At 42.0% G+C, this 213,011-nt stretch overlaps 18 protein-coding genes, 3 long non-coding RNA genes and 2 pseudogenes across 54 annotated transcripts; 11 read left to right on the forward strand and 12 right to left on the reverse strand.

The window, feature by feature from the left end:
- The first annotated feature begins 8,388 nt into the window (after positions 1-8,388).
- LOC147061487 (L-rhamnose-binding lectin SML-like) lies at positions 8,389-11,341 on the forward strand. 2 transcript variants are annotated; one of them, XM_085907490.1, is made up of 9 exons: positions 8,389-8,503; positions 8,984-9,016; positions 9,100-9,171; positions 9,283-9,418; positions 9,672-9,781; positions 9,856-9,900; positions 10,063-10,195; positions 10,891-10,994; positions 11,197-11,341. In XM_085907490.1, the coding sequence occupies exons 1-9, from the start codon at positions 8,470-8,472 to the stop codon at positions 11,238-11,240; spliced, it is 711 nt and encodes a 236-aa protein (XP_085763616.1). In that variant the 5' UTR covers positions 8,389-8,469; the 3' UTR covers positions 11,241-11,341. The 2 variants fall into 2 exon arrangements, with proteins under 2 accessions (XP_085763616.1, XP_085763625.1); XM_085907499.1 differs by lacking the exon at positions 11,197-11,341 and having other exon boundaries at positions 10,891-11,002.
- A 10,594-nt stretch (positions 11,342-21,935) lies between these two features.
- LOC147061488 (L-rhamnose-binding lectin SML-like) lies at positions 21,936-24,145 on the reverse strand. 4 transcript variants are annotated; one of them, XM_085907665.1, is made up of 9 exons: positions 24,063-24,145; positions 23,742-23,774; positions 23,568-23,636; positions 23,256-23,391; positions 22,979-23,088; positions 22,876-22,920; positions 22,483-22,615; positions 22,320-22,423; positions 21,936-22,045 (listed from the first exon to the last, which is right to left on the reverse strand). In XM_085907665.1, exons 1-9 carry the CDS (start codon positions 24,097-24,099, stop codon positions 22,023-22,025), a joined length of 690 nt encoding a protein of 229 aa, XP_085763791.1. In that variant the 5' UTR covers positions 24,100-24,145; the 3' UTR covers positions 21,936-22,022. The 4 variants fall into 4 exon arrangements, with proteins under 4 accessions (XP_085763791.1, XP_085763809.1, XP_085763799.1 ...); XM_085907683.1 differs by having other exon boundaries at positions 24,021-24,123; XM_085907673.1 differs by having other exon boundaries at positions 23,568-23,633; positions 24,063-24,122.
- Positions 24,146-27,608: 3,463 nt separating this feature from the next.
- LOC147061489 (L-rhamnose-binding lectin SML-like) lies at positions 27,609-29,075 on the reverse strand (annotated as a pseudogene). The gene is made up of 6 exons (XR_015065664.1): positions 28,951-29,075; positions 28,680-28,789; positions 28,575-28,617; positions 28,155-28,287; positions 27,983-28,086; positions 27,609-27,753 (listed from the first exon to the last, which is right to left on the reverse strand). The product of XR_015065664.1 is annotated as an L-rhamnose-binding lectin SML-like (transcript).
- A 1,409-nt stretch (positions 29,076-30,484) lies between these two features.
- On the forward strand, positions 30,485-32,763 carry LOC147061490 (L-rhamnose-binding lectin SML-like). The gene is made up of 9 exons (XM_085907579.1): positions 30,485-30,557; positions 30,822-30,854; positions 30,950-31,018; positions 31,130-31,265; positions 31,657-31,766; positions 31,832-31,876; positions 31,998-32,130; positions 32,278-32,381; positions 32,616-32,763. Exons 1-9 carry the CDS (start codon positions 30,524-30,526, stop codon positions 32,645-32,647), a joined length of 696 nt encoding a protein of 231 aa, XP_085763705.1. The 5' UTR covers positions 30,485-30,523; the 3' UTR covers positions 32,648-32,763.
- A 1,941-nt stretch (positions 32,764-34,704) lies between these two features.
- On the forward strand, positions 34,705-36,238 carry LOC147061491 (uncharacterized). Its single transcript, XR_015065668.1, has 2 exons — positions 34,705-34,823; positions 35,176-36,238. It is a non-coding gene; the product is annotated as an uncharacterized LOC147061491 (long non-coding RNA).
- Positions 36,239-38,382: 2,144 nt separating this feature from the next.
- On the forward strand, positions 38,383-39,679 carry LOC147061492 (uncharacterized). The gene is made up of 4 exons (XM_085907758.1): positions 38,383-38,609; positions 38,725-38,849; positions 39,182-39,308; positions 39,465-39,679. Exons 1-4 carry the CDS (start codon positions 38,459-38,461, stop codon positions 39,677-39,679), a joined length of 618 nt encoding a protein of 205 aa, XP_085763884.1. The 5' UTR covers positions 38,383-38,458.
- Positions 39,680-40,964: 1,285 nt separating this feature from the next.
- Positions 40,965-50,718, forward strand: LOC147061493 (caspase-9-like; annotated as a pseudogene). Its single transcript, XR_015065667.1, has 12 exons — positions 40,965-41,244; positions 41,328-41,467; positions 42,278-42,388; positions 42,670-42,803; positions 43,100-43,202; positions 43,603-43,751; positions 47,717-47,897; positions 47,947-48,038; positions 49,302-49,449; positions 49,522-49,710; positions 49,941-50,048; positions 50,138-50,718. The product of XR_015065667.1 is annotated as a caspase-9-like (transcript).
- On the reverse strand, positions 43,314-45,435 carry LOC147061494 (uncharacterized). The gene is made up of 3 exons (XR_015065669.1): positions 45,195-45,435; positions 45,040-45,111; positions 43,314-44,928 (listed from the first exon to the last, which is right to left on the reverse strand). It is a non-coding gene; the product is annotated as an uncharacterized LOC147061494 (long non-coding RNA).
- On the reverse strand, positions 47,785-53,658 carry LOC147061495 (uncharacterized). 2 transcript variants are annotated; one of them, XR_015065670.1, is made up of 3 exons: positions 51,532-53,658; positions 51,318-51,422; positions 47,785-49,786 (listed from the first exon to the last, which is right to left on the reverse strand). It is a non-coding gene; the product is annotated as an uncharacterized LOC147061495 (long non-coding RNA). The 2 variants fall into 2 exon arrangements; XR_015065671.1 differs by having other exon boundaries at positions 51,318-51,425.
- On the forward strand, positions 52,202-55,477 carry LOC147061496 (L-rhamnose-binding lectin SML-like). 2 transcript variants are annotated; one of them, XM_085907559.1, is made up of 9 exons: positions 52,204-52,639; positions 53,121-53,153; positions 53,237-53,308; positions 53,420-53,555; positions 53,789-53,898; positions 53,973-54,017; positions 54,180-54,312; positions 55,009-55,112; positions 55,315-55,477. In XM_085907559.1, exons 1-9 carry the CDS (start codon positions 52,606-52,608, stop codon positions 55,356-55,358), a joined length of 711 nt encoding a protein of 236 aa, XP_085763685.1. In that variant the 5' UTR covers positions 52,204-52,605; the 3' UTR covers positions 55,359-55,477. The 2 variants fall into 2 exon arrangements, with proteins under 2 accessions (XP_085763694.1, XP_085763685.1); XM_085907568.1 differs by lacking the exon at positions 55,315-55,477 and having other exon boundaries at positions 52,202-52,639; positions 55,009-55,120.
- A 1,559-nt stretch (positions 55,478-57,036) lies between these two features.
- Positions 57,037-77,034, reverse strand: mgll (monoglyceride lipase). Its single transcript, XM_085907451.1, has 7 exons — positions 76,551-77,034; positions 70,395-70,501; positions 67,868-68,004; positions 64,448-64,558; positions 63,729-63,818; positions 62,649-62,864; positions 57,037-61,878 (listed from the first exon to the last, which is right to left on the reverse strand). Exons 1-7 carry the CDS (start codon positions 76,790-76,792, stop codon positions 61,747-61,749), a joined length of 1,035 nt encoding a protein of 344 aa, XP_085763577.1. The 5' UTR covers positions 76,793-77,034; the 3' UTR covers positions 57,037-61,746.
- A 3,098-nt stretch (positions 77,035-80,132) lies between these two features.
- Positions 80,133-99,394, reverse strand: LOC147061498 (uncharacterized). Of its 2 annotated transcripts, none has more exons than XM_085907428.1 (2): positions 80,576-99,394; positions 80,133-80,185 (listed from the first exon to the last, which is right to left on the reverse strand). In XM_085907428.1, the coding sequence occupies exon 1, from the start codon at positions 98,862-98,864 to the stop codon at positions 81,786-81,788; it is 17,079 nt and encodes a 5,692-aa protein (XP_085763554.1). In that variant the 5' UTR covers positions 98,865-99,394; the 3' UTR covers positions 80,133-80,185; positions 80,576-81,785. The 2 variants fall into 2 exon arrangements, with proteins under 2 accessions (XP_085763554.1, XP_085763563.1); XM_085907437.1 differs by lacking the exon at positions 80,133-80,185 and having other exon boundaries at positions 80,197-80,679; positions 81,068-99,394.
- Positions 99,395-100,258: 864 nt separating this feature from the next.
- slc26a6.2 (solute carrier family 26 member 6, tandem duplicate 2) lies at positions 100,259-111,937 on the reverse strand. Of its 8 annotated transcripts, none has more exons than XR_015066921.1 (21): positions 110,581-110,814; positions 109,465-109,588; positions 108,565-108,722; positions 108,314-108,424; positions 107,723-107,898; positions 107,481-107,645; positions 107,197-107,349; positions 107,035-107,117; positions 106,810-106,957; positions 106,627-106,740; positions 106,195-106,272; positions 105,570-105,665; positions 104,781-104,887; positions 104,614-104,683; positions 104,261-104,353; positions 104,061-104,174; positions 103,749-103,892; positions 103,229-103,283; positions 102,967-103,085; positions 102,146-102,231; positions 100,259-101,327 (listed from the first exon to the last, which is right to left on the reverse strand). XR_015066921.1 is itself a non-coding variant. In XM_085918420.1 (21 exons), exons 3-21 carry the CDS (start codon positions 109,584-109,586, stop codon positions 102,208-102,210), a joined length of 2,130 nt encoding a protein of 709 aa, XP_085774546.1. In that variant the 5' UTR covers positions 109,587-109,588; positions 110,581-110,651; positions 111,826-111,897; the 3' UTR covers positions 101,409-102,207. The 8 variants fall into 8 exon arrangements, 6 of the variants coding, with proteins under 6 accessions (XP_085774578.1, XP_085774546.1, XP_085774553.1 ...); XR_015066920.1 differs by lacking the exon at positions 100,259-101,327 and adding an exon at positions 101,403-101,938; XM_085918420.1 differs by lacking the exon at positions 100,259-101,327 and adding an exon at positions 111,826-111,897 and having other exon boundaries at positions 101,409-102,231; positions 110,581-110,651.
- Positions 111,299-120,468, reverse strand: slc26a6.1 (solute carrier family 26 member 6, tandem duplicate 1). The gene is made up of 18 exons (XM_085918466.1): positions 120,179-120,468; positions 119,956-120,095; positions 119,046-119,156; positions 118,625-118,758; positions 118,227-118,391; positions 117,627-117,779; positions 117,277-117,359; positions 116,463-116,610; positions 115,852-115,965; positions 115,263-115,340; positions 114,927-115,022; positions 114,702-114,808; positions 114,131-114,200; positions 113,786-113,875; positions 113,568-113,717; positions 112,179-112,233; positions 111,826-111,950; positions 111,299-111,612 (listed from the first exon to the last, which is right to left on the reverse strand). Exons 1-18 carry the CDS (start codon positions 120,319-120,321, stop codon positions 111,589-111,591), a joined length of 1,986 nt encoding a protein of 661 aa, XP_085774592.1. The 5' UTR covers positions 120,322-120,468; the 3' UTR covers positions 111,299-111,588.
- A 918-nt stretch (positions 120,469-121,386) lies between these two features.
- Positions 121,387-143,580, reverse strand: LOC147061501 (uncharacterized). The gene is made up of 3 exons (XM_085916479.1): positions 143,411-143,580; positions 122,002-122,068; positions 121,387-121,912 (listed from the first exon to the last, which is right to left on the reverse strand). The coding sequence occupies exons 2-3, from the start codon at positions 122,048-122,050 to the stop codon at positions 121,626-121,628; spliced, it is 336 nt and encodes a 111-aa protein (XP_085772605.1). The 5' UTR covers positions 122,051-122,068; positions 143,411-143,580; the 3' UTR covers positions 121,387-121,625.
- Positions 126,682-128,049, forward strand: LOC147061502 (echinoidin-like). Its single transcript, XM_085917698.1, has 7 exons — positions 126,682-126,715; positions 126,886-126,947; positions 127,025-127,052; positions 127,125-127,210; positions 127,299-127,427; positions 127,790-127,895; positions 127,976-128,049. Exons 1-7 carry the CDS (start codon positions 126,682-126,684, stop codon positions 128,047-128,049), a joined length of 519 nt encoding a protein of 172 aa, XP_085773824.1.
- creb3l1 (cAMP responsive element binding protein 3-like 1) lies at positions 134,281-154,100 on the forward strand. 2 transcript variants are annotated; one of them, XM_085912713.1, is made up of 13 exons: positions 134,282-134,644; positions 143,487-143,619; positions 144,232-144,318; positions 146,660-146,808; positions 146,883-146,964; positions 147,046-147,242; positions 147,356-147,502; positions 148,432-148,490; positions 150,243-150,311; positions 151,932-152,034; positions 152,123-152,270; positions 152,511-152,661; positions 152,734-154,100. In XM_085912713.1, exons 1-13 carry the CDS (start codon positions 134,537-134,539, stop codon positions 152,768-152,770), a joined length of 1,470 nt encoding a protein of 489 aa, XP_085768839.1. In that variant the 5' UTR covers positions 134,282-134,536; the 3' UTR covers positions 152,771-154,100. The 2 variants fall into 2 exon arrangements, with proteins under 2 accessions (XP_085768021.1, XP_085768839.1); XM_085911895.1 differs by having other exon boundaries at positions 134,281-134,644; positions 146,883-147,242.
- Positions 153,438-156,747, reverse strand: harbi1 (harbinger transposase derived 1). 3 transcript variants are annotated; one of them, XM_085915415.1, is made up of 6 exons: positions 156,121-156,747; positions 155,620-155,785; positions 155,334-155,536; positions 154,972-155,267; positions 154,717-154,892; positions 153,438-154,637 (listed from the first exon to the last, which is right to left on the reverse strand). In XM_085915415.1, exons 2-6 carry the CDS (start codon positions 155,782-155,784, stop codon positions 154,437-154,439), a joined length of 1,041 nt encoding a protein of 346 aa, XP_085771541.1. In that variant the 5' UTR covers position 155,785; positions 156,121-156,747; the 3' UTR covers positions 153,438-154,436. The 3 variants fall into 3 exon arrangements, with proteins under 3 accessions (XP_085771541.1, XP_085770729.1, XP_085769884.1); XM_085914603.1 differs by lacking the exon at positions 156,121-156,747 and having other exon boundaries at positions 153,438-154,571; positions 155,620-156,094; XM_085913758.1 differs by lacking the exon at positions 156,121-156,747 and having other exon boundaries at positions 155,620-156,088.
- On the forward strand, positions 156,340-163,356 carry atg13 (ATG13 autophagy related 13 homolog (S. cerevisiae)). 11 transcript variants are annotated; one of them, XM_085905849.1, is made up of 18 exons: positions 156,340-156,516; positions 157,088-157,168; positions 157,281-157,361; positions 157,538-157,657; positions 157,822-157,868; positions 158,318-158,458; positions 158,526-158,566; positions 158,687-158,783; positions 158,867-158,989; positions 159,194-159,287; positions 159,649-159,747; positions 159,832-159,975; positions 160,080-160,186; positions 160,278-160,404; positions 160,876-160,950; positions 161,033-161,140; positions 161,208-161,339; positions 161,430-163,356. In XM_085905849.1, the coding sequence occupies exons 2-18, from the start codon at positions 157,100-157,102 to the stop codon at positions 161,505-161,507; spliced, it is 1,683 nt and encodes a 560-aa protein (XP_085761975.1). In that variant the 5' UTR covers positions 156,340-156,516; positions 157,088-157,099; the 3' UTR covers positions 161,508-163,356. The 11 variants fall into 11 exon arrangements, with proteins under 11 accessions (XP_085761975.1, XP_085765140.1, XP_085783941.1 ...); XM_085909014.1 differs by lacking the exon at positions 156,340-156,516 and adding an exon at positions 156,552-156,829 and having other exon boundaries at positions 158,867-158,974; positions 159,904-159,975; positions 161,208-161,336; XM_085927815.1 differs by lacking the exon at positions 156,340-156,516 and adding an exon at positions 156,553-156,829 and having other exon boundaries at positions 161,208-161,336.
- Positions 163,357-163,453: 97 nt separating this feature from the next.
- Positions 163,454-173,340, reverse strand: ipo5 (importin 5). The gene is made up of 26 exons (XM_085908673.1): positions 173,174-173,340; positions 171,404-171,484; positions 170,893-171,085; positions 170,708-170,810; positions 170,461-170,557; positions 170,271-170,375; positions 169,711-169,833; positions 169,092-169,212; positions 168,894-168,981; positions 168,709-168,815; positions 168,482-168,606; positions 168,320-168,409; positions 168,075-168,248; positions 167,765-167,983; positions 167,608-167,691; positions 167,388-167,520; positions 167,195-167,316; positions 166,710-166,806; positions 166,403-166,575; positions 166,107-166,218; positions 165,971-166,026; positions 165,782-165,904; positions 165,484-165,703; positions 164,707-164,935; positions 164,477-164,618; positions 163,454-164,406 (listed from the first exon to the last, which is right to left on the reverse strand). Exons 1-26 carry the CDS (start codon positions 173,249-173,251, stop codon positions 164,320-164,322), a joined length of 3,282 nt encoding a protein of 1,093 aa, XP_085764799.1. The 5' UTR covers positions 173,252-173,340; the 3' UTR covers positions 163,454-164,319.
- Positions 173,341-181,913: 8,573 nt separating this feature from the next.
- Positions 181,914-190,031, forward strand: LOC147061507 (semaphorin-5B-like). 2 transcript variants are annotated; one of them, XM_085926390.1, is made up of 21 exons: positions 181,914-182,058; positions 182,760-182,859; positions 182,932-182,977; positions 183,069-183,131; positions 183,198-183,296; positions 183,391-183,604; positions 183,685-183,970; positions 184,287-184,422; positions 184,502-184,709; positions 184,782-184,989; positions 185,513-185,630; positions 185,695-185,879; positions 186,761-186,904; positions 187,034-187,181; positions 187,265-187,490; positions 187,579-187,800; positions 188,009-188,179; positions 188,852-188,995; positions 189,448-189,483; positions 189,564-189,775; positions 189,870-190,031. In XM_085926390.1, the coding sequence occupies exons 1-21, from the start codon at positions 181,914-181,916 to the stop codon at positions 190,029-190,031; spliced, it is 3,273 nt and encodes a 1,090-aa protein (XP_085782516.1). The 2 variants fall into 2 exon arrangements, with proteins under 2 accessions (XP_085782516.1, XP_085782508.1); XM_085926382.1 differs by having other exon boundaries at positions 183,069-183,296.
- A 6,650-nt stretch (positions 190,032-196,681) lies between these two features.
- On the forward strand, positions 196,682-203,278 carry LOC147061508 (voltage-dependent L-type calcium channel subunit beta-4-like). Its single transcript, XM_085926702.1, has 13 exons — positions 196,682-196,752; positions 198,196-198,366; positions 198,434-198,556; positions 198,664-198,791; positions 199,406-199,482; positions 199,921-199,940; positions 200,787-200,867; positions 201,237-201,295; positions 201,378-201,487; positions 201,597-201,748; positions 202,535-202,630; positions 202,723-202,908; positions 202,988-203,278. The coding sequence occupies exons 1-13, from the start codon at positions 196,708-196,710 to the stop codon at positions 203,246-203,248; spliced, it is 1,509 nt and encodes a 502-aa protein (XP_085782828.1). The 5' UTR covers positions 196,682-196,707; the 3' UTR covers positions 203,249-203,278.
- A 3,733-nt stretch (positions 203,279-207,011) lies between these two features.
- LOC147061509 (ETS translocation variant 5-like) lies at positions 207,012-212,127 on the reverse strand. Of its 4 annotated transcripts, none has more exons than XM_085926595.1 (13): positions 212,032-212,127; positions 211,142-211,207; positions 210,908-211,013; positions 210,770-210,829; positions 210,608-210,658; positions 210,159-210,264; positions 209,839-210,060; positions 209,143-209,375; positions 208,951-209,010; positions 208,808-208,876; positions 208,590-208,741; positions 208,416-208,517; positions 207,012-208,331 (listed from the first exon to the last, which is right to left on the reverse strand). In XM_085926595.1, the coding sequence occupies exons 1-13, from the start codon at positions 212,125-212,127 to the stop codon at positions 208,101-208,103; spliced, it is 1,554 nt and encodes a 517-aa protein (XP_085782721.1). In that variant the 3' UTR covers positions 207,012-208,100. The 4 variants fall into 4 exon arrangements, with proteins under 4 accessions (XP_085782721.1, XP_085782703.1, XP_085782730.1 ...); XM_085926577.1 differs by having other exon boundaries at positions 209,839-210,064; positions 210,160-210,264; positions 211,974-212,097; XM_085926604.1 differs by having other exon boundaries at positions 207,013-208,331; positions 209,839-210,064; positions 210,160-210,264; positions 210,944-211,013; positions 211,974-212,097.
- Positions 212,128-213,011: the final 884 nt, after the last annotated feature.

Raw genomic sequence — 213,011 nt, forward strand, 5'->3', positions numbered from 1 at the left:
TGAGTGTTTGTCTGACAGTTTTATGTTTTCTTGTTTGTCTGATCGTACCATGTTGCGCTACAAGTACAGCAGGCAGGTTCTGCTCGACATCGGCGAAAGCGAGTTTTGCGGCGTTTCGGGCTTTGATACGGGGACGTTAAAGTCGCTGGGACTGCTTCGGTCTGAATCATCGCCGGACTCGTCTGCTACTCCTTCCCCGGCCAGGCAGCGTCGGAAGCGGTGTGCGAGGAGGCAGAAGAGGGGAAAGCGCGGAGGTGTCCGGACCAGGCTAGCGCCGAACCCAACTCGCCCGGCAGCAGTTAAGTTCAAGTTAACTAGCGCTAGGCTAGACTTCCAGCATGCACATAGCTCCTTGTGTAGACTAGGGCGTCACAGTTTGAATAGTGCTACAGTACACCTGAACACACTTTCTACTGAGGTGGCAGACGAATCCAAACGCTCCACCCCGACCGGTATAGCTGGTGATATGGTGCCTGTTTCAGATAATATTACGTGTGTACCAAATGTTTACTATCAAATTCCTACGGTCGTGTCGTCCCGCCGCGCGAATAAACAATTGAGAGGTGATGTCAGGCCTAGAGAACACAATCTTACTTTCATTTCGTTCAAAAATCCTCTGACAATTGCGTCCCCTGACCAACCGATTACACTTAAACTTGGTTTTATGAATATTAGATCGCTTCATACGAAAGCAGTTCTCGTTAATGACCTCATCACGGAACATAATCTAAATATATTTGGTCTTTGCGAGACCTGGTTGAGACCTAATGACCTGCTACCGCTTAATGAGGCCTCGCCTCCAAATTTTGTGAGCTCGCATGTGGCGCGTCCTCGAAAAAAGGGTGGGGGTGTTGCCCTCATCTCGAATTCCGATCTTAGATTTACGCCTCGTTCGACTAACATATTTAAAACGTTTGAAGTTCTCACTGTCCGATCTACCGCTTTACCGTCATTTTATCTTGCTGTTATTTACCGTCCACCTGGGGCTTACGCTAGCTTCCTGGATGAATTTTCAGAATTCGTGGCTGATCTAGTGACAAACGCGGATAATATAATAATCATGGGCGATTTTAACGTCCACATGAATATACCGTCTGAGCCACTTACTTCGGCGTTTCAGACTCTTATTGATACGTTTGGTTTCACGCAAGCCGTACAGGTAGCAACGCATAAGAATGGTAATACCTTAGATTTGGTATTATCCCGAGGACTGGCAACCTCTAATATAACAGTACTGCCATACACTACTGTTTTGTCTGATCACTACTTAATAAAATTAGAAATTTTAGTTCTTAGTCAAAGACAAGATAGCAATCAGAATTACAGCAGCCGTAATGTTAACTCCATGACTGCGACTGCGCTATCTGAGCTACTGCGACCAGCAACTGCCGTATTGCCCTCATATGCCGGCTCTATTGATAATCTTACGAATGAATTCAATGCTACATTGTTAAATGCCATTGACTCGGTGGCGCCGCTACGTCTAAAAACTCGCCGTAGACTGCCTACTCCGTGGTTCACAGATGAAACACGTTCGCTTAAACAATTAAGTAGAAAGCATGAGCGCAAATGGCGTTTAACCAGACTTGAGGTTTTCCATCAGGCATGGCGCGACAGCCTCCTGAAATATAAAGATGCGCTTATCTTAGCTAAAACTCGTTATTTTTCGCAGGTCATTAATCTCAATAAGAACAATCCTAAATACCTATTTGATACGGTGGCAAAGCTAACACTACGCCAGCCAACCCCCGATAGCTCCTTTCACTCGGCTGACGAGTTCATGAAATTTTTTGCTCGGAAGATTGACTCCATTAGGGATGAGATCAAGATGACCATTCCGATCACTCAGTCAGGACCGCCGATTACCGGCGCCGATGATCATGCGATAACCTTTTCAAATTTTGAATGCGTGTCCCTCGAAAGGCTTACACAATTAGTTAGTGCGGCTAAACAAACAACATGTTTACTTGACCCGCTTCCAACCAAACTACTTAAAGAATTATTTCAAATCTTAGGACCGTCCGTTCTAAATATAATTAATCTGTCTATCTCCTCTGGGATAGTGCCTACAGCCTTTAAAACCGCTATCATTAAACCGCTACTTAAGCGACCAAATCTTGACCCGGACTGTCTCGGTAACTATAGGCCAGTTTCAAATCTCCCATTCATAGCAAAACTGCTTGAAAAAGTAGTAGCGCAGCAGCTTGTTGATTACATGGTCGCTAATAATCGATATGAATCTTTTCAGTCTGGGTTTAAAGCTAATCATTCCACTGAGACAGCACTTGCTAAAGTGACTAATGATCTCCTCTTAGCTATGGATTCAAATACTTCGTCGGTATTGTTACTACTAGATCTTAGTGCTGCCTTTGACACTGTTGACTTCAATATTTTGTTAGAGCGTCTTAAAGGTTGTGTTGGTATTTCGGGGTCAGCACTAGACTGGTTTCGTTCGTATCTATCAGACAGGACGCACCGAGTGGTCCATGGCAATGCGTCCTCTGAGCTCTATAAAGTTACGTGTGGTGTCCCACAGGGATCGGTGCTAGGACCACTTCTATTTAATATTTATATGACTCCGCTTGGGGACATAATACGTAAATATAATGTTAGTTTTCAATGTTATGCGGATGACACCCAATTATATATGCCATTATCAATGACAGATCCGCGGGACTGTTGTAATCTTGAGGCATGCCTTGCAGAGATCAAGCAATGGATGTCTCTCAACTTCCTTCGTCTGAACCCAGATAAAACTGAGATGTTGATAATTGGTCCAGCTCGTTATCAACATTTATTTAAGGAAACCGCTATAACTCTGGATAGCCGTATTATCACTCAGAGTGATACTGTAACTAATCTCGGGGTAATATTTGACCAAACGCTCTCCTTTCAACAGCATATTAAAAATATAACCAGAATAGCATTTTTTCACCTTCGTAATATTGCTAAGATTCGCCCAATCCTCTCGACCAGTGATGCCGAAATTATTATACATGCATTTATCACGTCGCGCCTGGACTACTGTAATGCATTATTCTCTGGTCTTCCCAAGTCCAGCATCAAAAGTCTACAGTTAGTGCAAAATGCTGCTGCGAGGCTGCTCTCACGGACAAGAAAATTTGATCACATTACCCCAATATTAGCCAATTTACATTGGCTCCCGGTCCATTTAAGATGTGACTTCAAAGTTCTTTTGTTAACCTATAAATCATTGCATGGCTTAGCGCCTTCATATCTCGTCGACTTAGTTGTTCCTTATGTTCCGTCTCGTAACCTTCGTTCGCAAAACGCTAGTTTTTTAGTGACACAGAGGGCCAAGAAAATGTCTGCAGGGGCTAGAGCATTTTCCATTCGGGCTCCAGAGCTCTGGAATGCCCTGCCAATGGATATTAGAACTGCTACCTCAGTAGAAACATTTAAGACACGTTTAAAGACGTATTTCTATGATGTGGCCTTTAACCTCTCCCCGACCCCACTCCCCCACCCCTCCCCGGCTGGGGAGGTGGTTAGGTGACACCCATGCTGACGATGGCTATCTAGATTCTCGTGGACCAATTCACCATGAGGGAACTGCAGTGGAATACCCTCCTGGAGGACACTGCCAGGACAATCGAAGGCACCTCCGACAGCTCTTGGCTTTGGCCTGGGCATCCACTTTTTGGTTTCCATATGATGTATTTTATGTGCCCTCTTTGCATCCATTGCAGCCTGGTGATCCTGAAAGGGGGATCCTTCCATCTGTGGTCCCTTCTCAAGGTTTCTCATTTTTCCCCTTGTAGGGTTTTTTTGAGTTTTTCCTTGCCCTTTTGGGAGCCTAAGATCAGGGGATGCTTTGAGAATTATTGTCAATTGATTGTCTATGTGAAGCCCTTTGAGACTGCTTGTGATTTAGGGCTATACAAATAAACTTGACTTGACTTGACTTGACTATTACTGCGGCTCGTGAGGGGTGAAAGTGGTGAAGGGTCTCGCCTGAAGTCCACTGCCATCTCCACGGTCTTGAGCGGGTTCAGCTCCAGGTGGTTTTGGCTGCACCAGTGGACCAGCCGCTCCACCTCCTGTATGTACGCAGTCTCATCATGTTGTCTATATTACCGCAATTATATGGTTGCTTTTTCCCAGATAATATTGTCAATAGCACGCACCATGAATAAAAACAATTATGCAAACAATCCGCGTGATTGAAATTTGTATCGGAATCGGCCAATCTTATTTATGGATGATTGGTATCGGTGGCACAAAAACTCCAGGTGGTTTTGGCTGCACCAGTGGACCAGCCGCTCCACCTCCTGTCTGTACGCAGTCTCATCATGTTGTCTATATTACCGCAATTATATGGTTGCTTTTTCCCAGATAATATTGTCAATAGCACGCACCATGAATAAAAACAATTATGCAAACAATCCGCGTGATTGAAATTTGTATCGGAATCGGCCAATCTTATTTATGGATGATTGGTATCGGTGGCACAAAACCATGATCGGAACATCCCTACCTCTTCCTAAAACGGAACATAAGATGTACATAGACCCAAAACCCAGATCGGAACATCCCTACCTCTTACTAAAATGGACCATAAGATGTACATATACGCAGAAATGTAACAACCTTATGATGTGCGTTTTCAATTTTTTTAAGAGCCTTTGTCTTGGAGGTCAGGCCAAAGATAAAAAAAAAATGTGTTCATAATCAGTTAACTTTATGAAACTAAAGTGAGTCTGTGTCTAATACATGAGCTTTTAGGGTTTAAACATATTTTGGTAAGACCATTGTCAACATCATCTGTAACCCAACTGTCTTCGCATTGAAATTGTAGCCCATCTAATCCCCATGCCATGTAGCGCAGGCCCCAGATTCATTTATATTCGTTTTGAGTTTCAAATTAAATGTGCCCCAATTAAAAAAATAAAATAAAAGTAAATCGACAGACAATGAGATACGTATCAGAGCACAGCGATGTCAGACAGGTCAAAAAGAAATCCAGGACATCAAGAAGGGCAGGCCTCCCTTGCCAAATTGAGGTCAGTGTGCTTGATTCACTATTGCTTCTGCCCAAAGACAACAAAGACTTTTGAAGAAGAAGAAAGAAGAAAAATATCTGGATTATTCCCAAGAATATATTGTGGATTGAGAAGTGAAAAGATGCACTTTTTTTGTAAACTGTTCGTCATGTCACAGCTGGCATAGAAGTAACACAGCAATTCAGAAAAAGAACACTGGACCAAGAATGAAACATGTTGATGGTCGGGAACTCCTTTGCTAATTCAGGACCTGAACGACTTACTGCGATTGATGGACTCATGAATTCTGCTCTATTCTGCTCTAGAGAATCCTAAGGGAGATTGTTTGGCCATCAGTTTGTGTCGTCAAGTTGAACCGCACTTGAGTTCTTCAGGAAGTCACAGAAGCTTGTAACTCTCAAATGAAACCAAGCAACATTACCATCATACATTAATTAAACGTCCATTCATTATCTGAACCGGTTTTCCTCATGAGGGTGGCAGGTGCGCTGGAACCTACCCCAGTTGACTTCAGGGAGTTGGCGAGGCACACCCTGAACTGTTTGCCAGTTAATCACAGGGCAATTATTCAATTAGAAAATTCCTTCCAAGATATTAGTCACGATCCAGCTTCACATTATTTTGTCTGGTTTCCACCAGTAAACGCATGACATCTGGTCACCAGACAGTCGCAGGGCACATATAAAGATGACCAACCAGCCACACCCACATGCACACTGTCACTAAACGGGAATGAACCCCATGCTCGCTACACCCAAGTCAGGCGTTTACCTCTATTTAAAATCTATCATATATATCTATTATCCATCCATTTTCTATACAGCTTGTCCCCACGGGGGTCGCGGTGGTGTTGGAGCCTATGCCAGCAGTCATCGGGCAGTAGGCAGGGGACACCCTGAACCGGTTGCCCGCCAATCGCAGGGCACACAGAGGCCAACAACCATTCGCTAGTGCACTCACACCAAGGGACAATTTGGAGTGCTCAATCGGCCTACCAAGCATGTTTTTGCGATGTGGGAGGAAACCGGAGTGCCTGGAGAAAACCCACGGGGGCACGGGGAAAACATGCAAACGCCACACAGGGAGGGCCGAACTGATATGTGAGGCAGACGTACTAACCAGTGCTCCACTGAGCCGCCTATTTAGAACATGTTTTTTTTATTTTTATTTGAAACCATCAATGAAGGTAATTAAACTGTTTAAACAGTTACAGCTTACTGGTGGGATGTATAAAAATGAATAAAGATAAATCAAAATAAAATCCCATGACAAGCCTATGGCATTTCTACTGTCAGAATAGAAACCAAAATAGCCTGGACCTGTTTTTGTCACACGCAACACAGATTCCCTCCCTATGTGCAATCCAATACAACACACCAACTTCTGCATTCCGTTTTTGCATTCTACTAGTTTACATTACCGGTTGCTATGTTGTCTGTTTTGTTTGCTTGTTAATCACCAGTTTATTACATTAGCTGCTGTCTGAACTGTCTAAAACTTCTTTGGAGTCTTGAGATATTACATGATACAATTCCATCCATTTATCAACTCCCACTTAACTGGGGCAGGGACATGGAGGAAGCATCTTCAGCAGGGAAGCCCAAACCTCTCTTCCCAGTCATTTCTTCCACGTCTTCTGGAGGGATCCCAACGCGTTCCCAGTCCAGCCGAGAGACATGGTCTCTCCAGCATGTCCTGGGTCGTCCCCAGGGTTTCCAACTGGTGGGACCTACCTCAAACACCTCACCACGGAAGTGTCTTGGTGGCATCCTAATGAAATGTCCAAGCCACCTCATCTGGCTCCTTTTAATGACTCAAAGTCCCTCCCAAATGACCGAGCTTCTCACCCTTATCTATAAAGCAGACCCCAGACACCCTGCGGAGAAAAACTTATTTTGGCCAATCTTGTTCTTTCTGTCACAAGCCATAGCTCGCGACCATAGGTGGAGGTAGGAGCGAAGATCGACTACTAAATTGAGAGCTTTGCCTTTCGCTCCTTCTTCACGACGACAGACCAGTACAGGGACGACATCACAGCAGACGCTACACTGATCCATCTGTTGATCTCAAGCTTTATCCTCCCCTCACTCAAGAACATGACCCCAAAATAATTGCACTTCTCCATTTGGGGCATGATCTCATCCTCGACCCCAAGATACTTGACCTTCTTTCTCTACTTGGGGCAGGATCTCATCCTTGACCCGAAGAGGGCATGCCACCCTTTTCTGACTGAGGACCATGATCTAGATTTGGAAGTCCATGACTTGAAAGAGCCAACAGTGCCAGATCATCTGCAAAAAGTAGGAATGCAATACTGAGGCCGCCAAAACACCACTCAGATTTGCATCGGAGGGCGGATGGCAATGACATTACATTACAATTTTAGTTTCCTTTAGGAATTAGTATTTCAAACAGAAAATGAGACAAGACAATCTTAAAAAGATTTAAGTGTCAATCACAATATAATTAAAACAACAGAATTAAAATAGCAAGTCTTATGCAGGCCTGCACATGTGAAACTGTAGAAGAGATCTGCCACCTTTCACTGAAGAAATCAAATCGACTCCAGAGCAACACATGCCGTCATTATAATATCAGGTGTTCCAGTAAAATATTGTGCATGGGATGAAATCATTGTGCAAGATTTCCTAGACTAAGACTTTACACAGGGTGGGTCAATGGTGCACTGGTTAGCATGTCCGTCTCACAGTTAGGAGGGTTCTGGTTCGATTCCACCTCCGACCCTCCCTGTGTGAAGTTTGCATGGTCTCCCCGTGCCCGCTTGGGTTTTCTCCGGGCACTTCTGTTTCCTCCCACATCCCGAAAACATGCTTGTTAGGCCAATTGAGCACTCCAAATTGCCCCTCGGTGTGAGTGCGAGTGTGAATGGTCAATGGTCTCTGTGTGCACTCTGATTGGCTGGCAACCAGATCAGGGTGTCCCCCGCTTACTGCCTGATGACTGCTGGGATAGGCTCCAGCACGCCTACGACCTCCGTGGGGACAAGCGGTATAGAAAATAAATGGATGGATGGATGGATGGATGGTCGGATGGATGGATGGATGGATGGATGGATGGATGGATGGATGGATGGATGGATGGATGGATGGATGGATGGATGGATGGATGGATGGATGGATGGATGGATGGATGGATGGAGACTTTACACAACATCATGCATTTCAAGGTCACGCAATTATTAAATTATTAAAATAAGTATTAAATTAGGTGCATTTAAGATTATTCAATGTTATTACTGGTAGGGGTTGAATACCTTTAAGCAATAGCTCTAACATTTGATGACAGAAACAAATAGGGTTGTAATTAGGGGGTGTGGCTTTTACCAAACCAGCTTGGGTGGAAGCCTCAAATGCTTCCTCTAATAATGAATACAAGAGACTTTGCTCTGGGCATCATTAGTGCTACTGATCGGATTGTGTAAAACATGCCTTACTACTTCAGGCTCACCTCAGCATTGTGTGAGTATCCCCTTTATTCAAAACTAATTTTGTTACTTTAAAAGGGTTTGCAGAAAGACTGATGTTGGAGTGCTTCTTGAGAAATTCAGTGCAACAACTGAGCACACTCGTGCAAATATCATTCACGCTGTTGAACCAGAATCTTGATAGATATGCGACATTTGGATCTCGGCAAAGGAAAAGTGCTCACTAATGCAAATTTAAACAGATTTTTGAACACTATTCTAGGAAAAAGTAAAACCATCTCTTTAGGATATGTGGAAATTGTCAGTTTGGTTTATTAAAAATGTTAACAAAAACTAAAGCACTGTTTTGTTTTGTTTTTTTATTTAGGGTCGCCAAGTGTAGTAAAACAAAAAGCTATGCGTGTCTCGCCAGATGAACATATTCTAAACTAAGAATAATCCACAATTGAATAATGGACTCAGGTCTTTGTGTAGCCATCCATTTACTGTATCTAAACTGATGTTTGTTTTCCAGTGCTTACAGCTTCGTTTTTTCTCCTCACAGAAGGTGACTATTAAACTCTATGTTCAACAACTGTAGCTCCCCTTACCCCAAACAAGCTTTTCATACATTTATTTTGGTCTGCACAGTTAATGGTTCTTCTCCAAGGCAAGTGACAACCTGTGATACGAGCTCTTCGAACGTCCATCGCCTACAATGCTGTAAAACTCCGCCCTTGTCTTCAATAATGTCTCATACACCTAAAATCTTCACGGATTGAAATAATCTACCATTTATACTTGTCAAAGAGAACATCTCTTGTCATGTGACAGATTACGGAGTCATCAGCGTCAAGGAGGCTTTATATGGGCGCTCAAACTCATTTGTGTGCAGTGATGGCATACCTGCAGGGCAGCTGGCTGACACGGCCTGCTCTCAGGATGACGTTTTGGAAGACATAAGCTTAAGGTACGGTATGCATTTTGCTTATTTGGTAAGTGTTATTTGAATGAATGAATGAATGAATGAATGAATGAATGAATGAATGAATGAATGAATGAATGTATGTAAACTGCTGCACCTGACATGGTAGAGTGGCCGACTGGCTAGCACATCTGCCTCAGTGCATATGCATGTAGGTACATCACATGTCATGATCAAAGTAAAACTATTGTGACAGTTTTTATGTTTATTCTGCTGACTTTTATTTTTATGTCTGCAGATGCAATGGCAAAAAATTATGCGAAGTGAACACAGGGCTTTTCAACTCCCCTGATCCTTGTGGTGGCACCGCCAAATATTTGCAGACCAATTTCACTTGCGTGCCTGCAAGTACGTTGCTAGCGTTGAAATTAGAAAGGATGCATATCGTTTTATATCTAATGTTTTTAATTTACTTTCAACAGTTGTTGTCGTGGCGTGTGAGGGGAGTTTGGCGCGTTTGGTTTGTGGTGAGATTAACCATTTTAATGATGAATTCCTGTATGTTACAAGCATTATACATTGCAGTAAATTTCGTCTTGTGTTTATTGTTATTGCTTTTCTTAAAAACATTTGTATTGTGACTGGCCACATTTCCACCACCAATGTTCTTTCTCTCATCTTGATGCCAGATGAAAAACAAGTCATATCCGTGCTGGGTGCCGAGTTTGGACGCCGCGATCAGACCACGTGCACATTTGAAAGGCCTCAGGGACAGTTAATAAATGATGAGTGCTTCAATCCAACTGACATTCTGGCCACCAGGTAAATGATGCCACACTTGGGAACAAATCACAGCCTCATCCGAAAGGAATTTCACAAGGTTTTGGAATGGGTGGAAAGCACTGCAAACCATGTGTCTGTGCTTATAGTTCAGACTAGGCTTAATGTGTGTTAGTTCGGAAAATGGCCCCACCCAGTTCAAATCTCATTTTAAGCCGTCCTGTGTGACATTTTTTGCTCCCGTGTGATGTTTCTCTGAGCACTCCAGCTTCCTCTCGCATGCTTATTAGAAAAACTGAACATTCAAATGCAAGTGTGAAAAGTTGCTTTTTTACATTTATCCTGCGATTGACTGTCAACAACTTCAAGGTGTATCCCATCTCGTCCAAGGTCATTGAAAGAAGTCGCTCTCACGGGGAAAAAGTATTTTCTTCATGAAACTTTGCATGGGCCAAGGAAGATCCTTTTACAGTTGATCTAGAGGTGCCCCCTGAACTAGTTGCCAGCCAATCGCACAAATCCAAAGTCATGTTTCCTATTAGTGGCAGGTGCGGTCATTTGGGAACAAGAATATCTTATCAAATGTGTCCGACTGACATCATGATAAGGTTGTTTGAATGACAATGTTAACGCCTGGGCGTTTGAAAAGTTACAGTTTTTAAATTATTCAATGACTTAATTAAAACTGTTGCAGTATTATTAGTACAGTATTAAAAGAATTTCTTCTGCATCCATAGTTGCAACGGGACCAGCAGCTGTACAATTTTTGCTTCCAATTCTGTTTTTGGAGATCCCTGTAGTGGCACTTACAAGTACTTGGAGGTTTCTTACAGATGTATATGTAAGTAATCACTACTTTAGCAACTCCAGATAAGTTTTGCAGTAGTAAAGGAAAACAATGCCATAGTTTTAAATATTCTTTTAGATTCTTAAAGCAGCATTTTATTCATGAATCAAGTCATCCAATAGAAACAAACAAAAATCATAAAAATCTCAACACAGCGTGCTTCCATTAACGGACTGTTTTTTTTTTTTTTTTGCAGATCCTACCACCAACAGGTATTCTGCCCCTTGCTGTCACCTCTAAATTCCATCACATACGGAATTGACTTACCATCAGTGCAAATGAGCTCTGCCCTTTACTGTGTGTCTTCATGAAATATATCAATAAAATTGGGGGAGATGGAACTGCTTTATTGTATTGCGTTCATTTCAATGCAAAGAGTTCAAGGACAGTCGAGTTACAGAACAAAGTTGAGCCCGTGTAATCTTACCAAAACATATTTGAACCCTAAAATATAGTGTCAAACCCAAGGCCAGATGCGGCCTGCCATATCATTTGTGGCCCGCGAAGACGGACTTTGCTTTGACTTTGTGTCATTACTAAAATTACAAATTGTCTTCACTTTAAAAAAAAATTGAGATATTGCTTGCAATTTGTCTTTTTAAAATATTCGAACAGTTATTACTAGTCTCTGATTTCAAAACTAGTTCTTCCACACTTTTTTGTAGCTTATCTAGAAGACATTGACAATCATAATAAATAAACTTTTTTAGAATTGGTTTTAGACCCTGAGCCGATCTGAACACCCGGGTAGATGTGGTACCTACACTGGTGTCACCTGGAGAGCTATGCCTCCTCCACACAGAGAGGGAAAGGGAAGACTACTTGAGACAGATCCTACCACTAACAGGTATTCTGCCTCTTGCTGTCACCTGTAAATTCCATCACATACGGAATTGACTTACCATCAGTGCAAATGAGCTCTGCCCTTTACTGTGTCTTCATGAAATATATCAATAAAATTTGGGGAGCTGGAACTGCTTTATTGTATTCCATTCATTTCAATGCAAAAGGTTCAAGGGCAGTCAAGTTACAGAACAAAGGTGAGCCAGTGTAATCTTACCAAACTTTGTTTAAACCCTAAAAGCTCAGATTCACTTTAGTTTCCTTAAGTTAACTTGGAATGAGTCGGGTGCATAGTGAGCTGGGCGGCGGCCAAAGGCGGGGACCTTGGCGGTCCGATCCCCGGCTGCAGAGGCTGGCTCTAGGGACATGGAATGTCACCTCTCTGGCTGGAAAGGAGCCCGAGCTGGTGTGTGAGGCAGAAAGTCTAGACATAGTCGGACTTGCCTCCACACATAGTTTGGGCTCTGGTACAAGCCCTCTCGAGAGGGGCTGGACTCTCTTCCACTCTGGAGTTGCCCACGGTGAGAGGCGTCGAGCAGGTGTTGGCATACTTATTGCCCCCCGGCTGGGCGCCTGCACATTGGGGTTCACCCCGGTGAGCGAGAGGGTAGCCTCCCTCCGCCTTCGGGTGGGGGGACGGGTCCTGACTGTTGTTTGTGTCTATGCACCGAACGGCAGCTCAGAGTACCCACCCTTCTTAGAGTCCCTGGAGGAAGTGCTGGAGAGCGCTCCTTCTGGGGACTCCATCGTTCTACTGGGTGACTTCAATGCTCACGTGGGCAATGTCAGTGAGACCTGGAAGGGCGTGATTGGGAGGAACGGCCCCCCCGATCTGAACCCGAGCGGTGTTCTATTATTGGACTTCTGTGCTCGACACGGATTTTCTATAATGAACACCATGTTCAAGCATAAGGGTGTCCATGTGTGCTCTTGGCACCAGGACACCCTAGGCCGCAGTTCGTTGATCGACCTTGTAGTCGTGTCATCGGATTTGCAGCCGCATGTTTTGGACACTCGGGTGAAGAGAGGGGCGGAGCTGTCAACTGATCACCACCTGGTGGTGGGTTGGCTCCGATGGTGGGGGAAGATGCCGGTCCGACCTGGCAGACCCAAACGCTCTGTGAGGGTCTGCTGGGAACGTCTGGCAGAATCCCCTGTCAGGAAGAGCTTCAACTCCCACCTCCGGCAGAGCTTTTCCCACGTCCTGGGGGAGGCGGGGGATATTGAGTCCGAGTGGACCTTGTTCCGCGCCTCCATTGTTGAGGCAGCCGACCGGAGCTGTGGCCGTAAGGTTGTTGGTGCCTGTCGTGGCGGCAATCCCCGAACCCGCTGGTGGACACCGGCGGTAAGGGATGCCGTCAAGCTGAAGAAGGAGTCCTATAGGGCCTTTTTGGCCTGCGGGACTCGGGAGGCAGCTGACAGGTCCCCGGATGGCCAAGCGGAACGCGGCTTTGGCGGTTGCTGAGGCAAAAACCCGGGCGTGGGAGGAGTTTGGCGAGGCCATGGAGAATGACTTCCGGACGGCTTTGAGGAAATTCTGGTCCACCATCCGGCGTCTCAGGAGGGGGAAGCAGTGCACGGTCAACACTGTTTACAGTGGAGATGGTGTGCTGCTGACCTCGACTCGGGATGTCGTGAGTCGGTGGGGGGAATACTTCGAAGACCTCCTCAATTCCAACACGCCTTCCATTGTGAAAGCAGGGCCTGAGGACTCTGAGGCGGACTCTCCAATCTCGGAGGTCGAAGTCACTGAGGTTAAAAAACTCCTTGGTGGCAAGGCCCCGGGGGTGGATGAGATCCGCCCGGAGTTCTTAAAGGCTCTGGATGTTGTGGGGCTGTCATGGCTTACACACCTCTACACCATTGCGTGGACATCGGGGACGGTGCCTCTGGATTGGCAGACCGGGGTGGTGGTTCCCCTCTTTAAGAAGGGGGACCAGAGGGTGTGTTCCAATTACAGGGGAATCACACTCCTCAGCCTCCCTGGTAAGGTCTATTCAGGGGTGCTGGAGAGGAGGATCCATTGGGAGGTCGAACCTCGGATTCAGGAGGAGCAGTGTGGCTTTCGTCCTGGCCGTGGAACAATGGACCAGCTCTACACCCTCGGCAGGATCCTCGAGGGTGCATGGGAGTTCGCCCAACCAGTCCACATGTGCTTTGTGGATTTGGACAAGGCGTTCGACCGTGTCCCTCGGGAGGTTCTCTGGAGGGTGCTTCGGGAGTTCGGGGTGCCGAGCCAACTGATAAGGGCGGTTCGGTCCATGTATCACCGATGCCAGAGTTTGGTCCGCATTTCCGGCAGTAAGTCGGATTCGTTCCCAGTGAGGGTTGGACTCCGCCAAGGCTGCCCTTTGTCACCGATTCTGTTCATAATTTTTATGGACAGAATTTCTAGGCGCAGCCGAGGCGTTGAGGGGGTCCGGTTTGGGGACCTCAGCATTGCGTCACTGCTTTTTGCAGATGACGTGGTGCTGTTGGCTTCTTCAGTCCGTGATCTCCAGCTCTCACTGGAGCGGTTCACAGCCAAGTCAAGTCAAGTCAAGTTTTTATATAGCCCTAAATCACAAGCAGTCTCAAAGGGCTCTGTCCTCTGCATTTAACCCATCCCCATGTGATTTTGATCCATCCCCTGGGGGAGAGGGGAGCAGTGAGCAGCAGCGGCGCCGCGCTCGGGAATCATTTGGTGATTTAACCCCCCAATTCCAACCCTTAATGCTGAGTGCCAAGCAGGGAGGCAATGGGTTCCATTTTTATAGTCTTTGGTATGACCCGGCCGGGGTTTGAACCCACAACCTTCCAGTCTCAGGGCGGACACTCTACTACTAGGCCACTGAGCTGGTCAGCCGAGTGTGAAGCGGTCGGGATGCGGGTCAGCACCTCCAAATCCGAGTCCATGGTCCTCGGTCGGATAAGGGTGGAATGCCCTCTCCGGATCGGGGATGAGATCCTGCCCCAAGTGGAGGAGTTCAAGTATCTTGGGGTCTTGTTCACGAGTGAGGGCAGGATGGAGCGCGAGATCGACAGGCGGATCGGTGCAGCATCGGCAGTAATGCGGACTCTGTACCGGTCCGTCGTGGTGAAGAGAGAGCTGAGCCAAATGGCAAAGCTCTCGATTTACCGGTCGATCTACGCTCCTAACCTCACCTATGGTCACGAGCTATGGGTCGTGACCGAAAGAACGAGATCCAGGATACAAGCGGCTGAAATGAGTTTCCTCCGCAGGGTGTCCGGGCTCTCCCTTAGAGATAGGGTGAGAAGCTCGGTCATCCGGGAGAGACTCGGAGTAGAGCTGCTGCTCCTCCACGTTGAGAGGAGCCAGATGAGGTGGCTCGGGCATCTCATCAGGATGCCTCCTGGACGCCTCTCCGGGGAAGTGTTCCGGGCATGTCCCACCGGGACCCCGGGGACGACCCAGGACACGCTGGAGAGACTACGTCTCTCGGCTGGCCTGGGAACGCCTTGGGATCCCCCGGGATGAGCTGGAGGAAGTGGCTGGGGAGAGGGAGGTCTGGGAGTCCCTCCTAAAGCTGCCGCCCCCGCGACCCGACCCCGGATGAGCGGAAGAAGATGATGAAGATGAATGAAACTTGGAATGAACACTTTATTTTGGCCTCACCGTTATGGCAAAGGCGCTTAAAAAAATAGAGAACTTGTCATAAGGTAACTTTTTTGGGATATCTTTCTAGGTAGGGATGTTCCGATTAGAAAAGAAATAAACATGAATTTTTTCCCCCAAGAGTATACAAAAACTTTTAACGAATGAATGCAAAACTGCTGGTGGCACAAGATGCAACTACTCTGTCAAAACCTTAACTGAACCCTTTGGCAGCTTCTAGTGACAGTCCTTAACGGACCCAAAATAATCAGCAGTCTCAGACAATAGTGCAGAAAGACAACATAAATAACATGCCACCAACATTTCATTGTTCACAATATTACGAAGTGAAAAAAAATATTACGTCACTGCCATATGAAGTGCATAAACTTACCCCTTGGAGATTATGTATACGTAGAAGATAACTGTCAGCAGCACAAATACCCAATGTTAGGATACGGATTTTTAGCTATTGATCTGACTCCAAATTGCGATCAACACTTAACACAAGTTGCTATGTCCCAATCCACACACTGGCGCACCTAACAACGTTGCGAGTTCGTTCTGTCAAAGAGAAGACCAGTAGATCAATCAGATCAAATTTACCAATTGTTTATTCCTAACAAAGCGCACTAATACAGGCCTGGGTCCCGGTTCCCTCACACTAAAACTCGTGCGTTTTTGTGACCACCAAAAGACGACACATTCTTCCGGGTTGCCCAGTTTTAAAGAAACACAATATGAATATTAAAGCATGCAAAACATTGTGTGATGATTGGTCGATGGCCATTTCCTCCCCGTCGAGGTGTCATCACTCTGGTCAGGCGGTTGGATTTTTCCCGCTAAGCCCAACCACCTGGACGTTTAGTTGTTCTTTGTTCCTTGTTCCTCACCGACCTCGAGGGGTTATCGTTCGGTACTCCCTTCGTCCGGTACTCCCTGTCAGGGCCTGTTTTACAACAATTCGCAGAAAACAAGTTCATGCAGTGTGCCTGCACATTCCTCAACCCCCACCAATCCACACGAGCACTCCAATACTAGATATTATATATATTTATATATTATATATATATTATATATATATTTATATTATGTTTAACACAACCTTAAAAAATATGTTTGCAAACTGCTGAAAGCACATTTCCCTTTACCAATGACAGTTTGTTTCAGACTTTGGCATATTTGAGCTATTCCACCTTGTGCTAAAGGACAAGTCACAGCTTTGATAAAATTTTCTAATCATGGTTCTTCATAGAAATTGGCTGATAGTGTAAATTTGTGAGCCACAACTCAAGAAAAAAATATATATATTTAACTTGTGCATGTCTAAACCTTCAATCCAAATCTTTCAGGCATCATTTGAAGAAATTTATTTTCTTTCAAATGCAAGTCCAAAATTGTTCAGTCAGCAGTAAATTGCAATGACACTGTTGTTCAACTGACAACAAATGGCAGCACTTTGGCTAATCGCAGGATCTGCAAAACAGGCAGTCAATTATTTCAAGCTAAGGCGCACACGCACACGCGCGCACGCGTACACACACGCACACGCGCACACACGCGCACACGAACACGCGCACGCGCACACACGCACACGCACACACGCACACGCACACACGCACACGCACACACGCACACACGCACACGCACACGCACACACACACCTATCATCAATGTTCTGAGAAAACAAAGAAGCTAAACCTTGACTATTCTGTCTTTTCCAGTTTTTGCATGATTATTGCCTTTCCAAAACATCGTTCACACAACCCAGTCTGCAGCACTTGTACATGGTGAGGTGAGGATCACTCCAATTTATAGTGGCTCCACGGCTTCCAGCCAATCTGCTAATCAATAGCCACTCCAATGGTTGAATCAATCAACTCAACATCCCCTCATCTGAAAAAAAAAAAAAAAATCTTTCTGCACACCAGGACATGACAAAACCTGTCAAATAAAAAGTAAATGAAAGTGAAAAACCCCCATAAAAAAAACAGAATAAAAAGATACATTCAAAAAAATATATAAAATTGTGAACAAAAGTATTTACTACAAAATATAAATAAAAATAAATACAGAAATAAAAAACATTTTAAAAATTATAAATATCAAAATAAATGTGGAGATAAATCCACAAAATATATATACGTAGAATTAAATATTGGTGTATTTGTATTCTGGGGGCGGTGTGTGTGTGTTTGTGTACACAGGGCATGTGATGCGTCAGTGCAGTAGTGTTGGAGTAGTAGTGCCTGTAGTTTGTGCATGCTGTATGCTGCCTCTGCTTGCCACTTTTCTGCTTTCAACTACCGCCACCGGCTAGCCCTCTGTTTCCGGGGGTGAAAAGAGGAGCCGAGTGCATAAGCCTCCACCGCCGGTACACAGCCTCTCCATTGCCAAGACTTGCACACGCCTCCTCGTGGCCACACACGGTAACTGGCACCTTGCGGTCCCAGGCTAAGTTGTGCAGTCGGAGCAGCAGTGGGCCCCAGAGATGTGGCATGTAGGCCCACCGGTGTGGGACACGCCCTACTGCCCATCAGCCACTGTCCCTGCTGTGGGTAAACAGCCCCAGCTTTGGGTAAATAGTGAAGACCTCAACGGCGGACCAGGCGGAGGATGATGGCTGACCTAAGGGGAGGCGTCACAATGGCTGGGAAGGCGGATGAAGGCTGCAGCAGAAAAGGGTCACCGGTCGTCTTGGCCTCCTTGCCACTGGATTCTGACCCCAATCTGTCGAGGACAGTGTGGTGACTGTCTGTGCACCAGTCTCTCCACGTTAAACAAAGTCACGCACAGGCGTCTTTTTCAGGGAATCCATTTTACATCCCAGATTAAAGTCCTGTGGCGACCAGTAAGTGGCAACGGGGGCAGGATTGTGAAGTCTGGAAGCCCCTAGTCACAAGCTGGCACATCAGGCGGTGGATGTTAGATGATCGTTGGGCTCTTGGACCGAGGCAGAAAGAGCTCTTTGGTAGCTGCATCCACGACTGAGCAGCCCTTTTTAGGATTCACTCTGCTCACCCCTGACGGGGAAGGGGCTAGAAAAGATGCCCTAAACATAGCCTGCCTCAAACCTCCCGACTGGATTACCGCGTTCAGAGGGATCACCAATATGCGGTCAAAAACACAGAAACATGAATTTTGGAGCATGGAATGTGCGCACACTAATGGACAGTGTAACCAGAGATAGGCCGGAGAGGAGAACTGCCATCATTGCCATGGAACTGAGAAGATGCCTGCTCTTTCAGAAACCCAATGTGCAGAGGAAGGTCATCTGAAGGAAGAAAAGGGTGGATACACTTTCTTCTGGAAAGGAAAGGCCACAGATGAGCCTAGGATCCATGGGGTTGGCTTTGCCATCAAGAACCAACTGATCAGTCATCTCTCTGAACTCCCGGTGGGAATCAGTGAGCGCCTGATGACCCTCCGTCTGGTGCTGGCCAACAACCAGACGGCAACAGTTCTTAGTGCTTATGCGCCTACCCTCGTTTCCGATGAGGAAGGAAAAGAGGCCTTCTATGCCTGTCTGCATGAGGTATTGTCAAAAATCCCCAAGGAGGACAACATTATTATATTGGGAGATTTCAATGCCAGAGTGGGCCGTGACCACCACCTCTGGAAGGGCACCATTGGAAAGGAAGGCATTGGAAACATCAACTCCAACGGGGTTTTGCTTCTTAGCAAATGTGCTCAATACGACCTTACCATCACCAATACCATCTTTTGCCAGAAGAAAAAATTCAAGGCCTCATGGAGACACCCTCGCTCTAAACAATGGCATCTTATTGACTATGTCATTGTCAGAGCCAGGGATCAGCGCGACGTGAGCATCACAAAAGCCATGATAGATTCAGAGGCCTGCTGGACAGATCACCGCCTGATACGATCCACGATGTCCATCAGACTCAAGAGGAAGAGGAGACTGCAAAAGAAGCTGAGCCGGCCGAGACTAAACCTTGAGACCCTGAACAAAACTTCCGCCCTGCAGCTGTTTCAGACCTCTCTTGGAGAAAGCCTCAATCAGGAATACCCTGACAACATTGAAGAACACTGGAGCCTGCTCAAGTCTTCCATCCTTGATACCTGCAGTGCCACTCTCGGGCACAAGTCCAGAAAGCATCAGGACTGGTTTGATGAGAATGACACAGAGATAGAACAGCTCATCTCCAAGAAAAGGGAAACCTTTCGTGTCTGGCAAAATGACATCACCTGCAAAGCAAAGAGACAGGCTCACTCCAGAGCCAAGGCTGACGTCCAGAGCCGGGTGAGACAGATTAAAAACTCCTGGTGGACTGAAAGGGCACTGGAAATCCAGTTTGGCAGACTCTGGTGACACCAGAGGCTTTTTCAGCGCTACTAAGGCTGTCTACGGGCCAAGCCATCGCGGCCAAAACCCCCTACGCTCTAAAGACGGGCAGGAGCTGTTGAAGGGCAATGAGTCCATAAACAACCGGTGGAGAGAGAGCACTTTCAGGAACTCCTCAACCGTGACAGCACAATTCAGTCAGATCTTCTCAGTCATATCCCTCAGAGTCCCATCAGGACATGGGTGAACCTCCCACATTAGCAGAGGTCCAAGACGCCATCAGGAGCCTGAAGAACAACAAGGCCTCTGGGCCAGATGGGATCCCAGCCGAGGTCCTAAAGGAAGGTGGACCAGAGCTCCAGCGCCACCTCCATTCCCTCTTTTTGAAGGTCTGGGAAAAAGTACTCCCCTCGGAGCACAGGGACGCTCTGATAGTGCCCATCTTCAAGAAAGGGGACAAAGCGGATTGTGGGAACTATAGGGGCATCTCGCTCCTTTCAACAGTTGGCAAAGTACTTGCTCGTGTTCTTGCCAATCGCCTACTGCCATTGTCTGAGGAAGTTCTCCCAGAATCGCAGTGCGGTTTTCGCCCATCTAGAGGCACTGCAGACATGATTTTTACAGCACGCCAACTCCAGGAGAAATGCCGTGAACATAAACAGCCTTTGTTCATGGCTTTTATAGACCTGACAAGAGCCTTTGACACGGTGGATCGCCAGGCCCTCTGGAGCATCCTTTTGAGGTATGGTTGCCCAGATAAATACGTCAGAATACTGCGATTATTACATGACGGAATGACAGCCACAGTGCTCTACAACAGCTCTTTGATTGAGCCTTTCACTGTAGAGACAGGGGTCAAACAGGGATGCATCATTGCACCCACCCTGTTCTCTATCTTCATTGCCACCATACTCCATCTCATTGACAAAGAACTACCACATGGAATCCCTGTGTGGAGTTTGCATGTTCTCCCCGTGCCTGTGTGGATTTTCTCCGGGCACACCGGTTTTCTTCCACATCTCAAAAACATGCATGGTAGGTGGATTGAGCACTCAAATTTACTCTGTGTGAGTGCGAGTGCACATGGTTGTTCGTCTCTGTGTGCCCTGCGATTGGCTGGCAACTAGTTCAGGGTGTCCCCCGCCTACTGCCCGTTGACTGCTGGAATCGGCTTCGGCATGCCGCCGAGCCCCGAGGGGACAAGCGGTACAGAACATGGACAGATGAAAGGAACTATATATATTCTTTTTTTTTTTTTTTTTTATGATACACCTATTTGTTCTCATTTTATTTATTCTTTATTTTGGCAGTTTTACTCCATAGGAGATGGCCAGCATTTTTCTCAGGCCATTATTTTAGGAACAGACTTCTTGAACAAAACATTTCAACAGTACTGAAACGATGAGGCGGTGGGGCTATTGATTACCAGATTGGATGTATTTATAGCAATTGTAGAAAATTAGAACCACCCTAAACAGTTAGGAATCCAAAAATAAAGTGACATTTACTTCTGTTATAAAAGTTTGAAAAAGCAAATACAAGATTTCTGTAAATTTTCCATGGCAACATAGGGCACAAAATGCGACTTTTGGAATAGTCCGGTACACATTTGCTTTTACATTGATTTCTATGGGAAATGTTGCCTCTACATACTAGCCCGACCACAGAACCAATTTAGTAAGTTAAGGTTCCACTGTATTATCAACTTGTGCATAAGGTTTTCCTTGGTAAAGGCTACTACCTTATTGGACCTAATAGAAGACTGTTTTTTGCACTGAAGACTGGTTTGTCTTACATTCAGGGTCTAGACATTATACCCATCCACAAAGTTCGATGGCACCAGATACCTTTAAAGCAAATGCTGAACTTAACTCCCCAGGCCAAAGCAAACCAGTGTCATGAAGAAAAAGAAAAATAGCGGTAGTTTGCTTTTTATTGCAATGTCTTTCCTTACTTTTAGGAAGTAAAAGTCCTTTGTTGAAGGACTACAGAGACTTCACTTTTAAGTTAATGGAGTTACTGCAATTTTATTTTATCACAGATAGTTCACTTTACATTTTTGCATGATTTGAATCATTTGTTTTAGACTTAGTAATTATTTTCAGTTTAAAAATAAAATTAAGGTTCAAACTTGAGTCTTGAAAAACAGAGTCATCTTATATTCAGGCCAATACGGTATATCACCCAAACCTTCTTGACATGAAACAATTTTTATTTTCCTTCAAAAACAAGTACAATTGTTTAGTCAGCAGCAAATTGAGAAGAGACAGCACGCCAGCTAATAGGGATGAGTCCCAGGATCTGCAGAAAAGGCAGTCAATTATTTCAAGCTAAGGAATGTGGAAATTTGAGTTTTAATGCTCCAAAAAAAAAAAAATAATAAAAAAAGTAAAAGTTTCTACACCTTCCAAAATGAGTTATCTTCAGCCAGTTCAATATTGAAATTTCTGCAGTTTACAGTCCCGACAGACAGAGACACAGACACAGACACCTGGGTGTGGTGAAATTTGTCCTCTGCATTTAACCCATCCCCATGTGACACCTTGAGGTACTAAAAAGGCTACCAAATACTTACACAGACATGTGTACGAAATCTCCAAGTACTTGTAAATAGTTATACATGGGTCTCCGAAAACAGCATTGCTGGCAGTAATAGCACAGCCATATTTTCCATTGCACCTATGAATGAGAAAAAGGGATTATTGCCTTTCCAAAATATGCATCCTGTGCTATCGTACATTTTGGCAACAAGGTCAGTTGGGCATGTGCAGTCAACATTTGCTAGCTCATGAGCTGCCCTCCTGTATGAACACGTGGTCCGGTCACGGCGTCCATAGTCTGCGCCATAGACGTAAATAACGTGTCCTAAATCTGGCATCAGGATGAGAGAAAGAAAGTTGGTGAACATGTAGAGTCAAAACACCAAAAAATGTAATTCAGTTGAATCTTGATTTAACGAGTCCAAAAATTCAATTTTATACTTTAGTTTTTAAAATTAGTTGATTTCAGAATTTGGGGGGGGGGCGTTACCAGAAGATGGTATGTGCTTTGCAGGGGTGATTGAACCAACAAAGGCCATCACAACAAAAGCGGCACAATTCACAATGTCAGAAACGGGGGATACATCTTACCACAATGCAGGTGTGCCACAGATCCCTCACATGCCACCACAGTAACTGTTGAAATAAATTAAAACTTAGAATCGTGCACACTTTTCAGCACATGAAGACATACTTGCTGGCAAGCACGTAAAGTTGGTCTGCAAATACTTGAAGGTGTCGGCACAGGGGTCAGATTTGCGGAAATCCTCCAAGCTCAATTCACACGATTTCTTGCCATTGCAACTGCAGACAATTGGCACGACTCAGCAAAAGTAAAGGCAAAGGTTATCTTAAATAATTGTTACAGAGGGGCTCACCAACAATCTCAGTTACAAATAGGGAAAGTCCACAAAGCTTATACTCATTTACGCAACCAACTAAGTTTCTAACAACTCAGGCACAAAGCATACCTTTTCTTGAGCCTGTTAGCAGTGTTTGGCTGAGCGCAGTGAGTGTTAGCCAGCTGGTTTTGAGGTTTGTCATCGGCACAGACCAATGAGCTTGAGCGACCATACAAAGCTTGCTGCACGTTGATTACTCCATTATCTGTTACACAAGAGCGCAATAAACATGGAATGTAGTAGAGTTGCAGTCGGGTATCAACCTCTATTGAATATATTTTGGGTGGGAGAAAGTTCAGAAATTCCAGAATGAATCTTCAAGGAATTAATAGATTTACTTTCAAGTCAAAACAACTTAGTTAAGACATGCTGAAGTCTTACCACAGTATAGACGATGAACTTGCCAATGGCCGTAATCGCAGGTGGTTATTTTGTCTGCAGAATCAACTACTGCAAAAGGGGGGGGGGGGGGGGGGGGGGGAGAAATAAACTTAGTTTTAACAAGTTTCAGAAACTGGAATCATACAACATTTAGACATGAACTTTGACAGTCACCTGCTGTGAGGAGCAGGCACGTTGATGTCAGCACTGAAAAACAAACATTTAATTTTAGACAGTGAATTCTTTTATTCTGCTTTTTCTATGAAAAAGGTTGGCTGATTAACCAACAGAGCTATATATGTATATTACTGAAAGCCTCTTGAGGAAAGTGCAATCCTGCTCATAAAACATTAGAATTTAGTACCTCCACTACAACTACAGCAATCAACAACCTTTGGTGAGGTTGATTTGTAATTACAATATTTGCACTTCCTTCCTGAAACACATACTTACTTTGGAACATGTATATAAATTTCTTTCTGAAGGATTACTCACACACTGCTGTGGTAAGACTCAAGCAGAATGGCGCCATATTTCACACAATCCAGTCTGTAGCACTTGTACATGGTGAAGTGAGGATCACTCCAATTTATAGTGGCTGCACAGCTTCCAGCCAATCTGCTAATCAACAGCCACGCCTCCAATGGCAAATCGATCAACTCAACATCCCCTCGTTTGAAAAAAAAAAATCCTTTTGTGTTGCAGGGTGAAACCTGTCAAAATAAAAAATAAATAAAAGTGAAAATTTAACAAACATTAAAAACATATAGACACACATTGGAAACAAAACAAGAGTATTTACTGCAAAATATAAGTAAAAATAAAAATAAAAAATAAATGTGGAAATACAAAAATAAATAGATACATAGGATTAAACATCATCCATCCATTATCTGTACCGCTTGTCCCCACGGGGGTCGCCGGCGTGCTGCAGCCTATCCCAGCAGACATCGGGCAATAGGCAGGGGACACCCTGAACTGGTTGCCAGCCAATCGGAGGGCACACAGAGGCGAACAACCCTTCGCACTCGCACCACACCTAGGGACAATTTGGAGTGCCCATTCGGCCTACCGATGTGGGAGGCAACCAGAGTGCCCGGGGAAAACCCACGCAGAACTCCACACAGGAGGTGGAATCGAACCCGCACCCTCCTAACTGTGAGGCGGCCGTGCTAACCAGTGCGAGTCGCCATGGATTAGATATCAATGTATATCTATTATCTTTTTCATTTTCACTTTTATTTTTCATTTTGGCAGTTTTAGTCCTCCATAGAAGTGGGCAGCATTTTTTGTCAGGCCAATATTGTAGGAACCGATTTATTGTTCAAAACATTCCGACAGGATTGAAATAATGAGGGGGCGGAGCTATTGATTACCAGATTGGATGTAAACTTGGCATTCGTTATAAAAACATGTGGTTCTCTGTTACCGTAATTTTCGGACTATAAGTCGCGTTTTTTTTCATAGTTTGGATGGGGGGGCAACTTATACTCAGGAGCGACTTATATGTTTTTTTTTTTCAAAAAAGTTTACTTGATCATTAACACATTACTTACTAGTACAGTTGATCACCTCACATATTATTTTTAATACACTGAAAAAACGAATAAAGCAATTCACACTTTAAAGCACAATATTCAAGTTCATGAAACAAATAAACAAAACAAAAAAAAACAACAGAAAAAGAAATATACTTATTTTCAAACTAAACTGAACGAGGGTGATTTAAATTTCACCATTGGCCGTGACGCAACAACTGGGAGGGGAAAGCGCTGTTTTTTTGAGTTTTTAAAAAGAACAGGTCTGGTGAAGAGAATTTAGTGTGGTGATGTAAAACAAAACAAAAAACCCAAAAAAAACCAGTGGAGGCAGCAATGCAATTTAGGATGCAAGCTCTGCTTGTGATGGACAGCATGCGAGCACACATCACGCCAGACATGCAAATCACGAGTCCGACGGCACGCGTACGCGGCATTGTTTACGCGATCGATGATCGATGTATTTTATGATTTTGAGTGACAGATGGTTTAGTAATATTGTTGCTATATGATAGTTATTTGAAATATACTTTATATATCGTTATATGGGTCTGTGGAATTATCAGACATGCAAATCACGAGTCCGACGGCGCGCGTACGCGGCCTTGTTTACACGATCAATGATCGATGGATTTTATGATTTGGAGTGACAGATGGTTTGGTAATATTGTTGCTATATGATAGTTATTTGAAATATACTTTGTATATCGTTATATGGGTCTGTGGAATAATTAGACATGCAAATCACGAGTCCGACGGCGCACGTACGCGGCATTGTTTACACGATCGATGATCGATGTATTTTATGATTTGGAGTGACAGGTGGTTTGGTAATATTGTTGCTATATGATAGTTATTTAAAATATGCTTTATATATCATTATAAGGGTCTGTGGAATAAGTAGACATGCAAATCACGAGTCCGACGGCGCGCGTACGCGGCATTGTTTACACGATCGATGATCGATGTATTTTATGATTTGGAGTGACACAGATGGTTTGATAAACGTGTTATTTATGTAATAATCATTTGAATAACTCTGAATGTTACGTTAGGCCCGTTCTCAGCCTCTCGTTTGTGTATGTCACGTTAGCATACCGTATCGTTTAGCCTGTTGTTGCTGGTTCGTGTCTGTTTTTGGTGTTGGATTTTGACAAATACATTTGCCCCAAAAGTGCGACTTATACTCCGGAGCGACTTATATATGTTTTTTTCACGTTATTGTGCATTTTATGGGTGGTGCGATTTATACTCCGGAGTGACTAATAGTCCGAAAATTACGGTAATTCCCTCTGTGAATTTCGGAAGTATTCATCTAGGTAGGGATGTGCTGATCAGAAAAGAAATAAAAATATTTACTTTTTAAAGAGAATGAATGCAAAATTATTGGTAGCACAATATGCAATTATTCAGTCAAAACGTTAAATAAAAACCTTAGCAGCTCAAGTCTCAACAGATGTAAAGAAATGAATAACTTGCCACATAAACATTTTATGGTTCACAATATCACAAAGTGAAAAAAATTGTTTTACATCACTGGCAGATGCAGTGCATCAGCATACTTCTTTGGTTGGCTCTTAAAATGGTTTCTAAGGGGCTGTTTACCATCAATCCCTATGGCGACGATGTAAATGTAGCAGGTAGCTCAGTCAGCGGCGGCAACACTCAATGACAGTTTTTGTTGAAGACTGTGGAACATTTGTGCTATTTCACCTTGTGCAAAAGTTTTTCTTTTTTTTTTTAAGTTTGCACTTGCGTTCTGCGTGAGATGCTTTCAAGGACTACTCACAAATTTATAAAACTCAATCCCGGTTAACGTATTATATTGCCTGAGCAAGACATTGAACTTTATTTTGATGCCCATAAGACCAAAAAGCACCTTTCATGGTAGCATCACTTCTATCACTATGATACAAGCATCCCTCTACATGCAAAGTTACAGGGGTACTCATTCTAACAGCTACTTTACTAGAATAAATCAACCCATGAGAATAGAGACCCCCCCCTCCCGTTTTCAAACTAATTCCAGGCTATCAACCATTTTAGCCAATGGGAATTCCCAACTGCCTAATGACTCATGGCTCAGTTGGAGTTTGATATTCCAACAGTGGGTTAGTCTCACTTGCACTAAAGAGTAATAAATCTGTGATCACTTTGCAAGGAGTACATGGAAACACACAATTGGCTTGACTTTGTGTTTTAGGATTGTATTTTTAGAAATAACCACTCAAAGTCAGAGGTTTAAGATTAAAGGTGGCATTTGTTACAAACGTTTGAAAAGGCAAAAGGGTGTTTCGTATGTTTCACATGCAAAAATTGGGCACAGTGTTACTTTTGGAATAATCCAGCACACATTGACCACTACGGGAAAGTGCTTCTAAAACATTCACTTTCAAACCTGATCACAGAACCAATCAAGTTTGTAGAGGTACCACTGTATTATGAACTTGTGCATGTTTGAACCTTGGCAAATGCTACTGCAACAAATCACAAAACTTCAATCTAGATCTTTGAGAAAACAGTTTTATTTTCTTTCAAATACAAGTATACAAAGTTGTTCAGTCAGCAGCAAATTGCAATGAGACAGTTTTAAAACTGACACAAACACAAATGGCAGCACTCCAGCTAATGGGGAGGAGTGATAGGATCTGCAAAAAAAAAGAAAAAAAAAGTCAATTAAGTCAAGCTAAGGCATGTTAACATTTGGGAGTGTTCATGCTCTAAGGAAAAAAAAAGAAGTGTTTACACACTCTAACATGGTAGTAAACTAGTTCAACAATGAAGACTGCAGTTTACCAATCTTAAAACAAAAATTCAAGTATTAATTGACAATGGGAAGATCACCTTGAGGTACTAAATAGGCTACCAAATACTTACATTGACATGTGTACGAAATCTCCAAGTACTTGTAAATGGTTGTGCATGGGTCTCCAAAAACAACATTGCTGGCAGTGATTGCACAGCCATAGTTTCCATTACACCTATGAATGAGGAAAAGGGATTATTGCCTTTCCAAAGGAAACAAAATATGCATCCTGTGCTATTGCACATTTTGGTAACATGGTCAGTTGGGCGCGTGCAGTCAACATTTTCTAGCTCACGAGCTGCCATTCTGTATGAACATGTGGTCCGGTCACGGCGTCCGTAGTCTGCGCCATGGACGTAAATAACGCGTCCTAAATCTGGCATCAGGATGAGACAAAGAAGGTTGGTGATGGAACTGCAGTGTAAAAACATCAATACATCTATTGCATGTGCATAAAAATAATGGATTCTTGATTTAATGAGTCCAAAATCCCATTTAATACTGTAGTTTTTCAAATTAGTTAATTTCAGAATTAAGAGGGGGAGGGGTCTTTACCAGAAGATGGTGCGTAAACATGCCTGGCAAGGGTGATGGGACCAACAAAGGCCATCACAACAAATGCTGCACCATTCACAAAAGTCAGAAATGGGGGACAGATCTTACCACAATGCAGGTGTGCCACTGATCCCTCACGTCACCACAGTGACTGTTGGAGTGAATTATAAATTAGAACAGAATCGGACAGATTCTTTTCAGCACATGACCTACTTGCTGGCAAGCACGTAAAGTTGGTCTCCAAATATTTGAAGGTGTCAGCACAGGGGTCAGGTTTTCGGAAATCCTCCAAGCTCAATTCACACAATTTCTTTCCATTAAAACTGTAGACAATTGGCATAAGACAAAAACAGTCATTTTTAAAGTAATAATTACAGACAGGGGAGCCACCAATCTCACCTCAGTTACAAATAGGTGGTGGGTGAGATTTCCACATTTATGCAAGCACCTATTACGTTTCCAACGACTCATGCCCAAAGCATACCTTTTCTTGAGCCTGTTAGCAGGGTTTGGCTGAGTACAGTGAGTGTTTGCCAGATGCTTTTGAGGTTTGTCGTCGGCACAGACCAGTGAGTTTGAGCGACCATACAAAGCTTGCTGCACGAATGATTACTCCACGATCTGTTACACAAGTGCACAATTAACATGGAACGTAGTCTGGTTGCAGTCAGTGATCAGCTTCTAATGAATATATTTTTATCAGGATAAAGTTCAGAACAAATCTTTAATGAGTGAATAGCTCTACTTCTGCTAAGCCAATCAACTCTATTAAGAACATGACATTTAAAGACACAGATTGAAGTCTTACCACAGTATAGGCGGACTTACAAGATGGACTTGCAAATCGCCGTAATCGCATGTGGTAATTTTGTCTGCAGAATCAACAACTGCAAAAGAGAAGGGAAAAAAAAAAGTTAATAAAAATCAGTTTTAACAAGTTTCAGAAACAGGAATCATACTACATTTAGACAGACACCTGCTATGAGGAGCAGACATGTCGCTGTCAGCACTGAAAAACAAATATCAGTTTAGCTTGACAAACTATGACTGTGGACATTTTATTTTGGACAGAAAGTTATTTCACTGATTTTTCTATGGAAAGGGTTGGCTGATTAACCAACAGACAGACATGTATATGACTGAAAGCATCTTGAGAAAAGCTCAACCCTGCTCATACAACAATATTATAATTTACATCTATGACTATAAAAATAATAAACCTTTGCTGATGTTGATTTGTAATTATATTTAGTTTTCCTTTCTCCCTTTGCATTCCTGAAAGAACCATGCAATTTGGAACATGCAATAATTATTATTTTTACTCACAAACTGCTGCAGTAAGTCTAAAGGAGCCCCATGCCATTTTCCACATGGCCCTGTCTGTAACACTTGTACATGGTGAGGTGAGGCTCATTCCAATAGATAATGGCTGCACGGCTTCCAGTCAATCTGCTAATCAACAGCCACACGTTCAATGGGCGAATCGATCAACTCGACAACCCCTCATTTGAAAAATAAAATAAAATAAATCCTTCTGTGTGCAGGACAAAACCTGTCAAAAGAAAAAGAAATAAATGAAAGTGAAAAACACCCATTAAAAACGGAATTAGAAAATACATTCAAATTTTTTTTTGAAAGGTTAACAAAAGTGTTTACTACAATATATTAAAAAAAATAGAGAATAAAATAGCAAAATAGATGTGGGAATAAATATTAAAATAAATATATACATAGAATTAGATATCAATATATGTATTCTTATATTTTTTCAATTACACATCTTTTATATTCATTCTCAATTTCACTTTTATTTATTTTTGATTTTGGCAGTTATAGTCCTCCATAGAAGATGGCCAGCATTTTTTGTCAGGCCATTATTTTAGGAACAGACTTTTTGTTCAAAACATTCCAACAGGACTGAAACGTTGAGGGGGTAGGGCTATTGATTACCAGATTGGCTGTAAGCCTGGCATTTGTTATAAAAACACATGATCCTCTTTTCATCATCATCATCATCATCATTATCGTTTGTCTTACAGACTGCATCGTGCCAAAGAATGGCCTCTTCGCTGAGATTTAGTGCTGCATTGTGTGAGTACCCACTTTAAAGGCATATCTGTTACAGGTCAATTGTTAATTTCAAGGAGACTGAGTCTAAATTTGATCATTTGTAGCAGTGTAATGTTCTCTTCACAAGTGTTGAGCGAAAGAATTATCATAAATAATCCAGCTGTTTGATAAATTTACAATTGAATGATAAACACAATTTCGTACAACCTTTTGTTAAACTGGATTAGAAACAATCTCATCAGAAATATCTTTGGCCAGTCTGTAAATCATATTTTTATTTTGCAGTGCTGTCAGCAATGGCTTTGCTTCTCACACCAGGTAACTATCAGATTTAATGCCCAGCATACACATGTAGCCTCTCATTTCCATTATTCTCAAACAATCTGTTGATTCATTCACATTGATTTCTGCAGTTGTTTATGCTGGAGAGCAAGTGACTACCTGTGATTTGTATGGTTTAAACATCCATCGCCTGCACTGTGGTAAAACATGGTCTTAAGAGTTTATTTAAGTTTGGGCTTTTTTCCAGTTCCAATCTCCAGTTTAAAGATGGTCACCCCAGCGCCATGTTGATTGCTGTCTCTCCCTCCCAGATCATGGCGTGATAAACGTGCAGCAGGCTTTGTATGGTCGCTCAAGTTCACTGATCTGCCATGAGGGCAAATCTCATCAAGAGCTAGCAAATGTACAGTGTGCTCAGCAAGGCACTTTCGACAAAATTAAGACAAGGTATTCATTGGGCTTTGATGATCGTTGAATGTTTATACAGAATCACATAAAAAAAATCACGCTGCTACCCTAAATTGCCTTGACAATTCCAGATGTCTGCATTGCATTGCATTTTAATGTGGATGTTACAGCAGAAAATGGAGGAACTGTTTTTAGTTTGTAAAACTGAGAAACATTTCTTAGAGAATTGTCTACTAAAATCATGACTAACATAAATTGAATCAATGTACCAATGCATTTTAAATTCAAAACATGATTTCACATCTACATATTATAGAGTAGCAGCTGTCTGGCATCACCCATGTGGTAATGGCATATGAAAAGTGTAAAATGTGGATTATGCTTGTAACTTTTTAAAGGGCCACTATTGAGTTATGCTATTTGTTTCCAGATGCAATGGAAAGATGGTGTGCGAAGTTGGCATCAATGACTTGCGCAACCCTGATCCATGTCCTGGCACCTTCAAATATTTGCAAACAAACTTCACCTGCTTGTATGCATGTAAGTCACCGGTGTGCCATAGTGTGTATATAGTGTCAATATCTTAATTTTAATTTTCTCTACAGTTACTAGTGTGGCGTGTGAACAGTCAGAGGCGTATTTGTATTGTGGTGAGACATGTTTTTTTTTTTTTTAATATATATATATATATATATATATATATATAAAAAACTGAATTCCTATTATGAACACTGAGTATTTGGCTGAATCATATTTCAAATTTGACGTCAGATCCACAAAGTGTTATTTTCGTCTACGGTGCTGACTACGGACGTCGTGACAGAGTGACGTGCGCAAACAAAAGGCAGCTAAAAGAGATTGAAAATACAAACTGTCTGCGCCCAACGGACATTGTCTCCTCAAGGTATGGTAACGCACGTCAGGTAATGGTAGCCTGTTTTTGTCACAATTATCACCTTGTTCCGGATACCTGCAATTTGTGTCTACGTGCAGTGATTGATTGGTGACTATACAAAATTTAACTTTTTTTTTTTTTTTTTTTTCCCCTCAGGTGCAATGGAAAACACAGCTGTAGGATAGCAGCCACCAATCATTTGTTTGGAGACCCTTGTGTTGGCACCTACAAGTACTTGGAAGTTTCTTATACATGTCACTGTAAGTAGTTGGTTGTTCATATAGAAAGTGGCTTTCTCTTCACAGAAAAGGCTTTGAAAATGAGTCCTTTTTGGTGACATTAACAAATTTGTTTCATTGTAAAAAATCATTGTTTTGTATGCATAGCTTGTACATTTTGCAATTTTATTAGAGTAAGATTTTTAAATTTATTTAATCATGGTACTGTCTAAACATGTTAAACTTTTTTTTTTTTTTTTTTTTTTTTCCCTACAGCTCCAGGTAGTGATTTAAAAAAAGGATACTAAATTTGTGGATAAGGCACCTGCATTGTGCAACTGTCCACTGGCTGGTTCTATACTTTAAGTCATGCTGTTTCGGTCAGTGGCAGTCAAATTGTTTGAATTGGATCCACACCCCCTTTCCCCTTTAATAAAGAGACTTGAATTCAAGGCTTGTGAAATGTTACCAAATCATTACTACTTATGCAGTTTGCACCCTTAAAACAATCACTTTCACATTTACTCTGCTCTTCCTGAGTTTTGTATTGCATGGTGTTGGAGCTGACATGTTTAATTTTTTTTTAGCTTTAACTCATAGTATTCTAAATGGGTCACTTTCACATCATGGCAATTTTCCAAAAATGATGTGCTTGAAACTGTTCGTGACAATTGTAAGGATCAACTAAGCGATTTAATGAACTGATCCTGAGTGTCTGCCACTTAGTTGCAATCACTTTTGTAAGCAGGTGAATTTTGGATCTGTAAATGTACACCAGTTAACTGTTGGCCCAAGTTAAAGTCAGGTGAAAAGACACATCTGCAGAACTATTTCAACATTGTTCCATTGAGATTTCCCCTCCTGAAATGGTAAAGTGGAATGGCATTTTAATTTTAAAGCGTTGCCTGAACATGGGTCATGAAAGGTTCCAAAATGTTAATTATACATTGTAATAATGAAAAGATTACTACTTCTACTGTCATGACTCACTTGGCAGCTTTAGAAATTGCTATTTGTGTCAATCATTACATAACTCAACATTTTGTTTAATGAACTCAAACCTGTAAACATTGCAGCAAAGTGGTAGTTATCTTGGCAAGAATGCAGAAATGCTAGATCAAACCAGTCACTGTATGACAGTCATCCACAATTGCACTAACTAGTTCATTATGCAGTTCAAATGAAAACATCAGTTCAAACAATTTAAATGATTGCCACATAAAATGCATTACAGTAAATGTATTTGAATTTAGAATGAGGTGTGAGGGTGCTTTCAGGCTCAAACTAGAAAAAAAAACTATTAAATTTGCCCAATATCCGCTGCATTCTTAGAACTCAGCCCTTGTGGAAACCCAAGATTGCTGTACTACCAAATGACTGTCAAGTTGGGGATGTCTCCGGAGAGGTCTGTCTTAGACGGGTAGACCACCTTTAGGTTCCCGTCCTGGTCGACAGTTCGGACCTGTTGGATGGTCAAATCACTGCAGCCGTCTGTGCTAGTTGGCTGGCCTGATAGGGCGTCCTCTTCATCAGAGCCTGCTTCCTCGTGATGCTTGACCGAGAACTTGTTCAACTCTGCCATTTTCTGCAAGCAAACAGAAGTTATCCTTTTGCTTTGCACCGTTCTGACTTATTTCAAGGTTTAACGTTCTTAAAACTTTGGATGCTTTATATTTGGGTAATTTGAGCAAAAGGGGCTTACTGCAATCAGAGTGTCCATAACATCTTTGCAAGTCTGCAGGCTGTTTGCACTCGTCACTTCCAAAAACAACTCTTTGGTTGTCTTTTTGATCTGTTGAGGACAAGTGGCATACACATCGTGTAAACCATAATGGACTTTAGCTTTTCTCAAATGGCCAAGAGAGAGTATGCTTTTTGAAGTCTTGTCATAAATCCTCCCCAAATTATAGTTTATATGAATCACACACATCACATCACAACACACCTTGGTTTTCTCACTGTTTGTGATAGGTGGAAATGAGATCACGTGGCCCTCTGCATCCACAATACAGTGATAAAGTGCTTTTCCTTGCAGAAGGTCCAGGTATCTGCAACAAGGTGGGAAGCATGTATTGCCTTTATTAAAAAAACAAAAAACAAACTGAAAGTTGCTTCGGATTTTGTAAGAAATGTGAGCTGTGAAAGACCATAAATTGAAGCATAAAAAATATCAAAATATACTTAGTGGATATTACAAGCCTATCTCTTGTTGAAATGATTGTGACCTGTAACCTACTGTATACAACTCGATCGATAGGAAAAAATAAAACATTCTGATAGCTGCATAAAAGTAGACACCCTGGTTGGGATATGCTGTTTAGTTTTGAATGAATGTCAGTTCCTCATTGCCATTCTCTGTTTTTTTAGATTGTTCTCCGTCAGTGAAGTGAAACACCAAATTGATCTGGTGTGGGAGACGTTTTACCACCAGCGGTGTGTGCTCAGCGTCGCTACCTGCAGCCTACAGGATGGAAAAGGCAACAGGTAGCACATTGTTTCTGTCTTTCACACCTGACTGTTTTTAGATGAATATAACTCATGCAGTAAAAAATGTAAATATTATGAGGAGAGATTTGTATCAAAACTATTGACCTTAACCTACATCCACAATTTTCACGTGTTTCACATCCCTAAATATACACTATAGTTCAAAACTTTGGGGTCACTTAGAAATGTCCTTATTTTTTAAATAAAATTGCTATTTTTTCAATGTTTTAAGAGGTGTGTACACACACGCACACGCACAAACCACATAGTGTATTGGTCTGAGCATTAATGAAATAGGTACTTTTATTCATTACATACACTTGTGACAGATGTTTGTAATTTTCCGTAGGTACATATTGCTATTCAGTGCTGCGACTGATGGCAAGATTGCAGTGTGGGCTTTGACCCAAGAATTCCACAGCTCGCTGAGTGGCGCTCCAACTGCGTTAATCCCCTGCCTCACCTTAACCGCCCACCAGAGTGGCGTCAACTCACTAGCTGTTTGGGTCCAGACACAAGGGCACCAAGATGGCGGCTACCTGTTATCCATTGCGAGCGGCGGGGATGACGGGATGCTGATGATGTCCACCATTAGAGTGGACTACCTGGACAATCATGGCACGCCTGTGGGCTTTACACAGGACCAGCCACAAACCCATCTTGATCTACATCTTCTCTCCCAATTGAGTATCCCTTTGGCCCATGCAGCCCCTCTAACTGCCCTTAAGCTCCTTAGACCAGGCCTGATAGTCAGCACCTCTTGCGATCAGAGAGTCTGCCTGTGGGAGCTCTGCAGTACTTCCATCAACCACAAAATGGTGCTGTGCTCCCATGTTGCTGATGCTGCAGGACTTGCGGTGTGGGAGGACCAGGTGATGGTGGCGGCGGAAAATGGAAAGAGGAAGGCCGAATCTGAGGCTGATGAGGTTTGTGGAAGGACAGAAGGTCAGACGCAGTTAGAACGAACAAAAGGGAATGCAGAGGGGCTAAGTCATAAGGACCAGGAAGCTGTTGGGTCATGGGTTAAGATAGACGACTCAATTATGAAGATGGATGCAGAAACTGAGTTTGGCAAGAAAATACATACTAACAACCAACATGGAGATGAGACAATCACAGGAATTGCTCTGAGATCTTGTGACAAAAGTGAAGGGACAGAAATTACGGGATGGGTATTGGTCTGTGGTCAAGGCTTCCAGCTTCTGCAAATTCAAAACAAAGACACTTATAAAGATGTACAGCTACATGAAAGGAGGAGAAGCGAGAAGGACAAGAGTGCACAGTAGCTTTACATGGAAAATTAACATAAGGCCACCAAGAAGTGGTTGTTTTTGACTGCACATGCCGCAATCATTAAAAGCATTGATTGTATGTTATGATTACACACTTTAAAAAATAAAGCTAATTTATTACGTTTCTTTAGTCATCATTTATGAGGCAGCTGCAAAGAATGTACTTGAATGGTTCAAGACCTGATGATAATTGTGTACTCAGTACTGTAGTTCAGTTTACTGTGGTGCAGTTTACAGCAAGTGCTGCAAAGTTCAGCATCCCTTCTTTGGTGGTGAGGTAAACACAAAGGACACACACACATAAACACATATTTCAGAGTGTAATAAAAGGACATTTGGTGTTACATACTGATTTGAGACAAACATAAAAAGTATATTTCAATTTTTCTGCAATTTCCTAACCTCCTTGGCATACCTACATTATAGTGAGTAGCATTGCTAAAACAGCATTATGTTTTTCCTGACATTATGTGTCCTGATATTTTCCATAACACATTTATATCTTTAATACATTTTTATTCTGCTGCATGGCATGTTTTTTACTGTTAGTAATCCGTCCATCTTAGGCCGTGCCTGGTCAAAATCTGTCTGCAAGGTTTGAGAGATGTGCTGGGACACTTTATGAATGAATGAGCAATTTCATTTCTGACGCCTCAGTATCCATACGACATTGTGAAGAGGCCTGCAATGATATATTGCCGTATTGATTTTTTGAGCACACACCTATTATATGGGATGGGTAAAAAAATGAATCCAGGGACCTGCATGTGGCTGACATTTGCCCATACCGGGCTTAGACTGTCATAAACTATCATCAAAGAGATTGGATGGAAGAGTCACAGAAAGGCGCGACGGCAATGGAAATAAAACCAACCGATCAAGTTGTGCAAAAGGTATTGAACCATTGAACAACTGGACATGAGTTCACAAGTGTCGAGACGGTCAAATTAAATTCAGCAAATGGTTCTAGTGCATTTCAGGTTCATCCTGAATATTTACCCCAAATCCTTATACCTCCAAAGTTTTGTGATGTGAATGTATGTGTTTGCATGTGCGTTAGAGCAAATGGAGGGTGATAGTCCATTTTTTGTTTTTGTTTAGCTGAATGCAGCATTAATATTTAAATGTATTAACTTCGTCTCATGTTGCCCTTGGTCTAGCGCCCATGTCACAACTTGTCATCGCAGAGAGAAAAGAGGAGGAGCGGGAAGGAAAGTGAAAACAGGTATGACCCTCAAGATACCAAGGAGAGACAGAAGGAAAGAGGTCAGCGTCAGTGCAAGTGTTATTGTATTGCTTACAAGAAAGGAACTACAGGTGAGTGAAAGCATTGCTCTTGTGCTGGCACTGTGAAGGTGAGGCGAGCTGGGGGATTATGGAAACATGAGAAGCTGCCCTGAGCATCACTGCATTTTGTAGATTCATTTTTAATCATCTCTATCCACAAATAAGAGAGCTGCATTCGAAGACTGACTTGTTCCATTTAAGAAACAACAAAGGTAGAACCACTGCTGCACATTTCATTTGTACCATTTGCTTTCCTTGAAGTGTCTTGAACTCTTTGCCACTTGACTGGGCACGGTTATTTCTTGTCTCTTCAAATTGAAGTCCCCTCTTGTGATGATGTAACTCAAAGGGTCCAATTCACCTAATAGTCAACAGCTTTTCAAGTAAGTAACCTGAAGTACCAATGAGTATCTGTAAATAGCTGTACTTCTACAGTGGTCATATTTTCAGTAATTTGTCTGCACTGCCTTTTGCATGGCTTGTGTTTCCACGATGGGTGTGTAATTGATGGCAGTTATTAATGTGACTTCAGAGCTGTCACAGTAAATTCATCAAAGAAAACAAGAAACAAAAGCCCTGTTTAAAGCTGTGGTAACCCACTTTTTATTGGAGCTTTTCCAGTTCTGTATCATTCTTTGCACACAAAGGAAAAGGATGCTTTTGCAAATGGCAGCTTTATTCTCCAATAGAAAAAACAAGTTGTGTTTTTTATGTTAAAAAGAATAAGTGGAAAATTAGATAAATAGAAAAGATAAGTTATGTTTTTTTTAGTTAAAATTAGTTGTTTTTTTATGTTAAAAAACGAGAACTTTGAAGGCCGAAGTGGAGAAGGGTTCCATGTGAACAGCAGTTGAACATGGGTCAGTCGGTCCTAAGGGATGGGCGAGCGCCGTTCAGAAGCGCGGGGCGATGGCCTCCGTCGCCCCAGATCGATCGAAAGGGAGTCGGGTTCAGATCCCCGAACCTGGAAAGTCCATCAGCAAATTTTCTCACAGATGGCTTTTATGTTAAATCTATTTTGACCCTTTCAAACATGTGTTTATTCTTTCTTTTATGCCCTTTTTTGTACATTATTATTCTCATTATTATTATTTTAACATTGACCTATACAACCTTGGATTGTTCATGTTCTGTCAGTTGCAGTCCATCTTGGCGATGCCACGTGAACGACTTCCTCTCATTGGTTCTTCTGGAAATAAAACTGGTGAGCCACATGTTTTTTCCCAATTGTTAAAGCTACACTGGAATGTACATGAGAAATTCTCTCAGTTTCATTTGGAATTGCCTAACTCAGACTCATTTCTATTTACGTTTTACAGTCAAGCCTCATCTCCCGTCACGGACTCCCCAGCGTATGAAACGCAGAAAGCGCAGCCATCAGGAGAGACCTTCTGATCACGACGGACAACTTCCTCTCCTCTCTGATTCCACAGAGAATCTCTGTGTTTCCCTTTAACAGCTTAAAGGTATTCAAAAGGTTCATAGTCGGCTAAGCACAGCTTCAGAAATGGTCGAGATACCGTAGAGCACAATCTAGTGCGAAGTAGTGAAAAACGCTCTGTTTTTCCTCAAGGACTCTCACGCAGTTCGAAATATCAGCCACTTCTAAATTAGAAGTGGTGTGATAATCAATTGTCACACCAATAATGAAGTGCCTTACTGTTATATTGTTGTGACTCTTTTACAGTTTTTTTTTCTCGAGTGTTAAAAAAAGGGCAGCTATTAGACCAGAAAACCTGGCACTTTTTACAGAATGACATTGTTTTCGTTATGAAGCGAGCCCTCCTTCTCTCCGACTCCTCTTTTTCGTCTATTCATGTGGCCCCTTCTCCAAAACCGCCTCCATCGACCCCTCATCTTGGCAATGACAATGAAGAGTTAACTTTGAGTTTCAGCTCGAGCGGTAAGATTGTGAGGAAGATGGATTGTTTTTTTTTAATGTGTAGCCCTCTTTTTGTCTTTAAGAAATTACTCAATTTAAAATACAGTAGTATTGTGGTAGTAGCTTGACTATCCTGTGTATGTAAACCTATTCACATTGCTCTATTTTGCTCTTTAGATGATGGATGCAAAGAATTTATCACACAAGAGATGTGGACCCAATCAATGACACCTTGTCCAACACGTCTCCCTCCAATGCGTCCCATTACCAACCTCAGCTTCTCTCGCAGCTTCACTTTCTCTTTCTTTGAGCTTCCTCTGCATCAGTCACCTCGATGGCGTTCCGAACGTATGAAATGCCTTATGCAGCTTTTGAGACAGACACATTACTGATTTCACCCCCCCCCCCCCCCCCGCAGAAAAAAAACAAAAAAACCTAATGGCTGTTATCTGTTTTGACTTATGCAATTAGAATATTCATAAACTATTAATTATGTGTGTGTTTGGCTTGAACTATCAGTTGAATAACCTAATGGGCATTTTAAATGATGGAGCAGGCCACCAGTTTTCAGCAGCTATCTTGGCCGTGTGTGTGGGGGGGTCTAAATCCCTCAAAATTCTAGAAGCCTCCAATACGCACTCTCTAGGAAAAAACCGAAACAGTTCTGATGGTTGTGGACCGGGCTCTGAGCGTACTGTGTGCACCTTTTATGTTCTCATCCAGCTTGTGTGGGGTTTTGCTAGGTAATCTGACTTTCTTCCAGCATTCCGTAATGGTGTGCTCTGAGAGATCATTACTGAGGCAGAGTAAATTTCCATTTTCTTTGCCGCTTTTGCTTAAATAAATAAATATGTATAAATTGAGATCCAATGATCATTATTTTAGTGCTCATACTTTGCGTGACCCGGCTGGTGGTGTACCATGAAAATCTAATGGGACATTAAAGGTTAAAGCATTATTGGCTCAGCCAATGGATACTGAACAATTCCTTGAGTGACGGCAGCTGTTGCGGTGCACTCTGGGACTTGTAGTATCTGATCCAAACTAAATGACAAGACCAGTTATTTTGCCCCAAATAAAGATGTCTCACATCATATTCAAAGAGTTCAGTTTCTCATCATTCGCTATAGTTAGAAAACAATAATTGGTAGAGTGGTCGGATCCCAACTGAGAGGTTGGAGGTTTGATCCCCGGCCATGAATCATGAAGTATTTATATCCGTTATGTAACAGTATAAATGATCCTCGAGCATGGGGAATGTACCGTGCAGTTGCCTCGTTTTTCCTGATATACTCTTTGTTTGTTTGATAAAGTATAAACTATATAGATTAGAACATTTTAGTACTGCATAGTTGTGTTTCAGAGGGGAGAGACACTGAAGAAAGATGCGCTTGAAACCCAATCCCAGTAATTTTTGCATTCTAGAATTATGTCTTGGAAGTGCAACTATTCATATATTTCCACACAAACCATAATAGAAGCATTCAGAGCAAGAGAGCGGAGGTGCTGGACTAGGACTGAAGGGGGTTGTAAAAGCTCTACAGTGTCCGGAGTTCAAGGATTGCCCATGCCCAATCTCCACCCTCCTGGAGTCACGTGTGCTTTGCTCCCTCCCTACTTTCACTTTGGCACGTGAACTCCTGCAGCTACCCTAGCATTCAAATAGGTCATCCCTTCTTGCTCATTCCCTTGAGCTGAAAAACCTCCCAACTCAAGTTTCATCACCTTTCACAGGCAGAAAAGCGCTTTAGAGTTAGGACACACTGAAGCCACACGGTATAAAAAGTGAAGATCCTCTGTTTTATTAATCCCGAAACTTGTTTTTAAATGGACGACTCTGAGCAAAATAGCCATCCCGACAACGCTGGACCCTGGATGAGGCCCAGCTGGAGGTCATTGGGCAGCGAGTAAACACATCCATGTCCTTCTTGGAGAGGGTCAAGATGTTGCAATGCCGGTGAGTCAAAGAAGGTCAAATTTTCTGCATGCACTCTCCACGGCCAATATCTAACTCTCTGTGTGGGTCTTCATTGCATTCAGGTGTTCAGGCGCCAGGATAAAGACCACACTGCTGGGCTTGTTTCCCATCCTGTTGTGGCTGCCTCACTACTCCATCAGAGAAAATGCAGTGGGGGACCTGATGTCAGAGCTTAGCGTGGGCGTCATGCATCTGCCACAGGGTGAGCAACGTACAATAGCGCAGAAACTATCATTAAAAAAACACACGTAAACACGGCGCCTCGCCGCACGGAGAGTTAGCACTTATGCTTCACAGTTCTAAGGTTCCAGGATCGAAGCTGAACTACAGCCGTCCTGTGTGAAGTTTGCATGTTCTTGTACTTGTGTTGATTTTCATGTCTACTTTGGTTTCCAAACACATGCTGTAAATGTCATTGAGCATAGTTGTCTGTTTGTGCAGCAATTGACTGGTAACTAGTCCAGGGTCTCTTGCTCAATGCCAGCTGGGATAGACTCCAGCTTGCCAGTGACATGAGAACAAACCCTAAAGAAAAGGGATTAATGCAAACAAGTACACAACAAACTATATATTTTTTAAAAACACTAAATTTAATGAATGGATTTAGTGAGCTATGACTATACAGGTGACTTCTTGGTCTTGACTTGCTATGTGATGTGAACATAATTGGTTCTCAGAGAAAGCTAGGCTCACCATCGTCAATTTCATCCCAAAGGTATCTTACACCAAACTATTAAACCCTTGTTGACCGGGCTTTGTGGACATCCATCTGTAAAGATTTGTCTTTATAGTGCCTCTACTGTACTCTTAGACTGCCAGCTGATCTTGGGGAATCACAGGGCACATATTCAACAGCCATTCACACCTATTGTCAATTTATAATGTTTAATAAATACAAATACACATGCTTTGCTTGTGCCGCATAAAACTAACACATGTATAAGTAGAGATATTTTTCATCCACGTTCCATTAACCTCAAAGTCATGTCTCTTCTGTCTCTATCCTGTGCAGGTATGGCCAACGCCATGTTGGTAGACGTTCCTCCGGTGTTTGGCCTCTACACATCCCTCTACCCGCTGATCATCTACTTCATATTCGGCACTTCCAAACATCTCTCCTTAGGTGACTGTCACATTCAAACAAAAATGTCAACAAAATATACATCCCCATGCCTTGCTCCAGAGCTCTCTGCAAATGTGTGGAAACAATCTGGATTCACAATGGTAAATCCTGATCAGCCTTGTGTTTTCACCGCCATGATGCCTAATGGCGCTGCTGTAATGTGTTCAAAATAGGTACCAGTACCATAAAATATGCAACTGATGAAAAGAAAAATTACACTAATGTGCCAAACTAATCTGGTTGGTGTTTGAAACTCAGCAAATTGTGTGTTTATGTTTCAGGATCTTTTGCTGTCCTGGCCATCATGATTGGGTCCGTCCCTGCCATTGTGGAGTTGCCTGACGATGGTGCTGATGTGGCGGAAGCTAAAGTAAACATAGCTGTACAACTTACCTTGCTATATGGTCTCATACAGGTAAACACACACACACATACACACACACACATACACACAATACATTATCATCTATTTTTTGACACAAATACCGCCTTTTGAAAAAAAAAAATTCTTTACCCTGATATTTATTTATGTATGTATGTAAACATATATTTGTATGTATATATATTTATCGCAGCTCATATTAATTCCAGATTTGAAAACCGCTAGCATGCGTGTGTATGTACAGTATTTGCGTGTGTACTCATCCAGCTCCTACTGTATCTGGTGCGCTGTGGGTCTGTGTGCCATTGGTTGTCCGATCCTCTCATCAGAGGCTATACAACAGGTGCTGGCCTGCATGTGGTTGCCCTGCAGCTTCCCCTCATGACCAGAATCATTGCACAGAGACACACTGGACTGATGGCCTCCGCATGGGTTGGTTGAAGTTACACACACACACACACACACACACACACACACACACACACACACACACACACACACACACACACACACACACACACACACACAAACAGAAACATGGACAATTTCTATTCATATGACACCATGTCATGATAGTCATTTAAACAAGTTAAACATACATGTACATTATTATCCAGGGCAGAGGTCCGATACGTTTGCATTCCACCAGCATCCACTTTTCATTTCCACCACTTTCTGTACATTTTAGCATCAAACTTTCTTTGCTGTCAGGACACACACACACATACTATGTACATACTAACAATAATGCTTTTAAAATATCTTTTTAAAAATGATGATGAGAATTATATATTAAAGCATCTGTTGGATTGATGATGTGCTCCTTTTCCAGACTTAACACGACGTTCTGGGTTTGCCAGTGTGGTACCTGGAACTCTGTCAGTCACTGTAGTTTCTATGGTGATACTCACTGGTGGCAAAATGCTGAATAAACATTTTAAAAGCAAGCTGCCTGTGGCCATACCTTGGGAAGTCATACTGGTGAGCAACACGTACAAACAGCCATGTGAACAAATTACTGTAAATAGTTGATATATTTCATCGTGTTGTTTTTATGGGTTATTTATGCTTTCTGTTAGGGTTTATAAACTATCTTGATCGTATGATTATGTTGGAATGTAGAATAGAATTATTAACTTTGTTTAAACCTTTTACCTTTCCTTGACTCTGAAAAGTTTAAACATTCCGTTGTTGAAACTTTCCAAATGGTGTGGAAACACTTTCTTGCTTAGTTAGTCATCTACAATGCTCCACTAGTTTCTGTTTTTACGGCCTTGTAAAACAATGAGCTGGGACCCTCTGCACTGATTAACCAGTTGCTGAGGTGACCACCAAACACGTCCAATGTCACCCCCACCCCACTTGTTCTCAATAAATATGCTCTTGTAAGAGACTAACGGCAGAGTTTGTTCGAACATTGCTGTACCTACAGTAACGGACAGGCTCTCCACTTGCAAGTGCTTAAAGGGCATACTGTCTCTCGTGTGGTTCTTGCAAAATAAGTTAGAGTCAGAACATCTCTAACACTGTCTGAAACCCAGACGAAACCAATTAAAAGTGCCTTTAAAGTGGTCTTAAAGAGTCAGAACATCTCTAATACTTTCTGTGTTTTTAATATACGTCAATTAAACAGGTTCACAAGTCTTTAAGTAATTGTGTGTTTTATTCTTGTGATGAGCTGCTTAATTCACAAAGTCCCAAGTTAAAGTCCCAATGATCATCGTCACACACACACATCTGGGTGTGGTGAAATTTGTCCTCTGCATTTAACCCATCCCCATGTGATTTTGATCCATCGCCTGGGGGAGAGGGGAGCAGTGAGCAGCAGCGGTTATCATTTAGTGATCTAACGCCCCAATTCCAACCCTTAATGCTGAGTGCCGAGCAGGGAGGCAGTGGGTTCCATTTTTAGAGTCTTTGGTATGATCCGGCTGGGGTTTGAACCCACAACCTTCCAGTCTCAGGGCGGAAACTCTACTACTAGGCCACAAAGCTGCAAAGTGTCAAGGCTTTAACCTCCAGATGAACTACTTTAAACAGTATGTGATACAACACCGTGTTTGTGTTAAGTGTGTTGTTTTTGCGGGGCCTACAGATTGTACTGGGTACCATATACAGTGCCCATATAAAGCCTCCTTGACGCTGATGACTCCGTAATCTGTCACATGACAAGAGATGTTCTCTTTGACAAGTATAAATGGTAGATTATTTCAATCCGTGAAGATTTTAGGTGTATTAGACATTATTGAAGACAAGGGCGGAGTTTTACAGCATTGTAGGCGATGGACGTTCGAAGAGCTCGTATCACAGGTTGTCACTTGCCTTGGAGAAGAACCATTAACTGTGCAAACCAAAATAAATGTATGAAAAGCTTGTTTGGGGTGGGGGGAGCTACAGTTGGTGAACATAGAGTTTAATAGTCACCTTCTGTGAGGAGAAAAAACGAAGCTGTAAGCACTGAAAAACAAACATCAGTTTAGATACAGTTAATGGATGGCTACACAAAGACCTGAGTCCATTATTCAATTGTGGATTATTCTTAGTTTAGAATATGTTCATCTGGCGAGACATGCATAGCTTTTTGTTTTGCTACACTTGGCGACCCTAAATAAAAAAAAAAAACAGTGCTTTAGTTTTTGTTAACATTTTTAATAAATCAAACCGACAATTTCCACATATCCTAAAGAGATGGTTTTTTTTTCCTAGAATACTGTTAAAAAATCTCTCTAAATTTGCATTAGTGAGCACTTTGCCTTTGCCGAGATCCAAGTGTAGCATATCTATCAAGATTCTGGTTTGATAGTTTGAATGATATTTGCACGGGTGTGCTTAATTGTTGCACTGAATTTTTCTAGAAGTGCTCTAACATCAGTCTTTCTGCAAATCCTTTTAAAGTAACAAAATGAGTTTTGAATAACAGGGATACTCACACATCGCTGAGGTGAGCCTGAAGTAGCAAGGCATGTTTTACATGATCCGATCAGTAGCACTAATGATGTTCACAGCAAAGTCTCATATTCACAATGCATTTGAAGCTTCCACTCAAGCTGGTTTGGCAAAAGTCACACACCCTAATTACGTCCCTATATGTCCCCGTCAACAAATGTTACAGAGCTATTTATCATTTACTAGATTGCTACCACCACAAATAACATCCATCTATTTTCTGTACCGCTTTGTCCCCACGGGGAAGAAACTGGTATCACCTGTAAAGTAGTGTGCATACAGTATACATACTTTAAAATTAATGACTAAAACATATCTTAGTGCCTGTAGCACTGAATGCTGGCTGTCAGGGGTGTGACTGATGTTTAGAAAATGTGCCATTAAGAAAGATGAACTTAAGTCACTCGCTAACCATAAGATTAGGTACACAGTAAGCATGCACTATCTCATGGACTTTCATGACTGCTTTTACAAAGACTCACAGACAGAGCGGTTAAATAATTTCTTATTGTGGTGACACCTCAGCAAATTTACAACCATGATATAATCACGTTTATTCATGTAGTGCTTGTTGTAACAGTTGTTGTGAAGCAGTCACCGTAACAAAGCACCTGTACACATCTTTGTTTTCCTTGCTCAACAATGGACATCTCAAACAACATCCAACAATACAATACACCTTTATTGATGTAGTGCTTGTTGTGACAATTGTTGTGAAGCAGTCACCGTAACAAAGTACCTTTAAACAATCTTTTGTTATTAAGTGTCAATTACAGCGAGTACTCACACTTCCTTAGCAGGATAAAGTCCCTTAGAGCCTTGAAGGCAATGATCTGACAAGTAAAACCACAGACTGTCCCTTTCAAGTGGGGAAAACTGCAAAAAGAGTAAGCTGACATGACAGGCATGGTAGACTTTTTGTACTACAGTCATCCCTCACTATATCACGGTTCACCTTTCACGGCCTCACTGCTTCACGGATTTTTGTCACAATGCATTGTGATATGGCTTCAGATGAAAAAGACACTACAGAGTGGAGTCAGGCCGCAGAGGCGCACTATATAGTACGTACTGATGATTACAATTATTTTACTGTAGTTAAAACAGACCAACCACAATCTTAAATCTCACCGTACTGTCCTTCCAGCCAATCATATAGCATGACATCATAAAAAATGTTAGAAAGTGTTAGAACCCCGGGCCGATCTGAACACCCGAGTAGATGTGGTACCGACACCGGAAAGGAAGCTGTGCTTCCTGTGTTTCTCACGAACCACGGTATTGACCAGAATTTATCAAAAATCCCTCGTCCGCCCTATATGTTAGGTTTTATAAACTATCTTGATCGTATGATTATGTTGGGATGTAGACTAGAATGATGAACTTTGTTTGAACCTTTTAACTTTCCTTGACTCTGAAAAGTTTAACCATTCAGTTGTTGAAACTTTCCAAATGGTGTGGAAACATCCTTGTTTAGTTAGTCATCTAATCGTAAAACAATAAACTGGGACCTTCTGCACTGGTTGACCATTTGCTGAGGTGACCACCAACTGGGACCCTCTGCACTGATTAACCATTTGCTGAGGTGACCACCACACATGTCAAATGTCACCCCCACCCTACTTGTTCTCAATAAATATGCTCTTGTAAGAGACTAACGGCAGAGTCTGTTCGAACATTGCTGTATCTACAGTAACGGACAAGCTCTCCACTTGCAAGTGCTTAAAGGGCATACTGTCTCTCGTGTGGTTCTTGCAAAATAAGTTAGAGTCAGAACATCTCTAACACTGTCTGAAACCCAGACGAAACCAATTAAAAGTGCCTTTAAAGTGGTCTTGAGACCAATATCAAGCTCAAACTGCAACACTGTTAAATTTGGTTAATTGCAGGTTGATTCACATTTTGTATTGTATTGTGACTCATTTATTTGTCGTACTTTTGAGCAGCCAGTGCAAATACATTGATGTCATTGCTTACATAAATTTCCCCTTGCACCCCAGATCTACAAAATGGATGCCACCCCACGCGGACACTGCCTTATTATCAACAACGTGGATTTTGAGCCACAGAGCGAGTTGAGTAATCGCACGGGGTCCAACATTGATTGCGACAAGATGGAGAAACGATTCAAAGCACTTCACTTTGTCGTTGAAGTGAGGGCAAATCTCAAAGAGCGAGTAAGAATCCTTCCTTGTTCTTGCGAGATGCCAAATGGTGTGATGCTAACACTTCTCTCCACATTACAGCGGCTCCAATTTATCCAAGAAGGACCATTCGCTGTACGACTGCTGCGTGGTCATCATTCTGTCCCATGGGACAGAGGTGAGATGCGTTCGTATTTATAAGGCAATAATGTTCAGCCCGTCAATGTTTCACTTGCGTCTTCACTACTGTTATGGCCGCTGTATGTATTTCTCCAATTACAGTAGATACAGTAGGCGTAAATGGACTGCACTTATACGTATCTACACCACATGGTGCCCAAATTGCTTTACAATGCCACACATTCATACACTAAAGGGAGGCTGCTGGTATGCAAGGCATGCTACCAGCAAATTGGGGTTCAGTGTCTTGCTCAAAGACACTTTGACATAGTCATCAGTGTTGAGGATCGATCCCACAACCTTAGAGTTGAGAGGCGGACACTCTACCATTGTTGTCCCTGTACCACTGCCCAGTCACTTGGGTTGCATTTGACTGCGTTTGGTTGAGTCAGACCCAAATGAGTACCGTGTTTTCTGGACTATAAGGCGCACCTAAAAACCTAAAATGTTCTCAAAAGCCGACAGTGCGCCTTATAGTCCGGTGCGCCTTATATATGGATCAATTTATAAATTTGTTGATCCATACTGGTTGTACACAGTGCTCTGCCAAAATTTTCAGTACGTTTTAGTATGACTCGTAAATTACATTGCACATCGCTTACCAGCATTACGGCAACCGTGGTCAGGGGGCGTCACTGAATAGCTGTTGTACCCGTGAGGCTATTTTATTTCAAAATAAGCTGTTCTGTTAATGTTTCGAGTAAATTTACGGATCAATATGGAAGGGAAACATAGGTAAGCAGTACCAAGGTGTCAGATCGAACTTTAATCAGTTCCGATCATTTTATAAGCCGTCGTTTGAGAAACGCGATTGTTTACACTTTGCTGAGGCTCATGGGAGTTTGCGAGTGGCTGTTGCTATAGTGATAGCTGCCATACGCACGAGGCTATTTCATATCAAAATAGGCTGCTCTGTTAATGTTTCGAGTAAATTTACGGATCGATATGGAAGGGAAACATAGGTAAGCAGTACCAGAACTTTAATCAGTTCTGATCATTTTATAGGATAGTTTGAGTAACGCGATTGTTTACAGAGGGCTCATTGGTGATTGGCTAGTGGATGCATACCGCAACCCTAGTCAACCGCAGTTTTTTGCAGTATAACTTCTATTTTGTGCACTTTATAATCCGGTGTGCCTTATATGTGGACAAAGTTTTAAGATGGGCCGTTCATTGAAGGTGCGCCTTATAATCCGGTGCGCCTTTTGGTCCGGAAAATACGGTACCCTAAATCTCAGGCAACGCAATGCCACCTTTTCAGGTGAATCACAACCGCTTCCCTGGTGCCGTTTATGGAGTAGACGGCCAGTATGTTCCAGTGCAGCACATCACAAACTACTTCAACGGGAAACACTGTCCCTCGCTGCAGGGGAAACCCAAACTTTTCTTCATCCAGGCCTGCGGAGGAGGTAACTAACAGTCAACGTTGACTCCTTTGACACTGTGCATAGTATTAGCAAAGATTTGTTTTTGTCATTGAGGTGAAAAAGACCAAGGCTTCGAAGTGCCATCTGATGAGTTCGAACCTTCCGAGGGCGGAGTCGATGATCAGACGGACGCCATCCCCGCTTCCTCCAGCAGCGACTCGCTGAGCACGTCTGATGAACCAGACGCCGGCGCCACACTGCCCACCCCAAGTGACATTCTTGTGTCCTACTCTACTTTTCCGGGTACACTCCATTGCAGAGTTCAGAATGAGCAGAGTTGTATGTAGCCATTCTGGTCCACCCGATGGCAGTAGTGCACCTAAAGAAAGGGCATTTCTTTTACCCGATTATAGAGCTTATATTTTCATTTGTATTGGAACGTTTATGAATAAGCATGCGAACACATTTCATATATACATAAACTCTCAACCCACACCATCCTCATATTGTTTTGATCAATTGACACCGCACAGGTTATGTGTCTTGGAGGGACTCAGTCAGGCTCCTGGTACATCGAGACGCTGGACCGCATCCTTGAGGAAAATGCTGCCACTGATGATTTGGTCACAATGTTAATGATGGTGAGCTTCTCTTCTCATTATAGGCATAGCTATATTTTCTGTTAAAATAAGTCATTATTCGACGATTAATTTTAATTGTTTGTTTTCAGGTTAACAATGAAGTCTCCCAGAACTCTGCAAAAGGCATCTATAAGCAAATACCAAATTCATTTAACTCCCTTCGAAAACTTCTTTACTTTCAAACCTCAACCCCAAGACAAAATTTAGCTCAACATAAATAGATGTTACCGTACTCTGTACTGTGCCCATTTTTTAAAAATAAAAAAACGACAACAATTTATTGGGATGATATGGTCTATTTTCATTTGATATTTTGGAACTAAAAACAAAAACTGAATAATTGTAGTTTGTGTTACGGGTATGTTTTAACAGCAGATTCATTGAGTTTTGCTATACATGATTGGTTGTCAATTTGCACATTTGTTGTATTATTTTTCATTTCTTTGTAGATTTTTATAAGAGATTTTTGGACTGTGAGTAATTTCTACAAAATAAAATGTTGGTTCAGGATAGTCTTTGTAATTGTCGTGAAACCACTTATGCCGTTGTGACATCAGTGTTTCTGTCACCATCACAGCAAAAACAAGTGCTTTTATAACATTTTTATGGTTTACCACCAAACAGATCTGAAATATTTTTATGACTGTCTTATTTTACTTTTTTTTCCAAATAAAAGCTCTGAAATAACAACTGACTGATGGGGTTGCTTTAAACTTGCTTTAAACTTATCTCCTTAATTGCAAACACTGCAGTTCCTATTGTAAATGTATATGTCATCAACCTTTCAAGCTTATGTCAAACTGATCAACTCTGCAACCAAAAGAACTACTGTCATAAAGTCAAGGTCAGACTACAGCGAGTGTTCTTTTAGGTTGCAATTGTAACCGTAGCACATCCTCATTCTCCCCCTCCATGTTTGCTCCTACCTATTTACAGAAAATGTACGATTCCTCTCGCTTGTGTGTTTTCAAATTGCCAGATCAGAGTGATAACACCTGAAAGTATTTACACAGGCATCCTACAAATAAATGTTGAGCTCTACTGTGTTGCCCACGTATACGATATTTAACATATTAATATAAGAATTTGAATCTCTTCATGCATGTTCACTCTTATTCGGCATATGCAGTTTTGTTTTTTTCATTTTCAGAGTTTGCACATTTTTTTCAGTTTCAGTGAATGCAGTTTTTTTTTCATTTTCAGAAAAAAATGATTAATTATGCATTTATTATGTCTAATCTGATTTGCTTTTAGCAATCGCGCATTTACCTGACAACAGTCGAATAAGGGGAGTACCAACACTTTCCACTTGAAGCACTGTGCGTTGCCAACATTAGCAGACAGACACTCTCGCACTGTTGTCAGCCAAAGAGTCTGCTAAAAGAAATGAAAGTTAACAAATTGAACTGGTAAATTATGACAAATTCTGAGTAGTGTTCATATCAATTAAAGAAAATGTATTAAGATGATTTACTTGTCAGACCTTATCTTGCAAAGAAAGTGGGAGTACTTTCTTTATTTGACCCTCTTCCACTCTGGAGTTGCACGCAGTGAGAGGCGCCGAGCAGGTGTGGACATAATTATTGCCCCCTCCCCCCCAGATGGCCCCTGTACATTGGGTTCACCCCGGTGGTTGAAAGAGTAGCCTTCCTCTGTCTTCAGGTGGGGCGACACGTCCTGATTGCTATTTGCACCTTGCAACAAACAGTAGAGAGCAAAGGGAGGCACCTGTTCTCAGTGTGTAGTAGAGTGGCTGAGTCAGTTCATGAGTGTGGGAGAGGAGGGTGGAAAAGGAAGGATGAAGTCATTATTGCCAGACTGAGGATAGGACATACTTTTCTTAATAGCACTCTCCACCTTCTGGGGAAACACCGGGATGGGCTGTGCTCTGAGTGTCAGGAGGAGGAGACGGTGCAACATGCGCTGCTTTCCTGTAGGAAATATTATGGGCAAAGGGTTGAGTTGGTGGAGAAGCTGCGGACAGAAGGGCTTCAGGGAATATCGGTGAAAACCATTCTGGAAGTAGGGTCAAGTGGGAGGGGAAAGCGCTGGTTTTTTGAGTTTTTTAAAAGCACTGGTCTGGTGAGGAGAATTTAGTGTTGTGATGTGAAAAAAAAAAAAAGTAGGGGCGGCAATGCAACTAATAGGATGCAAGCTGCCGTTAAACCCCAACGAAGAAGAAGAAGAACAAACAGTAGTTTAGAGGACCCAGCCTTTTTGGAGTGCTCAAGAGTGCTAATTCTGCGGATTCTGTCGCTTTGCTGGGTGACTTCAATGCTCACTAGGGAAATGACAGTGAGACCTGGAAAAGCGTAATTAGGAGGAACGGGACTTAAGATTGTTTGTTATTTCTGGTGGAGGTTGAATATCTGAAACAATCTAGAAAATGATAAACAGCTCTGGAACATTTGATGACGGGGACATACAGGGGTGTAATTAGGGGTTGTGGCTTTTACCAAACCAGCTTGGGTGGAAGTCTCAAATGCTTCCTCTAATTATGAACACAAGAGACTTTGCTCGGGGCATCATTAGTGCTACTGATCGGATTGTGTAAAACATGCCTTACTACTTCAGGCTCACCTCAGCATTGTGTGAGTATCCCCTTTATTCAAAACTAATTTTGTTACTTTAAAAGGGTTTGCAGAAAGACTGATGTTGGAGTGCTTCTTGAGAAATTCAGTGCAACAACTGAGCACACTCGTGCAAATATCATTCACGCTGTTGAACCAGAATCTTGATAGATATGCGACACTTGGATCTCGGCAAAGGAAAAGTGCTCACTAATGCAAATTTAAACAGATTTTTGAACACTATTCTAGGAAAAAGTAAAACCATCTCTTTAGGATATGTGGAAATTGTCAGTTTGGTTTATTAAAAATGTTAACAAAAACTAAAGCACTGTTTTTTTTTTTTTTTTTTATTTAGGGTCGCCAAGTGTAGTAAAACAAAAAGCTATGCGTGTCTCGCCAGATGAACATATTCTAAACTAAGAATAATCCACAATTGAATAATGGACTCAGGTCTTTGTGTAGCCATCCATTTACTGTATCTAAACTGATGTTTGTTTTTCAGTGCTTACAGCTTCGTTTTTTCTCCTCACAGAAGGTGACTATTAAACTCTATGTTCAACAACTGTAGCTCCCCCCACCCCAAACAAGCTTTTCATACATTTATTTTGGTTTGCACAGTTAATGGTTCTTCTCCAAGGCAAGTGACAACCTGTGATACGAGCTCTTCGAACGTCCATCGCCTACAATGCTGTAAAACTCCGCCCTTGTCTTCAATAATGTCTAATACACCTAAAATCTTCACGGATTGAAATAATCTACCATTTATACTTGTCAAAGAGAACATCTCTTGTCATGTGACAGATTACGGAGTCATCAGCGTCAAGGAGGCTTTATATGGGCGCTCAAACTCATTTGTGTGCAGTGATGGCATACCTGCAGGGCAGCTGGCTGACACGGCCTGCTCTCAGGATGACGTTTTGGAAGACATAAGCTTAAGGTACGGTATGCATTTTACTTATTTGGTAAGTGTTATTTGAATGAATGAATGAATGAATGAATGAATGAATGAATGTATGTAAACTGCTGCACCTGACATGGTAGAGTGGCCGACTGGCTAGCACATCTGCCTCAGTGCATATGCATGTAGGTACATCACATGTCATGATTAAAGTAAAACTATTGTGACAGTTTTTATGTTTATTCTGCTGACTTTTATTTTTATGTCTGCAGATGCAATGGCAAAAAATTATGCGAAGTGAACACAGGGCTTTTCAACTCCCCTGATCCTTGTGGTGGCACCGCCAAATATTTGCAGACCAATTTCACTTGCGTGCCTGCAAGTACGTTGCTAGCGTTGAAATTAGAAAGGATGCATATCGTTTTATATCTAATGTTTTTAATTTACTTTCAACAGTTGTTGTCGTGGCGTGTGAGGGGAGTTTGGCGCGTTTGGTTTGTGGTGAGATTAACCATTTTAATGATGAATTCCTGTATGTTACAAGCATTATACATTGCAGTAAATTTTGTCTTGTGTTTATTGTTATTGCTTTTCTTAAAAACATTTGTATTGTGACTGCCCACATTTCCACCACCAATGTTCTTTCTCTCATCTTGATGCCAGATGAAAAACAAGTCATATCCGTGCTGGGTGCCGAGTTTGGACGCCGCGATCAGACCACGTGCACATTTGAAAGGCCTCAGGGACAGTTAATAAATGATGAGTGCTTCAATCCAACTGACATTCTGGCCACCAGGTAAATGATGCCACACTTGGGAACAAATCACAGCCTCATCCGAAAGGAATTTCACAAGGTTTTGGAATGGGTGGAAAGCACTGCAAACCATGTGTCTGTGCTTATAGTTCAGACTAGGCTTAATGTGTGTTAGTTCGGAAAATGGCCCCACCCTGTTCAAATCTCATTTTAAGCCGTCCTGTGTGCCATTTTTTGCTCCCGTGTGATGTTTCTCTGAGCACTCCAGCTTCCTCTCGCATGCTTATTAGAAAAATTGAACATTCAAATGCAAGTGTGAAAAGTTGCTTTTTTTACATTTATCCTGCGATTGACTGTCAACAACTTCAAGGTGTATCCCATCTCGTCCAAGGTCATTGAAAGAAGTCGCTCTCACGGGGAAAAAGTATTTTCTTCATGAAACTTTGCATGGGCCAAGGAAGATCCTTTTACAGTTGATCTAAAGGTGCCCCCTGAACTAGTTGCCAGCCAATCGCACAAATCCAAAGTCATGTTTCCTATTAGTGGCAGGTGCGGTCATTTGGGAACAAGAATATCTTATCAAATGTGTCCGACTGACATCATGATAAGGTTGTTTGAATGACAATGTTAACGCCTGGGCGTTTGAAAAGTTACAGTTTTTAAATTATTCAATGACTTCATTAAAACTGTTGCAGTATTATTAGTACAGTATTAAAAGAATTTCTTCTGCATCCATAGTTGCAACGGGACCAGCAGCTGTACAATTTTTGCTTCCAATTCTGTTTTTGGAGATCCCTGTAGTGGCACTTACAAGTACTTGGAGGTTTCTTACAGATGTATATGTAAGTAATCACTACTTTAGCAACTCCAGATAAGTTTTGCAGTAGTAAAGGAAAACAATGCCATAGTTTTAAATATTCTTTTAGATTCTTAAAGCAGCATTTTATTCATGAATCAAGTCATCCAATAGAAACAAACAAAAATCATAAAAATCTCAACACAACGTGCTTCCATTAACGGACTGTTTTTTTTTTTTTTTTGCAGATCCTACCACCAACAGGTATTCTGCCCCTTGCTGTCACCTCTAAATTCCATCACATACGGAATTGACTTACCATCAGTGCAAATGAGCTCTGCGCTTTACTGTGTGCCTTCATGAAATATATCAATAAAATTGGGGGAGATGGAACTGCTTTATTGTATTGCGTTCATTTCAATGCAAAGAGTTCAAGGACAGTCGAGTTACAGAACAAAGTTGAGCCCGTGTAATCTTACCAAAACATATTTGAACCCTAAAATATAGTGTCAAACCCAAGGCCAGATGCGGCCTGCCATATCATTTGTGGCCCGCGAAGACGGACTTTGCTTTGACTTTGTGTCATTACTAAAATTATAAATTGTCTTCACTTTAAAAAAAAATTGAGATATTGCTTGCAATTTGTCTTTTTAAAATATTCGAACAGTTATTACTAGTCTCTGATTTCAAAACTAGTTCTTCCACACTTTTTTGTAGCTTATCTAGAAGACATTGACAATCATAATAAATAAACTTTTTTAGAATTGGTTTTAGACCCTGAGCCGATCTGAACACCCGGGTAGATGTGGTACCTACACTGGTGTCACCTGGAGAGCTATGCCTCCTCCACACAGAGAGGGAAAGGGAAGACTACTTGAGACAGATCCTACCACTAACAGGTATTCTGCCTCTTGCTGTCACCTGTAAATTCCATCACATACGGAATTGACTTACCATCAGTGCAAATGAGCTCTGCCCTTTACTGTGTCTTCATGAAATATATCAATAAAATTTGGGGAGCTGGAACTGCTTTATTGTATTCCATTCATTTCAATGCAAAAGGTTCAAGGGCAGTCAAGTTACAGAACAAAGGTGAGCCAGTGTAATCTTACCAAACTTTGTTTAAACCCTAAAAGCTCAGGTTCACTTTAGTTTCCTTAAGTTAACTTGGAATGAGTCGGGTGCATAGTGAGCTGGGCGGCGGCCAAAGGCGGGGACCTTGGCGGTCCGATCCCCGGCTGCAGAGGCTGGCTCTAGGGACATGGAATGTCACCTCTCTGGCTGGAAAGGAGCCCGAGCTGGTGTGTGAGGCAGAAAGTCTAGACATAGTCGGACTTGCCTCCACACATAGTTTGGGCTCTGGTACAAGCCCTCTCGAGAGGGGCTGGACTCTCTTCCACTCTGGAGTTGCCCACGGTGAGAGGCGTCGAGCAGGTGTTGGCATACTTATTGCCCCCCGGCTGGGCGCCTGCACATTGGGGTTCACCCCGGTGAGCGAGAGGGTAGCCTCCCTCCGCCTTCGGGTGGGGGGACGGGTCCTGACTGTTGTTTGTGTCTATGCACCGAACGGCAGCTCAGAGTACCCACCCTTCTTAGAGTCCCTGGAGGAAGTGCTGGAGAGCGCTCCTTCTGGGGACTCCATCGTTCTACTGGGTGACTTCAATGCTCACGTGGGCAATGACAGTGAGACCTGGAAGGGCGTGGTTGGGAGGAACGGCCCCCCCGATCTGAACCCGAGCGGTGTTCTATTATTGGACTTCTGTGCTCGACACGGATTTTCTATAATGAACACCATGTTCAAGCATAAGGGTGTCCATGTGTGCTCTTGGCACCAGGACACCCTAGGCCGCAGTTCGTTGATCGACCTTGTAGTCGTGTCATCGGATTTGCAGCCGCATGTTTTGGACACTCGGGTGAAGAGAGGGGCGGAGCTGTCAACTGATCACCACCTGGTGGTGGGTTGGCTCCGATGGTGGGGGAAGATGCCGGTCCGACCTGGCAGACCCAAACGCTCTGTGAGGGTCTGCTGGGAACGTCTGGCAGAATCCCCTGTCAGGAAGAGCTTCAACTCCCACCTCCGGCAGAGCTTTTCCCACGTCCTGGGGGAGGCGGGGGATATTGAGTCCGAGTGGACCTTGTTCCGCGCCTCCATTGTTGAGGCAGCCGACCGGAGCTGTGGCCGTAAGGTTGTTGGTGCCTGTCGTGGCGGCAATCCCCGAACCCGCTGGTGGACACCGGCGGTAAGGGATGCCGTCAAGCTGAAGAAGGAGTCCTATAGGGCCTTTTTGGCCTGCGGGACTCGGGAGGCAGCTGACAGGTCCCCGGATGGCCAAGCGGAACGCGGCTTTGGCGGTTGCTGAGGCAAAAACCCGGGCGTGGGAGGAGTTTGGCGAGGCCATGGAGAATGACTTCCGGACGGCTTTGAGGAAATTCTGGTCCACCATCCGGCGTCTCAGGAGGGGGAAGCAGTGCACGGTCAACACTGTTTACAGTGGAGATGGTGTGCTGCTGACCTCGACTCGGGATGTCGTGAGTCGGTGGGGGGAATACTTCGAAGACCTCCTCAATTCCAACACGCCTTCCATTGTGAAAGCAGGGCCTGAGGACTCTGAGGCGGACTCTCCAATCTCGGAGGTCGAAGTCACTGAGGTTAAAAAACTCCTTGGTGGCAAGGCCCCGGGGGTGGATGAGATCCGCCCGGAGTTCTTAAAGGCTCTGGATGTTGTGGGGCTGTCATGGCTTACACACCTCTACACCATTGCGTGGACATCGGGGACGGTGCCTCTGGATTGGCAGACCGGGGTGGTGGTTCCCCTCTTTAAGAAGGGGGACCGGAGGGTGTGTTCCAATTACAGGGGAATCACACTCCTCAGCCTCCCTGGTAAGGTCTATTCAGGGGTGCTGGAGAGGAGGATCCATTGGGAGGTCGAACCTCGGATTCAGGAGGAGCAGTGTGGCTTTCGTCCTGGCCGTGGAACAGTGGACCAGCTCTACACCCTCGGCAGGATCCTCGAGGGTGCATGGGAGTTCGCCCAACCAGTCCACATGTGCTTTGTGGATTTGGACAAGGCGTTCGACCGTGTCCCTCGGGAGGTTCTCTGGAGGGTGCTTCGGGAGTTCGGGGTGCCGAGCCAACTGATAAGGGCGGTTCGGTCCATGTATCACCGATGCCAGAGTTTGGTCCGCATTTCCGGCAGTAAGTCGGATTCGTTCCCAGTGAGGGTTGGACTCCGCCAAGGCTGCCCTTTGTCACCGATTCTGTTCATAATTTTTATGGACAGAATTTCTAGGCGCAGCCGAGGCGTTGAGGGGGTCCGGTTTGGGGACCTCAGCATTGCGTCACTGCTTTTTGCAGATGACGTGGTGCTGTTGGCTTCTTCAGTCCGTGATCTCCAGCTCTCACTGGAGCGGTTCGCAGCCGAGTGTGAAGCGGTCGGGATGCGGGTCAGCACCTCCAAATCCGAGTCCATGGTCCTCGGTCGGATAAGGGTGGAATGCCCTCTCCGGATCGGGGATGAGATCCTGCCCCAAGTGGAGGAGTTCAAGTATCTTGGGGTCTTGTTCACGAGTGAGGGCAGGATGGAGCGTCGGCAGTAATGCGGACTCTGTACCGGTCCGTCGTGGTGAAGAGAGAGCTGAGCCAAATGGCAAAGCTCTCGATTTACCGGTCGATCTACGCTCCTAACCTCACCTATGGTCACGAGCTATGGGTCGTGACCGAAAGAACGAGATCCAGGATACAAGCGGCTGAAATGAGTTTCCTCCGCAGGGTGTCCGGGCTCTCCATTGGAGATAGGGTGAGAAGCTCGGTCATCCGGGAGAGACTCGGAGTAGAGCTGCTGCTCCTCCACGTTGAGAGGAGCCAGATGAGGTGGCTCGGGCATCTCATCAGGATGCCTCCTGGACGCCTCTCCGGGGAAGTGTTCCGGCCATGTCCCACCGGGACCCCGGGGACGACCCAGGACACGCTGGAGAGACTACGTCTCTCGGCTGGCCTGGGAACGCCTTGGGATCCCCCGGGATGAGCTGGAGGAAGTGGCTGGGGAGAGGGAGGTCTGGGAGTCCCTCCTAAAGCTGCTGCCCCCGCGACCCGACCCCGGATGAGCGGAAGAAGATGATGAAGATGAATGAAACTTGGAATGAACACTTTATTTTGGCCTCACCGTTATGGCAAAGGCGCTTAAAAAAATAGAGAACTTGTCATAAGGTAACTTTTTTGGGATATCTTTCTAGGTAGGGATGTTCCGATTAGAAAAGAAATAAACATGAATTTTTTCCCCCAAGAGTATACAAAAACTTTTAACGAATGAATGCAAAACTGCTGGTGGCACAAGATGCAACTACTCTGTCAAAACCTTAACTGAACCCTTTGGCAGCTTCTAGTGACAGTCCTTAACGGACCCAAAATAATCAGCAGTCTCAGACAATAGTGCAGAAAGACAACATAAATAACATGCCACCAACATTTCATTGTTCACAATATTACGAAGTGAAAAAAAATATTACGTCACTGCCATATGAAGTGCATAAACTTACCCCTTGGAGATTATGTATACGTAGAAGATAACTGTCAGCAGCACAAATACCCAATGTTAGGATACGGATTTTTAGCTATTGATCTGACTCCAAATTGCGATCAACACTTAACACAAGTTGCTATGTCCCAATCCCAATGATGTGGCCAGTTATTTTGTGCATTGCTTGACCTTTGACATAGCAAACTGTGCATGCTCCATGGATTCTGCTTAGAAACAAAAACATCCAATACAAATGCGTAACAAGGCTGATTTGTTTCTGTTGGTGAGACTGCCTGCTAATAATGTTCCATTCCGCTTCATATCAAGCGACCAAAACAAATGTTTGACATTCTGAGCAATTCTTCCTAGCAACAAGTGACCAACAGGAATTTTCTATGTTGCTGAGCTCATTGTGCCTCATAAATTCTGCCTTTTAATGATGAAATGTTGCTGGGTCAGTTAGTGGCATTATGAACTCTAACAACACATATTATATTCTGTGGATAACAATGCAGATATTTCAGAGGAAATATATACTGTCTACATATTTTAAGTCTGGGGAAAAAAGATGCGGATTTCAAAACAGCAAAAACAGGCTGATTTGGATTCACTATAAGTTGTTCTCATTATACACTGTGTACTAATAATGCTAAGTATCCCTTCTCATTTGTCAACGCTCACACAAAAGAAACTCCTCCAAACATCAGTTGGACAAAGCAGGCCCTAAAAGCGCAGCATCCTCTGTCTCACATGCTGCACAATTAACAGGAGACACACACACACGTATAAAAGGTGCTGCCATGGTTACGACTAGCACATCGTTCTCTCTCCTCTTCTTCCACTCAATCACCCACAGCCCCAGCACTGATAATATGCTAATGTTGCACAGTAACATGCACTCGTGTCAGCAGACAGACAGCTTGATAAGTTAGGAATGCAAACACTTTCATGTCTTTCAAATGTGTCTCTTGTGCCAAGTCCATGTCATAGTATAATGTATGTGCTTTATGAGCTCGAACTGCAGTCGGGAAGGCAGTCATGGTTTTCAAAAAATCCATAAATAGGATGGCAAAATAAAAATCGTATTTAATCAAGGGGCTCATCTATCACACTTTTCAAAAGGAATCCAGTTGAGGTCAGCAGTAATTTGACTTTTCAATGCAGGACACTGACCATTAGCGGTGGCATGAACGATCCACTAGAGGCAGCATGGGTGAGGCTGCACTGGCAAAAAGGTCCATGCTGATAGAATGGATAAACACTACTGGTCACCACAGCAATACAAACAAAGGAAAAGACGGTTATTAAGAAAGGCTCAGATGGCACTACCTCACAGAAATTAATCTCATTTCTCTCAGTTTTGCAGTGAGATCCCCAATTACAACATACAAATATGATATTGCAATCTGTATTTGTTATAAATATGTTAAGTAGATTCTTAGCAGTAAAGAAAAACCCTTCTCAACCATGAAATGATTCAAAATTGTTATCCTATTGTGGAGTATGTCCTTTATCTTGTAGCCTACATTCATTGAACCAATACAGTTGGAGCCAAACTATAATTTACGTGTCAACCAATTATTGTCCACAGCAACAGGGTAACGTGGTCTGCTGGAGGACCATCTACATTCTACAACAATTGCTTTACCTCCATCAATGCTTCATTTGGATAGGTTCAAAAATACCTAAATAATACCATTGCGATTCATGGACGAATCACTGAGAAATCAAGTAAAGGCTACTAATGCCCTGCCTAGAAATTCGGGTGTGGAGGGCTTTATGCACAAACTGTTTTCACATTTTGCCCATACGCTAATGAACAGGCTAATGGAAATTGCTTTAAGTTATATTTGCATATCACTAATTTGGACTAGAAAATGCAGAAGTGAGCATTTGTAACGTCTATAAAGATGTTTATGTCATTTATAAAACATTAATTTGGGGAGGGCTGAGGAGTCCAACCAGCATGATATGCACAAACAAAGAATTGTCATTATTGCACTACAAACCTGAGCATACTGCAACTTGAACTTGTACTTCCATTTAACCGGTATGGTTTGGGCTGACTTCTAGCAAAACCATGGTGCTATATACTATACAGTGTATTTTAAAGAAAGTGGTTTCCTTGGAGCTTTGACTGGCCTCTCTACATGTTCCCTAAGTCTATGAGCCTTGTGGTGATGGCAATGTGATGCTAGAAAGGCGCTCTATGATCCAGCCAGTCATCTCCTTTAGCACGGACTCTGACACCTCAGGCAGATCGTGGTGAAGGGCGTGGTAGGCTCCCTCGTATACCTGTCGAGAAACAATACACGCGTCACCTGGTGAAAATAGCCGCATCACATGATGTATGCAACAGGAGATTCAATGCACGAAGACTGGACACTTCAGTAGGAGTCAGAGAACCTTGATTTGCCTTTCAGAATCATCATTCCCAATGATTCCCATGGAACAGTGGGTAGCACGTCCGCCTCACAGTTAGGAGGGTGCGGGTTCGATTCCACCTCCGGCCCTCCCTGTGTGGAGTTTGCATGTTCTCCCCGTGTCCGCGTGGGTTTTCTCCGGGCACTCCGGTTTCCTCCCACATCCCAAAAACATGCTTGATAGGCCGATTGAGCACTCCAAATTGTCCCTAGGTGTGAGTGCGAGTGCGAATGGGTGTTCGTCTCTGTGTGCCCTGCGATTGGTTGGCAACCAGTTCAGGGTGTCCCCCGCCTACTGCCTGATGACGGCTGGGATAGGCTCCAGCCCGCCCGCGACCCCCGTGGGGACTAAGCGGTTCAGAAAAAGGATTAATGAACCAGACGTCTTATTTCTGGTTTAGAAAAATAGCTTCCAACCAACATAACTTATATTTCTCAAGAATGTAGATCACCATTGTGCCAAAGTCAATATTATATAATCATTATATCACTATGGAAAGCTTAAAATAGCATTTAATTCATGACTTCTTTTTCTTTCCATTCAGCTATGCACTTCTGAATTTTAGATTCATAACTAAAAAGGCAGAACAACAACAAAAACACAATGTCGTCCAATAGAAAACAAGCACACACTGAGCCCACCTTCAATTTCTTGTCGGCGCTAGGAGCCTTGTCGAACATCATTTTAGAACCTTGAATGTCGCAAAGCTTGTCAGCGTCACCGTGAAGGAGCAGGAAGGGCCAGCTGATGGACAAGAGCTCCCGTTCAATGCGAGCCGCCACCCCCATTAGCTGCATGGCAAATGACACACGCATCCCTCCGTGGAAGTTCAACTCATCAGCTTCGTACGCCTGCACCTGAAAAGAGAGACTTACATTTCCAATGAACCGCTACAAACATCATGATGAACTAGTTCTGCATGAAACAAAAACACTTTGAACTCTAAAAAACAAAAAAACTGTTGATTTTGGAATCAGCATGCCAATTTTAGTTCAGTATAAATCTAATTCAGCAGAATTGTGAAGAATTGTTCCCCAGTGTTATTCATTAAATTGCAACAAAAATGCTAACTGCATTTGTTTCATCATCATTTTATTGTGATTGGTGCCATCTTAAATTAAAAAGGACAATTGCACCTAACAATGCAAAATATAAATTTGTACAATATCAATTTTAATTTTATTTGATCTAGTTAATGTGATTTTAGCTTCTCTTTATAGGCCACTTTCCTTTTCACACATGATTGTAAGGAGTGATGAATGTAGGATTAAGTACAATTTAACGTTTTGCTTCCTTCAAAAAACTTTTTTTCTTGGATTTAGCCATGTTTTCGTGACCGCGTGTCAAATAGCTCTAATGTTTGTCCCGCACAGTTTGTCAGACCAATATAAAAAGTAAATATTTTTAGATATTACGAATTAGGATTGAATTCCAAGCTGTTGGCATTTATTGGACAACTACTATTGCTGCTACTACTGCTACAAGGATAAATAAAGTGAGTTAAAAAATAATCGCAAGATAAAATGTGTATTTCACAAACATGCAAACATGCACGCACACGCACACACACACACACACACACACACACACACACACACACACACACACACACACACACACACACACACACACACACACACACACACACTCACTCTCTACGACAGACATGCAAGCTTGCACGTAATTTTCCCCCAAGAGACCTTTTAAATCCTATTGTTCACCTGCTTCTTGTCCCGTGAGACCCATTTGGAATCAATAGAGCCGAGAGTAAAGTTTGGCAGCATGTGGTTCAAAACCTTGGCCAGGAAAACCTGCAGACGGTGAATAAACAAAGACACAAACAACAAACCCGCATTTTCAATACAACACAATCAGATCCATGTCGGTTAATGAGGACAGCATACTGACCGGAAGAACATGTTATATAACCTGAGTTGAACTGGTTGGGGCTATTACCATCTGCTCAAATAGCAGATTACCAAAAGTAGCTTGATTGGACCAGGAACAACAGATATGCCTACTTTAAAAAAAATAAAACACACTAAGAAACCGATTTGGCATTTCTTAAAAAAAAAATACCAGATTCAACATAGTGGATACAGCTAGAAAAAAAAAGTTGTGGTCTTGCTCTACTTGGTTGAGTGTAATTGTTTGGAAATTGCTTCCTATTGAGAGGTTGTAATGCTTCAGAATTAGGTTACTTCTGTCATCTTGTCAGGCAATCACTCAGTGACATTGTCACAATGCATGGTTCTGTTTATATTAAAAAGTGGGACTTGGCAGACACCTGTAAAGAAAGGATCTTTTTTTTTTTTTTTGCAGAAGAAAAATGCCTGAAATGTATGTTAATTCAAAGATACAGCTGAATGAAATACAACCAGAATTACAATAAAGGAAAAAGGTCGGCGACTAATAGAACAATAGCATGGATAAGACTTACCTTGAATGGTGTGGCCGAATCTGGGTTCATCTGGATCATGGGACCAATTAGAACCACTCCGGTAAAATCAGTAGGTCTCTCGCAGGCTGTGAGGATGGATATCGCGCCGCCCTGCATGGAGCGAATAGATAATTTATTTAGGAAGACAGTGACAGTCAAACTAGGGCAGTTTGACTCGGCAGTTGTACGAGATAGCATTAGATTACAGAGGTGGTCCTCATTAAATTGCAGGTCTAATGATGTCAACGCCACAAAATGACCGAATGCAACTGAGATAAGTTTTGCCCTTGATTTGGCTAAAATATATTCTTAATTTTAAAATTTTAAAACGGTATATTATTTAAATCTTTGTTCGAGTGCAGCCTGTTCTTTTTGCAAAACAACCCATGGCGTTGGGTCAAACTGACCAAACTGCTTGGGTCAGGCCATTTTAAGGGTGTAGCCTAACTAATCTATTCTGCCACAGTTTCAAAGCATTACATACACCCTGCTGGCTTTTGCATCTACTGCGGATCTATTTTCCTCTCTTTTGTTTGTCGTTTTTGTCTTGTTCGATGTTTCTATTGTCTATTTATGTATTTATGTTTATTCATGTATTGAATTATTCATTCATACTGTTGGCAACTGAATTTCCCCCTAGGGATCAATAAAGTATCTAAGTATCAATCAATCGATTGATTTGCCTGTCTGTGTGTGTTAAAAAATAGACCGCCACAGATTCTTTTGTTGTTTTGCACAAAACAACCAAAAGTTGAGTCAAATCAATCGGTCAAAATTTTAACGCAGCACATTTACGAGGTGTGTTCAACAACTTGCATAAATCAACTTGAAACGAGTACTACCCACGTAATCAGAGAACACAGCTTTGAGCACAAGGAACTAAAAATGGAACAAAGGCTTTGATTCAATGAGGAAGAGATGCTGAGAGCTTCCACTTGTCTGTGACAGACATTAAGGAAGGACTGTCTGGCTTCTTGCAGGAGTGGGAAGCAAAGTAGGTGAGAGGTTCTGATGAAAAGAGCTCTGGGAAAACCAGTCAGAGTCCTACAAGACTATAAAACAATTGAGCTTTTGTTTGGGTGGGTGTGAACTTCCATTTTGGTTTTTGTAATATTGCTCTATGGACAATTGGATCAATGTAAAGGGATAGCGTGAAGGCACAGCAAGGCCACACCTTCCCACCCACGCTGAGCTATAGAGTGATGACAGTTGTGTTACAACCATAAGCCTCCTTTGGCATTTGACACTAATGTGGTTTCTCCACCCAAAAGCAAATATTATATACATGTGTAATACCATCAAAACACACACACACACACACCCATGCACATATCAACACAAGACTATATGTGTGCAAGTGAAACCGTCCTGTTCTTCTGGAGACTAATTGGCTCCAACTTTGTTTATGTGAGCATTCTTTGTCACTTGTGTGAACATTCAACAGGCTTTGGCCAGTGGACTGGCTTGCTTGCTGAAAGGAGCCACTAAGTAGTTCCCACCAGAGAATCTCATTTTCTGTAGACACAAGATACAAACACTCACAGGTCTATTTGCATACAAATCGTCATGGTTTACTTTGATGTCCGTATTTTACTTTCAAATCCTTCCATATACGTTACGCAAAGTCAAGAGTGAACCCAACACACAATCAGTAATAGGCCATGTAGAAAATTGAAAATTAGGCTCTGGGGTTGTAAGAACACGGATGCTCTGCCAGAATACGCGTCGTAACAAATCTATTTTTGTGTCTGTCCGGTGAGGGTTCACTTACTAGGGAGCTTTTTGATCAAAACTTCCTGTTAAATAATAATTTTTTCCTTCGGTATCTCATCACGGGCCAGTCTGATAACATTCCTTGTGACTTGTCTCTGCCTACCTTGGACTAGCTATTTGTACAACGATAATCCATCCATCCATCCATCCATCCATCCATCCATCCATCCATCCATCCATCCATCCATCCATCCATCCATCCATCCATCCATCCATCCATGCATCCATCCATGCATCCATCCATCCATCCATCCATCCATCCATCCATCCATCCATTTTCTGTACCGCTTTATCCCCACGGGGTTTGCGGGCATGCTGGAGCCAATCCCAGCAGTCATCGGGCAGTAGGCTAAAATCGTTCATAGCACAGTAAAACTTCTAATTATGTACTGTAAATTTTAAGCAGTATTGCTTTAAGTGACAGCCGTCTGAGATGGACCCAGAGCACGCTGAAAAAAAAGTAGCTAAGAGTCAGATGTGGTGACACCGTGGGATCTCGAAAGAATTCCATTCTATCAGCGGTATCTCTGCAAACATTCTGTCTAATCCACAGGTGGTTGTTGATGTTCCCCTCCTTTGTGCGTCATCTGGCCGCTGATGAAAAGATATTTATACAAACAGACCAGCAGCAGCCAAATCTAATAGCAACAGGATACAGGAAGCTGTAATATGAGGCGTCTGAAAACAGCAACTCTAAAATTGATAAGATTGTTAAACACCAGGTGAGTTCGATTTCAAGAGAATAGAAGGGAAGTAAAGTAAATGGACATCTGCATTAAAACCCACATTCCATTTATTCTGATGATTAATGTTATTGTGGACAACTTGTTCCAATGAGCTTGTGTTATTGTTGTTAACTGAGTGGTAATATCCAGGACTGATGCCTACCACGATGCAACTAAAACTTCAAAAAGTTCATTTATTGCTAAATGCCCATTGCCACACTTCTTTTATTTGTAGGTGATTTCAAGTTTCAAGTTACAGAACTGACAACATGAGATCATGTGGAGCAGCACCTTTGGTCATGAGTTTGTAGTCAGTTTCCAAATTTCCCAAAAACCCAGGTTGGAGTCTGTTTGAACTACTCCCCCGAACGGCGTTATAGAGCTCTGTATGCCAAAACCAGACGACACAGAGACAGCTTCTTCCCCCAGGCTGTTGCTCTGATAAACTTACACCACTCTTAAGAATCTCAGAGTCATTACTGTGCAATAACATCCTGCTCTCCACACCTTTTACATTGCGTAAGCATTGACTAAACAGAGTTGACATAAAAATATATCGCGCTCAAACACAGCTTGTGTGGTTTATTTACTTCTGACTACATTATTTATGACAAATTACTAAAACCAATTAAGAATTATTTTTTTTTCTAGATGACTATTGTTAAGAAGTACAATATTGTTGACAAGGTTGAGTGGGTTATTTAACTAGCAAATATTGACATATTGTTCCTTGTACTCATTGCATCTTGCAGAGCTCTTCTACTGCAAAAACACTAGTTTGTCTTATTGAATGCAATAAACAATGAAATAAACAGCAATAATTAATAGCATAAAAGACAAAATGCAAGAAAAAATCTTCCAGACTAGACTCATTCACTAGTGTTCTGCCTATTTCGAAAACTATTGTCCGCATGCCTCCTACCATTGAATGGCCCACAATGAAGACAGGTAGGCCGGTGTGGCGAGACTTCATCAGGTCAATGTGCTGCAGTGAGTCTCGGATGTACACCTGAAAGTCCTTTATGTTCATTCTGTCGCCTTCACTTTGACCATGCCCAACTGTGGAGGTAAGACAAATGTTAGAATAATAAGCAAAGAAACAGATATAACCGAGAAGGGGGGGAAAAAAGGACAAGGGTCGAGCCCCTCCCCAGACCGGTTGATCACTAATTGCAACAGGTTTAGAACAGATATGAAAAAAAATTATCAAGTTCGTGCCTTCCTCTCTTTTAGGTCATGTTCGTTGGAGTTTATCCATGAGTCCAGGTACTGAAAGTCTTTCATCTTACACTTCCTTCAGAATGCTTCCCCCTATTGTCACCAGTGGTGGATGATCCGGAGAGATATTGAAGGTGATAACCTCAGTTTTCCTAGCATTCAAACTACACTCCCTCTCTACTCTGCTCTGAACTTCCTGTGCTCGCTCCATCCGGTCAAACATTAGGCAGATGTCATCCGCATATTCCGAGTCTGCTATGGTTATGGCAGGAACTCGTTATTTTGAATGAAATAATAAGATATTTTGAAACTGTTTTTTTTCCAGGTCAAATATTCCATCCATCCATCCATCCATCCATCCATCCATCCATCCATCCATCCATCCATCCATCCATCCATTTTCTATACCGCTTGTCTCCACGGGGGTTGCAGGCGTGCTGGAGCCTATCCCAGCAGTCAGTAGGCAGGGGACAGTACAAATATCAGTACAAATATTGATCATTAGAATATAATGATCAGAAATGTAATAGAAGATCGCCATCCCTCAATTTCTCATCATTTTTACTTGATACTTTTCAGTTGTTTCCATGTCTCTGATGGAATACATTTCACTTGAAATAATTTCTGTTCAACTCCTTCCTAACTTTGGTCATTTTTATTGAAAGTAAAGAGTTAATATGGACAAGTCAGCCTGCGATTTATTCAGGTACAACCCTTCATGGAAACATACATGATCATTCATATGAGCGTATGCACGAGAAGCAGATCCACATGCAGCAGAAGGTGGGAGGTGCTGTAGGTTGCTGTGGCAACCATTGATCCAGTAACTCCAGTGACGCCCCTTATGAATTCCCTTCACGTGCATTTGAGACCTCCTCCTTCATCTTGTGCAGTTTTAATCTGCATGACTGAATAATTTGCCTGACATGGAAGCTTTCAGCACTAACATCGATACTTACCAATCAATAGTCATTTGCAAGCTGTTCCAAACATTACTGACAAAAATTTTATTGTTCTTTTTTTTTTCTTAATTAACATATACATTGAACTCTTTGCATGCAGCAATTTTGCATCTGGGGTGAAGTAATGCAACGGTGATTTGTTCTGCCCAGTCTGACCTGGTTCCTGCTATTTTGCTACATTTCTCTGTAAAAATATTTTTTCTTTTGCTATTAAGTCCAATTTTGCTTGACATACAATGTAATTAATATTTTTCTCCCCACCATGATTCATTGGTGAAAATTATGCAAATCTACGTGATATTTTTAACATTATTTTAAGAATGTGTCAATGAATGTTCGCTGAATGAGGTGTAATATGGTGGCTTTTAGGCATGCTAGCATGATGACGACAACCAAGATAGTTTGCAAGGATCACAACAAAGGGTGACATTCAGCAGGCTACGGAAAATATTCCATCACTGCAAGACAGTATTTCATAGCCTTTATCAGAGTGGCACAGTGAAAGCTTGCAGGGCCCATAACCAAGTGGTTGACGGATGGAAACAGCTCACTGCTATTTACCCTCAACATCCCACAGGCCGGTTGTGGCGTCTTGAGCATAATGGTAATACCCGGAAGTGCTACTCAAGCGTTAGTTGAGTCGCGTCGTGCTACAATAAACGCCACTAACTGTCTGTTGGCGGTCTTCACTACTGTGACGGATTAAAGGCAGGGGACAAATTTCACAAATATTGTATGCAATGCAATGCAATGAAAGTATGCAGTTCGCATGACATTAGCGATGATTCATATCAGCTTCTTCTTTAGCCAAAGGTACACACTGTAGAAAAATCTCACAGCACATCACCAAACAAAAGCATGATAAAAAGTATTTATAGTCAAATGATGATAATCTTTTCATAATTTACATACTCTATGAAATCTGGGCGCCTGTTAAACACAAAGCAATTATTCTGTTGTATAAATGGCAACAGGCAGTGGAAATCGTCTAGTAGAAGAGCATTTTATTGTTCTGCCTGTCCTTTCGAATGCCAATCTTAAGCCTGTCATTCATTTACAATGAAGTTAGGTTTTCATTGACGTTTGTTGGTGAAGAGGATTACATAAAAAGATTTATACCAAGTTTGTGCGAAGGATAAAGGAAAAAAAAAACGTGACGCAGTCTTGCAAAGAGGGAGGAGCTATTTTCTAGGAATGTCTGTACAAGTCCCAGCGCGTTTGAGCTAGTTATGACAGTAGGTGTGAACATATGCAAGAATTGTGGCTTACCGTGGTCATGTGCAAAGACCAGCAGGGACAACTCTTTCAGTCTCTGTGCAATCTCATCGTACGGCCCACAATGCTCCCCGGCCCCATGGGCGATGAACACCAGCGCCCTGGGAAGGGACATAAAAAGTGATAAATAAAAAAGGGAGTTTTCATTTTGCACATCCTTGCGTGGGTTTTTATCAGGTCTTCCTCCTTCCTCCCACACTTTCAAATCATGAATGTTGGATTGAATGACAACAACCTTGGTCACTATTGTGAGAGAGAATTAACAACACCCCAGCCTTCAGGCCAAATTCAGCTGGTATAGACCCAAGCTCACCCACCATAGGAGTAAGTTATATATGATGCCGCTTGCATCTTAGCTGGAGCTCCTAAGAAGGACCACATAACCCCAATTAGGGCCTCCCGCCACTGGTTCCCATATCACGTCTCTGCTTCTCGGGTGCGCCGATTGACATTTTTCACGTCTCCGTAGAGCTTCTCTACGCCTTCCTCCTGCTAGCCCTGTGTGTCACATTGCATGTTTCGTTGTCATGTTGTCCATTTGGATCTCTGTCTGTACTCTCATCCCTCCTCGCCTGTGTCCTACCTGTAACCACTATAATCACTGTTACCTGCCCTTTGTTACCCGGCTTGTGTTTACGCCCTGTGCATGTATCACCCTGGATCATCCTGTTTATCCTGTTTACCCTGCTCACTCTGTCTGGGCTTCCCCCATGTTTGGTTGCCGCCCGTTTCTGCTGCCCATTCGTTGCCATGTTCTCCTGCCTTTGTTTGTTCCCCTCATCCTGTCACCCACCACCCTTTTCCCATCAATAAACCCTAGTCCAAGCTGCACAATGTCGCCCTACTCCGTTCCGCGCGTGACATCCCCATGGACTTTAGACTGCATTTTAAGATACTTCAAATTTTTTTCCGAAGAATAAATGGCCTCGCTGGGCCCAGCTTACCTCTCTGGGCTCCTCCACCCCCTACGGACTTGTCAGGTACCTCAAGTCTGCAGACCAGACGCTCCTTGAAGTACCGAGGACTAAGCGTGGCCTCAGAGAGGATCAAGCCTTTTCAATGACCTCCCCTTAAATGATAGTCAAGCCGCCCCTCTCCCGTCCATTTTTAAAACTTGTTTGAAGACCCATATTAATTATTTGGCTTTTGAGTGACTTTCGCCTGTGACTGTTCTGCTACAACTACATACGTGAAGTGCTTTGTTTCTGCTGCAACTACATACGTGAAGTGCTTTGTTAAGTCGAGAAACTTGACAGTTTTACATGCTAGCACTGACAGTATAACATTAACACTCACATTGGGATCACCATTAGTGGGTATGCAATGAATGATGAGACAAGGCGACTAATGCAAATAGGTCTCTTTACTCCCCACAAAACGGACAGTTTACACAGCAAGTAGGCAAGCAATTCTTCTTATTACTAATATGATTTGTGAGGCGTTACCTCTCCCATCAGTGCATGACAAACAGCTTATATAAATCTGTGAATCACCCCGGTGTTCACTCAAAAACAAGACAAGTGCTGAAAAGCCATGTGGAGTGTCAATCAGTAAGTATTATCTGAAATACTTTCAGTGACACCAATAAGTAAATGGTTGCTGTTCATCATCAAGCCTTGTTAACAAATCACTCTGACTTCACTCACTGCTGCTCTTTCTTGCCTCACAAGACTTCCACTTCCACTGCTCAATTTGGCACAGAGCGAACAAGCATGTGCATTCATGTTTGTGTGTGTGTGTGTGTTGTGTGTGTGTGTGTGTGTGTGTGTGTGTGTGTGTGTGTGTGTGTGTGTGTGTGTGTGTGTGTGTCCATACAACAGTAGGAGTGAATAGCAGCCTTTGTTTAGGCATAACAGATTTGAACTCACACACTGAGGGGCAGTTGGAGATTAACGGAGCTAATCGGGTTTTACTGTAAAGATGAACACAGTACAGACTACAAACCAGACAATACTGACCATAATGACGTGACATTTGGTACATTCTGCTTAAAGAGGTTGGTTTTTCCATGACGGTAAATAAAATGACGGTAAATTAACATGACGGAAGTGGAATAAAAGCGACATTGACAGAAACATGGATATAGCAATTTCTACATCTTGCCCTATCCAGGGTCACAGGGATGCTGGTGGACATGGGGGCTGACTACCTTCTTGATTAGTCACTACTCGAGCACAACTTCAGAAATAAGAGGAGGAATCAATCCACAAAGGCAGTCAGTTGTGTTTGCCACTAAACTATAAGTGACCAAAAACTATTGACAGTATTTTGAAAGTATGGCAACACCTTTCCTCTTCCTTGCCTGACATATAGGAGTAACTTCTCAAACTCGGACACCAGTCCCAGCTTCTTCTCTACAAGAGAGGAAACATTCTACGTCCGTAGAACCTGTAGCCAAGCTTCCCCGACCACAACCCAGCTCTCTTTGCACTAGATCTCCTGGCCGCCCCCCTTAGGTGCTGAGGTCATGGGAAGGGTAACTTTGTTTGCCTCTTTGGGCTATGCCCACTTTGCCCGCATGGATGCAGGCTTGGCCACCTTGCATATGCCAATGAGCCCCCACAACCATCATCATTTGAGGCTCCAAAGATTAAAACCAAAAGATCAGAACATTTTGAGATTTCTAAATTCAATTACATTTATAAATTACAACAATGGATCATTTACAGAAAATTAAGTCCAAGGAGGCTTCACATTTCTCCATTACTGTCTTTCATGGGGATTGTTGATTCACTAGTCTCCCACAATGTTTAAGTTTACAGAAACCCAGACCCTAAGTCTATAAAAAGCCTTGTAAAAACACACAGAGGGAGAGCGAGAGAGGGAGAGCGAGCCAGAGAAAAAGAGAAAGTAAAGACACTGAGCAAAAGAGAGGAAAAGAAAGAGAAAGTGAGATTGACAGATAGAATGAAAGAAAGAGAAAGATAGAAAGAGAGAAAGAGAAAGAAAATCCATTGCATTCTCTTGTATGTAAAGCTCCTCCAAGTACAGCCTAATCCCTTTCATGTGCTAGTGTAGCTGCCTGAAGATGATTCTAGGCTTTCATAAACTTTTATCAACCAAGCACAAAATGCACTCTAAAAGAGAATATTATGTAACTGATCAAAGGCCCTCAGATGACAAAACACATTGAATGAAAGGAAGCGTGACAAGATAAACATAGACAATGCTTATTGCCATTACCGTGGAGCCTTTAGAATCCAATGCAACTGAGGTGTGATGAATTCAATGATGACAATCCATTTGGCTCTACATCACACTAAAACATCTCGTGACATTAAAACACATTAGTTTGGCGACCATCAAAGGTGATTTAGATCTAATTTAACAGGTCATGTCATGTGGAATGCCAACATACTCGCAAAAGAATTTCGGCTACTGACAAAGGATGAACTGGAATTTTTGCCAACATTAAAAGTGAGAGGAGGTAAAACTGAGAATATACACTGTGGAGAGGATTAACATTGAAAGCAGCATGAAACTAGCATCACAACAATTTTGTCATTTACTTCTTTCATTTCTATGACAGCTAAGATTGTATGAATCTGAATACAATTACATATTCAATTTAATTAGTAAAACTTTGAACCAAAAGGAACACACATACAACAACAGAATTTATGTCTGGCTAGACCTCTGAGTTGTTTTTCTGACAGTCAACAATTTCTAAACTAACTTAATGACTTCCAGCCGACAGCACAGATATGTGCTTTCCGTTTTGACTAGCGACCAGTCCAGGTTTTACAGCACCTCTTTCTCAAAGTCAGCTGGGATAGGCTCCATGCAGTTCTGTGGGGAAACGGATTTCTATGTCCATTGTCCACATACAACAGGTTTGGAAAAAAAACTCTTGGTAGAAATGAAAGTAAGTTTTAGACAATCAAAAGGCTGGAAAGACAACATTAGTTGACTAAGAACATAAATAAAGAAAATATCTGTGATGTGCATGAATTCAAAACTAGTAGGGTGATCTTTAACACTAATAAACTCCACGCTGTTGTAAAAAAATGGTATTTGAACTCTTACTCTTAAGGCAGACCTCGTAATTTTGCATTCGTCTCCTGCATTATTCATGACCTCTGCTTTACACACAAAAGGTCAATTTAGGTCTCTTTTTTTTATTGTATTTGTGTGCCCTGTGTCCAAGTGTGACACTAACAGCAAGGAACACAAACTCAAAACGGGGAAGGAAGTCAAGACAGACGGCATCAGTCTGCAAATGTGTATACGCAATGACCCATTTACACAGCCTGGGTGTCAGTTACGAAGCAGTTGAGGCGCCATGACCCCGACGTGTACATATGACGTGATGATTGCACTCCGTGCGGGTTCAAAGCCTCAGTTGGACATCTGTTTGATGGTCTGTCAATCATTGTTGAGGCCCCTCCCCTTCAGCCCAAAACCTTTCACCCACTTCCTAGTTGTAGTGAAAGGGGCCTTTGAGAAGCAGCTGACCTTTGACCCCCATCTCATTCAACCAGGAGAGAGAGAGAGAGAGAGAGAGAGAGAGAGAGAGAGAGAGAGAGAGAGAGAGAGAGAGAGAGAGAGAGAGAGAGAGAGAGAGAGAGAGAGAGAGAGAGAGAGAAACGGTCTTGCTTATCAGGTGGGTCAGGAAGGTAAATCTTGTCTATCTACAGCTTTTGAAAATAAAACGGAAACCATAACATCCAAGAGAATTGCATTTCACTCATCATGATCACTAAATCTCACTCAAATAATTTGTAAGACGAGGTTTAGGTGAATAACAAACATTTATGTGATGCACTTTTAACAGGTTGTAGTGTGTCTGGTGCATAACACATTCATCGCACTCATATTTTATACTCTATTACCCGCTCTGGGGTACGGATACTGCTGGAAAATGTGAATTTCCCCCTGGGATCAATAAAGTATCAATCTATCGATGAAAACTGAGGACCTATTTCCTTCATCCCTTTGCTGTTTGCTACCACTATCCTCAAGGACCAATGACACGCCATTCATGTCAATGTTTGACCAAAAACACTGTTTGCACTGCTTCAGAACAAAATATGTGCTTTATTTTTAAACTACCCCACCTTTTCTTTACCAATGGCCTTCCTGTCATACATTGACCTGTCCTTGTCATTTAACTGTACTGTGCATATATGTTTTATTAACTAGGTCAAAGGCTGGTGTTGAGGTACACTTGCTTAACATGTGTACAAGTAGCGTGGGATCGATTCCCACTCAGTGACAGTATACATGTGGGTGTTACTGCGACTGGCTGGCAACCATTTAAACAGTTCTTTTATTTAGACAGGGAAGATTTTACTTGCTTTACATGTCTAAGCTACTTCCCGTGGCTATCGTCCATTGTGTTCTATGGAGGTTCTGTTTGACTTCATGGGCTCTATATTTGTGCCCAGCACAAGTTTGGCTTGTAGTGTGATCAAATTGTGTGAGGGGGCAAGAAACACCAAGTGTAAATATGTTTGCAGACGCATACAGTTTGGCGATTATAAAGAGGCACTTTGCGCAGTTGTGGGCGTGAACAAAGACAACATGCTTCACAGCCAATGAAACTGCTGTTCTCATTCCCTTTAAAATCAGTACACAAAGGGCGTACAGTCTTTGACATGGTGGACACTGGATGTTAGGTGAAGAAGGCATTATCATTTTCAAAGGAGTTAAGATTCAGCGTCAACAAATATGCCAATTCATCAGTGATTTAATCTTTGTTTTTTTTTTAATCTTTTTTAATAAACAGCCTAATCAATAACCCTGGCTTATTATGGGTTGATATTATGTCCATGGCTTAATATTTGCAGTAAGCAAATTAATCATTTATGAATAATTATTAAATGAATAATTTAAATATTAGTTGAGCTAATGAGTCACTGCTATGCTTAGGTGGGTGAGGTGTCACATCTGTGAAAAGGTTTTCTTTACTCCAGATGTTTTGTGGTCCTGCACATTCTGTCACATTTTCCTTGCTGTCACGCTGCATACAATTTCATGTCCATCTGTTACTTTTTCTGCCACATATGCATGAAGGAAAGATGCCCAAAATGGCCAACTGTATCACATTTAACTACTGAAATTTAAAAAAAATAGCGACAGTGACAAAAGCCAGATCCGCGTCTCCACTCACCCCCACGCCCCCTTCCCCACACCCAGCAACGAACTGACCTTGGTGCGCCGAGCGGTTCCCAGTAGCGGCAGAACAGGTGCAGTCCATCGGCGTTGACGATGTGCTTGAGGTCGGTGTACGCAACTCCCTGCGGACTCCGCCTGGGAGCAGCCCCCGGCTCGGGCATGGAGGATGGCTCTGTCAGATTGACACGGAACGGCCACAGTAAGATATCGCGGCCGTACAGGAACCAACCGAAGCCGGCCGCGAGCAGGCAGGTCGCGGCGGTCACGGAGTTCATTGCCCACGGATGTTCGTATACGCTTTCCCTGGCGGCGGCCACGAATAAAATGGATTGTTGTGTTCACTTGGAATGGACGCACTACGATTCCCTTGATCTAATCCCACACTCGCACACGCACTTGCACACAGCGGCTGCTGCATGGTGGCGTTACGTCAGAAGCCCATATGTGCGTTTTCTCCCCTAGTTTCCACCAAATGGAAGAGACCCAGGTGCCATACATGTATGCAATACGCCGAGTATAAATAACAAACACATTGTTTTGCATCCTTTGTAAAGACAATTTGGGGGGGGGGGGGGGGGGGCGTCTGGAGTTGTACTAATATTGTCATCTTTTCTGGCATGTCTTATCTTTCCAAATGAGACTGCCCAAAGAAATATCATGGCATTAAAAGAAGCTATTAAGAATGCCTTCATTGAACTGGATATAGCAGTGATTTAAAAAAAAAAAAATAGTCCTGCAGTTTGTTTTGCGTTTTGAAATCGAGTGATTGCTTGAGTTGACAAAAATAAAAACAAAATGAATTTTAAAATGAAACCAGCAAGTACAAAGTTTTATTTTAAGGAAGTGCAACATCATTAGTTTGCATTCTTTGGGGTAAGTGAAGGATGCAGACAAGTACAACAGTAACAATTTAAATCATGGGAGTCATTGCGCTATAATAAACAGCAATGTGTCATATTTAATGCTTCAACTCCATTCAAAGAGCACAAGAGAAGCTATTTGAATACTACTGGAAGTTGCATTTGTACTAATATACTACATTTTGTTTTATCACTTATGCACAGCACTTTCTTACAACCGACGGTGATTATGAAATGCCGTATGACTTAAATTGAGTGTGTGAAATTAATATGACACTCAAATTAAGAAAGGCATTCCAAAGAAAAAAAAACATTTAAAAAAATGAGGCTGGGGAATGATCCTCAGCTGTAAATACGTTATTGTTTGACACGCCTGAGATAAATTACTTTTTTTACTCATCAATAACTGTAGACTGGCTTACTTATCTAAAACACTATATGTAGATTTTGAAGTTGTTTTTTTTTTTATACTTTATTTTTATTGTTTTTGTGACTCAAATGGGCGGTAGGGTGGCGCCACCCAGTTAATCCATCCATTCATCTTCTTCCGCTTATCCGGGATCGGGTCGCGGGGTACTTCCCTCTCCCCAGCCACTTCATCCAGCTCATCCCGGGGGATCCCAAGGCGTTCCCAGGCCTGCTGAGATACATAGTCTCTCCAGCGCGTCCTGGGTCGTCCGCGGGGTCTCCTACTGGTGGGACATGCCCGGAACACCTCCCCAGGGAGGCGTCCAGGAGGCATCCTGATGAGATGCCCAAGCCACCTCATCTGGCTCCTCTCAACGTGGAGGAGGAGCGGCTCTACTCCGAGTCTCTCCCGGATGACCGAGCTTCTATCTCTAAGGGAGAGCCCAGACACCCTGCGGAGGAAACTCATTTCGGCCGTTTGTATCCTGGATCTCGTTCTTTCGGTCACGACCCATAGCTCGTGACCATAGGTGAGGGTAGGAGCATAGATCGACTGGTAAATCGAGAGCTTTGCCTTTTGGCTCAGCTCTCTCTTCACCACGACGGACCGGTACAGAGTCTGCATTACCGCCGACGCTGCACCGATCCGCCTGTCGATCTTGCGCTCCATCCTGCCCTCACTCGTGAACAAGACCCCAAGATACTTGAACTCCTCCACTTGGGGCAGGATCTCATCCCCCGATCCGGAGAGGGCATTCCACCCTTTTCCGACCGAGGACCATGGACTTGGAGGTGCTGACCCTCATCCCGACCACTTCACACTGGGCTACGAACTGCTCCAGTGGGAGCTGGAGATCACGGTCTGAAGAAGCCAACAGCACCACGTCATCTGCAAAAAGCAGAGACGCGATGCTGAGGTCCCCACACCGGACCCCCTCAACGCCTCGGCTGCGCCTAGAAATTCTGTCCATAAAAATTCAGCTGCCTCCAGAGTCCCGCAGGCCAAAATGGCCCGATAGGACTCCTTCTTCAGCTTGACGGCATCTCTTACCGCCGGTGTCCACCAGCGGGTTCGGGGATTGCTGCCACGACAGGCACCAATGACCTTACGGCCACAGCTCCGGTCGGCTGCCTCAACAATGGAGGCGCGGAACATGGTCCACTCGGACTCAATGTCCCCCGCTTCCCCCGGGACGTGGGAAAATTTCCACCTCCGGAGTTGAAGCTCTTCCTGACAGGGGATTCTGCCAGACGTTCCCAGCCAGCCACTGCAGCTGGGGAACGGACCGCCAAGGTCCCCGCCTTTGGCCGCCACCCAGCTCACTTGGCACCCGACCCATTTAGCCCCTCCCATAGGTGGTGAGCCCATGGGAAGGGGGACCCACGTTTTCTGTTCGGGCTATGCCCGGCCGGGTCTCATGGGCGAAGGCCCGGCCACCAGGCGCTCGCCTTCGAGCCCCACCCCCAGGCCTGGCTCCAGAGGGGGTGAGGAGAAACTCCACGCAGTTAAGTAGAACTCATTACCTGCTCAACCAGTTCCCAATATAAGGTGACCGCTCCCTCCAGCACATTGTCAGTTCGCCCAGTTATGCTGCCCATGTTACTCTACATTCTTGGATTTGTGCTTGTTTCCAGTTGCCAATCTTGTTTGCAATCACAACTGTACGACTACGCCCGAACGCCGCCTGCCCCGACTTATTACTTGTCCGTGACGTCTTCGCCTATCCCTGCTGCACCACACCCCAAAGTGCCAACTCTTCAGTTCCCTTCTCCCTCTTGTCAATAAAAGTCCGTGCCACACTTGGTTGCTGTCTCGTCTGTCACATACCTGCCATAATTTTTTTATGGGTGGATAACTTTTTGAACACACATGAAGGGAAAAAATGACATTTTTAATTGTGTGTAACTGATGTAAATGTTCCTATTAAATAAATCCAAAGTGCACATAAAATGACAAATGCCTGCAGGTCTTGCGTTTGACACCACGATTTGAGAAGGTCTTTCAGAATAACTATTTGAGGGAATATGCAGGCCAGAAACCTTAGCAAACACTATAATACATGGAAATGTTCAGAGACTTATTCATTTTGACAATCAGAGCTGACAGTTAAGTGTGTCTGTTTGTTTTTCCCTTCAATGCTGCTCCATTCACATCCAGTGAATACCTCAATTGGGCACAATCCACTGTGCTGTACACAACAATGAGCCGGTCAGCGTGGTAGTTAAAAATAGCTCGGTGTAAAGCTATTCCAACCCAGAACATGATCGGATTTCATTTTGAGTGGCGCGACATTATATGCAAGCAGGTGTATTAGTATTTCTTCATACCTGAACTATTAGTGTGCAGCATCAACAGCAAAACGCGTCTTCCAGTGAATAACAGCAACTAACCTTTCCTGTCTTGCATATACAAAAATCAAGATTCAGTATGGTTTACGTCATTATGCACGCTGCATAAAAACGCAGAATGGTGCACATTCCATGCACGCTTGTTTGTTGTCATTTTTGCAAACGCTCGTACGTACCTCCACACACCTTGCAAGACATGGCAAGCTGCTTGAATCCACAACGCAAGGATGCGCACACACACATTTGCGGCACAACAAGTGCACAGTAGACTGTTTTGTTTTTTTTTTTACCCCTTTATGACATCGTTTTTTATCATCCATTCTCCCCAACTTGTCTACCCCTATTGTACATAAAAGGCATGAATAAACAGATCAAGCACTCCAAATGCAACGTGAAGCCAAGTTGAATAAAAACATGGACATGAGAAAAAACAGAACCAACCTGCAGCGGAACGTTTGCGGTGAAGTGGAAGCTTTTTTTCGGAACGTCTCTTGCCCCGGTTGCCTCTTTGGTCCCACTGCTTCCCGATGCTCCTCTCTCTCTCTCTGCACTCGAGCACAGTAAAGACTACCAAAGAAGCAACCAAAAGTACTCGCACGCGCGCGCACCGCGCGTTCACAAAAGTCAATTTATTTTACCCAAGTAGAAAATTTTGACCAGAAGTGCCTTGGAACTTTTACTTCAAGGGTCTTTTTCTTTATTCTTGTCTTTTATATTCTTTGTTTCCTTTTCGTTAGTTTGTGTTAACTTAAATCACCCGACAGCTAAATGGACGGCACTGCATCCTATCTACAGTAATTGTTGATTTTTTTTAATGAAAAATAAACATTTGCAAACTTGTCATGTACACAGTAACAATTAACTGCTGTAATGTATGCATGAACGGAGACACCTTAATATTGCATTGCTTCCCCCCAAATAGAATGTACATACCGTATACTGTAGTCTTACAAAGGGCAATAAAAGTGCAATCAGTCAACGGCCAGTTTCTTTTTGGTGAAGAACAAACTAGAAACTTGTTTCACAGCTCTCTGATGTCCTGTATGTTTATTCTGGGATGTATTCAGTGCAAACAAGTTCCAAGAACTGAGTCAAAGTAACCAGCACAAAACAGAAACATAAAGACATTAACACCATCACAAGGGTGTCAACTGTCCATAAAGTTTCTCAGAAAGTCAAGGTAAGGGTTATATTGAGCCTCCCTACCAACATTTTTGGAAAGCTGCAACGTCTCAAGCTCCCTCTACAGTTATGAGAAGGTATTCACTTGGTATTGGCAGTTGTGGCAAAATGGCTTGCCTTGTTGAGATGCATGCACATAAAATCCATCCATCCATCCGTCCATCCAACGCATGCACACAAGCAATTTCAGCCAAGAACAAATTTTGATAAATAATTGTGCTTTAATAACAAAGTATTTAAAACGTTCATGTCATTTGAACATGTAGGTATAAAAATGTATAAAAATAAACAATTACTACACATTGTGTAAAAGGTGCTGTTTGCCTAGCAACAGTGTACAAAAATATATTGTAGGAATTCATGAAAAATAAATTATTCTCTATATCAAGTCAAAAATATACCTATTAGAATAGAGGATTGGCAGTAAGGCATAGTGATTGTGGGCTCTTTTTGTGAAAATACAACATCATTACAAATTGCGAGCAGGAGTGTGCTTAAGTTGCATAAATGTGTCAGTCTCCACTGAACTCATTTTGCATGTCATTAGCCTTGTGTGCATGCCAAACGTTTTCAGTGGCGATACAGCAGTATTCTCACAATTCAGTGGCCTAGGAATCCATGTTTGACATTCCACCATCATGTCTTCCCTGTATTCAATCAAAGAGGCACGATGTCCACAGTTAGTGCACATGATTGTTGAGGCCTTAAAAGACACATTTGCCCTTTGGACCAGGTTTGTAGATTCAGGCATGGTGGCATTCCTATTGGCAGTGCCAAGTGTGGCTCCCCCTGAATCGGTTATCCTGCTTCCCCAAGCGTCTCCCTCGTTTCTTCGTGAGACGGTATTGTCAAAAAGCATATCTTCCCTGTGTCTATATTGCTGTATCACAGGTACAGGCTCATTTGGTCTCATTCGAAGCCTCCGGCATTCTAATTTCAATCTCAATGGATCATCAATGGTCTCTTGTCTAACTTTGTCTGGCACACATCTGATGGCTCCAAGCCCTAGGCCTTTTTGTATCAAACCCATATTTGCTGGTGGCCTGGGTTTCAGTGGAATGAGGTCCTGTTCAACAGTTGGTTCTTCTTTGGGCTTGTATGTAGCCCGTATCGCAGATCCCTGCCCTACCATATTTCGTCTCTGAGGTCTAAGGGGTTCGAGTTCTCTATCGACAATCATCCCTCCTTTGGGTTTGTACTGACTTCTTTTCTCAGGTCTGTATCCTATTTCCTTTCTTTTATCTGTCAGACTAACAAATTTCTTAGCTTTGAGTGGATTGAAATCTTGACCAACTAACAGTACTTCCCCAGGACCGTTTGGAGCCTGGATCTCAGGTCCGAGCTCTAACTCTTTCTTTTTTATTTCTAGACTTATGTTTTCAGCTGCTGGAGAAAAAAGACTTGCTCGCTTTATTCTATAAGGAGACAGTGGATGGATCTCTGACATTGGCTTTTCTTCTGTTATTTTGGTATCTGAACACCAGCTGTCAACACTACTAAACTTTGGTTTGTGATTGGACTCATTAATTGGTGGAAAGTTGATACTTTTAAATGCAGATTTATTAGATTTTACTTGTTTTTGTGTCGTTTTGTCCAGAGCCGGTGAAGGTTCTTGGTATGAATGTTCAATTGTGTGAGACCCTTTTGTTTGCTTGTGGAGTTCACCACAAACATCAGCTTTGCTCAGGACCTGTGGGGCAATTGTTGACTGTTGATCAGGATATCTGATGGTAAATGATGGCCGTATTATTTTATTCCTCTCTTGTGCAGATGGCGTTGGTCCAGGTCGAGTTCTATCAGCTACAATAATCTCCTTTGGCAGTAGTGGGGGTTGTGGCCAATGTTGGTGAATTGTTTTAGACCCAGATGTCCCTTTCCTTTCCTTTTCTAGCAACTCTTCAGGTTTTGGTGCCTGAAATTGTAGTTTGCGCACCTTAGGCAGGAAGGATGCACTTACAGCATATGGAGAAAGTTGTGTCTCCTTTTGATTCGGTATCCTGAAAGTAAATGCACGTCGTACTCTTTTTACCTCATGAAGAGGTCCTTGTGGCCGCACTGGTTGAGATACATCTGATACACTGTTCTTTTCGTGTGGTGTAGTCACAGAGCTAGATGCATCTTGTGCATCTGTTACTTGTTTTGATAAATCAGATGAACTCTTACTGTTGGACTCCTGAGCCGACTTCGATGTAATAGTTGAAGATGACGTTTGATATTGATCAATTATGTGCCCCCTTCTGGGCCCGGAGGGAGGCTTTAGGTCATCTTTAGAACTTGCCTCAGGCTTTTTAATACCGTGATACTTTGATTTATAATAAAAGTGGTCACTGGCTGATGAGGTAGAACTAGCATTTTGGGATATTTTTTCCCTCAGCTGTTTTTGTGCAGTGGCTTTGGCTAGTATAGATGAGCATTCTTGGTCTGACTGTTCAGGAGTCTTTGCCTCCTTGCTTTCCATTTTCAGCAACTCGTCTGGTTTTGAGGCGTGATGATCTTGGCATGCGAGTGATTGCAGACCTGATGTTGCAGACGTTACAGAGAGTTTTGTTTTATTTTGATCAGGGATCCGGAGACAAAATGCGCTTCTTCTCTTTCGCCTCTCTTCACGTTGTGGTGGCATTGTTGCCGGTCGAGGTATATGAAATGTAGGGCTCTCTTCTTGTGACAGTTGGACTGGCCCAAGTAAGTCATCTCCATCAGACAATGTTGTCTCTTTCAATGACGAGAAGATAGATTCTGAAAAATCCCCTTTGGATGATAATGAAGACCTTTCAGACCCACTATCAGATGTTTTACTAACTTTGCGTGGTGAAAAATACACAGGACTAGAGGAATCCTCAATATCAGATGTGACAGTCTTTTTGTGTAATAATGGCACTTCTCCTGATATGGCATCAGAATTTGGCAATGATTCAAAACTGCTGTCTGTATCAGACACGGTGGTTTCTTTTCGCTGTTGTGGATATAATCGTTTGTCCTCTTTCTCTGACACACTTGTGTTTTTTGTCCCTGAAGAGAAAGGATTAACTAGAACCTCGGTATTAGATATAGTAGCGCCCTCTGCTGGTAATGGCAAGTGTCCATTTAAAGCCTCAAAATTATTTAAAAGGGTCTCTTCTTCGGCTGTGTGCATAAGCCTAAATATGTCCTTAGTATTGGGTAATGATTCACTTTGGTTCTCTGTATTCAATACAGTGATCTCATCATTGGGCGGTGACTCAGGTCTGTTTGAGTCATCTGTATCAGATGAAACAAACTTTTTGTCTGGTAATGGCATTCCTGTTGATAACCCTTCCATATTTTGGACAAGCTCAAATAGTCCCTCTTTGTTAGTATAACAGTGTAATGCTGTAGTGTCTCTGGATGGGGATGGTAATGGCTCAGATAACTCGTTGACAGCAACATCAGTCTCTTTGCGTATTGATGATACTGAGTCCAGAGTCTCTTTGGGTGGTGATGATACGGGTCTTGATATTTCCTCTGTACCTTGCAATGCAGTGGTCAGGACCTCAGTATAAAAAAAAACAATTTCTTTTGGCGGTGACGATACTAACTTAAACGGGACTTCTGTAGTACAGGAGGTCTTTTCCCCAAGTTCAAAAGGAACTAGGTCCTCAATATCTGACACAGAGGATTCCCTGTGAAGCCAAGAGACTGATTCAAGAGGATAGTCATGATCCGAAACAGGGATCTCTTCATTTGATAGTCTGGCTGGTTCACATAAATCCTCTGGCAATGGCTTGAATAAGTCTTCTGTAGGTGATGCTAGCACTGGTCTGGAACATCTATCGGCATCACACATGGACATTTTTTTGTTTGGTGACAGTACTGGTGTAGACAAAACCTCTAGAGATAAGTCTGGTCCGGATAAATTATCTGTATCAGGTAGACTGGTCTTTTTCTGTTGTGATGGAACAAAAAAATATAACTCACCAACATCCGAAAAGGTGGGCCCTTTGTGATGCAGAGGGACTAGTTTAGATGGGCCACCTTTATCACTTAGTTCCTCTGCATTTGTGAATGCTTCAGAAAGTGCTTTGGTATCAGATGAAATAGTATATCTCTCTGGTGATGTTATAAGTGGAGATGACTGGGATGATTCCTCTATATCAGCTACTGTGATCTCTTTGTGTGGTTGTTGGAGTGAGCTAGAAAATGGTGGTATTTCATCAACATTTTGGGGTGGATTAGCAAGATCTGTTGCAATGGTCTCCCCATGAGGTAAAGATACTGATCCAACAAGGTCCTCTTTGTGGGATACATGGGTCTTATGGCCTACTGCAGCTGATGAGTCAAATGGCAGCGATTCTGATTGGTTATTTAGCTCCATCCATGGTGATGGCACTGGTTTATGTATGAAGTTAATATCATACCGAGAATAGTCTTGGTTTGCAACTGATTCATTGAGTTTCTCTTTATCAGCTAGAATAATCTTTTCTTGAAAATCAGTGGTTTTGTTAATTGCTGATGGCAGTAGTCCAGATAGGTTTTCTGTGTTAGGAAAAGTAATTGGCTTTTGAGATGCTGAAAGTGGTACTGACCTTGGTGGGTCATCTGTGGTTGGGACTGATAGGTTTTCTGTTCCATACACAAAACAATCTTTCTTTGGTGATATCATTGGTTCGTCTAAAACCTGTGTATTGGACACAATACTGTCTTTCGCTAATGGCAATACCGGATATAAGTCAGATGTAGTATCTGCTCCTGGTGATGGTTTTTGTCCAGTAATTTCTTCTATATCTAATTGTTTCTTTGGTGATGTCACCGGTTCAAATATTTCTTTACTTGGGACAACGTCAGCTATGTCCTCAGACACGATAGATTCATCCAGTAATGGAACAACTTCATACCAGTCTACAACATTATAACAGTCTATCAGTAATTCGATCCCGTCTTTCCCTTCAGAAAAAGTGGCATCTCTCTGTAATGACTGAGCTGGTTCAGTAATGTCCTCTGTAACAATGTCAAATGTATATTTTTGTGATGATGGAATGACTCGCATTATGTCTTCCATTTCATATTCCATTGTTTCCATTTGAGGTGATGACATTAATTTTGTGAGTTCTTCTTTATCTGAATCAACTCTTTCCTCACATCGTAGAGAAACTGGTTGGGATGTTTTTTTGATTTCAGACTCAATGTTTTCCATTTCTGCTGAAGGCAAATATTCTTTGACATTGTCTGTATCATAGGCCAGGGTCTCTCCAAGTAGTAAAGGAGTTGGTCTAGATACACCTTCTGCATCAAAATCACTAGTTTCTCCATTCGAAAAAGGAACAAATTCAACTATGTCTTCTGCATCAGGCAATATTATCTTCTTTTGTGGTGATAAAAACTTTCCAAGTGTGTCTTCTGTCCCACAGTCAATGTTTTCTTTCAGTGGTGATTGAATGGGTCCAGTTATAGCTTCAGTTTCACTTTTAATGGTTTCTAACAGTGGTGATGACATTCGTTGAGTGAGGTCTTCTTTAGCTGAGTCATTTGTCTCGGCATTTGGTAAAGGACGTGGTTCTGATGTTCCTTCTTTATAAATATCTAAGGTCTCACTTTGAGACGCTAGCGCTTTTCCAGCAATATAATCCGTATCTGCGTCGGGGCTCTCTCTTTGTTGTGATGGCCTTAGTCTTGCCCCATCTTCTATTTCAGAACCAGTGGCATTTATTTGTGGGAAGTGAACTGGTTCAGTATTTTCTTCCGTATCAAAGTCAAATTTATTTTTTTGTGGCAATATAATTACTCCAGTTATGGCTTCCATTTCATATTCAACTGTTTCTACTTGAGGTGAGGACACTAAGTCTGTGACTTCTTCTTTATCAACTCTTTCTCTATGTGGTAGAAAAACTGGTTGAGATATTTTTTCAATGTCATACTCAGCGGTTTCCATTTGTGGTGAAGGCAAATATTCTGCAATGTTGTTCGTGTCGTACTCATGGGTCCCTTCATGAGGTAAAGGAACAATTCGAGATAAGCCTTCTGCATCAAATTCAATGATCTCTCCTTGTGGTAAAGGATGTCCTGCATCAGAAATTGCTGTGATTTTTTGTGATGATGGGCCTGTTCCAGGTATTTCTTCGGTATCAGAGTCAACGTCTTTGTGTGGGAATTTAATTTGTCCAGTTATAACGTTAGTTTTACTTTGAATGCTTTCTACCTGCAGAGAGGAAATGACATCAGTGCTGTTTTCATTTTTCTCCTCATGTGGTACAAGTGGTTCTGATATTGCTTTTGTATCCAGATCTAAGTTTTCCCTTTGTGGTGAAGGCACTTTTCTAGCCATATATTCTGTGTCAGATGTCTCTCTTTGTGGTGATGCCACTTTTCCAGCAATGTCTTCAGTATCAGAGTCGATTGCCTTTTTTCCTGGTGAAGGCATTTGTCTTGTGCTGTCATCCATTTCAGAATCAGTGGTTTCTATTTGTGGTAATTGAACTGGTTCAGTATTATCCTCTGTATCAAAATCATATTTACATTCTTTGGGGTCTCCTGTTATGTCTTCAATTTCAGACTCAGTTGTTTGAACTTGTGGTGGTGATACTAATTCAGTGATTTCTTTTTTATCGCAGTGAACAGCCTCTTCAAGTGGTAGAAAAACTGGTCTCTGAGATATTTTTTCAATAGACTCAAAGATTCCTATTTCTGGTGAAGGCAAAATAATAGTGATGTTATCTTTATCACGCTCAGCATTTTCTCCATGTGGTAAAGGAACTGGTCTTGAAATGCTTTCTGCCTCGAAATCAATGGTCTCTCCTTGTGGTAAATGAACTTCTCCAGCCCCGTCTTCTGCATCGGGTCCAGAGGGGTCTTTTTGTGGTGATGACACTATTCCGGCTTTGTCTTCTGTACCACAGTCAATGATTTCTTTTTGTGGTGATAAAAATGCTTCCATTTTACACTCAATTGTTTCCCTTTGAGGTGATATTAATTCTGTGATTTCTTCTTCTTTATCTGCATCAACTCTTTCTTCACATGGTAGAGGAATTGGTTGAGATATTTTTTCTATTCCAGACTTAGCAGCTTCCTTTTGCGGAGAAGACACACATTCTGTAATGTTTTTTGCATTGTAGTCATGGGTCGCCTCAGACGGTAATAGATCAAGTCTAGATATGCCTTTTGTATCAAATTCAATGATCTCTCCTTGCGGTATTTCAGTGGATTCTAGCAGTGGTGATGACATTGTTTCAGTGACATCTTTAGCTGACTCAGTCGTCTCCCTATGTGGTGAAGGACTTGCTTCTGATGGTCCTTCTTGATAAATATCTAAGTTCTCATTCTGCGGTGGCACCTTTCCAGCAACATATTCTGTATCAGTGTCGGTGCTCTTTCTTTGTTGGGAACGTATGAATCTTCTCTTGTCTTCCATTTTAAAATCAGTGCTATCTATTTCTGGTAAGTGAATTGGTTCAGGAATTCCATTGACTACTTCAGCTGAGTCAGTTGTTTCCCCATGTGGTAAAGGAACTGTTTCGGATGTTTCTTCTTTAAAAATATCTAAAGCATTTTTCCCAGCAATGTATTCTGTATCAGCATCATTGCTCTTTCTTTGTGGTGATGGTGTCAATGTTTTCCTGTCTTCCATTTCAGAATTAGTGGTTTCTATTTGTGATAACTCAATTGGCTCAGTCATGTCTTCTGTATCAAAATCAAATGTATATTGTGGGGATTGAATTTCTCCCGTCATGTCTTCCATTTCAGAATCAATTATTTCCATCTGTGATGATGACGCTAATTCAGAGATCTCTTTTGTATCAGCTGACTCCCAATGTGGTAAAAAAACTGGTTGAAATATTGTTTCCATTTTAGCCCCAGTAGTTTCTATTTTTGATGAAAATACCGTATCTGTGATGTCATCTTTACAGGGTTCAGGTGTCTTTCCAGGTGGTAAGGCATCAAAATCTATGATCTCTCCTTGTGGTAGATGAACTCCTCCATACACATCTTCTGCATCAGGCACAGTGGTCTCTTTTTGTGATGATGACACTATTCCGGCTTTGCGTTTTTCATCAGAGTTAATGTTTTCTTTCTGTGGTGATTGATTTGGTCCAGTTATATCTTCAGTTTCATTTTCATTGGTTTCACCCTGTGGTAATGGCATTATTTCAGTGATGTCTGCTTTAGCTGAGTCAGTTGTCGTTCTATGTGGAATAGGAACTGCTTCTGATGTTCCTTCTTTATAAATATTTATGGTCTCACTTTGAGGTGACGGCACTTTTCCAGCATTGTATTCTATAACGTGAATTTCACTTCCAACAAATTCTATCTGAGGTAATGAAATTAGTTCAGTCCCATCTTCTGTATATGTGTCACTTTTCTCACCACATGGTAAAGGAAGTGGTTTTGATAATCCATTTGTATCAGAATGTAAAGTCTCCTTTTGTGGTGAAACCACTTTTCCATCAAGATCTTCAATATCAGAGTCTATAGTCAGTTTATAAGGTGATGGCATTTGTCTTAGCCTGCCTTCCATTTCAGAATCAGTTGTTTCTATTTGTGGTAATTGAACTGGTCCAGTAATGTTGTCCATATCAAAACAAGATGTATATTGTGGTGATTGAACTGAGCCAGGTATGTCTTCCATTGTAGACTCAATTGTTTCCCTTTTTGTGGATGACAATAATTCATTGATTTCCTCTCTATCAGAGTCAGTTTTCTCCCCAGGTTGAAGAGGAACCGGTTGAGCTGTTTTTTCATCTTTAGACTCAATGGCTTCAATTTTTGGGGAAAGCACAGTTTCTGAGATGTAGTTTTTATCGTATTCAGGGGTCTTGGAATGTGGTAAAGGAACTGGTATTGACATGCCTTCTGCATCAAAATCAAAGGTTTCTCCTTGTTCTAAGACAACTTGTCCAGATTTGTCTTCCCCATCACCTACAGTGATTTCTTTTTGTGACGATGACAAAATGGTTGCTTTGTCATCTGTCCCATTGTCAATGATTTCTTTCTGTGGTGATCGAATTGGTCCAGTTATATCTTCAGTATCACTTTCAATTGTTTCTACATGTGATGACACTTGTTCATTTATACCTTTTTTGGCTGAATCACTTGTCTCCCTATGTCGTAAAAGAACTGCTTCTGATGTTCCTTCTTGATAAATATCTAAGCTTTCACTTTGTGGTGACATCACTTTCCCACCAATGTATTCATTAGCTATGTCAGTGCTTTCTCTTTGTAGTGATTCCGTTAATGTTCTCATGTCTTCCATTTCAGAATCAGTGATTTCTCGTTGTGGTAAATGAGCTGGTTCAGGAACGTCTTCAGTCTCAAAATCAAATGTATATTGTGTTGATTGAATTGATCCAGCTATGTCTTCCATTTCATACTGATTTCTTTCCATTTGAGGTGACGACACCAATTCTGTGATTTCTTCCTTAGCCTCTTCAATTGTCTTGCCATGTGGTTGAGAACCTGGTTGACATATTTCTTCAATTTCAGACTCAACGGTACCCATTGGTAGTGAAGGCAAATATTGTACAATGTTGTCTGCATTGTAGTCAGTGGTCTCTCCGTGTTGTGAAGAAACATCTCTAGATACACCTTCTGCATCAAAATCAATGACCTCTCTTTGTAGAAAAGGAACTTGTCCAAATATGTCATCTGCATCAGCGATAATTTTCTCTTCATGTGGTGATTGAATTGGTAGAGTTTTATTTTCAGTTTCACATCCATTGGTCTCTATCTGTGGTGCTAAAATTATTTCATGGTGTTCTGATGTCCCCTTTGTATCAGAGTCCAAGTTCTCCCTTTGTGGTGAAGGCACCTTTCCAGCAATGTCTTCAATATCAGAGTCAATCGTCTGCTTTTGTGGTGATGGCACTGATCTTGTCATGTCTTCCATCTCAGAATCAGTGATTTCTATTTGTGGTAACGGAACTAGTGCAGTAATGTCGTCCCTATCAAATTTAAATATATATTTTTGTGGTGATTGAATTGCTTCAGTTATGGCTTCTGTTATGTTTTCTGCATGGGGCGTAGTGGGCTCTTTTTGTGGTGCTGACACTGCGGTTTTGTATTTATCAGAGTCAATGTTTTCTTTCCCTGGTGATGGAATTTGTCCAATTATATCTTCTGTTTTACTGTCAATGGTTTTGACCTGTGGTGGTGACATTGGTCTTGTGAAGTCTTCAGCTGAGTCAATTGTCTCCCCATGTGGTTGTGTCTTATCTTCTATTTCAGAATCAGTGGTTTCCATTTGTGGTAATTGAATTGGCTCAGTAATATCTTCGGTATCAAAACCAAATGTATATTGTGGAATTGCTCCACTTATTTCTTCAATTTCAGAGCCAATTGTTTCCATTAGCGATGACGACGCTAATTCTGAGGTTTCAGCTGACTCTTGATGTGGTAAAGAAACTGGTTGAGATATTTTTTCCATCTTAGCCCCAAGTGACTCCCAATGTGGTAGAGAACTTAGTTGAGGTATTTTTTCTATTTTAGACTCGGTGGTTTCTATTTTTGGTAAAGGCAACATATCTGTGATGTCAATGGTCTCTCCTTGTTCTCGATAAACCTTTCCAGATATCTCTTCTTCGTCGGATGCTGTGGTTTCTTTTTGTGGTGATGACACTGTTCTGGCTTTGTCCTCTGTATCAGGGTCAATGTTTTGATTTTGTGATGACAGAATTGATCCATTTAGAGCTTCAATTTTCCTTTCATTAGTTTCTATCTGTGGTGATGACATTAGTTCAGTGACTTCTTCATCGGAAGCTGTGGTCTCTTTTTGTGGTGATGACACTGTTCTGGCTTTCTCTTCTGTATCAGGGTAATTGTTTTGATTTTGTGGTGGCGGAATTGGTCCATTTAGATCTTCAATTTCCCTTTCACTAGTTTCTACCTGTGGTGATGACATTAGTTCAGTGACTTCTTCATCGGAAGCTGTGGTCTCTTTTTGTGGTGATGACACTGTTCTGGTTTTGTCTTCTGTATCAGGGTCAATGTTTTTATTTTGTGATGGCAGGATTGGTCCATTTAGAGTTTTGATTGCCCTTTCACTAGTTTCTACCTGTGGTGATATTACTTCAGTGACTTCTTCATCGGAAGCTGTGGTCTCTTTTTGTGGTGATGACACTGTTCTGGTTTTGTCTTCTGTATCAGGGTCAATGTTTTTATTTTGTGATGGCAGGATTGGTCCATTTAGAGTTTTGATTCCCCTTTCACTAGTTTCTACCTGTGGTGATATTACTTCAGTGACTTCTTCATCGGAAGCTGTGGTCTCTTTTTGTGGTGATGACACTGTTCCGGCTTTGTCTTCTGTATCAGGGTCAAAGTTTTGATTTTGTGATGATGGAATTGGTTTAGTTATGTCTTCAGTTTCATTCCCACTGGTTTCTAATTGTGGCGATGACATTCGTTTAGTGAGGCCCTCTTTAGCTGAGTCAGTTGTCTCCCCATGTGGTGAAGGACATATAGGACATAAAGGGTAAAGGACTGGTGTTCCTTCTTTATCAATATCTATGGTCTCACTTTGTGGTGACGGCACTTTTCCATCAATGTATTCTGTATCAGCATCAGTGCTCTTTCTTTGTGGTGATGGTGTCAATGTTCTCCTGTCTTCTATTTCAGAATCAGTGGTTTCTATTTGTGATAATTGTTCTGGTTCAGTAATGTCTTCTGTATCAAAATCAAATGTATATTGTGGTGATTGAACTGTGCTAGGTATGTCTTCGGTTTCAGACTCAATTGTTTCCATTTGTGATGATGACGCTAATTCGGAGATTTCTTTTATATGCGAGTCATTTGACTCCCAATGAGGTAGATAAACTAGTTGAGATATTTTTTCCATTTTAGCTTCAGTGGTTTCTAATTTTGGTGAAGGAGTGATGTAATCTTTATAGTCGTCAGGTGTCTTTTCATGTGGTAAAAGAACGCTTGATAGGCATTCTGAATCAAAATCAATGGTCTCTCCTTGTGGGAAAATAACTTGTCCAGAGTCGTCTTCTTCATCGGATGCTCTGGTCTCTTTTCGTGGTGATGAGACCGTTTCAGCTTTCTCTTTTGTATCAAGGTCAACATTTTGATTTTGTGATGATAGAATTGGTCCAGTTAGAGATTCAGTTTCACTTTCATTAGTTTCTACTGGTGGTGATGACAATAGTTCAGTGACTACTTCTTTAGCTGAGTCAATTGTCCCCCCATGTGGTAAAGAACATGATTCTGATGTTTCGTCTTTGTAAAAATCTAAGGTGTCACTTTGTGGTGATGGCACACTTCCAGAAATATCTTCTGTAACAGCATCAGTGCTCTTTCTTTGTGGTGATGGTATCAATGTTCTCCTGTCTTCCATTTCAGAATCAGTGGTCTCTATTTGTGATAATTGAACTGGCTCAGTAATGTCTTCTGTATCAAAATCAAATGTATATTGTGAGGATTGAATTTCTCCCATTATGTCTTCCATTTCAGAATATATTGTTTCCATTTGTGATGATGACACTAATTCTGTGATTTCTTTTATATCAGCTGACTCCCAACGTGCTGAAGAAACTGGTTGGGATATTTTTTCCATTTTAGACTCAGTGTTTTCTCTTTTTGATGAAGGCACTGTATCTGGTGTTAATGTTCCTTCACAAATATCTAAGGTCGCACTTTGTGATGATGGCACTTTTCCAGCAATGTATTCTATATTAGACCCAACGATCTCTTTTTCTGGTGATTGCATTTGTCCCGTTATTTCACGTTTAACTGTTTCAACCTGGGATAATGAAATTAGTTGAGCGCTGTCTTCTGTATCTGAGCAAGTTGTTCCCCCATGTTGTAAAGGAACTGGTATTGATCGTCTTTCCGTATCAGATTTTAAGGTCTCCTTTTGTGGTGAAGGAACTATGTCATCTCTATCAGAGTCGAAATTTTCTTTCTGTGGTGATCGAATTGGTCCAGTTATATCTTCAGTTTCACTTTCAATGGTTTCTACCTGTGATAATGAGATTTGTTCAGTAGCATTTTCTTCAGCTGAGTCATGTGGCAAAGTAAAAGTTTTTTTAAGAGGTGCTAAGACCTCACTTCGTGGTGATGGCACTTTTCCAGCAATGTCTTCAATATTAGAGTCAATCACCTGGTTTTGTGGCGAAGGCATTGGCCTCTTTTCCGTTTCAGAATCAGTGATTTCAATTTGCGGCAATTGAACTAGTTGAGTAATGCCTTCCATATAAACACCAAATTGATATTTTTCTAGAGATAGACTTGATCCTGTTCTGTCTTCTTTTTCAGACTCCATTGATTCTATTTGTGGTGATGACAGTAATTCAGAGATTTCTTCTGTATCCGAGACAACTGTCTCAACGTGTTGTAGAGAAACTGGTTGAGATAATTTTTCAGTTTTAGACATAATGGATTGTATTTGCATTGAAGGCATGGTGTCTTTTTCACAGTCAGGGGTCTCTCCATGTGGTAAAGGACATTTTTCATCAAAGCCAATGGTCTCACCTTGTGGTAGATGAACTTTTGCAAATAAGTTTGTATTGGGCCCTGTGCTGTCTTTTTGTGGTGATGGCAATGTTCCAGCTTTGCCTGAATCAGAGTCAGTATTCTCTTTTTTGGGTGATCGAATTTGTCCAGTTACATCCTCAATTTCACTTTTAATGGTCTCTCCCTGGGGTGATGAAATTAGTTCAGTGTTGTCTTCTGTACCAGAGTAGGTTGTCTCCTCATGTGGTAAAGAAACTGCTTCTGATATTGTTTCCTTGTCAGGTTCCATGGTCACACTTTGCGTTGATGGCACTGGCATACACCTGTCTTCTCGTTCAAAATCAGTGGTTTCCCTTTTAAGTGAGTTACCTGTTTTAGTAATGCCTTCTGAATCAAGGTCAAAAGTATCTTTTTGTGGTGATTGAATCGGTCCAGCTATGTCTTCTATTGCACACTCAGTGGTTTCCATTTGTTGTGAAGACACAGTTTCAATATTTTCCTCTGAATCAATTCTTCCCACATAAGATAGAGAATTTAGTCCAGATATCTCTTCAATTTTTGACTCAAGTGTTATCTGAAGCGAAGGCACTGATTCAGTGATGCCATCTTTACCCGAGATAATGGTCTCTCTACATGGTAAAGAACATAGTGCTGATGTGTCTTGAATGTCAGGATCTAAGATCTTTCTTTGTGGTGATTGCCCTAGTCTGAATATATCATGTACATCACAGTCAATTACTTCTTTTTGTGGTGATAGTATATGTTGCATGTTGCACTGAGTGGTCTTTCCATGTGGTTGAGGGATTTGTTCGAATGTGAATTCTGTACCCAGCTCAATGGTCTGTCTTTGTATTAAAGCCACTCGTTCAAATATGTCTTGTACCTCAGAATCACTGCTCTCATTTTGTGGGGATAGCATTGATCTATGAGTATTATCTGTTTTAGACTCATTGCGTTCCATTTGTGTGGATGGCACTGACTTGGTCGTTGTGTCTTCTGTAGCAGAATCACTGGTCTTTACAAACAGCAATGGAACTAGCTCAGATATGTCTTGTACATCAGAGTCATTTGTCCCTTTTTCTATTTTACACTTCGCACTTTCTCTTCGTGGCAATGTCACTGACTCAGTTAAATCTCGATTTAGTCCAACAATGTCTTCTGCATCAGGGTCAGCTGTCACTATTTGTGGTAATGGCACCTCTTCAGCTATGTCATCTGTATCATCTGCATCAGGGCCATTGTTCTCTTTTTGTGGTGACTGAATCAGTCCACTTACATCCTCAGTTTCACTTTTAATGGTTTCTACCTGTGGTGATGAAATAAGTTCAGTGCTGTCTTCTTTCCCAGAGTAAGTTGTCTCCCCATTTGGTGAGGGATTTGGGTTTGATCGCCCTTTTGCATCAAGGTTTGGTAATGACAGTTTTCCAGCATTGTACTCTATATCAGTGTCAGTGGTCTTTCTATGTGGTGATGGCACTTCTCCAGCTGTGTCTTCTGTATCAGAGCCAATGTCCTCTTTTTGTGGTCCAATTATGTCTTCTATTTTAGAATCTGTGGTTTTTATTTGTGGTGAAGGAAACTGTTCAGTAAGGTCTTCTGTGTGTAAGTCATTGGTCTCTTCTCGTCGTAAATGGAATGGTCTAGCGTTAGCAATCTCTTCTTTTTGATGTAAAGAAATTGGTCCAGAGTTGCATTCTGCATTATAGCTCATGGTCTCCTCTTGTAGTAAAGGAACCCATCCAGACATGCCTTCAGCATTATGCACTGGGATGTCTTTTTGTGGTGATGGGAACTTTCCAGCTATGTCCACGATATCAGAGTCAGTTATGTCCTCACTTTCACTTTTGTTGGTTTCCACCTGTGATGATGAAATCTCTTTTTGTGGCGATGGCAACTTTCCAGCTATGTCCACTATATCAGAGTCAGTTATATCCTCACTTTCACTTTTATTGGTTTCCACCTGTGGTGATGAAATAGGTTCAGTGTTGTATTCTGTCCCAGAGTAAGTTGTCTCCCTATTTGGGAAGGATACTAGGTTTGATATTCCCTCTGTATCAGGATCTAAGCTCTCCCTTTGTGGTGATGGCAGTTTTCCAATATTGTACTCTGTATCAGTGTCAGTGGTCTTTCTATGTGGTGATCGCACTTTTCCAGGTGTATCTTCAGTGTCAAAGTCAATGTCCTCTTTTTGTGGTCCAATTATACCTTCTGTTTCAGAGTCAGTGGTTGTTATTTGTGGTGATGGCAATTGTTCAGCAAGGTCTTCTATGAACAATTCATTGGTCTCTTCTTGTTGTAAAGGAAATGGTTCATAGTTTGGAGGCTCTTCTTCTTGAGGTAAAGACACTGGTCCAGAGTTGCATAGCATTGATTTATTTATGTCTTCTCTTTTAGACTCATTGGTTTTTATTTGTGTGGATGGCGCTGACTCGGTCATGTCTTCTGTATCAGAATCATTGGTCTCTGCACACAGCAATGGGACTGGCCCAGATATGTCTTGTACATCAGAGTCACTTGTCCCTTTTTCTGATGATGGCATTGTTCCAGTTATGTCTTCTATTTTACACTCAGCAGTTTCTGTTTGTGGTGAGGGCACGGATTCAACTAAGTCTTCTCTATCAGTCTCAGTGGTCTCTTCATGTGGTAAAGGAACTGGTTCTGATATGTCTCCTGCATAATCAGGTTCTATAGTCTGCTTTTGCGCTGATGGTACAGATCTTTTTACGTGCTCTGCTTCAGAGTCAGTAGTGTCTTTTTGTGCCATTGGTCCAGTTATGTCATCTGTTGTAGATTCAGTGATTCTTATTTGTGTTTGTGGCAATGGTACAGTTTTGTCTTCTATTTTATATTCCTTTGTTCCTATTTGTGGTAATGTTGCTGATTCATTTATGTTTTCTCTATCAGTGTCAATGGTGTCCACACATGGCAAAGAGACTAATATGTTTTGTAAATCAGGATCTACGGTCTCACTTTGTGGTGAAAAAATTGGTCCAGGTATCTCCTTTACGTCAGATTCCAGGGTATCTTTTTGTGGAGATGACATAAGTCCAGGTATGTCTTCAACTTTAGACTCATCTGTCTCAATTTGTGGTGATGTAATTGATTCAGTATTTTTTTCTGTATCAGAGTAATTTATGTTTCCATGTGGTAAACTAACTAGTTCAGATACATCTTCTCCATTAGGCTCTATGGTAGGTCTTTGCGATGATGACACAGGTCCAGTCACATCTACTGTTTCAGAGTCAGTGGTCACTTTTTGTGGTGATGTCATTGATCCAGCTATGTCTTCTGTTGTAGACTCATTGCTTTCTGATTGTAGTAATGGCACTGATTTATTGATACGTGCGGTATCGGAGTTTGTGGTCTGTCCAATAGTAATTAGTTCTAAAATGTCTTCTGAATGATGATGTATGGTTCCTTCCTGTGATGATGGAACTTGTTCAGATATGTCTTCTCCATGATACTCTATGGCATGTGTTTGTGGTGATGGCACATGTCCAGTCACGTTTCCCGTTTGTAAGTCAGTGGTCTCTTTTTGTGGTGATCTCACTGAATCAGTCTTGTATTCTTTATCAGAGTTCTTTGTTTCTTCATATGGTACTCGTTCTGATATACCTTCTGTAACACGCTCTGTGGTCCCTTTTTGTGGTGGCACAGGCTCAGTTATGTCTTCTTCATATAAGCCAATGCCTTGTATTAGTGGTAATGGCACTGATTCAGTGATGTCTTGTGAATTAGAGTCAGTGGTCTCTCCATGTGCTGAGGAAACTGGTGCTCGTATGTCTTCTGGATGAGGCTGTACGGTCCCTTTTAGTGAGTTGTCATTATTCATCAAATTAGGCTCTTGTGGTGGTAATGGGAGGTATCCAGAAAAACTGCCAAGCTCTGAAACCGTGACATCTTCATGGGATTGTCTCGATGATACAGCAAAGTCCTCGCTATCAGATATAATAGAGTGCTTGAGCGGTAATATCAATGGGCAAAATAAATCCTTTAAATGAGATAGAGACGTGTCCTCATGTGGTGTTGGTGGTCCAGGTCCAGATATGTCTGTTTTATTTGGCACTGGTTTGGCTAGGTCTTCTATATCAAGCAATGGGATATGTCCATGTGACTGTTGGACAGGTCCATGAATAGGCTCTTTTTTGATCATTGGACTTGATGAATCATCTTTATGTGATAAGGGTGTTCCCTCAAAAAAGGATGGCAGTGGTCCTGATAACTCCTCTACACTTAAAACCAGGTCGGATAAGTTCTCAGCAGTTGTCCTTAAATCATGATCGGATACAATGATCTCTCTGGATGCTGATGGATCCGGCCCAGAAATATCATTTGCATCTGATACAGGATTTTGCACTGGTTCAGAAGGGTCCTCTTGATGTGGTAGTTGTCTGGGCTGAAATGAGTTCCCTGTATCCTTAACAGTGCTGGTATGAGATGGGATTTGTGCCCATCCCCACAAGTCCTCTTTATCTTTGTGCTGTGGTGAGACTAGTTTAGATACACCCACTGAATCAGATTTTGCAGTTTCTGTTTTGGGTCCGGTTACTGGAAGATGTTGAAGAATATAGTGTTTGTGTCCTGGGTGCACAATTTTAAATACATCCTTTGATTGACAAGATATTTCTTTTTTGCGTGGTAGTGGCAAAGGATCAGATGTTTCTTTTCGAAAAGATGAACCGGTCGCTCTAGGTTCACATTCAGATTGGTCCAGATAAGTTGTGCCATGCGAGTCTGACACTGATTCATGTGATGTCTCTATATTAGATTCAGTGATGTCTCCAAGTCGAGATGTATCCTCTAAAACAGACATGTGAATCTTTTCATATGGCCTAGATTCTAATTTGAATTTGTGTGTGAGAGACACACCCTGAGGCTGTGGTCCACATAATTTTACTGTTTTTGTCATTAATGCGGATAAACCAGTTGCACTGACCTGGGTGAGTTTTGGAGAAACAGTTCGAGATATACCATCTGTATTGGATGCTGATGATCCCGCTAAATCCTGAATACTATAGCTACCCTCTGTTTGATCCACTTGTTTCTTTTCATGTGGTGGTGTGGCTGGTCTGGAGGGGTTGTGCACATGAGATACAGGGATCTCTTCGTGTTGGAGTTCTTTCTTTATATTCCATATCACTGATGCAGTGGAGGAACTTGACACAGAGAGGGAAGGAGACTCCCCTGTGTGTAATTCTACCAAAAGACATGAACAATAACAAATGAAGAGTTAAATCAATTCTAGTTGACTTCATCTCCCTTTGAGGATTTGGCTACCCGCTTTTGGTTGTGTGCCAAAGGTTTTGCATATTCTCTACAATAAATAGAGTGAATTGAATATTGCATTTTCTTCTCAATGAATAGAGTGAATTGAATAATGACTTAACAGCATTGTCCCATTAACCTTGAGCAGTTACTATGTTCCATGTTCAAATCACCAAACTGATTGACCGAGATACATTGTTTGTCCCCTTCATTAAACGTTTTTTCACAACAGTTTTTTTAGCCTGAATTTATGGCTTGGTACAAATAGTATCTAGTCAACCCTGCTCATTATAAAAACGTGACAGCGGACGTGTTTCCGCTATTTTTTGTGAAATTATTTTAATGTGATCACGTTGCACACTTCTGTTTTGCACTACTTCCAGAAGAATGGGTGACCATGTTGAAGTGTCCTTGAGCAAGACACATATCTAATTTGCTCCCAGTGGACATGGCAGTACCCTGCATGGCAGCAGCCTCCCATTGGTGTATGAATGTGTGTTTGAATGGATGAATGTGAAGCATACGGAGTAAAAAAAAAAGCACTGTATTAGGGCAGTTCAGTTACCATTTACAGTTTATGCGAAGGAGGGAAATTATACACTAAAATGTATCGTCTAACCTTGAATGGTGGGAGCTATTCACTGGTATAAGCTAGCCATCCGTTACTTCTCCATAACAAGCCACACTCCTTTGCACAGTGGATGGAAAAAGGTTTTGCACACTTTTTGAAACATATAAAATTTCTTCCTTAAAACTTCCTAAATTGTTAACATACTGACCAAAATTCAACTAGTTTGATCCTTTATTCTAGTGTTTTCCAGTTACATTGGTCTTGCATGATAACATTTTCATTTTGCTGTCACATCCCCATTCATTAGTATCAGTAACCACACTGACTTACCCCATAGCTCTTCATAGTGAAGGGAAACCTCCTTCATATCTGTTAAGTCTTTTCCTTCAGTTTGTGTCGCATGGGTTTTATGTGTTTCTATACATTCTGGGACATTATCAGGTTCTGTCGCAATGACTGGCGTACTGGATGTAGACTCAAGTCGGCTATTAGCGCGATATGGCGCAGGATCATCGGAATCCATTTATATATACATATAAAAATATAGATGTTACGTTCTTGAGAAATACGTTTTCTGCTTTGTTTAAACATAACACTAAATCACCTCCTGTGAGGAGATCCTGGCAGTTACAGGATTCAAAAGTGGCTTTTCGAGGCCTTCCTCGATGATGACATTCACTGTGTCATGGCAGCTGTAGAAACACAGGGTGTGGCATCACCACATGGGTTTGAGGTAGCGACATCACTGGGCAGTGTGACATCATCAATTTGTGACCTTTCCTGGAACAGATACTCTACAAGTTAACATGATTTGCTTCTTTCTATACACTAGAAGTAAAGGCTATCTCTTTATTCACATGTACAATCTAAATAGTAGTTTCTTCAAACTGATGATTCTGGGACAATACAGGAACATCATTTTTGCAAGGCTCAAAGGAGAAGAGGCTGTTGACAGAGTTGCTGGGATATTTATCCCTTTTAATTATCAGCATGGGTATGATTGCTATAGTACTGGCCTCACTGTGTAGGTATTCAGCTATGCAGCATGTGTAAATAGCTAGGTGAGGAGAACAAAGGGAATACCAAATGATCCTCTGCTTTTTCCTCCTTTATTTCACACAGATGTGCAAAACAGAAAGCTATAGAACTAAACAAATACAAAGAACGTTTTTGCTTATATTGTCTTTCAAAAGATTTCCCAAATAATGTTATGTACTGTTGCGTGTTGTGCAGGATGCCCGATGTTGAGCCAGGAAAAACAAAGTGCGGAGTATAGAGTTGGTTCTTTATTGGCTATTGGCAAGATCTTGGGTTGTTTAATGGCGGCCAGTACACATGGCCCGGCGTCACATGAAACAACAGCTTCCTTCTCCAGGTCAGCTCCTTTTATACTGCCCGGAAAGGCGGGAACTTGTCACATGACCATTTGAAACCTGAGTGTGAGGGCGCCACCCCCCTGTGTGTGTGGGTGTGTGAGTGTGTGTTCATCCAGTTATGTGTGTTGCATGCGTGTTCTGATTGAGCAGTTATGTGTATATAACGTAATAAAGAGAATTGTACAGATATGAGCATCTTAAACGTACATGAGATTGTCTAACCTCACAGAACATGCACTGTGCTCTCTCTTCATCGTCCATCTTCATAGAATTACGCACAGCATTCAGAAATGTGTTGCTGTGATCACCTGTAAAACAAAGTAACCATTCTATTTGATGCACACTCCCCAAAGTATCATTTTCTGCATGTTTTAATCCAAATCTGACTAAATTATCTCCTCTTTCTGGTTAATTCCTGGCTAGTTTGTCGTTCTTTCCAATGATATCGCCATTAGTGCGCGCATGAGGCAGTATCCGCATCCCACAAGTGCCGCTTGCTTTACCTGGTACACGTGGACAACATTTTTTGTTTCTCTCAACTATCCACCTATCCAACAATTTTCTGAACTGCAGGCATTGGGGCAGTAGGTCGAGAACACCCTGAATCAGTCAGCAGCCAATTGATTGCAGAATACACAGAAACATACCACAATTTACGCTCACACCTACGGACAATTTGGAGTGCTCAATTGGCCTTCCATGCATGTCTTTGGAATTCAAATAATTTTTTTGTTATACTACTGGTAAAAATGGCTTTTTGTGTCAGCAAGCACATGCCTGAGTGTTTTAGGATATTTTTATTATTTAGCTAATTTAGGTTTACTTAAGGTGCATTAGCTCTGCAATGTTTATTACCCTGCATTTGTCATTATCCTCAGGAGAGTGGTTAAAGAATGTTTTGTGGTATGTTTTTCTCTATATTAAAAAAAGAAACATGTTGATATTACAACGCACTTTGATGAATTTTAATCCTAATCTTAATGTCATTAGTTTTACTGATTAAAATAATAACCTTGGATGTGTGTCATCAATTTTTACATCACCTCAGAGTCTGTTTGTTCAGACTGACAGTGAAGCACAGCCTCATGGACAGTGGCGAAGATAGGAGACTTCACTTTGTCTTTGAAGAAACCGCCCATGTGCAGATTATTCACAACGCCAGCTAGAGAAATAGAAAGGCAAGTGAATGAAGAGAGCGTGACAAGGCAGATGAAAGACAGGAAATGGAAAACGTATATTGTGCATTTAATGTCTGTTGTCCAACGGGTCAGTTCTATGGTTTTCTAGCAATGCCAGGAAACTTACATTGACAAGATGCAAGCACCACCTCCACACCGACTTCCCCATAATCTTTGACAATCTGAAAAAGACAAGAACAGAAAACAGTGTAGGACAATAAATTAGGTTTTTACATCAGAATGCCTTGTGGGTTGCAATTAATGAAAATGACTTCAAAGGTAAAGGTTTTAATTGAAACCTAATCTTTGTGTGTGACTAATTCTCTAAAGACTGAATACTTTGCTTCCCAAAAAATAAATGCTGCACATAATCATCAAAGTAACTAATAAGTATGTCGCACTTGCTGGATGGCAACAAGTCCAAACCAGTTTGTAAAGCGGTGGCCAGATTCCACAATCTGCACATGCCTTCAAAAAACATCAAGTACGCCCCAGCTACCCAAAATAAAACGTGTGCCTTTGAGAGCTCACATGAGGGGAGTGCATGTGGTGTGGAGCATACTTTTTTTCCAAGATGATTAGTAAATATTGCTAGTCATTTCATAAGCCTGCTAGACAAATGGTAACTGTATGACTTGTTTTCTTACACCACTCAAGGTCTTGACTCCCACAGTGTCTAAGAAGCTGACAGGGCTGAGGTCGAGGATGATGGCTCTGGGCATTGAAGGGTCAGGCTCAGTCTCTAACTGAATGGTGGCAATATCCTTCTCATGCTCCTCCAGCTCTCGTTCCTGAGTATTCAGAAGGACGCAAATACGAGCAAATTATTTATTCCTTTCTTAATGAGAGCAAATATATCAAGTTAAGGGTAAATGTGGACAATCTGGCTTCATATCTGAGCGGGAGGCTAAAAAGCAATTCTGTAACATGTGGACTTTGTGTTTGGGTAGCATTCTCACCATGTCTGCCACATTGTTTTTTGCAGCATTTTTGGCTTTTTTGATCTCATACTTCTTCCTTTTGGCTTCAAGTTTCTTCTTCGCTGACAGGATTTTGGTAATGTCATAGCCAAACTAAAATGCAGTACATAACAAAAGACATACGTGTAAGTCTGACTTTTATCTTCATACTAATTTGTTTACATGAAATACACACTCACCTTCTTACTCAGTGCATCTTGATACATTTCAGCATTGGCAAAGTAGAGCGTGGCAGAAGATTTGAAGATCAAAATACCCGGCACTTCTCTCACCTTGGAGCAGTCAACGATTTGGGGGGGGAGATCACAATACTATCAATCTCACTGATCATTCATTATACCCGACAATACACAACATTATGACCACGTCAAATGAATCGCTATAAAGTAAACCCCCCTCTTTAATGGGTTCCAGGTTTTCTGTCCCACTATTTTGTTGGCCTTTTTCAAGAGTGGTCCAGAAGATAATCCATTTGATTGAACAGACATTTACTGCAAGCACTAAATTAACTCTAAATTATCATATTTCTTACATTAGTGTAGTCCTCCAACGGCCAGTAGGTTTCTGTGTTTGGAACTTGCCCCAATTTGGAGTACGTAGGTCTGAAAAAAACACACACAAAAGAGAGGAAAATATGAATCAACTACAAGATTTAATATAATTGACGATTATTATACTATTACTGGATATATTTCCTACAGCTGTGTCCTGAAGATGACAGTAAGCATTGCGAAGCCAATGGAGGCAGCGAGTCCCAAGTCAGGGTTCAACAGCAGGGTAAGGAGGAAAGTGGCGAGCCAGATCATCTGAGAAGAAGACATTAAAAATGGTATTTGTGTAATGACATGAGCCAAAGATAGAGTGTAATTGAGAAATCTTGCATTCGTTTTTTTTTTTCTCCAAACAAGTCAGTTCTAGTAAGCATAGCATGGCACTTGTGGCTCTAAAGTTGTATAGCTGATCTGTTTAATTATTTTCACACACCGCCAAACAAAAATATGCCACCCTCCCCACGCTAGCAACTTCAGCAAACATTTGACTATGTGCCGCTTATCAGAAGCTGACACTGATAACGCTGTGCTAACAATGCAACTCTGCTTACCTTTGAACTTCAACAGTGATATTGGTTCTGTCTAGTGGAGAAGCACTGAGATGCATTGAGGCTTTTTGTCAACCTCGCTGCCGAATCATACAGTATGATTGATTGATTGGGATAAGTCAGCCAGTAAATGAGTGCCATAAACCAAAAATGCAGAACAGCTTGCTTACAGACACATCAGCAAGTTGTAGTTCAAAGGTTGTCTAAGTGAATTAATTTCAAACCTGATTGGTGATCAAGCACATCAGAATTCCCAAGATGTGTATACATGCAATTGTTAAGAAGTCAATTTTCTCTATATCCCAATGAAAAAGTAGATTCTTCTTACTTACTTTGGAAAATAATTGTCATCGACTAGGAATAGCTGAGAACCCATTTTTTCAACTCACCATGTCTGTTCTGTTACTCCTCCACAGTGCAGGTATGTCCAGGAATTGCTTCATCATACCATGTAGGTTCACATAGATGATGGCAGCCAACATTGCCTGTGTATGTATATATATATATATATATATATATATACAATAACGATGTATAAAAAAACAAAGAATAAAAACGGAAATAGCTGCAAAATTGTTCTCTCTTCAACACAGATAGTGTCAATCAATAAAGCATGGTGATACATGATGCAACACACGTGCTGCATGTGATACTTGAATATTTATTTATACTGTAAAACAAGAGAATCACCAGCTTGTGTATGACTCGTGTTGTGTGGAGTGGCTGCCTCCACACTTAAAGGTTGTTGATCAACCTGTGTCAAAGTGCTCTCATGCGCTCTTCATGTCCAAAAAAAAAAAAAAGGCCTTCACAATTTTATAATGAAAATAAGTAGGGCTGAGCACCAAACAATTGGTGGTGACTCAAATAGATGTTTAAAAATGAACACATGAAACGGATTTGTGGTTTCGGTCGATTAGTTGGTATTCCACCATTTCTTTTGCCATCTAAAAATGCTCCTGAATATTTTACATTATATTATTCTAAAAACTAGCTAAACACGTACACACAGACCTTGGGTAGGTTTTCAAAAAGAGCTCCAATCCAAAGGGTGATGAAAAGAATAACAATGGCTGATAGAGCCCCAGCAACCTGCAATGAAGAGAGCCACAACATGATTATTGGAGGAGAACCTCAATCAGGCCCTGCCTCTCTTCCTCTTACAAACCTAAATGATAAATGGTAAACTCAGCATTCTTCGATGTAGTCCTTTCAGTGCTGTGTGATGTTGATAACTTTACTTTGGGCTTTGACATTTGTCTTCCGCAAAACCAATTAATCTGACATCTTAAGAGCTAAAAGGAAGTCATATTTTAGCCTCATTTAACAATGCTTCCAAGACTGCAATAAACAACTGACTCTTAAATCTCCTCTTGACAATAACACAACAGAAGTGGGAAAATTGACTAAGTAGAAAATGAAATTGATATGGATTATTCTGCCCACCTGGGTCTTCCCTCCTGTGCTTTCCTGAACCATAGAGCGTGACATGGAGCAGCTGACGGCAATACATTGGAACATTGCCCCAATGAAGTTACTGAGCCCCAAGGCTATCAGTTCCTTAAGCATAAAAGGGACATGTCTTAAGTCAATCATTTCGACATCCTATTCAGCGTGCTTGTGTCCTACCTGGTTACTGTCCACTTTATATCCATATTTCAGTGCAAAGATCCTTCCCAGTGAAATGGCGATGCCGTAGCCCACCACGGACAGGGCGAAGGCATCCCCAATCACCTGGGTGAAGAGCGAAGCTCTCGGGAAAACAGGCGGCTGGAGGCTGCTCGATAAGTCAAGAAAATCAAATAAAAACCCCTTGATTGTTTGTTACATTGATTCAAAAATGTTGTTTCTCACCCTGATGGAATTTCTCCAACCACATCCACTCCATATTTCCCTGGTAAGTTGATTTGCCAGGATACCAACGTAGCTACGGTGATCTGAAGTATAAGCGTGTTGACTGATTGATACCTTTATTGTTAAATGCAGTGCCCGTATATTTATGTGCTTTATACTCACACCAATCAACTCCACAGGTATTGGGATGGGAATTTTTTTACTCAAGTACGAATTGAACTCCTTTGCAAGGACGAGAGCAATAATGGAGACAATGCTGACCACCAGAGTCCCAATGTTGGTCTGTGGAACGAGATAAAATATCTCCAACACTGTCTGCAAAACAACAATAAAAGTGAGGTAAAGGAAAAGGAATGCGGCAAAAAGCAAAGACAATAAATACAAATGTTTACAACTTTTGTATTTAGATCTGCAAATACAGATATGAGCACAATGACCTAACATACATATAACAAGGAGAGCGGTCCGCTGTATCTTAAGGGGTCGATTCCAAAGGTGTATTTGAGTTGGGACACGATAACATGGATTGCGGCACCTGTGGTGTAACCTCGGACCAGCGGCTCCGAGAGGTAGGTCACCACAAACCCAAAATGGACCACGCCGAGCAGGATCTACATTGATTGGACAACAAAACATATGAAATCAATAATGTAGGCTTTGTTAGTGGGTATGGATACAAAATCGACACCTGAAATAAGCCTGTTAAGAGAGTAACGGCAGTAGCCACTCGGATTCGTTCCGCATCGCGAGCAGGGATGTCCAATGCACTCATGTTGGTCACATTGTCCCATGTCATGAAGTTTGAGTCTGGGGCTAATCGCTCCGTAACCCCACCGAGCATCACACTAATCACTGCAAATGTTCCTGAAGGAGAGAGATTTATTCAAATACTGAACAAGTCATGTTTCCTGTATGTTTATCAGTCGCGTATTCAAATAAATAGGCCCAGATTTCACAATATGAACCCCAATTCCAACAACAACAAAAAATACAATGATTTGTAAATCTTTTTCAAACTATTTTCAATAAATACACTACAAATACAAGATATATAATGTTCAAACTACTGATGAATCTTGTTATTTTGCACACATTTTGAATTTGCACCATGGAATTGGGGTTTGTAAATTTAGGAGTAAATTGCGGCTATTTTAGTATGTATACTGCTTCTAAGATTTTTTTTTGGTGGTGTCCCATAAAATCTAATGTGAAATCTGTGCTAAATAACAGTTGCGAGAGCCTTTTCCACACAATATGTGGTGACTTGTGAATAACCAACCTATTGAGATATGCTTGGATGTGCCGAAGATGAAGTAGATGAGGACGGGGTAGAATGAGGAGTAAAGGCCAAAAACTGGAGGGACCCCCGCTAACAAGGCATAGGCCATACCTTCGGGGCCACAAAAAAATAATATTCACCATATCACCTGATTACATTAAATGAAATGTTCAAAACACCTGAGTTTTAGTTTGACAGGTTCAGCAAGCGTAAAAATGCCTGCAATCTGTATGCAGCCTACAATAGCTCACCTTGGGGGAGCTGCATGATGCCCACACTGAGCCCAGAGATGAGGTCACCCAGGGCATTTTCTTTGACGGCATAACGAGGTAACCACGACAGAACAGGGACGCTAGCCAGCAGGCAGCTCTTGAGACTCTGACTGGAACACCTGTGACGAAGATTTGACCTAGGGGTGAAATGCACAAGGTTCACTTGTTTTCTTGAACTGTGGTCTGTGTGAAACACAAGAAGGGGAAATGTTAAATGTCAATCTTTCCCTTTTATGCGAGCACAATATGTATTCCTTTGTATGATAATTAATCGCAGATAACAAGGGACTGCTCAGGTTCCAGTGTAAGGAGTGAAAAAGGGAATGCTGTAAGATTCCTGGACATGAGTAGAACATGTTCAGGTTATCACTGTGTCAGAGCAGGAAGAAATACATGCACACATTTATTATTATTATTATTATCATCATCATCATCATTATTATTGTATATTCTGATGTATATTGCAATCAATCACAAATGTTTGATTCCCGAGAGCGGAGTGAGCATAAATTATAATTGCTAAAGGTAGCATTTGTCTCAAGCATTCTGGATTTCTGAGAAAAGCGAAGAAAGCAAGTGAAGGCAGCCTCCGACTACACATTTTAAAAATGTTTTTTTTAACCTTTTTTACCATAATTTTTCAACTGAAAGAGCTGTAAGTGATTATACGATAGTTCATAGTGAGATGTTCAAGGGCAGCTTGGGAAAATGTGTTAAACGTTAAAAATGAATGTAATTATTTTAATGGCTTGATAGTGTGAGGAAAGGGAGACCAACCACATTGGGGTTTCTCAGTGATCAAATATGCATGAGGACCAAAACTGAAAATTATTTTGTGTACATGGCAACAATCAATGGATGAGGATTCATGACATTTACCTGAGGGAATTTTTGACTTTGTCACACAGAGACATTTTTGGCATCCCGGACAGTTTGTCCACAGCGTCTTCATCCAAGATCTCTCTGTGGACTCTGTCAACAAGTTCTCCCCCCTCCGCCATAACTACAACACATAAGGTTAACAATAACACTATGATGGTAATTAAAATAATCATTAAAATACACATTGTTTCCATACTTACTAAGCAAAGACAATATGTAGTGACAAATACTCCGTGTTTTCCTGCTGTGGTAAAAACAATGAAAAGTAAAAATAAAAAAATAAAAACGAGTCTTCAGTTTGTTTTTCCCAATTCAGACAGCAGTGCTGCCTAATGACCTCATCCAATAGAATAAAATCAAGTTGGTTAGGTCCTAAAATGACATCCTACATAGTCCACTTCATGACAAATGATTCCTTGCTATGAGCAGATCAGTCCCAATGCTTTCAATCTAATTTGTTCAAGAGTTTTCCATCTGATTCAAGTAGAGCAGGTCTTCAATAACTTTTCCTGAGCTAGAAGAAATAGTGGACACTTATGGTGCCTCTTTTAACTCGAGCTCTTGTCATATCTTTCATTTGTGAGAGATAAGATAAGTCAGCCATTGGAGTCAGGATTGTTTCCTGTCCAATCATTACACCAGACAGAAGAAAATATGATGCCGGCTGGAATACTTTCAAAATAGATTACTATGTGGTCGACTGATAAATTATCTTGTTACTTGGGAGCAGAATTCTCCTTTGCTACTGAATTAGTTGGCTACATTTTAATCATGATGTCATGATCATGACAAATATCAAATCAAATATTGCTTGCATCAGGTCAAAATGTCAATTTGGTAATTTTCCTTTTATTGCTCAGTCCATACTTGTGTGTTATTTTTCAAATTACTGACCAAAGTCATGTGTTGAAAATAGCTTGCTCTCTTTGACAATGCAATGCTAATGGTTCAACAATTTATTTTATTTCTTTTTAGTTTATTATTATTTTATTTTATTAAAACAATCACAAAACACTAATTTAGTCCTGGATATGATTACTGCACTGCAGGGTCACAATATATATATATATTTAGTTTTACCGGGTATGATCTAGAACAAGAACTTGCACTCACCATGGCAGTTGAAGGCGAGTGTTCCACCTTCGTCAAAGTTAATTTTTTATAGACAATACCACTGTTGCATACTGTCCAGAAAACACAACAAAACGAAAACAAAATTTACAGAATGTGATAATGAAGACCACTCTTCACAAAGATGAAGTCGTGTTAACACGAAGTCCATAATCATTGTGAAATATAATAAAAACAATAAAGGACAAGTGGACTACTTGGACAAGCTGACTGACACACTTGCCAGCAAATGACCAGGCCACGCCCAACACTCTGTGACAAAATAAAGGACCATAGCCACTGACACCATCAAGGGCCCTAACAGTCACAACACTACTTGTTTGGCCAAACAAACAACAACAATTCAAACCAATCAAGTAGTGTTGTGATATATATATAAACATATACAATATATATATCACTGCAAAGACAATATGGTATTGTATTCATATGTTTTGTGTATATATATATATATTATATAAAGTATATATATATATATATATATATATATATATATATATATATATATATATATAAAGTATATATATATATATATATATATATATATATATACACACAAATGCAAGCGTACTACGTAGATGTTTAATGCAATCACAGATTACGGCTGCATTCAATTACTAATGATATGTTAGTGATATGAAGTGACGAATTTTTTTCAGGGCACCCCAAGATGCTGTAGAACATGTACTGTATGAATTCATATACACTGCAAAACTGTACGACTGCGAAACATTCTTAAAACTAGTATTTTTTTTCACAAGAAATGTTTTATTTTCAGAAAATTGTCAGAAAAACTGACCACTATCAAAGTTCCTCATTCAAAAAGCATTTCCCGAAATGTAACCACACATATTTCTTAATAGTTTGAACTGCAAAATGGTATGAATAAATTTGACTACAACATTTAGACTTCCACTTTGAATAGTTCCAGAGTTTTGAGCAGTATTATACATAGATACAGAGGAAGCAGTCCAAGTTGTACATTCTATTTTAACTTGCATCAGAGGTAGTTTCCTGGGAAGAGATGAATGAATAAAATTAAAACCTATGCATAACAAATAATTGCTATGCAAATCTAACAATTGTTTTGCTCAGCTATCCTCAGTTATAGACAAATGTCACTTTCTGATAAGATGTTCTTGTGTAGTTTGCATAAAGACAATCATTGACATGAAGGGTGTGGTATTTAAAGGGAACATCACTTTTTAATAGCTTGTACACAAATACCTCAAGAAGCACAGGCAGGTCGCTGATACAACGATGGACGGCGTGATGGACTGATGGAAAGATGCAGGAGCTTGGAAGGCTGTTGGGAATGCAGCCATGACACCGAAGCTGGGATAAAAGACTCTCTATTGACACACAGCACACCTCAAGTTTGACCTCACATAGTATGCACTTCAGTCACGTCATCAAAAATGACATTTATAGATGAAGATGTTTGTGACAAACACCTATCCATTGGAAAAAGAAACATGCAGGTGTCTTCCACCACTTGACTAAATTGGGTGTGTGTAAGCTTGAGCACGTGTCACAATGAATGAGAGAGAGAAAAAAACAAAACATGCAATAAAACTGACCCGGGCATGAGGCCAGAAAAACACGGATACTCCAGGCTTCAAAGTTCTCCACGAGCTGTTGAACACAAATAGAGCATCACAAGGCTTGAGAGGATGCTGTGACTCGATTTTATTCTAAGCAAATCCTGTCAAGTAGTTTGGCAAGTTTCTTGTGTTTATTATTTTGCTTTTCAGTGAGGTCAAACATGTGATAAAGTCGTGACTAAGATTGGTTAGTCATTCATCAAAAGCTGATAGTGTGCAATCAACAAGGTGTTTATCAAATTTGGTGATAACGGAACCAATGATCGGTTTCGTATCACTCATAAGGGGTGAACATTTGAAGTGGATTTTCTAAAAGGGGAGGAAAAAACTATGAAGTGCTCAAATTTAAAGTACAAGTTACTTGGCTACCACGATTTGACTTTCAATAAGCTCAGAAGAGATTCTCCCACAAATTCCAAGTGTGCTTTGCTTATTTGCAAATTAAATATGAGATGAGGATTATTTTTCATGCAATGCAATTGACTGGCAACCAGTCACCCTCACTCTGCTGACCTATGACCGTGAACAGGATAAGGGCTAGGAAATAATTAATAAGTTAACTGCATATTGAAAACACAACATACTGACATACATGTATTGAAGACATAACAAGGACATATTGAAAACATAATATACCTTCAAAGTACTAATCAAGGTGGTTGCTGGGAGTCAATGGGGTTTGTTGAGAATACTTTTTTTTTTTACTTTAACATTAACCTCCTGTCCAACAAAAACTAATCAACGGACTTACATTTCAGGTCGGGAAATTAGATACAAACAGCTGAATAAAAATAAATGTTACTTACTTTAGGCCAAGAACATATTGTGATTTACTATGATAACAAGAAAAGTACTTGGAAGCCACAGAAAAAGTTACCTTGTATAGTCAGCTCAAAAAGACAGATTTAAATCACAGCCCTTTAAAAACAGTTAAAATTGTTCTTAATGTTTGTAGTAATCTGATGGAAATTTAACATTTTTTTATGCAGATACATCTCTGTTGACTCAAATGTGAATTGAAAAAACATTTAGAAATGTTACTGATTAAATTGTAACAAATTGCTTCTAATGGGTATACATATGTTTTAATCATGCTATACTATATTTAATCCGCTCATCATACATATTGTGTTTGACATGGTTGAAGGCAAATAAGCTGTGAATAAAGAATTTTCATGACCAATTATTGTGAGATCACCATTGCGATGTCCTGGAAATCTTGGTTTGCTGTTCCACAAGAATTGTAGTTATTTGGCCATTGGTTAGTGGCAAATTGAGTTTTGACAAAGAAGGCTAAGGGCTGTCCAGTCATCTTGTCTCGACTGCGCTTCTACAAAATAAATAGCGAAAGAATGGATGAATCACCTTGCAAAGTGCTGTCATGGCCACAGTGTCCATGAAGTTGACCGAGCTAAAATCCAGAATCAAGGAATGGCTTTGTGTCGGGACATCAGTGGAGGACGACGAAGAGATTTCGACTCCTATTGCGTTCTCCGTCTGAGCATGACTCACGATCTGAACAGAGAGTGGAAGCGTTAGAGACAATTGCATTACAAATGTGTTGGTTTGTGTGTGTTTTCCACCTGTGTGATCTCAGTGAAGACCAGTTCAGAGTTGGCAAAATAAATTGGACTGGGACAAAGGATTATGGTAACTCCGGGAATCATCTTTGCCTGCGAAAAAGAACCAAATAACACTTGGCTAGTAATGAAAGAAGGATGCAGCCTTGATCCAACACAAAGTACTAAGGATATATCACTTACTATATTTTATGTGGAAGACCCCATTATTCAGCTTTTTAGGATTTTTATTGCTCGACTTTTTCTAGGTTATCTTAAATGGCATCCATGAACGATAGCACAAAAGCAACTTTCATAGTTACAGCTGCTGCAAGATTGAATAAAAGGTAATAGAAACTGTGAAAACACCTCAGTGTAGAGTTGCACATCTCTGTAGCAGTCTGTCCCAGGAATTTGACCTAAGATGGCAATTGGGGAGCTGAAAGATATGAACACATGAGAGAAAGATTAATATAACATGGCAAATGACTCCAAAGCTAATTGGGGAGAGAAGCTTAGAAAAAACTGACAGACAGGGCTTTAATTAATCATCTATTAAGAAAAATAGCACTCTATAATGTACTTTATCCATCCATCCATCAATCCATCCATCCATCCATCCATCCATCCATCCATATAACAATTATAACGATTAGAGTGTAAACAGTAAACTACAGCTGGGAGTGACGAAGACCTTGAAGCCTATTTTTTGTAGAACTGTTCTACTATCTGGCAAAGCGCAGCTCGTTTTGAAGTGGACTGAGTTGGGTACAGTGCTTGTATCTCAAATTTGTGTTTGCAAGTCAAAGTAAAAAAAAGAATTTGCAAACAGCAGTATTAATTTTAGGCCAATTGTGAGGTGGTCAGTTCATTTGAAGTCTTAAACGTACTAACTGTAATATCACACAAACATTCAAAGTGGTAGAGAAACAACACTGACCGTTGGGTTCTGAAGATGAGCACAAGCAGGGAGAAGGCGATGGCCACTGCCAGACCCAAGTCCAGGTTTAGGACTAGGGTTGAAATAAGTGATGCCACCCACACAAGCTTGAGTTGGGAAATACCAGAGCAGAGGTCAAAAGTTCATGATCAGGAAGGCAAGGGTAAGTGTCTTGATAATCAAGTGCAGAATATGTATCAGATTGAATGTGCGTTTGTATACTACCAGGTCCAATCGGTCAGACTTCCATAACAAAAGCACATCTTTAAACTGAGCCAGCAACCCCTGCAGGTTCACCACAATGATGACTGCTAACACTGCCTGGAACACAGCATGTTTCTATTCATTCCTGGATCCGTTGCCAGTCCTACCAAGGCTGACACACAGCAACAGTCTGACAACTATTGACTCATTTTCTCCCATTTGGTACTGGAAGTGGGAGGAAGCCAAAGTGAATACATGCATTTAATTTTCAACAGAGCTTGAACGTGTAAGCATGACTGCAAGAGATCCTTTTGCAGGAATAAAAATAGGGTTAGGGTTAGGGTTAGAACATTTTACCTTTGGCAGCTGCTCGAAGAGATGACCAATTTTTAGCAAAACAGTCAAAATCATCAGGGCTGATACCAAGCCAGACATCTGAAGAGCAAAACCACCAAGGAGCATGTGAGCAATAGGAAGGACAAACATGGGGATTTGCATTTTTACCATCATCATCATTTCTATGGCGCAAATAAATATCGGGATACTTAAAATATACAATTGAAAACTGGTATACTCAGAATGCTCAGAAGGAGTTAGCTGAAGTGCAAAGCTTGTAAACACCCACCGTCTTTGCAGTATAACATTTACAAAAAATTGTTACTCATATTCCAGTTTTACAAATACAGGATCAAATAAAGAACAAATCAAGGTAAAATAAAAAGTACCACTTTGTTATCAAGCAGTAGAATGTAATAATATTGTTTTTGTTTGATTGTCTTTAATTACTATTTCATAATATATGAAGTGAAATAAAAGTCCATAAAATAATTACTTTGGGCCAACCACTGAGAACATAAACACAAAAAGTAGTAGTAGGATGAAAATTGATGAAGCGATATCATCTTGCTCTTTCAAAAGAAGAGTCTTTTCGAGTAACAAACGATACCTGTGTTTTGACGCCGATGCTTTCCTGAACCATACTGCGTGAGAAGGAGCAACTGACAGCAAAACACTGGAACATGGCTCCTATCGAGTTACACAAACCCAAAGCCAGCAGGTCCTAAGGACAGAGGAACAAAGATGGCTACCAAAAAAAAAAAAACATGATGAAAGTCATCTTTCAAAATGATCAGTGGAGGCAAGGAGAGGGTTTGAAGTGATTTTTGGGAAAACTACTCTGGTGAGTTTAGATATCAACTAGCCCAGTAATCTTCTATTTGGGACAGTATGGTCTCAATGGAAAGAGAACTCTGCAAGTTTAATAGAATTGTCTAATTGTTACAAAAATGTCAAAATGACTTGGAAACAACATCGAAAGAACATAACACTGATGTAATGTAGTTCATGGGATGGTCGCAATACATCTAGAACAAATACTGCTATTACTGCAGTCTCTTGAAATAAAATGTCCTCAACGTATTAGCACTGTCATGGACCTGAGGTGATTTCTCTAAGTATGAATCACACTGCTAACTAAAAAAAAGTGGACCCTCAAATATTTGACAAGAAAATTGAGAAGGTAATCATTTTTGAAGAACTGGGTTAGAAGTGCTGTACCTGACTGGAGTCAAAGTGGTAACCATGTTTGAGGGCAAACGTGGAGCCCATGGCTGAGAGGAAGCTGAAGCCCACCAGAGCGATAGAGAAAGCCGGAATGAACAGTTCCCTGGCCATGGTGAGAGAGGGGATGATAGGGGGTGACAAGCTGCAGAAGAGGAATGATAACACCCATTGAATGACGACTCAATTCCGAATCTAAGTGAAACATGCCATTGTATTACTGCCCTCAATACTACCCCACTATTGTTTAAAAAATATTTTCTTTAAGACTTAGTAGAGTAATCAATATTCCAAATTCCAAAGAAATTGGGTTGTTGTGTAAAACATAGAAACAAAATACATTGATTCACAAATCATTTTCAGCCTCTATTCATTTTAATACACTCACCTCAAAATTAGAATATTTATTGTTCAAACTCATGAGGTTAGTGATATATATTTTTTTGTTCTTCAAAATTATTTACTTTTTTTTTCCTTCCAATTTATTTTTGCCTGCAATACATTCCCAATAGCTGGTACTGTAAAAGGAAACCACCTCTACTCAATACAGACATTAAATGTGTATATATCTTAACAGCAACATTCGTTCTAAACATGCCAATTGAATACTAAAATGACGAGCTTATTATTATGATAGTAAGACAGCAAATATGGGTCAGTCAACATATAGCCTCTATTCAGTGTTTCTATTCAAGATTGTGTAATTCATGTCAATACACAAAAACAATAGCATCAGCATCTGGTATTAGAAATGGTGGAAGTTGAAATGAAAACAGAAGCAAAAAAAAGACAATAAGACTATACCACTGACCCAGAAGGAATGTCTCCTACCACCTGGACTCTATGTTGTTCAGCCAGCTCCATCTGCACCGAGATCACAGTACCCAGGACAATCTGTAGGCCCCGCAAAAACAACAGATTTACAACAAACACGGTGTTGTATCACATACTGTTTAAAGTAGTTCAACTGGAGGTTAAAGCCTTGACACTTTGCAGATTTGTGAATTAAGCAGCTCATCACGACAACAAAACACACAATTACTTAAATCGACGTATATTAAGAACACAAAAAGCATAAATAACCCATAAAAACAACACAGATGAAATATATCAACTATTTACAGTCGTTTGTTCACATGGCTGTTTGTATGTGTTGCTCACCAGTATGACTTCCCAAGGTATGGCCACAGGCAGCTTGCTTTTAAAATGTTTATTCAGCATCTTGCCACCAGTGAGTATCACCATAGAAACCACAGTGACTGACAGAGTTCCAGGTACCACACTGGTAACCCCACACAGGACGTCGTGTAAAGTCTGGAAAAGGAGGACATCATCAAACCAACAGATGCTTTAATATATAATCCTCATCATCATTTTTAAAAAGATATTTTAAAAGCATTATTGTTAGTATGTGTGTGTGTGTGTGTGTGTGTGTGTGTGTGTGTGTGTGTGTGTGTGTGTGTGTGTGTGTGTGTGTGTGTGTGTGTGTGTGTGTGTGTGTGTGTGTGTGTGTGTGTGTGTGTGTGTGTGTGTGTGTGTGTGTGTGTGTGTGTGTGTGTCCTGACAGCAGAGAAAGTTTGATGATAAAATGTACAGAAAGTGGTGGAAATGAAAAGTGGATGCTGGTGGAATGCAAACAAATCGGACCTCTGCCCCGGATAATACTGTACATGTATGTTAAATGACTATCATGACATGGTGTCATATGAATAGAAATTGTCCATGTTTCTGTTTGTGTGTGTGTATGTAACTAAAACCAACCCATGCGGAGGCCAACAGTCCAGTGTGTCTCTGTGCAATGATTCCGGTCATGAGGGGAAGCTGCAGAGCAACGACATGGAGGCCAGCACCTGTTGTATAGCCTCTGATGAGAGGATCCGACAACCAACGGCACACAGACCCACAGCGCAGCAGATACAGTAGGAGCTGGATGAGTACACACGCACATACTGTACATACACACGCATGCAAGCGGTATTCAAATCTGGAATTAATATGGGCTGCGATAAATATGATCAAATAAATATATATACATACAAATATATGTTTACATATGTACATAAATAAATATCGGGGTAAAGAAACAAACATTTCAAAAGGCGGTATTTGTGTAAAAAAATAGATGATAATGTATTGTGTGTATGTGTGTGTATGTTTACCTGTATGAGACCACATAGCAAGGTAAGTTGTACAGCTATGTTGACTTTTGCTTCCGCCACATCAGCACCATCGTCAGGCAACTCCACAATGGCAGGGACGGACCCGATCATGATGGCCAGGACAGCAAAAGTTCCTGAAACATAAACACACAATTTGCTGAGTTTCAAAAACCAACCAAATTAGTTTGGCACATTAGTGTAATTTTTGTTTCCATCATTAAAAGTTGCATATTTGATGGTACTGGTACCTTTTTTGAACACATTACAGCAACGCCATTAGGCATCATGGCGGTGAAAACACAAGGCTGATCAGGATTTACCATTGTGAATCCAGATTGTTTCCACACATTTGCAGAGAGCTCTGGAGCAAGGCATGGGGATATATATTTTGTTGACATTTTTGTTTGAATGTGACAGTCACCTAAGGAGAGATGTTTGGAAGTGCCGAATATGAAGTAGATGATCAGCGGGTAGAGCGATGTGTAGAGGCCAAACACCGGAGGAACGCCTACCAACATGGCGTTGGCCATACCTGCACAGGATAGAGACGAAAGAGACATGACTTTGAGGTTAATGGAACGTGGACGAAAAATATCTCTACTTATACGTGTGTTAGTTTTATGCGGCACAAGCAAAGCATGTGTATTTGTATTTATGAAACACTATGAATTGACCATAGGTGTGAATAGCTGATGAATATGTGCCCTGTGATTCCCCAAGATCAGCTGGCAGTCTAAGAGTACAGTAGAGGCACTATCAAGACAAATCTTAACAGATGGATGTCCACAAAGCCAGGTCAACAAGGGTTTAATAGTTGTAAGATACCTTTGGGATGAAATTGATGATGGTGAGCCAAACTTTCTCTGAGAACTAATTATGTTCACATCATATAGCAAGTCAAGACCAACAAGTCGCCTGTATAGTCATAGCTCACTAAATCCATTCATTAAATTGAGTGTTTTCTTTTTTTTTTTTTAATATAGTTTGTTGTTCACTTGTTTGCATTAATCCTTTTTCTTTAGGGTTTGTTCTCATGTCACTGGTAAGCTGGCATTGAGCAAGAGACCCTGGACTAGTTACCAGTCAATTGCTGCACAAACAAACAAACTATGCTCAATGACATTTACAGCATGTGTTTGGAAACCAAAGTAGACATGAAAATCAACACAAGTACGAGAACATGCAATCTCCGCACAGGACGGCTGTAGTTCAGCTTCGATCCTGGAACCTTAGAACTGTGAAGCATAAGCGGGAACTATCCGTGCGGCGAGACGCCGTGTTTACGTGTGTTTTTTTTAATGATAGTTTCTGCGCTATTGTACGTTGCTCACCCTGTGGCAGATGCATGACGCCCACGCTAAGCCCTGACATCAGGTCTCCCACTGCATTTTCTCTGATGGAGTAGTGCGGCAGCCACAACAGGATGGGAAACAAGCCCAGCAGTGTGGTCTTTATCCTGGCGCCTGAACACCTGAATGCAATGCGGACCCACACAGAGAGTTAGATATTGGCCGTGGAGAGTGCATGCAGAAAATCTGACCTTCTTTGACTCACCGGCATTGCATCATCTTGACCCTCTCCAAGAAGGACATGGATGTGTTTACTCGCTGCCCAATGACCTCCAGCTGGGCCTCATCCAGGGCCACAGCAAGATAATGCCCGTTGTCGGGATGGCTATTTTGCTCAGAGTCGTCCATTTAAAAACAAGTTTAGGGATTAATAAAACAGAGGATCTTCACTTTTTATACCGTGTGCCTTCAGTGTGTCCTAACTCTAAAGAGCTTTTCTTCCTGGGAAAGGTCATGAAACTTGAGTTGGGAGGTTTTTCAGCTCAAGGGAATGAGCAAGAAGGGATGACCTATTTGAATGCTAGGGTAGCTGCAGGAGTTCACGTGCCAAAGTGAAAGTAGGAAGGGAGCAAAGCACACGTGACTCCAGGAGGGTGGAGATTGGGCATGGGCAATCCTTGAACTCCGGACACTGTAGAGCTTTAACAACCCCCTTCAGTCCTAGTCCAGCACCTCCGCTCTCTTGCTCTGAATGCTTCTATTAAGGTTTGTGTGGAAATATATGAATAGTTGCACTTCCAAGACATAATTATAGAATGCAAAAATGACTGGGATCGGGTCCCAAGCGTATCTTTCTTCAGTGTCAGTGTACTAAAATGGTCTAATCTATATAGTTTGTACTTTATCAAACAAACAAAGAGTATATCAGGAAAAACGAGGCAACTGCATGGCACATTCCCCATGCTCGAGGATCATTTATACTGTTACATAACGGATATAAATACTTTATGATTCATGGCCGGGGATCAAACCTCCAACCTCTCAGTTGGGATCTGACCACTCTACCAATTTTGATTGATTTTCTAACATTAGTGAATGATGAGAAACTGAACTCTTTGAATGTGATGTGAGACATCTTTATTTGGGACAAAATAACTGGTCTTGTCATTTAGTTTGGATCAGATACTACAAGTCCCAGAGTGCACCGCAACAGCTGCCGTCACTCAAGGAATTGTTCAGGATCCATTGGCTGAGCCAATAATGCTTTAACCTTTAATGTCCCATTAGATTTTCATGGTACATCACCAGCCGGGTCACACAAAGTATGAGCATTAAAATAATGATCATTGGATCTCAATTTATACATATTTATTTATTTTTTTAAGGAAAAGCAGCAAAGAAAATGGAAATTTACTCTGCCTCGGTAATGATCTCTCAGAGCACACCATTACGGAATGCTGGAAGAAAGTCAGATTACCTAGCAAAACCCCACACAAGCTGGAAGAGAACATAAAAGCTGCACATAGTATTCTCAGAGCCCGGTCCACAACCCTCAGAACTGTTTCGGTTTTTTCCTAGAATTTTGAGGGATTTAGGAAAAAAAAAAATTCAATGGACGGCAATTATATGCAGACCTTTGCTTTTATAATTACAGTATGTAATTATTTTTTGGTAATTGAGTAATTTCTTAAAGACAAAAAGAGGGCTACACATTAAAAAAAAGAATCCGTCTTCCTCACAATCTTACCGCTCGAGCTGAAACTTAAAGTTAACTCTTCATTGTCATTGCCAAGATGAGGGGCCGATGGAGGCGGTTTTGGAGAAGGGGCCACATGAATAGACGAAAAAGAGGAGTTGGAGAGAAGGAGGGCTCGCCAGGGTGTCACTGTGGAATCAGAGAAGAGAGGAAGTTGTCCGTCGTGATCAGAAGGTCTCTCCTGATGGCTGCGCTTTCTGCCTTTCATACGCTGGGGAGTCCGTGACGGGAGATGAGGCTTGACTGTAGAACGTAAATAGAAATGAGTCTGACTTAGGCAATTCCAAATGAAACTGAAAGAATTAACAATTGGGAAAAAACATGTGGCTCACCAGTTTTATTTCCAGAAGAACCAATGAAAGGAAGTCGTTCACGTGGCATCGCCAAGATGGACTGCAACTGACAGAACATGAGCAATCCAAGGTTGTATAGGTCAATGTTAAAATAATAAGAATAAGAAGAAGAAGAAGAAGAAGAAGAAGAAGAATGTACAAAAAAAGTCATAAAAGAAAGAGTAAACACATGTTTGAAAGGGTCAAAATAGATTTCCCATAAAAGCCATCTGTAAGAAAATTTGCTGATGGACCAGTGTTCTTAGTCCCTTCTTTTTAACATAAAAAACAACTAATTTTAACATAAAAAAACATAACTTATCTTTTCTATTCATCTAATTTTCCACTTATTCTTTTTAACATAAAAAACACAACTTTTTTTTTTCTATTGTAGAATAAAGCTGCCATTTGCAAAAGCATCCTTTTCCTTTGTGTGCAAAGAATGCTACAGAACTGGAAAAGCTCAAATAAAAAGTGGGTTACCACAGCTTTAAAAGATTTAAACAGGGCTTTTGTTTCTTGTTTTCTTTTCTGTATTTGCTGTGACAGCTCTGAAGTGACATTAATTACTGCTGTCAATTACACACCCAATGCAACCAGTCACGCACACTCTGCTGACCTATGACCGTGAACAGGATAAGGGGTAGGAAATAATAAGTTAACTCCATATTGAAAACACAACATACTGACATACATGTATTGAAGAAAAATAAAGGCTATTTACTTTAGGCCAAGAACATATTGTGATTTACTATGATAACAAGAAAAGTACTTGGAAGCCAGAGAAAAAGTTATCTTGTATAGTCAGCTCAAAAAGACAGATTGAAATCACAGCCCTTTAAAAACACTTAGTTAAAATTGTTCTGAATGTTTGTAGTAATCTGATGGAAATTAAAAAAAAAATGTATGCAGATACATACATTGGAAGGTTGGCAAAATAACCCCCAAACAACTATTGTGCTATGTGGTAGTAACAGTCAGTTTTTTGGCAGAAAATCTACATATAAAATCACCAAACCTATTCATTCAGCTGTTTAGACCAGCTCAGTGGCCTAGTAGTAGAGTGTCCGCCCTGAGACTGGAAGGTTGTGGGTTCAAACCCCGGCCGGGTCATACCAAAGACTATAAAAATGGAACCCATTGCCTCCCTGCTTGGCACTCAGCATTAAGGGTTGGAATTGGGGGGTTAAATCACCAAAAATGATTCCCGAGCGCGGCGCCGCTGCTGCTCACTGCTCCCCTCTCCCCCAGGGGATGGATCAAAATCACATGGGGATGGGTTAAATGCAGAGGACAGAGCCCTTTGAGACTGCTTGTGATTTAGGGCTATATAAACTTGACTTGATTGATTGATTGATACGTCTCTGTTTGTTAGAGATGTTCCGACTCTAACTTACTGTGCAAGAACAACACAGGAGACAGTATGCCCTTTGAACACTTGCACGTGGAGAACTTGTTCGTCATTGTAGATACAACAATGTCCGAACAAATTCTGCAAGTGGAGAATTTGTTCGTTGCTGTTGACACAGCACTGTCCGAACAAAGTCTGCCGCTGCACCCATGCAAGAGAGTATTTATTGAGAAAAGAAGGGTGGGGGTGACAATTTACATGTGTGGTGGCCAAGGTGGGGGTTGAAACACCTGGCCTCTGATCACATCATAGCGGGGGATGTTTTACGATGTTGAGTAGACAAAACAACTTTGATTGCGTCTTCTACAATTGGTCAATCAGTGCAAAGGATCTTAGCACTTTGTTCTACTCCTTTGTTAAGACAGGACAAGCTTAGGTCAATCACCACTGATTACATTCCAACATAATATGATCAACCTAATCTATGTCAATCACCACTGATTACATTCCAACATAATATGATCAACCTAATCTATTCAACCCTAACACTGTTGACTCAAATGTGAATTGAAAAACATTTAGAAAAGTGACCGATTAAATTGTAACGAATTGCTTCGTTGGTTGAAATGTGTTGGTTTGTGTGTGTTTTCTGCCTGCGTGATCTCAGTGAAGACCAGTTCAGAGTTGGCAAAATAAATTGAACTGGGACAAAGGATTATGGTAACTCCGGGAACCATCTTTGCCTGCGAAAAAGAACCAAAGAACACTTGGCTATTAATGAAAGAAGGATGCTGTCTCTTTTGAGCAGGATTGCAGCAGTCATTCAATAATGTTCAACAAAAACTAGGCTGTTCTTTCAAATTTCCACTGTTCTCAACTAAACAAGTGTGCTACTATGTCGTGGTTGATCACAACAAGCTGTGAAAAAGCGTAATTGTAAACCTGTCTGGAACCCACGATAGAGGGGGTTTCACTATAGTATGAAATAAAAATAAAATATGAGAATTTTATCTTTACTTCATTTTTACGGTCCAACAGAATCGTGTTTAAGATATTATAAACAAAAAATATTGCACTTGACTTTTATAACTCACAATGTGACTCCTGCACCTGTCGACAAGTATTTTTGGCACATTCTACGAGAACTAACTGAGCAGCATTTTTCAGCTCCTTCCACATAGCTTGAATAGGGTTTGGATCAGGACACGACAATGTCCATTATGATGTTTCAATGCATTCTTGAGTGATTTTGATTGTCATGATCCTGTTGGAAGACTCATGATATCATATCAAGGTTTTCTTGAGCCAAATGCGTGGCCCAGCAACTTGGTTTCAATTCAGCAGCAGATCATGAGTCCTCCTAAGGGATAATGCCACAAACACCTGAAAACAACAAAATGTACAATTATTCTGAAGCGCCAAAACCATGATTTTCGTCTTGACCATTTCAAATTATTATTTTTTTTTTAATAACTCTGTTCTGTTGTAAATTTTTAGTACAGGAAGCGACCACTACTCACCCATGTGTGATAGGCAAGTCCTGGATCAGCAGCGGCTTCTGCCTGACCGCCGTTCCTACATGATGACTGTGCGCCATCATGCTCTCACCAAGAAACTGACCCGATCAAAAACAATTCAGTGGTGACTTTGACACACTCATCAGAGTATCGAGAGTCTGTATTAAATTGACATGTAAATTAAAGATTTGGTTTCTTATCAATACAAAAAATAATCATTGGAGTTGCAATGTGATGAAAAAAATAATTGTTTTGTAAGTGTATCTGAATATCTTTAAGTATTTCCTAGTGCTGGAGTCAGGCCAAAGCCTTGCAGCTTCAAAAGCAACACCTAATTTCAAACACCTTAGATTCAATCATTTATAATAATTATTTTTATTTATAATAAATAACACAATCCCACGTGGAATTGTGAAAAATATGAAAAGGAATGTTAAACACAACGTGGCCCAATGACAGCGATAAACAACTTAGGTTGCCTGAGAGGATGGCACGAGCCCAAAGACACATCAGCTCCATTTGCATTAATTAAAGTCAAGTAAATGATTGCCTTTGAATTGATCTTGACAGTCGATAATTGCTAACGCGCGCACATCATGACAGAAAGTCCCTGGCACGGGAAGAGAATATGCAGCAGGGCGTGTTTCCGTGCAGGTGGTGACAGCAAATGAACTCTGTGAGATCGGGTCGTAGCAGGTCGACGGATGGGCAGAGCGGGAATCCAGCAGCGGACCCCTGCTGACTGGACCACCCACTCAGTTGCTGAGCCATGCACGGCCCCCTGACGCGGACTTGAAGATGTCACAATCTGGCTTTTGTTGATTTGCTTTGGATTGTGGTTTCCATCTTTTCGTCCTTAAATAACTCCATTTGTCAACCTGTGAAATGATTCAACAGATTGCTTGCAGTATTTGAGATGTTCTACACAGTAACTAGCGCAATTATCAGTACGCTGCAAAGAAGACGTTCGGCGACAAAACTTCAAATATTGACCTCATTGGAGACGTGAGCTGTGCAGTTGTCTGGACTGTTTACAAAGCGCTTTTGGCTGCAGAGAGATAATGTCCGTTTGAAGCTTTTTTTTTTCCTCGTCCTCCGACCCGCCAGATTTGCAAGAAGTGAGATTGACGGGCTTTCTCTTCCAAGCTGCGTTCCCGTATTGTTTGGAGCTGGCACCTGCACCTCGCCATACACAAGCACTTTGGGAAAACGGTGCCAATAGTGGCATGTATATTTGCCATTTGGCTTGCAACACTTTGAAACCAGGAACCAGAAAAAGCTTGCCAATTAGTTCCCCCCAAATTGATCAATTGATCCATAACTAATGGTAAGTTAATCAGCGACTATTTTAATAACCAAGTCATCGTATGGTTTCGCCTCAAACGGCTCGAATTGAATTGAATCCAAATCGAACATTTGCAAACATCTTTGTTGACAATGAGCAAACCAGTAACTGACTAAGATCTACGATGGAGGCGTCCATCTTGTCCACGGCCTAGCGCGCACTCAAGTCCCAAATGCAGCACTAAAGGGAAAATAGCTCCAAAACTCAGATTGAAGCCAAGTCAAGGCCACAAAATACATACTCCTCAAAGAAAATTCATGAAAGCAAAAATAGTGGAAAATTAAAAGTTACAATTTTATAAAACGTACCCGTTTCGTGTATCTATTCCTGGTCCGAGTGGACTTCAGTTTCCTGCCCGCTGCCTGTGTCTCGTTCCCCACTACCCCCCTTTCCTTCAATAAACCCTGGTACAAGCTGCATTGGTCGTCCTGCTTCTAGCCAAAGAAGAACATGCCAGTTTGATCCGAATGGAAACATTGGGGGAGTTGCTTGTGACCATTGGTTTGTTTCTAACACAAAAGAAAACAGCAAAGCGTGGCAAAGCCATGAAGGTGCATGGTGGTGGCGCCTGCTCTATCTTTACACTTTCTACATTCAGACGGCGCTCGTCAGAGCACTTGGAGCCTAACGAGCGTCACCATCTTTAATCTTCAGTCTTTTGGGACACTCAGCCTTTTTGGAAGGGGGAAGCACTGTGCACCTCTGTGGCCTCGCCGGACTCTGGACCAGCGCTGTAAGTGGCCGTGTCCCATGTACGTTCGCTGGTCTTTCCTTTTCTGCTTTCAAGCACCTACTTCTTCTTCTTCACAGTGGTCCAAAGCCGTGGTGAAAGTAAAAGGTTGGTGCCTCACTTGCACTTGTTGAACATTTGATGGGTTGCTAGACAGACGCAATTGTTTTTGTGCTGCAGACAACGGCTGCCCCAAACACTGGACTCGCTTGGACTGCAACTGTTACATCTACCAGGACGAGGCCAGGAACTTTGCAGATGCCGAGGTGGGGTGGGAGTTCGGGGGGGGGGGGGGGGGGGGTTTAGGGGCTTAGGTTTAGGCTTAATTAAGTTGCTTTCCTTCCTTCCCAACAGAGTGTCTGCAACATTCTGGGTGGGAACCTGGTGTCCATCCACAACGCCCTGGAGAATTCTTTCGTTCACCATCTGGTTCTAGCAGAGACCTCAGAGGACGCCTGGATTGGACTCCATGATGCCATTAATGTGAGTTCATTCTCACCGATTCATGACAAGTGTGCCGCATGGAAAAATAATTTGTCCTTCAGACTTTGTCTTGTCCTAAACTTGGAGGCCATCCAGTCGTCCTTTCCTGACGGCTGGAGAGGCGGGGTACATACTGACCCACTAGCCAAGCAGAGTATTTGGACTCACACTTTTCAATGATGGAGAATAGCTTGCAATGAATGTTTTTCAAAAGTGGGAGGAATCCAGAGGAGCACGGTGAGGAGGTACAAAGCCCACACAGGAAGGCCAGAGGCCACATTCAAACCTACAACCTCAGAACAACAAATGCATAGCGCATGGTCAATTGGAGTGCAAAACCTACGCAATGTGCTGTTTTCCAGGAAGACGACGACTTCATTTGGACCGATGGCACACTGGAAGATTTCCTAGCTTTCACCGGCTCGGAGCCCGACGGCACCGGCAACTGCATCCAGATCAATCAAAGCGGTGAGTCACAAAAATAGCATTGGGGTGAGATGAGGCTGGGTGGCTGCCGGCTGGCGCATTTCAATACCAATTTTTTCCAGATGGATGTTGGGCGGACTTGGCCTGCACGGATGACCTTCCGTACGTATGCATCAGAGAGATATCCGTGTGGTGAGCGCTGGCGGCCCCACCTCGCAGGCCTCGCCTCGCCTCACCTCACCGGCTTCCGCGCTGTCTGAGAGCAAACGTTAGCCGTGTCTGATTTCCCGGCATGGATTCCTTTCTCTTTTGTCTTGTTTTTCTACTTCCCAATAAAACAAGGAACTGTCTGCATTCAAATGGGAACGTTTGTGTATTATTGTAAATTTCGGACTAAAAGCTGCGACTTTTTTCTCAAATTTTGAACCCTTCGGCTTGCAGTCCGGTGCAGTTTATATAGGATTTTTCCCGTGGTTTTTGTGATGACTAGATCACTTTTATACACTCGTAAAAAGGCTGTGGACCACTGTTGTGCAAGCACCGCTTTGCTGGGTGGAGGAATACACGGATACACGGTCACTGGGGAGAAAGGTGGTGTGTTGATGGCATGTCCATCCGCCAGGCAAATAGTGCTATATAATTCACACAAAGAAGAGACAGAACGAGATCAAGACGAACATTAGTGAAAGGAAGCTTTTATACACAAACCGTCATCACGGGGGACAAAAGAAATGGCCCGTTGTTGATGACATCGTGTTGCGTCACCCTTTTCTTTCTGTATTTCCCAGTATCGTCTACTCTGGAGCTATAAGTGTAGCTCGCTAGTTTAATGTAACTTAGCGCTTCGTGCATGAATAAAATTAGCATGAACAGACCCTAATCATGAAAAATGCTAGAAGAAATGCATAAAAGCGACAACGAAAGAGAGACTGAGAAGGTGTGTGTGACGAAGGACATCTCACGCTATTCCAATTGGACACTGATGAGGAAGACTTTGATGGTTTCAAGACGGCTCTTTTAATACTTTTACTGGTGTGTTTTTTTAACCAGCCTGTTAGTGCTGTGCTACCGTGTTGCTGCTGTGTTACTGCCACGTCAGAGGCAGTGTTAGGAAAGAAATGTTAAGGTATGTTATTCAAACTTTAAAAAGGCTTTCTGTGTACAGTCTTTCTTTGTAATTAACTCGTGTGCACACTTCCATGTTCCTGCAGTACAACTGCTGCGTCACAGGCAGCATTTAGAAAGACATTTTAAAGTACCGTAATTTTCTGACTATAAGTCGCACCAGCCATAAAATGCACAATAAAGTGAAAAAAAAACACAAGTCGCACTGGAGTAGAAGTTGCACTTTTGGGGCAAATTTATTTGTCAAAATCCAACACCAAAAACAGACACGGAGCCTGCGTTGACTAGACCCTATAAGAACGGGCGCTGTTTTCCGAAACCTGCGTCTACCCTTCCGGTTGCAGATTTGGAAGGCGGTATGCGCTCTCGCACACATCTCCAACCTATTGTCCAGTTCTTTGGTTCCAGGTTTGCAGAACGGACGGCAGCGGACCCAGAAGGGACGGCCGAGATCCAAATGACTCCATCGGTCTGGCTGAAGGTCCTGAGACGGAAGTGGACGGAGCCGAGGTGGACTGGTCCTTGTAAAGTGGTGGAACGCACCTCACATGCTGTCCGGCTGGCGGGCAAAGGGGAGACATGGTATCATCTGTCCCAGTGCGTCCCAGTGAAGGGTTCCTGCAAGGAACCAGATCCGCCATCGACAGCGTCCCCACCCCCAGTTCAAATAGAGGCAGAATAATCCTTTTCCCCCTTGGTGGCCAGGTAGTCTACCCTGACCCACTGAAGACAACGACCGCCTGGCAGAAATTTCCAGGTTCTCCCCGGACGGAGCAGAGCTGCAAAGGGGGTGAGAATTGTGCTCACCCTCCACCAGTGGGCGTGCCAAGCCCCCAACGGCTGAACAATCACGAGCAATTTTTTGTCTCAAACTGTTGGTATTGATTTCACTCTGGTCGCCTAAGGCAGAGGGACCGTGTGAGACTTTTCCTGCATTATAACATCTTGCCGCAGGTTTTTCACTCACACACTAAAATTGAACTGGAATACTGAGGAAAAACCTTCTCTTCGCTGGGAATTATTGCTGTCATTGTTGTTTTTATCATGTATCAACCTTCACGATCCCCAATCCGTCCCCTATCATTTACTCTTTTTGTTTTTTTTGTTTTTGTTTTTGCTCTTTAAAGTCACTCTGTAGCATGTTTTTTCTGTTTTTGGTGACCTCGAAAGAGGTCAAAACGGGGATTGAAGAGGGAGCAACAGCAATGTGTACATGTTCTATTAGGGGAGACAATCTCTGTAATATGTACTATTCTTTTATTATTTTATGTAAACATAACTGCTCAATCAGAACACGAATACAACACACATAACTGGATGAACACACACACTCCTTGCGCACTGAAGTCCACTTGAATTTTGGAAAGTACATCAGGACTTGAAAAATATTTTCTAAATTTCAGCGACGGCTCTGTCACAATAATGCGACTAGCGCGGTGTAGTTGCGCGGTCGGCGACGCGCTACGCTTACTAACCCTAACCCGCCCATGATAACTGGCTCCTCGGAACCAACTTGACATGGTTGCGTTTCAAAGCTTCACGCCAACTTCGCAGCAGGGCATCATGCAATTATGACATGATCAACTTTCTAGACACATAAGGAATGGGTCCAAGTACTAAAGCAGCGGTGTTATATTGCTCAGCTTTGCGTATTAATAGGAGTGTGGAGAGAACAAAATTTCACAAATGGTTGACATTGAATATATGTATGTATAAAAGATGTCTATGTTTAGACGTGTCTAAGCATAGATGTTCAAATGACCGTTAATGGACGTCTATTCAATATTAAATGAGTTGCTCTTAAATACCTTTAACTTGTGATCTTACCATTGTATAAATACATCTGTGAAATGAACCAAAACGATAATTGAATCTAAATAAATAAATTTTTCAAACATTAACCAACATCACAAACATGAATGTGCAATGTTTTAATCATATCACGTATATATATATATATATATATATATATATATATATATATATATTTATTTATTTATTTTTATTTATTTATTTTTTTTTAAACGTGATATGATTAAAACATTGCACATTCATGTTTGTGATGTTGGTTAATGTTTGAAATTAAATTAAAACAATTAAAATTGTTTATATATATATATATATATATATATATATATATATATATATATATATATATATATATATATATATATATATATATATATATATATTTGTGTATAATATTTGAAAAATGTGGGCTATCTTAAGAGAGAACAAAACTACTAAGTTGCGATGTAACTATATACATATTTTTTTATGTAGGACATAGCAATGGATATTTCATTGACTATAGTCAATGAGAATGGCACCGAAAATAAGTGCAGCTCGTCGCTGGAAAATTCGGCACAAGCACAGACGGTCATACGCCGGGTAATGCTTCTACGCTTCATCTCCAATAGATGGCGACATCTGATGCTATTTAAAGTCTCACTTGCCTCACATTGATTTATCTCCCTCAACAGTCAATTGTTACACGGACTGACATTCGAGTAATTTGACACTGAGGAAAACGAAAAGAAAGTGAGAAAAACAGGAGTACGTATACGTTCGGCAACATGACAACGATGTTGTCTTTGTGGCGAATACCACCTGCAAGCCTAAAATCTCCTCACCAATGCAAAATCCAGAAAAACATTTTTTATTCATTTATTTTTGTTCTCTTTGCCATTCTTGTTTGAGGGTTAAGCATAAATCAATATTCACTATCATGAGTGTCTACCCTACATGCTTGTGTCTCTTAAAAGCCGTGGAGTGAATGACGGTCATGCTGATGAGGAGGGTTAATGACATCACAGTGGTTACCTAGGAGATAAAAGGTCAAATGGCAAGTCAACAAAGTCTTTTAGCTCAGAATAGACGATGAGTACGTAAAAAGCCTCTTGCGGACTTGCTGCTCATGAATGGCCATCATCTTCCATTGTGATAGCAGAGAGGAAAAAAGTCAAGATGCTCAGAACTGATTTTTTGTTCACGGTTAACATCGTTATAGTTCATGCCAACAAACATTAACTTCATATTTTCAATGGGTGGAAAATATTGGTAAATTTCATAAAATGTATGATATCAGGTTCTGTGGCAGACTCTTGAATACAGAAGCCAGTGGTGCCCCTGGCAGGTTGCTGTGTGTTTTTACCATAACATAGATGGAATCTTTATAACCAATAGTGCACAACAGTTGCCTCTCCCTTAGGGTGTTCCAACTTTGTAAAATGATATCAAAGCAGGGCTAAAGAGAGATGGGATGACGATAACACAATAAAGGAAGTAGGTTGACGAGCAAGAGATCATTATATAACAATAGACAACGCAGTGGCCATGGTTGGGTTGAAAAGAGTTCTTTAACACTTGTGAAAATGGCCCAGATTTCACAAAAACGGAGCAAATCCCCTGGCAAGCTTAAACAGATTCCAAAATGTGTTTGCAAGATTGAACTTGGGTGCTCAGAGCTAAATACCAATACTGGGAGGACCTGCTCACATGTGTAACTTACGTAAGAATTTATCCCAGGGAAACACCAATACCGTTTCAATTATTCATACTAAGATTTCTTTGCCTGCGACAGCGTAAACAGGTTTAAATTCACCTGACATATTCCAGCAAACTACTGAATGTAGTGAATATAAAATGTCACTCAAATCTAAAGGTGTCGTGTAAATGATCCTCTCACGGATTGTGATGCAAATAAAGGTGTGCACTGACAATAGGCCCGACTTCTCTCACTCTTCTAAATTACAGTCTTGTTTGTCACTGTGGGGTCCAGAGCCGCAGGTTCAAGTTTTTTCAAAGCATCTTAGGACACACAGGTTTTGCGTATTTTCAGATTTTTTCAAGATTTCTTTTCAATCTTTCCTCCCATCTGCCTTAGAGAACAGATAATGAAAATGTATCAGTGTTTTCTGAAGTAAAGTATAAGTATATCCAAGTACAAATAAATTGCAGTTATAAATGGTGATTTGATATATTAAGGAACTTTAACTATTCAAAGCTCTGTGTGAAAATATGCCACCACCTAATAACTGGTTGGGCCACCCTCAGCAGCAACAAATCAAAGCAAACATTTTCTATAGCTGGCATTGAGTCTTTCACATCTCTGTGGAAATGTTTTGGCCTGCTTTAATTTAGCATCACTGGAGGGGTTTTGCACATGAAAGCATTTTTTAAGGTGAATCAGATTCAAATTCAGACTTTTGACACTCCAAAACCAATTTTTTTTTTTTTCAAGAGCTGAGCTCCACTAAGGTACCAGGGTACTGGTATGAATTGGGTTTATTAAAGATGAGTTAGACCTTTTCTGTTTGAAGTTAGACTCAAAATAAACTTTTAAACACTCGAGCAGATTTTACAAGTCAAGTCAATTTGATTTATATAGCCCTTAATAACAAACATGTCTCAAAGATCTTCAAATGGCTACAGTTGACAATTGTTTTTGACATCCCAGGAGCGCAAGGAAAAACTCAAAAAACCCCAACTGCTTGGGGAAAAAATGAGAAACCTTGAGAAGTGACTGCAGATGGTCCGTTCCAGGACCGCCAGGCTGCAATGGATGCAGAATGGGCAACATTTAATGCTCAAACTGATATGAAACAATGTTAAACTAAGTCGTTCTCAACATGTTTCTTGCTTTTACAACACAACGTTTGATTGTTCGCCCCAATATTAAGATCTTTACATCTACATTACTTTTACAAGATTGCTGCACTCCACTGAATAACATTTCTTTTTTTGGCTGTTGGAGTCAGTTAAAGGTCTTCCCACCCCTATTTCGCCTGAGGAAAAGAAGCTGCCTGATAAGTACGTACGCCTTGTTGTTGAGCTCCTTTGGCCACACCCTACACACCTGATGTGCTTGTAATAAGCATTCACAGTATGTAAAATATGCATAGAAATGACGAGGTGGTGAAAATACTAATTTGCCTAATAATCGTGCACACAGTGTGAATATGTTTGCATTGGCTTTTTCAGACTCAGAGTCAACTCTTTGCTTTGCCCCTAGTTACCATGGTAACGAAATCCATGATGCTGACACCGACTGTATGTGTATCTAACTTACTGCATGTGACAGAGCCACCCGTTCAAAAACAAGCTTAGCAGGACAAGAAATAGGGTGTATAAAGTATGCTACAATTCTTGTTCCTTATGATATGACATGATGAAAGTATGTCACGACTTGAATACACCAATATATTCTTTCAGTTAATTCATTGTATAGTTTTGTCTGGGTATGTGCGCTGCATCACGCCCCGTGGGCGGGACTTGATGCATATTCATCAGATCGTGGGAGACACAGTGCTGCGGTTGGAGGACGAGGACCGAGTTTGGTTCTCTCGCAACTGAATGGAGGCTGATGGTCGGGCACGCACAGATGTCAACTGTCGCCACCGCCGTCGAGCGCATCACTCGCAAGTCCAGAAACTGACTCGCGTCCTCCGCGGATGATGATAACGCAACTGTACTCATGACAAACGTTTAGAACGTTTATTTTTTATTTTATTTTTTTATGAATTAGTTCCGCACGAGCGCGGCCATACGCTACCGTGATGGAGTCTATCTTAGACACTTTAACGGCCGATAAATTTTACCCACCCGGAGGCACCAACCTGTTGGACCTGGAAGAACTCAACGACGGAGATTTTCTCACCAATGTGGTGAGTCACACACCCCGCTCACTTGTTGCGTGACCCCGACACAACGAGCTGCGCCTACCGTCTGCCGGTATCCGCCTTTTAATTGTCTTCAAAGCAAACGCATCTCCGCTGGATGTTCCACCCGGACCCGGACCTTGGGTCACGGATCCTGATTGATATCTGGTGCTGTTGCCTTTTCACCTTGCGTGTGCATGTGAGCGTGCGTGCGTGCATGTGCATCATCACCAGTTAAGTAATCTTCACACACACGCACAACTATATATATATATATATATATATATATATATATATATATATATATATATATATATATATATATATATATATATATATATATATATCAATACTGCAACGGATTTGCATATATATATATATATATATATATATATATATATATATATATATATATATATATATATATATAACATACATATAGTTACATTTATATATGGCATATAGTTATTTGAGAAATAATGAAAGAAATAGACTGCATGCTTTGCAGAACTTTTCTCCTCATCATGTTTATTGTCAACACAACTTTTTCTCCACTAGAGCGCTAATAAAGGCCAGCTTCTGCTAGCATTTTAGTTAGCTGTCATTGTGTTCCAATCATAGAATCCGTTGCAGTATTGATCACGCAAATAAGGATTTGTCATTTAAACACCAAGCAAGTCTAATATTTGTGATTGTCAATATCAACTGCAGATTGGGGAGGGGAAATACACTCTTAACACACCACATCACAGGATAGTCAATCTTTAATAGTCATCCAGTTATCAGACTTTCAATAACTTGGTTCAGACAGAGAGAATGGATCTCAAAATCTGATTATTCATATGTGTGCACCTTGCATCAGTTACTCAGTGACATCATTTTTCTGCAAAACCATGACACAGTTGCTTTTCTAGTGAAATATATGTGATTGATTGTGATTGATTCATTTTTTTTTCAAAAACAATTTCATGGCATATGTACAGAAAAATGAATGAATGAAATCCACATACTAACATTATCTTATTTTATTGGTGTGCCTTAGCTCTAGACACTTTCATATAATTAGTCTACCATAGTTTCCACTTTTTTTTGCAGTGGCTGTTTTTAGTCACAGTGCGTCAGTGTCACCGGCTCTCGTCCTGACTGGAGGTGGAACGGGGTCAATCAATCGCCAGTCAATCATAAGATGGTGAAGCGGTCCCTCTCCCATTCACAAAAACACACTCTAGAGTTTTAAATGCACTGAATGTTCATGTGCGAAGACGTGATCACAGTAACCTCTTGCAATGAGGCAACAGTCCTCCACTGTCCTTCATTTCAAAACAATAGCAGCACCCAGTATCTGCTTCCCCTCTGAGATCATACACCTAATCACAACAGATGCACTACAATGTGACAAATTGAGAATGATATCATGTTCATTATATTGTAATAGTGAAGAAGCAAGAGTGGCATTTGACAAGATGCACGTTCTAGCCAACAGATGGTATTTTGTGTGATTCAGCAAAAATGGCAAGTTTCATGTGAGCCAAAGCATTATGGTTTATGATTAAATATTTCTTACATTCCTGGACACAAATTTTGTCTTTAGTGGTTGAATGTTATGTTTGCATCATAGGTCAATTGCCCCACTTCCGTTTGATCAACATGGGTTCAGTTCCCAACCAGTTACAATGTGAGTGTGAAAGTTAATCTGCCGCTGTGATTGAGGGTTGCGGTCCGTCTTTCGCCCCAAATCAACTGGATTAGGTTTCAGACCACTGAGGTCCTGATCGTAAGCAGTGATGTAGAAAATGCATGGATGGAAGGATAGATGTCATGTATGATTAATTGCTCACCTCTCAAAGAAGCTCAGCAGGCAGCACAAATGTTGGTGTAAAGCGGTTGAATAAATTTGTTCAGCACTCTACACTGATGCTTATACACTGCTAAAAAAATAAGGGAACACTTTGAAAACACCAGATTTCAATGGTGAAAAAAAAGTTCTATACTGATATGGACAGTTTAATGTCTCAGGAACAAAAGAATGCCACATCTTTTGATGGAAATAAAAGTTTTCAGCCTACAGAGGGCTCAGTATATAGACACCCCAAAAATCAAAGTGAAAAAATGACGTGGCAGGCTTATCCATGTCCTCCCAGATCTGTCTAAGGGCATCAGTGAGCTCCTGCAAAGTCTAACGAGCAACCTGGCGGCGTTACATTATGTCCCAAAGGTGTTCTATCGGGTTTAGATCAGGTGATCGTGAGGGCCATTCAATTGTGTCAATTCCTTCATCCTCCAGATACTGTCTGCATACTCTTGCCACATGAGGCCGGGAATGTCGTGGATCAGGAGCAACCCAGGACCATGAGTGCAAGGATTTCATCCCGATACCTAATGGCAGTCAGACTGCCGTTCCCTAGCCTGTAGAGGTCTGTTCGTCCCTCCATGAAAATGCCTCCCCAGACCATCACTGACCCACCACCGAACCGGTCATGCTGAATGATGTTGCAGGCAGCATAGCGTTCTCCTTGGCTTCTCCAGACCCTTTCACGTCTATCACAGGTGCTCAGGGTAAACCTGCTCTCATCTGTGAAAAGCACAGGGCGCCAGTGGCGGACTTGCCAATTCTGGTGTTCTATGGCAAATGCCAATCGAGCTCCACGGGCTGAGTCGTGAGCATAGAGCACACTACAGGATGTCGTGCCCTGAGGCCACCCTCGTGAAGTCTGTTTCTGACTGTTTGGGCAAAAACATTCACACCAGTAGCCTGCTGAAGGTCATTCTGTAGGGCTCGGGCAGTGCTCAACCTGTTCCTCCTTGCACAAAGCAGTGGATATCGGTCCTCCTGATGGGATGAGGACGGTCTACGGCCCTGTGCAGCTCTCCTAGAGTAACTGCCTGTCTCCTGAAATCTCCTCCATGCTCTGGAGATTGTACTGGGAGACACATCAAATCTTCTTGCAACAGCACGCATGGATGTGTCATCCTGGAGGAGTTGGACAATCTGCGCAACTTCAGGAGGGTTAAGAAATCGCCTCATGCTTCCAGTCGTGATAATGGCTCTTGCTAAAGCCAACACTTGTGGAAAAATAGCTAAAAAGGATCAAGAGGGAGGAGCTTGAAATGGCCTCCACTTGCAAAACCAGTCCTGTTTTGGGGACCATCTCGTTGTTGCCCCTCTCGTGTACCTGTTGTTCATTCCATCAACATCAATGCAGCTCAAAGTGATTAACAACCCCCTCTGCCACGTGCCTGACCAAAACCTTATCAGAAAAGTGTAATTGAATTCATGCCATACCCTGATATAAAACTGTTCCTTTAAATTTTTTGAGCAGTGTATATACACATCAGTCGCAAATGGCCCATATATCTTCTCTGGTTTTTATACCATGTCACTGGCGTCAAATCCAAAGCCACTTAAATGTGCCTCGTGTTTCTTGCTAAAATCTCTGCCTAAATTGCTAATTGTCTTCATTTATACTCGTGTTGAAATATTGCAGTTTTTTGTTACCAAATTCTCATTATTCATTGACTTCATTGCCCAAAACGTTCTTATGGTTTCAACTTGAAACAAAACCTTCAAGCACAACAGCCCTCTGAAGGGACTCATAACTGCAATGTGACAACTTGAGTTGTCACCCCTTGCTTTACTGTGTTCGTGTGATTGCTCCCTTTTTCTAGTTTTTCTTTTTTTTTTTCTGCGCTACACCCCATTCAAACCCTGCACTCCAGCTGTAGAAAGACACACCCATCTTATCTGCATGCTCACTTCGGATTGGCTACGCAGCTCCCAGAAGGAATGCGAGCAGACGTGCCGTGTGTGTGTGTGTGTGTGTGTGTGTGTGTGTGTGTGTGTGTGTGTGTGTGTGTGTGTGTGTGTGTGTGTGTGTGTGTGTGTGTGTGTGTGTCCCGTTTTCCTGAGAACTATAGTTGACATATCTCCACATTAACTCGATTGAAACTAACTAGAGCCAAACCACTGTAGCCTTCTGAAATCCAAGGAAGCAAACTCAATCTCTTCGACTCTATGGCACAATTGCAGTTTCATTTTAAACGGTCAGAATATCACCATCATATGCAACAAAGTCCACCAAATAAAGCTCACTATTTATGAGCCCATATGTGACGTCACATAAAGCATGATTTCCCCAACGTCAACGGTCAATGTCAGCTAAGGCTGATGTCTCTAAAAAATGGATGTGGTGAGCGGTGGGCACCTTGGACTGGTGGGCGGCGCGTCACAGTATAGCGTTTCAAATTGAAAAATGTTTGATCCGAGAGCAGCGTCACCGTGACGTCAGACAAGCGCCTCCAATAGGAAAGAAGCTGGCAGAGTAATCGAGTGCTATTTTGGGGGCCTTATTTATATCTAGCGGTATCTAGTGTCTTTCTTTTCAACTTTGGTTGCTAACTGGAGTTCATAACGAGCCAAGATACGATACTATCGTATGCTTGTGTTTCCACGGGGATCAGTGATTGCAGATGTCTTATTTGGGGGAGAAAAAATCATTAAATCCTTCTAACGTGGGGCCCTTCGTCATCTTCGTCATCCCGTGATCGAATCCTTTCCCCTTTATGTAAACAACTGCCGCGCGGCACCGGTGATGTCACTTGCAGTTCAAATGATAGTAATCCCTTGCTACATTGCGGTTCGATTATCGCGGTTTCACTACATCTCGGATTTTTTAATTTCGAAAATTTGTGAAAAAAATCACATATAAGTCGCTCCTGAGTATAAATCGCCCCCCCCCCCCCCACCCACCCAAATTATGAAAATAAACACGATTTATAGTCCGAAAATTACGGTAATTGTTTATCAAAAATTTTTGTTGAACGGGAAGTCACGATGGCTTCTTCTCCTACTATTGCCGTCATATTTGTTCATTCTGCGCATATCAAAATGATTTGTTCTGATCAAAAGTGTGATACTTGAACACACAAGTCCTAATTGGATCAATATTTTTAGTGTCCATGAAACAGTGCATTGGATCATCGGAACTCTGCCCGAGTTAAAGAAATGTCCACGCGAACGTAGCCATTCTGTCTGAGTGATTTCCTTTCATCCTCGGAAGATAGTCTGGGTTGACAATCAGTAACTGACAAACATGTCAACACAGAGTTTGGCCGATCCACAGATTGTAACGTAGAGCGACCTCAAGATGGTGCTGCTTTCAGACACCAATAAAGGTTTGTATCACATATCTTACAAGGTTTGAACAATGGTTTGCCACTGCCACATAGTAACAAGAGAAGCTTAAAGTTAGTAGAGGTTCATCTACTTTATTTTGCATTTGAGACTTTTGTCTTCTTTGCATTTTCCAGCCACCTCGAGGCCCTGTGGCGGAGTGCTGCCCCCACAGGTCAGGATTTAGACTACAAAGGGCATTTGCTTTGGAGGAGATCACTATTATGTGCAGTGTGATGTTGTGGTTTGTCAAAGTTTAGGTTATGCTTGCATTGCTCCTCTCTAGGTGGCTTTTGTATTATAGTGCAACAGGGCTACACATGTCAGGTGCAAGAATTTTGAATTGATTTTAATAAACGACTAGTTATTTCAAGCTGATGTTAGTCTGACAGTTGGTGCAACGGAAAGACATTTTGAGACAAAACCTTGTTAATTATAGGCCTAACCACACTCGTTGCATTCATAATTATAGCTAAGCATACACATAATCAGCTCTTCCTAGCAGCGCCGTTTCTTCCTCGCTAATGACACACAAGCATGGGTGTAAGCTGTAAGTCAAAGCGTTTCCCAGCATGGAGATCTGTGTGAAGTAAATGAAAGGTCCAATCTGACGAGATGTTGTTCTTGCAACGTGTTTGTCCTGATGTTAGAATTAACCTCTCCGTTTGTATTTGTACGGTTCTTGTGGTTGACATAACAGACACAGAGAAATCACTCCGGACCACAGAGGCGTATTGGGAACTTCCCAAAATTATAATGATCACGTTGGACTGTTATGCAAAACAGACTGTCTGCAATATGACAAAGCAAAGACAGATAGGAGACGTTTAAACTTTCGATGTCTGTCAAGACTTGGATATGAGTCTTCTTCTCAGGTTGAAGAGGCGATGACAATGAACCGTAAAATTAGAAAGATTAAATCACTTGCTTTCTCTAAAGATTAAACACATGCCGCACTATGTTTCTCGTACTAAACTTAGTTATAGTGTACGGCGCCGCCATGAGTGATTTATGACCCTTTCTTGCTTTCAATAGATATTGTAGGTATGTATATGATTACATACCCTACTTTCTGTTCCTCTCATACAGTGCAGGGTTTTTCCTGTATTTAAATGAGCAGTGGATCGTATGAGAGAAGATTTGAAATGTTGTTCATGGCAGCAGAGCGGGGTGAGTCTTTCCTAAATCATGGGCGGGCAAATTTAGGCTACTTTTACTAGCATTGGGAACTACTAGATGTTTCTTGCTGCTTTCATCCAGAATTGTCCACCAGCGCTCTGTACTTCATCTTCTGTTCATTCCATCTGGAAGTCCCAGGTGCAAGCGAACAAAAAAGGAGACAATCTTACTCATCATGATATTGCAATAAATTGACTTCCTGCTTCTTCATTGCCATCACTGTGACGGGGGAAAACCCTGAACCGGTTGCCAGCCAATCGCAGGGCACATAGAGACGAACAACCATCCGCACTCGCACTCACACCTAGTGGCAATTTGGAGTGCTCAATTGGCCTACCAAGCATGTTTTTGGGATGTGGGAGGAAATCGGAATGCCCGGTGAAAACCCACACGGGCACGGGGAGAACATGCAAACTCCACACAGGGAGGGTCGGAGGTGGAATCGAACCGGCACCCTCCTAACTGTGAGGCGGACGTGCTAACGAGCCGCCCCCAAAGTACAATATTTATTTTTTATTTTTTTATTTTTCTCATTACATTGCTGCTCTTTATAAACAACTGGAACAAATCACTTTTTTTGATTCTTTTATCACAAACATTTTTTTAATTTTAGGTTATATTACCTGACATGTTTCGGCATGTACTTCAACAAAATGAACTTAGTACAACTAACTGGAACAAATGTCTAATATTGAAATGGATTCATTTGCACTACATCTGAACAATATCTTCTTTTTTTTTTGCAATTATCTTTGTACACACGTTGAAGGATCTGAGCTTCCTTAAGAAATTCCCCTTTTTGTCTACAGCGATCGATGTTAGTGTTCTGTTCAAATCTGTGGTTGGAGATGATGACGAGATCTATTTGATCCACGTTTAAGTGAGGCCTCCCTTGTTGATCTTGAAGTCCATCGTCTTCTCATGAAATACAATATTTCTTGATTCAGTTTTTCATTTGTATGTTCTTATGCCATGTGATTTTCCTCATACCATTGCCTGAGTCCCAGACCTCCAATCCAAAGACAAGCCAACGCAATGCATGATGGCCTTTTTGAGATGAAACTACATGGCAGGCTTCTACACAGTTCCTACACACTTAAATCAGTTACATTTAATGTATCGCTATTTAAATTTGATGGCTGGATGGATACAGAGCCTGGAATGGACCTGCAGAGCTACTTTGTGTTTACAAGCTATCCATTTGAGCAGAGCAATCCCGTAGTTCATATTCAAATAACAATAATTCATATTAGCTTCTTAAATTCATGTTTGTGATTTAACGTGCAACTCAACGACAATGACTTTTTGCACATTAGCTTACGCTTATTTCCTGGCATTAAATGTTGAACTCGGTCTTCCTACATCACTCACATCAACATGAAGTCCGAGCACCGCACTGTGCCAGGCTTCCAAAACATCTCAGTTCAGTGACTCATCTGAGTTCAGGATCAACATGTGTTGTACGTAATGACATCAGCGCACCAGAGGTGACAATCGGGTCACCCACAACTATTTGGACTTTTCTAAATGTTTTCAAATTCATTCTTGTTCATGCACAGCAAGTAACTGTTGTTCATGAATGTTTGATTTAATATGAATAAATGTCAATGTATTTACAGGTAAACTATCAAGTTCAAAGGGACCAAAATGTAAGATCATACTTAAGGCCAACTCTCAAAAAGCAAATTGAATTTTCCTTCTAGAGCAAAGCTGGATGACACAACTTACATCTTCTGACATTGCATCAAAACTGCCATAAAATATCTCCAACTGTAGATAGGACACAGACTGTCAAATTCATGAAAAAAACAAAAAGTTGCTAACCCTCTTGCAAAACAGAGGCCGGACCCAATCTGCACATATATGTACAGTGTGTAGCGCTGTTTTCAGGCAGAATTCTAGCAACTCCCAAACCATCAGTTTTCAGAAAAAAAGTGCATTTTAAGCCATTTTCAACACATTAGATTGGTCAGTAAAATGTTTTGCTCGACAGTGCACAAATGACCTGAAGTCTACCTCATAATTCTTTCAGGTAGTTTCCTGTTTGACTTCTGAACCGGATGGCAACTGTTCAAGTCCTGCTGTGGACATTAAATAAAAACAATGTCAACTAGTTTTTGGGTAATATGCTCCCTGACCACAGTCAATGGTCACTTGAGCGAGGCCCCGAACCCTCAGACTGAGTTCAAGATGTATAGCGCCGTTTGTGCCCCTTTTTCATTCTGACATCTCTCTTTGCATACCTGCATGTGTGTGATTGTGTTTTCTGTGTGATGTGCAAAAAAATATAAATAGATACAATGTGTGTAAGCTCAAACCTTTGAGGAATTACAACTAGTTTGATAAATCATTGGAAAAAACAGTTTCTGAAGAAAGACCAATTCATCCACCATGAAATAATTATTAAGAATAATCTTATTTACCTTCGCTCGGCATCTGAGTGTCCACGCCGCAGCTGTCGCACTTTCTTGAATCCATTTGTAATGTTTTGTATTGCAGCCTTTCTCAGGTGACCAGATGGATGACTTCAGCAGTGAATTATTCAGCAGTTTCTTTGAAGACCACTTGTTAGAGCGTCCCCTTCTGGCAGAGAGAAATTCTTTCCTCCACATGGACATAGACAGCAGTCCAGGTTAGGATCACCTTTAACTTAACTCACGAAACCTTTTTGATACTGCTGTAATGCAAAAAAGGCAAACACCTACCTCCACAATATGAATGATGCCTTCAATGACCTCTCACTCACTGCTGAAGATGTGCTTTCATGTGGTTGAAACCCAAGAAACACTCTGCAGCCCCAATAATGTTTTTCAATGGTCTTTTCATTTCTTTGGCTTCTTGTACATTGGCAGGTTTCTTGACCTCTCAGCCAACATCTGCACAGTAATCAACCCCAAACCCTCAATTGGGTTACACTTCGAAGCCATCTTGGCATTGACACGAACAGTATCAAGTCCCCCCAAACAAAAAACGTTCAGCTCACCTCCTTCAAATTCCAAAAGTGTATGTTAGCTTTGGCTTCCAAAAATTTGGACTTTTAACAGGTGAAAGTGTCCATCAATTGGCCACTGCAAAGTGACCCATCCTTCAATTGGCATTACATTTAAAGCAAAAGCACAATGCCATTTTTGACCTTTCAATTACGAATACTATGCTACTGCATGTTAAGTATGACCAAAGTATGAATTCAATTTGTCAATAAACCAAATGTGCTTATGACCTGCTTCGATTTGTGGCTTCATAGACATACAAGTAGAACACAGCTACTCTTTGAGTGAAGACTCTGCCCCCCAGAGCCCCGCCCTGTCTGTCAAGATGGACCAAGACTCTGGTGGGTGTCTCATCTTTTTCATGACTTGCTCTTGTCAACTTCTTTGACTCATGAAGAATAGAAAATAGAGCTATATATGCTAAATAATGCTTTGTTTGCTGCAACGCCTCATGTCAATTTGTATAACACAATATGTATGCAAGAAAGTGCAAAAAAGTCCTTTTCCTCTTTCCTCCACTTAGTCTGGTTTTGCATCTCTGTCCGATTGTCTGTATGTTCCTCTGTTCTCCGTTTATCCTGGGTATCCTTTAGTCTGTGCAGTGTTCCCACCGAGTAAGCCCTGCCCACCTATTGCGCACACATGCGCTCGCGCGCACATACACGCACGCACACACAGACACACACACACACACACTCCAGCATATGGTTTTGAGTGCGGTGTAGCTTAAGCCAGAAGAAAAATCTCTCTCTCTCTCTCTCTCTCTCTCTCTCTCTCTCTCTCTCTCTCTCTCTCTCTCTCTCTCTCTCTCTCTCTCTCTCACTCACTCACTCTGCCTGCCTTGCACCCCCGACAGTGGGACTCCTAAAATATTTTAAAAATATATAATAATTGAGAATTGATTCCTACTATGATTCGGATGGATTGTCCAACACTGGTGTCATATTAATTAATGAAATCCAGTGACATCCACAACATGTACGTTTATTGCAGTTTCAGTACATCGTGGATTTTTTTTGGGATTCCACCTCCGACCCTCCCTGTGTGGAGTTTGCATGTTCTCACCGTGCCCGTGTGGGTTTTCACCGGGCACTCCGGTTTCCTCCCACATCCCAAAAACATGCTTGGTAGGCCGATTGAGCACTCTAAATTGCCCCTAGGTGTGAGTACGAGTGCGGATGGTTGTTCGTCTCTGTGTGCCCTGCGATTGGCTGGCAACCGGTTCAGGGTGTCCCCCTGCCTACTGCCCGATGACGGTTGGGATAGGCTCCAGCACGCCCGCGACCCCGTGGGGACAAAGCGGTTCGGAAAATGGATGGATGAACATATTGAGATCTATTAGGCCCATCTGTGTCCATGAGGTGATTTTAGCTACTGCAGGTTCAGCACTCTTATTATTATGAGCTCACATGTGGAGATTCACGTTTGCGTCCTGGGTTTTTTTGTGCACCATTTGACTCACTTTGATTTATTAAGGTCCTTGTTGCATTTTACTGCTGCTGCCTCCTGCCATGCTGCACCAACTATTGTTTTATTAAAGCTACTTTCCTGCTGAGATCACAGCGCTCTCTGTTCACCTGCTGGGATGGCAGTCTACAGCTTTTTAGTTTTAACCATGAGTGTTCAAAAAACTGACAGTGTGATTTGATGTAAATATCTAATTCTATTTCATTGGCATTCAACACCATGAACTGTGTGATCCGATTAAAATGTAATACCTGTACTGTTACTTCTCCAAGTGCTTGCTTTTTCTTCTCATTAAAGAACACAGTGGCGTAGGCTTCCAGTTAAGATCATAGTTTAACGATACTCGACACACATGTAGGTCGTGCCTCATTTGGCCACAAACCTTAACATTACAGTCATGGGTGGTAGTCTCTGAGTTAACCAAATTATATTTACCACCTTTTTATTTTTGTCTGTAATAGATTTGGTTCATGTAAAGATAATACATAATACATATATATTTAAAGCATATACCAGTGGTTGGCAAATAGGGGCCCGCGGGCCAATTTTGGCCCGCCATCTATTCGGTCTGGCCCGCGAGATGATGTTAATATGATGTATTAAAAATTTTTTTTTTTTAAATGTCAACCCCATATTTTTTTAAAAGAATAAAAGGGCATACAACAATCCCATCAAATTAGAAACACTATGATAGTCCTTAGTGACAACAACAGGTGGAACATCCTGTTTCAGTTATCCATGACTCACAGGTCGGAACGGTATTGACATGCGAGTGTGCGTAATCTTATGCCAAAAAAAAAAACAAAGTGTCCTGTCTCCCTCCTCCCTCCTCTGTGCACCGTCTGTCACGATGAGGTTTATTTTCTCAAATGGTATTGCATGGTGTTTAAACAATTCCTCCACTTTGGCAAACATAACATCCCCATCTATATAACATCTATATTTATGACCTCTGAGTTCCTTCTCACTGACAAAGGAACATATAATTGCTTCCGACCTCGTTTGATGAAAAAAAAAATGTCTATAAGTGGAGCTATTGCTTGCAAGAAGTGACAGCCTAAACATTCATATGTCCAGGGAAGGATTATACCAGAGACAGATATTTATCTGATGTCCAATTTCTTTTCTTTCTTTCTTTCTTTCTTTCTTTCTTTCTTTCTTTCTTTCTTTCTTTCTTTCTTTCTTTCTTTCTTTCTTTCTTTCTTTCTCTTTCAGAATTTGAATGGAGCTTTAGTCAGGACCTATCAACCATCCTAGTGAAACAGGAGGAGCCAGATGTGGCTCAAAGGTCATATCCCATGGAAGGCCCTTCTCTTATTCTAAGCCCCGCCCCTGCACGGAGAGGGTCTCTATGGCGACACACAGTGAGCATCCAACAAATCAGAGACACGTCATGTTTTCTGGTTGACGTGTGAAGGAGTGTGTTTGGTTTGTTCAGGTGCACCCTCCAGATGATGTTAAGCCTGTGGCTATTAAAGATGAGCCCAGAGAGATGGGACAGTACCTCTGTCTGCCCACCGGTACACACAGCATCTACAATTTGCCCTCTATTTGTCCAGCGCACAATCTTCACAGGAGGTCCTCACCTTGCTTCTTCTCAGATGATGCCCTGCAGCTTCCACCCACGCCACCCAGCAGCAACCACGGCGACAGTGACGGCTCCCTGCCACCGTCCTCCCCGCATCTCGCTCTGCCTCCATCTTCTCCGCAGCCACAACAGAGGCCAACGGGCCGTGGCTCCGGTTCCTCCTCCTCGTCCACGGCCATCTCGTCTTCACCTCTACTAACTGCGCCGCACGTCAGTAGCCATCTCTTATCCTTTCTCTCCATTCCATTCTTTGATGCTTGCTGCTCACCGATCAAAACCTCCCTTCAATGCTCTCATTGTCGGCCATTATTGTTGTTTTGCAGAAACTACAGGGTTCTGGTCCCCTCTTGCTGACAGACGAAGAGAAGCGGACCCTCGTTGCTGAGGGATACCCTGTACCCAACAAACTTCCTCTCACCAAGAGTGAAGAGAAGGCTCTGAAGAGAGTTAGACGCAAGATTAAAAATAAGGTAACTTTGTTCAAAAATACAGTACATTCTTTTTTTTCTGCTCACCAAAATTGTGTTTGGTCTAATGTAAGAATGCAGTATAGTCAAAGGTTCTTTGCTAAAGGCTGCTTTATTATAAACCTCAATTTAAATACCGTAATTTTCGGACTATAAGTCGCGTTTTTTGTCATAGTTTTTTTTACTTATACTCAGGAGCAACTTATGTGATTTTTTTTCACAAATTTTCAAAATTCAAAACTCCGCGATGTAGTGAAACCGCGATAAACGAACCGCGATGTAGCAAGGGATTACTGTCATTTGAACTGCAAGTTGTTGACATAAAGAACGAGGAATTTGATCGAGGGATTTAATGATTTGGAGTGACACAGATGGTTTGATTATATTGTTGTGATATGATAGTTATTTGAAATATACTTTATATATCGTTATATGGGTCTGTGGAATAATTAGAAATGCAACTTACAACGGGTCCGACGTCAGCATATGCGGCGCATACGTGGCATTGTTTACATAAAGCAAGATCGATGGATTTAATGAATTGGAGTGACACAGATGGTTTTATAAACATGTTATTTATGGAATAGTTATTAGAATAACTCTGAATGTTACGTCAGGCCCGTGCTCAGCTCCTCGTTTGTGTATATGTCACATTAGCATACCGTATCATTTAGCCTGTTGTTGCTGGTTCATGTCTGTTTTTGGTGTTGGATTTTGACAAATGAATTTGCCCCAAAAGTGCAACTTATACTCCGGTGCGACATATATATGTTTTTTTTTTTCACTTTATTGTGCATTTTATGGTTGGGGTAACTTATACTCCGGAGCGACTTAATAGTCCGAAAATTACGGTAATTTAATTATGTGACTGTAAACTGTCAATCAATGAAATAAAAATAATTAAATGTCTTTGCTGTGGGGGAAAAATCCAGATCTCAGCTCAGGAGAGTCGGCGAAAGAAGAAAGAGTATGTGGAATGTCTGGAGAAAAAGTAAGTTTCCATTTTTCGAGCCAATTTCTCTCTTCAGTTATCTCAAACTATGTTTCTATTATCCTAACAATACAGTAGTGCATGATCTGTTGTATCAGTCTAGTTAAATCACAATTCACCTAACAAAAGCCTGACTGTAAACTAGCAGTCTCATCCCAGCTCCCACTTGTGTAGAAGAGTTCAGCCATGCACGCGCCAGCAATGAGAAAGATGAGGGGGGGTGAAATCCAGCTGTTTGTAATTTGAAAGTTTTCCCAGCTCAGTGTGCAACCACCGCCACTGGTCAGATTCATCATAAAAGCAGAGTATGGTTTCTTTATGTTTGTTTTTGTCTCGGGTTCTATAGTCGCCGTGTACGCTCTTAGGAAGCAAACAGCGGGTGGCTGGCGAGAGGGAGCACACTCAGAATAAGATACATTCAGAGAAAACAGCAGGATTATCGGCACTTTCATTTGGGAGAATCACTGTTTCTAGTGAATAAGCTACTTCAGTTTTTGTTCCCTCGCTACTTTGTGTTTCGGTTCTTTTCTTTGTTCCTTTAGACCAGTCAAGAAATGAACATTAGGGTTGCATTTGGTAATTCACTTTGACGCCTTTGCACTCCTACCCTAAGAGAGAGAGAGAGACAGAGTGTGTGTGTGTTTGTGCGTCCGTTCGGAGAGGCAGTGCACGCTCCCCTCTCATTAATATCCAAACGCAGCCTTTGTTCAAAAGCAATCAGTTCCTCTAACTTGAACTGTTTCCATCTGGACTGTCGTGACGCACTGGATCACCAGCAAACTAGGAGGATGACGATGAAACGTCAGCAAATATGTTGATGATTTTATTTAAGTGTGTCTTCAGGTTACACTTACTAGAATTTTGCGTTGCATTGTAGCCAAAGGTCAATCCTGGTAGATTAGTGCACCTTTTTTAAATTGTTGTTTTTCTTGTGCAAAGCCAAGATAAGTTGCTTTGGGTGGGAGAGCTACAAGCAAAGGGGAGTCATGGCCACAAACCTTGGCATTACCCAACACACTCAGGCTAAGGCCTGCGCCCCAAAGAAAATACTCAAAAGAACGGAACAGGGTCTTCAAGAATCCTGTGAGCAACTCTGAGCTTGATGGCCACACAGCGCAGGAAGAGATCTCACTGGTTGACTGATGATCTTAGAACATACATTTGTAGCTCTGTTCAACTGGGACGGGTTTATGGACAGAGACATTTTAAAACCAACAAACACAAGAAAAGGAGAGAACATTCTAAATAAAGGTGTGATAAAATGCCTTTATGATGTTTTAATTAACATCAAATGTCCTTAATTTCCCTATAACGTAACCGAGTAACAATCACCGTAGCTATAATAAAAATCATAGCATCATCTACATCCCTACCAGTAAGACCAGTAGGTGAATTACAGAGGGTCCATCATAGGTCTCAAGTCATTAAGGACCTTTGTCTCTGGGATCACAATTGACTGCTTCCACAGTGCTTGCTATTAATAGAGCTCTGGAAGGGCTGCATGAAGACCCCTCGCAGATGCTCTGCATAGTTCATCCACAGATGTCATGAAGGTCCAGGGATGTGCCTACAGCGCATACTTCTGCACTGATGATATATGTGTGTGTGTGTGTGTGTGTGTGTGTGTGTGTGTGTGTGTGTGTGTGTGTGTGTGTGTGTGTGTGTGTGTGTGTGTACACATTTCTTTGTATTACTTGTATTTTTCATTCATTTACGATTAATGGGGAGTTTCCTTTTCCCTTTGATGCCCAGGGTGGAGAACTACACATCAGAAAATAGTGACCTGTGGAAAAAAGTGGATAACCTGGAGACAGCCAACAGGTGAGGCTCGCTGCACACGGTCAACTAAAAATACATTTCTAAGTTCCTTGAACTTCTACCTACTCCCTTGAGCAAACACATAAAAAAACCTGTTGTTTTGATATATTGATTTGTCAAATTGGGTTGCTAAATAAACTTTTGAAATGAAATGAAACAAAAAACCAAAACGGATACAAATTGACATATGATGCAAAAAAAAACATGTCCCCGTGCTACAGTGTGATGCTATTGTGTCTCTCCTATTTGTTGCACATTAAACATTCCTTTTGAATAACGGATAGCACGTTAGTAGTGTACGCCTTTTCCCTTTGTTGTCTTTTTTTTGTTCTCTTGTTTCACCGACATGTTTCACACAGGTCGATTCATAGCCTTTTGATGAAAGACAGCGCCGATTAGCACATGATGGGCTCTTTATCTACAGAGCGTCAAAACAGTTTTTCTGTTGATTTGCGTGCCGCCGCAAGTCTCAAATTTGCTTCAACCGTCCGTGCTATGCTGATGCTGAGCATTTCAGCATACTTGGGTACTTTCCTTTGACATGCACCTGGCACACATGAGCATTTGCTGGCTGAAAGAATTCTAAACTTTCCACCTGCTGAAACCACATCTAGTGCTGGTTGTGTCACATGGTTTTTGTGAAGACAGATTTTGAGCTCCACTGAGCTATGTGGTGGATGTAATCATATCCAACCTTCTGAATCATTGCTAAAATCAGCTCATTGAATGCATTGGTAATACTATTGTTAATATGATTAATATGATCATATATATGTCATATATCATATGTTTGAGTCGCTGATTGTGTAGGAGGAGTACACTCGCCTGACTAGTGTGCGAGCAACTTGGGCTCGATTGCAGCTCAGTGGTGGTGTGCATCTGAGTGTAGCTGGTTGTTTGTCTCTATATCTGCGACTGGCTAGCGACCAGTTCAGGGTGTATTCGGACTTTTTCTCTCTGTTGCAGTCTGTAATTAAAGTTTTCATCGTGGAACTCCCACCCTTCACAACCCACCCTGCCCCCCCACACACACCACCACCTCTCATAAGCGATCACTCTGTAGAATACGGTTGCGTCGGCACAAACCTGAGTCAACACAGCAAGTTTAAAACCAAGTTTGTTCATATTAAATGTCGTGCTCAAGTCAAGAAAAAGACCCAGTACGTGATGGGCCTAACTTGCCCTTCATATTTCGTCCCTCAGTTTATATTCAAGCTGTGTATTTTAAGCAGCCATTAATCATTGCTGCTTAACATCAAAGTGTGCGTGCTGTGTGTTTTCTCTGACACAAGGGAGTGACAAAGGCTGACTGACGGTCTGCCTGTCTTCCTCACTGTGCCAGTTGACTGCTTAGAATTCAGTGGTTCACTTGGCTGCTTTTTGAGTCAGTGACTGATGTATGATCAACAGCTCGTGTCTCCCCTCAGTGTTCACATTGTGCCATTGCAGCGCATACCATCAGAGCCCTGCTCTCCAGGTCACACAAAACTGTGTTGTTGTGTTGTTTTAGTTCTTTGGATTGGTCCACATCTAACAGTTACTGTTATTGATTCTGCATGAAGTCAATGTGCATTTGTTTTTTTCGGGTAAAAGTTTTGTGAAAGCTTGTTTGTGTGTCTGCAGAACACTTCTCCAGCAGCTTCAAAAACTCCAATCGCTTATTTCAGGGAAAGTTGTCCCACGTGCTTGTAGAATAGCCTCAACTCAAACCGGGACATGCCTCATGGTAAGTGTGGCAGCTTGCCTTGTATTCTTCTCTCGTCGACTTGGAATGTACATCAATGGCCAAACATTGTCTTGTCGTCTCTGTGCAGATGATGGCATTGTGCTTTGTCCTGGTGTTGGGCTCCTTTTCTCCTTGCCTCTCCCCCCTCTCCTTGGTCACTCACGCCTCTTCTTCCCCCTTGCATACTTCTTCTCCTCCCTCCCCCCAGTCAGAAGACCTGTACACCACCAATCAGGGTATGTTACTTCTGTCAAGTGGTATTATCAAGAAATGTGGGTTGATAAGTAAGACTTGTGCAGGACTTTAATCGCTAAAGACTAAGCATCCTTTAGCACAATGTTTAAACGGTTCGCACAGTTAGGAAAGATTTGATCAGATTAATACAACGGAATTTTTAAGGTTGAGATGATACAATTTGTATTTTTTAACAATCAAATGACAATCGAGTGACAACAAGCTGCGTGTTTGTGTTGCAGTCCGCTCTCGCAGCCTTCTCTTCTTCGACGAAGGCTCTCCACTGGAGGGAACCCCTACAACGTTATTAGTGGAGAGACCGCGGTCACAAAAACACATCCAGACAGCTGATGTCCACAAAAACCAGACAAAGGCGCCCGAATCGGACCACAGGTGTGATTAGATCACTCCAAAGTGCTAAACATTGACCACCACTGACCATGACATGTACTTTGTCCTCCTCAGAGAAACTAAACCAAATGACAGTTCAGGATTCTTCTGACAGCTTAAACCACCCTCCCGTCGCCAACTGGACCTCCCTCAAGTTTCACGGTGGCCCCCCCTCCTAGCCACCATGGCACATATTATTATATACAGTATATACATACACATACTGTAGATCTCTCATTGTCACGTGGAATTATTGACCTCATAGAGCATACTCCTTCTATGTATGCACACATTGACCTCCAGCGCTGATTTCTACTTCACCCCGTGCACTGTACTGGTGTCTTTAGTGTTGCTGCTAATGTTTCAAAAGCAAACGAGACTCGTGTCCGCCTTTCAAGTGCCTTCCATTTGGCCTTAAGGTATGATTGACTCAAGAGTGCAAATTTAACACTCACGAATTGAATGTCTTTATCAGATAGTTTGACACCTCACATCAATTGATTTATGGCTCTGAAAGGTTGGTTGTGAGGTCAAACTGCACTTCTGCTTAACCCAAATTCATCCACTTTACAACCCCCCCAAAAATTTCTCATCTGTATTTTCCTATTGAAGAGTTCTAACAGGAGGGCGGGAAACATGACAAAGTATTTTTATGAAATAAAAAATTGTGTGTATATAATAATAATATAGTTGCAGCATCAAAAATGAGCATATTTAAATTATGCAACAAAAATATTAAATGTACTATTTTAAAGTTTAGTTTATACATTACTGCCTCATTTTTTTTCTAAATAATGTTATAAAAAGTATAAAAATGACAATATTGCTTCATAATATATTCCAAGCATAAAAAAGAGCATTTATTTTATGCGACAAAAAAAGGAAAGATGTGTTGTCCATTGGGATTGTGTAAAGATTTAGATCATGTGTATCGCTCCGTGTCCATCCACCTTGGGGTTTGTGTCTTTTAGCTGTAATTATGTTTTATGTTTCATTGTAGTTTATCAAAAATAACCATTTTTTTCCCCCTTCAAATCCGAGCAACTGTGAAATCAGGGCAAAAGTAAACTTTGATTGACTCCACTTTACCACACACTGGGTTTAAAACATGTTGCCAATAAAGTAAAATGCTTGTGTGTGCGTATTTATTGCTGTTTGTAGAAAGTATGTACATATCAAATTCCATTCCCAGATGTGAAAGACCACTACTATCTTCAAAATAACTCCCAAAAAAAATCTTGTTCTGTTCATGTGAAAAATTCTGTGCAGTACTGAGATGCCTTTAATTGATTACCCACAAAACGCTATTTTGTCATGCTTGCAATGTGAACGTCAATGCATTTGTGTGCATAAATGATGTGGCATTGTGAATACGGGCCTAATGAGTGGATTGCAGTGTCATTGCCTGTGGAAATGCATTACAAAGTCTTTTAATTGGGGGGGGGGGGGTGATGGATGGCTGGCTGGAGGGAGGGAGGGTTTGGTAACTTTTTCCAAACCTGGACAACACAGGAAACTAAATTGGTTGGGAAAGCTGGGTCACAAATACTTGAGGAAGTAAATCAAGTCATGTTCACAGAGGATTCTTGTTGTTTTTGTACAGCGTGTTGCATGTTCCTTTATATATGCCTGTTATATTAGTGTAGTCAGTAGATTAGAAACCAGCAAAATATTAAAAATCTGCATCAGCATCACTGTCTCTTGACTTTCTTGGTTTAAATACAATTGTGTGATCTCGGCTTGTTCTTGAGCAATGCTCTACAGAGTTCAGGCACACATTAGCTGAAGTGTTTCAGGATGAGCTGTCTGCGAAGCTTCTCAGCCTGATCGTCACGGTCCTCGGGCCTCTGCTCCAGGGTTTCGGGTTGCTCCGGCGGGTCCGTTCTTTCCAGAGTCCAGGCGTCTAAACCTGACTGCAGGGAGGCATTGTGGAGAACACAACAAGCTAACACGATGGATGCACTCCTTTCTGGTGAGTACTGTGCAGAGAGCAGTGATGACGACAGTGGTTTAGTACGTGAACTGTTCTTTTTCTTAACGCGGTTAGAAGTGAAATACCTGCAAATACCCTTTGGTTCCATCTAAACATCTAAATCTAGTCTGGATGGCTCGAAACGTTCTATCCACAATCTCATGCGTGGCCGTGTGAGCGAGATTGTATCCAAACTCTGCAGGGGATTCTGGGCAATCCACCGGGGTCATCAACCACTTCCTTAGAGGATAACGGCTGTCACCTAATAATCAGAAGACAAAGAACTTTTTCACCATCAATGAACTAAATGTGTAGTTGATACCTAGCCAAACAGTTCTCACCCAGCAAATAGCCCTCCTCAATTTCTTGCAGTTCTTTAAAAAGGGCAGATCTTTCCAGAACATCGACGCCTTTGAGCCCACCGGGCCAGTGAGTTTCAGCGCTGAGTAGCAGGCCTCGGGGATCACAAACAAGCTGACACCCAATGGAGTGAAAGCCCTTCTTGTTAACATAGGATGAGTCTTCACTGTTCGGAGCCTTGATGGCGACATGAACACAATCCAGTACTCCGAGAATGCCCGTTAATCCTGCCACCCTCTGGAACTCCTGGGAGGTCTGCTCTCGGATCACGGCCTCTCTGCACAAGAAACAATTCTTCATCTATATCGTTCTGGCAAGATTAACATCTTGATTATTTATTTACCTTTTCAACGTGATGAACTGAGGAGCTTTCTCAACCAGAGCTTTGGTCACATTGGAAACACATCTGGACATGGACGCTTGGCTGATTCCAATTGTATCTCCCATTGATGTCTGAAAAGACCCCGACGTGTAGAACCCCAACGCGGCCAGTACCTGTACCTCAGGACTGATGGCTCTGGATCTCTGTGTGCGTCTACAGAGGGACTGGTACAAAAAAAAGAGCACAAAATATTGCAGTAGCTCTGAGATAGAACTGACAGATAACCCTTGAAAACGTGAGAGTTTACCTCTCTGAGTAACTCTACCAAGTAGAGGATGAATTCTCTGGGGAAGCCAAACTGTGAGACGAGGAATTCGTCTGACACAGAGCCCACGTCAAAACGGTCCAAGGTTTTGTGACCACGGCCGTGCAACAGTAAATCGCAGTCCAAAATGGCTATCGAGATCGCCATGCTGTGTGTGATGAATAACAACAAATTACTGTACTTGACTACAATTAACGTATTAATCGTACTCATTGACGTTTTTCTTCGAACTTCAAGCATTGTTTGGTTTCACTGTTTATATAAATCTATATCATCCACATAAATAAATGTTATCTTGATTGAATGAAATGCTAACATTAGTGTTTGTCTGAATCAATTGAAACCAACGTTTCATGCTACATTTCAAAGTCATATGTGTAAACAAGCTCATTATAGGCCAACGATATAGAGATACAATGTCTGAAATAATGAAACGCAATGCACATAATAAATGAAACTGAATTTAAAAATAAATCGGTTTACCGTCCGTCTCGGCCAACTAAGTATAAGGACAAAAAGTGCCTTATCACACTACTTCTTAGATTCGGCAAAAAAAGAAAACAAGAAAACAAAAAAAGCAAACGAAAACCCTTGAGTCCACCCAGAATGTTTTATAATGTCGTAGATTAACAAGCCTGAATGTTGTTGTTTTTTTAAATATAAACTACACATACATATTCGCGAAAGTGCTATTGTGAAACATTTGCTATCTAAACACGTCGACATGGGGAAAATAAACACAAATGTAGCACAGCCGCTGTTGACGTTGTTTACATCAGAATTGGTCTTATTCGCGATTCTGGACAACTGAATCGAGAGTCCTATTTATTGAGCTGATTTGTGTCTCATCCAAGCCGCGTTGCTAAAGGAAACCCTCATGTAGGTTTGCTTTTTGTGATGGGTTTAAAGTGCGCGACGTCCAGCTAGCTTGATGGCCAGCCTGGTATTAGCCGTTTACTAATGAGTCATCAGTTCCGATGGAGAACCTCTTAATTTATTGGCGTCTTGCTAGCTTCTACTTGTTTAGTGTCCATTGCTAAGTGCTCTTCAATGGGTTAAAATTACGAATTATCTGTACAGTAGCTCAATGGATATTCTAATAGCGACGTAAAGGCCCTATTGGCTTTCACTGCGTATCTGCCGTAATATAACAATGATTAATCCAAGGCTTTACTATGGTAATGGAGTTCCAGTAAGTGTTGTACTAAATATTTCTCAATGTGTAAACTTTTGGAAGCTGTGTATGTGTGCTTTTTACGAATGCAAGGTAGGTATTTCGCTTCATATTCTATGGAGAAAGTGTACATCTCTAGCTGTATGGTTTTTATTCCAGCTACAGCATATTCGTTTAGGACAATATTGTATTTTTAGCAGGGTGATGGATGGATTTATATTTTTTCTTATCCACACAAATAGCTTCAATATACTGTATGCTCATGCTCGATTGCAGGGTGGTAACAACATGGACAGTGACCTGAGTACCCAGGATAAAAAAGACTTGGATAAGTTCATTAAGTTCTTTGCCTTAAAGGTGAGACGATGCTTGATGATATATTCTAGTCACGTTATTATTGATAACTGTACAAATCGATAGTACTTTCTGTGTTCAATAACTGTTTGATTGTATCGTTGGTGTATTGTAGACTGTTCAGGTGATAGTCCAGGCTCGCCTTGGTGAGAAGATATGTACTCGCTCGTCTCCGTCCCCCACTGGCTCTGACTGGGTAAAACATTTTTTTTTTTTTTTTAAAGGGCATTAATTTCTTATTGCGCTGTGTGCAAGAGTATGACACAATGTGCAAGGATCCTTGTTATTTATAGTTTTTGTGACATCCACACTTATCTTTTTCATTTGAAGTGTGATTGTAATTGATTTATGTTCATTTGTTTTATTTTGTAGTTCAATTTAGCAATCAAAGACATCCCAGAAGTGACCCATGAAGCAAAGAAAATTTTGGCTGGCCACCTTCCAGGCATAGGGCATTCAATGTGCGTGGAGATCTCTCTGAAGACTGCGGAGGTAAAACTCTTCTTTTTTTTTTTAAATGCTTTTATTTGAAGCTAAAAGGTTTTTGATCATGCTTTTCTGATATCCAACATTATTTGTACAAGTGCTAATCTTTACTCACTCACCAAATAGAGCCCCAAAATGCATAATCATCTATCTGCCTCTCTTTCATCCAGGGGGACTCAATGGAGTTAGAGACTTGGTGCCTAGAGATTAATGAAAAGTAAGATGGTGGTCTTTTCTTACAAATTTAGAGAAAGATTTGAGAGCTCATTGACTAAATTTATTTGAACAAATCTTCGGACCTTATTTGCTACGCTCTGCACTAAAGTTTCTCAAACATGGTGATTCATAACGGCATGTTGTTGCGGCATGGAAATTTCATTTTTCAGAATACTCAATGAAAATCAAAGTACAACTTGTACAGATTGGAAAGTCCCTACGCTCTGCTTCTGTCATATGCCCAGCAGATGAGTTTTTGTTGTTGTTTTTCTCCATTTCAAAGTAACTCATTGTTACAGAGCTGCCAACTTTCCCTAAATCCGGATGCATGATATTTATCGGATCAATAATTCAACGGTCGACATACATAGGAAATATGATAATTATATCGATTATAGCTCTTAAAATAATAAGTGCTGAAACATAGGTCAACATGTTTTTATTTTGTAGGTGTGATAAGGACATAAAAGTGTCGTATACTGTTTACGACCGTCTGTCTGTCCTTCTCAAATCTCTGCTGGCCGTCACTAGAGTAACGCCTGCGTACAAACTGTCGAGAAAGCAGGGACATGACTATGTCATATTATACAGGTGAGTAAGACCCGTTTCTCATCACTCCAATGTTCCGTCTGCTCATTGTTTGAGCTTCTTTGTCTAGGATCTATTTTGGAGAAGTTCAGATGAAAGGATTAGGAGAAGGTAGTTGTTATTTTATTGTATTATAATTATTCCCACCATAAGTCAAACAATATAAATGTTTTTTTTACCTCTCTCAAACATTCATCAATAGCTTGCTCAGTCAATTTCCTATTTTTGAAGGTTTCCAGACGGTGCGTGTTGGTGTTGTGGGAACCCCCGTTGGCACTGTCACACTTTCATGTGCCTATCGCACAAACCTGGCTTTAATGTCCAACAGGTAGGTAACATTTGCTCGGCCGTGTGACATGTCATCAAAAAAAAAAAAAAAACTTTTAAACAAATGCATCTTTGATCTTGCAGACAATTTGAGCGATCTGCGCCTATCATGGGGATTATTGTGGACCACTTTGTGGACCCTCCCTGTGGTAGCCAGCGACCTGCAAATATGGGTCAGCCCTGCAACTACAGGTACCCAGTACACAAGTAAGAAGGACTTCCATTTTTTTGATTTTGATTGTTCGAATCTATTATTGCGCTGGTTTAGGGTGATCAAACGTCCGCTTTTTACCCGGACATGTCCAGGGGGAATTTCAAAAATGTCCGGGATTTTGTTCTTTGACTGCCGCCGGCCACTCCAGCACTGTCACCAACAGCTAACAATTTTAGCAACTAACTTTTTCTTCACAGAGCAACAGACGACAACGATAGTGAAGCATTTGCAGGAGTTCAGGATTCGCAGGAAGTTTGCACTACATCCTTCTCCACTTCCCCCCCATCTCAGGTAATGCCCCCTTTTCCTTAGCGAAAGACTATAAACCGCAACTTTCTTCTCCTTTAACTTCTGCAGTTTTTTTTTTCTTATCCCAAAACTCATTAGGAAGTCACCCATTAGCTCAATTCTGATCTTTTTTTGAGTGCTGTTTCTTTCTCTTTTTTTTTATTTTTTTTTTTCAAGACAGCTGAATGGCTCAATTTCCATTTTTCCAAATCCAACCTGGGCCACTTTGAAATATGGTCATAGATATGTATCGACAATTGCAATGCAGCACGCTCAAAAGATTGGATTTTACGGGACTCTTTCTTTACCTCCTTGCATGTTTTTCTATTCTCTTCCCTCTTCCTGCCACTGGACCGCTTCTCAGTGCTTCTGTACGCTGAGTCCTTCTCCTTCGAAACTGTCTAAGGCACTTCCTCTGGACAATCCACAGTTTCCACTGGTCCCCGGTCTCGTCACTCATCCTGTGAGTCTACACTGGCACATCTTTTTGTTTTGTTTTGAATTGCTTTCATTGATCTTGCCCTTTTTCTATCCCTATTACTAACAGGCTGAATCAGTCGACACTGAATTTGCAAAAGATGATTCATGCATCTTTTCTCCTTTTTGTCCGCACATGCAGCTGCTATCCTACCAGCCTCCTGTTCTAGCAGGAACTCCTGAGCATTGCCACACTGCTGCAAATCCAAGCCAGGTAATAATCAGACTGGTAAAAGAGCATGCGAGGAGCATATGCCTGCAGGTGCATATCTAGGCGATGTTGGAGTTCAAGGTCAACACCAAATTCATGCACTCCAGACACTGCATGCTGGGAAGGAGGACGGGGTGTTGCATCCAGCGCAGCCCTATCATGGCACCGAAGCTCATTTGACAGTGGAGCATATGCCCAATACACCTGGCAGCCGGTAATTGTACCTCCATGTCATTTCACAAATGAAATGAATCAATGACGTGAATGTGTGTTACTCTGATTTCACGTGTGGCCTCCCTTCCCAGTGGCGACAATGACATTTTGTCCCACAGCGGAGAGGCAAGGAGGAGCACCTCTCCCTCTGACCCAGTCGAGACTCTTAATGCCTTGACGAGGAAAGTTGGAGCTTTTGTCAATAAACCCAATGCACGGGTAAGGAAAAATGCATGTTTATATGCATGTAAAGAGCCTACAGACCTATTTTCAAATGTCAGGTTTTTGTGACGATAAATCTTTTGGAAAAAAAAATATATATATATTTCCACCATTGTCACCTACAATCTGTACAACTCAAATTGGAAAAACAAGTATTTTACTGGTGGGAAATAAGAACATGCGAAATGCATTTCTGAAGCACTACATAAATCGAAAAACCTCCCGACCAATTAAAACAAAGCAGTTTTAATTGTTCAGCCCTAAAATATAAACATGACTCTCAGCATCATAAATCATTTAACTACCGTAATTTTCGGACTATAAGTGGCGGTAGATGTAATATTTAAACTTTGACTGAAAAAAAGTTGTGTTCAAGTCTTAACAATGCATATAATGATTGTTGATGAACGAACATGGTGTTGTTGTTTTTTTTGGTCTCAGTGGCATGACTTTCCCTGTTGTTTTTAGCTATCAGACACAATGGCCCTGCCATTTGCTGCGTTTGCTCCCAGAGGCCTCGACTCTGAGGACAATGATCTAATGGTAAGTGTGGATGCCATGGGTTCAGTGAGCATTGGCCTGTACTTCTGAGAATCACTGTGTGTCTGTCTGTCTGTCTGTACAGGTACATCCTCCAGACTCTCCCTCCTGCATGTCCCCTCTGCAGGCCAGTCTTCACTCGCAAGGCTCAGACGGCTCGGGGCAGCAGGATGACTTTGTCATGGTTGACCTCGTACGTTGGTCATATGAACTCCAAGGACCACTGCACGCTCATCTGATCCAATGTTTCATGTTTTTAGCGGCCAGCTTTCTCTAAAGACGACTTGTTGCCGATGGATTTGGGAACATTCTACAGGGAATTTCAGAACCCTCCGCAACTGGCCAGCCTCTCTCTTCACATCAGTTCCCAGTCAATGGCTGATGATCTCGTAGTATGCTTTTTTTTAAAAAAAATTCAACTTTTAGACGACAAAATGAAGGGGTGTGAGTTGCTTCTAACAGTGTATGTACTATGCCTGCAGGATTTGCTGCCAGAGAAACTGGCCATCTACGAAAGAAACATTGACGAGTTTGACGCCTTTGTGGATATGCTCCAATAGAGAATGACAGCAAGCGAGGAGTCAACTTTTATCAGTTTCCTGATGTTTTTTTTCATCCCAATGCCACTCGTGTCCCAGCTTTGTAGAAAACATTCACTGTAAATACAACTTCTGAAAGTGACGCACACTTGGATCCTGCTTAAAATGTTCATCATGACATAAAACACTGAACACGTCACTTTAAACAAGCATCCATGCAATAAAAGCATGTTCACAGTGAAAATCAGGGCTGCAACTGCTAGAATTACCTTGAGAATGCATTTAGCCTAACACAGTAACTACCTGCTTAATGCATTTAGAGACAGTGTGTAGAATTTGTCCACTTGTTTGAAGAACCAATTTCATTCTTTGGCTTTTGACTGGTTAATTGTTTGGATTGACTCTTTTCACTGTCTTTGTGATTGTCCCATTGCTTCGCGTGTTTATAGCTGCAGCCGTTGTAAAATGCAAATAGATATGCCAATGGTGAAAGTACATTGTGATAAAACATATTTTTTGCCATGTTATTTAAATTGATTTTTTTTTCAAAGATGAACATTGACAAATCAAAATGTTGTCTACACACTGTCTCTTAATTTTGAAGTAGAGGTGATCATTCAGCTATAGCTCCAAGTTCCCAGCTGGTCTGAGGATTTCAATGGTCTACACTTTCCCCAGTAGTGTTGTACAGATAAATCTACACAAACTCACGCAGATTGCATCAACTGTAAAATGCATGTTGTAAGCAGTCTGTTTTCATTGTAATGAAATAACACCCTACAACATCTTAAAGGTCAAATATCTTAAATCATCTTAAATTTTCTTAAGGTTCTATGCTCCACTAGTATTTAACAGCTTTCTGATTGTTTTGTTGGTTGAGCATGAAGCAATAAAATCCACCTGTTTTTAACCATCTCGGGGGGCTGCCATTTTGCCACTTGCTGTCAACTGAAGGTGACATCAGTATCTCAGTGCTTTAGCTCATCTGTTTTAGGGGTTTGGTCATGTGATGTATTGCCAAAAATTGATTTATTCCACTCAAATTGTACCACTTTCAAACTCAAGACATTCCAGGCAAAGGTTAAATTTTATTGTTGCTTGAAACACATTCAGCAAACGACTTGATCACAGTATATCTTAAACCAGTCAGTAATAATTATATTTTGTAGATTTGTCAAATAATTTCTGATGGATGAATAAATCTTTTAATTTCTTCTATGAACCGTTTTTTTTTTCTTTTATTCAAGATGGCACTGTTTAACATTAGGCTGAAAACCCAATTTGGCAGTTTGGTAAACTACTAATATTTTGATTAAATTTTACACTTCATTTTCACATTACCATAAATTTAATGTAATAAAGATAGCTAAATATCTTTTGACAATAGTTTTACTGTTGACTGTGTCCCCTTGTTAGATATTTTTTCTGACTTTGACTTGGCTTTCCCAGTTTGAGTGGCACTTTTCCCTGGTCAGAGGTCAAGAAAACTGAGCTTTTAATGCACTATGATGTCATTTTGAGACAACAGCAAGTTGCCACTTGTACAAAGCGAAATGGCCACCCCTCACAACCTGATGGATTACAAACAGGCAAATCTTTTGCTTAATTCATATTCCACAGTAATAGCAACGTTAAATAAAAAATTAAAAAAAAGGGGTTTTACTAGTGTAGGCACCGAACAAAAGATTTTTTTTTTTTAACTTGACTTCGCCTTTGAAGTTTAGTGTGAAGCTTCTATACCAATTCCATTTTCAGTGCATTTTCTGCAGGCTGTTGCACATTGGGGGAAATTTAAATTTCTAGGGTTTGCATCCCATGTTCTGGTTGACAGCTTTAACTTGATGTTCCAATAAAAAGCATGTTGAAATGATTAGTCGATGTTAACTCACCTGATTAACTACCAAGGAAATATGGAACCTCCCCAAGCCACATCATGCACAAAGGTTTTTAAATGAAAACTTTCAGAATTCTTAATGGAATTTTATTGTAGGTACTTTGTGAATTTCACCACATACCTGCAGGGCTGTAAAGGGTTACACCATAAAGAGTATGGTAGCACGCACAAATACGCAACAAGCAGTTAGACTTCAACTTGGTTGGTAGCGACCGACCGACCAACGACAGTTTGGGATTTCCCCCAACCCCACCCACCCCTTCCCAATGCTACCTAAAAGTGGTGCTCTGCCATTCGACGGGGGGGTGGACGCAAATTACTTATTCATCTGAACAGCAATTTGGATGACTATGGATAGGACAGGAAGCTGCTAAGTTGACAGTGACTCCCCAAAGAAGTAAATTCACTATGTTCACTAGAAGAGTTAGCCACTTAAAACATGCCATTACTGGTACTTTGGAAGCATCCTCTCTCTCTCTCTCTCTCTCTCTCTCTCTCTCTCTCTCTCTCTCTCACAGAGGTCTTCTCCCCCACGTAATGAGGAACCAGAAAAGGAGAAGGAAGGAAGAAAAACAAAATTCACAGGCAACAGGCAATGATTGCCCAGTGTGCATTTTCAACTCTCTGAGCTTTGCAGTCCAATAGAAAGTCCTGTCCCATATGCTACCCCCCCCTGACCATTATTCGTGAATTTGTGATGGGCAACGCATCTCTGGGAAGATGCAAGTTAGACTTGAGGGAATGCTTGGAAATAAACACCTAGCTAGAGGAGATGAAACAATCAGTTCATGGCGTCAGGGTCCTCAATTTTCGCTCCAGTCAATTGAGTGCAGTATGTATAATTAGCTTGAAGCCAGCATCCGACACTGCAGATCAAGACGAGGAGTGTGTCAACTTTTCTTCGGGGGCTTTATGGGTTGAGAGTATGACCAGGTGGGCTCAGGCAGCATTCAGTAAATCTTGTATTGCTTTCTGTTGCGTCTCACTGAGCGCCGCTATACACTGGGACCACAATCCTCCCGACATCTGGGAAAAACACAAAAACAATTAGCGGTCGTCATGCAGCCGGCCGGCAATAGCTTGAGGAGGAGCTCACCTGTACTTGACGGACCACATTAGCCAGACGTTTACTGCAAGCGTCTTCGCTCTTCACGGACTCATTTGCTACTCCGTCAGCAATGATGGCAAAGAGTTTAGGTAGGTTGGAGTTGTCTGGTCCAAGGACAATAGGGTTGTTACTGGGTAAAGCAGAAATGAGAAAAGCGTCACTTGATGCCTGTTGTTCCAGTTGTCACGCCACTCAGTGCAGATTGAATGCCATCATACCTTTCAATGAGATCACACAGGAAGTCAAAGGTGTGGACAGCCTCCTCTTTATCTTCATTGAGAGGTAACCATCTGATCCAGTGGGGGAGAATTTCATTGACATTTGCGCACTCGGGCCGGAACCTCATTACTTTGCCGACAGCCGAGATGCAATTTTCTGTTGCGTTGACGTTCTCCTTTGAGCGAGAATCGGCTGCCTGGATGACATTGAAGAGCAGGGGGATGGCCTCTGGAACGGGAATACATGGGACATGATGGAATCATTATGCAATGTTGTGACAGACTTTTTGCAGCAGAAACAAACAGTACCACTTTGGGTCCATTTGGAGGAAAATGGGGGGGGGGGGGGGGTTAGGGTTAGGGGCTATGTCATCGCTATAAAATAAATGTCAAATACCCACAAAACCGAAGCAGCACAAACGAAACTTTTTGCAGCACAAACGAACGGTACCATTTTGGGTTCATTTTGAGCAGATGGGGGGACTGGGTGAACTCTAGATGACCTACAAAATAATCTTTTATAACTCGAAAATCGTTGCTGCACAAACGAACATTTTTACGGCACAAACGAAGCACAAACGAAACTGACTATTCTCCTTAAATTTTGCGTGGGGTGAGGGGCATAGCAACACACTGACAGTCATTCAAGAGCACAGTGAAATTATGAGCCACACCAGCTTTTTTTTTTTTTTTTGCCTAGATCTGCAGGACAAAAACTGTACCCCATAAAAAAATGCATACCACCTACACAAAAGGAATACAGGTTAACAGTAGTACCTGTACAGAACGTCCGGTAGTTCTCTCCTCCGTATTGTGCCATGACACCAACGCCGTAGGCGGCTGCCTGGCGAACTTCGGGGCTAGAGTCGCACAGAGACTGCAACATTGGTCGCAGAAAGTACTCGGCATATTTGAAGGATGAAGGGCTGCAGTGCTCCACCACGTCATCAAAAATGCACAGCCCCCACTGTCTGTCAGCCCATGGCCTATTTGGACACTGGAGCACAAAAGAAAGTCAGGAATAACACTGTGCAATAAATTCCTTCATTGGTTAGCCAAATAAATGAACACATACTATGAGCTGGACAATGAGCTGGAGCAGCTGTTCAAACCAAGGGAGCACCTTCTCCTTGTAACTGCTGAAAACAGAGTGCAGTACGTCCGACACCTTGGTCAGGATGTACACGTCGTTCTCATCCTGAGACACGAGCGAGGGATTGTTAAGAGAGCATAGTGTTTCATGCAACATATGATTAACATTTACCTCATCTTGCAAGGTTTCCTCCACCTGCTCGTCATAGTCTTCATCCTGTCTCTTAGCTGTAAGGACACACGTGGTGTATCAAAATGAGAAATCCATCCAAGTAGGCGACATGGAGTTTTTGCTTGTCAAGCCTCACCCTGCCTCAGCTCCTGGTTCTTAAAATGCTCCTCCAATTTGCCTTTCAAAATGCCACCCAGCTCCTCAAAATGTTCATTGTTCAGACAGCCGTCTCCCATCAGCTCGATACACTAGGTGAGAAGAGACAGAAAACGGAGTCCATCGCTATTCCTTTAGCGGGGGGGGGGGGGGGGGGGGGGGGAGTACGACAAAGGGCTAAACTGAACACTTTGGGGGAGGGGGAGGGGGGGGGGGGGGGCAAAAAAACAGCGCAGCACAACAGCAAGCATCTCTTGCAGTGAAATGACACGTTACCTTGGCAAAAGAGTGCATGATTTCTGACAGGACGTCCGAGTCCGGCTCCGTCCCGATGGCCTTGATTAGGGCGTCGCACATAAAGAGCCACATCTGAGTGAGGTACTCCGGTCCCCGAACCCGTGCGCATTCTAACAGCAGGGGCATGGACTCCGCTGCCGCCACTCGCACACGTGATAGAGTTCAGGAAATAACTCTTTAGTAAGCATTCCTCTTCCTGGCTGGTAGAATTATTTGGTTACATTTTACTTTTGAGAGAAGTTCATTCATCCTTGCTAAATATCCAATGAGTCAAAAACAAGGATATCATCGTGGAAGTAGAACTTGAGTAAAGGAACCATCAGTTTCACCACTTGTTCAGTGTACTCTACAAAGCCTTCCTTCAACTCTTTGGCATAACATACCTGAAACACAAATATTATCTGATAAATGGCAACATTTTTGATGTCTCGTAGTACTTAAACAAAAGTTAACACTGTCACTTTACAAAAACCCAACAATTACTGTATTTTTCGGACTACAAGTCGCACCAGCCATAAAATGCACAACAAAGTTAAAAAAAACAAAAAACATATATAAGTCGCACCAGAGTATAAGTCGCACTTTTGGGGCAAATGTATTTGTCAAAATCCAACATCAAAAACAGACATGAGAAGGAAGACTACACGACTTAAAACCATAAAAATCTGAAAAGATATCAGTCATACATTTTTTTTTATCTTGTAATATATGATGATAATATGACAAAATGTTCAACAGGAAGAAATATTTTTGCAAGTCGCAGATGCTTACCAGCATCTGGCAAGCGGTGGACTTCTCCTCCAGGCCTGCGGTCTTGATGCCAAAACTCTGCTGGTCTCCCAGGTTGACAAACTCCCAGCCGTCATCCTCTGATATATTCTCCATATCCTGGGCTAGAAGAAACATTGCTTGCTGAAACATTATCAAAATAAAAGCCAACGTTGAGAGCACAAAACTAACTTACTGTCAAGCAAAGCCACCTCAGGTTTGATGGAGGCGGTCTTCAATAGGGGGCCCATCACCACTGGAAGGTACTGCTGAAAATCCTTCCCCAGGATCTTGCACATCCTGGCCCAGGCTGAGATCATGTACGAGATCTTTATTTGAAAAATAAAAAATAATAAAAAAAGTTGCCAACCCACAAGCGCTTTGAAATGGTTTCAAGTACTACCAAGCTTTCTCACTTGTGGATCGTCATCATCCAGGTCTTTAAAGTCAGTCTGGGTTTTGAGAAGAAGCTGCATGACAGCATAGGCATCTGGCATGAACTAACAAAAACAAAAAAATTGGTGAGGACAACCAGAATGAGGGAGCATGAGTCAGCAACTGCACTTGACGTACCTTCTCCTTGCCAACCGCGAGACCAATGAGGCTGATGCATTCGATGGTTTTGCCTCGAAGTAGCCGCAGCTCCTTCTGCACGGCAATTTCCACAATATGTTTGAGCGAGGGCATGAATGAGTTGTAGTATGGCACAAACTTCTCTTCTGCAGTGTCCGCCACAGACGCAATGGAGGTCACCACTTGCTCAAGAACTAGTTTGGTTCCCTTTTGGAATAACTAGGGTGAAGAAGGGAAGAAAAAAACCTCTGAAGAACCTGAAGCTGCGCAGTGACTAAAATGGAAGATTTTAGTTTCGATGTCTGTCTACCTCTTGCAACTTGGCTACCATGATGAAATGGAGGTGCTTCACCAAGTTGTCAAGGTAAGGGATGAGCAGAGATTTGGGGCAGTCTTCTGTGAAATTAATGAGAGCCGCAGCAGCGTGCGCCTGCACTCGGGGGTTACTCTGGTCTTCCATGGTCTGAAGCAGTTTGGGGATCACCTGGACGGTAGTAGGTCGTAGTCCACAAACAGAACTTTCAACTGGACCGGCTTACTTTAATTGGACTTTACCTTATCGTGAAACTTCTTTTGGAAAGTCGGTGCAAAATCTGTAGCCATTTGTCCAATAGCGTTGCAGGCAGCATAGCGCACTCTCGGATGCTGAGGAGAATTGACTTTTGGTTGGTTTACCCCCGTTAATGAGCAGCATCGTTCAAAAAGAAAGGTTCTTACTGGGTCAGCGCAATAGTGCAGGACAGAGATGACCGTCTCATGAAGGATGGCCTCCATCTGCTGGTGGCAGCCTTCGCCAATGGCCGACAACGCCATCAGCCCAGCATGGCGATACTTCCAGTCGGCTGGAAACCAACACTAGGTTTATTTGACCTTCACCGCACTCCAGGAGAATGCATCCAACTACAAGTGCTATAATTGCTGCTTGTCAATGTACATTTACTCACTGCTCTGCAGCATCTGCCTGATGTGTTGCTTGATCAGAGGCAAAATGATCTTTCCTCCCAGGCCACAAGCAATTCTGTCCAGAGCACTTTCTCCTGCTACTGCGTTACTGTTTGGTGACAGAGAAAGCACCTCAGGTGACAGTGTTGCTTCAAGGTTTTCATTTGGGCAGCAGCATATAAGTTACCTGTCAAAATCATCATCCTCCAGCTCATCAGCCATGGCCCAGTCCTCATCCTCCTCAAGGTCCACCATCATAGCCAGCATCTGGGGCACTAGACACACAGATCCATTTTGAATAACCAAGGAGTTCTCGAGAGAGTCTTCTGGTAACAAAGCATCAGTAGCAATCTGAGATAGCAGCAAATAATGACGGATGACGCACCACTCTGAGCCACAATGGCAGTGTGTTTTCTCAACATGGCCGCTGCAGTCTCTGACAAGGTGACAATGACTTCCAATGCCAACTGTCTCTGCATGTTGGGTAAGTTGCCATCGCCGCAGAGCTGAAGAAACATGGCGAGAAAACGTTTGGAATACGGACTCAACAACAGGTAAGGCTTACAAACTTTGCAGCACTACTGGTCTTTAATATGTACAAGTTGGATTTTTTTTTCAGATTTATTTTGATAGTTTAATATTTATTCATAACACATTTCTTTTATTTACATGTATAGGTTACGCTTAGGTCCCAACAAACTTGAAAAAAAATATACATTTTATGTTAACGATTGACTTTTTATATTACACGTTTTATATATTTCATACTTAATACTCAATTTATTCATGCGTGTTCAATATATGATAAGTTGTGCACCTACTTATAATTAGAGTCACATTTGAGCATGTAAATAAAGCACAAAACTTCGAGATATCGGCAGCTCACATCGGTCATCGGTTGACCCTGACCTCTAAATATCGCCATCGGTTATAGAAAACCCCATATCAGTCGACCCCTAATCCAGCGCAGTGCAAAATTAAGGCTGCGTGGTCTCCCTACTCACCTTGAGGCAGAGTTGCAGAGTGGCCTCCAAGTTTGGTCTCAGATATTTAGGTGCCGTGTCGGCAATTTCCACCAAAGACTTGAGGACCGAGTCGTCTCCCTGGTAGCAGGACTCGTTGACTGCCTGATCGGAACCAACAATGGAAGGCATTAACCAAGCAAATTCATTGTTTCCAAAATGCACCGTTCCAGTTTATTATAGGCGTCAGTGTTTTGATACATTTTATAGGTTGCAAAGAACTGAAAATAATCCACTTATTGAATTTGCAGCATTAGGTGGTAGGTTGTTGGGTCACTGAAATCAAAAGCAATTTCAATACAGACTTTGAATGCTTCAAATAATGTTTTAATTAATTCTAACTCATTAACTTAGTCCCTTAAAGTAATTGTTTGAATTAAAAAGGTGAATTTGTTTAGCTGTGATTCATCATCCACTGCTTCTAACTGATGTTTTTCACCATGGTATAGTTTAAGGAAAATGATGCGATGGTGACAACAATCCTTGCAAAATCAAAATCCAGCCTAATAGATTTGTGACGGAAGAATGGGCAAGAATCTTACATTCAGGATGCCTGGCAGTAGGTCGGAGAAATGCTTAAGCAGGGCTGAGTTGCTTTCATTGGACAGGACAAAAGAGGATGCAGCTCGGGCGGCCAACGTACGTATCTGAAGGGTGCGGAATGCATAAGAAACTAATCACAAACATTTCTAGCGTCAAGTGGTCAGACCTAAACTTTAGGGCACGTTTTACCTGAGGGTTTGCTTGATCGTGCATGCACTGAACAAGCATGCGCTTGATAACGTCCATGTAATGCTGCTGCTGGTTGCCAAAGATTCCTGGGAAGTTCCTAGAAACAAGAAAGACAAACCTTTAGCCAGCAAATGGCTGAAGGATATCCTCTAAAGAAAAGGTTTCACAATTCATAAAGATTTGGAATCCTGATCATCAACATCACACACACGACTGCAGTGAATATGACGACTAGAATGAACCTCACCAGAATATGTGTAAGGCTGCTTCCCGCAGGCCAACATTGTCTGAATTGACAGAGTCAAAAAGGAACTTGAGCACCTCTGGCCACTGGTTGTTCCCATCATCATCTAGAGTTTAAAAAAAATATATATAAACCCCGTAATGGAAAGTTAACTCCTAACATGACGTTGGAACAGATTCAAATATTACCAATGAGGTTGCGGGTGAGCTCTGCTGCAATGTCGCAGACCTTCCTGCGGATGTTTGGTGAAATCTCCTGTTGGATGCTGGTCAGAAGTTCAGTTTTGATGGCTGTCTGCATGTCAACTGTGAGGCCAGGGTAAATCTCTTCAAAGGAGGATGACAGCAACCGTCGCAGAAGCACTGCTGCCATCTGTCTGACCTGATGGGTGGAGAACAAAAATACTATTCATACTACATTCTACCCCCATATTTTGCCATAAACAACCCTTTTGCAATCGAGGCGGCATCCTCCCCAGAAGGAGCGTTTCTCAACCTTCTCCCATTTCAAAAACTAAAAATATCAGCTTGGAGGTAACGAGAAGGCGCAGGGACCAAACAGACTCAGGACAAACACACATGCCCCAATACCAAAGCTATGACTCACGGCAAGCAGTTGTCATCGCCAAAATCAGGAGACTACATTTGTCAGCGAAATATTTAACATGTGCATATTTGAAGTGTACAGATGCGCACGCACCTCCTCTGCAGCAGATAGGTCTCTGATGGCCTGAAGAAGGAACGTGATCTTTGTTTGACCGGGGATAGTGTCATAGGTCTCCTGGAAATACAGCATAGACAGCCGTTAGAGGTTGGATCTTCAGTACATGGGTCAAGTGACAATTCAGATTTTTTTATTTTGTCCTTCAGCGGCACATTTGCGATAGGCACCATGGCAGTGTAATAACAACAAATCAATTCAGATTGGAAATCTTCGCAATGAGAATAAGCATCTTGGTTTGTGACCTATAACCTGTATAACTCAATTGCGAAAAGATTTTTTTTTTTTTTTTTTTTAAATGGGATTTAAAAAAATATATATAGATCAATACAATAACCTATGGATACTCAAAGTATTACTTTGTCACTGCAACTTCACTCTACATTATAGGACTCAATCTTTCGGGTTAGGACGCTTGGAATGTTGTAAAATGGCAATACTTCAATGTATGACCCAGCCTCTGTAAATGTCCGATAAAATAAACATCAGGGAACTCTAATATGGGTAGCCCTCCCGAAATAAACTGATAGTATGGACATTGAACAGGTCAGAGACTGATGACTGATATACCGGTAGGAGACCCCGGGGACGACCCAGGACGCGCTGGAGAGACTATGTCTCTCGGGTGGCCTGGGAACACCTTGGGATCCCCCGGGATGAGCTGGATGAAGTGGTTTGGGAGAGGGAGGTCTGGGAGTCCCTCCTAAAGCTGCTGCCCCCGCGACCCGACCCCGGATAAGCGGAAGAAGATGGATGGAGACTGATGTCTGGTTGACATGATACACACAGCTAATATGTTTAACTTAGGTATAATTGAAGTCAAGTTGCAATCATTCGCACGGAGGTAGAGACTCTGCGTTTCAAATGTGTCAGATTGCGGACTACAGATGGTTAAAAGGGCCCAAATATATTTTAGAAACTGTTGGATACTGCAGAGGTCCAGGACAATCTTCGTAATAGCAAAGCTTTGGCGCGACAAGCGGGTCGTCATTGTGTACTAAGTAAAGACGACAGCTCGACTCAAACAAGTCAGTCGAGACTCGAGATAAGATCATGAAAGATGGCAGGTGGGTGATTAGAGTTTGACGAAGCTCCCAATTGTGTCTGAACAGTGTCTCTTAGTTACATTAAGCAAGAAAATTACAATGTTATTCAGCAGTTGCGCGCGCACATTTGCGCACCTTGAAATAGGGCCGTTAATTCATGTTGCTTGTGACACAGTTCGGCCCTTGCTTCCACACCAATGTTTCTACAAAACAACAAATGACTAACACTCGCTAATCGGTGCTAATTTCCAATCCCTGCTACGTTAGCCACCGGGAAGTACCTTGCGTTATGTAGCTCTATGCTACTTCCTGAACACTAGGGTTAGCCCAACGCCTAGCTATCGCACCAGCTGACGATTTGATAAGCCAATACCACTGGGACATTTTACACCCAATATACGCGACTGGCAACGACGCAAACCGCGTGTGGGTGCGTGCAACACTGCGAATGTCACGAAGATGATTCCTGTTTCCGAGTTCACTCGTGCCTACCAAAACTACGCACCACGGTCCGACAGGTTAGCATTGTAGCGTTAGCTGACCACTAGCCAATTCTGGATCACTTTGCACGTGGGCTACCGAACTTGACGCGCGGCTACACATAGCACTAGCAGGGCGGTTAGCTTCGGCTACAGAAGACGCGCCACCTTGCTTACACCCTGCTTTGACAAGCGTGAAACTAATGGAATCGTTGAATCCTTACCTCTGATTGTTTCCTGACATTGTTGTCAGGGCTCATCAGGTTACCCAGCAGGAGGTAGAATTGCTGCTGTTCCGCCATTGCAGAGATGCAGAAAGACCAGCCGGGTGGAGACGCGGCGACTTGAGGCCGGCAGTCCCAGCTTCAGTGGCACGACGGCGTTAGCCTCCTATTGGTTTATTTTAGCAAATGTTCTTAAAAGCCATTGGTCATTGGACGGCCCATAGACGCGCGCCATTGGCTCAAATGATTTCTGTTCGTCTATTGGACGGAGTCACCGTCGAAAAATGAGTGTCTCCAATAAATGTATCAAATCGCGGGAAAACGCTCGTTAGAATATGAATAAGAAAACCAAAAAAAGCGCTACTTGTGTGCGTGTAGGTTTTACAAAAACAGACAGACAGATAGACAAACAAACAAACAAATCATCAATGAACACATCAGTGTGTATATGTGACATAGTTATCAAAACTCGTTACTAAGAAATCCCCACGCAGTACCTTTGATTCAGTACGTATTTTTAAACGTTATTTTGACTAGTATTATTGGAGTATAACAGAAAATTGGGGTGAAACAAGAATTTAATAACAATGAAATGTGGGTTCCTTTCCATCTTTCAAGAGAGGAAAGCATTTAAACGCAATATGTGTTTTTCAGGCGGCTCGGTGGTGCACTGGGTAGCACGTCCGCCTCACAGTTTGAAGGGTGCGGGTTCGTTTCCACCTCCCGCCCTCCCTGTGAGGAGTTTGCATGTTCTCCCCGAGCCCGCGTGGGTTTTCTCCAGGCACTCTGGTTTCCTCCCACATCCCGAAAAACATGCTTGGTAGGCCGATTGAGCACTCCAAATTGCTCCTAGGTGTGAGAGCGAGTGCGGATGGATGTTGCATACTCTGTGCAACGTGTGACAAAGTGCATAAGATGCCCAAATTTCCTCATTATATGAAGGAGATGAGTTAAACGCGCAGAAGATGGTCAGCGTACTTGCCAACTTTGGATTGTGAAATATAGGGGGAAACAAATTTCATCAGCACATCACCCCAAAGTGTCTTTGCACATCAAGTCTGCGCCATATTGTCCTGCTACAAATGGGCTAGCAGAAAGAGTTATCCAAACCATGAAGCAGTTCTACAATGATTTAAATGGGTTGATGCATGCCCTTGCCATATTAAAGAATTAAATACCATACGATGACATCCGCCACACAGAATCCGTCAGCCTGCTCCCCGATTAAATACACCCAAAATTGCATTCTAATCCTGTGCCAATAATGAGGTGTGGTTCCAGCAGGCAATAAGTTTAGCCAACTTTCAGTCAGCATTAAATAGTCGAGTGCATCAGGCGCATGTCAAAGGAAAACAACCTCAGTATGCCAGCAACCGCAGAGCGCTTACCAAATCCCCAAAGAGGCAAAACGATGCTTGTACTGGTACAAAAACTAGGACGCGTCAGTTTGTGCGCTCAAGTGCAGCTGAGCCTAAAAAGTGTGAATCTTGAAAATATTGTTGATCTTGTTTCATTTTACTCATAAATGTCATTATGAAATCTGGGCAGGTTTATTGTACCTCTTGCCATCAAATAGAAGAGCATTTACTTGTTCTGCCTGTTACAATACCATATTAGCACAGATGACCAATGATACATTTGTAATGAATGAATATTAATATGGGCAAATAAAGCAAAACTGGATCATTTTCATTTGGCACTGAATCCTGATGAACTCTCATGACACGCGGGCTTAGTCCACTACGCGCTGTGCAATCTGTGGCTTTCCTCTCACATTTCTACTCCTACACACAGGTACATATACATGATGGCTTGTTATTGCACCCCCACAGTTGGATAGTGCTCATATCAACCTATTTCCCAGAGTTTCTCTCTGCAGTCAACCTTGATCATTTATTTGTCTAATCATCTATTTGTGTGTGTGACCTCGTCATAGGCAGGTACATTTCAGTAATTGCAGAGGCAACACCGCCAAGCTTGTGAAAGCATCTTTTTTTTACAAAGCATTTTGAGTCAATATTTCCTCGTGACACGCAGGCTTGTTTCACAGTGGAGTGCTATGTGCTGCACAAGGCTGCCATTGAAGTTTATTATGTGAGGGGTGGGGGCTATGTAGCAGGCTAGCCACTGTGGGACTCCTTTGCTGCTGCTGGTTGTGGCTTCATGAAGATAAATAAACCAAAATGATGCTTATTACTAAAAGTCACCAATGTTTCAAGGCGTCTGCTATGATGTCTGACAAATTATAGTGCTTGATTACTCTTCACATTCAGCAGTAGTCTCAACTTTGAGTTTGCATTTAAATAAAGTTAAGTCTGATCACATCTGATCAACACTCACCAGCCACAATATAAGAGACAGCAGCACAGTCGTCAACAATTGCGGATGTTTTCGAAAGCAGAAAATATTGCGTTGAGGTTTTTTCAAGGTCGCAAATGTTTGCCAGCAGTTTTTGTCATTTTTCTTGTCGCAAGGGAACCTTTGAACACTCAAAATTCCCTTGCAACAAGAAAAGTTCAGGCAAACGTCTGTGAAGCCTTTGGCTAACATTTGCCACCTTGAACGAACTCTGCAACATTCACTGCCTATGAAAACACTTGCAATTGTTTACCCGCCAGTGTGATAGGAGCTTATGGATAGATAAAGGCTGTAGATCGCTTTATTTCTTTGAAAAGATACTCTGCCTTGAATAGCAAAACAAATATTAACATGGCAATATATTTTACAAGCTCCAAATTACAAGTCATTGCTTCATTCATAACTCTGATTGTGTCAGTATAAACAGACAATTAAGAAAATATATGGCACTAGGATCATTTTTTTCCAACTAGCAATTATTGCATAATTTTAGATCGGTTAATAGTAAATATACTATAAAATAAACTAATGTACCCACTAAGGGAAACACAATAAATGCAAATACCCCACATTCTTTATTGGCATATTGCCTGTATTACGTTACTATTTTATTTTGTCCGTTTGTGTTGTCTGGATAATAATAAATAAATATTGTTACCATTATTGAATCACATGTTGCCTTTGCAGACATAGGACATTGGTGTTGCACATGGCTGCCTCGCAGCTCTGAGCTTCAGGCTTCTAATCAAGGTTTCAGCACTCCTGTGTTGAGTTTGCATGTTCTTCCTGTGCTTGTCCTCATGAGGCTGTCTGTCATGGTTGCATTTCACTCTTCACACTAGATTTGGTCACCCTATGTGGGTTTTTCCAGGTTGCTCCCGCATTCCAAAAGCATGCATGCAGGATGTGAATGCAAGTGTGAATGTTTGTTTGTCTATATGGGCTGGCAAGCATTCCAGGGTTTAACCCACCTCTTTCCAAAATTAAGTGATGATTGGCGCCAGCTCACCTGTGACTCATATAAGGGTGAGCGCTGCAGAAAAAGGATGGATGTGTTGTAAACTTTGCAGTCTCCTGTTTAGGGGAAAATGACATTCATTTTGCATACCATTTTGTTTAACAGACTGCTTTTGACAAATTTAAACAAATCTCTTGGGAATGTCTATTGAAAAAAAATAAAACGGAGAAAAAAAAGGCAATCACAAAAAATTAGGAAACATTTACTCCCCCTCCTCACAAATAAGCCCTTAGCTCACGGGTTTCAAACTCAAGGCCATTTTATGTGGCCCGCGAAGACAAATTGTGCATCAAATTTGTGTGTCATTACTAGAGTTGCAAATTGTCTTCACTTTTAATATCTTTTTTTTAAATATTTGACCAGTTTTTACTCATCTGATTTGAAAACGAGTTATTTGTCAGTTTGTTTTGTAGTTTTTACTATATATAATATGAGGTGCTCATACATTTATTTGGGTTGACAGTCATAATGGCCCTTCTAAAGAAGCTATGACTACAATGCAGCTCGTGAAAAAAATGAGTTTGACACCCCTGCCTCAGCTACACGAATACACATTTCCATAAGTGGGTCAAGAATAACATCAGAATTGATGTTTTTTTATGCTATTTCTATAATATTATGACATTTTAACTCAAAAATTGGTCATGTCATGTGAAGAAACTGGGTGTGTGAGCAGTTGTGAAAATTTGAGCATTAACATCAGCCTTACTGAACAGCGATGGAAGTACTGTATTGTAGAACGCGACTTGGACAAAACACTTAACCAATTGACTGCAGCAAAGGTCACACTGTTTCATAATTATCGCAATTCCAACCTCGCAAGAAAACTATTTAGCAAGATGTAATGTGTGTTTTGCTAAATTGTGGGTTGGTTTAGTTTTTAGCTCCTCAAGCTCCTTAACCTGGATTTTGCAGCAAAGCTGTTTGCTTAACTGGTGCCTCTGATCCTTATGTATTGGCGTAAACAACAGTGTACGTCTGGTTGAACACAATGCATATTCCCTTCAATAATTTCTATTTGGAGACATGTTCAGAGTTTGTATTATTTGGTCTCAAAATGGAATTAGTCATCAAAAAAGTTTGAACCCGTCAAGCCAATTGTAGACTAGAAAAATAACCTCAGTACTCCACCCCTTGCAGTAACAGTCTAGTGTGCTGAAACGGGACGCCTTCACCACTCGCAGCTCCACTATCACACTCCACACTACTCCTCCCTCCTCCTTGCACACAGGTCGGTCAGCGTGCCACTGCGTGACAACTTCTCTCCCTCTTGTTTCTCATCTTTGCTCAAAATGCGAAGCGGGACCTGTGCCAACCGTTTGCCTGCAGCGTTACTTGAGTGATGGTGATCAAGTAGGTGATATGAGTATATTCTTTTCTTATTTGTAATGTATTTTATAGCATGGTGTTTGCCGCTTGCACCAGTTTGTCCGCCTGCTCTGCGCAGGCTCATTTTGCACCTCACTTAGTGCATATTTGGTTTGAATGACTATACGTGTCAAAAAGGCATTTGCTGATGTCCTGATATATTATGTGTTCGCTATCAATGCCAAATTTTAGGCGACCTACAGGTATCCTTTTGAATTGATATAGCCATTAAATATAGCACTTGGAGGATGCCAGGAACCTTGACCCGACATCTGTGCCCTGTCACTAAGAAAGCGCTACAGAAGTGGGGCTGGTGTAACGAGTGAGAGATGTGAAGATGGGCAAACTGGCGTTCAGGGCAGCTGTGCCTCTTTAGGATTCTTGCTCCCAACCTCCTCTCACCATTGCCAAAGTGCTATCCTTAGGTTTGGCAATTTTCCGATTGCGCATTGTGGTGTGGCCACGGCCCGTTAGTGTTTCCTTTTAAGTGTAGCAAAACTAAGTCCATTCACTTGTAAAAGAGTACGCCCATTGGCAGATAGTTGGCCGGTTGCACAGAGAGGCCATTCACCTCCGTAGGAAGGAGCTGAGAACTGCTTCGGAAATGCTCACCCCTGCTCCAACATTTTAATGGGGGGACTTTGGATGCCTTCTGAGGTCCCTAAATGCCCCTTGTCTGCATGACTTGACTCCACTGCTCTCCAACCTATATAGATGAGACATTTATTTAAACATATGGACGCTGTCAATGTCGCAATTGGATTTTTATTTATGTTTTTTGTTCATAGAAAGAGAAGACATTTTGGAATCCCAGGAGGCAGGTGGGTGGGTGGGTGGGTGCAGAGAAAAGGATTCTCTGTGCCTCTTGATTATGTTTGGATGGAGTCCAAGTGCTCTGGTTTAGTTCGACAAGGCTCATATATATACAAAGTCAGACCCAAGGCAACTCTTTTATTTGGGATGTCATGCGGAACAAATTAAACCCCTTTTGAATGGGGACATTACGACTTGTGATCAATATCACTGTTATAAATAACGCCAGTAAAGATGCCTTGACTGGATTTTAATGAAGCTCTCTTCATGGGTGCATTCAGCGTCTCAGCATGTCCGTTTGCAAGGAGCCTCGTGCAAGTAGCCCAATCACAAATAATTCTTCCTGTTATTGTGAACTTTTACACACCCTGGTGGAAAATAAAATAAGACACGTCACAGCAAGATGGAGGCTCTGTCAGACTATTTAAGCTCAGTGACCCATAGACTTTCTCCTCGATTCTTCTTTTATCAACTCAATTCATTCAAACAAAAGGGCAAACTTGGTGAGTTCAAGACTCAATAGCTGGAGTTTGTGTGGAGACAAAACCTGAGCAACACTGCAACATCAAAATTCGCAAATGACACTATTGTTTGCGTTTAAAAGGGTTGTCATAAAACAAGAATTGGCAACTGAGGGGCCACGGTCCGCACTAAGAGTGGCCATTTGTTTACTTAAAATTACGATATCTAAATAATAATTCTATTTAAAAAAACGAAGGGCAATTGTAAACATGTTTCCTTTACTACATTGGTATATGAATATGTGAGTGAATGGGTGAATGTGACGCACCATGTGGTGTAGATAAAATGCGATATAAGTGCAGTCCATTTACCATTTGCAGTGGATGGATGGATGGATGGATGGATGGATGGATGGATGGATGGATGGATGGATGGATGGATGGATGGATGGATGGATGGATGGATGGACAGTTCAGGTTGTCTCCTGCCTACTACCCAGAGACCGCTGAGATAGGCTCCAGTGCGCCCACGAACCTTGTGAGGATAATGGATGGATGTATCCGCTATTTAAATTGCCCATCGAACATGTTTAGTGTTGGAGCCTTCTGTACAGTGTATCTCTGACAGCTCTACAAACTACAAACTCAGCCACCCCTGTGTACTCTCCAGGCACCTATGTTATTACTGAAGTGTAGCACACAGTGACAAGGTATGAGCTCACCCAGAGAGGAAAAAAAGAAACAATAAAGCTGCAAGATTTGAGTAGTCAGTTAAGGAATGAGCACATCGACTAGAATCTCTCAATGGTCTGCTTTTTAACGCCATTTCTGTACGTTTGTCTGGTAGTCAGATGTTCACTCATTTCCTCCTGTTCACTAAGAAACATGTAAATCACATGAATTGGACACACTTTGCTGCTAATCTCGTCACTCTTCAAATTGTTAAGGCTTTAAATTGTTTTTCCAACAACGGTCACCGCAAACTCCAGCAAATGATCCGACAAACTCAGTTATTTAATGCTTGACTCATTTCTTCCCATTAAACAGTTTTGAAATGTTTGATACAGTGGAGACAAATGTCGGACACCACCTGTTTTGGAATGTTGGTCAATTTATGATTTATTTCTATTTCACATTTGCTTTCTTCAGAGTAAAGTAAAATATTGGGATATGGAAATGGCCATGGTAAAAAGTGTAAGGTGTAACATCAGATGACTTCCACCGGCAAAAATATGTAACTCTCTATCACTATGTAATGTTGGGTGAAAATCAGACAAAAGACCAGCAGAGTTTTCAAAGAAGAAGCTACATCTCCAAAACAATCCTCACTAAAATGTATTTGGAGTGGCATAAAATTATAGAAATAATAATCTGAAAATATGGGATCAAAGATCGCTTTATTTTCAAAGTCTGAAATACAAAGAGGACAGTGAGATTGTGAAATCTACATGTTCTGGTTTTAAAATCATCCAAAATATTGAGACTAGCGTTCAAATATTTTCAAGCTATGCTTATTGCATTTTTTAGCTACCCCCACATTCGTCTTGGTGGGAACCAATCGTGGGTTTGGAACATGACAGCATCTAGGAAAACTCAGAAGCTTGCCAGCTGGCTGCATTGTCAGCCAATGAGCTGTAAACACTTTTATTCTTTCTGAAAGGAACAACAAACGTGATGGTGAGAATTGCTATCTAAATTACGGGATTACTTAAAGACATCATACGGCATTGTTTTTTTTTATAGCACTACAGACCAGAATAAACAAACCAATGGTAATATTATTATTGTATCTTTAGCTATATAACTGGCATAAATGTCAAACTATAAAATTAGGTTCATATTGGCCAGCCCAGGTCTCCACAGAAGAGTCTCCCAAGTGGTTTTGTAGCAAAACAGGTCAGGGCAGGCATCAAAACAAGTAAACGGCTGTAAATAAACACAAACATGTCACCCAACAGGTCGTCTGATGAGACTCAGATTCAGCCACTATGGACGAAGCCTGTAGGCTCATATTTTTCTTTCTTCATTATCTTAATTTTCATGATCACATCCTTTTGTTTGAAGGTATTTGACACACAATAAAGTCTGACACAAAGAGCCTTCAAAGTTAAACCGACATCTGGCACTGAGCCCAGCCAGGCTGGTCTCTGAAAGGGCGCCGCAAGTGCCCCCCCCCTTACATTTTATAGCCAGAGCTATAAGTCATTGGTGTTGAAATAGCCTTGACCAAGTCCTGCTGACAATGAAAGACTAGACACCAAGAAGACAGTCCACAATGAAACTAATTTGGTCTGATGTGTCGGCAGTTAAAGTCCCAATGATAATCGTCACACACACATCTGGGTGTGGTGAAATTTGTCCTCTGCATTTAAGCCATCCCCATGTGATTTTGATCCATCCCGTGGAGGAGAGGGGAGCAGTGAGCAGCAGCGGTGCCACGCTTGGGAATCATTTGGTGATCTGACCCCCCAATTCCTACCCTTAATGCTGAGTGTCAAGCAGGGAGGCAATGGGTCCCATTTTTATAGTCTTGGGTATGACCCGGCCAGGGTTTGAACCCACAAACTTCCAATCTCAGGGAGGACACTCTTCCACTAGGCCACTGAAAGTTCCAGTGTGATGGACATGTACGTTCAATATGACTGACACCACATTGTTAAGATTGACAGGCATCTCTTTGGCTTCTACAGGTGGTTCCAGAAGATTGGATGCAACTAGAACTATGGTTCCATTAAATTGGGGGACATGGGCCCTGTCTCCCTGTGGCATTGTGCTGGCCATGTGTGTACTTGTGTGTCTGTCGCAGCTGCCCCCTACCAAACCTGAAGACTGTGATCGAAAGGAACATCCGGTCGTGTCCAACCAAGGTGAGGACATTTTGAGAAAATTAAAATTTTTGCCCAGTTTTTGATGACAGTTTGACATAAAGCGTGTCAGTGGTATTGTAAAATTGTTTTGGTTTCTTTCTTTCTTTCTTTCTTTCTTTCTTTCTTTCTTTCTTTCTTTCTTTCTTTCTTTCTTTCTTTCTTTGCTCCATCAGTTTGAAGATTAAGTAACCCATGTTTGCAAGTTTAGGATTTGATAAGGATATATAAATTATTGTATTGTTTTTTTATGGTTTACACTACCGCTCAACTTCATTGGAATTGGAGTTTGTGGAATAGTTATAGTCATCATCATAGCTTGTCAAGCCAAACAGCCAACCATTCTAGGGTGTTCTGATTCACATTCAGCAAGTCAGCGTTGTTCAGGCTGACCACCCACAATATTGCAATTGGTTGGACTGTTTTGGCGTGTCATGTTAGGATGTGTCTCCTTACGGATTAACAGGGTCACGACGAGAACGTTCCTAACTTGACCCCAAGTTATAGTGAGCCACACTTTCTTGTCTAACCTTAGGTACCACTGACCTCAACAGAAAATACTCCAGAATTATGCCACAAAGGGGAACCAACTCTATTTCCTTCCATTATCAGTTCCAGTTCATTATGTGTTCCAGGTTGTTCTGCTACTTTCAATTATATTGTATATGTAGATTTAGCATCATGGCCTTTTCATATTATTACAGACCTAAAGTCATGGGTGTCGGAGTTCTCACACCCAGGAGTGAAGGACTTCTCTCAGTTGGCTGTGGACCTGAGCAGAAAGCAGATTATTGTGGGAGCGAGGTGCAAGTAATTACACGCCAAGCAGAAAACAAACAAATGAAAAATATTGACCTTGAATATCATTTTTTACAGAAACTTTCTCTTCAGCCTTAGTTTGGACAATGCCTCACTTATACAGGTTTTTATTTTCCCAGTGTTAGAGTTTGTGTTGTCAAACTTTAAACATTTCCAAACCAGTGTTTTTCTTCTTCTTTTTTTTTTTGCCCAAGGCTACAGAATGGACACCCGATGAAGACACAATACACTCGTGCAAAAGCAAGGGGAAGACAGAGGTAGTTCTTGAAGTGCCTGTTCAAAATGTAATCGGTGACGCTGGCTCATGTCATGCTTGTATGCAGGAGGAGTGTCAAAACTATGTACGAGTTTTATTGCTCAACGGGAGGGCGCTTGTAACATGTGGGACCAATGCTTTCTCTCCTGTTTGCACGACAAGGCAGGTTGGTGCTAGCTTGATGTTTGACCAACCGCTCCATGTAAATATCCTCCAGCAACTTTTATTAACCTGTGTGATGGTTTCCCATTTACTGTCAGATTGACAACATCAGTCAGGTGTTGGACACAGTGAACGGTGTTGCCCGATGTCCGTATGACCCCCGCCACAACTCCACCGCCATGATTTCGGAGATGGGCAAGCTGTACGCGGCCACGGTGATTGACTTTTCTGGACGTGACCCTGTCATCTACAGGAGCCTGGGAAACATGCAACCACTGCGCACGGCCCAGTATAACTCAAAATGGCTTAATGGTAAACAAAGACAACCATACTGTCCATCAGCCTTCTCTTCATCTCATCCTTTCTATTTTTAATCATTTCACCCCCTTTAGAGCCTCAGTTTGTGTCTGCTTATGACATTGGCCGATTTGCCTACTTCTTCCTGAGGGAAACTGCTGTTGAAAACGACTGTGGAAAGATGGTGTTTTCTCGTGTGGCCCGAGTGTGTAAAAACGACATGGGCGGTCGTTTCCTTTTGGAGGACACCTGGACTACCTTTATGAAGGCTCGATTAAACTGCTCACGCTCAGGAGAAATCCCCTTTCATTACAAGGAACTACAGAGCACCTTCTACTTACCAGAGCAGGATTTGATCTATGGCATTTTTACAACTAACGTGTGAGTGATCCTTAATAGCGCTGCGATCAAACATCTCGTCATAAACTTTGGCTATTATCTCCAAAGACCGTTCAGACCTATATTATCTTTGTGTCCAAGCATAGTCCAGAGTATTTTCTCCTTTGTATAATGTTATGTCAGGAACAGATTTCACAGTGTAATGACAGCACTGAAATTTAAGAATAACCTGTGGTTAGTCAAGACATGCAAACCAAAGTCAGCATTACACACACACATTTGTACTAGTCCTAACCGTTGCTCTGCAAATGGCTTTGCAGAAATGTTGTAATTTCCCATAGTCTAATTACTCTTACAGAAACAGTATGTCGGCAACTGCTGTTTGTGCCTACAACCTGACTGCCATCACACGAGCTTTCAATGGACCTTTCCGCTACCAGGAGAACCCCCGGACTGCCTGGCTCTCTGCGCCAAATCCCATTCCCAATTTCCAGGTAACCCCACATGTGTTTGTGTCATCAAACACATAGGCTTTTCTGATGGGCATCCTAAAAGGGTTTCCTGTATTGTCAGTGTGGTACACTGGATGAAGGAGGCATCGGTGGGAACCTGACTGAACGCAACCTCCAAGATGCTCAGCGGCTCTTTCTGATGCACGATGTGGTACAGCCGGTGTCAGTCAACCCTCTGCTCACCCAGGACAACGTACGCTTCTCTAAGCTAGTAGTGGACATTGTGCAGGGCCGTGATGCCCTTTACCACGTCATGTACATCGGCACCGGTAAATGATGCACGACATTGACTTGAATTTGAATCCGACAAAAGTCTTAAATGTTAACTCTTGGCCAATCAGAATATGGCAGCATCTTGAAGACTCTCGCCACAACAAATGCAACTCTTCATGGCTGCTACCTGGAGGAGCTCAAGATCCTTCCTGAAGGGCAAACCAGCTCAATCAAGAGCCTCCAGATCATACACGGTGACAAATCTTTGTTTGTGGGGCTTGATGACAGACTGGTCAAAATCCCATTACAACGATGCCACAGCCATCCAACACAGCGGTGCGAAAATGTTTATTATATGTATCGAATGGAATTTTGAATATTGATCTAAATACACTGCTCCAAAAAATTAAAGGAACAGTTTTTTATCAGGGTATGGCATAAATTCAATTACACAGTTCTGAGGTTTTGGTCAGGCACGTGGCAGAGGAGGTTGTTAATCACTTTTAGCTGCATTGCTGTTGATGGAATTAACAACAGGTACACGAGAGGGGCAACAACGACACAAGATATTGAAAAGAGTTTTGAATTGCAGAAATTGAATTTAGGCAAAATGGACAAGCCTGCCACATCATTTTTGCACTTTAATTTTTGGGGTGTCTATATACTGAGCCCTCTGTAGGCTGAAAACTTTTATTTCCATGTTCCTGAGACATTAAACTGACCATATCAGTATAGATATTTAACTTTTTTTTTTCACCATTGAAATCTGATGTGTTTTTAAAGTGTTCCTTTAATTTTTTTGAGCAGTGTATTATAAAATATATTAGAATATTGTAACAATAGCACTTGTTCTATTTAGACACTGCCTAGAAGCCCGGGACCCATATTGTGGCTGGGATCACAAACAGGAGCGTTGTACAACCTTTGAAGAAAGCATCGACATCAACCAGTGGGCCCAGATCATCACCCAATGCCCAGTAAGTCATGTAATCTCACGCTATCTCTCTCTCACATAGACACACAAATTTGTTCTTCCTCAAGGTGAGGAATCTGAAGCAAGATGGTAGCTTTGGCCCGTGGGCACCGTGGCAACCCTGTAACCAGAATGACGGCGAGGGTTACATCAGCAGTTGCATTTGCCGCTCCCGCTCGTGTGATGGACCTGTGCCCCGATGCGGTGGGGTCGACTGTAAAGGTCCAAACATTCAGGTGGCCAACTGCTCCAGGTAAGTTCAACATGCTGAGGCAACTGTGCAGTTTGGGTCATCATTGTAGGTTTCAGATTGCTGAACAATGATGAAGCTTTTTTATTTATATTTCGCACAGCGAGGTGTGTCAGCCACATAAATTGCACAACAGGATGGACCCCGTCACAAATTCTATCTGCACCAAGTTACAACAGTTCCTCACCTGTCAATACACTCCACATTTGCCGTGACATTACTGTCATGGATGGAATGGAGCAGGGCGACCAAATGCAGCTTGGACTAGGGTTTAATGAAGAACTCAAAGACAAACTATAGATGCTCGACTAGAGATGTGAATAACTGAACAGAAAAACTAGAACAGAACAGACATCAGACTAGAAACAAGGAGCCGAGAGACGAAAGAGGAGAACAATTTGACAGGGACTTAAATACAAGACAGGTCACGAGAGTCAGGTGACGGCAATTACATAGATTGCGAGCAGACATAGGATGGGAGGGGTGAGCACACAGACACGCGAACCGAATCTATGACATTAAAACAAGGAAACAGAGAATGTATGTTCTATGTATGTAAATTTATTACTGGAGTGAGTACAGTTGTTTTGCACATATTACTCACTACTCTGTGTGAAAAACAGTGGTCTTCATGTGAGGTTTAATATTCTGTAATCAGAGGTGCAATGTATTCTGATAAAGGTACTCGTTAAAAAATGTAGTAAGTAATGTAATTCAAGTACAACATTATTAAAGCAATGTAACGTATCATTCTTTTAAAATTATTTGTCCTAGACTTTTAGTCATGTGCAAGGCATGCTAACAAATGGAACAAGTGGAAGAGACCATCTCTCCTAATAATCCCAGGCTTGCTCATGTATGTTGATTTTCTATCTCCTGTTCAGGAATGGTGGCTGGACTCCCTGGTCTTCATGGGGCCATTGTAGTAGCAGTTGTGGTGTTGGTTTTGAAGTGAGGCAGCGGTCCTGCAACAACCCCTCACCTCGTTACGGAGGTCGAATCTGTGTTGGCCAAGGTCGGGAGGAGAGGTGAGAAGGAATGGGGACTTGGAGGAAACTATATTTGGGAACATCAAAAGGAGAAAAAAAGCAAATCATTGGCACAATGCACATGGCGAGCATTAAACATACATATTTAGCAATACTCCTGTGTTTCAGGCTGTGCAATGAAAAAAATACGTGCCCGTTACCAATGCTTTGGACTACGTGGGGGCCCTGGGCTCAATGCAGTGCTGAATGTGGAGGAGGGTTACACTCCAGGACCAGAACTTGTGAGAATGGAAACACCTGTCCCGGATGTGCTGTGGTACTGTGCTGTTTGCATACTAAATCAATTGATTCTCCGTTGTAATGAACTGTAACAATGAAGCTCTCGATTTTGCTGTTTAGGAGTATAAGACCTGTAACCTGGATGCCTGCCCTGAGGTGCGTCGCAACACCCCGTGGACTTCCTGGATGCCAGTCAACATCAGCCAAGATGGATCACGCCAAGAACAGAGATATAGATACACGTGCAGGGCATCGCTAAGGGATGTCCAGCAACTTCAATTAGGAAAGAAGAAAATAGAGACCAGGTTTTATCCAAATGATGGTTCTGGAACCTGCCAGACCGACTGTGAGGACCTAAGACCACAGGCATTTATTGGTGGATTGAGATGTACAAGGCCAGACTTTAGAATTTGTTTTCTGTATCTTACTTCCAGCTCTGGTTGATGACTTGGTGAAGTCAGGTGGCCGGACTTTGTCACAACCCAAAGATACATACTGGAGTTCTTGGGAAACATGGTCTACCTGTTCCCAGCAATGTTCCAGAGGCTTTCGAACTCGGAGACGTGGTTGCTCAACAGCAGAGGGCAAAATCGGTCCAAGTGCATGTATTGGATCCCCGGTGGATTATCAAGATTGCAACATGCAACCGTGCTCAGGTACTTTGTTACAATATACATTGTGCCATATTGTGTGTATGCACCTTGGACAAGGAATATCTAAAAAAGTATAAATATATTGTACACAGGAACTGGAACATGAAGACATGTTCAAGTTTTCAAAATAGCCCATGCTGTAAATAAAACTGGAAGCCTTCTTGATGTAAGGTAAAAAAAAAAAATGCCACCATACATGTTTTTGTTCTAGTGAGCGGAGCCTGGTCATGTTGGTCTACATGGTCCCAATGTTCTGTGAGTTGTGGGGGTGGCCATTTCCAGCGGACGAGGTCATGTGACAATCCACCTCCTGCCAATGGAGGTGGGATCTGTATTGGTCTACACACTGAAGAGGCACTTTGCAATACACACACTTGTGAAGGTACCTACATCATTGAGCAAGCCAATTCTGTGTGATTGTATGGGTCATCTATAATGACAAATATTGCCATGCAAATTGAGTACATTAGTGTTTTGATTTAAAGGGTTAGCCATAAATATGTCAAATATGTTGTAACTCACGTGACTTCATTTCATTCATAGAGTGATGTGGGTTCGAGATAATGGTTGTCTCTTCTGTATGTGCCCTTTGACTGATGATGACCAGGCGTCCATTGCACGTTAGCTGAGACAGACTTCAGATTCCCCAACCCTGAATAGGATATGCAGTTTAAAGGATGGATGGATGGATGGATGGATGGATGGATGGATGGATGGATGGATGGATGGATGGATGGATGGATGGATGGATGGATGGATGGATGGATGGGACGGATGGATGGGACGGATGGATGGGACGGATGGATGGGACGGATGGACGTTTTTATATAGTATGTAGCCTGCTGGGAAATCTCTTCCATGACGAAAGGAGGTTCTTGATTTTTGTATTTGTGGCATGCTGCAAAACTGTAGACCTCATTTAGTCCAGGATGTCAATTCAGATGCACTCAAGTCTCAAAACTGTATTGACACTGAACAAGGTCTCTGGATCAGCTGTATAAAGAAATGATGAATTGATAGATTGTGAATTGTTTTTTCCTCCACCGGTCATCAGGCTGGGGTCTGTGGTCAGACTGGGGGGACTGCGATGAGGAGGGCCTGCAGTATCGCTCGCACTCCTGTGGTGAAAACGAGGAAGCTAATTTGTGCCAGGGTAACATAAGTCAGGCCAGACTATGCCAGACACACGAGGTGGCAGGTAAACATCACGCAATGATTTGACTGTCAAATGTCTAGATGCTGTCAATGGTACAAACAACAACAACAAAGAAAAATAGAACAACTACAGAACAGAACTCTAAAGAGTCACTGATCTTATCTTCTGTTTTTGTCTTCCACACTGTAGCAGGTCCAACCGAATCCATTGCATGATGATGGTCCACAAAAATCTCCTAAACGAAAAAATGACACCAGAAATAATCCATATATAGGCAATTTATAGGCAATTTGCCGCAATTGGCTGGCAATCAGTTCAGAATGCAACCCTCTTCTCACCCACAGTCTGCTTGGGTATGGCCAAACATACTCATGGCCATAATTAGCGCAATCTTTCTGGAAAATAAATGGATGGGTGTATTTTCACAAATGTATCTGTCATAAAAGTGTTCAAAAAAGTGTGTCCGACCCCATTTAATTTTTGTACCATTTCAGTGATTTTGCCTGAACAGGAGGACCACAACTGTGGAAGTAAGTAAAAATAAGGATTGTCTTCCACGTCCTACAGATGATTATTCTCACGAGTTCACTGCCCGTTTTGTTTTTGACAGCTTTCACATTGTTCCAACTGGTCGCTGTGGGAATGGCCAGTTTTTGTGCAGCTGCCCTCTTGTCAGCATTGGCCGTCGCTTACTGTCATCATTTGAACCGACCCTCGGTAGAGTCAGTCGTCATCCACCCCAGCACGCACAACCACCTCACCTATAACAAGCACGATAACACCACGCCAAAGAATGAGAAGTACATTCCGATGGAGGTCATGGTAGGTTCCAATCAACTCTTGTCTTGTGGTTCTTCCACAATCTTCCACCTGTGCATTTATATTTTGCTAAATCGAGCTAAACCCAACCTTGCAGATGTTACACAAGAACAATCTTCACGTAAACGACGACACCAACCGCCACTTCCCTTCCCCCGTCCCTTCCAGCAACATGTTCACCACCACGTACTACCCGCCCAACTTGAGCAAGTATGACTTTCCACCAGAAGCACCATGCAGGGCCTACGTCCACAGCTAACAGCTCATCAGCTCAAACTAAATCACCAAAATCGCCCTGGTGTTCATGGGCGCTAAACTACCCAAATGAATTTTTATTGTCTTGTAGCACACATGAGCGATCAGAAAAACAAAAAAAAAGAAAGACATAAACAAAACTGTGAAGGATTCGCTGAGAAAGCACATATACTATTATTAATATTTTTTTCCCTTAAAAAAATAGACATACCGGTAGGTGTGCTACATAGCTAACAAGATGGGATTCTGTAGTTTGGACCGTCTTGGACATTTGCTACTTGGAGAAGAAGAAAAATATGAATGAAAACAGTAAAATGATGTATTGTGACGGACGCACCTGCAGAGCAAAGACACTAAGACCTACTGAAGTCATTTAGCACAAAACAACAGAAGACGCCAACTACTCTTCTTTAGGATGATGAAGGCGCAGGGTTTTCTTCCTTGTTAAAGAAGAAGTCAACCCCAAAATGTTCTATTAAATAATATGTTGTATGTTATATTCAGAAAAATACCAAAAATAAAAGCAGGTTGGTTGTTAGGGTTGAATAGATTAGGTTGATCATATTATGTTGGAATGTAATCAGTAATAATTAACCTAAGCTTGTCCTGTCTTAACAAAGTAGTAGAACAAAGTGCTAAGATCTTTTGCACTGATTGACCAATTGTAGAAGACGCAATCAAAGTTGTTCTGTCTACTCAACATCGTAAAACATCCCCCGCTATGATGTGATCAGAGGCCAGGTGTTTCACCCCCACCTTGGCCACCACACATGTAAATTGTCACCCCCACCCTTCTTCTCTCAATAAATACTGTCTTGCATGAATGCAACGGCAGACTTTGTTCGGACATTGCTGTATCTACAGCAACGAGCAAATTCTCCACTTGCAGAATTAATTCTCCACGTGCAAATGTTCAAAGGGCGTACTGTCTCCTGTGTGATTCTTGCTCAATAAGTTAGAGTCGGAATGGTTTTGCCTATTTGATTTATATTCCACAAACAAAACATAAATCACAACACTGGGTTTCAACCAGTTGGGCTGCACAGAACAAAATTTGGGGGTTGACTTCCCCTTTAATGACTTCAAAAGAATGATTTGTTCACAGACACCCTATGCGTTTGCTTTTTCACCAATTTGACTTTACCTGCCAGAAGACTTTCCTGAAGAAAAACTGCTTACTGAAATGTTCAAATGTAGAGTTCATAGTTTTGTATTAAAAGGCATCAGTCCCTTTTGAACACTGAACCGCTGATGTTCAATATGCTGATATTTTTATATGTCCCTGTTCATAAACGTCCATAAACATGTAAATTAGATTCTCTGTCGGTGTGTCAATAATATCATTGATGTGACTGACAGGTAATCAGCCCTGGGTGTACCCCGCCCCTCATCTTAAACCAACTGCAATCGTCTCGTTTCCCTGTCAACAGGAAGCAATTTTGTAGTCAATGGGTGGATGAGTTAAATATTATGGTATTCACATTTCATATTAAAATACTGTGATGTCATGAATTTGTGAATTAAATTTGAAGCTAAGTCGCTGATGGTGTACGCGTGCACAGGCCTGACTTGTGTGCGGAAAGCGAGGGATTGATTCCCACTCAGATAGATGGATGGATGGATGGATGGATGGATGGATGGATGGATGGATGGATGGATGGATGGATGGATGGATGGATGGATGGATGGATGGATGGATTTGAAGATTGGCCTCATCAGTCACCTCCGGACCCCCAATCCCTGCTCATCAATCTAGATTGAGGTCAATGGTCATCTTCGAATCTGAAGGACAAACAACAACAACATTATACATATCAAAAATGGCGTCAGATGATGAAGTAAGGTCAAATGCTGCCACCACCCAGAAGCCTGCATCTGGGGTCCTATACAGATATCGAACGACGCAGTGGTCCTCTCATCGCCGATAGTCTTACCAACACAATCTTCTTCTCCAGCTCCTTTTCTTGATTTGTGGCGAATGCTTATACATTTGTGACCAGAGTCCTTCCAAACCATGAAAGCTCGACGAGCTTTATATTGTATATTAGATTATATATTTTTTACTGTTTACAGTTTCTTGCACCCGGTCCGAAGTTGTAAACAAGACCTTTTATTGCACGTGTTTAGTAAAGAATTGAACTGCTGCATAGGTAGCTGAGTTCCAGTGAAGCTCTCAAGTATTTCTAAAATTGCAGTCAATGTCTTGGTCAAAAAGTGTGGAATGAATGAAATGAAACATTTAACAAATGAAACATTTATTTAATTGAGAAATGTATTTATTTAATGAAACATTTATATATTCATTCGATTTATTTAATTGATAAAGGTAATAATTTGTTGATTAATGCTTTTTTTAAATCAAAGACAGACCGTGACAGCTTTTTGTATTATTCCAAATGAGCCTGTTTCCAGGGAGAGCTGAGAATAACTCTTACATAGTGTCTGAAATAGCCCACAATTAGCCCTCTCTTCAGGCTAAATAAAGACCCCCCTCCCTTATCTATCACTCAAGTCCATCTGCTTATGAGTGGGCAAGCATCACAATCATCACCGTCATCATCATTGTCTCATCATCATCATCATCATCATCATCATCATCCACTCAAGCTTCCCAGTCCTCAACAGCAGCAGCAGGAGCACCTGTGTCCTCGCAGCGGAGGAGATTAGACAGCGAGAGCCCATGTCCCGCGGTGTGGTGTGAAGCTGGAGCACGCAGCCCGCAAGCCGTCACCCCTCCGCTGGGCCACACCGGAGCAGCCAGCAGTCTGGACCGATGTCCTGGCTGAAATGTCCCGACATATCTACATACGGAACAAGATTGGTGAGGGCATCCAAGCGCCCATATTTCAGGTATTGTCTCCAAATTGAATTGCTTAACGTGCTCAGGAGTTGTATGTAGTTTCTTTATTATGGCGGTTTATACTTGATATACGTAGTCTGATACAAACTTATACAATGTGTCAATGCAATGAGTCAATATACTTTTTAAGACTATTGCCTTTTAGTTTGCCCATCACCCCTCTTCAAAGCGATAGAAAGATTTCTTACGCGTGAAAGTAATATAGCTGTACAAAATATTTTAATAGAACTCCATCTACCGTAATTTTCGGACTATAAGTCGCTCCGGAGTATAAGTCGCACCAGCCATAAAATGCACAATAAAGTGATATGCGGATTTTTGAATTTTTATTTTTTAAGTCGCTCCTGAGTATAAATCAACCCCCCCCCCCACCCAAACTATGACAAAAAACGCGACTTGTAGTCCAAAAATTACGGTAATTATAATAGAAGGCTATTTCAAGACCTCACTCTTACTGGCTTTTCTTGGCATGCATTTGGCGACAGAGAAAGATGGTGGCCCAGATTAATGACCTTGTTTTAGACATTGACAGAATTGGGCCCTGACTTCTCTGACATTGTCGTTCACTCTAGAGACATGGACCGAAATGGAACAAATCACTGGCAGATAATTAATTTTGCTCTCTAGAGAGTAAGTTCGTTGTTATATATGGCATTTATGGAGGTGAGACAAAGAGTGGAAGCATTGAGGGGGAAAAATGAGTAAAACACAACTGTTAACCAAAGAATACATCAAATTTAGCAAATAAGGTCTTGTCTTGGTGTAGTAGTTTTAGGTGCATGTGTTCCTCTAATGACAGATGCATCTTATAACACTGCTGTTTGAGGATTTTCTCCAAGATGTGGTAAATTCAGGTCCAGAAACCCTGGCACAGTTGGGCTTTATCCTTTTTAAGCCAATGAGCTTGTGTACCTCAGATTTCTAGTCCTCCATCTGCCAATGTAGTCTTTTTGAATCAATCCCAAAAATTGTCTACGGTTATCCAGTCTGTCTGCTTCAGGAATGATGCAAGAAACAGGCAATCTGCCACATTACTTTCACTGGGTGTTCTGATTTTAACTTTGCCCGGGTGGTTCATTCAATTGTAACTACCTGTCTTTAAGATTCCTCTCAATATCTAACAATAATAATAATAATAATACCAATAATAATAATAATAGTACATCCGCCTCACAGAGATTGCAGATTTGATTCTGGCTCCGCCCTTCCTGTGGAGTTTGATTAATCGAAAGAGTTTCTTCATAGAAATCAGGTTTTGGCATCAACCACCATTTCTCCCACAAGTTTATCTATAACTGTCAGAGGACTACTGCTAACAGTGACATCATGCTATATTATCTGAGTCCACAAATTAATAATCGATCATTAATTTTCCATGCCCAAATGTATGACCATTCATTTGCGCAAACCTCTAGGCAGAATTTTCCACCATTGACACAGTAATGATAATGAAAAAAATAGATAGCGCATGGACAACTTGAGTCATAAAAATAAGTAAACCTTAATGATTAATTTTGAACCTTAATGCAGCTTTGCGGTTTTCTTTTTTGTTGACAATGCTTGCTCCAGGTGAACCGGGGCACTTACGCCCGAAGAAGCCGTCTGAAGAGGTCTGATGGCAGCACCACTTCAACCAGCTTCATCCTCAGACAGGTGCTAAGCAGTGAGAATCACACACACTCATAAAATTACACTTTTGCTGAGAAGAAGCTTGTCCCGGGCACAGCGATGAGAAACTATTGCGTTGTGCACGTTACCTGCACCACTTCCTTTCACTGTTGGGTGATTGCAGTCCACCACAAGATGATACCCAGCAGCTTCATACTGTATGTCTTCAGTTGAGCAACATGAAACACATACATCTGTTGGCAGCTAAGTGTAAGGAAAATATGTTTTTTTCACTTACTACTGCTTGATTTCCTCAAGCAGTCAAATACTACAAATCCGATTCGAATAAAGTTGGGACTGTGTAAAATGTCAATCAAAAGGAATATTTATAAGGACTTAATAATAAACAATCAAATTGTTTTCAACCAGAACCTGTTGTTGGACACCAGCAGTTAAGTTCTATCTGGCCTTTTTTGGCCCGTGGAACTCTGGAGACAGCTGATGGGTATCGGCTGGCCTAGCGGAATGCAGCTTTGGTGGTTGCAGAGGCATCAATTCAAACATAAGAGGGGTTCGGTTGGGCCATGGAAAATCACTTCCAGGCGGCTTCACAGAAATTCTCATCTGCCTTTTGGTGTCTCAGAAAGGGGAAGAAATGCACCATTCACACTGTACATCATGGAGACCGGTTGCTGCTGACCTCGACTCAGGACATTGTGAGTCTTGGTGAGAATGACCTCCTCAATTCCATGGCCTTCTTTGAGGTAGCAATAACTGGAGATTGAAGTGTGCTGTCCTATCTGATACTGAAGTCACCGATGTGGTTCATCAGTGGGAAGTCCCCAGAGGTGGATGAGGTCCACCTGAAGTTACAACAGACTCTGGATGTTGTGGGGCTGTCCTCTACAACATTGCATGGACAATGGGAAGGGGGCCTCTGGATTGGCAGACTGGAGTGGCAGTCCGAGGGTGTATAGGAGGAACACACTGCTCAGCCTCCCAAGGAAGGTCTGTTCAGGGGTGCTGCAGAAGAGGAAAGTCGAATTTCAGATTCAGGTGGAGCACTGTGGGTTTAGTTCTGGTTGTGAAACAGTGAAACAACACTACATTCATAGCAGGGTTCTTGAGGGTGTGTGGGAGTTTGCCCAACCAGTCGACATGAGTTCTGTGGTCTTGGTGAAGGCGTTTGACCGGGTCTCTTGGGGAGTTCTCTGGGAGGTGTTTTATGAGTATGGGAGAGATGGAGGATGTGGGATATGGCATTTTTGTTGTTCTCAATCAAAGGGATGATGGAGCAGGACGTTGACAGGCTGATCGGTGTAGCATCTTCCAAATTTAATTTTTAAAATTCACGGCAAATTCTCCTAAATTTCAAAATTTTTCAACTCTCATTTCTACATTTTTCAACCGATTCAACCCGTTCCAACTTTCAACTGTTCATCATTTCCCTACCTATTCCGCAATTTCCCGCTTACCAAAAATTCCACATTTTCAATTTTGAAATTTACACCAAATTTTCCAAAATGTTCCTTTTTCCCTTCCTATTTCTACATTTTTCAATCGATTCAACTAGTTTCAACATCATTCTGCAGCATTCCCGAGTATTTATTCAACTTCTTCACCACCTATTATTATTATTATTATTATTATTATTATTATTATTATTAATCATAATCATAATTCCTTGCAATAACTTCAGCTCTCTGAGAATGGGCTCAAAAGGAAAATGGAGGATGCTGATGATCCACCCTCCTCCCCCACTGATTCATGCTGCCGCCGAGCTGACTGGCCAGTGAGCTAGCCAATCACATTAGTGCACATTTGCTCAGTCATCAGGCTTGGATATTGAGGCAGGATCTGCTGCTGCTGCTGCTGCTGCTGCTGCTCGCTGTTTGCCTGTGTGATGAAATGAAATGCCAAGATTGGGCTACCTCCAGGGAGAGCCTCTCCATCCTATAATGTGAGCCAGCCAGCAGCTCTGTGGGACCAGGGAGACGTTGCATCCATCAAGGCTCCAGAAGACCAAAAGGGAGGCGCGAGAGCTCTCTTTTTTTTTAAAGAGCTTTCCATGCTGTGAGGAGAGGGGATTGTCGTCATCCCATCCATCCTTTCCCCCCCTTCTCTGGCGCCCCCTCCTTCCTCTTCTGACTCTTCATTTGCTCTTCCCCCTTTCATTCTGTGTCAGAGGCGTGCGTTGGAATAACAAACCTCCATGTATGACAATTTGTACTTGCATGGATTTGAAGACTCGGAGGCGGTGAGTGTTCGGATGCGTGCGGCTCTCACTCTTTGTGCTCACGCGTAGCATAGTCGAAAGGCCTTTAAGCCAACAACATAGTGTGATGGTGGGCTCTGCTTAGGCTGGAAGGGGAGTGCGTGTGTGTGTGTGTGTGTGTGTGTGTGTGTGTATCTGTGTGTGTGTGTGTGTGTGTGTGTGTGTGTGTGTGTGTGTGTGTGTGTGTGTGTGTGTGTGTGTGTGTGTGTGTGTGTGTGTGTGTGTGTGTGTGTGTGTGTGCGTGCGTGCGTGCGTGAGATAGGGTGGGGGTGCAAATTTGGCAGATGGTTTCTGATGTGTGTCTTCCGTCAATTTTTATCTCCGTTCCCACCATGTATGCTCGTGTCGTGCGGCTGCTGCAGTCCGTTTAGTGCTCATTGCTCTGACGCTCCCAGAAATGCTGCTAATCCCCAGCACCAGGAAGAAGATGGAAAGATGTTCATTGTGACATGACACTGCTCAAAATAGATGCGACCAAGCATTTCCACTCCACCTGAGGCGGCCCGTTTGTGTAGGCTCTGCACAGGCTGTAAGAATCATGCATCGTGATGTCATTAAGTGGATTGTGATGTTGATGAGTCACATGCTGAAGCTACTCTATTGGACGAGGGTTGGGATGCTGCAAAGCATCCACATATAGATAAAAAGGTGCTTTGCTTAGTGATTCTACATGACGGGTAAAATCGGTGTGAGGACACACACATTTATTGGCTTATTTGTGATAGAGAGACATCAAATCAAGACATATTTCCTGCAACTCAACCCTAATTCACTTTAAACTCTACATTGTAGCCTATCTTTTATAAATTTGCACTGAAGCTGAAGTAACCGTTTTGTGTCCTCAAAAAAGCCATTACACAGATGACTTACTCAGCTGAGCACGCTGCGCTGAACTGATCTCAATGAAAAGCGTCAGCAGAATGTGTCTTTTATTTCTATTTAATAATACCAAAACAGACTAGAGTGTTTCTTTTGTTCTCTTTGGGTATGGACTATATTTCACCATTTGCTAATGATGGCACAATCCAGCAGCCTGCTTGTCGTTCGACCCTGTGAGAGGCAAGCTTAGAGTTGGTGTAAAGAGATGAGTAGCAAGTACATAAATGGTGCTGAGCAATCAGTCTTGAGACACCGTAACGATCTAAATTCTCCCCGATCCTGAAAAGATTGTTGAACAATCCTCTAAATTCTAAATTGGTGGGATTAATGCTCAATCCCGGTGACGAAGTGTCCTTGAGCAAGACACTGAAGCCCATTTTCTCCCAGGGTGGACCTGGCGGTGCCTTGCATGCCAGCAGCCTCCCGTTGGTGTATGAATGTGTGTGTGATTGTGAGGGATTGTAAAGCGCTTTGGGCACCATGTGGTGCAAATAAAAGCGCTATATAAGTACGCTCCGTTTACCATTTACCATGACATGTTTCCAGGGCTCAGCTGATTCATACACTAGCCGACCATCAGACTCAGATGTCTCTTTGGAGGAGGAGCGTGACGTACAGGCCCAGGTCCAGAGCCAGAGCCCAAGCCAGAGCCAAGGACCGGGACAGAGCCGACAGGAACGGGAGCAGCAGGCCACCATCCAGCTGGAGCGAGCCAAGGTAGCCCACATACTGTAAGATTCTGGTGCATCTCTCATCCCAAAATATCATGTGACTCTGTCTCCAGACCAAGCCTGTAGCATTTGCTGTGAGGACCAATGTCAGCTACTGTGGGGCTCTGGATGAAGATGTTCCAGTTCCCGCCACAGCCATCTCCTTTGATGCCAAGGACTTTCTCCACATAAAAGAGGTTCTTTTGGCCTTTTTTTTAAAATAAGCTATTACAACATCTATTCATCAATACCAAAGAAAAGTGGTGTCAAGTTTGTGCCGTTGTCCCCCGTGTTGTGTTTCTAGAAGTTCAGTAACGACTGGTGGATTGGACGCTTGGTGAAAGAGGGATGTGAGATCGGCTTCATCCCCAGCCCCCTGAAGCTGGAGAACATCAGGCTTCAGCAGGAGCAAAAAAGAGGACGAGTGCAAGGGTAAGTAGCAGAAGACCTTTTTTTTTTAATTTCCATTTGAGAACATCCATTCCCAAAATTGCTAATGATCTGGGGTCTCTATGAAAGTCAAATAAACGTCATGTCAAACAGCTGACATTCTCCTGGAGTCTTTACCGGGTGTGAATCTGGTTATGACTCATGCCTGTTTAGACCATCTCCTCTATTCACACACACACACACATACACACACACACACACACACACACACACACACACACACACACACACACACACACACACACACACACACACAGTCACTTTCAGCAGCCCTATTAAAAGTTCCCATTAACTTTGTGTGCGCTTTCTCACGAGCGTAATGTGTCTTGAAGGTTATGTCACCCGGCATTTGTACAATAACTCATGCACTTCTTCAAGCTTCAAAGTCGACTTTAACGCTAATCTCTGTGGACCCGACTGCTCCAGAGCTCTACTTGCGCGAGCTTGGTGACTGACACCAGCATCTCAGACAAGCGGGCATGCTTATATTCACTGTAGCTGGAATTCCTGGACTGATCCCTTAACATTTTCTCCCATTTTCTGCATTAATGCCACTCTGTGTTTTTGTCTCTTTATCCCCCTCTTGTGTTTTCCAGTAAGTCTGGAGGGAACTCCTCTTCCAGTGTAGAGGATGAGGTGTCTGCCTCTATCCGACCCCTCATATCCTCGGCAGGTGAGCGTATCAGACAGGGGGAGTGGGCCCTAAGTAGCCAGCCACCTGCTTAGAGACGAAGCACAAGAGCATAGAATAAGAGCATAAAGCTTTCCCGTTGTCTCTGCTTAAAGCCTAAGTTCACTGCCTACAGTTGTTGGTACATTTTTCCCATGATGCTCCTCTTCCTCCAGTTGAGGACTGCAGGCGTTCTGAGAGTGGGGCTTACCACAGTGTGAATCCAACGACAAGACTATGAACCCCCCCCCCTGAACAGCACTCATGTGATTTTGTGACTATCATAGGAACATAGAAACACCTTTTCTCTGATGATTTTTCTTGATCCTAGTTGATAGCTGCTAGGTTTTCTTTGCTCGTGGCCTGCAAGGTTTCTAACTGTGACTCCTTCCCCAAGCAGCCACTGACGACACTGTCGCTGTCTTCTCTCCCCTCCCACAGGAAAGCAGAAACAGAAAGTGGTAAGTTGGTGAGACCCGCTCACGAAGCATCCCACTGAGTTCTTGTGGCCTCCATTGCCGAATGACAAGAGCTTGTGGCGCTGCAGCAAGTGGCCACATTTCACACGGAGCGCAATACTTCAGGCTGACTGAAGTATCAAAGTTGTCTTTTTTCACATCTTTAAATATACAAACTGTAATGAATCAGCTAACTGTCTGTTTGCAGACAACATTGGCATGTTGCTCCTCATGCTTTCATTCTCTTGTTACATTTAAGCCTTGTTTTCATCATTCATTACAGTTTGATTTAGTTAGTCGACATTGTTGTGAAAGTGACCAAAATAACACAAAGGTGGGCACAGCAGTCCACACATTCATTATGACCAAGTGCCATAACTACCAAAAACCAAAGGAATTGAAAGACCGCATAATAGCCTTTCACAAACACATTTGTGTTGTTCTTGTAAGAAATACAAAACAATAAGTCGGATGTTTTCCATCTTCATTGCTAACCCACATACATACCTCATAACTGTTGCGTCCATTGAATAGAACTGGTAAGGATAGCACACTGTAGCTGACAGCTATCAACTAAGAACAACGAAGAAGAAAGTGTGTTGGTGGGACACTTTGCAATGGAAATACAAGCACTTTAGGATTTGCTATATCGTGCTGGCTTAAACTGAACTGTACTGTTTGTTGGAAACATGGTTTCAGTGAGTTTGCATCATGCAAGAGCAGCCTGTCATTTTAACACAATTGATTGTAATGCACATTCATCCGCTACCCATTGGAGCTGTCTGATTGTGTTATTTTGGCCCCATTGTCTCACTCCGCCCGCCGCTCACTATATTTTTGGATTGACAGACGGACCACGTCCCCCCGTATGATGTGGTTCCTTCCATGCGACCTGTGGTGCTGGTGGGACCCTCGCTCAAGGGTTATGAGGTGAGCTTGAGAAGACCTGTGAGTGTGTGTGTGTGTGTGTGTGTGTGTGTGTGTGTGTGTGTGTGTGTGTGTGTGTGTGTGTGTGTGTGTGTGTGTGTGTGTGTGTGTGTGTGTGTGTGTGTGTGTAATCCCCACGTATGATGTGGTTCCTTCCGTGCGACCTGTTGGTGCGACCCTGACTCGAGGGATGGATGGATGGATGGATGGATGGATGGATGGATGGATGGATGGATGGATGGATGGATGGATGGATGGATGGATGGATGGATGGATGGATGGATGGATGGATGGATGGATGGGTGGATGGATGGCTTAAAAAACTAAAAACCTTTCAGCAGTTGGCAAATTGTTTTACATTGTTCTGTGCAGGTGACTGATATGATGCAGAAAGCACTCTTTGACTTTCTCAAGCACAGATTTGACGGCAGGTAGAACGAATGCAATGTTTCCTTTTTGTTTTTCGTTTTTTCCATCGAATGAATCTACAGAATCTTTGTCACACTCTTGCAGAATATCAATCACTCGAGTCACAGCAGATATCTCTTTAGCCAAGAGGTCCGTCCTTAACAACCCCAGCAAGAGGGCCATTATAGAGCGGTCCAACACCCGTTCGAGCTTGGGTAGGAAATTACGCTTTAATTGCGGTCTAATGGAACGTTAGTTAGAGAACAGATAAAATTCTCTCATGGCACCTTCAGCTGATCCTTACTCCTTTTTTTGTGTCATCAGCTGAAGTGCAAAGTGAGATTGAGCGCATCTTTGAGTTGGCCCGCTCATTGCAGCTGGTAGTGTTGGATGCTGACACTATCAACCACCCAGCACAACTACTCAAGACCTCCTTGGCTCCTATCATTGTCCACGTCAAAGTGTCCTCGCCAAAGGTAAGCTCAAGAAAGTCCAGTTGAACGCTAATCATGCCTATCAGCATAAAATTCAATTGTAAAATAGAGCACGCAATACCTATTCAGCAGTGACAATACTCACGTTTTGATATTTGTGCAGTGCCAATGGTAGGTACATATTTTTCTTCCTTTTTTGTATCTCGAATGAATATTGTGCACCACAGCATCTTGACTTACTATAAACATCCATAACAAAATCTTAGTCTGGTATTAGGGCACATTTTCACGGGCAGTAATGCAATGATCATGTGGAGCTAAGGTGTAATCACACTGACCATGAGCTAAGGTGTAATCACACTGGCATGCTGAGGACCACCCAGAACGGCGGTGTCAAGGACTCCAAAGAAAGCCTTACTAATTTGATCACATTTCTTTGATCTTCTGTCCTCTGGGAAGAGGTACAGGAGCCTGGCGCTCCTGCACCACCAGACTCACCAACAGCTTCATACTCCAAGCAGTCAGGATCCTGAACTCCTAACGTCCTGTACTTTTGCGCTATATTCTGGCTGTCTGCTGTTAGCACGCTTGCTCCATTTTGCTGCTCTTATTTGTCTATTTATTTATTGTTTATTTATTTAGGTTATTTGCTTATTACTTATTCATCGCTCTTATCTATTGTTTTTACTCTTTGTGGTATTTGCTTGTTTGTGTTGTGTAATGTGTCTAGTCACCGTGGGACGGTGGGAAACGTAATTTCGATCTCTTTGTGTGTCTTAACATGTGAAGAAATTGACAATAAAGCAGACTTTGACTTTTGTCCTTCAGGTTCTACAGAGGCTAGTCAAGTCCAGAGGGAAGTCCCAGAGCAAACACCTGAATGTGCAGCTTGTGGCTGCAGACAAACTCGCTCAATGTCCTCCAGTAAGGGGCCAGTTTCATAGCATACTATTGTCTCTTTTTTTTTCACTGAAATGAGAACAAATGATAGCTATCGAGCGTTTTGCCGCCAACAGGAAATGTTTGACATCATCCTAGACGAGAATCAGCTCGAAGATGCCTGCGAGCATCTTGCAGAGTACCTCGAGGCCTATTGGAAAGCAACTCATACCTCCATGGCGACACCTCTAAACCCATTGCTGGGACGCAACCTAGGCCCCAGCACTCTCACAGCGTACCCTACCAGCATCTCTGGACTGCAGGTATGCCAAGGCGACTTCAAGATCTTGTTGGTTTGACACACCATGTGTATTATGCCTAACTTGTTCCTTATAATGCCAGAGCCAAAGAATGCAACAAAGCAACCACACGGGCGACCATTCTACTGCAAACGAGCGTCGCAACCTGATGACATCTGATGAAAACTACCATAATGAACGGGCGCACAAGGGACGCAATCGAATGTCGTCAGGCTCGCAGCATAGCCGAGAAGCGCAGGACCCCTACCAGGACTACCAGGACCACTATCAGGACGCATACAAGCCACACCGCAACCGCAGCTCCCCGGGCAGCTACAGCCATGACTCCCGACACCGGCTCTGAACCCTGTCGAGTCATCATGGGTGAACAGAATCCATCCACAAACAACTGCTACCACAGAGCCAAGATTGTCCCAAGTTTTCCCTATTTTCAGGGGGGTTGTTTGTGTATGAAACCTCCAAAACATTCGCAGAAATTCAAGTTTAAGTTTCATGATGCCCGGCCAACTACTGGACCTTCTGGATCACACTCAGAAGACATATTGCATTGATTATGCACGCTGCTATCAGCAGTGGTGACACGGTACTGATGTGATGTCACACCAGGTGGGAAGGAGGTCCACTGGACACAGACCCTTTCCCTAACCATGTAAAAACCCTCTTTTAGCTTATTGCATGCTAATAGATGATGAAGGTCTGCTTCCTTCCTTCCTAGATCTTTGGTATCTATCCTGTAGTTCTGAGTTTGTTTGGGCTTTTTTTGTTTTAGTTTTTTTAATCACTAGCTTGTAGATGCGTGGTCTGGGGTGGTCTTGGAAAGCGCGTGCACATTGGAAATTGTCTAGCGTGCTCCTAGTTGAAAAATTGGTGCTTCACATTCTTGAACTATTTTGATCATTGAACGTTATTTCTCAAATTGTATAGCTTTAGTGGTTCATTAGGGAGGAAAGACCCTTGCTGCTGCATACAGATCAGACGAGAGAGAAAACAGTGCTCTGCTTCTGTTGTAAGCAGTTTGGAAGCTAGAATCTAGCTAGAAACTAAAAGACATTGGAAAAGAGATTCTGCCTCTATGTTTCAATTTGCTAGCATTTAAATCAGAGGTGTTTCTGGCATTTTGTTTGGGCTTTCAATGTCCTTCTAGTGAATTGATCCTGTGATTGGTTTTGCCTGGGGTTACACAGGTCCTTCCCAGACCCACCCACATCCATCAACCAATCAGCTTCCTGCTGGCCATTTGTGTCTAGTTGCATTGTCAATCCTCATGCATTTAGCTCCTGATTTCCTGGCTGCATATCTGTCGTATTTTCACCTCGATTTTTTTTTTATTTTTTACCCCATTTGTACAAGTTCACAAGTTATATTTAGTTTCACCTTCACCCTTGAATTCTACAAATCAAGCAAAAGATATTCAGTAAGACATTTAAGGCAAATGAAACAACGTGAAATTGTATCAGTGCAGCCAGCTGCAATAGCTCCCTTAACTTGAGATTCCAACCTGGGACAGCAGCAACCTTTTTGTGTTTGCATAGCTGTTAAGTGGCAATGTAATTGAACTTTGACTGAAATAAAGAAGTACAGATGTAGCTTATAATGATTATAAGGCACTTTATGTTGTAGTTTTACTGTAAATGTGATTTGGGGTTTTTGGTTTTGGTTTTTTTGCAGGGGAAATGGGATTTCATGAAGATAGTTTCAGATAAACGCAAGAAGTTGAGGCATGCAATGGGCAATAAAACAAACCCCAAAATCTATTGAATCGATGAAAATAAGCGACTTCTACAGTTTAGCTCACGAGACCTTTCATTAGAGATGATGAAACAAACATGTTTCCTCATTTATGTATATCGAACAGACCTTTCAAAATCGGTATGGATGGAGGACCACACCTGTTGATCAAGTTAGACAGTTTGCTTCTCTTGACGTGTGCAGAAAAATGTGCACCAATGCAACCGTCAGCTAGAAGGAACGTTACTCTCACAGAGCGTTTGGGCATCCTCCCCCACCATCGGAGCCAACCCACCACCAGGTGGTGATCAGTTGACAGCTCCGCCCCTCTCTTTCCCCGAGTGTCCAAAACATACGGCCGCAAATCTGATGACACGACTACAAAGTTGATCATCGAACCGCGGCCTAGGGTGTCCTGGTGCCAAGTGCACACATGGACACCCTTATGTTTGAACATGGTGTTCATTATAGAAAATCCGTGTTGAGCACAGAAGTCCAACAATAGAACACTGCTCAGGTTCAGATCAGGGGGGCCGTTCCTCCCAATTACGCCCTTCCAGGTCTCACTGTCATTGCCCACGTGAGCATTGAAGTCACCCAGTAGAACGATGGAGTCCCCAGAAGGAGCGCTCTCCAGCACTTCCTCCAGGGACTCCAAGAAGGGTGGGTACTCTGAGCTGCCCTTCGGTGCATAGACACAAACAACAGTCAGGACCCGTCCCCCAACCCGCAGTCGCAGGGAGGCTACCCTCTCGATCACGGGGGTGAACCCAAATGTACAGGCGCCCGGAGGGGGGGGGGGGAATAAGTATGCCCACACCTGCTTGTACCAGAGCCCAAACTATGTGGGCCTAACCCTAACCCTTTCCAGCCAGAGAGGTGACATTCCATGTCCCTAGAGCCAGCCTCTGCAGCCAGGGATCGGACCGCCAAGGTTCTCCCCGCCTTTGGCCGCCGCCCAGCTCACTTTTCACTCGACCCCTCCTACAGGTGAAGCCCCAGACAACATGGCTCCTACAATCATAGGGGCACGATAAGGTGACAACTCACGGAGGGTTTCAGTCATGTGCAATTCAGCATGCTCTGCATGAAATGAGGATATTCATGTACTATGCAATCGCCAACTTCATACTGTGGCCTCTCTGCACCTCCCCTTTTCCGCATAACTTCATCTGGACCATTGAGGGAATCTTGTGTTTATTGTGGATTTGTCTGTGGAAGGTGAAAATCCTCAGCGGCTAATGCAGTATTGCATGCATAATATAACATTATAATTTATAAGGAAGAATTAAACAAAACTATGTGAATTTGGAGGCAGCTGTGTTTAAAGCAGAGCTCCAAGTGACTAAAACATTTTTTGCTAAATAAAAGAGCCGTTATAATACCGCCTGTTGTATTTCTTTTAACAGTTTTAACAGTTCCTTTTTAACAGTCAGAACAATTGGTTTTAAATACACTTGAGAACTAATGATGAATTGACTAATGATTAATAATAATAACGCAGATTTATATAGCACTTTTCTGGACACTCGCAAACGCTTAACATTCGAGAATCCATCATGAAGACGTCGTGAATACGTCACTATTCAGTCACACTCTGGTAGTGGTAAACTAGAATATGGATACATTACACATGCAAGTCCATTTACTGTAGGCCTACATGACCAAATGACAAAACATAAGAATTTGGATACATTACATATGCACGTCCATTTACTCTAGGCCTACATAACCAAAATTACAAAACCTGAGGTTTTTTTTTTGCAACTCAATACTCACGTATTGGTGAAGCCGTGCCTCCCAGATTGGGAAAGAGTGTGACAATTCCACAAACATAGATCATGCACACATAGCCTTTCACATAAACACTCCAATACATTCAAAATTCCTTCAGGGACAAGAACACCTGACTTTTTATATCCTATTTACATACAGTCGTATGTAAGAGTTTGTGCACCCTGATCATTTTCAAGATTTTCTTTTATAAATCATTGGTTGCTCGGATCAGCAATTTCAGTTAAATATATCATATAGCAAACAGAAAACAGTGATATTTGAGAAGTTAAATGAAGTTTGTAGGATTTACAGAAAGTGTGCAATCATTACCTAAGCAAAAGTAGGCAGGTGCATAAATTTGGGCAACCCAACAGAAAAATGACATCAATATTTAGTAGATCCTCTTTTTGCAGAAATAACAGTGTGAGCGTGAAAGGTTGTTGTTTATATGTACCCTGCCACTGGCTGGTTTCTAATTCAGTGTGTCCCCAGCTTACTGCCCAAAGTCAGCTGGCATAGGCCCCAGGACGTCCATGATCTTTGTGAAGATATGTTCAGAAAATGGATGGATGTAGTTTTATTCATGGTAAATGGTCTTTGTATTGTGGTTTTCCACCTAGCTGTTAAGGACCTCACAAGTGCATTCACACTGACTTCCTCATTCGCCGACTGATCATGCAGCATCAGGACCAAATCAGGGTTCAGTGTCTTGCTCAAGTATATTTTGACATGTTCACAATATCTCAAACCAATAGGATTGAACCTACAACCTCTGGGTTGGGAGATGACCACTGATCCACAGCACCCCAGAACATGAACAGATAATATTTGGACCCAAAATACATTTATTTTTTGTTGTTGAATGCAATACAAATAGTTGGTCTAAAATAGAAAAGACATAAGAGTAAAAATGTTTGATTGTATCATTGAAGATTAACAAAAGGCACATGTACAGCATGTGAAGGCCATTACTCTCCTGCAGTGAGCCCACACAAAAAAAAACATGAGTAATCTGAAAAGAAAGACGTTAGTCTGTGACTGACAGATTAAGTGAAACTGTGCAAATCAGTCTTTTGCAAAAATATACGTATTCATATACAAGGGAAATGCACTGGGGCAAGAAAAAAAAATATTTCAAGTAATATTGGGGAAAATTCTTCAAACCTGCAAAGCCGCAAGTGCCAAATCACAAGTGTATAGGGGTCAACTGTACTGTGTTTTACAGACTGAGGCTACTCTACAATACAAATTTCAGAAGACTAAAGAAATTCTCGTTTAGTAGCATTAAAGTCGGAGTAAAAAAAAAACAGGCTCCACTTTTGATTAAAACAGTTCTACCGAAAAACCTACAAGTTCATGTAATGACAAAAGTATTAGCTTTCAAACAGAAAAACAACATTTCAATTTATAAGAGGATGAGGAGACCTGAAAAATACGAGCATGTCCCTTTCAGGCAAGTTAAGGTGCTGTATGGCTTGGAAAAATATGTTTTTGGTATAATCGTACCACTTCTCTTGGACTATATTTTCTTTAATAATGTCCTGGTCTGAGGTAAAATCATGATTCTACCCTGCACAGTGTATGTCTTCTTGGGTTCCTGACTGAGAAATATGAGTGAAACATCATTGAGCTAAAATATACCACATGATGTTCATTTTTCAATTTGAAATATTACATAGCCATCTTGTAGACTAGTACAGGCATCTTTCGGGGAAGACCAGTCCCTGAATGTACTGCTCACCTCTATCGGTCAAGTAGGGACCTTCCTCCTCGTGGGGGGTCAAAGTTAAGACCTCCTCCTCACTGGCGGGAAGGGCGTCAGGGTCAGACTTCAGACTGGGCCTCTGTTTGTCTGGGAAAGCCAAGGAGAAGAGGGTCTCGGGGTTGCACACAAACTTATAGACGTATCTCTCCCCAGCAACCTGCCAGTGGAGTCAATCAGAAGAGACGAGCAGAACACTCAGGGTACACGTTTGGGTCAGAGTGCAAATCCATTTGCCCTTTACCTTCTGCATGAGGCCCTTCTCATAGTAGTACCTCAGCGAGCGGCTCAGCTTGTCGTAGTTCATGGCAGGTCGGTTCTTCTGGATGCCCCAGAGCCGGGCCACCTGGATAGCGAGAAGAAAACTTGATGTAAAATTAGGAACGTTGAGATTCAGCGCCATGTGCAAAAGAATAACCTCTTCGCAGTCAATAAGTTTGAACTCCATATTATGCCCTGTCCACACAATTAGATGTGCATTGGCCGGGTTGCCCAGCAGCGTGAGGAGAAACTGCCACAGCTGTAGAGAACCACGGCGCTGGTAAGGCAAACCATCATGCTTTACTTTACCTGCACATAAGTAAAAAAAGAGACTTGAGTCACAATCATGTCAGGTGTCAAGTCTTACTCTCTTACCCTCCAGTCTGTCTGGCACAACACAAGCATCATCGTGGTAGAAGCGTGCTTCTGAATCACGACCAAAACCTGCCAGTAAAGAATATGAGATGAACGAGGCTGCACTGAAGCAAGACCGTGGAGCATAACGGATGCGTTCTCACCTGCACCGCCATGTGGGAACAAGACTGGTGTTTTACTGAAGGACTGGCAGGTTTGAACGTCTTCAGGACACAAAAGTGAAAGGTAACTTATCAATATCTTAATAGGAGTAGGCTGCTCCAGGTACTACTATCCTCGACTGGAAGAAACAGCAAGGTGAAAATGAACCTGTAGCTTGCCAGTTCAAAACACACCTGCGTCAAAGCCAAAGTCCTTTGGCTCTTGTTTGATGGTGATGTGTTTGGACATTGCGTTAGAATCACACGACCCTGCCTCAGAGTAGTGGGGCTTCGCCATCTCCTGTTTGTAAACGGCTTCACCACTGACCGGAATCGGAGGCTCTGACAGTTGCCGCTGATACAACGGGCGGCCCGCAGTGCTTGAGTGAGGCGGGTAGGGCATGTTTGCCGTTTTCGGTAGAAAGGACCTATGAGGGCATTTGCACTTTTATATATACAGGTCATAAATTGAAATTTGATTTCATTTGTCAGTTAAATTCATCCAAACTCAATGTTGCCTCCATGTCTAGAAACCTAGATCTCAAATCCATAACTTTGGTTTTGCTAATAACAAAGGATAATCTGTTGGCATTGAACTACTTCATCATTTTCTTAAACTCATTCGGTTAAATATTTGCCAGTGGTATAAATAAAAAACGACTTCATAATTTTCTTAAACTAATTCCGTTAAATATTTGCCAGTGTAAAATAAAGTGGTATCGTCCACAAATAAATCATTTGGACGGTTAGAATATCATTTACAGAAAGAAGACTTCTGGGGAAAGAGAAGACTTGCTGCCTTCAGCCTCACAGTTGGTAATGAAAGACAGTCTCAGCAGTATGGCCTTGGGCAAATGACCCCCCAAAAAATGACAGTATTTTTGCACTGACCTCTGCTCTGAACTGAAAGCTGCAGTGGCGCAGCTGATGGGAGGGTGTGGCAATGCAAACTGATGGCTTTGATTGCCCTGTGATATGTGGTGGTGGTGGTGGTGGGTGAAGCAGCTGAACACCTGCCTTGCGCGCTGCTGCTCCTGGGGCACGGCTCCAGTCAGGGGGTCGGTGCCAAGCGCAGAGGTACATGTCAACTCTGATGCTTTCCTGTCCCAGGCACTGTAGAGAGAAAAGACGTAGATGGAGAGAAAGTGATGATGGAGAGAAAGATACTCTCCCTCTCATAACGGAAGGCCTCTTCTTGGTAGGCGTCCTACCTGTTATAAAGGCACATGTCTGTGTGACGCATCCTGGTGGAGCACAGATCTTTGGTTGGGCTGGATTCTTGCTTCACTTTGCCGACCAGTGGCGCTTGAAACATCACTGCAATCACAAAAGACAACCTCACATAACCACTATCAATCAGTAGGTGTCTAAAAGTCTCTCTGTCCTTCTCACCCATCAAAATGGGGCCATTTCAACAAGAAGTGTTGGGTGTCTAAAGTGTGCAATTATTCTTTATCCTTGGTATTTTTATTCTTTACGTGTGCAATTATTCTTTATCCTTGGTATTTTTACAAGAGCATCACACTGACATGTTTAGACACCTAGGAAATGCTTGAAATTGTCAAATAAATAACAAATGCTCTTTTAATAATTTGCATACTGTTTCAAAGTATGGTACTGTTCTACACAAAGCTTGCTCCAGCCTCGATGGTCTACTCACAGTTACTGTACTGGAAATCTGGAACAAACTGTTCATCATCAGGATTCTGAGCTGTAGAGCCAGGTAGCAGATAAGGGAGAAAAGGTCAGATACTAGATATTGATGCCCCAGGAGGTCAATGCTTACATGTTCCTAAATGGAGATCATGAGGTCAATGCTTACATGTCCCTAAGCCTTCCGCTATCCAGATTTCCTGAAGCTGGCTGAGATCTTGGAAAAGTTCTGCAAACCAGACATTCAATTGTATCTGTTGACAGGCATCATCCTAACAAAGATTTTTCTCCAACAAAATGCTCACACCTTCAGATTTTTGGGATGTAAACATTGTGGCCATACCCTCTGTGTCTTGATCTAAACCAGCATCCATGAACTTCCTTTTCCTGTCACCAAGGCATCGTTTGTTTCCCTGTGAGTGACAAACGGAAAGGATTAGGCATCAATCTTTTATTATGATATATATATATATATATATATTTTTATGTCATCTTTTATTCATTCTTGACAACAAAACATCAAATTCTGGTCCAAACTCACATTCTCTGGTCCCACAAAAGGGACCTGTTGGTCATAAATGCAGTCCATGTTGCAAAAGTCTTCACCCTGAAATAAATAAAGATGGGACAGTGAGGGGTTGACACAGCTTCCAGACTATGTATGCAATAATTTAATCATAATTAATTATAATTATAATAATAATGAATTAAAAGAAAGTGAACATTACAAACATATATATATATATATATATATATACATACATATATAAATATAGACACACATACACGCAGATTTTTCCTGTTGTTTATTATATATGTATAGGTCGCGGGCGTTCTGGAGCCTATCCCAGCCGTCATCGGGCAGCAGGCGGGGGACACCCTGAACCGGTTGCCAGCCAATTGCAGGGCACACAGAGACAACCAACCGCACTCGCACTCGCACTCACACCTAGGGACGATTTAGAGTCTTCAATCGGCCTACCAAGCATGTTTTTGGGATGTGGGAGGAAACCGGAGTGCCCGGAGAAAACCCACGCAGACACGGGGAGAACATGCAAACTCCACACAGGGAGGGCCGGAGGTGGAATCGAACCCGCACCCTCCTAACTGTGAGGCGGATGTGCTACACAGTAAAGGATGAGGCTGGTGCCGATCTCCATTTTAGTAATTTAACACAAAAGTATAAGGCTGGGGTACGCGCAAAACATTCCGAAGAACACAGGCTCAACCGCAGTCGTGCTGTGGCGACAGTTAAAAAAATGGACGCAGCTTTGCCTCTTCGTCAGAAAATGGCGAATGACGTTGCAAGCGTCTGCCTCAACGAAGCAGAGAATAAGAAAACAAAAAAACAAAATGAGTACCGTACGTCTCACCCGGATAAGAAGTTTTAATTTGTGTCACAATTAAACTCGACCTGTTTTCCACATCTACATTCCCCGCAGATCCTCGAATTAAAACGCGACCGCAGATTTTTCTCAATGACGCCTTGGAGCTCAGTGCGAGTAGATTCCAGTGCTCCCTTCCCATTGGCAACCAAACGTCTCAATCAAATTCAACCAATCACATATGCGAGTATTCTTGGGTCCCTCCTTCACTGTTTTTATGAATGGCCGCATTTTATTCATGTGACCGAGGTTCACTTAAAGGGCCCGGCGTGTCATTACCTAACAGACATACGAATAATAACAACCACATTAAAAAAACACGTTAAACACGTTAAAAGGTTACAGATCAACAACGCACCTGTTAAAGCAAAGGCATACTTTGATGTGAACGGAATGAATTTCTCATTGTTAATACTATCTGCTGCTATAGCAAGCTCACAAATCCGGTTGTACCAGTGTGGCACCAAATTTTCATCAAACTATTTGGGTTTTCTTGGACAATGACAAGTGTCGTGTCGTTTAAATTGCTACTCTGAGTGTTAATGTATTCGGGTGAAGTACCAGACTTTCACCACTAGATGGCAGAATTGGTGATCCAACAATAAGACTTTAATACGAGGTCATGTGAAAGTGGACCTGGGTACACTAATAATAACGGCTTGGTTTCAGTAAATCAGTTTCCCGAAGGCATACGTTTAATTTTCTACAAGCCTATTGTACATACGTACAGGTAGTTAATAAATTTATGTATTTATACAGATATACCTACACATATTTACACACACAGATTTAGATACACAGTATACGGGTTGCTTTTGTACAGTTCACACAAAGTACATATTATAATCCAACACAAAACTAATCAGAGGCAGAACTGATGTAGGTATGCAATTGCAGGGAGCTCACGCATTTGGCACAGCTTCAGTACAAGTTACGTTGTTAAGTTATTTTGAATACCTAAATTAACCCTGTAAGACCCACCGTGGCAGATCTGCAACATTTTTTTTTTAAACTATTAAAAATAGT

Source organism: Syngnathus leptorhynchus, chromosome 1 (genome assembly GCF_054491065.1).
Source record: "Syngnathus leptorhynchus isolate UIUO chromosome 1, UIUO_Slep, whole genome shotgun sequence".
NCBI classification, from domain to species: domain Eukaryota; kingdom Metazoa; phylum Chordata; class Actinopteri; order Syngnathiformes; family Syngnathidae; genus Syngnathus; species Syngnathus leptorhynchus.

What these genes read in the sequence shown, in the direction of transcription:
- LOC147061507 (XM_085926382.1), top strand. Translation starts at nt 181,914, where the DNA reads ATGGTTCCATTAAATTGGGGGACATGGGCCCTGTCTCCCTGTGGCATT. An exon ending in AGATCATCACCCAATGCCCA is followed by an intron (nt 185,631 to 185,694) that starts GTAAGTCATGTA and finishes TTCTTCCTCAAG; the next exon opens with GTGAGGAATCTGAAGCAAGA. An exon ending in ACATTCCGATGGAGGTCATG is followed by an intron (nt 189,776 to 189,869) that starts GTAGGTTCCAAT and finishes CCAACCTTGCAG; the next exon opens with ATGTTACACAAGAACAATCT.
- LOC147061502 (XM_085917698.1), top strand. Translation starts at nt 126,682, where the DNA reads ATGGAAACATTGGGGGAGTTGCTTGTGACCATTG. An exon ending in GACTCCATGATGCCATTAAT is followed by an intron (nt 127,428 to 127,789) that starts GTGAGTTCATTC and finishes GCTGTTTTCCAG; the next exon opens with GAAGACGACGACTTCATTTG. An exon ending in CATCCAGATCAATCAAAGCG is followed by an intron (nt 127,896 to 127,975) that starts GTGAGTCACAAA and finishes AATTTTTTCCAG; the next exon opens with ATGGATGTTGGGCGGACTTG.
- LOC147061509 (XM_085926595.1), bottom strand. Translation starts at nt 212,127, where the DNA reads ATGGGAAGGGAGCACTGGAATCTACTCGCACTGAGCTCCAAGGCGTCA. An exon ending in GACATGTGCCTTTATAACAG is followed by an intron (nt 210,061 to 210,158) that starts GTAGGACGCCTA and finishes TTCTCTCTACAG; the next exon opens with TGCCTGGGACAGGAAAGCAT. An exon ending in GTTCCCACATGGCGGTGCAG is followed by an intron (nt 208,877 to 208,950) that starts GTGAGAACGCAT and finishes CTTTACTGGCAG; the next exon opens with GTTTTGGTCGTGATTCAGAA.
- creb3l1 (XM_085911895.1), top strand. Translation starts at nt 134,537, where the DNA reads ATGGAGTCTATCTTAGACACTTTAACGGCCGATAAATTTTACCCACCC. An exon ending in GGACATAGACAGCAGTCCAG is followed by an intron (nt 143,620 to 144,231) that starts GTTAGGATCACC and finishes GTGGCTTCATAG; the next exon opens with ACATACAAGTAGAACACAGC. An exon ending in GCGCCCGAATCGGACCACAG is followed by an intron (nt 152,662 to 152,733) that starts GTGTGATTAGAT and finishes TGTCCTCCTCAG; the next exon opens with AGAAACTAAACCAAATGACA.
- mgll (XM_085907451.1), bottom strand. Translation starts at nt 76,792, where the DNA reads ATGAACTCCGTGACCGCCGCGACCTGCCTGCTCGCGGCCGGCTTCGGT. An exon ending in GAACCGCTCGGCGCACCAAG is followed by an intron (nt 70,502 to 76,550) that starts GTCAGTTCGTTG and finishes GTCCCTTCCCAG; the next exon opens with GGCGCTGGTGTTCATCGCCC. An exon ending in TCATTGTGGGCCATTCAATG is followed by an intron (nt 64,559 to 67,867) that starts GTAGGAGGCATG and finishes CGCTCCATGCAG; the next exon opens with GGCGGCGCGATATCCATCCT.
- slc26a6.1 (XM_085918466.1), bottom strand. Translation starts at nt 120,321, where the DNA reads ATGGACGACTCTGAGCAAAATAGCCATCCCGACAACGGGCATTATCTT. An exon ending in CGTCATGCATCTGCCACAGG is followed by an intron (nt 119,157 to 119,955) that starts GTGAGCAACGTA and finishes TATCCTGTGCAG; the next exon opens with GTATGGCCAACGCCATGTTG. An exon ending in GACTGTTGGCCTCCGCATGG is followed by an intron (nt 117,780 to 118,226) that starts GTTGGTTTTAGT and finishes CTCCTTTTCCAG; the next exon opens with ACTTTACACGACGTCCTGTG.
- LOC147061501 (XM_085916479.1), bottom strand. Translation starts at nt 122,050, where the DNA reads ATGCCACGTGAACGACTTCCTTTCATTGGTTCTTCTGGAAATAAAACT. An exon ending in TTCTTCTGGAAATAAAACTG is followed by an intron (nt 121,913 to 122,001) that starts GTGAGCCACATG and finishes TACGTTCTACAG; the next exon opens with TCAAGCCTCATCTCCCGTCA.
- LOC147061492 (XM_085907758.1), top strand. Translation starts at nt 38,459, where the DNA reads ATGCCCTTTTTTGTACATTATTATTCTCATTATTATTATTTTAACATT. An exon ending in TTCTTCTGGAAATAAAACTG is followed by an intron (nt 38,610 to 38,724) that starts GTGAGCCACATG and finishes TACGTTTTACAG; the next exon opens with TCAAGCCTCATCTCCCGTCA. An exon ending in ATTCCACAGAGAATCTCTGT is followed by an intron (nt 38,850 to 39,181) that starts GTTTCCCTTTAA and finishes TTCGTTATGAAG; the next exon opens with CGAGCCCTCCTTCTCTCCGA.
- LOC147061490 (XM_085907579.1), top strand. Translation starts at nt 30,524, where the DNA reads ATGGCCTCTTCGCTGAGATTTAGTGCTGCATTGT. An exon ending in GGCTTTGCTTCTCACACCAG is followed by an intron (nt 30,855 to 30,949) that starts GTAACTATCAGA and finishes TGATTTCTGCAG; the next exon opens with TTGTTTATGCTGGAGAGCAA. An exon ending in CATCCATCGCCTGCACTGTG is followed by an intron (nt 31,019 to 31,129) that starts GTAAAACATGGT and finishes TCTCCCTCCCAG; the next exon opens with ATCATGGCGTGATAAACGTG.
- ipo5 (XM_085908673.1), bottom strand. Translation starts at nt 173,251, where the DNA reads ATGGCGGAACAGCAGCAATTCTACCTCCTGCTGGGTAACCTGATGAGC. An exon ending in GAGGATGATGATTTTGACAG is followed by an intron (nt 168,816 to 168,893) that starts GTAACTTATATG and finishes GTCACCAAACAG; the next exon opens with TAACGCAGTAGCAGGAGAAA. An exon ending in CCACCGCTTGCCAGATGCTG is followed by an intron (nt 166,807 to 167,194) that starts GTAAGCATCTGC and finishes TTTGTGTTTCAG; the next exon opens with GTATGTTATGCCAAAGAGTT.
- LOC147061488 (XM_085907665.1), bottom strand. Translation starts at nt 24,099, where the DNA reads ATGGCGCCATTCTGCTTGAGTCTTACCACAGCAGTGT. An exon ending in GTGCCTGCTCCTCACAGCAG is followed by an intron (nt 23,637 to 23,741) that starts GTGACTGTCAAA and finishes CCCCTTTTGCAG; the next exon opens with TAGTTGATTCTGCAGACAAA. An exon ending in CTTTACGTGCTTGCCAGCAA is followed by an intron (nt 22,921 to 22,978) that starts GTATGTCTTCAT and finishes TTATTTCAACAG; the next exon opens with TTACTGTGGTGGCATGTGAG.
- LOC147061508 (XM_085926702.1), top strand. Translation starts at nt 196,708, where the DNA reads ATGTATGACAATTTGTACTTGCATGGATTTGAAGACTCGGAGGCG. An exon ending in TCCAGCTGGAGCGAGCCAAG is followed by an intron (nt 198,367 to 198,433) that starts GTAGCCCACATA and finishes CTCTGTCTCCAG; the next exon opens with ACCAAGCCTGTAGCATTTGC. An exon ending in CAACACCCGTTCGAGCTTGG is followed by an intron (nt 201,488 to 201,596) that starts GTAGGAAATTAC and finishes TTGTGTCATCAG; the next exon opens with CTGAAGTGCAAAGTGAGATT.
- LOC147061498 (XM_085907428.1), bottom strand. Translation starts at nt 98,864, where the DNA reads ATGATCAAAAAAGAGCCTATTCATGGACCTGTCCAACAGTCACATGGA.
- LOC147061487 (XM_085907490.1), top strand. Translation starts at nt 8,470, where the DNA reads ATGCCTTACTACTTCAGGCTCACCTCAGCATTGT. An exon ending in CAGGCTCACCTCAGCATTGT is followed by an intron (nt 8,504 to 8,983) that starts GTGAGTATCCCC and finishes TTTGTTTTCCAG; the next exon opens with TGCTTACAGCTTCGTTTTTT. An exon ending in TTTCACTTGCGTGCCTGCAA is followed by an intron (nt 9,782 to 9,855) that starts GTACGTTGCTAG and finishes TACTTTCAACAG; the next exon opens with TTGTTGTCGTGGCGTGTGAG.
- LOC147061496 (XM_085907559.1), top strand. Translation starts at nt 52,606, where the DNA reads ATGCCTTACTACTTCAGGCTCACCTCAGCATTGT. An exon ending in GTTTTTTCTCCTCACAGAAG is followed by an intron (nt 53,154 to 53,236) that starts GTGACTATTAAA and finishes TGGTTTGCACAG; the next exon opens with TTAATGGTTCTTCTCCAAGG. An exon ending in GGTTTCTTACAGATGTATAT is followed by an intron (nt 55,113 to 55,314) that starts GTAAGTAATCAC and finishes TTTTTTTTGCAG; the next exon opens with ATCCTACCACCAACAGGTAT.
- harbi1 (XM_085913758.1), bottom strand. Translation starts at nt 155,877, where the DNA reads ATGCTTGAAGTTCGAAGAAAAACGTCAATGAGTACGATTAATACGTTA. An exon ending in TGAGGAGGGCTATTTGCTGG is followed by an intron (nt 154,893 to 154,971) that starts GTGAGAACTGTT and finishes TCTGATTATTAG; the next exon opens with GTGACAGCCGTTATCCTCTA. An exon ending in GAACCAAAGGGTATTTGCAG is followed by an intron (nt 154,638 to 154,716) that starts GTATTTCACTTC and finishes CTCTCTGCACAG; the next exon opens with TACTCACCAGAAAGGAGTGC.
- atg13 (XM_085919647.1), top strand. Translation starts at nt 156,791, where the DNA reads ATGATTAATCCAAGGCTTTACTATGGTAATGGAGTTCCA. An exon ending in CCGGTCTCGTCACTCATCCT is followed by an intron (nt 159,748 to 159,831) that starts GTGAGTCTACAC and finishes TATTACTAACAG; the next exon opens with GCTGAATCAGTCGACACTGA. An exon ending in ACTTTGTCATGGTTGACCTC is followed by an intron (nt 161,141 to 161,207) that starts GTACGTTGGTCA and finishes TCATGTTTTTAG; the next exon opens with CGGCCAGCTTTCTCTAAAGA.
- slc26a6.2 (XM_085918435.1), bottom strand. Translation starts at nt 109,586, where the DNA reads ATGGCGGAGGGGGGAGAACTTGTTGACAGAGTCCACAGAGAGATCTTG. An exon ending in AAAGTCAAAAATTCCCTCAG is followed by an intron (nt 108,723 to 109,464) that starts GTAAATGTCATG and finishes TTTCACCCCTAG; the next exon opens with GTCAAATCTTCGTCACAGGT. An exon ending in ATCCAAGCATATCTCAATAG is followed by an intron (nt 107,899 to 108,313) that starts GTTGGTTATTCA and finishes TCTCTCCTTCAG; the next exon opens with GAACATTTGCAGTGATTAGT.